Source organism: Amblyraja radiata, chromosome 17 (genome assembly GCF_010909765.2).
Source record: "Amblyraja radiata isolate CabotCenter1 chromosome 17, sAmbRad1.1.pri, whole genome shotgun sequence".
In the NCBI taxonomy this organism is placed as follows: Eukaryota; Metazoa; Chordata; class Chondrichthyes; order Rajiformes; family Rajidae; genus Amblyraja; species Amblyraja radiata.
This window is the reverse complement of record NC_045972.1, coordinates 35,835,029-36,123,386: the sequence shown is the minus strand read 5'-3', so window position 1 is coordinate 36,123,386 and position 288,358 is coordinate 35,835,029. Positions and strand designations below refer to the sequence as shown.

Genomic DNA, 288,358 nt, shown 5'->3' with positions numbered 1-288,358 from the left:
GGATGTCAGGCAGCAGCTCCTGGCTCAGGGTTGCAATATTCCTCCCACTCGGATGAACGGAGTGATGGAGATGGTGCTAAACTATATGCACACATGCCGGAGGCAGCTCCTGGGTCAGGGTTGCATAAGTCCTCCCACTCAGATGAATGAAGTGATGGCACCCGAAAGACTATTGGAGTTGGTGTCACAAAATATGCTCTAGGTTATGGAAGCATGCACAGGCAGTCTGAGGTACACGCATGTGGCAACGCCTGGTTCGGGGTGCAATATTTCTCCCATTCTAAGAGAGTGTCAGAGATCAGTATGGATCTGACTCCGAACATGAAACCGAACATGACTATGTGCCTGAATCCCATGCTTTGTACGAGAATCGCATAAGGAAGAGCTGCCCGCTCTTGCCTCTAAACTTGCTGTTCCCTCGGGGACGGACACGCCACTACAAGAAGAGTTGGCCAGCGACATCAGCTATCTAACAGATATGACAAGCATGACAGACAAGGTCTGCAAATGGAACCTCGCTGAAGCTCCAATGAGCAAATCAACCCGGGGTCAAAGCCGCTGATAAATAATGTCTCGTTATTAACCTCCGTAAACTCCAAAATGGAGTAGTCTGTCGGCCCAGGTTGGGTTTACTGGCAGCATGGGCTGCCTAGTGGTTTCAATGTCTCTGGGATAGATCAGGTTGATGTAGAGACATTGGCAGAGTGACTTGCATAGTACCCTCTGTAAGTTCCAAGTAGGAACAGTTTGGTTACCCTGGTCAGGATAGATCATCATGGAACTGGCTGGCCATAGGGGTCATAGTGACCAGGGAAGCACTGCATCATCATCTGTGATTGAGGTTATCAGAATGCTCAGTAGAATGAAATAGCTGTAGTCTTCCTCAACATATGGTTTATTTCTCCTCAGTTAGTAGAGTTGCTGGTTCATTGGAATCATCATTACCATCCTTTCTGGGATAGGTAGTTACCAGCAGGAAGCTGGTCTGGCATATAATGTATTTTTATCTAACCTGCAGATTCATGTTGGGAATCAACAATGTATTGATAGTAATCTGCAGGCTCTCGATACCAGTAGTCCTGATTGAGTGGTGGGTCGAAGAGATTGTGTTGTGCACTCTGGCGACTTAGGCATGTGGTTTCAGTCAAATGACTGCGAGGTAATTCCTGATTCAGCCATGCATTATACTAATTTCCACTATGAGGGAAAATGCTGAGTATTCGTGGTGACTCTTAGTCAAGAGTTGACAGGGAACTCGTATTCCCATATCGAAGGGAGACTGTGATTTCAGCTCTAGTCGTTAGATTCTGACTATATGTTATCAGCGAAATGTATGAATAACTAGATAATGCAACTTCCATGGGCAGAAAAGCCAAAGAATTTCCGTCCGTAGGATCAATAGAGGAACAGGGGTTCCGAGTGCAATCAGTGACAGCTCATCCGAGGACGAGTGGTCTGGACAAGGACTAGAAGGGTATATTTCTGATACTTCTACGTCTGATAATTGCACAGACTTTTACACAGAGTAGGGGAATCAAGAACCAGAGGACATAAGTGTAGGGTGAGAGGAGAAAGATTTAATACAAACCTGGAAAGCAACATTTTCGCACAGAGGGTGGTGAGTATATGGAATGAGCTACCAGAGGAGGTAGTTAAGGCAGGCACTATAACAACATTTCAAGGATGTTTGGATAGGTACATGGATAGGAAAGTTTTCGAGGTATATGGGCCTAACATGGGAAATTAGAGTATCCCATTGTGCAGAAATAATAATAATAATAATAATAATAATAATAATAATAATAATAATAATAATAATAATAATAATAATAATAATAACTTTATTTATAAAGCACTTTAAACAACTACAGTTGCCACAAAGTGCTGTACATGAGAACTCATGAACAAAAAGCTATTACAAACAATTAAAAACCATTAAAAACCGTAAAACGAAGGACTATAAAAAACACACTAAAAATTAAAAGACATTAAAAGCACTAAAAACAGGAGCAATGCCTCTGCCAGTGTCGAAAGCCAAAGAAAATGTGTTTTTAGGGAGGATTTGAAGATGGACAGTGAGGGGGCCTGTCTGATGTGCAGCAGCAAGGTATTCCAGAGTGCCGGAGCAGCAACAGAAAAGGCTCTATCCCCTCTGAGCTTCCGCTTAGACCTTGGTACCTCAAGGAGCAGCTGATCAGCTGACCTGAGGCACCGGGCAGGAGCATATAGGTGGAGCAGCTCAGAGAGGTAAGGCGGGGCGAGCCCATTCAACGATTTAAAAACAAATAAAAGAATTTTGAAATGAACTCGAAAGTGCACTGGGAGCCAGTGGAGGGAGGCCAAAATTGGCGTAATGTGCTCCCTCTTTCGAGTTCCAGTCAAAAGGCGAGCGGCAGCATTTTGAACAAGCTGGAGACGAGCCAATGAAGCTCGTGCGACTCCAGAGTAGAGTGCGTTACAGTAATCCAGCCTAGATGTAATAAAGGCATGGATTACTGTTTCAAAATGCTCCCGCTCGAGAATGGGCTTCACCTTTGCCAGCTTCCTTAGGTGAAAGAAGCTGGACTTAACCACCGCGCCTATTTGTTTATCTAGTTTAAAATCACCGTCCATCCTAAAACCCAGGTTCAAGACGGTTGGCTTTACAGACAATGCCAGTGGACCCAAGTCAACAAAGGGAGGTTCACGGCAGCCATTGGGGCCAAACAAAATCACCTCTGTCTTCTCTTCATTAAGTCCCAGAAAGTTTAAGGCCATCCAGGACTTAATGTCCTCAAGACAAGACAGAAGTGATTTTAGAGAATAGTCGTCTTCTTTCCTGAGTGGCATATATAACTGGCTATCATCTGCATAAAAGTGAAAGGAGATGCCATGCCTTCTTAAAATTGAGCCCAGAGGAAGTAGGTATAAGGAGAAGAGCAGGGGCCCTAAAATTGAGCCCTGTGGAACCCCATATACCAAGGGAGTGGAGGAGAATTCAAAGCCAGCAAGGCTTACACGCACGGTTCTGTCTGCCAGATAGGACCTGAACCATCCCAGGGCACTGCCACAAATGCCCACTTGGTGCTGTAGTCAGGAAATTAAAATTCCATGGTCCACTGTATCGAAGGCGGCAGATAGGTCCAGCAAGACAAGAACCACATAATTACCTGAGTCGTTTGCCAGGAGGATGTCGTTGAAGACCCTTAGCAGAGCTGACTCTGTGCTATGCATAGCCTTGAATCCAGACTGGAAAACCTCCCGAATATTGTGCTCATCCAGGAAGAGTTTCAGCTGCGCATAAACTACCTTCTCCATGATCTTAGAGATAAAAGGCAACTTGGAGATCGGCCTAAAATTGGCCAGATCAGTTTGATGCAGGCCTGGTTTCTTAAGTAGTGGTTGCACTACAGCATGTTTAAAATTTATGGGGACAACCCCAGAACACAAGCTACTGTTTATGATGGCGAGAAATGTATCAAAGGTCTTACTGAAGACCGTATAGACTACATCTCCATCTTGGGCCATAGGGCTTATTTCCGCACTGTATCTCTGAACTAAACTATACTAAACTAAAAAATGACAGGACCAAAGAGCTGGAGTTTGCTCATGATGTTAAAAGTTACTGACCTTTGCAATCGTGGTTAAGTAGGCAATCATTTACTGTTGAGACAAAAATAAAGTGTTGGGAGTCTGTAATTGAGAAGGCTGTGAATGATCAGTTGCTAGATGGATTCAATGAACAAATCACTAGGACTTTATATATCAAAATATGGGAATAGCAAATGAATAATGGCATTGAATTAGAACATCAATGATGACCCCAGTGATTAGAAGAACTGGCTCTAAGAGAGGAGAAGACTTTTCCTGCTTATAATTCTTTTATTCCCATGTTCTATGTTGTGTAGCAAAGGCCTCCTCTCATGATAGGCAGGTTTCTAACATTTATCCTGCATCCAATATAATAGAGGGTGAGGTTCAAATATATCACCCAATTGTAGTTTGTGGGATCGTGCCGTGTAAACCAGGCTGGCACATTCCTCTGTATTAATCTAAGATTCACCCTCTCAGGGTATTCACTCCAAATTGTATTTGGAACTCCTCTGGCAAAGGCTTTAAAATTTCAACATCTTTCAGGCTTTTAAACTCTTGGGCTGAAAAATAGCTACAGCTTTTCAACTTCTTAAAGATGTAAAACCAACAGGATTGTTGGTGACTTCAACTTCCCAAATTCTGCCTGGGACTTCCTTAATGCTACTGGCTTAGATAGAGGAAGACGTGTCAGGTGCATAGTACAGGGTTTCTTGATACAGTGTGGGGATAGTCCAACTAGAGGATGCATTACTCTGGATCTTGCATTGGGAAATGAGCCTGGCCAAGATGACTGTCGAGAGCATCATATGAATAGTGATCACAACTCCTTACATTTTAACATAGTAATGAATACAGATAATTCTGGACCTTGGTGGAGAGTACTAAATTGTGGAAAGGTAAATTGGGTGCAGCTGTTATTGGATATAACGGGCACATGGGAGTGTATTAATATGCAGCTGATCAGAGATCAGGACCAGCACATTTTAATAAGGAGAAGGGACAAGGATTGTAATGTAAGGAAACCTTGGATGATGAGGAAAGTTGTAAATTTGGTCAAAAAGTAATTGGTTATAAGTGAAAGGTTTAGGAAGATAAAATCAGACAGGGCTTTTGAAGAAAGCAGGAAAGTACTCAAACAGGACATCGGAGATGGGGGGGGCATGAAATGTGTTTGGGAAGTAGGATTAAAGTCGGATTAAAGCGAATCCCATGTTATATGTGTTACAAACACAGAAGAGTGACAAGGGAAAGGGTAGGCACACTCAATGATAAAGGATGGATTTTACATTTGAGGATGGACATAAGGTACGAAAGGAATACTTTACACCAATAATCACCTTGGAGAAGGATATGGAGGTTTATGAGATCAGTAGGGGGGGAAAATAAAATGCTCTGATATTTTGAGATCAAAAGGGAAGTGGTGTTGAGTCTCTATAAGAGCATTAAGGTGGATAAGTTCCTAAGGCCTGTTTGGATTTATCGCAGGTTATTGCGAGAGGTAACAGAGGCGATTACTGGAGCCTTGACAAAGATTTTTTTAATTCTCTCTCTCCATAAGCATGATCCCGGAAGACTGGAGGGTAGTTAATAATGTTCATTTGTTCAAGAAGGGAAATAGGGATAGTCCAGGAAATGATATGCCAGAGAGTGTCATATCTGAGGCAGGGAAGCAACTGGAGAAGGTTCTTAGGGATCGGATTTACTCATATTTGGAAGAGAAAGGGCTAATTAATATGGCTTTGTGGGGGCAGGTTATGTCTTAGAAGCTTGTTAGAGTATTTTGAAGTATAAGGTTAATGACAGCATTGGTGTACATGAGCAGGTTGAGGTCCAAGCCCATAATTTGCTGATAGCGGTCACACAGATCGATAGCTCAGTATGTTATGCTTGGACATTAAGTATAAGAATAGGGAAGATATGTTTTATCAGCTTTATAAAATTGGTTTGGCCACATTTGGAGCTTTTTTGTGCAGTTCATGTTACTCTGTTACAGAAAGAATGTGGAGGCTTTAGGAAGGGAGCAGAAGAGGTTTACCAGGATGCTGTCTGGATTATAGAGTATTAGCTATAAAGCAAGGATGGCGAAACTTGGATTATTTTGTTCCGAGGGTGGGTGACTGAGCGGATACTGTAGCGTACTGTGTACCCTTCACATCAGCCCATTACAGCAATGATGTGGTGCTTTTGGAGAGAGTGCAGAATATGTTTACCTGGATGATGCCCATATTAGGGAGTTTTTAGTAACTAGGCGAAGATGAGCAAACTTGGAATATTTTGTTTCGAAGTTCGGTGACGTAGCAGGGACCTGATAGATCTATGTAAAATTATGAGAGACATAGATACGGGAGACAGTCAGAACCACCTTTTTCCCCAAGGTGTCTTGGAGCTGAACTTGCATCAGGCTCTGATTCAATGTGCATTGCTAGGGTACGAGGCCATAAGGTTTGTACTGCTGTTATTAGGATGTTACTGCAGTGCTGTGGATCCTAGGGATTCCGTACTTCAGAAGGTTGTGGATGCTCAGTTCCTACATTAAATCAAATGCGTCAATCAATAGGATGTTAGCTCTCAGAAAGGGGAGGCACCGTGGCGCAACAGTACAGTTGCTGCCTTACAATGCCAGAGATCCGGTTTCAATTCTGACTATGGGTGCTGTCTGTACGGAATCTGTACGTTCTCCCCACTCTCCAAAGATGTACAGGGTTGTAGGTTAACTGGCTTCGATAAAGATTGTCAATTGTCCCTAGTGTGTAGGATAGTGCTAGTTTTACGGATGAACACTAGTCAGAGTGGACTCGGGGGCTGAAGGGTGCGTGCGTGCGTGCGTGCGTGTCTTTCTTTGATTTTTTTCTAATAAGAAAATAGAATGACCTACTTTTTTTACAATGTCCGCCTTCCCCATCTGTAGAGGTAAAAGCAAAGAGCAGTTAATGATGGAAAACTGAAATTATTCAATTTCACTCACAATGATGCCATGATATTCAACTAAGGATTCTCCATTTGTCAGTGACATGCTTTTCCCTGACAATCTGTGTGTTGATGTTTTGAATTGACTCAATTGTTGTGTTCTCTGGGATGTCCACATTTCATGTCCATCCTTCACAGCTCTTGAGAAGTGGGCTAGCGGGGTCACTCTTGCCCCAGTGGATGTGGGGAAGGAATTCCAACAGTGGTGCAGCATCAGGAAGCTGATCCGTACAATGCACGGAGTGCAGCTCCAATTCCGAGTCTGGTTAGCGGGCATCTTGCATCTGGCTCTCATTCAACCCTGTGCACTGCCAGGGTATGAAGCCATAATGTTTGTGGTGCTGTTGTTAGGAAGTTGTTGCAGTGCTATGATGGTGTCAGGCTGTTCCAGAAATTAAAATGCATTAGATCCATGTTGATTTGAATTTCTAATTTGGATTCTGAACAGGATAAGGTATAATCAATGCCAGGGTCCGTAACGCCATTGATGTGCTGAAGAATCTTGAGGTCCAAGTGCATTCCTTCCTGAACGTGGCCACACATGTGCATAGAGTGGTAAAGAAGATATACTATGGTTGCCTTTATCAGTCAGCACATTGATTGCAATAGTCAGCGAGTTATGCTTAAGCTTATAGTTTGCTGTATTGTGCACAGTTCTGGTTGCCTATTACAGGAAGGATGTGTAGTCTTTGGAGAAGTAGCAGGAGAAATTTGTCTAAATCTTAGATCTCAGTAGAACCAAGAAACATGGGGATAGGAAATAAATACTGGCATTGGTCAAATATCAGCAACAATTTCATTAACTGGCACACCAGCTTTTCAGAGGGTAGTGAGCATCCCCAGCTCCTAAAGCTTGTTTTATCATTTAATACATTTATAATTAATTTGTGATGGATCTATGTATTAGGATTCAAGTAGGATTAAAGAGAATGCCATGTTATATGTGTTATAAACACAAAAGGGTGACTAGGGAAAGGGTAGGCACACTCAATGTTAAAGGAGGGATTTTACATTTGAGGATGGACATAAGGTACCAAAGGTATAGTTTACACCAATAATCACCCAGGAGAAGGATATGGAGGATCATGAGATCAGTAGGGGGAAAAATAAAATGCTTGAATATTTTGAGATCAAGAGTCTCTATAAGAGCATTAAGGCGGATAAGTTCCTAAGGCCTGTTAATTGTTGTCCACATTTCATGGCCATCCTTCACAGCTCTTGAGAAGTGGGCTAGCAGGGTCACTCTTGCCCCAGTGGATGTGGGAAATAAAACTAGGAAATAAATACTGGCATTGAGGTCAATATCAGCAACTATTTCACTAACTGGCACACCAGCTTTTCAGAGGGTAGTGAGCATCCCCAGCTCCTAAAGCTTATTTTCTCATTTCATAAATTTATAATTAATTTTCGATGGATCTGTGTAGTAGGATTGTACAACTTTTAAAAGCCCGTGCAGATGGTTCTAAAGACAACTTCTGCTTGTATAACAAGCTTCATAATTTTAGGACATTTGAAGTAGCCTATAGATAAAGATTACTCGTGAAGTGTTGGATTGGGCATGTTAGGAATGCACGTTTCTCGACCTAACGGTTAAATACAAGATCCTCGGATATTTCACGTAGTTCTAACGATTGAAAAAAGTGACAGCTATTAAACAAATAACACCATTGGAATTATGTATCTTACCAGACATTGCTAGCACAATGGCGACAAACAAACCAATCCATCCTGTTTTCCATATGCATATAGATCTCTGTGGGTTTTCCATTATCTAGATCTGACCTGGTAAAAAGAGACACTGAATTACAACAAAAAAGATCACAAAAGCTTTTTCCAATTCTACGTCATTAGGTAGGCCAGGCACATCACTGGAGAACAGAGGTTGGTGACGGTGTGCTAACCCACTCATTCCTGGAAATATTCTTGTAAACCTCCTCTGGACCCTCTCTGTGCTGGTCCTGGAGAGGAGGTTTGCAAGAATGAGACCTATTTAGAGACAAGTAATATGACTGAGAGAGATCAGGGAAGGTGAGGGAAAGTCCATTGTGTAATAAAAGGGAGTCGTTGATTAGCTGATGTGTAAGTCATGATAACCTCATGTGAAACTATTGAATTCAATTGCAAAAACAGAAGAGCAGCTGGATAAACTCAACGGGTCAGGCAGCATCTGTGGATGGAAATGGATAGTCAACGTATCTCCTCTATATAGTGCACCTGCCCTCACCGCTCCTCCTTCCAGAGGGAATGAGGGTAAAATAGTTTCAGTTCTGACCTTTAACCCCGCCAGCCTCCGTGCCCAGCGCATCATTTTTCGGCATTTCCACCACCTGTCACATCTTACCCTTCCCAGCTCTTTCTGCTTCTCACAAGGACTACACCCTCTGTGCATCCTTGGTTTACTCATCCCTTCCCACCCACTTTGCTCTGCAACTGTAGGCACGCTGACATCTGCCCCCACACCTGCTCCCTCACCTCCATCCAGAGAGCTGAGCATCCCTTCGAGGTGAGACAAAGGTTCACATGCATCTCCTCCAACCTCGCCTATTGCTTTTGGTGCTCTCAATGCACCCTCCTTTCAATCAGTGAGACCAAGCGTAGACCCAGGCAACTGCTTGCTGAGCACCCACTCTCTGTCTACACTTGTCATCATGTTCTCCTGGTTGCCAGCAGTTCTACCAGCTGTGCCACTGTGCCGCCCAATTTGCGCCGGAACACATGATGGCCGGCCATATTCCCATTACCACTGACCAGTGTTGAGCAATTTATAAATGATCTGAAGGTCAGAGTAAACCCTCTGTTGATAAGCAGGTGCAGACCTGATGGCTGGTGTTCCCCTCACACCAAGTGTAGGAAACCATGATGAAATGAAGAAGTCTTACTTCAGGATTTTCTGCACAGTGTATTGCAGGTGAACAAATGCAGAAGTTACACAAACCACAAGTGAGGCAGAACAGACACAAACAAGTTCAAGTTCAAATTCAAGTGAGTTTATTGTCATGTGTCCCTGTATAGGACAATGAAATTCTTGCTTTGCTTAAGCACACAGAAAATAGTAGGCATTTACTACAAAACAGATAAATGTGTCCATATACCATGATATAAATATATACACACATGAATAAATAAACTGGTAGTGCAAATAACAGAAAGTGGTTGCTAATAATCAGAGTTTTGTCCGAGCCAGGTTTAATAGCCTGATGGCTGAGGGGAAGTAGCTATTCCTGAACCTGGTTGTTGCAGTCTTCAGGCTCCTGTACCTTCTACCTGAAGGTAGCAGGGAGATGAGTGTGTGGCCAGGATGGTGTGGGTCTTTGATGATACTGCCAGCCTTTTTGAGGCAGCGACTGCGATAAATCCCCTCGATGGAAGGAAGGTCAGAGCCGATGATGGACTGGGCAGTGTTTACTACTTTTTGTAGTCTTTTCCTCTCCAGGGCGCTCAAATTGCCGAACCAAGCCACGATGCAACCGGTCAGCATGCTCTCGACTGTGCACCTGTAGAAGTTAGGGAGAGTCTTCCTTGACAATCCGACTCTCCGTAATCTTCTCAGGAAGTAGAGGCGCTGATGAGCTTTTTTGATAATTGCGTTAGTGTTCTCCGACCAGGAAAGATCTTCAGAGATGTGCACCCCCAGGAATTTGAAGTTCTTGACCCTTTCAACCATCGACCCGTTGATATAAATGGGGCTGTGGGTCCCCCTCCTACTCCTTCCAAAGTCCACAATCAGTTCCTTGGTTTTGCTGGTGTTCAGGGCCAGGTTATTGCGCTGGCACCATATGGACAGTTGCTCGATCTCTCTTCTGTACTCTGACTCATCCCCATCAGTGATACGCCCCACAATAGTGGTGTCGTCAGCGAACTTGATGATGGAGTTCGCACTGTGGTTCGCTACGCAGTCATGGGTATAGAGTGAGTACAGCAGGGGGCTGAGCACGCAGCCTTGAGGTGCTCCCGTGCTGATTGTTATTGAGGCTGACACATTTCCACCAATACGAACAGACTGTGGTCTGTGGACGAGGAAGTCGAGGATCCAGTTGCAGAGGGATGCGCAGAGACCCAGTTCTGCGAGTTTGGTAACCAGTTTGGAGGGGATGATTGTGTTAAATGCCGAGCTGTAATCAATGACTAACAGCCTGACATATGAGTTTTTGTTGTCCAAGTGGTCCAGTGCGGAGTGGAGGGCCAGCGAGATCGCATCCACCGTTGATCTGTTGTGGCGGTACGCGAACTGCAGTGGGTCCAGGTTTTTGTCGATGTAGGAGTTGATTTGCTCCATGATCAACTTCTCAAAGCACTTCATCACCACCGGCGTTAGTGCCACTGGTCGATAGTCATTGAGGCACATCACCTTACTCTTCTTGGGCACCGGTATAATTGATGCCCTTTTAAAGCAGGTGGGGACCTCAGACCTCAGAAGTGAGAGGTTGAAAATGTCCGTAAAAACTCCCGCCAGTTGGTCCGCACAGGTTTTTAGAACACGGCCGGGTATACCATCAGGTCCAGGTGCTTTTCGGGGGTTCACCCCTCTGAAGGATTTCCTGACATCGGCCTCTGTGACTGAGACTGAAATGCCATCACAGCGAATGGGGGATCGGGAAGGCACATCAGTATTCTCCCTGTCAAAGCGTGCGTAAAACGCATTGAGCTCATCAGGGAGTGATGTTACACCGGCATTCGAGCTGCCTCCTGGTTTTGCCTTGTAGGAGGTGATTGCATTCAGACCCTGCCACAGCTGCCGAACATCTGTCTAATCTAAACATAGGATCTGACAACAAATTGAAGCCTTTAAATTAAATTTGACATTGTTTTTTTTATAGTGCAGAAACTCTGGATGCTTTCAAGAGGGAGCTAGATAGGGCTCTTAAAAATAGCAGAGTCGGGGGATATGGGGAGAAGGCAGGAACGGGGTACTGATTGGGGAAGATCAGCCATGATCACATTGAATGGCGGTGCTGGCTCGAAGGGCCGAATGACCTACTCCTGCACCTATTGTCTATTGTCTAATGAATCTGTCAATAGGTTTTTGTGGGTAGTTGATGGGGCCACTCTCTCATGCCTCTTTATTCTGCATCTATTCTTGACCTTAAATCTTTGGCTACTGTGCTTCGGATGCCCAATTTCTTCAGACACTGTTGATTTGCCCTGTGACTCCCTCCCTCCATCACTAGCGACTCTCTAACCATCTGCAGTTCTTTATTACATCTTGGCATCTCTCTAACCTGCAGCGCACTTGCTGTTTTCAAATATAGTCATAACTGAGAAAGTTGTGAACACTCGGCGGGTCAGGCATAAAATGATCACCAATGCATCCATGATTTCTAGGACCATCTTCTTGGGTTCTCTGGGATGCAGACCATCAGGCCCTGGGGATTTATCTGCCTTCAGTCCCAACAGATTACCTAACACCTTTTCCTGACTAATGTAGATTCCCTTCAGTTCCTCCTTCCCACTAGATCCTCGGTCCCCTAGTATTTCTGAGGGATTGTTTGTGTCTTCCTTAGTGGAGACAGACCCAAAGTACTTGTTGACAGGTCAGCCATTTCCTTGTTTCACGTTATAAATTCACCTATTTCGATCTGTTTTCACTAATCTTTTCCTCCACATATCTAAAGAAACTTTAACTGTCAGTTTTCAATTAACCCCGTCATCATCCTCTGTTGAATTCTAAATTTCTCCCAGTCCTCTGCTTTGCTATTTCCTCTGGCCAATTTATGTGCCGCTTCGTTGGATTTAACACTATCCCTAATTTCCCTCGTTAGCCACGGTTGAGCCACCTTCCCTGTTTTATTTTTATGCCAGACAGGAATGAACAATTGTGATCTTTAAATCTTTGCCAACTATTTGCATACTTTGTGTATCTTATGCAAAGCATTTCATTATACCTGGGTATATGTAACAAAATATAATTATTTCATTAGCTATGAATCCTTTTCTATGTAAAGTGGCTGAGTTGCATGCATAGAGAGAGAAAGCTATGATTCTATCAAGTACCCTGAAGTGCTTGAACCCTGAGCATCCATACTCATTGCTTGGAGTGCAGCTACTGTCATGTTAACTGGATATTCACAACTCAAGTGCAAACAACCCGAGTTGCAATCTCAAAGTTACAGACAGAACACCAAAGACATGGATGAAGTCAAGAAGAGATAACACTAAGGTACACAAAAATGCTGGAGAAACTCAGCGGGTGCAGCAGCATCTATGGAGCGAAGGAAATAGGCGACGTTTCGGGCCGAAACCCTTCTTCAGACATTAAACTTCTTAGCAAATGAAGAAAAATAATACTGTCCTGCTACTTACTGTGAATCAGTTATGCATGCTTATCCATGAGTCTAGTTCTCTTTTCATCAGGATCAAGATAACACTAAGTTCAGTAGTTTACTCTTAGTTTTTTAGAGTTTTGAGATACAGCACAGAAACAGGCCCTTCGGGCCCACTGAGTCTGTGCCAACTAGCAACCCCCACACACTAACACTATTCTACACACACTAGGGACAATTTACAATTTTTACCAAAGCCAATTAACCTACAAACCTGTGCGTCTTTGGAGTGTGCGAGGAAACCGGAGTTCCTGGGGAAAACCCACACAGGTCACGGGGTAAACATACAAACTCCGTACAGACAGCACCCGTGCTCACGATCAAACACGGGTCTCTAGGGAGACTGCAATTCCACCGCTGAGCCACAGTGCCACCCTATTCATAATGTCCTCTCATAAAACAAATGATTACAATTAGATTTTTACGTTTGAGGTATTGACGTAATGCCCTCATGGACTTATTCTGAGGGCAAACATTAAACTTCTTAGCAAATGAAGAAAAATAATACTGTCCTGCTACTTACTGTGGATCAGTTATGCATGCTTATCCATGGGTCTAGTTCTCTTTTCATCAGGATCAAATGATGTAGAAACAGAAATGAGTTCTGTTTTTTGTTGGACCTGCTGATCATGTTTAATGTGAACGTGACAAGCTGATTGGGTGAGAAAACCTTCAAACTAAAAGCAGAAGAAAGCCAAAGAGTGGTAGCTGTGTGGAATGAGCTTCCAGTGAAGGTGGTGGAGGCAGGTTCGTTTTTGTCATTTAAAAATAAATTGGATAGTTATGTGGATGGGAAAGGAATGGAGGGTTATGGTCTGAGCGCAGGTATATGGGACTAGGGGAGATTATGTGTTCGGCACGGACTAGAGGGGTCGAGATGGCCTGTTTCCGTGCTGTAATTGTTATATGGTTATATGGTTATAACTTTCCATAGTGCTTTCCCGTTCACAGTTGTTCTACGTTATCCTACTTTCGCATCCACTCCCTATGCACTCGCGGTAATTTGCAGAGGCCAGTTAACCAACAAAGCCATATGTAACCGGGAGCACCCAATGTGGTCACAGGGAGATTGCAAACACCACACAGGCAGCAGCCGAGGTCAAGATCGAACCCGGATCTCTGGAGCTGTGTGATGCAGCTCTATCAATTGTGCTACTCTGCCACCCTAAAGCTACCAATTTTCATATCTTTGGGATGTGGAGGAAACTGGAGCACCTGGAGGAAATCCACATGATCACAGGGAGCATGTGCAGACTCTAATTTAGGAATTAAGTTTCCAAGCAATATGCAAATTTTGCTGGATATGCGTGCAGCATTGTTACACAAACTGTATCTATGTGGCATCAATTTGACAAGTTAGTTTTCCTCTTGAACTTGTATCGTTAGTTAAATCTTTATTACAGGCACCTCAAATCCATTTTCTTGCCTCTGTGTGAAAAATCTTGAACTCTCCCAACAAACATTTATTATGGTGTTGGAAAGAACCACTTGTCCTTGCATTGACCAATGCCTGCACGATCGATCCATTGTAATGGGACAATGAAACTCCCATAATCCGACCCCCTCTGGAATTCCCTGTTTTCCAGATTAGTTAGGGTAACACAGTGGCACAGCTGCCACCTTACAGCTCCAGAGACCCAGGTTCGATCTTGACCATGGGTGCTGTCTTTACGGAGTATGCACGTTCTCCCTGTGACTGTGTGGGCTTCTTCCAGGTACTCGGTTTCCTCCTACATTCCAAAGATGTGCAAGTTTGTAGTTTAATTGGCTTCTGCAAATTGCCCCTGGTGGAGAGGGTAGAACTAGTGTGTGGGTGATCACCGGTTGGTGAGGACTCAGTGGGCCACACTGTATCTCAAAACTAAAAAAACTAAAATGATTGGATACTACTCTTATTGACACTCTGACATTTTATAAATTCACATTTGTTCATGTTATTTAGCAGTTTAATAAATCTTCGAGTGAACCAGAGGAGTTTAAAGGGAGATTGGGAAAATACCCAGTGAGTTTGAAGGGACTGTGGAAAACAATTCTCCAGTGAGATTAAAGAGAGCATGGAACAAGGTTCCACTGAGTTGGGGACACAAGGGACTGCTGATTGTGGAGTCTTATGGGCCTGTCCCACTTACGTGACTTTTTCAGCGACTGCCGGCATCCGTCATAGGTCGTTGCAGGTCACCGAAAATGTTCAACATGTTGAAAATGCAGCGGCGAGCAGAAAGACGAAAATTTCAGAAAATAATGTGCTCTGTGCAGAGGCTGTTGATGTGAAGGGTGAGGACTAGGGGAACTCTATCCTTGTTCCGTCTGAGGGGAGGGGAAGTGAGAGCAGAAGTGCACGACACAGAGTGAGGGATCCATTCGCAACAGCAGGTCGGAGACCACGTTTCCTGAAGTTCCTCATTTGTCTTAGAGAGGAAAGTCTCATCATGGGAGCAGATGCAACAATGATGAAGAAATTGAGGATAAGGGATGGCGACCTTGCCAGCGACAGGGTGAGAGGAGGTGTTCTCAAAGTAAATGTGAGTCAGTAAGTTTGTTGTAGATGTCTGTACATAACATGTCCACTGTGATGGAGACACAGAGATCGAGAAAGGACAGTGGGGTCAACAATATTGCCAGTTAATTTGAGAACAGGGTGGAAATTAGTAGTAAAGTTGCTGAAATCAGCAAGTTCTTGATTGGTGAGTTGCCAGACCTGATGCAATCGGTGATGCAGCAGAGAATGATTTGGGGAATGGCACCGGGATATGTTTGGAACAAGGAGTATTCAACGTAACCAAGAATAAGGCAGGCGTGGCTGGGTTCCATGTACGTGCCCATGACTACACCATTGAAGAAAGCGAGAGGAGTCAAAAGAGGTTGTTAAGGATGAGGACACATACTGCCAGGCAATGGAGAATGTTAATTGTGGAGAAATGATTGAGTCTCTGTCCAAGAAAGAACCAAAGGGCGCCATGGTGTTCGTGAAGCAGAATTGAGGTGTGAGCGTCCATGGTAGGGATGAGATATTTGGGGCCTAGGAAGTTAAAGTGTTGCAGATTGTGTGAGTTTTGTTGGATGTAAGTCAGAAGGGACTGGAGAAGGGGAGACAAGATGGAATCAAGATATTTGGAGAAGAACATGGTGCGGCAAAAGCAGGCAGACATGATGAGTCTGCCAGGGCTACAATCCTTCTGGGAAAGAGATGGAAACAGGCAACGCAAGGGTTGGGAATACAGGTTTGGAGGCAGTGGGGGGAACGTCGTTGGTGGCGATGAGATTGGAGATGGTTTGGGAGATGGTGACCTGGTGTATGGGACTGGAGCAGTTGCTGGGCAAATGAAAGGAAATGGGTGATAGGGAAATGGGTATTGGTGTTACTTGATTCGTATCATATCTCTCAGTGATACACTTTGTTTTTGTGCTCAGCAGGCAAATCATCCATGCATGATTACAATCAGACCTTGAACACATACAACAGATGAAAGGAGAATGGAAATATAATGTAAAATATAGTGTCAAAGCAACAGAGAAAATCTAAATAAAAGAAAAGGGGCCACAACGAGGTCGTATGGAAGGTCGGAAATACATCCCTTGGATTATAAGTGGGCTGTTCAAGTCACCGATAACAGTAATGTCATTAGGTCATAAGATTGAAAAATCAGCTGAATGATGCAGACTTTGGATTACATTATGACTATATCACGACTGGTGATCACTGGTATTCTCTGTTTAAGAAAGAGCTGTATATGCTGGAAAAATCGAAGGTAGACAAATGCTTTCTCTTGTGCATTTTGCACAGGAAATCAGCACTGGGTTTCTCTTCCACCGTGTTTCATTCACACTTTGTTACACACATGTAATCTATGACTTATTTGGCCCATTAAGTTTCGACACTCCTAGCATCGTAAACGTGGCCACCAAATCTATTCCCAATCACAGAAAAAGCAAGCTCTGAAGGTCACAAGTCGAGTCATGATTGCTCCTGTTGATTTCTGAAGCCCCTATGCAAGTATTAAGTGGGCGAATAATCCAACTCTGGATTAGTAACCCACAGCTCAGGTGCCTTCAGGATTATTTGAGAACTATACTCAATTGAAGATACTTTCATTTGAATTGATGACATCAGTATAAGCAGCCTGGAAGAATTGTATGTTTTCAGAAAAGTTAAGGTCTGTATGTTTTTTACACATTTAGTAATGGCCCTCAGGAGGGATTCTGGTGGTCTCTGTGAGAGTCCAGCCCCACCACAAAGAGAGCTAGCAACCCACTGGACGGCAGATTTCCCTCACCTCCTGGTGGGCAACTAGGGTTTATTGAAAGGTACAGCTTGGAAGCAGGCCCTTCAGCCCACTGAATCCATGCCGACCATCGCACAAGTTCTATGTTATCCCACTTACACATCCACTTACACATTACACATTAGGGACAATTTACAATGGCCAATTAACCTACAAACCCTTATGGCTTTGTGAAATGGAAGGATACCAGAGCACCCAAAAGAAACCCACAGAGTCACAGGGAGATCGTGCAAACGCCACACAGGCAGCAATCAAGGTCAGGATCAAACCTTGGTTTCTGGCACTGTGTGGCAGCATCTCTACCAGTTTTGCCACTGTGCCACTCTTTGAGAATCAATGCTGCAAAATCAATGTTGACCTTGTAAGAAAGCAGCATTTCCCACTCAGCACAGCATCACAGTTGCAAGGCTTTACTTACATTTAAACCACAATCACTAACCCTATAACCTCAGCCCTCAGGTTTTGAAGAAGCTTTGTCCAGTTCAATGCTCCTACCTGCTCAACAATATCTACCTTAATAGAATCTTTATCACTGCAAGGTGTTTCACCAGAGAGATAGTGAACAGAAACTAATGCCAAGTCATGTGTTATTGGGACAGATGAGCAAACTTTAGGACAATAAGATAGTTTTAAGGAGGGCTCCAAAAGGAAGAACGAGAGAGACAGAAAGGAGAAAGGTTCAGGGAAGGAATTCTGGACATTAGTAGTTGAATAGGAGAAACGTTGGCTACTGGGGGTGCAATGATTACATTTTGAAGTTGCTCAGCAAGTCAGTCTTTGAGAGGCTGCAACAACTGGTAGGGGCAATTAGAGAGATGGAGAGGGATGAGACCATCGAGGGGTCTGAAAACAAGGCTGAGGATGGTTAAATGTTGATAATGCTGCTCTGGGAGGTTGTGTGGGTCAGAGAGACGGGGATCATGGATGAAGAAGTTTTTGTGAAATCTCGGACCATTCTAGTGACAGAAAATGACAACAAAGGTAGTTAGAATAAAAAATAAGGATTCCGGTGACGTCACCATCCTGAATGGCAGCATAAGATAACAGCTCCTCCGAAAAATACTTATTTAGCCCTGTTTGTCAAATATCACATTTATTGAGAATAACTGACCTGATGAAAGGGGCAAGAATGGGAAGACGAGATGCAAACGAGAAAAGAGCCGTTGAACAACCTGAAAATGAAGAAAACATAGACAGCTCACCAACAAAGGTACAAGAGGGCGGAGCTAGCAACAACCTGCACCAGAAAGACGTAGAGCTCATTTTTAGCCACTGTTTTGGAGGAGATACGGGACTTTCGCAAAGACACAAAAGAACAGCTAATCGATATTAAATGTAAACTCACCAAGGTTAATCAAAAAATAGCGGAGACATGGCTGGAAAGGGTGGAAGACTGTGTGCTAAACATGGATCAGGTGCTAGCTAAGATGATAAAAGTGATAAACCCAGCATCATTAATATCATGATAATGGAAACGGAAGGCCTTCTTATTTGTGGGGGAGACCTAAATATACATTTACAACCAGAGCTAGACTCGTCCAGTAGAAAATCTCATGATACAAAGTCTTTACATAAGAAAATCAAAACTCTTTTTAAAGAGGTTGGTTTAATTGATATATGGCGGGACCTTTTCCCTAATAGAAGGGATTACACCCATTACTCGGCCCCACACTCTCTATACACAAGAATAAACTATTATATAACATTTGGAAAGGATAAAGATAAAATACACACCTGTGCAATTGGAACAATAGATTTCAGTGACCATGCACCTATTTACCCATCTGTTGATTTAGACCTACGCCCAAAAAATGCTACATGGAAACTGAACTCGAACCTACGCAATGATCTGGACTTTAAGGAACAAATTAAAAAGGAGATAAGTCTCTATTTAGAACTCAATGATAACGGAGAGGTCTCTCCCCCTATTTTGTGGGATGCTTTGAAGGTTGTTCTAAGAGGAAAAATTATAGAAATATCTTCATGTAAGAAAAAAATAAAGAATAAAACATTTGAGGATTTGCAAAATAAGCTGAAGGAACTAGAAAGGAAACACAAAATGACGCTGGTGCGGAATGCATTGGAGGAAACTAGGAATGAAATCAACAATTTGGCAGCACAAGAAATCAAGAAACAGTTAATGTTCCTTAAACAGAGGCACTATGAAAGTGGTTCTAAATCTATGAAAGTATTGGCGTGGAAAGTGAAAAAAAAGATGGCTGAAAATACAGTTCACAGAATCAGAGACTCAAGAACAAAAATATTGAAAAGTATGTTAAGTGAAATTCAGGAAGCCTTAGAAGTATTCTACAGAACTTTGTATTCTGAAGTTCCAGGAGGTAGCCAAACTCAGGTAGGCATCTTTTTTGAATTCCTTAGGTTTGCCCACCTTAAATGAAGAACAAAACAAGACAATAACTGGAAACAACAATAGACAATAGGTGCAGGGGTAGGCCATTCGGCCCTTCGAGCCAGCACCGTCATTCAATGTGATCTTGGCTGATCATCCCCAATCAGTAACCCATTCCTGCCTTCTCCCCATATCCCCTGACTCCGGTATTTTTAAGAGCCCTATCTAGTTCTCTCTTGAAAGCATCCAGAGTTTCTGCACTATAAAAAAAACAATGATCCAGAGAAACCGCCTCCACCGCCCTCTGAGGCAGAGAATGCCACAGACTCACCACTCCCTGTGAGAAAAAGTGTTTCCTCATCTCTGTTCTAAATGGCTTACTCCTTATTCTTAAACTGTGGCCCCTGGTTCTGGACTCCCCCAACATCGGGAACATGTTTCCTGCCTCTAGCGGGTCCAAACCCTTAACAATCTTATATGTTTCAATGAGATGCCCTCTCATCCTTCTAAATTCCAGAGTGTACAAGCCCAGCTGCTCCATTCTCTCGGCATATGACAGTCCTGCCATCCGGGGAATTAACCTTGTAAACCTACGCTGCACTCCCTTAATAGCAAGAAAGTCCTTCCTCAAATTAGGGGACCAAAACTGTACACAATACTCCAGGTGTGGTCTCACTAGGGTACACTGCAGAAGGACCACTTTGGTCCTATATTCAATTCCTCTTGTTAGAAAGGCCAACAGAGGGTGAATTAAAAATAAAATTGAAGCAATTTTGATAAGAGTGGACACTGTAAAGGCATTCGACTCTGTGAACTGGAACTTTCTCTATCAGGTTCTACATATATTTAGCCTGCATGACACTATTATTAAAACCATACAGGCACTATATAATAAGCCCACTGCTAGAATTAAAGTTAACGGATATTTATCAAAAGGTTTTTCTCTAGAAAGTGGTTCAAGACAGGGATGTGCGTGGTCACCATTACTCTTTGCATTATATTTGGAACCACTAACTCAATATATAAGACAAAATGAAGAAATAAAAGTTATTGCTCTTCAAGGGACTGAACATAAATTGGCCTGTTATGCGGATGACATTTTGATTCATTTGGGGCAACCAACAAACTCTCTACCTAAATTGATGCAATCACTTGAACAATACGGTCAACTATTAGGTACAAGATTAACATAGGAAAAACACAACTGCTTACATACAACTACAGCCCATCAGCAGAAGTCAAAGGTAGGTACCCTCTGTCATGGCAAGCAGAACATCTCAAATATTTGGGCATCATTATACCAAGGGATTTTACAGAATTATCAGAATGCAACTATTCACCTATACACCAAAAGATTAAGGAGGATATAGCTAGATGGAACCTAATTCCTTTCTTAAGTATCAGCTCGAGAATTGAATCTATTAAAATGAACATATTGCCAAGACTGTTATATTTATTTCAGACCCTATCAATAGAGGTTAATCAAAAACAATTTAATGAATGGGACAAATTATTGTCAAGATATATTCGGCAAAGTTAAACACCTGTAACAAAAGAAAAGGGGGGGTGGGGTCTACCCTCTTTCAAAGACTATTATCAGGCAGCACAGTTAAGATCTATGATATGCTGGTGCAACCCATCACAAGACTATATAAATGCTATTGAAAATCCTTGGGTAAAATTGACTCTTAAAATATGGAAAACAGTTATAACACAGTATAATTTAGAGGAAGACATTACAATTCTTAAATGGTGCGCATATGATACAGATTTTACTCCTAATAAATTTGATAGTAGGTTTAAAGAATGGACAGTTACAAAGAGGCATAACTGCTCTTGGTATCATAATGAAAGAAGGAACACTGTTAAGTTTTGAAATGCTTAAATAAAAATTCCTGTTAGAAAAACAAGACTTCTATCGATACTTACAGATGCAGAACTATGTTAATAAAAATGTTAAAACTTAAACGGAGTTTGATGGGATTATTTAGGAAAGCGTATAACTCAAATACTGATAGTAAAATTATTTCATGCATGTATAAAGGGTTACTGAATCTTAAATCACACTCAACCTTATATATTAAAATGAAATGGGAGAAGGAAGGAGGGATAATCATATCCAAGCAAGAATGGACAGCAATATGGAGGTATCAATGGAAGTGTACCAGCTCACTAAACTGGAGGGAGTTTAGTTGGAAAAGCCTGATACGGTATTTTATTACGCCTTCTCAGAAATCCCATTACGGTGGGAACGGCGGAAAAAAAGACAAATACTTACTGAATATATCGATGGTAGCTGGTAAAAAAACTCTCACAAAGAAATAGTTATTACAGGAGAGCCCAACTCTGAATGTATGGATGGACATTACAATGGACATTTATAAAATGGAGAAAATAACAGCATATGTTAACTTTAAACTGGATTTATTTGTGTCACGCTGGGAAAATTGGGTTAACTATGTAACGCCTCATAGGCCAGAATTTATTTTTACAAATTTTTGATAATATGGTAAAGAAAGGATCATTCCCTAAGTGTTCGTAGTTTTTACTGTGTTCTTGTTTCTATATTTGTTTTATACAAATCTCAAAAAGAGGTAATTCAAGACGAACATAAGTGGATGATTTATACATATAGCATTATATCTGAAACCCGTTTTATGGAAATGTGTTTGCTGTGGAATGCCACTAAAAGAGTATATTAAAAAAATAAATAAATAAATAAGGGGGTAGCTGAGGTTGCACTGGGATAGTGAAATCGTGATACGAATGAGGAATTTAGCCACAGCTGAACTGATACAGGTTCGAGGTGACAAAGATGGAAATAAGTGATCCTAAAGATGGCAAGGATACATGGTTCTGTATTTATTTGGGAATCTAAAATGACATGAAAGTGTGATAATTCTGTGTCGGTGTCAGAGAGTTGCCAGAGAGAGGGAGGGAGAACGAGAGGTGAGGAACAGAGCTTGTCTTGGGCACCGAGAACAAAGGCTTTGTTTTTCCCAATAGTTGGTTGGAAGAATCTCCGGTTCATTCGGTAGTGGAATTGGACAAGCCGCCTTCCAAGTTGGAGATGGCGTGAAATTCAGGGAAAGCTTGGTGAGTAACGACAACGCATAAACACATGTGTGGCAACTGACAATGAAAACTGAAAAAACAGTTGCAGGAAATCCAAAGTAAAAGCAGAAAATACTGGAAATATTCAGCAAGTTAGACAGCAGCTGAGGGAATGAGAAGAGAAACTGTCGCTGTCCAAGGCAAGATACTGTAGACTGCAACAAAACCAAGTGAATATACATTGTCACCTTCGGACTCTTCCACCTTTAAAATTCACCAACACCTCCCTGACACCTCTCCTACGACTTCTACAAGTTCCAACCTTTTTACATTGAGTTGAAGAAATAAATTAAGTCAACTCTGAATCAAATGGACTAATGTTGTAACATTTTCATTCATAAAATTAACTTATTAAAAATAAATCAGCTGTGTTTATAAAAGTTCTACCTGTCTATCAGAGTCATCCCAAAGTAACTTACAAAATAAAATTAAAATTAAAAATCGAAATTGATAGGAATACTCAGTGGGTCAGGCCACTTCTGTGGGAATTGAAATAAAGTTTAGTTTTTACGATAACAGACTTGACAGTTTTTTATTCACACAGATAAACTCCTCAGACCCTGTTTTAAATCTAAGGTGTTTGTTGGCAAATGAGTAAAATTGCAGAACAAACATTTGAAGCATTGCTCCAGAACTGAGGCCAGGTAATTTCAAGCCTCTTGCCTTAGCTTCAATCATATGAGCAGATCTTCCAAACACTTGGCAGAGAGCAACAAACCATAATGCAAAAGATAGACACTGAAAGCTGGAGTAACTCAGTGGGTCAAGCAGCATCTCTGGAGAATGGTGACGTTTCAGATCGAGACCCTTCTTCAGGCCATAATGCAAACAGGGAGCGAGTAGATGGCAGGTATCTCAGCTTTTCTGCAGGGATCTTGGGATGGGAGAACTCCTACTTAGCGCATCAAGAAAAGCACAAACATCGAAAAACTTACCTCTCTTAGTGACCACGGCCTTTTTTTAATTGGCTAGGCCAGCTGCAAACTGTAATCTAAATTCCTTCTCAAGCCACTGGTTCAAAGTTTAGTTTCAACAAAGTCTACAAAGCTCATCAGGAGATGAGTGTGCTGTAAACTAGACCGAGCAGAGTAGGAGAGATGGGCAGTTGGAATGGAATGAGGATTTATTACTCAGCTAATATTAACTTGCAAATAAGGCAATATATTATTTGCATTGAACAACAGTATGTGCGCTGTTACTGGCTGATTGTGGTGAAGGAACTTCAGTATTCTGAGGTCCAATCCACAGCCCGGATTCTCACCTGCCTCCGTTGTCATGCTGTGAGAACGGAAAGGTTGAGAAAGAGTTTCTTCCCAGAGGCCATTAGGACTGTAAACTCCTATCTCACCAGGGATTAACTTTTACTGTACCACTCTACTGCTTTTATTTAAATTGCTGTTTTTTTCCCTTTTTCCTTCCGCCCACAGTATTTAATATGTAAAAGAATATGTGATTCTGTTCCATTCTGTTTATAGTTTGTTTGGTTGTTTGGTTGTTTGTCTTTTTGCACAAAGTCCGCGAGCATTGCCGCTTTTCATTTCACTGCACATCTCGTATGTGTATGTGACGAATAAACTTGACCTGAACAACTTCCCCTTTAACACTGTTTCCTTGCTCCAAAGTAAAAGTGTAGCTGCGGGAACCTGTATCTTTCCAACCACAAAACCAAACAGCCTGAGTGCTGGAGGTAAACATAGCAACATAGAAAACAGGTGCAGGAGGAGGCCATTTGGTGCATCGAGCATGCACCGTCATTCATTGTTATCATGGCTGATCATCCACAATCAGTAACCCATGCCTACCTTCTCCCCATATCCCTTGATTCCGCTAGCCCCAAGAGCTCTATCTAACTCCATTTTTAATTCATCCAGTAAATTGGCCTCTACTACCTTCTGTGGCAGAGAATTCCACAAATTCACAACTCACTGGGTGAAAAAGTTTTTTCTCATCTCAGTTTTAAATGGCCTCCCCTTTATTCTGCGACTGTGGCCCCTGGTTCTGGACTCGCCCAGCATTGGAAACATTTTTCCTGCATCTAGCTTGTCCGGTACTTTTATTATTTTATACGCAGCAGCAAATACAAAGGAAAGCGGTATTCTGCAGGACAAGCAGCGTGGAGTCATAGAATCACACTTGTGCAACACAAAACCAGGTCCAGCATCCCAGCTCGTCCATGCTGACCAAGGCTCCTCCCTGAGCTGCTCCAATGTTCCCATATCTCTCTTCACCTTTCCTATCTGTGTACCTGTCCAAATGTCTTTTAAACATTGTAATTGTACCCACCTTCACCACTTCCTCTGGCAGCTCATTGTATTTATGTACCACTCTCTGTGTGAAAAACTTGTCTCTCAGGTTTCCTTGAACTCATTCCACTTTCAATTTAAACCTATTCCCTCTAGTCAATTACCCGTAGTGTGCGAGGAATGGAGGAGAAAGTGTGATAACATCAATCTAGTGCCAATGAGAGATCAATAGGCAGCATGTTGTACAGGGTTGTACAGGGACCCTGTGCAGTTGTACAGGGTCTTGGTGAGACCACACCGAGGGTATTGCGTACAGTTTTGGTCTCCTAATCTGAGGAAAGACATTCTTGCCATAGAGGGAGTACAGAGAAGGTTCACCAGACTGATTCCTGGGATGTCAGGACTTTCATCTGAAGAAAGACTGGATAGACTCAGCTTGTACTCGCTAGAATTTAGAAGATTGAGGGGGGATCTTATAGAAACTTACAAAATTCTTAAGAGGTTCGACAGGCTAGATGCAGGAAGATTGTTCCCGATGTTGGGGAAGTCCAGAACAAGGGGTCACAGTTTAAGGATAAAGGGAAAATCTTTTAGGACCGAGATGAGGAAAACATTTTTCACACAGAGAGTGGTGAATCTCTGGAATTCTCTGCCACAGAAGGTAGTTGAGGCCAGTTCATTGGCAATATTTAAGAGGGAGTTAGATGTGGCCCTTGTGGCTAAAGGGATCAGGGGGTATGGAGAGAAGGCAGGTACAGGATACTGAGTTGGATGATCAGCCATGATCATATTGAATGGTGGTGCAGGCTCGAAGGGCCGAATGGCCTACTCCTGCACCTATTTTCTATGTTTCTATGTTTCTATGTTTCTATGTTTCTATGTTCTCGCTGGGCCAAAGGGCCTGTTCCATGCTTGGAACCTTCAAGTTATTAGGCATAAATATCACCAATAATTTATCCTCATCCTACCACATTGATGTAGCAGCTAAGAAACCACACCTATGCCTCAGAAGACTAAGGAAATTTGACATGTCTCCAATGACTGCATTTCGTTGTCTCTGTACTGTACACTGACAATGACAATTAAAGTTGAATCTGAATCTGAATCTGAATCTGAATGATACCAATTTCTACGCCGTGGAACACATCCTGTTAAGATGCACCACATATTGTAGGCAACAGCCCTCCCCAAGACCACAACAATTTGCAGATAGTTGTTGCTGTAGCTCTGTCCACCACACAAAACCTACTTCCCACTCTCTCTACAGAATAAGGAACGAGACATGGAAGCCGTGATGATTTTTATTGATCGTTGGATGAATGAGAGGTGTTGGTGTGTTTGTTTGGTCGTGTCATTGGCATGCTTGAGGTCCAGCAGTCAGGAAGATGATAGTCCGGCATGTTTCTCCCTCCCTCCAGTAAAACTGTCAAGCATGGGGATCAAGCCTGGTTCAGTGAGGTAGGTAGGAGGGAATGCATGGAACCACTCCAGGCATCGCTAGTACTGAGGGGCTGTGACCCAGAGCTACAGGTATTGTAGACAGTGTGAGCGGCATGCAACAGGCAGAGGTGAGCAACCTCACAAGCAGCAGGTCAGATCACAGCTCCACAGTCCCACCTCATGTTTATACGCTAATGGGAGGTGGAAGCTCCAAGAAGGTCCCCTTCCCCCACGACAGTGGGACGCACCAGGTGAGTGCTGAAGACCAACTGAAGCACGCACATCCATATTCAGCCAGAAGGTCCATTCCCACCTCCACCTGAAATCCCCAGCATCGCAGAAGCCAGTCTCCAGCAAACACAGATGACTCTGACATCAAGAAACATTTGAGTGCACTGATATAGTAAACACTGTGGAGCCAGGCACTGTGGAGCTGTAGATCCTAAGCCCGCTACTCCAGAACTACCTAGCCAAGCTGTTTCAGTATACTTACAATACTGACATCTACCTGTCAATGTGAAAAGTTGCCCAGCACCATATCTAAGGAAGGATGTATGGGCTCTGGAGATGGTCCAGAGGAGGTTTACAAGAATTATCCCAGGAATGAGTGGATTAACATGTAGTGAGCATTTCACAGCACTGGGCCTGTACTCACTGGAATTTAGAAGGATGAGGGGGCCCTCATTGAAACTTACCAAATAGTGAAACGCTTGGATAGAGTGGATGTGGAGAGGGTGTTTCTACTGGGAGAGTCTAGGACTAGAGGTCACAGCCTCAGAATTAAAGAATGTTCCTTTAGGAAGGAGATGAGGAGGAATTTCTTTAGCCATGGTGGTGAATGTGTGGAATTCATTGCCATAGACAGCTGGAGAGGCCAAGTCACTGGGTATTTTTAAGGCAGAAATAGATAGATTCTTGATTTGTATGTGTCAGGGGTTATGGGGAGAAGGCAGGAGTGTGTGGTTAGGAGGGAGAGATAGATCAGCCATGATTGAATGGTGGAGTAGACTTGATGGGCTGAATGGTCTAAATCCGCTCCTATTACTTATGACCCTTATGACCTTAGGTGCATTCTGTTTGCAAATTAAAGAACAAATCCTACCTGACTAAACACTGCCTGTTAGTCTATTCTTAATCACCTGCAAAGTGGTGGAGGATGTTATCAACACCTCCTCTTACACACCCTACCCTTCCATATCTCTAGGCTCCTTCTCCCCTGACTCTCAGTCTGAAGAAGGGTCTCGGCCAGAAACGTCACCCATTCCTTCTCTCCAGAGATGCTGCCTTTCCCACTAAAAGTTATTCCAGCATTTAGTGTCTGTCATCGGTATAACCCGGCATCAGCAATTTCTTCCCACATCTCCTCTCTAAGATCTGCGTATGCCGCTCTTCAGAGCATGATTGTATATATTGAAATATATGCAGTAGTTTAGCGATTATTCAGAACCCCATTCTCACCACACATACCACTACAATTTCAATTGCCGTTTTATTGATTTAACCCTTAAGTTCACTCATTCGTACATTGCCGTGAAACATCACCGCCACAGCTGCAATAAAGATAGCATCTCGTTCTCAGAATCGGTGAACCAGGCAAAAACAGAGCAGCAACTAGAATCTCAAATTGATGTCGATAAAGCCTGGATTTTCAGTCCATTTGCAAAAGGTACTTCATCAAACATACAAAATGTTCAACTGACACATGCAAGAAAGTCCAAAATGTTGACAGCAAAGAAGGTTGCCCGTATTATGGTGTATGCAAGAGAAAATAGAAAACGGTTATAAAACTATGGGTGAGGAAGATTAATGGAGAAAGGAAATAAACCTTTCTTGTAAGACAATGAGTCATTGTGTACAGACATACAGCAGAAACTGTATAATTTAATTGCAACCATTTATTGTTGAGCAAATTGAACAAGTTTTAAACTCATTTTTAGTTTACAAGATCTAACTGCATTTTCCTTTTTTTTAATTCACTGGGTACTGAAATATATCGCAAGTTCTTTTTTTTCGACTTATAATCACAAATTTGTGAAATAGATTTCCACAAAGAGATTTCAATTTTCAAATGAAGAAATTGATGATTTATTTCAGTAAACAATAAATATAAGTGCAAATGGCTACGTGGATTTCAGAAACATGCCATGAAAAATAAAGACCATTAAGCATAGAACAGCGCAGCATATGGTGCCCAATGTATGTGTCGAACATGATGCCAAGTTGAACTATTTTCCTCTGCCTGTGTGTGATCAAAATCCCAACATGCCCTGCATATACATGTATCTGCCTATTCAAAAGCCTTGTATTGTACCATATAAAGCTGAAGGAAGTTTTAGAAAGGTGTAAGAAAACCATTTCAGTTTAATTTTGCACATGAAAACTTACAAAGCAGCAAATATTTAAAAATGGATGTAGAGATGTCAAAAATCTGAAATGTTTTGCAGAATGGAAAAAGCTTTAAAGCTGATTACAGACAAACTGATAACAAACTGATAACAGTATCCTTCCTAACATTTGACACCATTAATGGCCGGTTATTATTTGCCAGCCTTCTGAATGAAAGCTCGATTATTAATGAACTCCGGCACTTGTGTCTTCATATATGTGACAAATATTCCTCTCTGAACCCAATTTTCCTGCCTTCTTCCCGTCACCTTTGAAACCATTGATTACTACTGATGTTTTAGATGATGTGCATGGTGACCAGGATCAACCTGTGATCACCCCATGTACTAACACTACCCTTCACACGAGGGATAATTTTACAATTTACCGAAGCGAATTAACCTACAAATCCTGCAAGTTTAGTTTCGTTGAGGTTGTTGTCTCGTACCGAGGTACAGTGAAAAGCTTTTGTTGCGTGCTAACCAGTCAGCGGAATGACAATGCATGATTACAATCGAGCCATCATCCTACATGATAAAGGTACATCTCGTGCAAAGATATGGCATTGAAGTCTGATAAAGTCTGATTAAAGATAGACACATCTCTGGAGAAAAGGAATAGATTACGTTTCGGGTCGAGACCCTCTTCAGACCGACCCGAAACGACACCAAGAAGGGTCTCGACCCGAAACGACACCCATTCCTTCTCTCCAGAGTTGCTGCTTGTCCCGCTGAGTTACTCCGACATTTTGTGTGTATCTTCGGTTGAAACCAGCATCCGCAGTCCCTTCACACAAAGTCTGATTAAAGATAGTTCCAGGGTAGATGGGAGGTCAGGACCGCACTCTAGATGCTGGAACTGCAGGTGCTGGAATCTTGAGCAAAATACGAAGTGCCGGAGGAACTCGGTGGATCAGGCAGCAACAGGGGTGGGGGTGGACAGGCGATGTTTCGGGTCGGGACCCTTGTTCAGACTGTGGACTGCGCAGAAAGTAGCGGGCTGGATGGGCGCTGTGGGATGAACCCTCCTCCCGCCCCAACATTAGTTGTCCCACCTTTATCACTCGAGCGGGTTTGACAGTTGCTGACTGCGGTCGCAGCTGCAGGGTGAAGCCGGGCGCTGAGAACAAACCGCATCCACCGGAGTGAGCCGTGGGCCGCTCCCCGCCTCTGTGCCTCTCCGCGCCGGCAGCGCTCAGCCATGGCCGGGCTGCCAGTGCTGCTTCTACACCTGACCATCCTCTCGACAGGTGGGTTACCCGGCAGCGCTCCTCAACGCGCCGACACTCCAGGAGTGAGTCGCCGTGGTTCATCCCCCCTCGTACTTGCTCTGTGGGCCCCCTCTCCCCTTCACGCGTTCTCATTCCACCCGGGGCTACTGTTATATCACAGAGCGGGCGGGAAAATGGAAAGTTTCCAAGAAACTGCAGATGCTGGAATCTGGAGCGGAACACAAAGTGCTGGAGTAACTCAGCGGGTCAGGCAGCATCTCTGGAGAACATGGATAGGTGACATTTCAAGTCGAGATCCTTCTCAGGACCCGAAAAGTCACCGCATCCATGTTCTCCAGAGATGTTGCCTGACCTGCTGAATTACTCTAGCACTTTGTGCCCTTGTGTGTATTAACCAGCATCTGCAGTTCCTTATTTTTACAAGCAGGGTTTGCATTTGCTCCAGATTACAGCATCTGCAGGCTTCTGTGTCTCTGAAGGAGAAGTAAACGTTATCAGACTCCGTTCCTCTCTCCACAGATGCTGCCCGACCCCCTAAGTGTTTCTCCGGCGTTTTCTGCCCCACGTGTCCGTTTCATTTATTTTTCTTTCCAGTTTCCAGTGATTCGGTGAAACAGCTGCCGCAGATTCTCAACCTCGGCGCGGGAGAGAAGGCGAGCTTTTACTGCACCTTCCGCTTCGTGCGGGTCAACTCCGGGCTCCAAGTTCGCTGGTGGAAGGACGGCGAGCGCTCCTACCTGGAGGCCAGCAGTGGCCAGAGGCACAGATTTGAAATTCGGAATAAAGTCAGCGCGACCTTCCGCCTGCATGATGTGCGGGTCACCGACTCCGGCCGCTATTACTGCAGTGTCCAATATGAAAACAAAGTGCAGAACGGGACCGGCACGGAGCTCTTGGTAACCGGTGAGTAGCGGCACCCTTCATACCCCCTTCAACACTGAGCTCTTTTGGGGTCGACGGTCGGCGGGGGTAATTGATGGGAATGTGGGGGGAATTAAATGGAATTGGTGCGAAATCGCGAAAGTTATTGCAGATGCTGAAATCTCGAATGAAACACAAAGTGCTGGAGTAATTTCGCGCGTCGGGCAGCATCTGTGGAGGGAATGGACAGGCGATATTTCGGGTAGGGACTGAAGAAGAGTCCCTGCCCATTCGCCTATCCGTGTCCTCCTTAGACGGACTTGTGAATTCTCTATAAGTGAAAACATTTCTCCTCACCTGCATCCTAAACAGCGTGAGCCTTGTCCGAAACTGTGCTCTCCAGTCCGAAATTGGTGAGCCGGGAAAAAATTATATAGTTATGAAGACTACCTTGATATGTATCCTCTTTATCGCATGCTGTGCCTGCGACTTGGTCTTTACCCATTTGTATCCCAGCTACCTTTGAACAGCAACAGTTACACGTGGATCTTTGAAAGGCCTTTGACAAGGTCCCACACCAGAGGTCGGTTAACAAAGGTTGGGGTTCATGGAATTGGAATCTCCCTAATTTCTCATGTGGAGTAAGATTAGGGACAGGGATCTTATACTCTCATTTGATAATATATATCGGGGACGTAACAAACCTTCCCAAAAATATGATAGACATAAAAAGCTGAAATATCTCGGCGCAGAGTTACTCCAGCTTTTTGTGTTTATCTTCGGTTTAAACCAAAAACTGCAGTCACCCCTCACATGATATATGTTGTTTCAACTGCTGGTGTGAGCCGCCGCCCGCTGCAGTAACTCTAACTCCGCAAAGCAAATTGCTGGGGGAACTCAGCGGGTCAGGCAGCATCTGTGGAGGGTTTTGGTGGGGTCAAGACCCCGTATCGGGATCTTCTGCCTTCAATAGTTCGTTTAAGGATCTCCAGATTTCAGCATCGATCTCTTGTGTTTCCAACGCTAGAAGCGTTACTGATCCGGCGGGCTGCCTGACTCGCTGAGTTCCCACAACGGATTTGCTTTTTTATTTAAATGAGTGCGCTCGAGTGTTACCAGATTTTTTCCCCTAGCGCCCACCCCCCTCCCAAATCCGGACGGGACATTCCTGACTTTGTCTCTGAATGTACCCCTTTGCGTGTTCAGCTCGGGACCAAACGCACAAGAACATTGTCAAACTGAAGAAAATGAACGAAGGGTTTACAAAACCAATACTGATCAGCAAATTGAATAAATGACAATTGAATAAATCTTTGTGAGGGATATCGTCAGTCAAACACACACACACACACACTGTGTGTGTGTGTGTGTGTGTGTGTGTGTGTGTGTGTGTGTGTGTGTGTGTGTGTGTGCGTGAGTGTGTGTGTGTGTGTGTGTGTTTTGACTGGCGATGTCCCTCACAAAAAAATATTCAATTGTGTGTGTATATATATATATATATATATATTATAGCATAAACTAAATATATTAAGTATCGAATAATTTTAATACAGCCAATCGAATAATTTTATAAGTAACGAATAATTTTAATACATTCAATATATATAATATATATATATAAAATATATACAATTGGTGTATTTAAGATTATATACATCGAATACTTTTAAGACACCCAATATATTTATCACAGTATTACAAAACATTGAAAACAGTTGCACAGGGAATCCGCGAAAGAATTTAATACAAACGGGACACGGTTTGATTCAATATTATAAACGGGTTATTTTGGTCAAACCGATTTTAAATACTATTGGGTGTATTTAAAATTGTTCGATACTTAATGGATTTAGTTTATGCTATAATATTCCACGACTTGGTGGTTTAACCCGTTTATAATATTCAATCAACCCCCTGGCCCGTTTGTATTACATTTTCCCGCGGGTTAGTTTCCGGTGCAACTGTTTTCAATGTTTTGTGATACTGTGAACAAGATGGACACATTTATTGCACCTAATTCTGAACCGATTTCAAGGTCAATGTTATTGGACACGTTTTCCGCACAGTAACTGAAATATTCTGGAGTTGAAGATGCGGCGCGGCGGTAAAGTTGCTGCCTCACAGAGCCAGAGACCTGGGCTCGATCTTGATTACGGGTGCTGTTTTGTACGGAGTTTGTGCATTCTTACTGTGACCGCGTGGGTTTTCTCCGGGTGCTCCGGTTTCCTCCCACACTTCAAAGGCGTACAGATTTGCATGTTAATTCGCAGGACACGAAGAGCCTGTTTCCGCGCTGTATCTCTAAACTAAACTTAAGATCGTTTTCACCAAAAACACTGGGGTTTTCTTTATCGGAAGGATCGAACCCACATCTGCATCTTAGGTGTGACTAACCTATCTACATTAGCATCCAAGTCATTTATACATATGACAGAGGTCCCAACCCAGATCCCTGTGGAACACCACTGATTATAGATTGAGTTCAGGAGAAATTTCTTCGGCAGCGAGTGGAGAACCTTTTCGCAAATGTAGTGGATGCTGAGTCATTAAACATCATCAAGAAAGAGGTTAATATAGTTCTTAATGCCAAAGGGATCAAAGGATATTAGTTTTTGATTAATATCAGAGGTTAAGGGGAGAAGGCAGGAGAACGGGGTTAGGAGGGAGAGATAGATCAGCCATGATTGAATGGCACAATGGAATTGATGGGCAAATTTCCTAATTCTACTATTCCTTATGATATGAAGAGGTAGGAGTGGAGACTGGAGTGGATGATTCGTCATGATCTGGTGGAATGCTGGAGCAGGACTTAGGGGTGAAGGAGCTGACTCTTGGTCCTTTTTCTACCAAGGAGCAGAACAGAAGTGGATGGTGGGTCAGGCAATTGAAGACCAGCTGCATGGACAGTTTGGGAATGGTCAGGAAGCTTTCTGGTGGACTATAGCAATGGGTGTGGACCATTTGGCCCTTTACACTATTTCTACATTCAATAATGTGCAGAGTTACAGCACCAGAGACCTGCATTCGATGCTGACTACGGGTGTTGTCTGTATAATCTAAAACCATACAGGTTTGTAGCTTAATTGGCTTTGGGGGGAAAATGTAAATTGTCCCTAGTGTGCAAGATAATGCTATTGTATGGGGTCGGCACGGACTCGGAGGGCCTAATGTTTCCATGCTCTATCTTTAAAGTCTAATTTGGAAAAGGATCTTCCTTCACCTCAGTGCCACTTTTCTACACTAACTTCATAACCCTTGATTCTTTCAATATCCAAACATCTATCATTCTCTGACCCATTAACAGAGCTTTCATGGCTTTCGTAGGCAGAGAATTCCAAAGATTCACTATTTAAAGCTGAAGAAAGGTTTTCTCAAGTCAGTCGAATGTCCAATGGCTTATTCAGTCTGTCACCCTTGGTTCTAGACACACCACTCAGGGGAAAGATAATTAGTGCATCAAGCCCCCGCTGTCTCTATGATAGAGAATTCCACGGGGTCACCATCCTTTGCATTGAGATATTTCTCCTGTACTAATTTCTGTGTGCAAATTTGAGACTGTGTCTCCAGGTACTGAAGCCCTGGAAGAATATTATATGTTTCAATAAGTTCACCTCTCATTTTTACAAATCCTTGAGAGATTTGACCAAATCTGCTTAATTTATATTCATCTAATAAAACCTAAGTTCCTTCATTGTGCATCTTCATTCCCAAGTGTATCTGTCCTAGCTGAGGAGACCAAATTTGTATACAATATTCCAGATGCAGTCTCACTAGAACTGTAAGTAACTCCAATAAAATACTTCTACCCTGTCCTCACAGGGTTTTAAATTCAAATGTGTTTTATGCTTTCTCATGTGCTGTATGTGTAGATTCAACTTTCAGTAATTCAAATATATGGATACTCAGGTCCCTCTGAGAAGCAAATCTTCCAATCTCTGAACAAGTAAACAAAATCCTTTGTTTTTTCCATTATCTCCACCAAAATGGATAGCCTCAAATATTCCTCAAATGTCTCCGTTTTTGTTACCTGCCCTCCAATCTGTGGGAACTGTATGTTAATGGAAGATGACAACTGGTATAATGTCCACTATATCCATAGCCACCACCTGCAGAACCTTGGGATGAATGTATAACAGATCCTGGGGAGTTATTGGCTTAAGTTCTTCTATTATCTATAAAAGACTCGTATTAACATTTGATAACCCCAATGATATACTGGCATCGACACACTTGGTATTTATGTGCTTGTTAACATGCAGGTAGCCTGTTACTAAATATGGAGTTAGTTATCGTCCTATAGCATAAATGGGTATAGGCAAATTAGATACTACTTGGGTATAGGCAAATTAGATACTACTTGGGTATAGGCAAATTAGATACATAGGGCTTGGTTTTCTTGGTTGAGCGATTATCCTGGTGTTTTCACACAAGTACTTTGTGTTTTAATACTAATTTAAATGGGAACCTCATTGCTGTTAAAGATTTATACTCTATGCTCCTTACTAGATTATATACATAATCTACTTTCCCTTTTTCTAATTTCTTAGTTGGCCTTTGCAGATAAAAAATCCTTTGCTAACAGCACTTTTTTGCAAATTTATAAAACCTTTTCTTTGATCTAATGTAATCGTATGTTTAACTTGCTTTGTTAACCACAGTTAGACTGCCTTCCTGTGAGGTTTTATGCTTTAAGGAAATATATATGTGTTGTAAACCATGTAGTCATCTTTGCAATGATAGCCATTGTTTGTTCAAAGACAGACTTTTTAATGTAGTTACACAAATTCCTTACCCAATTCATATTTCATATCTTCATAATTTGCTTTGCATAGTTTTTAGGACTTAATTACAGAATGAACTAAATTGCATTCAGAGTAAAATTATGTTATAGTATGATCAATCGGCCCTCAAACTTGCTTATCTACAAGATTAGACTTGAAGGGCCGAATGGCCTACTCCTGCAACTATTTTCTATTATTAATTACCTAGTTTGTGCTTAAAATAGCTGTTACAGACAGTTATTTTCTCTAAACCTGTGGTTATCTATTATTTCTCTGCCTTCTTGTGAACATAGGTACAAACTTTTTTTTTTTTAAATTTTATTTTCCAATTTCTCTTGCCTCAGTCAATAAGCATTGCATATTAACCTCTTCTAATCACTTATAGTTTTTTTTTAATGTTGTTCACAAGATTACTCGGACATTCTACTTGTATTTCTCAATTTCTTGATCAACATTTGCTGAATTCTGAAATTTTCTGAATCCTCTGGATGACTGCACGTTTTGACAATACCATCAGCATTAATCTTTGGTAAATTAGGGAAAGAAATGGGACATATGTGATGTCTGGTAATTGGCGAGGATTAAGGATTGGGCAAGATAAAAGTGGCAGAGTTGGCAAGATAGTGGAGGAAAAAAGGACACAACGGACTGGGATAACCTAGCGGGTCAGGCAGCATCCCTGGAGAACATGGAGAGATAATGTTTTCGGTTGGACCCTTCAGACTAAATCCTCAACTGTCTGATGTTGGCAGCACTATCAGCCAGGTTTGAGGAAGGGTCCCGACCAGAAACATCGTCTAGGATAGGAAGGAATTGTGTAGGCAGGTTTATACCAAAGATTGACACAAATTGTTGGAGTAACTCAGGCAGGTTCTCTGGAGAAAAGTAATATGTGATGTTTACGGTCGAAACCCTTCCTCACACTCCTCAGCCAAAAGAGTCTGAAGAAGGGGTCTAACCCGAAATGCCATCTATTCCTTTTCTCTAGAGATGCTGCCTGACCCACTTACCCCAGCATTTTGTGTCTATCTTAGAAAGACCATCTATCCATGTTCTCCTAAGATGCTGTTGATATGCTGAGTTAATCCAGCACTTTATGTCCTTTTTTTGCAATTGCAGTTCCTTGTTACTACAGAATAATGGAGGAGACTGTTTTTGACTGGAGTGTTGTTTAGTTCCAGTTGCCATATTATAGGAAGGAATGTTCCCCTTAAGGAGAGACAGGAATGCTTTAGCTTCAAGGAGAGAATGAAATTATTTTCCTTGGAGGAGAAGATGCTGATGGGGTGGGGGGGGGGGGGGGGGGGGGGGGGGGGCAATTATCTTACTGAACTGCTTGAAAAGAAAAATCACGCGCCTTGGCATGTGATAATAAAGTAAGGGCTAGGAGTCTTAGTGGGATCTGAGGATGATTTGTTTTTTCTATGAGAGGGTAGATGGAATCTGGCACACACTGCCTGAGGAAGTGTTAGAGGCCGGCACACTCACTGGGAAATACAAGGCTCTGGGCCAAATTCTGGTACATGGTACTAGTGTGGATTTGTGCAGGTAGGTCACCGAATAACCTGTTTCAGTACTCCATTACTTTATGGTTTCATGACACCAATACCCTCACGCTTAAGTCTGTCACCTGGAACACTTGCATCTCCACTGCCAGATACAGCACGCTGCATAATCAAGCGATCACATCTGATAAAATCGGGACCAAACTCACAACACTGGAAACGCACTACGGCATATTTTAAAACGCACGAGTATGGGGAGGGTTAGAAAATGAGCCTTTAGCGGGAACCTCTGTAAGAAAAAAGACCAGTGCATGGAACGGCAATACAGAAAACCGAATCAACATGGAAACAAAAGGTCGATAAGGCTCAGCAAGTCTTGCCGCCAGCGCATACACCACCAGCTCTGATTCCAGCCACACCAGAAAGTTGATCTAGAAATTGTTATATAACATAAAGAGAACTGCAGCTGTTGGAAATCGGAAATTTTACAACAAAAAAAATCAGTAAATGCCGGAACCAAGTCGGGCACCTTGCGAGCAACGTTAAATGTTAGCCGTGGTAAGTTAACTGTTTTCCTACCACAGCTGAGAGTTTTTATGCCGACCTTTCGCGGTATAATTCCGGGCAAGTGCCCTGTATCCGACGGCTCCTGGGAAGGGCTGGATCCCGGAGAAGGAGCGAGGGGTGAGGGAGGGAGGGAGAAGGGGCGAGCAGTGAGTGGAGGGGGTGAGGGAGGGGGTGGGGAAGGACGAGCCAGGGGTGAGTGAGTGAGGGAGGAACAAGGGACCAAGGTGAGGGAGGGGGGGGGGGGGGTAGATATCTCCGCCAGGTTGGTGTCCGTTCTGGAAACGGGTAACCCCGGGTTGTTCATGGATGTTACTGCATCCACCGCAGGACGGCGTCTTGCTGAAGGAGAAATGGGGCAATGAGCTGGAGTAATGGACCCTCTAAATGACGCCAGCTGTTTGAGTGTAATTCTGACATAGAAACATAGAAACATAGAAATTAGGTGCAGGAGTAGGCCATTCGGCCCTTCGAGCCTGCACCGCCATTCAATATGATCATGGCTGATCATCCAACTCAGTATCCCGTACCTGCCTTCTCTCCATACCCTCTGATCCCCTTAGCCACAAGGGCCACATCTAACTCCCTCTTAAATATAGCCAATGAACTGGCCTCGACTACCCTCTGTGGCAGAGAGTTCCAGAGATTCACCACTCTCTGTGTGAAAAAAGTTCTTCTCATCTCGGTTTTAAAGGATTTCCCCCTTATCCTTAAGCTGTGACCCCTTGTCCTGGACTTCCCCAACATCGGGAGCAATCTTCCTGCATCTAGCCTGTCCAACCCCTTAAGAATTTTGTAAGTTTCTATAAGATCCCCTCTCAATCTCCTAAATTCTAGAGAGTATAAACCAAGTCTATCCAGTCTTTCTTCATAAGACAGTCCTGACATCCCAGAAATCAGTCTGGTGAACCTTCTCTGCACTCCCTCTATGGCAATAATGTCCTTCCTCAGATTTGGAGACCAAAACTGTACGCAATACTCCAGGTGTGGTCTCACCAAGACCCTGTACAACTGCAGTAGAACCTCCCTGCTCCTATACTCAAATCCTTTTGCTATGAAAGCTAACATACCATTCGCTTTCTTCACTGCCTGCTGCACCTGCATGCCCACTTTCAATGACTGGTGTACCATGACACCCAGGTCTCGCTGCATCTCCCCTTTTCCTAGTCGGCCACCATTTAGATAATAGTCTGCTTTCCTGTTTTTGCCACCCAAATGGATAACCTCACATTTATCCACATTATACTGCATCTGCCAAACATTTGCCCACTCACCCAGCCTATCCAAGTCACCTTGCAGTCTCCTAGCATCCTCCTCACAGCTAACACTGCCCCCCAGCTTAGTGTCATCCGCAAACTTGGAGATATTGCCTTCAATTCCCTCATCCAGATCATTAATATATATTGTAAATAGCTGGGGTCCCAGCACTGAGCCTTGCGGTACCCCACTAGTCACTGCCTGCCATTGTGAAAAGGACCCGTTTACTCCTACTATTTGCTTCCTGTTTGCCAGCCAGTTCTCTATCCACATCAATACTGAACCCCCAATGCCGTGTGCTTTAAGTGTGTATACTAATCTCTTATGTGGGACCTTGTCGAAAGCCTTCTGGAAGTCCAGATACACCACATCCACTGGTTCTCCCCTATCCACGCTACTAGTTACATCCTCGAAAAATTCTATAAGATTCGTCAGACATGATTTACCTTTTGTAAATCCATGCTGACTTTGTCCAATGATTTCACCACTTTCCAAATGTGCTGCTATCCCATCTTTAATAACTGACTCTAGTAGTTTCCCCACTACCGATGTTAGACTAACTGGTCTGTAATTCCCCGTTTCTCTCTCCCTCCCTTCTTAAAAAGTGGGGTTACGTTTGCTACCCGCCAATCCTCAGGAACTACTCCAGAATCTAAAGAGTTTTGAAAGATTATTACTAATGCATCCACTATTTCTGGAGCTACTTCCTTAAGTACTCTGGGATGCAGCCTATCTGGCCCTGGGGATTTATCGGCCTTTAATCCATTCAATTTACCCAACACCACTTCCCGGCTAACCTGGATTTCACTCAATTCCTCCAACTCCTTTGACCCGCGGTCCCCTGCTATTATCCGGCAGATTATTTATGTCTTCCTTAGTGAAGACGGAACCAAAGTAGTTATTCAATTGGTCCGCCATATCCTTGTTCCCCATGATCAACTCACCTGTTTCTGACTGCAAGGGACCTACATTTGTTTTAACTAATCTCTTTCTTTTCACATATCTATAAAAACTTTTGCAGTCAGTTTTTATGTTCCCTGCCAGTTTTCTTTCATAATCTATTTTTCCTTTCCTAATTAAGCCCTTTGTCCTCCTCTGCTGGTCTCTGAATTTCTCCCAGTCCTCCGGTATGCTGCTTTTTCTGGCTAATTTGTACGCATCATCCTTCGCTTTGATACTATCCCTGATTTCCCTTGTTATCCACGGATGCACTACCTTCCCTGATTTATTCTTTTGCCAAACTGGGATGAACAATTTTTGTAGTTCATCCATGCAGTCTTTAAATGTCTTCCATTGCATATCCACCGTCAACCCTTTTAGAATTAATTGCCAGTCAATCTTGGCCAATTCACGTCTCATACCCTCAAAGTTACCTTTCTTTAAGTTCAGAACCATTGTTTCTGAATTAACAATGTCACTCTCCATCCTAATGAAGAACTCAACCATATTATGGTCACTCTTGCCCAAGGGGGCACGTACAACAAGACTGCTAACTAACCCTTCCTCATTACTCAATACCCAGTCTAAAATAGCCTGCTCTCTCGTTGGTTCCTCTACATGTTGATTTAGATAACTATCCCGCATACATTCCAAGAAATCCTCTTCCTCAGCACCCCTGCCAATTTGATTCACCCAATCAATATGTAGATTGAAGTCACCCATTATAACGGTTTTGCCTTTGTCGCACGCATTTCTAATTTCCTGTTTGATACCATCTCCAACTTCACTACTACTGTTAGGTGGCCTGTACACAACACCCACCAGCGTTTTCTGCCCCTTAGTGTTTCGCAGCTCTACCCATACCGATTCCACATCCTCCAAACTAATGTCCTTCCTTTCCATTGCGTTAATCTCCTCTCTAATCAGCAACGCTACCCCACCTCCTTTTCCTTTCTCTCTATCCCTCCTGAATATTGAATATCCCTGGATGTTCAGCTCCCAGCCTTGGTCACCCTGGAGCCATGTCTCCGTGATCCCAACTATATCATAGTCATTAATAGCTATCTGCACATTCAACTCATCCACCTTATTACGAATGCTCCTTGCATTGAGACACAAAGCCTTCAGGCTTGTTTTTACAACACTTACCTCTTATACAATTATGTTGAAAAGTGGCCCTTTCTGATTTTTGTCCTGGTTTTGTCTGCCTGCCACTTTTACTTTTCACCTTGCTACCTATTGCTTCTACCCTCATTTTACACCCCTCTGTCTCTACTCTCACACATTTAAGAAACCCTTTCCCTTTAACTCCATCCTCCACTATCCCATTCGACACCCCACCCCCCTTATTCAGTTTAAAACCACCCGTGTAGCAGTGGCAAACCTGCCTGCCAGAATGCTGGTCCCACACCTGTTAAGATGCAATCCGTCCCTTTTGTACAGTTCCCCCTTACCCCAAAACAGATCCCAGTGATCTAAGAATCTAAATCCCTGCCCCGTGCACCAGTTCCTCAGCCACACGTTGAGGTCCCGTATCTCCCTGTTCCTGCTCTCGCCAGCACGAGGAACTGGAAGCAAACTGGAGATAACAACCCTGGAGGTCCTGCTTTTCAGCATTTTTCCGATGCTTTACATCGGCTGCAAAGCTCCAGTCTAGCGCGGCAGTTTGTGGACATGATCAGACGGTCCGGGAGCGGCAGTGCGTGTGCGCGGAGCCCGGCGGGTGCGGCGGTTCGGCCCGGCAGTGCGCGGACATCCCAGCGCGTCGGAGCTCGCAAACAGGGAGAGAGGATGCAGGAGCATCTCCGGGGAAACCCGGGAGAAACGGCTCTGACTTTCCCTTTCACAGTGTAACGGTGGTCGGGGGGACAAACGGGAAAACATCACAATGCTAGCGGTCGCAGAAGGTATTGGGAATAATAACTTTCACTGTTTAACAAATGAACAGGGCGGCACGATGGCGCCGCGGTAGCGCTGCTACCTGACTGCGCCAAAGCCCTCGGCTTCATCCTGACCTCGGGAGCTCTCTGTGTGGAGTTTGCACATTCTCCATGTGACCGCGTGGGTTTCCTCCGGGTGCTCCGGTTTCCTCCCACATCCCAAACAATGCATCTCAAATACACAGACGCGTTTCACATATACAAGTACTTGCGGGCTTGTAGGTTAATTGCCCTCTGTAAATTGTTCCCAATGCGTAGGGAGTGGATGCGAAAGAACTAGTGTGAACTCGTAGGCCGTAGATTCGGTGGGGCTGGTTTCCACGCTGGGTCTCTAAACTCCAAACAGAATACATTGGATATTACGATTCAAAATATGGCTGAGAAAATATTTGAACCTGCAATTGTATCAATTTGGATTATGTTTCCTTGACTCTCTTTGTCTCTCCTGTACCCAAGCTTCCGACAACCCACCGGAGATTACCCCCACCCTGGTTAGAAAAGGCTCCTCCGTTTTCCTGCGCCTTCTCTGTACAGCTGCGAAATCGCGGTCCCGGGAGCTGGACATCAAGTGGATTGTGGACGGTTCCGAGGTTGACAACAGCGCCGAGCTCCATGTCCAGCCGTGGCCAGGAGACCTCTTCCAGGTCTCCAGCTCTTTGGAGGAGGAGCACCCAGCTCGGAACGGAACGGTCTACACCTGCCGGGTCTCCTATCCCGACAAGCGGGTGCAAAACCAGGTTTACGTTTACAAATCTGACGCTGAAGGTAGGTCGTTGTTGTAGGTTCTCAAATGAAATACATGCACTCTGGTGAAATATGGTTTACAGGTGTGTTGCGACGGTTACGGCTGGAGCGGAATGCAGTAAAACATTGAAAATTCCGATCATCTGGCTTCCGGGATAGCATAAAACCCGCTCTGTCCACTCATAGAAACATAGAAAATAGGTGCAAGAAGGAGGCTATTTGGCCCTTCGAGCCAGCACCGACAATCAGTACCCAGTTCCTGCCTTCTCCTCATATCCCTTGATTCCGCTAGCCCTAAGAGCTCTATCTAACTCTCGTTTGAATGCATCAAGTGAATTGGCTTCTACTGCCTTCTGAGGCAGAGAACTCCACAAATTCACAACTCTGGGTTAAAAAGTTTTTTCTCATCTCACTTCTAAATGGCCTACCCCTTATTCTTAATCTGTGGCCTCTGTTTCTGAACTCCCCCAACACCGGGAACATGTTTTCTGCATCTATCTTGTCCAATCCCTTAATAATTTTATATGTTTCTATAAGATCCCCTCTCATTCTTCTAAATTCCAGTGAATTCAAGCCCAGTCATTCCATTCTTTCATCATATGACAGTCCCGCCATCCCGGGGATTAACCTTGTGAATTTACGCTGCACTGCCTCAATAGCAAGGATGTCCTTCCACAGATTAGGAGACCAAAACTGCACACATACTCCAGGTGTGGTCTCACCAGGGCCCTGTACAACTGCAGAAAGACCTCTTTACTCCTATACTCAAATCCTCTCGTTATGAAGGCCAACATGCCATTAGCTTTCTTCACTGCCTACTGTACCTGCATGTTTACTTTCAGTGACTGGTGTACAAGGACACGCAGGTCTTGTTGCATTTCCCGTTTTCCTAATCTGACACCATTCAGATAATAATCTGCCTCCTTGTTCTTGCCGCCAAAGTGGATAACCTCACATTTATTTACATTATACTGCATCTGCCCACTCACTCAACCTGTCCAAGTCACCCTGCATCCACATAGCATCCTCTTCACAGTTCACACTGCCACCCAGCTTTGTGTCATCTGCAAATTTGCTAATGTTACTTTACTTCCTTCTTCTAAATCATTAATATATATTGTAAATAGCTGCGGTCCCAGCACCCAGCCTTGCAGCACCCCACTAGTCAATACCTGCCATTCTGAAAGGGACACGTTAATTCCTACTCTTTGTTTCCTGTCTGCCAACCAATTTTCTATCCATGTCAATACCCTACCATGTGCTCTAATTGTGCAGAAAAACATACTGCCCGGGGGCTCTGTTCTCACTTCTCTGCCCGCATGCTTCCACTGACTGTGATCCCTTGAAACTTGCCGGCTTCACTGTAGTGTTATTGTAGAACAGTTTTGGTCTTTTAAAATGAATTAAAAGCAGCAGAGACACAGGGTAGATGCTGACCTTGGGTGCTGTCAGCGTGGAAGTTGCACGTTTGTCCTGTGACCATGTGGGTCACCTCCGGCTGCTCTGGTTTCCTCCCACATTCCAAATACGTGCAAGTTTGCAGGTTAATTGGCCTCAGCAAATTGTCCTTGGTGTGTCGGGAGTGGATGCTAATTTGGGATAACCTAGAACTAGGGTGAGGAGGCGTGGACTGGGTGGGCCAAAGGACCAGTTTCCACGCTGTATCACGAAACTAAACTATATGTGCATTGGAGTACCGATTAAACAACACTCTGGAAAATCAGAAATAGAAAAATAGAAAGGAACTGCAGACACTGGTTTATACCGAAAATAGACACAAAGTGGTAGGGTAACTCTGTGGGTCAGGCAGCATCTCTGGAGATATAGGATGAGTGACGTTTCAGGTCGGAACCCTTCTTCAGACTCTTATTCTGATAATGAAGATTGTTAAATCTGTTAGTCTGGCAAAGGCGGGGCCTGCCAGATTAATCGTTTATTTTCCAGATCCATTTGGACGTTCAATTGCATCAATAATTTACAGTTGAATTTGCATGCAGCTGACACCCCTTCAAGCAAGTTGTATTTGTGTGGATGAGAAAGCTCCTGCCTGTCTGTGTCGGAATTGCAGAGTAGTTTGCTCCATTTTCGATGTTGTTGAGATGAACAACAAAGGACTGATAGATTCTTCATCCATCAGGGGAGGGACAACCATAATGGTGTAGTGGTGAGAGGTACCAGAAGAGAATGGAGAAAGCAAACTAAACCTGTTCTCTTCTACCAATTTAATTGGAAACTGTTCTGTTCTACCAATGGCCCCACTGCCTTCCCCCCTTAAGTTAAAAAACGTACGAGTGATATATAAACCAGTGTTATTTGCAACCACTATGTTCACTTATCAGGATGTGGTATTGTCAGATTATATTCATATGTTTACTTGCAGGCTTGAATGGTGTTTTGTTCACACATTTCTTATGGCCTGATTAACTATGTAATGGAATACTATGTAATAGTATTTGCTACTTGTGTGCACTTTGTAGAGGCAGAATCAGCAGTTGTTTCCTGGTGGATCTACATCTGTTTAGGGAGTGGAGCCTTACTTCTGACCCTGCTTGTTACAGCCATATGTTGTGCATGCAAACGTGAGTATGCACGATTGTTTTTTGTTATATTTCACAAAATTAGATTTAAATGTTTTAAGTGACCTTTTAAATAAGGTGTATTTATCTTAAGTAATTGTGCTCTGATTTAATTGATAATTCAGTTAACCAGAGAGGGAAAGTCGACATTCTGCTCAGACAAATAAAACTGCATTGACTACAGATCAGAAGAGAACCTTGTCAATTACTGTAGATAGACACACAATGCTGGAATAACTCAGGCAGCATCTCTAGAGAGAAGGAATGGATACCAGGAATGTCCCGCTGAGTTGCTCCAACATTTTGTGTCTATCTTTGGTTTAAACCAGCATCTGCAGTTCCTTCCTACACTCACTACGGGCATCAGGGGAGAAGGCAGGACAATGAGGTAAAGAGGGAGAGATAGATCAGCCATGATTGAATGGTGGAGTAGACCTGATGGGCCAAATGGCCTAATTCTACTCCTATTCCTTATGACTACTCAATTGTTGGTTTGACACGTGGATTTTGTAATCTCTCAGTTATGGTAAGAAAAGCAAAAATTGGATCAGCACCAGATATACATTTATTTCACAAATTGGATCACCTGCCATATTGTGTAGGAAGGAACTGCAGATGCTGGTTTACACCGAAGATAGACACAAAATGCTGGAGTAACTCAGCAGGTCAGTTAGTATCTCTGGAGAAAAAGAATAGGTGATGTTTCTGGTCGAGGCCCTCAGTCTGAAGAAGGGGCTCAACCTAAAAGGTCACCTATTCCTTTTCTCCAGAGAGGCTGCCTAACCTATTGAGTTACCCCAGTATTTTGTATATATCTTCACTTGCCATATTGGTTTGCTCAATTCAGTATTCTTGAACAGCAGTTTAAAATAATGTTTCCGCTTTTTTTTTCCAATAATAGTTCCAACCTTAAATAACAATCTAAATAGCTGCACCAGGGTAACTGGTCCCAGTCCCACTGTATCAAAGAGCCATAAATCACAGCTTTTAACCTACTTAAGGTTTGGAAACATAGAAACATAGAAAATAGGTGCAGGAGTAGGCCATTCGGCCCTTCGAGCCTGCACCGCCATTCAATATGATCATGGCTGATCATCCAACTCAGTATCCTGTACCTGCCGTCTCTCCATACCCCCTGATCCCTTTAGCCACAAGGGCCACATCTAACTCCCTCTTAAATATAGCCCATGAACTGGCCTCAACTACCTTCTGTTGCAGAGAATTCCACAGATTCACCACTCTCTGTGTGAAAAATTGTTTTTCTCATCTCGGTCCTAAAAGACTTCCCCCTTATCCTTAAACTGTGACCCCTTGTTCTGGACTTCCCCAACATCGGGAACAATCTTCCTGCATCTAGCCTGTCCAACCCTTTAAGAATTTTGTAAGTTTCTATAAGATCCCCCCTCAATCTTCTAAATTCAAGCAAGTACAAGCCGAGTCTATCCAGTCTTTCTTCATATGAAAGTCCTGCCATCCCAGGAATTAGTCTGGTGAACCTTCTCTATACTCCCTCTATGGCAAGAATGTCTTTCCTCAGATTAGGAGACCAAAACTGTACACAATACTCCAGGTGTGGTCTCACTAAGCCCTGTACAAATGCAGTAGAACCTGCTCCTATACTCAAATCCTTTTGCTATGAATGCTAACATACCATCCCAACAAGTCACCCTTGTTTTTGCTGGTGACCTTGGAGAGGCAGCATGAAGTGTAGATTTGTCCGTAATTATGTTTCCTGTCACTTTAATCTCTGCCAGGCAAAAGAAGAAACGATGAGTACAGAAATGTTCGGGAAGAAAGGGTAAGCACACAGTAACACTTTATCAGCAACTCTGTAATTTGTTTAAGGAGATTGAGGTGGCTGAGCAAAGGCTTTGCCACTGGGTCTTCCCTTCTAGTTTGTCCTGGATCGTAAACATGATCGGCTAGCAAGCATTTGATGGGTTGAATGGCCTTCTTCCGTTGTAAGGAAATATGAAAATTAAAAATGAACAATTATTCGATTTCCTCCATAGCGTTGAAGAACTGGTTTAATAATACCAAATAAACCTCTCTCTTATACTTCTATGCAAGGTAATGCCAGTAGAAAAAAAGGAGTATAGTTCAATGATCTCTTGTTTTCCATTGAACCCTGGTTCAAGTAACTTTATCTAAACGAGGCTTAAATTTTAACCAGTGGTGATTTTGGGGATGGAGGTAGGAGGAAAGCTTTGAAACATTGAGCATATTTGGGCCATATTTATCAGAAACATATTGCGGCACAGTGGCACAGCTTGTGGAGCTGCTGCCTCACAGGACCAGAGACAGGGTTCGAGCCTGACCACGGGTGCCGTCTTTGTGGGGTTTGCACATTCTCTCTGTGACCGCACGGGTTTCCTGCGTGCTCTGGTTTCCCCTCACATCCTAACGACATGCAGGTTTCTAGGTTAATTGGTCTCTGTAAATTGTCCCTAACGTGGGGGAAGTGGATGAGGAGGCATAACAGAACTAGTGTGAACAGGTGCCCATGGACTCAGTGGGCCAAAGGTCCCGTTTCCATGCTGCATCTCGAAACGAAACATCTAAATATACCGAGACCTTCGACTTGGCTGACAGGCAGGAGCTGCAGATCAGTGGCAGAAGAGTGAAATGGGTGGACACATTGGAGAGCCACGGTTTAAAAATGACACCAACTGCGTTAGTGTGGGCCAGTGAAGCTCCAGATCCTTAATGCCTCATCAGCACAAGGCAAAAAACAAAAACAATAACCTTTGTGACAGCTGAGGAGTTTAATGCCGTCACTCAACATTTCATTAACCTCTTTTATGATACTACCTTTTAAACTTATGCAGACACCACCTAATCACAGGATGGCTCCCATGACTGTGGATTCAAAATATCTCAAGAAAGGCATAAAGCCCAACCAGATGAACAGGAAAACAAGATGTCCCCATGTCCCACCAAGAAGCCAGCGGGGGTTTGGCAAAGTTATTTATGCTACACCACAGCACCAAAAGCGATAAGACTGAGGGATGAGAACTCTGCCCAGCCAGACCCAGGAATATTAGAACACGTGCAACAAGAAGGTTCATCTCCATTCTTAGATGCGTTTGACTTAAAGTTCAGATTATGTATTAACAACACTTTTTTAATATGTTCAGTCTTGCATCATATGTTTTCTTCTTCTCATTGTATGTGTAAGCATGTGTTAAAAGTATGACATTAGATGACGGCACCTGTCGTTCAAAACTATAGTTTTTTTGGTACTTGGCAAAACTCTGCAAATTTCTTCATGCTACAAAAGAAGCTTCAGGCCAATTATGGGATGAAATTCCTAGGAAAGTAAATATGCATTGGTCATAAATGATGAGATATAAATATCCAGACCCCATCTCAATTTCATCCAAGTGGGAGATAAAGATAGAAGAGGCATAAACTGTGAAGCTGGAGGAGGGATATAGGTGGAAAAGGAGAAATGGGCATGTATTCAGGTGGGGCACAGTGAAGAGGGGGGGGGGGGGGGGGGGGGGGGGAAGATCGATATTAGTATAATTAGTGTTGATATTGATATTATATCAACACTAATTATTATATAATTGATATTAGTAGGATAGTTACCTAAAATTGATAAATTCCATGTTCATAACATTAGGTTGTAAGTTACCCAAGCTATGGGAATGCGAGGTGCTATTCCTCCAGGTTGCACGTGGCCTCACTCTGGCAATGGAGGAGGCCCAGGACTGGAAGGTCAGGATGGGAATGGGAAGGGCAGTTACAATGGATAACAACCGGGAGATTCAGCAGGCATTGTTGTATTAAGCACAAGTGCATAGATAAACTATGCCTAGTCTACACGTTGCATTAGTCCCACTCCCTTGTTTTATCAACGGAAGTTAATTGTTCATTATTACACAGGAGGCCATCCTTCCCATTGGGTCCATGCTAGCTCATAGCACAGTAATTCCATTGCAAATATCTTCATTGTTTCTTAATGGGAGCTGTACCATACCTCCTTTCATTTCAGTAAGATCTGTTAATTTAATACATAATTCCCAATAAATAAAATTAATCTTTGATCTCATTGAAAGATGTTGATGACAAACACTGTATTTTCAAATTTAGTGTCTGTAATAAGGTAAAATATCTTGGACATTTTATTGCGGAACAATGACAGATGATGAGGATATTTATAGGCAACGGCGTATGACGTATGCAGAAGCAAACATTCTCTTACGCAAGTTTAGTGCGTGTACAGATGGACTGAAGCTGTCTCTGTTCAGAGCATATTATACACCACTCTATACTGCACACCTGTGGTCAAACTACAGAAAAGCAAGAGACTTAAAGTAGCTTATAATGATGCCATGAGAATATTACTTAAAACTTTACAAACTGTCTTAAGAAATCTTATGCTTAAAGTTATTTGCCGGATTAATGACTCTGAAAATGAAATTATTTTGGCTTTATCAAACATAAGGTTTAGCACTACACGCTACCAATCCCAACTGTGGAGACATTGGTATAGTTGTCTCGTTGTAGTACACCGATTTGTTTTATTCTTGATCTTAAACCATGTGTTGTGCTTTTGTATGTAATTTATTGTGCCTTTGTATGCAATTTATTCTATGTAATGTCTTGTCTTTTATCTGAACCTTGAGTTTGTAATAAAAAGTAAGTTAGAATTCCTCTTCATACCCAAGCAATATGTGCATAATTATTAATTCCCCTTGGAACCAATTCCTATGTCATTTGGAGGCCACTGTGTCTTAAACTATACATTCCCCTAGTCTGTGGCTTTACCAATTAATATTTTGACCCATGATTTGATCCTATAGAACTAAATTCACCCCCAAGTGAGTGTTCTCTGAATGCAATTTCTTCTCCTGGATTCTGCTGAACTTCAAAATAGCAATTTGCAATTACTTTCAAGAATATAAGTCTTCCTTAAAAGGCTCAAATGGAATAAAATGTGTTATTGGTTTATAAATTGGTGCGTATGGGTATCTGTTAGATAACCTCCACTGATACACATGTATCATAATGGGGAGCACCGTCTAATTGTAAGTGATGTGTGAATACTGGCACTGCAGATATGTGGTGCTAGTGGGAGGTTAGCAATCTCACTCATGACACAACTACATTCTGTTCCACGAGGGGCACATTGCTAAAGGGAGAGGTGGCCTCTTTTATACCAGCACGAGTTACATTTTGCTCTTGGACTGTATTAGATGATTAACATGCTGAGAGAGAAACGTATCTATGCTCGAAGAGGAATTTCCTGGCAGTAACAACTGAGGTCAGAATGATGAGTGCAAAACCCCCCCCCCCCCAATATTTTAGTTTAGGGAGGGTTAAATTTAATCAGAGCTACCAGATCAAAGTAAGCGGTTTTTATTAGTTCTTTAAGACATGTGCACTGTAAATTACAATGGGTAGATTGATAAAAGATCTCTGCATTGCAGGCTCTTTATTGTTAAAAGAAAGGCTTCTATTTCCTGAGCTAGAGTCATTTCATCAATGACTTTAGTTTAGGTCTTGACTCAACAGGCACTGAAACATCAAAAAACTTTCAATTATTTACACAAATGTTTTCTCAGCTGAGGTTTTATTGCTACAATAAAATTAAAATGTTTAAGCAAAGGCTCCTTGGTATTGAGATTTCTTAAAACAATTAAGCTTTCTGTATTTCCAGAACACTTTGGTCATACGTGCGGGCTCAAATGACAGGAGCCCTTGCTCACTGCCTCCCTCCTTGCTTCTCAGCCCACCCATCCACCAATGCTCCATGGAGACTGGTTGTGTACCCAGCTCTAACCACAGACCACCCACATTCCCGACCCTCAGCTCCAAACATGGACCATCCTCACCCCCGATCCCTGCTCCAACCACAACCACCCACGATCCTGACCGCTAACTTGGGCCACACACCTGCTCATTATTCTATATATATATACATGCTGGGAGTAGGCACCTACCCATCTGTGTGTCAACATTAATACCCTGCAGCAGACCTTGATCCCCATTCATCTAGGTCCTCCTTGCCACTGGTTGAGGACTTTGCTCTGTGAAGACTGTGTTAGAACTGATGTGATTAAGAGGTGTGACAACAGTATTATCTTTGGTCCCTGAAACATCAGACCCTCACAGACAGCGGCCATAAAGGCGTCACTTCAGACACTTTGACATGGACATCGTTGCACGCAGGCACGGCAGGTGTATGAGTGCATTTGGGTCTTTCTCCTGACAAATGCTTGGTGCAGGGCCTTGTGATAACCAACACCCCTCAGAGCAACAACTCCAGTCCAGCCATCAAGGGGGTGCTGGTCTGTGACATGAAACCAGTAAAGAAGGATCTCAACTTGAAACGTCACCCACTCCTCTCTCCAGAGATGCTATCTATCCAGCTGAGTTACTCCAGCATTTTGTGTTTATCTTCGGTTTAAACCAGCACCTTCTTACACAAACCAGGAAACTTCCTGGGATGAATGTATCAAATCTTCAAAATGTATGTGAATCTCACCCTGCAGTCAACACAGATTTGGATCTTTACTTTGCCTGCACCCCTTTTCACTGTGAACCTTTTTGCAGTCAGCTTTTGCCTTTCAGCTACGGTACAAGCCCACCCTGCTCTGTGAAACAAGCCAAAATGTAGAAACAAAGAACTACAGATGCCGGGTTATACCAAAGATCAACTCAATGTGCTGGAGTAACACAGCAGGTCAGGCACATCACTGGAAAACGTGAATAGGTGATGTTTCGGGTCAGGATCCGCTCTCTCTCTGTGAAATCCATTTTTGAAAATAAGATTTGTAGTAAGGTGGAAGCACAAAACAATTCAGACCTGCCTTGACCCCATCCAATGGTGGCTTACACAACTCATACAGGCCCTTGGACCTTATCACATGACCACAGGATATTCAAAAAGTAAAACAAAAAGCATTTAGACCAACTTATTTAAGTTCTTCAATGGTTAAATACAACTTCACATCAAAGTCAGTTAGAGATTGTCTAACATTCAGATATATTTGGGTATCTGGGATTCTACAAAACACAATCTCATTGCAAACTTCTGAAACATGTCATTATTATGTTGGCCATGTGGCGGTGTCAGAGAGCCAAAGTAGGGATCACCCTGACCTCACCACTCTGGTGTATGGTCAACTCCAGTTATTAGAAGATAGACACAAAATGCTGGAGTAACTCAGCGGGACAGGGCAACATCTCTAGAGAGAAGGAATGGATGACGTTTCGGGTCGAGACCCTTCTTCGGTTAGAGGATCCTTTTTAAAATACAGCATGATTTTCACTACGCACAAGTGGACAGGGGCGTATACTATTGTGTGGCAGCAGGACTTTTAGTTTCATTTAGTTTAGAAATACTGCTTGAAAACTCTCCCTTCGGCCCATCAAGCCCAGACCAACCACTGATCACCCATCACTGCACCAATCACTCATTTAGAAGAATGAGGGGGATCTCATTGAAACATACAGAATAGTGAAAGGCTTGGATAGAGTGGATGTGGAGAGGATATTTCCAATAGTGGGAGAGTCTAGGACTAGAGGTCATAGCCTCAGAATTAAAGGACGTTCTTTTAGGAAGGAAATAAGGAGACATTTCTTTAGTCAGAGGGTGGTGAATCTGTGGAATTCTTTGCCATAGCAGGCTGTGGAGGCAGTCAGTGGATATTTTTAAGCCAGAGATTCTTGATTAGTACAGGTGTCAGAGCTTATGGGGAGAAGGCAGGAGAATGGGGTTAGGAGGGAGAGATAGATCTGCCATGATTGAATAGCAGAGTAGACTTGATTGGCCTAATGGCCTAATTCTATCACATATGACCTTATTCACACTAGTTCTGCTATGGCACTTTCACATCAACTCCCTACACACAGGATGGAGGCCAATTAACCTACAAACCTGCATGTCTTTGGGATGTGGGAGTATACGATTGCCCAGAGAAAACCCGCGTGGTCACAGGCGGCACCCGAGGTCTGCATCAAACCCGATTGCAGATGGTTCAACTGCCCCGACCGCGGGAGAATAAAGAGGAACAAGATTGGACTTTATTGCCTTCCATCAAAGTGAGGAATGTGGGGAATCCGTTGTGGTGGATGTTTATGTTAACTTTTATGTAGTTGTGTGTCTTGTTGTTCTTTTTTTATTATGGTTGTATAGTAATTAGAGTTTCACTGTACCTTAATTGGTATGTGATAATTAACTGATCTTTGAACCTTTGATAATTGGAGCATGCAGTCACAGTGAGAATATATCCCTGCGGTCACATTGAGAATGTACAAACTCCATACAGGCAGCACCCATATTCAGGATCGAACCCGGGTCTTTAGCGCTGTAGGTTTTCACAGCTGGTCAAAGGACACAATGGCTCCGGTGGTGTCCGAGTGGTACTCAAGACTACAATCAATAATTCTGCTTTGCAGCTGCAACATTCCAGTTGCCCAATAAAATAATAGCAATGCAATACCACATCAGCAACACAAACAATATGTATTCTTGAACTTACTATTGCAGTTTCTGATGACTGTCACTAATTCATGCAAATGTGATCAACTTGAAGCACCTTCTGGTAGAAGATGGTCGTAATGCAATGTTAGAGGAAGAGCCAAGATACATTAAAGGCCAATTGCACCACAAACCAATGAAGCTTTACAACTCCGTTCTTTTACTCGATTATGCTGTTGAAACAAGAGATAAGAAATGAGACCTGGATTACCTGGATTATTTGCATTAATCTTTCCCTCAATCGAGCATCCTGTTTCCATATTACAGCTTCTACTATATTTTAAATAACAAAATTATGATTGCTGTGGTTTCACTCAAGATAAAGGTTAAATATCCCCAAATTCCCAGAACTGGTCATTGGTTTCATTGAAAGTGGGCACGTGGGTGGCAGCAGCAAGGAGATACACACAAACTCATGCTGGATCAACCAGCAAGATTTGCTTTTATGGCACATGCCGCTACTAATCAGAAGATAAAATGCATCACATGATCAAATCAAGTCCACTTAGCCACAAACCAAATTATACAGAAGCCTTAGGTATACACAAAATGCTGGAGTAACTCAGCAGGTCAGGCAGCATCTCTGGAGAGAAGGAATGGGTGACGTTTTGGGTCGAGACTTATACAGAAGCCTTGTTTGGAGAATGAAAAGATAGTATGTAAACATGCTGCAAGAATAACTTACTCAACGTACTGTGCAAGAGGATAATTTGAAGTCCCAACCATTATGGTAGACGGCAGTGTGTCTTGTCCAGATTAGGAGAATCGAGAATCAGAGGTGAGGTTTAAGGTGGGGGGAGATATAATACTAACCTGAGGGGAAGCTTTTTCACACATAGCGTGGTGGGTGTATGGAACGAGCTGCAGGTACTATCACAACATTTAAGAAACATTTTGAAAGGAACATGGATAGGACCGACTTAAAGGGATATGGGACAAACGCAGGCAGGTGGAACTAGTGTAGATGGGGCATGTTGGTCGGTATGGGCAAGGTGAGCCGACAGGCCTGTTTCCACGCAGTATGACTCTATAACATTATGTTCACACAAGTTAAGGTACACTCTACTTGGAAACATTTGAAATTATACAAAAATATATGACCAAGAACATAATTAACTTGCCAGACAGTGTATACTTGCAGATAGTGTAAATTTATTCACCGACAATGGTGAAAATAGATTGTAAACTGCCATTTTAAATATTTACAGAGAGACATGGTAGTTCCATTTTATAAAAATAAGTCAATTCAAGCCAGAGCCCCTTGATAGAGTTTCCTCAATCCATTATTCCTGCCTTCTGCCACTGTACACAATACACAAAAATCAGTAATTAATTCTTAAATCTGGCAAGGTTGCAGATTCGAGTTACAAAATACATTTTACATCAATAAATGTCCTTGTAACAAAACAATTGTTTGACATGATGACAAAATAAAACCAAGAACTGAAGAGGGAGATCCCAATGTCTGTACTGGCCGATCTGTTTACAATTCTGCTCTTAGAGAAATATAAATATAGAGCAACCTAAACACAATGTCTTTGGTAGTTACGGTTGCTGTAAAAAGGTCTTCTCAACTTGATAAAATTACATCATCTCCGAGTGTTAAAAAGGTCAACAAACCAATCAAGTGGCTTTCATAGTGTTTTTGTTTTAAACGAAGCACTGTGCTCATCGGGAGCTGCTGAGAGCAGAATTCTCAGTTCTCTGGGTGGATGGTAATTAGGTGGATCTGGGTGAATCGCTCACTGTCCAATTACACAGAGGGAGTTTTTGGCGGGTGCACCTGCTGAAGCAGTAGAGGACGTTTGACCCGTGGTTTCCGTCTCTTTGGCTTGCTCTTTGACTTTATTTGAACCACAAAGAATGCCAGTACCACCATGGCACCAAGGAAAGCAAAGACCGGAATCGTCTGTCCGACATCCTGGTTATATCGGCCAGGCATTATACCTTAAAAAACAAAACAAAAATTTAAATACAAATGCACCCAACTTTGATCATTGAGATTAAATTATCCACAATAAAACCACAACTCTAAATTTAGACTGATGATTACTGAATTAATCCACAGATGTAGCTAAGTAATTTGTTAAATTTTGTTGCTTAATAAAAAAAAAACCAAATGTTGTTGCTTTTTGAAGCAATTCCTACTCGTGCAGTTTCACCAAGGTATTAAACTTTAAACATTTTTATGCAATGCCATATCTATGTAGGTCATATGTAAGAATTTGATCTAAATACGTGTCAGTTTATTATCATAATTTCATCCCGGCATCTACCCTCCGAAGCACGTATGACGCTGTATGTTTCAGTACAAACACCTCTCATTTTCCTTAATACAAGACGCACTGTACCTACTGTGCTTAACTCCTCCTCATACATCAAACCCGCCATCATTGGAATCAATGCAGTGAATTGTGGCATTCACACTCCCTCAACTATAGCCTACCTTAGTTTGGGATTCAAGATGCATTTCATCTGAAGCTATATAATTGAATCAATTTTTCTCTACATTTATACTCAAATTCTCTTGCAATAAATGCAAGCATACATCTCCCTTGTTATTAGCTTGCTGAAGCTGTACATTAACAATCTGTGATTAATGGACAAACATCTCTCGGAACACTCATCTGTTACGGATTTCTACCCAAGAGAACGACTGTATATTTTTTCTACTAAACTCAATTTGCCAAATTCTTGCACATTCACCCAGTACCTTAAATCTTTCTGCATCCTCCTCACAGTGCACAATACCATCCTGCATTATTGATACAGATTTAGAAGAGCTGGTGGCATTAGCAGGGATCACAGCTCCAATCCCTGCAGCAAGCCATTTAGCGTAGCTTCTCAACCCAAAAATGACTCCACTTATCACCTCCCAGGCTGTTGCAATCTTCATCCTTCCCTCCACCCACTCTTCCTCACCTGTATCCCCCTATCACTAGCTAGGTCTTTCCCAACATCTCTCCCCCAACTCTTTTACCAGCTACTTTCACGCTATTCTCATTCCAGATGAAGGGTCTCATTCACTCACTGATCCACTGAGTTCCTTTAGCATTTCACTTTTGTGCTCAAAATGACCGTTTCGCCCGTTTTCCACCTAGCAACTAATTCTCAAAGCCATACCATTATGTTATGCCCATTAATGTGCACTTTAATTTTGTTTCATATTTTATTGCATAGCATTATACTGAAGGCCTTCCAACAGTCTAAATGTATGTCAGCTGGTTTGTTCTAATCTATTCATCTCAATCTCAAAGAATTCCTAAAGATTTGACAAGTGACTTTCTTAAATCAATGACGACCCTGTCCAATTTTATTATTTACTTAGTGCCCGTTACCACTTCCTTATTCCAGCATTTTCTCTACTATGGTACTTTTGCCAACTTGCTCAACAGAGTCCATTTCTCTAAAGGACAACGTGGTATTCTCAATTATAAACTGTGCACCACTTTCCAAATGTTCTGCATTTACTGCAGGTTTTATACTGCTCTAGAAGTTATTATTCCAATAGCTAATTAATGATTAAGATAACTGCTTCTAAAGCAACCTAATAGTAAAATGGAACAAATTTAGACTGTACTTTTTCTTTTGAAGATTTGTATCAGCATTTCATTCACTCAGTTTCTTTCATCCTCCATTAAGCATGCCACCCACTTAGAACCGCCAGAAATCAGTCATCAGGAATAATGGTCTCCTATTCTGGACGTTGAATATTTAATTCAGTGATCATGACCAAAAGCATGCAGCTCGGATTTCATATTTCATACTACAGCATGCTCAGCAATGAGTCCTAATCTAACTTTGTTGGCAATAATAATAATTAGTACCATTTGTAATGTATAAATTCACGTAAAATGAGGAACTGAAATCCACCGTCTTTAATGGTCTGATCTGGGAGGCGTCATCAACACAAATGCTGCATGCTTGTTTTCTAATTCACACAGCGGCAAGTCATTAATACAGTTTCAGTGTCTCGAGTTCAACAGGTCTCTGGAACTAGCACTGCAGCTGCTACACTTACCTCCAGGAATGTCCCAGGCCCCACTTTCACCTGGTGATAAAGGTCGCACTTGAGGACGGTTTTGTTTAAAATTCGGCAGGACCACTTTGTCTAAGTCAATGGACAATAATTTCTGATGCTTCCAAAGGTTACTGAGAAAGAAACACAACATAAAACATGCTTACATGCAGCAAAGGCTAAATACACTTATTTCTCTCATCTATTTTAAACCATATTTATAATTTGCAAACTGCTGGTTAGAAATTTGCAAACTGCTGATTAGATTGCACAAAATGTTACACAAAAATTAAAAACATAAAACTGCTGCTTACTGAAATGATTTAAGACTGCACCCAAAGAGCTTTCTAAAAAATATATACTTATTTTTGAGGGGTGGAACAAAGTCTGCCACATACCGGGTATTAAGGAACTCATTGGCAAAAATTACATTTGAAACCTACAACTTGAATTTTTAAGTCTTGATAAAATATAGTTTGTTTTCCAATGCCGATTTCTCATTACATACTTGTGCACCAGATTCTAAATCTGTATTCACTGGTAATTTGAAAATTAAAAGCTAAGCCAGCTACCATTTCAACTGCCTCAACTTGGTTAACCAGAGTTCAGTTGGGAAATGGAACATGCATATATTGCCAGATGATGTCATCAGGAATTGTCCCCGTTATATTTGCCATCATTACCTGCTCAAAAGCAACAAATGTCCTTTTTAAAAAAATACACTAATGGCCCTGTCTCACGGTACGAGTTTATTCCAAGAGCTCTCCCGAGTTTGCCCTGATTCGAACTCGGAGATTTACGGTAATGGCCGCTCATCGGTCCTCGGGGCTCTCGTGGACATTTTTCAACATGTTGAAAAATCTTTACGAGTCTTCCCGAGCTTACCTACTGTTAGCGAGTCTTCCCGAGAACCTGCCGTTAGCGATACGAGCCGCTAAGAGACCTCCCCGAGATCTGACGTACCCGCTACATTCATTCTCCGTGTTTACGAGTTTGATTAATTTTTTTTAACTCGGGAGAGCTCTTGGAATGAACTCGTACCATGGGACAGGGCCATAAGTCACCATGATGCAAAGAACAAAGATTTAAATCCAAAATGTATTGACTCGCACTGATTGCACAAGATGAATAATTGACCAGAAGTTAATATTTTGTATCGACATTGCACTTTTGAAAGTCTGATTTGTCCCTGACATTATGAATTAAGTTTATTTGCAATCTCTTAGAACAAATGTGAACCAGGACTCAAGGCAGTAAAGAGAATTAGTGCTATCTGTTCAGAATAAGGGTTGGAAACCAATGGGAACTATTAGTGGGATAAATTATCATGTTTTTGTTTAAATTTGGAAATACTAGTTATCTTTGCAGTTTTAAAACCGGATTCCGATGGCTGACATTTCATTTACTAACCAATAGCCAGAGAGCTATTTCAAATAGCTTCCTAGTCTACTTGTTCATCTATGGGATTCCTCCGATATTTTCCCATCAACACGACATGCCTGCAGTACCCATCTTGACATGTCTCCTAGTTTTAAGGCCGCTTGTCACAAATATTTCCTTTTGGGAAATATTGGGACCCAAAACCATCGTACTTTTCCCTCATCATGAACTATTTCCAAACTATCAATTCCACCTCCAATTGGTAACTCAAATTGACTAGACCTTGCAATCTTGAGATTACATCAAGCTCAAGATGAGTACTGGAACAGCATGTGCATTGTTGCAAAGATGTCCATAATTTGATCCTCTCGCTTCCTCAATCAATCTGCGACTGAAAACCCAAGACCATGCATTTGTTTTCACCTTGAGATTTCATGACAGATCTCGCTCGTTTTGCCCCCTTTGTAAATTTGGGTCACCAAAACTTTGTAGCTTTGTGTCCTGTCTGTTGCCTGTATTTAAAATATTCCCAATTGCATATTCACCCACATTGGATCCAAGTTATGCAATGCCTTACTCTTGGAATTCTCATCCTTGTTTTAAGTGACTCATGGTTTTACCTCTCAATCTTCAATCCTCTAGCAATTCATCTCAAGATTCTGCATTCTTCCAAATTAAAAACACGGAATGACCCAGTTATCACTAATAACTTGGTCACTCCATATTCTCTTTCTCCCCCTTAAACCTACCTCCTTGCCCAATCTGGGCTCTGACAAGATTCAGCATGTCCATGAGGATTCCCTTGAATGTCTATAGATGTGCTATAGCAATTATTCTGATGGGATGCATTGTAGCCTAGTACTGCAACGGTTCTGCTCTTGACTGCCTGAACCTACAAAGAGCAGTGACCACAGCCCAGTCCAACACAGACTTGTCATAGTCTTCCATTCAATCCATCTTCACAGTGTGTTGTGTCAGGAAAGTATCCTACCTCCATGGGCATTCCCCTTCCTCTTTCTACCTTCAGGAAGAAGGCTTGAAAGATCAAACATCTAGACTCAAGAACATATTCTTCCTCACTGCTATCAGACTCCTAAACCACCTCTTTCACTCCCCTTTCCTAGAGATGCGTGCTGCCACATTCTCTTATTCTTAATTTTACTACATTCATTACTGCATTATTAATATTTATTTGCACTATTTTGGTTGAACTACAATCTTGCACCATTATGCTATTTGGCATTTGTCGATGCATTTCACTCTGCCGTATGCACATTTGTTACTTTTGGACTTCATGTGAACAAGGAATTTCATTATCTCCTGGAAGAAATGACAATACACCGATCTGAATCTACATCACTTTGGACACTTATGAATACACTCATGTTTTGTAAAATCACTTCAGAATATGTGCGCAACATGGTTTGTGTCTGTTTACATCTGTGTCACACACTTACCTAGGAGCCGTTTCATTTAGAGGCTGAGGTTTGGCCCAGGATAGATGAGGACATGCTGGCAGAGGACGTGGCTTGGGGTCTGCAAGATGTGGTTCGAGAACCTTTGAAAATCGATACAAGTGATTGCCTGAAAGTTTAAACGGGCAAAAATCAGAATCAAATACAGGCACAATCTTCAGCACAAAGATTTTAGGGAATTCCTTTAAATGTTTAAAAAAAGTAAATCGCAACTATCCCAGGGAAGTGTTTTTTCGTGTGACAAATAACAGCTCAGTTTTCCTTCTAATTTTCTGTAGGACTCAATATCAATTTATTCCTGAAGCAGCAGAGGGAGATGGAACATAAAAGCCCCTGTCGAACAACTCGGGTATAATTTTAGAAGCAAACCATCGTACAAAATCTCGACACAAGGAACTGCAGATGCAGGTTCACAAAAAAGGCACAAATGTGCTGGAGTAACACAGCAAGTCAGACAGCATCTCTGGTGAGCATGGAAAAGTTATGTTTTAGATCAGGATTCGTCTTCAGGCGCAAAACATGCACTATTCATGTTCACCAGAAATGCTGCCAGATCTGCTGAATTACTTCCGCACGTTGTGTCTTTTTCCGGTACGAAATCTGTTAACAAATTCGCTAACAAATATTTAATTTAATTAACACTAATTAAAATTCAATAAAATGTATCAAGCGTGCACCGCATACATTAATGCAAGGTAGATCAAAGTTTGGAAAATGTTTCAAGTTAATAAATATATGGTATACTGTGGTGCTGATCTAAAATTAATGATTGAATTACAATTCCATTTTAGATCATCAATAATGACCAATTTGATGCATGGACATATCTCACAGCAAAGGCTGTAGTCTTAAAAAGAAGAGTTAAGAGCCTGTCCCACTTGGGCGTCATTTGCGCGACATCATTTGCGTGTCACGACGCACGCATCGTGACGCGCGCATGGCGCGTGGTGGCATAGGCAGTGACACGCGGCGCGCGGCGCCCCACGATTTTGGGATTTTCAAAATCCTGCGTGACGGGCAAATGACGCCCAAGTGGGACAGGCCCTTCACACTGCATGAAAACAGGTACTTCAACATCCAAGGCAAGTCTGCATTAACAATTAAATACCTACTTGATTTTTCCCACATGCTCAAGAGTCAAGTCAAGAGTGTTTTATTGTCATATGTCCCAAAATGGAACAATGAAATCCTTACTTGCAGCAGCACAACAGATATGTAAATGTAGTATTCAACCCATTCCAGATTCTATAACTCACCTACACATTCAGGGATGTTGACAATGGCCAATGGAGCTACCAACCCGCACTACCCAGAAGAACCTCATGTATTCACAAGCCAAGTAACTGGAGTTGCAAAGTAGCTGTTTTACTAGCTGTGCATTGTGCTATTGTCAAATGACTCCACACAGAACAATGAAAAACATTTTAAAACAGAACATCTCCCTATTATTTGAGTTATCACTTTACAAATAGCTTTACCTTCCATGCGCTCAGGCAGTGGATGATCTACGCCAGAAGGAGGTTGTTGCCTATTTTCAGAGTGACTTAGACTTGGGGGCATTACTCCATATGAGGTGTAATGAAGGAGTGCATCAAGTAACCAGAAGCAGTCTGCAAATAAAGGACAAACTTACAGTTAGTCTTTCAAAGTGAAAGAATCCAAAATCTTCATCCAAGTCACAAAAAACTGCATTAAATTCATTAAGTATACAAAAACACCCCATCACTTCCTACTGATTGCAAAATCCCCTTTTATAAACAACATAGCCAAACAATTCAAAGGGCATACGAACACAAATATTGTTAGAAGGGAATTTTGTGTTTAACCTGCACCCTGAATCTGGCTTCACGTGGGGCCTTGCTGCCCTCTTAATTATGACTCAGATATGAACCGACACAAAGAACATTTTGTGTAGGAAGGAACTGCTGATGCTGGTTTACACCAAATACAGACACAAAATGCTAGAGTAACTCGGGGGTCAGACAGCATCTCTGGAGAAAAGGAAAAAGTGATGTTTCGTGGTGAGGCCCTTCAGACTGCAGAGCAATGGCAAGTTTCTTAATCAAGGTTTATTCAAGGCCTTAAACAGTCCATGGGTAGACTCAGAGAAGCCAATGTGTTCGAAAGATTTACAGCGCCCACACCATTTTTATATTCCCACGACACAATGTAAATATTACACCTTTAAAACAATTCACCAATGATCAACATTTAACCTCCTGTGAAATTTACATCTTTGAAACAATTTACCAATGATCAACGTTTAACCTCCTGTTTCCTGTTACATGTGGAATTTACAACCTGATAAATCTATTTAGCAGGTACACAAAAATGCTGGAGAAACTCAGCGGGTGCAGCAGCATCTATGGAGCGAAGAAAATAGGCGACGTTTCGGGCCGAAACCCTTCTTCAGACTGATAGGGGGTGGGGGGGGGGGGGGGGGGGAGAGAAGGAAGGAAAAAGGGAGAAGGAGGAGCCCGAGGGCGGGGGGATGGGAGGAGACAGCTCGAGGGTTAAGGAAGGGGAGGAGACAGCAAGGGCTAGCAAAACTGGGAGAATTCAACGTTCATGCCATCGGGACGCAAGCAACCCAGACGGAATACGAGGTGCTGTTCCTCCAATTTCCGGTGTTGCTCACTCTGGCAATGGAGGAGACCCAGGACAGATTCAATTCAATTCAATTCAACTTTAATGTCATTGCACAAATACTGAGTATGGGTACAACGAAATGCAGTTTTGCGTCAGTCCGTAGTAGTGCAATATAGAAATTTAAAAAAAGAGGATACAGAATAATAAAAAATACAGAATAATTAAACAATGGGGACGGAGGGACCGGAGGAATCTATCGGCGGGACTCCGAGTTCAGCAATGCGACGGTATGGTTGTAGACGCTGTTCCTCATCCTACTGGTACGAGACCTGAGGCTCCTGTACCGCCTCCCTGATGGGAGGAGGGCAAACAGTCCATGGTTGGGGTGGGAGGGGTCTTTAATGATCTTCCCAGCCCGTTTCAGACACCGTTTTCGGTGGAGGGCATCCATGGCAGGGAGCGGGGCACCGATGATGTGCTGCGCGGTTTTCACCACCCGTTGGTAGTGCCTTCCTGTCCGCAACAGTGCAGCTGCTGTACCATACCGTGAAGCAGGCGGTCAGGATGCTCTCGATGGTACACCGGTAGAAGTTGGTCAGGATCTGGGGGGACAGGTGGGCTTTCTTGAGCCTCCTCAGGAAGTAAAGGCGCTGCTGTGCCTTTTTGATCAGCTTGGAGGTGTTGAGGGACCAGGACAAATCCTCCGAGATGTGTACCCCGAGGAATTTGTAGCTGGAGACGCGCTCCACCTCAGTCCCGTTTATATGGATGGGGGTATGTCTGCCCCCTCTGACCTTCCTGAAGTCGACAATAAGTTCCTTCGTCTTCTTGGAGTTGAGGACGAGGTTATTATTGGCACACCAGGTTGTCAGGTGCTGGACCTCCTCTCTGTAGGCTGACTCATCGTTGTCACTGATCAGTCCTACCACCGTGGTGTCGTCAGCAAACTTAATGATGGCGTTGGATCCGTACTTAGGGATGCAGTCGTGGGTGAAGAGGGAGTAGAGGAGAGGTCGGATTGGGAATGGGAGGGGGAGTTGAAGTGCTGAGCCAACGGGAGTTCAGGTAGGTTATTGCGGACTGAGCGGAGGTGTTCGGCGAAACGATCGCCCAACCTCCGCTTAGTCTCCCTGATGTAAATCAGCTGACATCTAGAGCAGCGGATGCAGTAGATGAGGTTGGAGGAGATGCAGGTGAACCTTTGTCGCACCTGGAACGACTGCTTGGGTCCTTGAATGGAGTCGAGGGGGGAGGTGAAGGGACAGGTGTTGCATTTCATAATCCTCCGCCATTTCCGCCACCTCCAACATGACCCCACCACTCGCCACATCTTCCCATCTCCCCCTATGTCTGCCTTCCGTAAAGACCGCTCCCTCCGCAACTCCCTTGTCAATTCTTCCCTTCCCTCCCGTACCACTCCCTCCCCGGGCACTTTCCGTTGCAACCGCAAGAAATGCAACACCTGTCCCTTCACCTCCCCCCTCGACTACATTCAAGGTGCGACAAAGGTTCACCTGCATCTCCTCCAACCTCATCTACTGCATCCGCTGCTCTAGATGTCAGCTGATTTACATCGGGGAGACTAAGCGGAGGTTGGGTGATCGTTTCGCCGAACACCTCCGCTCAGTCCGCAATAACCTACCTGAACTCCCGGTGGCTCAGCACTTCAACTCCCCCTCCCATTCCCAATCCGACCTCTCTGTCCTGGGCCTCCTCCATTGCCAGAGTGAGCAACACCAGAAATTGGAGGAACAGCACCTCATATTCCGCCTGGGTTGCTTGCGTCCCGATGGCATGAACGTTGAATTCTCCCAGTTTTGCTAGCCCTTGCTGTCTCCTCCCCTTCCTTAACCCTCGAGCTGTCTCCTCCCACCCCCCCGTCCTCGGGCTCCTCCTTCTCCCCTTTTCCTTCCTTCTCCCCCCCCCCACCCCCTATCAGTCTGAAGAAGGGTTTCGGCCCGAAACGTCGCCTATTTTCTTCGCTCCATAGATGCTGCTGCACCCGCTGAGCTTCTCCAGCATTTTTGTGTACCTTCGATCTTCCAGCATCTGCAGTTCCTTCTTGAACACAAATCTATTTAGCACCTCTCCTGACGTCTTTAATTGTTGGCCTCTTTACTCATCTTGTTTTCCCAGTACCCAAGGCCTTAGCTTAAACATATCACAAACTACTCAGTTTGTAATACTGAGTATTACGCAATGCACAAGAATACCACAAACATCCATTTCTGTCTGAAGAAGGGTCTCAACCCGAAACGTCACCCATTCCTTCTCCCCAGAGATGCTGCCTGTTTCTCCAGTTTTTGTGTCTATCATCTATTTCAAATACCACAATGATCCACCACTCGCTTCCTTAGCTCCACTTTTCAGCAAATACATATATCCTTTGATTTCTATGAAAACATTCTTGAACTGAGCATCCCGTGCCCTCCGAGTACAATTTCATGCCCTTTTTCTAAGACCTATTTTCCAAGGGAAGAGAGCATTTTATGGTTTGCCTTGTCAAACTTTCTGTTTGGTTTTGGGGATACTGGCAACAAAGAATAAAAACACTTCAATTTAAGACAAGGTTCAATGATTACTATTTAAGTATATTGATCATTAATTGATGGAATTGCTACTAATTGCTAGGTAGTGGCAAATACCATGAAAATAGAGAGGTTAGGTTTGCCCAAAGAAGGGATTCGGCTGTGACGGCCAACTCAATTGACATGGTGACATTATATCGAAAATGTATTGCCTCACTGTATGGCGTGACTAATTGTTTTTAAATCTTCAATTTTTGTTTACCCACATAAATTCCACAAGTGAATTTTATTCCCAATCTTAGAATTCTTGGGTAGTGATGTGTGAATGACGTACGAGTGAATTTTGGTTACACAAATGGCTGTAATACAGGGATTAATAGAAACAAACTATTACAGTATAAAACAACTTAAATAAACTAAAGGTTTAAATTAAAAGCCAATGCAAACTGGCTACATCTCAGTGCAATTTAGCTATTTTTTAGAATATCCTTTTCTGATGTTTAAATCTTCTGCCTTTATTTTCAAATTTCTCTCTGCTTTGAAGGTATAATCAGGTTCATCACTTTTGTAGTTGATATTTTCCCTTGTTGCCGTTCTCAAAGCTATTTTCTGATTTGGGTTTCTTTAATCTATTCATTCATCCTTCTGCTATCCTCTGTTATCAGCTGCATTTAGGTGTGATCTTTAATGACCGACTTATCCACAGTGGAGAAAATAGCACAGTGGTTCTTTGGTATAGTTGACAGACATCACAAGCTCGTAAAGAATGAGCACCCTCAATGGGGCATTCTCTACAGTTTGTCCTTTGTGTCCCTGGAAAGTTTGTGTTCTGCAACCTTCTGGAAGGTAGCACTCTGCACTATAGATTGATTAGTATAATACACTCGAGTGATTGCAGCAGCAAAACTGAATAATCCCACACTCCCTGACCAATTTATTCAATTCCAGAACAAAATGTATTTCAATCATTTCCAACTAAAGGCAGCAAATTTTATGAACGGTCTAATCTTATTTGCCCATGTGTGGAATTAGTTAAGTGAAGAAAATATTACTATGTCATAGTGGAATTTAAATCAGTGAAAAGATACACATCTTTCAAAAGTGTATGATGGTTGTTAAGTTAATGAGATTTTGAAGCAAATTGACTGGGTTGGTTGATGATATGTAATATTGGTCGATTTTTTTTGACCACGAGTTCTTTCATCGTACAGGCAATTTTCAAACCATGCAGATTTTAATGCTCAAAACACTCTTATATATGCAAAATCTAATTACAAGTAAATGGAGGAGAGATTTTTACATCAAATTTGCAGCACACTCTTACAATTTGAACACCACGTATGGTACCAAATATGACCAGGGCTTATTACAAGTTAGATTGCTGTTGTTAAATTAAAAATGGTTATACCTGGAACATTTCATACCTCAAATTATTGGAAGACAGTAATTCACTGATGCAATCAAATAACCAGCTAGAGCAGGTTCTTGGCTATTATTAATCATTATCTGTTTGATATTCATTATTTGAACCACAGTTACAGGTTTTGCTTTAAAAATAATACATCTAATACAGATTCCGAGGTGATTTTGTTCATTTCTATTCAATTGCTTTTGCCAGTTATGAAGGCAACAGGTAGAATATGTTTTTACAGTTAAGCACAGAACTAATGCAATCATTGTAAGCGATCGTGAAGTTACAAGTTGCAAAACAACAATTAATATTTTTCTTAATCCATTACCAGCTTCTCAACAATAAACAGGGGCATTCCATGAGTCCTAATGACCATGATGAGACATGCACCAATACATGATGCATGTACTCGGCTTGTACTCGCTAGAATTTAGAAGATTGAGGGGGGATCTTATAGAAAATTACAAAATTCTTAAGGGGTTGGACAGGCTAGATGCAGGAAGATTGTTCCCGATGTTGGGGAAGTCCAGAACAAGCGGTCACAGTTTAAGGATAAGGGGGAAATCTTTTAGGACCGAGATGAGAAAAACATTTTTCACACAGAGAGTGGTGAATCTCTGGAATTCTCTGCCACAGAAGGTAGTTGAGGCCAGTTCATTGGCTATATTTAAGAGGGAGTTAGATGTGGCCCTTGTGGCTAAAGGAATCAGGGGGTATGGAGAGAAGGCAGGTACAGGATACTGAGTTGGATGATCAGCCATGATCATATTGCATGGCGGTGCAGGCTCGAAGGGCCGAATGGCCTACTCCTGCACCTATTTTCTATGTTTCTATGTTTCTATGATGATCGGTTACACTGAATGCAGAATGCTGCAACTCAGTCACATCTTGCAGACAGCTCACATGAATGGAAAACATGCCAAGCAAGTTGGAAAGCTGGAGAGCCAACCCCTAGCATTGTGGTCAACAGTATACTGTTACTAACTACGCTACATGGCTTCCATTCTTGAGATACCATTTCAAGAGCATATACACATTTCCATTTTAGGCACGAATAGTGAAAGTGCATCTGAATATTCCAGATTTCTTCAAAGCTTCTAGCGATACATTCACAAAAGTAAAACACAAACCAACTTCTTACCTTTCTGCCTGTGACTATCATCAAGGCAATTGGAATCTCCATACAAGACGATCCTTCCCCCACCCTCTGATGGAGTCTGATACAACCCAAGAATAGGGACATTTTTAACCACAAGTGTTTCTTGTTTTAAGACTTCAAGTCCTGCAAGACACAATGGCAAGATTAAGATTCACTGACTTGAAAAGAACCACGTGTTTTGAAATGAGCAGAAAACTTGAACACTCAACTAAACGAAAAAATCTTAATTAATAACAATAGTGCAAAGTTGTATCTTGCCAAGAAATCAAAACAAATGTTTGAGAATTGTTCAATTCAGGTCATTATGATAATATTCTCTTCACTGGCAAGTTACTCCTTTATGCATTTACACTGGCAGATACAAGTGATAAATGCTAGAAACAAAATGTATTTGTAACTGAGAACTTATCTCTTATGTCTTGCTGCATACAGCACCAATATTAATCATTACTTTAAACCAGGGGCCTCCAAACTTTTCAGCACGAGGGCCACATTATATATTTGGCACATTTATGCGGGCCGTAGGAAAAAAAAATGTCATCTTTATAAATTTAATGAACTAAAAATGAACTTAGGCAAAACAAATGGAAGAAATTCAAAACCAAACTTGTAGCTTTCAACCAAGGTCACACTTTAAGCTAAAGTGTGAGTGAATTAATTTACATACACACATACCGGTTTCCCACCGAGAGGGTTTGTTGCAGCGGGTTGGGAGCATGGCTGAACCCTGTTCCCCCAACACCCTGGCCCTCCTCGCTCTCTCTCCCCCCACCCACGGCAACTCCAACCAAACCCGATAGAGGAAGCAATGACGTGCCCTAACAAACAGCGAGCAATGGAAGCGGAAGAAGCAGCCATACCCAGGTTACTCTAAATATAAATGTTTAAAAGGCCCTGAAGACTACATGCAAACTAGAGATTTCTTATTAATGGAGCGCACAAGTCATTCTGTAGTTAGGTGACCGTCAAGTGGAAGAAGAAAGTGAGCGTGAATGCGCATCAGCAATTAACACATCCATCCGGAGTATTACATCGAATGGCTGTGTGATCAGTTCAACGTATAGGTACAGCATTGTATTGGTTGATGCAAAATTGCTCAGCATGTTGTATATTCCACTGAGATTCAATTCCCATTGGTGTTACTTTCAATACACTTTTGATTTTAGTTTCTTTGCACCCAAATTCCCACATTGATATTTAGGGTAAACTCCTGACAAACACTGCCTTGACGCATTCATCGGCAGCAACATCGCCACTTATACATCAACCTACAAAAAATGCATGGCCATATGATAGCTTTCAACAGGTTGCTCCGACATAATTTACCCTTTGGCCCAACAAATGCAACAAGGTCATTGGTCTGCAAATAATTGATCTTTTTCCCTTTTTTCCCCCCACAGTCAAAATGTAGGGGGAGAATCTGCCTTTTGTAAAAAAATTATCAGAGGGATTTTAAAAACAGCTGCAATAATTTGTTATGTTATAGTTGTACAAGATAATTGTGCGGCACGGTGGCGCAGTCTTAAGTTGCTGCCATTAAGCACCAGGTTGCCGGGTTCATTCCTGAATATAGGTGCTGTCTGTTCGGAGTTTGTACGTTCTCCCAGTGACCTGCATGGATATTCTCTGGGAGCTCCGGTTTCCGCCTACACTCCAAATACTTACAGGTTTGTAAATGAAGGAACTACATATACTGGTTATACACCGAAGATTTGTACATTAATTGGATTGGTATAATTGTCCCTAGTGTGGATAATGTTGGTGGTGGGGGCGAGCAAAGGGCCTGTTTCTGCGCTGTACCTCTGAAGCTTAGAGCAAACTGACGTGCAAGTTCCCACGCTACCACAGAACCCACTAAATATCCCGCCACATAGAATGTGTAAAGAGCTTGCTGCGGGCAGGATAAAATCTCATGGCGGGCCAGGTGTGGCCCACGGGCCATAGTTTGGAGACCCCTGCTTTAAACAGGCCTTCTGCTTAAACCATTTTCACAGCTGTCTAACTCTACTATAAGTGGATCTAGTCTATCTAGTCTTTCCTCTTACCAAGACCTGCGATCTAAGAATCTGGTAAACCTTTGTCGCATTTCCTCTACATCCTTTTTGAAGATAAGTCCACCAAAACCTCACACAATTATACCAGGCCTTGCTGGGGGATAAATCTTTGCTCTTGTATTCAAAGTTACTTGTGCTGAAGGCCAGGATATTTGCTTTCAGTGCTTAGTGTGTAAGCAATTCCCCAGTTTTTCCTATTGACTACGTTAAATTCACATTCATGCACATTATACCATGCACACATTTGCCCATTCAATCAACCTGGCCAAATCATCTCTGCATCCGCCGAATGAACTCACATTTCATGCCATTAGCAAATTTGGTTCCTTCATCCAGATAATTAATAGTGTGAATAGATGGGGGGGCGGGAGAAGCTGAACCCTACAGTATCCCATAAATCACTGCCTGCCACTTCAAAATAAATACATTTAGTTGCCATTTCTTGCCTATTAGTTAATTCTCAATCCATGCCGGTATATTACCCTCAACATAGGCAACTCTTTCTCCTCCCCAGCTAGCCTCTGCCGCGGGGTTCCACAAGGTTCCATCCTTGGCCCCATTCTCTTCTCCCTGTATATGCTCCCCTTAGGCCAAGTCATTCAAAAGCACGGCATTTCCTTCCATTGCTATGCAGACGATACACAACTCTATCTCCCCCTGAAGCCCAACTGATTAAATCTACTTAACCTTATCCATTGCCTCGAGGATATAAAGCGTTGGATGGCCCAGAACTTCCTCCAACTAAACGAAAGTCTGAGGTCATCCTTCTCGGCCCCTCGGACTCAATCAAAACAATAGCAGGCAGCCTTGGAAGCCTTACCCCATTACTCAAACCTCATGTCAAAAACCTTGGCGTGATAAAAACCTCATCGTTGAAATTTGATGAACAAATCAATGCCGTGGTAAAAGCTAGCTTCTTCCAGCTTCGGACGACAGCAAAAATAAAACAATTCCTCCAGTTTGACGACCTCGAAAAGATCATCCACTCATTTATCTCCTCCCGCCTCGATTACTGCAACTCCCTTCACACTGGCATCAGCCAATCTACCCTGTCCCGCCTGCAACTGGTCCAAAACGCTGCAGCGAGACTCCTGACGGGCACCCGAAAAAGAGACCACATCACCCAATTCTGGCCTCTCTGCACTGGCTCCCTGTCTGGTTCCGAATAAATTTCAAGATCCTTCTTTATGTTTACAAAGCTCTTAACGGGCTTGCCCCCACCTACATCAAAAGTCTGCTTACCCACCACACCACCTCCAGGTCCCTCAGATCGGCCGACTTGGGGTTACTGAACATCCCGCAGTCTAGGCATAAGCTCAGGGGCGACCAAGCCTTTGCAGTTGCAGCTCCTAGACTGTGGAACAGCATCCCTCTTCCCATCAGAACTGCCCCCTCCATCGACTCAAAAGAGACTTAAAACTCATCTTTACTCTCAAGCCTTTCTTGACATCCTCTGAGGGAGGGCTATATGTATGTATTTATGTATGTACTTAATCTATGAACCACTGTTGTATAACATTAGTACCTCCACCAATGTAAAGCACTTTGGTCAACGAGAGTTGTTTTTTAAATGTGCTATAGAAATAAAAGTGACTTGACTTAATCCTATGTGCTAAATATTGTACCTTAATTGGTACGTGACAATAAAATACCTTTGAAAAGCGTCAATAGGTTAGTCAAACACAATTTTGTTTGTACACATCTATCAGACTTTGTCTAATCCGGGTGATATTTTCCAACTGTCCTTGTATCAATCTTAGTTATAGACTCCTGTGTTTTCCGGATTACTGATGTGAGGCTAATTGGTCTGTTGGTTTCAGTTTTCTCAATTTTACTGTTTTTAAATAGTTGGGAAGGGGGGGGCGGGGGGCGGGGGGGTCATATGGATATTGAATCGTTGAACAGAGGACCAATTCATTTATAACGGAAGTCATAAAATGGCAAGTCTAACTGTTGGTTTATTTTGAAAGCGTTTCTTCCGTGCCAACTTGTTTTTTACTCCTACCAGAGTTTAAGCAGAACAATTCACTGGTGCTCTTTGGCTATTTCAAATTAATCTGACTTTTGTTCAATTAAATGTCAGAACATCCAGAGAAGGACTTCGTCAAATGCCAGCAATACACAATAACCTTGGCACGATATCTGCTCCGCAGATTGTGCTAATAAATATTTCACTTAAGTCACAGCTCAGTAACAAATTAAGAACAGCTTAATTATTTATGCCAATCAAATTCCTTTGTAATAATTCTATTGCAATGTTTTTGATTTGTTCTGCCCTGGGAAGTAAAATATTTCAATCTTGATTACAAACTTCAGTTCATTTGAACACACAAATCAGAATTCACTCAGTCTCCCAACTGCAGCTTGAGATTGACCGAGACATTCTTTCCCTTTTGCTTAACGATATGATAAAACTTTATTCATCCCCGGAGGGAAATTGGTCTGCCGACAGTCACAACACACAAGGTACACGAATACTTAAAATTAAATGTGAAAAAAAAAGACATGCGACTGTTGGCTGGCTGTCGTGTGCACAGTGCCTTAACCGGAACAAACAAACGAACAAACAAAGGCTTATCCCCTGGGCAGAGGTTTCTAAAACTAGAGAGCTCCCCTCCCCCCCTCCACTGGGTCCCCCATTGTTCTCCCACTGTCCCTCACAGCAGTCCCCCCCCCCACACCAGATCTTCATTGTCAACCCTCCTCCTCCCCCCCCCCCCCCCGCCACGCTCATCGACCGCTGATCACGGGTCGATCGTGAGGCCTCACCGCCGCCAAGGATCCTGAATTTATTACTTCAAAACAAGTTAGAAATTATGTCGTGCCCTTCTCATACTGCTGCTGCAAACGATCTGTACTATTGCCACCCAAGGGCGACTTTGCAACCACTTGTGCTCTATTCCACCATTTCTGCGCTGCCATTCTTAACACCTTTCAAATAGTCTATTATCACCCAGTCTCAGATGCGCTTTGGACTCACTCCTGATTAGTATAATCCTGTAACATTTTAAAGGACCACTAAATGTTCAGCAAGCCCACTGCGTCAAGTTGTGCAGCTGCAAATAATGCCATCTCACCCTTGTTATTTTCTGCATTGGTCTTCCTCCACTTCCAGCTTTCATTTGGGTAGAAACTGTTCGCAGTAAAATCCTCCCCAAACGGCCAACATAACTAAGTTCAATGCAACTAAGTTTATTAGAGTCACAAGATTATGACCCCCTAGCTAAGACCACGTAGAATACCTGAAACTTCGATTATTGCCACATCCAGCAATACCGTTTCAGCAAGTAACACAAATCAGGAAGTATTAACCAATCTCAACTGTGATGTTCGGGAATTCATGAATGGCATTTGAAGCCCTTGAAAGAGCTAATATCAAATTTAAAATAAAGTCGTTCTTCCACAAAAGCATGATCTAGTAGAACAAAAGAATGGCTCGGTAGCATGTCTGAATTACTGTAAATTGAATGAACACAATATGGAGGACAGGTAGCCTTTTCAATAAAGACATTAAGATGGCAGCCTGCAGAAATAACATGTGCTTCTTTTCATGGCCATAAAGAAGCTAAGATTGAAAAAAAATAGCTGACACTACAGAGATAAGTAACAACCTGTTATTGGATGAGCTTGATTTGGACCCAGCTTTCCTATATTGTGAAAGGCTACAGAATCTTTCAGTCATGCCATATTCAGACCTGGTATAAGAAAAATGTATAATTGTGCTAACTCGCCTTTGTTTTGAGAGTAGGAGCCCGAGAAGCAACTGAGCAACATTTGTGCTCATTGTCGATCGCCACTCTCATCTGACGAATCAATTTATAGATTGCCATGGTGTACCTTTAACAGTATTTGTTGCTATCTACTTTTAAAAAACAAACTTTCACACCCTTAGTCAAACTAAAAAAATAATATCAATCTAGTTGTAGAACAAAGTGTTCATTTGATAATGTATATTTATTATATTCAATAAAGTTACCACTAGGCATAAGGAATATGATTGAGAAAGAACATCTTTCTCGGTAGTAGTGCTCCTTAAACCTACTGGTAGCTTTACTTTAGATAATAAAATTACATTTTGCTTTATTATTTTGTGGCTGTAATAATTAATCTCAAATCTCCACAAGGAACAAAAGAAAGGAGCTCTGAAGGTTTCGTAATTTCTCCTCTTATTGAGCAATAATCAAGAGGATAAAAGTTGATTGAATCTTCAACTGAGTAAACCGACATAAAAACAATATTGCTGTTTCATTGAACAACAATAAAATGTTCATCTCATAAAATAACACAACACTGGAAGAGAGCTCAAAGCAAAGCAATAAAGACAATATGCATAATGTATAATGTGACAAGTTTCTTTTTCCTAGTTTAAACTATCGAAATTATATGTGAACTCATAGAATTAAGTTTTCAATTCCTCATTCTTGCCACTGCATTCTGGACAGAGAGTATCTTATAAACATGAAATGGAAAGCAAGGAACTGGGTCGTTGTAAACAAAATTCTGGAGGCTGAACTTCCTCAATGGGAGAGGCCAAACATACCTTAAGTAGGGAAAGGTTCAGCAGCATGACATTTATACTGCCTAAAGGGCAATAACACGGGTGGTGCAGGTGAGAAAGAAGTTAACTTTCTTTCACAAGATATTATCAGAGAACTACAGCACTAACGCGTACTTTGATACATTCCAGAAATAAATTATTTTTACTTTTATGATAAACAGAAGAAAAATTCTCAACGTCCCTTTGAACAGCACTGGGAAAGACTGAAGTGCAATCGAAAAAGATCTTACCTTGGTCCTTTAAAGTTTGAGCAAGAACAAGTCCATCCTCTGGAAATTTAGCAATACTGCTCCCTGAAGCATAATACACTAAGTAAGGAAAAATAAAAATAATTCAATTTATTATTGAATAAATGTGTTCACTATGATGATCTAGAAAAAGGTTTATCAGAATCAGATTTTATTCGCCAAGTATGTTTTGCAACATATGAGGAATTTCACGGGCCAGGTCAATCATACAATTAAAAGCAACAGACTCAAAAACACATTTTAACATGACTCCTACACATTCCTCACTGTGATGGAAGGCAAAATAAAGTTTAAGTCCTTCCTTTTGTTCTTCCTCCGTCAGGGGCCTTGAGTCCTCTGTTGACGGGACGGTCTTGACTCCCGTAGCCGCCGGTGTTCGGGCCCTCCACGTCGAGGCGTTCAGCTCCTGCATCAGGGGGTTGTCAGCTCCCCAACGCCGGGCTATCGAACTTCGCGTCGGGACTGGTCGAACCTTCTGCGGTGTTGGAGCTCCCGACTAGCCTCACCCGAGACTGCGAGCCCTTGATGGTAAGTCCGCAGGCCGCGGTAGGAGCGATCCCAGGCAAGGGATCCACTCCGATGTTGTCCGCGCCCTGTGGTGGGGCTCACGACAGTCTGAGGAGGCCTCCAGCTCCAGTGATGGTAGGCCACAGAGCCCGGAGAATGTGATCCGAAAAATTGATCACATCTCCGGGAAGGTAGGAACTTGAAAAAAGGTTTCCCCCGATCCCCTTCCCCCACATAAAACAAACCTAAGTACATTAAAACAAACTTTTAACAAATGCTAAAAATAACAAAAAGATGAAAAAACGAACAGACTGCTGGCAGGGCTGCCATCTCCCCGGCGCCCCTGGTGGTCTTAATTATTAAGACTAAGTCTCATCTTGCATTAGAATCAAGAGAAATATTAAGCAATAATTTGGTCACTAGCCCAAATGAAGCTGCTCAGGTAATGCCATAGCATTCTGTGCTCAAGGTTAACTCCCAAGAATTGCATAGAATCAGAGAATCAAAGCTACACAACACAGAAACAGAGCCTTTGGCCCACCTTGTCCATGCCGTTAAAGATGGCATACTGGGTTAAACACACTTGCCTGCGTTGGCCCATAGCCCTCCAAATCCTCCTATCCATATCTGTCCAAATGGGGGTTGTCCCTTGAGTTCTTACTTAAATCTCTTTCCTCTCACGTTAAGCCTATGCCCTTGAGTTTTAGAATCTTCTCTTTTGAGAAAAAGACCAAACATTCACTTTATTCATGCGTCTTTCACCTCTTACGGTTCAAAGAAAAGTCCCAATCTCTCCCTATAACTCAAGCCCACAAGTCCAGGCAATATCATGCTGAATCTCTTCTGCATCCTTTCCAAATTAATGACATCCTTCCTATACGTGGGCAATTAGAACGGCACCCCTGGTTCTACGACAATACGTCACATTCGGGTGGCGCGCCGAGCCGGTAGCCTCGCCAGCACCTATGGTTAAAGTGTACATTGTCAGATTTTAATAAAGGCAATTTATATACATTTTGGTTTCACCAGTGCTCTCTTTCTTCTTAATGATGTTCCAATCAGTTGATTTTGGTAAGCCTAAGGTTTGGCTGATGTCTCCAACAGTTTTATTCTTGTTTCCCAGTCTCATAATGGCTTTTTTGACTTTCAATGGCACAACTTTGGTCCTCATGTTGATAAACAGCATTAAGAGTTTCCAAAAGTGATGGAAAGACTGGAGGAAAGACTAGATGCTGAGAGCTCTCTTATACCTGCATTAAGGAGGCATTTAAACACACCTGAGCAATTACAACCGCATGTGAAGCCATGTGTCCCAAACATTATGGTGCCCTGAAATGGGGGGGGGGGGGGACTATGTATAAACACAGCTGTAATTTGTACATGGTGAAACCAAAATGTATAAAAAAGGGCCTTTAATAAAATCTGACAATGTGCACTTTAACCACATGTGATTTTTTTCTATTACAAATCTCAAATTGTGGAGTACAGAGGCAAATAAATAAATGATGGGTCTGTCCCAAACATTATGGAGGGCACTGTAGTCTTGTGATGTGGACTCGATAAGAAGAAGACCTGGTGCTGGATCCGAGACCTATTTTTCAGCATAAATGCTGTGGATTTCTAGCGAACATCTGCTTCATTGCGCTCCATTTGAAGTCTTGCGTTTGCTAGTACTTTGAGGGCAAATGCTGACAGTTCCATGCTGATTGAATTGAAGCACTTATGTAAAATCATGTACAAAACAATACAGCCACAATCATATCAATGCTTACTGTCATGATTCGCCATAATGAAATCCCCTTCGTACAAGCCATCACCAAAAGCCATGCCCCACACTGACAACAGATCATTGAGTGCTGGGATGTTTGCCCCTCCAGTATCTGGCATCCACCATTGCCTACAGGCCAAAATACACACAAAGCAATTATGTATCAGTTTAGATCAAGAAAAAAAATGACTTTTGTAACATGGAATTTAATAATATCCCATGAACTGCTTAATAATCCTTCAACTCATGATTTTTACATTTTCAGTAAAGATTGGTACTGCTCTGACTTGAATGTCAGCAATCCTTAGCAGCTGGTATCTCCCCTGTGTAACTTCCTGAAGCCATTCACAAATATATACAATTATAATTACAAACAGCAGTGCAGCCAAAATAAATGTTTGGTGCAACATTCATATACACACCAAATAAGATTACTGGACACTAAACAGAAGACCGTTGCAAAACCCAAGACCATGGGTATTAACCATTGGGCCTCAATTTTGCTATCTAACATTACAGAGACCGAATAGCAGTTTATAAAATTATGAGGGGAATAGATAGGATAAACAAAAGGAACCTTTTTCCTCAGGGTGGCATTGTCAAATACTAGAGGACATAGCTCAAAGATCAGCGAGAGAAAGTTTATCGATGTGTGGGGCAAGTTTTTTTTTTGTGTACAGAGAGGTAAGTGCCTGAAACGTCCTGCTATGGATGGTGGTGGAAGCAGATACCTTTGCAGCATGAGGCTTTTGGATAGACACATGAATGTGCAGGAAAAGGAGGGATATGGAACACATGCAGCTAGAAGATATCATGTTCAGCACAATCATCAAGGGCAGGAGGACCAATTCTGGTGCTATACTGCTCTATATTCTACGTTCACGCTTTCTATCCTGACTGGTTTGATATTTCATTTGCTTTTCTTTTATATCGATTGGACAAACAACACGTGTTGAAGGACATTTGATGGAAAGGTAAAAGAATGGAATTACAAAAAAAAAAAATTTATTTGACCACTAAAATTAAACAGAAGCAAATGAAACCAAATAGATTCCAGAATATAACCAATCTTCAATACTCCCACACTATTTCAGCCCTTGCTGTTGAAGATGAATGTCCCCTGTACAACTTTCCTTATCCTATTCTGTGGACTACATGGAAATGAATTTTAAATTAAAAAAAAGTGTACAGGACGATGACAAAAGTGTTGATGGCGAAAATGCCTGGGTTAAACCAAGAATTATTTATAATTGAGTTCAAGATTCAAATTTGGAGAATAGATCGCCACAAGTACAATATTTTGACCTTAATAGAAAAAAAATTCAAACCAAATACATCAATAAGCTGCTTCAAAGTTACTGCATAATTTCTAGGAGCAGAATAAGGTCATTGGGCCATTCAGGTCTACCACCATTCTAACATGGCTGATCTATCTTCCCCTCTCAATCCCATTCTCCTGCCTCATAACCGCCAACACCCTTGCCAATCAAAAATCTGTCAATCTCCACCATAAAAATATCCTTAACTTAAATTGTTTAACTGAAGACGGCAAACTTTCCATGAAGTTATGGTAATTTATCTAAATTAACAATATTTTCCTTCAGATAAATTATTTAGATTTTCATCCAAGACAACGGAAACAAAAAACTTCCAATAAATTTTGTAATCAAATTTTGTTCAATAAACAAACAAATCTTTAATCAATTTAAAAAACAGGACATATTGATGTGCAAAATAAATTGGTTGGAACAATGGGTTGTGGTTTAATATGTTCACACATTTTTCTTACATTATTTAGTCAACAAATGAATCTCATGCGTTCCCATAAGCAGCAAGTACAAATAAATGACAATATGTATATCTTCAACATTATGGAATCCGAGACATCAACTTTACCTTGTATTTTCATCATAGAATTTCACTTTTCTCATTACAGATGTGTTGTACCAATCACTGAAGACAATGACCGAAAGGCCATTATCTACGTCTCGCCTCAGTTTCGTAATTTCCTCAGGAAAATATTCCTCTTCACTGTCCACCATCAGCAGGGTACCTGCATGAGAAACAGAAGATTAATTCACCGATTATTGCATATCTGAACATAGCTGTACCAGAAAGTCCTAAAGCACAATTAATCACAGTACCATCTTTCAATTCAGCTGAAGTTCTGGAATTAATATATGGGTAGAAGTCAACTGCAAAACTCAGCTAACATCAACAAGCCTTAGAAAATAGTGCAAGGACAGTCCTTAGGAATAAGGATACTTTACCTTGTGAAACAAAGAACACATTGTAAAACAACATAACAGAAGATGTATCAATGCAAAACCAATTCAATTATTATTCTGCCCTGAGCACGATATTTCAAAGTAGCTTAATGTGATTGTTGAGAAGTTTCCTTTGTACTGACTTCATCTGTACCTACCCACGGAATTAAAACTAATTTTCTTAAGGATGCAGTAAAAGAAATAAATTAAATACAAAAAAAAATAGCATTATCAGACTTTATTAGCATTTATTATGAGAAATGGAACAGATGGAAAGAAAAAAATCTCCACCATTGTAAGATAGAAATATATCAACAAAGACAAATGCTCATTTTTAACTAAATGTTCAATAACAAACTATTTCATTCAGAATTAAAAAACAAACATGTTGACTAGCTGGCAAATCAAGTTATATCAGATATTTTTTTTTAAAAAGGCAAGGACTGTAATTTCCTTATGTAGGCATTCATGTTGCAATGATTCTACTTCCACCTCAATCCTCAATATATCTCACACAAAAACTCTTCATTTGTGGCAAATCAAAGGTTACTTGTAAGGTGAAATTGAATAGAATTGACAGCTATTGAGAAGGAAGCCGGTATGCTGGACATCTTTTGAAAGTTTCTTCACTTCAAGGTTAGGAAATGAGGAGTTATTTTGTGACAATACACTGTTCCTACACAGCTCCTGTATATAAGCCATGTTTAAGATAATGCATACATACACAACAGATTTAAGCTTACAAGGCCAGTTCATATTTTCTGGAGAAAAATATAAAAGTTGGTAGATTGCGGAATATTCAGGTGGGAATCTAAGCAAAATAGAATTTTAATCTAAATTCTAATTCCTCATTATCTGAAAATTTAATATCAATTTGCAGTGTGTTAAAAATATGTATTTGTACACAGATTTTCTATCCGTTTCCAAACCACCAGGGGGTGCCGCACAATGGCAGCCTTGCTGTGTCTTTTCGTCTTTTTTTGGTTATTTTTTAAATGTGTTTTAAAAGTTTGTGTTAATGTTCTCTGGCTGGTTTTATGTGGGAGGTGGGGGAGGGGGTCGGGGGTCAGGGGAAACTTTATTTTCAATCTCTTACCTTGCCGGAGATACGATTGTTTTACGGATCGTATCTCCGGTCGCTCCGCGGCCTAACATCATGGAGCTGGCAGCCTTGCTCGGGACTGACTTTGAGCCCCACCGCGGGGACGTGGACATGCCATCAGAGCCGATCCCTTGCCTGGGATCAACGCTCCAACCGCGGCCTGTGGATTTCACCATCGAGGAGCTTGCAGTCTCGGGTAGAGACCGATGTTGGGAAGCTCCAAAAGAAGCAGAAGGTTTCGACCAGCCCCGACGCGGGGACCGTTCGCCCGATGCGAGGGAGCTGAGATTCCCCTCCGATGCAGGAGCTTGATCGCCCCGGCGAGAGGGCCCAAACGCCGCCGGCTAAAGGTGTCAAGATTGCCCTGTCAACGGAAGGCTCGAGGCCCCCCGACCGTGGGAGAACAAAGAAGGGAAGAGATTGAACTTTTTTTTCGCTTTCCATCACAGTAAGGAGTGTGGAGGAGTCACTGTGGTGGATGTTCATGTTAAAATGTATTTTGTGTGTTCTGTTGCTTTTTATTGGTATGACTGTATGGCAAATTAAATTCCTCGTATGTTGCAAAACATACTTGGCTAATAAAGTATGATGATTTTTCCAAGTTCCACAACCTCATTTAACTTTGTCAGATAAAATCTTATAACACAAAACATACCATATTGACTGGCATCAAAACAGTTGATGGGTGTTCCGAGTACCTCCACAAAATAGCCAATACTGCGCAAATGTTGGTACATATCTCTAAAGTTAGTGTGTATGTGATCACCATTCCTAAAGGAAAGAAATGTAAAATGTAGATTAAATGTCTCATTCTCCAAAATACAAAATCAATTTTAAACATTCAGTGGTAACCTTAATTCACAAAGAGCATAACGATAGCTGTGTGGAATTAAAAAATCCTGCAAACACATTGATTTTGAACTTCCAAACTAGGTTTGTAAACCAGCATCTGCACTCAAGAAATTGTAGATGCTGGTTTACAAAAAAAGACAGTGCTAGAATAATTTAGCGGGTCAGACAGCATCTCTGGAGGTTATGGACAGGTGTTGTTTTGGGTTGGGACCCTTCAAGTCTGAGGAAGAATCCCGACCTGAAACATCACCTTATCCATGTTCTCACGAGATGCTGCCTGACCCACTGAGTTATTCCAGCACTTTGTTTCTTTTGATTGGTTCCATGACGCTTTGGGGGTATAAACATTTTTACCTATTTGTTGTACAGGATATTGCCACAGTGACTAGGCCAGTATTTAGTGCCCATCTGGATTGCCCATAAGATGATGAGCTAGGCTACCTTCATGAATTGAAGGTCGTCCTTCTGGTGCTCAGCTAAACTGGTGCTATTGGTTGGGGAGTTCTCGGATTTGGATGTACTGTATCAAAACGAAGGAACAGCATTTCAACTCCATATGGTTACGGTATATTCAATTTGGAGGGAAATTTACAAATAGTGGTCATTCATGAGAGGTGGGAGCAAGATTGGAGTACTCTAACTAAGCAATTGTAAATGTTACATTGTGCAGTCACAATATAAGTAGTGAAGAAGGGAATGAATATTTAGGTGATGAGAGGTATACCATTCAAACAGGTTGGCTGGACTAAAATGGCACCACATTTCTGGAGGTCCATTGAATCTGTACTCAAGAGAAGACAACAGTATTCCATAAATATCCTGCCTCAAGTTTCTAAATGTCCTGCCTAGAGTTTCAGCAGGTGTCATGTCAAGTCATTCATCAAAGGTTCTTGATCAAAGAATCAGGTTTGAATCTAAAATGTCCTTTATGTAATGTTAGGATATTTTCAAAGTGTAGAAACAAGGAACTGCAGATACTGGTTCACAAAAAACGCAAATGCTGGAATAACTCAGCGGGTCAGGCAGCCTCCAGAGGTGACGTCATTTATCCATGCTCTCCAGGGATGCTGCCTGACCTGCTGAGTTATTCCAGCACCTTTGTTTTTTGGGGGCTATTTTCATCTAGTTTGGCCGAACAGGAAAGACCTTTTTCTCATGGATCATTCAGTTCCCATATTACATGTTTTATAATTGGCAAGCCTTGATATATATTTGTACCAACTACCTCTGCATGATCCATTTGGTTCCTTTCGGCATTTCATTCTAGATATTAAATGAGATCAGTGCAGAAAAAAAAGCAAAGCTCAACAGGAGAGCCGTTTCAAAACTCACCAATCTAGTGGGTCATTTTTCATGCGCAGGTTATCCCTCGGAAAGTAACCAGGTGGGTAACGCAGATTATGGTACTGATCCCACAAAACACGCTTACTACGAGGTGGTGTCGGAATGATTTTCACCTTAATTGGCAGCTTTACGGTTGATGTCATTTCATTGCCATTGTTAGACTATCAAGAAAAGTGAAGATATGAGAGGACTGATTAGCACAAGGGGATTAGCACACAGATTGTCAATGCACTGGATATATTCATTTCAGGGGAATCAGGGAACCATATCAAACCACAAAATCTAATTTAGAACATATTACCCTGCAAACAGAATATTCACACACAACAAAAGTAGCAATATCACATTCAAAATGATAAACCACCATCAGTAACTCTCTCTCTAGCGGAGACACAATAGCCACTAATTATTCGTAAGTGAAGCCAGCTGGTGCAGATGCCCCAGAGAATTCAGTCATCCATCATAACACCATTTCATAGGCATTCCTCGGAAACAAAGCCTGGATCACTGCTATTGGATTAGGCAAGATCAGTAAAAGTATTCAATTGGCAAGCTCAGAAAAAGTGATTGTTGAATTTTATCATCTTCCACTGTGTGATTGTTAGTCTGATAAGGAATGGAATATTTTTTCCTAAATTTTGATACTTCATGATCCATCCTATACGACTAGAATAAAAAATTACATTTATAAAATTTGCCGTAACTTTGAGTTTGTTTCAAGTTTCCAATGAAACAGAACATGTATCAACTTGCCCTTCTGTACTCTATGTTCAAAGCTTAAGAGCCAGCAGACCAGTTTCAAGGGAACTCAGGCTGTAGAGTTTACACAGCAGGAACTCGAAGGATATGTTGATACATCTTGCTTTTGCAACCTGGTATTGTTTCGCTACCCCTGGCCAAATTGTATTTCATGACATTTTGTGCCGATTTAGAAGTGTTTGTGCACAATTTCCTGTCCCCTCAGTGGAAAATAGGATGAGACAATTTGTCACGGTTTGATGTACCCACAAGATAATAATGTGCACAGCTCATTTTCAATACTTAATCATTAAAGCTGAAACAAGAGGTTACAATTTAAACATCTGGGAATTATTTCATTTGCAATAAAGTGCATACGGAAAATGGTGAACTGCGTGTGAATTAAAATGATCCCATCTCACAAGACCAGATAATAGATCAGAAATTTTAATAAACAAATTGGAGCCAGCAATGTTCTGCAAAGATTAGACCTTTTGTGAACTGCTAACGGCACATCACATATCCTTTGATTGATAGACTGATTTAGCCGCTGATTGTGGCAACTTAGGGCCACTTGATGCCACTTTATTATCAGTTTATAACTCCTAGTTCTTGATCCTGGTACTGCAAAAAAAGGTCCTTTTCAATGCACCTATCCAGGCCATTCAATTTGTAGATCACAATTAGCCGTGTTTTAGGTATGTCTGTTCCAAAGAAAACATCTCTAGGTTATCCAAATTTTCCTTTGTAGGGAAGGGAATTTCCAGTTTCAGCAACTTCTTTGTGCATTTCCTCGATAAGCTCTCTGATGCTAATCAGTTCTTTCCCACAATGTGGTAGCCAGAAATGTACGGCTTTTTCAATCCGTGGTCTAATTACAACAATACAATACAATTATTTATTGTCATTTGAACCTCAAATGAAGTTCAAACGAAATTTGGTTTCTGCAGTCATACAACAAGAACCAAGACACACAACCAATACAATTTATACAAACATCCATCACAGTGAATCTCCTCACTGTGATGGAAGGCAAAGTCTTGTCTCTCCCCTGTGTTCCATTCTTCTCCCAATGTTAAAGCCCCCGGCGGGCGATGGCAAGTCCCGTGGCCGTTAAAGCCGCGCCGGGCGATGCAAGGCCTTGCTCCGAATCATTTTCAACCCCGCAACTCGGGTGGGAGAAGTTGCCGTTGTGGGAGCTCCGAAAAGCGGTCTCCCACCAGAGACCCGTGAGCTCCCGATGTCACCATCCACCGGACCTGTGGCTGGAGCCTCTGAGCTCCGGAGTCGGGTCGCAGCCGCGCGCCACCACAGCTCTCCACAATCCGAAGCCGGCCAGACCCACGATGGTAAGTCCGCAGGCTCCGCGACTGGAGCCCCCAGGTTGGAGGCCGCTCTAGTGCTAGGTCCCAATGACAATGGAGACCCGACGGTGAAAAGATCGGGTCACCCGTACAGGGAAGAGATTAAAAGATTCCTCTTTGTGTATCCCCTTTCGTTGCTGCATCTGCCCAAATGCCTACTTCAGTGGCACGAGTCATTATCCCTCTCCCAATGTTCCACAAACCCCTCCCTTCGGCATTATTTGAGACTGCAGTGCCTCCTCTTTTACATCTGACCCACTTCCTGTGAATCAAACTCAAATAATGTAGCAACTCCTAGGCAGAAAGCGCAGCATCAGCAAAATGTGCAGGTCAAGTCCTCCAGCTATTAAAAGGGAGCCAAGAATTATTAAAAAACGCAGGAAAACCCCAACTTTGATTTTCTTTTGCAACATATTGGATGTTAGTAACAGTAATCATCCACTGTACCAAAAAAAGAGCCCAGCCACTAAATGTATCAGCAGCACCAGAGATGGCTATTCACTAATCATAAGACACCGCCTTCATGTTGAAGAACCTACTCAGGAAGAGTTGTTTTTTTACTAGCGCTATATTCTCAATGCTGATTCAGACCGCACCAATCAGTTTTGACGTTAAGGAGATGACATTAGCACCCTGACATTCCACGACATTACAATTTCACAGCATACAAACAAATAAAAAACACTTACATCATTTTCAGCTGGTGAGGCAACAGTTACCATCACATGACCCTGAGCAATGCCTTCCCAAGATGCAGCTTTCTTTGTGACAGATATAGATATAGCTAGGAATCCAGACCAAGGCCAGAGGACTTGTGAATAGGAAAATGCAACCTCGATACGGTCTCCATTCTGGGGCAGGTATGGTTGCCATATGGGCTGGAAAAGAAAGGGAAAGTACATGAGGAAAAATTTTGATATGACAAATTAAATTTGATAAGGATTGGTTTCCACAATGGAGGCCGCGGCAGGAAGGCAAGACAGATCATTCACTTGGTGCTTCTGGCTGAATGTAGCCTGGAATATTTTAGCCTTGTTCTTAATAAAGTAATCTAATCTAATCTAATATTGAGCTCCACTTCCTCCCTTCATTGGTGTAATTACCATTGACCATTCAGAACTATGCAGAGGTTGTATTCCATCTGTTGGTTGTGGGGTCAATTAACACGTGACTAGTGGATGCTATTTGGACACAGTTTGCTGGATTGACAGCCCATTTTTATGGGTGCCTGGTGCTGCTCTGAACATGACCTTTTGTTCTTCATATTGAACCATAGCTCGATTGTAACCATAAACTACCCACTTGTAAGTGTTGGTGCCACAATGCACAAAAGCATTATACTATTCCAGCATAGACATTTCTAGTCTGTGCCTTATTTTACAAGACACTCAGTACATTGAAGTAATTTGGGTGCAATTATATACTGCTCAAATAAATCTAAGTGTGACATTGATATTATTGCATAGTATTAAATTCCAATACATAGCCGGGGCTATGACAGAAATATTTAAAATGATGAGAGGGATAGACAGAGTTGATGTGGACAAGCTTTTCCCTTTGAGAATAGGGAAGATTCAAACAAGAGAACATGACTTCAGAATTAAGGGACAGAAGTTTAGGGGTAACATGAGGGGGAACTTCTTTACTCAGAGAGTGGTAGCGGTGTGGAATGAGCTTCCAGTGGAAGTGGTGGAGGCAGGTTCGATGGTATCATTTAAAAATAAATTGGATAGGCATATGGATGAGAAGGGAATGGAGGGTTATGGTATGAGTGCAGGCAGGTGGGACTAAGGGAAAATAATTGTTCGGCACGGACTTGTAGGGCCGAGATGGCCTGTTTCCGTGCTGTAATTGTTATATTGTTGTTATATGGTTATTATGTACAATATTTAAAGGAATCAAAGGCATCATATCTAACAGTGCAAAAGAAAAAACAATAAAGAAAACTACAGTCACATGTCAAATTGCATTATTTCACAGCTATGCTTACCTTATCAATAATCCGACCAGTGACCCCCATGCCATTTAAGATTGTTACATTGATGACAGTTGGCATCCCTCCACAATAGATTGGCTGGGAGCAATAGGGCCACATGTAAGGACATTCTGTCAGATCAACATAGCTTGGACTTAGGCTGAAAGAGAACAAAGTTCATAATTACAGAATGTAATGCAAATATCCTTTCACTAGACATAACAAGGCTAGATGTAACCGAGTCCTTTCCAGAAACAAACTGAAGCTTGGTTTCTAGAGAGTAGATAAAGAAATATCTGGATTGTAAATAATTGTTGCAGGTTTCTTTTGAATCAAAGATACAAATTATATATTTTTGAAACAGCTTTTTATTTTTTCTATTAATTGTTCAATAAGTAACAATGGCTTCAATTTATAAAGCACTTTATACACAAATCCAAGCCACTTACAAATACAAGGAACCAACTGGGTAGGAGACGACTTGGGCGTTTAATTTAGATGACAAAGCAGCATGCTCTTGAACTTGGTAAAGAGGCTCCATAGGATAGACCAGCATGAAAAGAAACTTGCATCGCTAGCCTCTATTTCTTACGGCAGGAAATGGTTGCAAATGTAATAACCTGGTCACTGCTGGTCCATTCTCTCTACATTGTTTAATTTTATGGTACCTTCAAGGATGCAGCAATTTTGCTGTCTTAAAGCATGCTCTTTAGCAGGATTTAATTCCAACATGTCTTGTTTTTAGTATCACCACCTACGGCCTTTTGTACTTAAAAGTACCAATTTTGGTCCTTTTATAATGAGTGATATTCTGGGTTTTTCATCCAGATTTTGGTGGATGACAATTCTCCTGCTGCTGATAATTGAATAAACTTCAGTCTTGAGTTGCTGGGCCTGATATAAATTTGTCGTAAGATTAGCACTGTGGCCAATTAAGAGCAACAGACATTACATCAAAACACCATTGGACACAGATACCCGAGTAAAATTGAACCAAAGCAGATGACGAGGGAGAATTCTGCAATTGCCATTGTCATGTCGAATATAATTAAAGATGGGTGTAGTTGCACAAGGTTAATTATCTCAGCTCTAATGGCAGAGTCATAAAGCACAGAAATAGAAACTTCGGCTAAACATGTCCATGCCGACCTAGATGCCATTAAGAGGCCCTGGGCCCTACCATATTCAGCTGCTACTTCCATGGCTGTGTCAACATATTAAAGGTCAGACGTAATACTTACCATGAGGCAAAGCAAAGCAAGAATTTCATTGTCCTATACAGGGACACATGACAATAAACTCACTTGAACTTGAGGCATACACTTATGTGTACCTCCTCCCTTCATTGACTTTGGCCACAGGTAATTCTTTGATACACCGCCATCAAGTATTCTCTCAACTTTCTTTACTCCAAGGAGAACAATCCAGCTTCTGCAGTCTAATCTTTCATCTGCAATCACTCACCTTTGAAACCATCCCACTAATCTATTTCTTGACTCCTTCTGGGAACTTCACACCTTTCCTGAGGAAAGACAACCTCTTCCCACTGTAGAGTGCCTCAGACCCTTTTTCCAGGTGAAGCAATGATTTACATATTTTTTCCCGTTTAATGTTTAAAAACAGGTTTATTCCACAATGTGGAAACCAGATTAATTCCTGCTGCACAGAATGGTTTCATTCAGTTTGCAACCACAATCAAGTTTCCAGTGGCCTGTGATTTTAATTTGCATCTCACACCAAATGCAACCAGCTACAAAGCCCCCATATGAACTTGAGGGTAGACAGAAATGCTGGAGTACTCAGCGGGTGAGGCAGCATCTATGGAGCGAAGGAAATAGGCAACGTTTCGGGCCGAATGTACGACTCAGTACATTCCAGTCTTCCAGGATGCACGATGAAACCAATAAAGTCAGATAATCAGCAATACCTGCGCTTGGTTTAGCACTTCCAGCATTTAGATTTTCCTTTGATAATTTTAGTTTTTATTCAATTATCTACATTTCATTATTCACCACTTATAATGTATTACTTGTATAATTGTTTTTTCTTTCTTTGCACCCTTTCATTTACACTTTTTTTTACTCTCTCCACTGCTCCCAACTTGCAAACCACTTTAAATGCTTTTTAAAAATACAGCTTCAAAATTTCCCAATTCCTTTTCCTTGTCCAATGATATTGCTTGCTCTGCTAGATATTTTCAGCATTGGGTGCTTATAATCGACTGAGCCGAATACAATATTCCAGCTGTGGGCTGGCTAGCATTTTGCATTCGGCACTATCCCACACCCAGATTTCTTTGTCCCTGTGCATCCTTCAAGTAAAAGAGACTGGTAAAGGTCCTGTGCTTTTGGGAGGAACTGAAGATTAAAGCAATTCAGGACTAAATGGAAGTGTTGGGTGGTTTCATAAATTCATTAGTGATAGGAGCAGAATTAGGCCATTCGGCCCCTCAAGACTACACCATTCAATCATAGATGATCTATCTTTCCCTCTCAACACCACACTCCTACCTTCTCCCCATAACCCCGGACACCCGTACTAATCAAGAATCTATCAATCTCTGGCCGAAAAATATAAATTGACGGTCTTCTGTGGCAATGAACACAGATTCACCACCTCATCTCCTTTCTAAAGGTACGTCCTTTTATTTGGAGGCTATGCCCTCTGGTCCAAGACACTCCCACTAGTGGAAACATCCTCTCCACATCCACTCTATTCAGGTCTTTCACTATTCAGTAAGTTTTAACGAGGTCCCCCCTTATCCTTCTAAACTCCAGCCAGTACAGGCACAGTGCCATCAAACGCTCATCATATGCTAACCCAATCATTCTGGGGATCATTCTCACAAACCTCCTCTGGACCGTCTCCAGCGCCAGCACATCCTTCCTCAGATATGGGCCCAAAATTGCTCACAATACTCCAAATGCGGTTTGACCAGTGCCTTATAAAGCCTCAGCATTACATCCCTGTTTTTATATTCTAATCCTCTCAAAATAAATGCTAGCATTACATTTGCCTTCCTTACTCCCGATTTGACTTGCAAATTAAGTTTTTGAGAATTCTGCACCAGCACTCCAAAGACCCTTTTAACCTCCAATTTCTGCATTCTCTTCCCATTTAGAAAACTGTCCATGCCTTTATTCCTACTTCCAAAATGCATGATTCCACACGTTGTTATGCTGTATTCCATCTGCCACTTCTCTGCCCACTCTCCCAACCCGTCCAAGTCCTTCTGCAGAGTCTGTTTGTATTAACAGTATTCAAATCATGCTCAACAAAAATTGCATCAACTAACGATTTTTGCATAAGAAATAGTCAACATATCCACGACAGAACTGCAGGTACTCAAAACCATCCACAGCAGATAATTAATTACCTTCAAATAAGTTATTTGTTTAGATAGGTGTTGAGCGTGAGAGGAAGGTGGAGTGGTGGGGGGAGGGAAGAGGGAGGTGGAAAGTGTGGGGTAGAGAAGAGATGTTGGCGATAAAGGTGTTTATTATCCTAATTTACTTCAGAACTCACCTAGCTTGGGGTTTATAGATTTTGAGAATTTGGTATGCCTTCAGCAGATCCAGCTTGCCATGACCCTGTTCAAACATGTTGACTCCTGGCAGTCTACGTGCAGAGGCTATCAATGCTTGTTTCATACTGGCAGGATTCACCATCTCACGGTGTTGTACAGTGCTGGAAAAAAACAGAATACAAGTTTAATCAGAACAAATTAAAAAAAGAATTCAAATTAGCATGCAAGAATTCTGTCGACATGGTAACATTTAGCTAAGAATTCTCAGTTTTGCAAAATATGAATTTACAACAGAACCTTGGGAACATTTTTTTATCTAAAGGATCAAAAGCATAGCAGGTTAAAAGATCACAAAACTTCTGTTAAATTTGAATAAGGTAATTCAACCAAATGTTCAACGTCAGAGTTTTTTATAAAATCTTGCAGTATATCAGCAGCTACAGGGTTTCTTGCATAGTTCCTCCAGTAGATGCTTGATCAGACCTCACGATTTACAGTAGATTGCAATCCTGTTTTATTTATGGGTCAAGAATGATGGGAAGACAGCACCTATTTGACCGAGAACTATCCTTGCAAAAATTATTCAAGAGGCATTCACACGAACCATCAGTTTAGGTTGGGAATAATAGATCAATTACGCTGGTAACTAACTAACAGGTTACCCGAGACCTTTTGGTTGAATCTACACCTGATAACCCAGTTATTTGCTTTGTGACAAAACTCAATGAGATTTCCTTTGGAAAGCTTCCATGAAGCCTTGGAACAGCTCCAGTTTAAACCATTTACCATCTGGTTAACAAATACACCAGCAGAAACTTGAATCAAATCCAACATCTGCTTCTCATGCCTCCAACTAGCTTAACTCCTGGTTGTAAAGTGATATGCAGGAGTTCAGCAAATATTAGCACAAAATATTATTGGACTAATTCACAATGTGGCCTGTTCAAACATCTATCCATACTGCAAAATTTAAAATTGATTAAAAAATATATAATCTTTAATTGAGGAACTAGAAACATTCCAGAGTAATACTGAATGTGTGTTCTAACTTATTGCATAGCGGAATGCAAGTTTGCCTTTCCGTTCCTGATAAAATATTTAAAGGGGCAGGGGAAAAAAGCCATTGCAAGGGATCCAGAGATCACATAGCCGATTTTCACAAATAAATAAACATGGCAGGTGCAGAATGATCTACTGCAGAGGCGTAGATTCAAGAATTTGACTACCATTCCTCTGATAAAGATGATCAAAGGAAAAGAAACAAAGCAAGGCCAATTAAAGGTACACAAAATTGCTGGGGAAACTCAGCGGATGCAGCAGCATCTATGGAACGAAGGAAATAGGCGACGTTTCGGGCCGAAACCCTTCTTCAGTAGTCAATGACTGTTGCCTTAATGGCAACCCAGAATTGTTCCAGATCTTCGATGCAGCCAATGGAGTTTGCACATTCTCTCCGTGACCGTGCAAGCTTCTCGGAGGTGCTCTGCCATCATCTCACATCCCAAAGACATGCTGATAGGGTAATTGGCTCGAGTAAATTATGACTGGAGTGGCAAAAGAATCAAAGGCAACTTGATAGCCATGTGAAAATGAATAAATTGTAAAGCAACAGCTAAATTAGGATCGCCAGGAATGGAACTGACAGGATTGTTCTACACAAATCCTGCATGGACCCATTGCCAAATGGCCTCTTTCTATATCATAACAAGCAAATTAGTTAGCAGCACAGAAAAACAAAATGCATCAATAATTCGAACCATACAAATTTGCTGAAAAAAAGCCATTTGCCCGGCTGTGTCTATAACAGTCACACAAAGTTGTCTCATGCAACGTTTCCCAGTTCTTGGCTGAGAGCCTTTCAGGATAAGGTGCAGTAAATACTAATTTAATGCCTAATTGTATCAAGCCATATGTCCTCTATGTAGCATATCTTGGAGCCCACCTATCCACGCATAATGTAGGTGCAAGAATTTATTTTCAGATCTGCTCTCAAACTTTAACTAATTACCGCAAAATAATAATTCTGCTGCAGACAGCAAGTTCCTTACTTTCCACTTCCTTTCATTTACCTTTCAGGACTTCGCAAAACACTACAGATCAAGCACTTTTGATCTGTGGTGGAAGAAAAACAGAAACCATTTATGTAAGAGTAAGCTTGAAGTAGTAGATCCTTCAGTCTATTTCAACCAAAGATCTTATAGCGAACAAGATGGTCCATTCCTGCGAAATACAATGGACTGACATGTAGTACGCACCAGAGCGTAACTTCCATCATTTCAGTAATCCCGACCCGACTTCAGTTATGCCTCTCGCAGCATTGCGGGGGGAACAGTTTATGTGTTTTTAAATGTTTTAAATGTTTTTTAAAATTTTCTTTTTAAACGGAACACATCTTGTACAGGGAGGAACTGCAGATGCTAGTTTAAACCGAAGACAGACACAAAAGGCTGGAGTAAATTAGCAGATCAGGCAGCATCTCTGGAAAGGATTAGGTGATATTTCGGGTCGACTTTTTCGATAGCTGCGATAATCCATTTGATGTCATCCTTCGCCCTGCTCCTGGTCTCGGCCCGATCTGCCGGACATGCTGTGCGTGTGTGTGTTTGTTTGGCGGAGTCTGAGGGGAGAAGCGCCGGCACCAAGAGCGAGCGAACGCTTGGACAGACGGACGAAAGCAACGATCATAGAGCAGCATAGGTGGACATTTCGGGTCGAGACCCTGCTTCAGACTGACAGTCAAGTGAAAGGGAAACATGAGATATAGGCATATCTTCCATTCATTTGGCTTAGGACTGCAGAAATCGGCAGAGAAATGGCAGATGGAGTTTAACCTGAGCAAGTGTGAGGCGTTGCATTTTGGGAGGTTGGATCTACGGACAGAGTACACCGTTAATGGCAAGACCCTTAACAGCATTGATGTGCAAAGGGACCTTGGAATGCAAGTTCATAGGTCACTAAAGGTGGCAACACAGGTAGATAGTGTGGTATGTTTGCCCTCATTGTTATGGCGATTGAATACAAGAGTCAGGAAGTCATGACACAGCTCAATAAGACTGGTTAGGCCACATTTGGAGTACTACGTGCCGGTCTGTTCGCTCCATTATAGGAAAGATGGGGAGATGTTTGGAGACGTTACAGAGGAGGTTTACCAGCCTAGATTAGAGGGTTTCAGCTACATGGAGAGGACAGACAGACTTGGATTGTTTCTATGGAATGTCGGAGGCTGAAGGGAGACTTGATAGAAGTACATAAAATTATGAGAGACGTAGATAGGGGATACAGTCAGAACCTTTTTCCCCAGGGTGGAAGTGTCCAATACTAGAGGGCATAACTATATTATGAGAGGGGAAAGTTTAATGGAGGTGTGCGTGAACATTTTAGACCAGCTAGAATTCATAGATTTGAATTCCTGTTTCCATTTTTAAACAGCTGCTCAGATTATCACCATCAAATTTCTTCCAATCATACCCATTGCTACTTATGGCAACTGAATATGGCCCTTCTTTTGATGTTAATACAAGTCCACCACTGATTTTCCAGACCAAAAGAGGTCACATACGATACAACAATTCACCTCTGACCCACTAATTATTCTACTTCTGCTAGAAAAATAAATATTAAATGCAAATTAATTTTACAGCGAAACTTGCATTTCTTGCACTGGCAGCCTATGGGCCATTACAAGCTGCCCTCGGAAGAGCCAATGAGGGTCGGATTGGTGGCCAACTCCAGGGCCAAGGTGCCACTTTCCCGGCAGGAATGCCCAGCTGACCCCCGCTGACTGTAGATTTGCCAATCTGTGGTAGGGTGGGGACACCTGCCGCCTCCGAGTGGAGTCCAATGGTACCAGAACGGTTTGCCTCGGCCAACTGGGGCCAAGAAATCAGCACGCCTCAGTTGGCTTCAGAAGACGGCTATGGAAACGGATCTGATGACTCCGGCCGTGCAGGGTTTCCTGAGCCCAGCCGCAGGGGTGAAATGCAGCCCGCCAATCTGATGTCCGGCCGCAGAATTCCTAATGAGGTCAAGATCGGCCTCCTCACCCGGCTGGGGGGGGGGGATGGAAAGCCATATGTAAGCTTCCTGCTCACACTCGGCAGAAGATGCCTGCAGCCCTGCCACAGCTGGCAAATTCATTCCAAACCATTCCGCCTGTCCCCCGTACAATCATTCATATGTAGGAGGTGTTCATAGGCCAGGCATATTCATAATTTGGGAAGCACCTGTACATAAATATTTGAATGATCAGGAAATTGCAGGCTATAATGGAAGTGGACAAAAGAGATGTGGCTTGGAACAGATCAGGTACGATCATGTTAAACGGCTGTGCAGAAATCGAGGGGCCTGCTCCTGTCTTATAATGTTTTTCTTTTCTACGGCAAAGAAAAATAATTGTAGCCACCTGGCAAACTAATGTTTTGTCTGACTGAGTATCCATAATGCAAAGAAAGTTCAAGGCTAGATTAACTGAAGATTTTTAAAAATTGAATTATTTGCACTTAGCCTAACGTGATTATTCAGATGATGAAATTTTAAATATGTACTTTATTTTAAGTTTGCAAGAGATCTTGTTATTTCTTAGAAATTCGAAAAGCTACTTAAAACATCCACATTTCCCACATATTAGCTTTCTGCAGAATGCCACAGTGTAATCTTCAGAAAAAAATATAGCAGCTGTAGTTTTAAATATTTACTGACAATATCCCTTGTTTGCTCAAAGCACAGAAGCATCCTGTTGGTATATGATAAGTTACAAGGTTCCGATCACACATGGGACATTTTCCACACCACAGGTTGCCAAATGTCATCCTTCTCTAAACTTGAAAATTAACTATTCTTGATGGAGGAGAAACAATTTCCAGGAGTTTCATCATCATCATTGTGAGCTGTGGGCTACAGATACTACTGCAATACAAGCACCCGATTGCGATAATCTCTGTATACTGTACTATTAAGGCTTTCAGCGCTCAGAATCAGATGTCAGAAACCTGAAGTCACAAATGGCTCAAATTGAAAATGCAGGATTTTTATTTTGCAACATAAAGATGTGCTTACCTTGCAAGCAGAGCGACTGCACCCGCTACCACTGGCGATGCCACACTAGTTCCTGAAAGTGAACGGCAGCCTCCCTGCATACCAGAGCCTCGGACACTTGAGCCATAGGTCACAATATCGGGCTTCATTCTGCCATAACCACCTGGAAGCTCCTGTGGGAAGAAAATCCAGTATTTATCTGGCAGCAATCCAAGTGCAGCAACTACAAATGTCGATTGTGTGTAAATTTGGAAACAGTAATATGAGCAAATAATGAATACAGTGCAGACTGACTCTAAGCGACAATTGTAAATGGGTTTTCTTTCTTACCAACACAAGCAAATGATTTTCCTTTAGATTTTAAGATTAAAACACAAGCTGTATAATTAAGTGTTGTAGGAATAAACTGCAGCTGCTGGTTTAAACTGAAGATAGACACAAAATGCTGGAGTGACTCAGCAGGACAGGCAGCTTCTCTGGATAGAAGGAATAGGTGATGTTTCGGGTCGAGACCCTTCTTCAGACTGAGTCATGGGAAAGGGAGATGCAGAGATAAGGACGTGTAAGGTGTGAAAACGAGACAAAGGGGATAGTGATCAAGGAAAATGTAGAATAGATCATTGTTAGCAAGGTGAAGGTAACAACAAAGCAATCAGATAAAATGTTAACGAGGACAGTCAGGCTAGTCGGAGAACTGGGAAGGGATGGAAAGAGAGGGAATGGCAAGGATTACTTGAAGTTAGAGAAGTCAATATTCATACTGCTGGGCTGTAAACTGCCCAAGCGAAATATGAGGTGTTGTTCCTCCAATTTGCGCTGGGACTTTGGCAATGGTGTTTTATTTGGAAATGGTGTTTTATTTGTGGAATTCTCTGCCACAGAGGGTGGTTGAGGCCAGTTCATTGGCTATATTTAAGAGGGAGTTAGATGTGGCCCTTGTGGCTAAAGGGATCAGGGGGTATGGAGAGAAGGCAGGTAGAGGATACTGAGTTGGATGATCAGCCATGATCATATTGAATGGCGGTGCAGGCTCGAAGGGCCGAATGGCCTACTCCTGCACCTATTTTCTATGTTTCTATGTATAGCCTGAAGTTTTTTTCAAAAGCAAAGATACCATTTTAATGAAAAATAGTCAATTGGATCCAGAAATCCATTATAGCAGTAGGATAATTGATAGAAAGTACAAGTTCTGTAAAAATATACCAAGAAAAATCTCCATGCCCATGTTAAAAAAATCCCCACTCCGCTCTGGACCACTTGGACAACAAAAACTCATATGTCAGGCTGTTATTCATTGACTACAGCTCGGCATTTAATACTGTCATCCCCCCCAAGCTGGTTACCAAGCTCTCAGATCTGGGTCTCTGCGCATCCCTCTGCAATTGGATCCTCGACTTCCTCATTCACAGACCACAGCCTGTCCGTATTGGTGGAAATGTGTCACCCTCGATAACAATCAGCACGGGGGCACCACAAGGCTGCGTGCTCAGACCTCTGCTGTACTCACTCTATACTCATGACTGCGTAGCCGGACATAGTGAGAACGCCATCATCAAGTTCGCAGACGACACCACTGTTGTGGGACGTATCACTGAAGGGGACGAGTCAGAATATAGAAGTGAGATCGACCGATTGACCAAATGGTGCCAGCACAATAACCTGGCTCTCAACACCAGCAAAACCAAGGAACTGATTGTGGACTTCGGAATGGGTAGGATGGGGTCCCACAGTCCCGTTTATATCAACGGGTCAATGGTGGAAAGGGTCAAGAACTTCAAATTCCTGGGTGTGCATATTTCCGAAGATCTCTCCTGGTCCCAGAACACTGATGCAATCATAAAGAAAGCACATCAGCGCCTCTACTTCCTGAGAAGATCACGGAGAGTCGGTATGTCAAGGAGGACTCTCTCGAACTTCTACAGGTGCACAGTAGAGAGCATGCTGACCGGTTGCACGGCAACCTGAGCGTCCAGGAGCAGAAAAGGCTGCAAAAAGTCGTAACCACTGCCCAGTCCATCATCGGTTCTGACCTCCCTACCATCGAGGGGATCTATCGCAGTCGCTGCCAGCATCATCGAGGACCCACACCATCCTGGCCACACATTCATCTCTCCGCTGCCATCAGGTAGAAGGTACAGGAGCCTGAAATCTGCAACATCCAGATTCAGGAACAGCTTCTTCCCGACAGCCATCAGACCATTAAACACAACTTCAAACAAACTATGAACTATAACAACCTATCACACTTTATCGGTTTACTGATGTGTGCACAAACATATATTCTATGGTAAATGGACACACTGATCTGATCTGTATTTATGACTACAATATCCTGTTGTGCTGCAGCAATGCAATAATTTTATTGTCCTCTCTGGGACACATGATAATAAACTCTCTTGACTTTTGACTTGACAATCACCTGACAGAACAGATACAGCCTTGTTTTCATTTGTATATCTAGAGATAGAATTTCAATAACATAATTTCCTCCAAAAGCTGGAATTTTGACCCAGATCAATGGAGTTGGACCTGAATACAGAACTTAGTTCAAAAGACGAGTGAGCAACCAAGAGTCACACTTGAAACTGGTAATGTCCTCTGGCAATTAATTGTAATACAAGAATTGCAGTGACCAATACACATACAGCAAAGTTTTGCAATCAGTACTGAGGTAAGTGACCCGATAATTGGTTTTCATGTTTTAAAAGGTCGAGTGATAAAATGTCAAACAGGAAACAGGATCCTTTACACATGAAGGTAAACAAGCAATACTGTTAACTTAAACGGTGTATTTGAGACCTGGAGCAAGATTGAACACATACAATTCAAAAAAGATTGCTTCCATTAAGCCAAGCTGATGCAGGTAATTAAACCAGAGCAAATTTATTTGGGGTTACAATTGAATATGTTTCATCAACCCCATTTTAATCCTGTTGATTCTTATAACTACATATTTTTTTCAGTTTGTATAACTTAGCCTTTCAATATTGATCATTTTTTGCATCTTAGCTAATAAAATACAAATTGTAGAGAAATCAAACAAAGACACAAAATGAAATAATTTTGGACAAATGAAAAAACTCTTACCATGGCAATATTTTAGTACCATAGAACTATTAGCATTTAAACGTAAAAGCCTGTTAAAATCACAGAACTTTTACAATCCTACTTGTGCAGTGAACTCAAATTGAAGAAATTAGGATTTTAAGAATTTAAACTAATAAAAGTAGCCTTGAAACTACTGGATCATTGTAGAAACAAAGGTCCAACTAAAGTTCTACAGACAAGGTCAGTAGATTGCCTTCACCAACATGACCAAAACATGGATCAAGGAGCAGAGTAATGAATGTAGTTGAACAAAAAGAGAGAGACGCTGCTGTAAAACAGACCCCGCGCATACTGAGACAAGTATTGTTTTTGAACTCTCTCTTGCCAATAAATCTGATTTGTAACTAAACAGACGAGTGTGCCGTTTTTCTGTTCTACTAGTCAGATCCTTGAACCTGTTCCCTTATAACGTTTCAAGTCGTAACCCTTCTCCAGTCAGAACAAGAATCCCAACCTGAAAGGTCATCTGTCCATTTCTCTCTACAGATGCTGTGTGATACACTGGGTTCTCCAACAGTTTGTGTTTTCCTCAGAATTCAACATCAATGGTCTCTCATGTCCCCAAATTGACCTTGGGTATGACTGATGGTACCTTTTGTTTAAGACTCTCAGCCAAAACCAAATTGCAAGAAGCCACCTCAAGGGCTTCCTCTTCACTGATGACTGTGCACTCAATGCACACTCAGAAGCTGACGTGCAGGAAAGCCTAGTCAAATTTGACAGTGTCTGTGGCAACATTGGCTTCACAATCATCACAATCAAAACAGAAATTATGCACCAATTGTGCCAATCGCCCCACGCAGAACCAAACATGCTTGTTAATGGTTGGAGGCTTTCATTAGTCAACTGATTCATGTAAGTTTCCTGCACTCTCTCAATGTAAGTCATTGATCACAAAGTCAACAACATTTCAGCAAAAGCCAGCACTGGTTTTGCATGTCTGAGATGTAAAGTGTGAGAACAAAGAGGAATCAGCTTCAAGACCAAGCTAAAGGTGTACTGTACTGTTGTGATACCAGCATTACTCTACACTGGAGACATGCAGTGTACAAAATACATGCCAGACAGCTTAACCATTTCCCATGATCTGTCTGTGCAGAATATGTCACATCAATTGACAAGACGTGTGTGTAACAAAGAACTGCAGATGCTGATTTCAACCAAAGATAGACACAAAAAGCTGGAGTAACTCAGCGGGACAGGCAGCACCTCTGGAGAGAAGGAATGGGTGAAGTTTTGGGTCGAGACCCTTCTTCAGACAAGATTCCATTCACACAGATTCTGTTCCAAACAAACAATCGGCAGGATCTACATATTATTGAAAGAATCACAGATCAAGTATTGACTGCACAGTGGCGCATCTGGTAGAGATGCTCAAAAATTGGGTTTGATTCTGACATTGGGTGCTGTCTGTGTGGAGTTTGCACGTTCTCCATGACCACGAGCGTTTCTTGAGGCTTCCTCACAAATCTTAGACACGTAGCCTTGTAGGATATTTGTAAATTCCCCATAGGCAGTGGATGCAACAGTGGGATAACAGAACAAGTGTGAACGGGTGATTGATGGTCAGTGTGGACTCGATGAGCCGAATGGCTCTATCTTCGGTGATCCAAAGTGCCTGTTTCCATGCAGGTGTCTCATAAAGTGAGCAGGATATGTTGGAGGAATATTTGATGACAGAATATCAAACCATCTTTATGGAGATCTAACCTAAGGCAAATGATCAAGTGGTGGACATAAGTCTCTACTATTTATCATGTCTCTACTATTTATTTCATTCTGCTTACATGTTTTTCCTCTACTTGCTAAACTTTTGTACGGTGTCCTTGAGACTCTTGAAAGGCGTCCATAAATAAAATTTATTATTATTATTATAAGAGATTCAAAGATTCTCTCAGAATTTAAATAAAGTTTAACATTGACACACACCACTGGGAATAACAAGCATTGTCCTGTTGTGTGGTATTCGTTCATATAGGGAAACTAAAATGGGGAAATCAAAGAGGAAAATCTTGAAAATCAAGAACCACTGATGCCACAGCATCCCCACACCTCTGTCCTGTGTAGAAGGAACTCTCAAGTCCAGATTGGTCTAATTAGCCATCTTCATACACATCACAAAACCATAAACTAGACATAATTGTCTTAATTGAGAAATGAGACAAAAACTAGGGATTTCATTTAAATAAAGGAAACTAAGATGCAAGGAGGCTATGATAAATTGGAGAGTTCATTAAAATACATGGCAATGGGCAAGCAGAATGCAGGAACTGCAAGTTTCACACACCAGCATTGCAGAAAAATACAAAAAGTACAATCATGGCTAATGCAAGTCAGGGATAGTGTTAGATTCAAAGATGACTCACACATGAATAGTTAATTATTCACAATGGTACAAGAAGCTCTTTGACCCATTAAGTCCACATTAGCTTCCAGAAGAGCCATCCTATTCATTGCACCTTAGACTTTATCTCGCTTGCTAATCAATTCCTGTTGATTCTTTTCATCACACCTACATCAAATCCAATTAACTCGCCAGCACGTTTGGGAGATGAAAGCTCCTAGGTAAATCCATGCAGAATGTGGAAATTTTACACAGACAGCAAAGTCAACACTAAGGTACACAAAAATGCTGGAGAAACTCAGCGGGTGCAGCAGCATCTATGGAGCGAAGGAAATAGGCAACGTTTCGGGCCAAAACCCTTCTTCAGACTAAAGTCAACACTAAATTTGGTTTCCTGAAGCTATGAGTCAACAGCATTAACTGTTTTGTTTTTATTTATTGAACTTTTTAAATTATTTTTTTAATGACTATGTTATCTATTGAGTTTTGTGTTATGCTGAAAGTACCCGTTATGCTGCTGCACGTACGAATTTCAATGTTCTGTTTTGGTACATATGACAATTAAACATTCTTGACTATTGTGCTACTGTACAAAAGTATCAAACCCATGGTGTTTAAGAAGGAACTGCAGATGCTGGAAAAATCGAAGGTACACAAAAAAGCTGGAGAAACTCAGCGGGTGCAGCAGCATCTATGGAGCGAAGGAAATAGGCAACGTTTTGGGAAGGGTTTCGGCCCGAAACGTTGCCTATTTCCTTCGCTCCATAGATGCTGCTGCACCCGCTGAGTTTCTCCAGCTTTTTTGTGTACCATCAAACCCATGGACTGGAAGCAATTTAAATTTCTATTGTGTACAGAACAGGGAATCACAGTCTCATGTTGCAAGGGAAGAGTTTTAGGACTGCAAGAAGACCTCTCATCTGAAGTTGGTGAGCCTGTGGAATTCACTGCAGATGATCGCAGTAGCCAAGTTGTTGAATAGGTTGAGGATATAGACCAATTTCTAGACACAAGGCAACAAGCACCAAATAAAGAGCAAGAATGCAAGGGAGTAGCAGTAGAGCGACTGCCTTACAGCGCCAGAGACCTGCTCGATCCTGACTGTGGGTGCTGGCTGTACGGAGTTTTTACTTCTCCCCGTGACTTGTATGGGTTTTCTCCGAGGTCTTCTGGTTTACTCCCACCCTCCAAAGACGTACATGTTTGTAGATTAATTGGCTTGGTATAAATGTAAATTGTCCCCAGTGTGTATAGGATCGTGTTAATGATCCCTGGTCAGTGTGGACTCGGTGGGCCAAAGGGCCTTTTTCCACGCTGTATCTCTAAACTAAATTAATGTGATATTAAGGTATTGATTGACATATTGAACAGCAGAGCAAGCTTGAAGGGCCAAAAGACCTACTTCTGCTCCCATTTTATTTTATGCTTTAGTGTTTTTAAAATCATTATATTTGCTTCTTCGCAGTTGATGGCACTGCCTACCCTGACTAAAATTATGACATGATAATCATTAAATATAATATAAATAGTAAAGGCATGGGAGAATTATGCCTATCTAAGAGATCGATCTCTTGGGTAGGCATAATTCCCCATGCCTTTCAACCGCAGCACTTGTAACACGGGAAGGTCTGTGCAGCCCACCTGCTGTCAGCGCTGCTTGAAGCCGTCAATTTCAAGTGGAGTTGAAGGCAGCTGAAATTCGTCCTTTGCTGTACTGCGCATGCGTAGCAGCCTACTGCGCATGCGCAGCGCAAGTTTCTTGGCGGGTTTTTCAAATATGGATTGCCATTATCTGAAGGGTATGTTAGGAAGCAAAGAGAGAAGAATGGAGTACATGTACCGATAATGTGGTAAGTACATTTCTAGGTGCTTTATGTTTTTAAATAATGTATTTCCCGGGGTGGGGGGTGAGCTCCTTTCACAGTGTTTGGGGAGTCTGGCCCGGGGTAAATTTGCGGCGAGGGCACGAATGTTGTGAAGGAGGGGATCGGGGGCCAGTAATCCACTTGCGACGCTCCGGGCACCGAGCCAACGCATTGTGGCCGGGGAGTGGAGTAGCTTGGGTGGCTGCGAGTGGCCGCCGGGACCTGACAGCCCATTCTGCCGGTCCCGTACACCTCTGGCAGTGCTCTCCGTCTAAAACCTCTCTCCTGCCGCTCGCCGGCCTCACTCATGCCAGTGAGTGGCAGGTGAGAGGTGTTCAGACGGAGAGCACTGCCAGAGGTGAGCGGGCCGGCAGAAGGAGCTGAAGTGGCAGCCAGTTCTGCTGTCGGGTCCCGGCGGCCGCTCGCAGCTACCCGAGCTGCTTCCTTCACCGGAAGTAACGGCCAGTTCTCCTGTCCGTGCCCGGAGCGCTGCAGCAGCGGTGAGTGAGTCTGACATGATCTCCGACCCCCCTCTTTCTCAACATCCTGCCCTCCCCGCAACTTTAACCCCTGGCACAGACTCTCCACACGCTGTGAAAGGAACTCTCCCTCCAATTGGACCCTTGAATTAGTATTGTCATTCAATAAGATGACAACTGATTCAACGTCCCGGTGTGCTCCCGTTTTTCCCACCATCTCTCCACCTGCCTTCATCCTCCAACCCCCACCCATTCAGTAATTAAAAAATGAAGGAGATTTAGAAGCCTTGGGCAAATTTAATTGTAATTTGTTTTTATTTTTAAGGAGAGAACAATCTGCGCATGCGCGGTTTAAGATTTTTTTTAAAAGCCGCCTGCCTACCCCGAGTAATTACTCACGGCACGTGCCTGATGTCAGGTAACATACCATTTAATCATTTGCTAATCCTAGAGGAAACATGATCCTCAGTCAATAAAATAAATACTGGTTGTGTAGATAAAACTTTAGAAAAAAAGCACTAATGAGATTAGTCATATATTTTACAGGTGCAAAAGACTGTCTTTATAAAGCATAACTGAGATTAGTTACTTTGGAGAGTACAAAAAACCCACTGCAATATTCTCAGGATACTTGGCCATAATTTTTACAATCTCTTCCCTCGACGTAGGTGCGATTTATTTCCGTATCGTATCTCCGTCCCCGCTGCGGCCTAACATTGTGGAGTTGGCGGCCTTTCCTGGAGATCGACCCGGCGCTCCAAGCCACAGGAGTCTGCGGGACTTTGACATCGCGAAGCTTGCGATCCTTTTGCCGGGGATCGAAGCTCCAACAGTGGGGCACGTGGACTTTAACATCGTGAAGTCTGCGGTCTCTGGTAAGAAGAGACCAACTCGGGACCTCAATGCCGCGGAGAGTTTCAACCACCCCGACGCGGGCGTTTCAATCACCCCGACGGGGGCTTCAATCGTCGGCTGCGGGGGCTTTGTTCGCCCCGACTGCGGATGGTCTGACTGCCCTGACCGTGGGAGAACAAGAGGAATAAGATTGAACTTTATTGCCTTCTATCAAAGTGAGGAATGTGGAATCCACTGTGATGGATGTTTGTGTTAACTTTTAAGTGGTTGTGTCTTGTTGCTTTTCACTTAGTATGGCTGTTTGGTAACTCAAATTTCACTGTACCTTAATTGGCACAATAGAATAGAATGGCTTTTATTGTCATTCAAACAGGTTTGAACGAAATTTCATTCCTGCAGTCATGACCATACAAAAAAAACCAAGACACACACTTAACACTATTTACACAAAGATCCATCACAGTGAATCTCCAACACCTCCTCACTGTGATGGAAGGCAAAAGTCTTATCTCTTCCCTTTGTTCTTCTCCCACGGTCCAGCAGTCCAACTGCAGCGTCGAGGCGACTGGGGCTCACGATGTTAAAGCCCCCGGCGGGCGATGGTAAGTCCCGCGGCCATTTAAGCCGCGCGGGGCGATGTTAGGCCCCGCTCCGAATCATTTAAACCCCGCGATTCCGGCGGGAGAAGTTGCTGTTGCTGGATCTCCGAAAAGTGATCTCCCACCAGGGACCTGCGAGCTCCCGATGCTCCTGTCCACCGGGCCTAAGGCCAGAACCACCGAAGCTCCGAAGTCGGGTTGCAGCCGCGCGTCACCACGGCTCTCCCCCCTCGCCGAAGTCGGCCAGCTCCGCGATGGCGAGTCCGCAGGCTCCGCAACTGGAGCCCTCAGATTGGTTCCGATTGGAGGCCGCCGCCAGCTCCACGATGTTAGGCCCAACGACACCGGAGACCCGAAAGGGAAAAAGTCGAGTCCCCGTACAGGGAAGAGATTAAACGGTTTCCCCCACTAATCCCCACCCCCCCACCGCCCCCACATATACACAGCTAAAAAATAATAAAAATTAGAACCAAAAACGAACATCTAACGGAACAAAAATTAAAAAAAGACAGACGGACTGCAGTCGGACTCCAACTCCATATGTGACAATAAACTAACCTTGAAACCTTGATCATGGGTCAGGGATTCAAGGGAGTTTCCACAACTGCACCCCACCTCCAAGGAGCTATTGAGTGTATTATTGAACCTTTTCCTCCAATATCTGGTAAACTGGTCTTTGGAAGCAGACAGAACCGCGTCCACTTTCAGGAACCTGGTGTCAGGTATGCAAACTAGGTGGTACGTAAATAGAGCATGAAAGAAAGCTTGCGGAGAATATAAAAACTGACTGTAAAAGCTTCTTTAGATATGTGAAGAGGAAAGGATTAGTGACAAATGTAGGTCCCTTGCAGTTCAAAATAGGTAAATATATAATGGGAAACTGTTGGGATTGAAAGCAGATAAATCCCCAGGGCCTGATGGTCTGCATCCCAGAGCACTCAAGGAGGTGGCCCTAGGAATCGTGGGTGCATTTGTGATCATTTTCCAATGTTCTATAGACCCTGGATCAGTACCTGTGGATTGGAGGGTAACTAACGTAACCCCACTTTTTAAGAAAGGAGGGAGAGAGAAAACAGGGAATTATAGACCAGTTAGCCTGACATCGGTAGTGGGGAAGATGTTTGAGTCGATTATTCAAGATGTAATAGCGCGCATTTGGAAAGCAGTGACAGAATCTGTCAAAATAAGCATGGATTACAGATGGGGAAATCATGCTTGACTAATCTTCTGGAATTTTTTGAGGATGTAACAAGTAGAATGGATAAGGGAGAGCCAGTGGATGTGATGTATCTGGACTTTCAAAAAGCCTTTAACAAGGTCTCACACAAGAGATTAGTGTGCAAAATTAGAGAACATGGTATCGGGGGTAGGGTAATGACATGGATAGAGAACTGGGATCATCGATGGGAAAAATCCTCTTGTCCTGCACAGCGGAGGGGGACTCTGAGTAAGATGGCCAAAAATCACAACCGTAAGTGGCAGCGTATTTTCTAAAATCAATATACAGAACAACGGGAAGTGGTCAAGATCAGACTTTTAGTAATATAGATTAACGACTTTGACAAAGGAATTAAATGTAACATCTCCAAGTTTACAGATGGCACAAAGTTGGATGGCAGTGTGAGCTGCGAGGAGGATGCTATGAGGCTGCAGGGTGACTTGGATAGGTTTGGTGAGTGGGAAGATGCAGTATAATGTGGATAAATGTGAGGTTATCCACTTTGGTTACAAAAACAAGGCGGCAATTATCTGAATGGTATCAGATTAGGAGAAAGGGAGGCACAACGAGACCTGGGTGTGCTTGTACATTAGTCACTGAAAGTAAGCATGCAGGTACAGCAGGCAGTGAAAAAAACAAATGGCATGTTGGCATTCATAGCGAGAGGATTTGATTATAGGAGCAGGGAGGTTCTACTTCAGTTCTACAGGGCCCTGGTGAGACCGCACCTGGAGTATTGTGTACAGTTTTGGTCTCCTAATTTGAGGAAGGACATTTTTGCTGTTGAGGGAGTGCAACATAGATTCACCAGATTAATTCCTGGGATGGCGAGACTGACATATGATGAAGGAATGGATCGACTGGGCTTATATTCGCTGGAATTTAGAAGGATGAGAGGGTATCTTATAGAAACATATAAAATTCTTAAGGGATTGGACAGGCTAGATGCAGAAAAAATGTTCCCGATATTGGTGGGATTCCAGAACCAGGGTTCACAGTTTAAGAATAAGGAGAAAGCCATTTAGGACTGAGATGAGGAAAAACCTTTTTCACCCAGAGTGTTGTGAATCTGTGGAATTCTCTGCTACAGAAGGTAGTGGAGGCCAATTCACTGGATGTTTTCAAGAGAGAGTTAGATATAGCTCTTGGGACTAATGAAATCAAGGGACATAGGGAAAAAGCAGGAACGGTGTACTGATATTGGATGATCATATTCAATGGCGGTGCTGGCTCGAAGGGCCGAATGGCCTACTCCTACACCTATTTTCTATGTTTCTAAGTGTCATTAGGGCCGTGTCACCAGTAATGTGTGCCTTCAAGGGTAGTCAGCGATTCACTTAATTATCCAAAACATTCTGAGTGTTTGGAGAGACTACAATGGTGGTATCTTTTAAATGACTCAAGGTGCCCATTGGTGATAGTCTAGGTCTCTGCAGCGTACAAGAGGAATCACTGCTGCTGTACAGGACAGCTAAGGTAATCAGAAATAGGCTTTATACATTGCCCTTTCCACTGTCAACCTGCGAATAAGATAAACAGTGCATCACAGCATAAAACAGTGCTAACTTACCCAAGTGGTCATTCCTCTGGAGGAGAATCGAGCCATATTATCTTCAAAGTCAATTCCACCCACACCAATTACATCCATCTGGTCAGCAGGATTATTGAGGGTACTGGAAAAGGTGAGGCAACATTAGATTCAAAACAACAATGACTAGAATTAATTAATATACTAGGATCATTGTAGAATTGTGTCAAGCACCACCTCATGACCCATTAATTTGCAGTCATCTCTCTCCAAATTTGTTTAAGACCTTGGCAGCCAATGGTGTGTTTTTTAATATATAAAGTCCTGTGACTAACAAAAATGCCTCAAACATCTCCAGTCCCAATTGCCCCAACCGCTGAGGGCTGTTGTTTCACCTACGTGGATCGCAACTTAAATGCTACATGTTTTCGATTGCATTGCTGGAGGAACACATGCTAGCCAAGAATTCAGAATTATCCTGGTCTTCAAGTATTACCCATGCAAATTCTAAGAGTAAAATGCTGAGGTCAATTTTAGCACTTCAGGCAAAACAACAAACTTCTATCAACACTCACTAAAATGGTAGCAGCCAGAATATCACATTTCAAACGCTAGAGCAAAGTTGACGCCATAGCCTTCTGATTCGAGAAATCCGAGTGCTATTATCATAGTTGCTAGGAGAGGCTACATATCGGTTTGTACTAACCTGATCCATTCTCCTTAAATCAGTCAATCTGAATAATTCTTACAAAAAAGCAAGAACTTGTAGTGTATTTTAAGCTGCATCTTCCATTATTTATGAGAAAGGCTTTCAAACAATCAAAGGAACCACAAAAGGGTCTTAGGAATCCAGAATATGACCCAAATGGCTGAAACCATAGCCACAGGTGCAGCGGATTACTGGAATGAGCATGGAAATACAGCAGCACCTTTCCCATTCTGAAGTAGTTTTATCCCACAAATAAATATTATGCATGAAAGAATTTCTTGAAGAATTCCACAAATTGCATTTGGATAGTAATAATTATTCAGAAGACTCAAATCTAATGCATCCACTCTCTGCAAAACATATGGTTGCTGGTTTTTAAAAATATTTCCCTTCTTAAAGAAAAGTTGAGCAAAGAAGCATAATCCTCAAGGGCTGTCACGAAATGCAAGAGATTGGTGTATCGAGAGAATCAAGGCACTTAATAGGAATAGGGAAAAAACAAAAACTAAGGGTATAGATTTAAATTAATCAGTACAATGATTAGAGGGAAGAGACTAAATATTTTTCTCCCCAATAATTATTACTCAAGAAGTGAGTGCCTTAAAGGCTGGTACAGGCAGAAATTCTTGTGGCATGTTAAAACTTTTTGGATGTCTGCTTGGAGATCCAACCTGCAGGTTTAGGGACCACATACCGAAAGACAAGATTATCCTAAAGAGCTTTTTTTACATTGGCATGAACACAGTAGCTCAAACGACTGCGTTGTAATTCCAAGGCAGAGGCCAATCGAACTGGCCTCTGCCTTCTACTTTCTATTATTGCTCTTCTGTCTTATATTACAAATAACACTGCTCAGACTTTAATACCATGAAAAAGTGAGACAAATGTTATTAAATTCAACTTTCAATCGGGCCACAGCACACGGTGATGCCCATCACTGCAGTTCTTGTGAACAGTTTTCCCCATCCTACACCCCAAGCAGCAGAGAGACCAAAGACATTTTTGTAGACTAATTTATAAAGGTAACACCCATTAATCTGTATGAATCATCCATTGCACAAAACAACAAGTTTAGACAGTGGTGCATTAAATAGTATTCAAGTCAGTAGGAGTGGAATGCAGCTCATATTTATTCAGTTTCCCAACTCTAACCTTAATTTTGTCTCTACCTATAGCATCTACAAAAATAATATATAATCACCAACTTTTCTTTGCTGCAAATAGAAACAGTTTCCCCCAAAATGTTGCAGCTGGTCAGGACGGCACAAGTAGCTATATCAGTGCTGCAACCCAGTCTCAGTCTTTGTACTACTTTGGACTTGGGTGTATATTACATTTGATAATGGGATCCTGTGCTTAAACATGAGCATCAAGATCAAACAGACCAAACTCACCCATAAAGAGGCCCATCATTACCAATTGCAGAGACCATGATCACTTTATTAGCAGTCAGCTCCCAAACCTACAAGAAGAAAACACATTCAAATTAAAAGCAAAATTAATATTTACACATCCCCAAAAAATAAATGATACCCGATCATAGTAATCTCACCTCATAACCGTTTTAGGTTTGCTTTGACTTAAAAATGACCATTTATTTCCACATTAACCAAGATGTAATTATAAAGCATTAAACAAAGAGCTAGATTTTGTCTTTAAATTTTGCAATATAAACACTCGAAGAGATGACAAGGGAGAGGAAAGGCAGGAGAGTACTTTTGTTGGTTTTTTCAAGTTGAATAACATTAAAGCAGCTAATTTAATGATGTTCAGGCATCTTTCTTATTGTAATGCAATGGTTAATGTCAGTACCAGGATGCAAGCTAAAAGCATGACTGTGCCAAAAAGCTTTCGGGCCTTTTAAATTTGACACCGTTAAGGAATAATTGCTTTCAGCATCAGAATATAGGACAGGATAAACTAGGATGAAAGAAACACGGCACATTACCCCAACAAAACATCATTAAGGAAGAACACTGTGCCATTGTTTATCCAGTGCCTTTTACTGAACAGGCAACTGGAGCAAACATTTATGGAATAAAAATCAATTATTTTGACAAGTCAGATACAATGAACTAATTAACCATTTGCGAATTGAAATGCACAAAATATTCTGCACAAATAACTCCCACACTTGTTCCATTTGAGTCTCCTCATCCTTCCTTATCCAGCTCTGATCAATGTTATCCTCCACTGCCTCTGCCTCACGTGTGCGCGCACACACACACACACACCTCTGCATCATCCACCGTGATCGTAAGCTCAAATTTCCAACATTCCCCAAAAAATTTAGTTTAGAGATACAGTGCGGAAACAGGCCCCTTGGCTCACCGAGTCCATGCGAATCTGCGATCCCAGCACACTAACACTATCCTACAAACCTGGACATCGTTGGAGCGTAGGGGGAACCGGAACACCCGGAGAAAACCCATGCTAGTCGCAGAGAGAACGCTCAAACTCCATACAAACAGCACCCGTAGTCAGGATCGAACTGGGTCTCTGGCACTGCAAGGCAGCAACTCTACCACTGTGCCACCGCGTTTGAATATATTTGATATCTTGGTGGCTTTAGGGTTTGCCATTCCCCACAAGTGAAGTTTCTCGCTGTCTTTTCGCTTGTCTGCCAGCCTTTGTCTACTTTATCACAACCAGATTGGAATCCTCTTATTTAAGCCATCCATTACTTAATAAGTAATTTGCTCATTCATCCTTTCTTAAGTAGCGCAAATGCAATATACACAAATTCTCAAAAAATCTTTAATTAATTTCACTAGTACCCTTGCATCCTTTTCAGAACAAGATTAAATAAATAAATTTGCTGGTCTGCAAATCCCATCCTGCCTAGGAACAAACCCGAATTCTTGTTTTGCCATCTGTTTAAAAAGTATCTCATTAATTTTGGCAACTACTTTTAGCAATGTGTTTGCACTCCTATTATCCTTTATTTTTACATGATCCCTCAAAATGTGAAACCACACTTCATTATATTGAAGCTAGTTTCCCCAATCATAGCTATCATCCAATTTTGCTTTTCTTATAAATACTGACTGCAATACTAAGCTAGCAAATTTAGAAGTTTTGAATCACATGTAAATTGTTAATTGCAGCAATCCCAGTACAGATCATTGAGAGCCCAATTTCAAAGCCACTTCAGAGCACAAAGTTTAGGATTAAAGACTAGCTCTGCCATGTGCCGAGCTGGCTCTCCACCCTCATACTTTTCTGCTGACTGCATGGTCTAACCTTCAAAAATCCATAATAACATCTTATTGAAAGTCTTTCAGAAATGTGGATAAATTGGTTCTACTGCAATCTTTGTCAAAGTATAACATAGTGTACCGCCGGGGTGCCACCGACCCCACAGTAAGAGCCGCCCTTGATCTTGCCACCGACCCCACAGCAAGAGCCACCCTCGATCTTGCTTCCGCTCCACTTTTCGACTTCTGCCCCCACGGTCTGCCTCTGGTTCTGGGGGGGGGGGGTCCTGTAGCTGCACCTAGTGGTTCAGCGAATCCTCAGCAGCCATGGGCAGGAGTCACGGGATATATGGGAGTGTGCCCTAGCCCTCTCTCGCTCTCTTGCTCTTCCGCTTCCTCTCACTTTATGAGAGTGTCCTGCCACCTCAGCAGGAGCTCAACTGATCCCACGAGGCAACCGCCTCTCAGCAACACCAACGGCTATTATGTTAGAGTGCTAAACGTGCATGTATTTCCAATCTACAATGCCTGAATAAAGAATCAATTTGTGCCTCTACAATAGCAAGGTTTTTATGACTAGCTAGATCTGGATTACTTGCCTGCACTGAACTGCAACACTCTCATCTGTGAAAACATCATGGGATTAGTTTAGCTTTTTAATTGATAGCTCAACAAGATAAATAAAGGAATTTAATATTACCGCTAGGTTAAATGCCCAGCGATAACATGAGCAAGAAAATAGATCATCAGGATCCTCAAGTCTGCCCAACATTGAATATCATCATCGTTGATCTGTTGGCCTAAACTGCCTCTCTGCCAGTGCCCCATTACACTCAATACTTAACTCTTCTCGTGCCTCAATTCCTCATACCCCAAATGATGTAACTCCATTCTTGTGCCTCCTTATGAACAATAGCACCATACACTTGCAATAATTCACCCCCATATGTAAATTTAATCAGCTCCATAAAAATTATGTATTTTGAAAATATGTTCTAAAGATTATAAACATTCATAAAAAGATCTTGAAACACAAAATTAAAGTAATTTTTTAAAACTAATCCGAGCTAGGTTTCGATAATTATGGGCTATAGACTCAGCAGATATTATATGTAATAGACACAGTTGCCAAATTTATTTTCTTTAAACTGCGCATCTGATGCAAAGAAAGATTTGCACTGATTCTTTCTGTCCTAAGCTGACAAAATTATGTTTCCGCCTAACAGTAGAAAGAAACATCAGAAAAAGAAAAGGCAAAAAAAAGAAAAAAAGAACATTGAAATAACAATTAAGAATGATGGGAGGATATTTGATTTAAGAAAAGCAACCTTCCCACAGTAAATGTCCGCACCCCTCATGAGGAACCATGGCAATGCAGTAAGCAGTTGTGCACCTGGATTCAAACCTACCTTATCAACAAAAGGATGATCCATGAAGTCTGGTCCTCCGATGCTGAGGTTCAGAACATCTATTTTCTTCAAGATTGCATAATTAAAGGCATCCAGAAACCAAGAGGTATAAGAAACCTGTTTAATAAAATCAGATTTCTTAATAAAATGTTGGATTATAATTAAACCCATTAGATAATTTTGCAGATTCCTTTCCACTTAACTTAGTCTGAATTTTTTTTTAAGGCAGAGGTAAACATAAGAGAATGAAAAGTAGATGGTATTTGGCAAAACAAAGCTGAGGTTATAAACAGATCAATCATGAACTTACTAAATGGCAGAGCAAGATCGAGGGGCCAAGAAATCTACTACAATGCCTAATTCAGTTGTACAATCAGATCAGAGAAAGCTACAGTGTTTGAAATGGCTCACCAGTAGTTGGATATTTATTAAACATTTCTCGGTTGGCTTGTATCCAAATAGGATTTGCTTTCATGGCAAAGATAATGAGAAATTGAAAAAGGGACAGGCCTTGAAGGGTGGACAACTTATTTTTAAATATTCAATTGGATTCATTAAAAGGGGGAAATTTCAGAAACTGGTATAATATTTAATTATAATTTTAAAACCATACCTTGAATTTGAACTCATCGCACAATACGCAGATTGTATTCATGCATGCAAAGGGTGGAGATATTATTTTTTAATTATAAAATGATTCTACTTTTATTATTTTGTTTCTTTATTTTGGTACTTATTTTCATGTCAAAAATAGTTTTCTTTTCCAAACTATGCATTTCTCTTGTGGCTGTACAAGTGATGTGACGTGTGCTTTGTACTTGGCATTCAGTTACTTTAGAGATTGTTAAGGGCAAAGTCCTAGTTTTACCAGTTTGGTTGTGAAGCATTTCAGTGAGCTGAATTTGCCTAGTAAATGCTTAGTTAAAATTTCTGCCTTTTGGATAATTCTATGCTTTGTTTTAAATTACTGACTTTAATTCATCAGAATTTGGAACTAACTCCCTTTGAACATGTTCTCTCTAAAACATAATCTGACATGCTCAGTAGTGAATAGATTCTTTGTTCACAAACCCAGTTGATCGTTCATTAGAATAAAGTGTAAAATAAAATTAATAATTACAGACTTATAGATGCAGAAATGCAGAAAAATACTTTTGAGATCATATAACCATTAGCTGATTACTACGAGGAGACAAATTGGAGAATATCTACTTGGCGGCAGTAAATGCGAGTTAATGGACCTGCAACATTATAGTTCCTTTTAATACAGACATCTTTCATCCTCCAAAAGATGCCGGTTGTGCATTTTTTGTGCAAGATTGCTACATATTTAGCAATATGGACAGTGCTTTCATCCAAGTCATTTATATAAATTGTAAATAGTTGAAGCTCAGCACCAGTCTCTGTAGATCACACCAAGCAACTTCATAATGCTTAGCAATGCAAATGTATTTTACAATTCCTCTGCAGTCTGAGTTTCATTAAAGATCAGTGATTTTGATAATTTGGTTCAACTGCTCTTACTCCATTTGCCAAGATTGCTTCCAATACTGCCCCCATTGAATATGACAAAATTATAATGTTTCCAAATCATTTAGCACAAATATAGACTCAAGATTGTGTGATTAAGCTTGGAGTACAGGAGACCCCGGGGGTTATACCTCTTGAAACCAGGTACACCCTCTTGGAAGCTGTCAGGACAGAAGACACTGCCAGTCTGAGCGGCAGACAGGTCTGCGAGTCAAAACGTGGCGCTGAGGCAAAGCTGAAGAGACAGGCATCAGGCAGAGCCGTGTTAGTAGGGTACTCTATAATGAGAGATACAGACAGGGGTTTTTGTGGCAACAGGCAGGATTCAAGATTGGAGCGTTGTCTCCCAGGTGCCAGGGTCCAGGGCATCACGGACAGAAGCCGGAAGTGATAGTGCATGTCGGCACACATGACGTCGGGAAAAAGAGGAAAGATTTTGCAGAGTGACTTTAGAGAGCTCAGAAGAAGGCTGAAAAGCAGGACCTCCGGGGTGGTTATCTACGGTTTGCTTCCAGTTCCTCATGCTGGTGAGGGTAGGAACAGGGAGATAGGGGATCTGAATGTGTGGCTGAGGAACTAGTGCAGGGGGCAGGGATTTAGATTCTTAGACCACTGGGATCTGTTTTGGGGTACGGGTGAATTGTACAAAAGGGACAGGTTGCACCTTAACAGGCGGGGGACCAGCATTCTTGCAGGCAGGATTGCCACTGCCACATGGGCGAATTTAAACTATATAGTGGGGGGGAGGGGGAGACAAATTGGAAATACAAGGATGGAGTTATAGGGAAAGAAAGTACAGGAAAAGTTAAGAAAGACACCAGAATAACCAGACAGAAAGCTCACAAAGGTATAGGAGAGTATGTCCAAGTGAAATAGGAATCAATGTGAAAGGTAAGATGAGTAATGGATTAAAAGTATTATATATGAATGCGCGAAGTATAAGTAAAGTGGATGAGCATGAGGCTCAGTTAGAGATTGGTAGATTTGAAATTGTGGGGATCACAGAGACACGGTTGCAGGAGGATCGGGGCTGGGAACTGAATATTCAGAGTTATAGGTCCTATAGAAAGGACAGGCAGGTTGGCAGAGGAGGTGGGATAGCTCTGTTGGTAAGGGATGAAATTCAGTCCCTTGCGAGGGGTGACATAAGGACTGACGGTGTAGAGTCGCTGTGGATAGAATGAGAAATTGTAAAGGTAAGAAGACACTAATGGGAGTTACCTAGAGGCCCTAATCAGTAGCCTGGATATAGGCTTCAAGTTGCAGCAGGAGACTGCACATGCCCAGGTAAAAGGTCACAATGCATAAACAGCCCTGGAAAGCAGTGGAGCAGTGAAGCAGTGGACCTTCATTTCTTCTGTTTTTTCCAGCTTTGATACTTCCAGGTGTGAAAATATTGCTTTCAAACTATGAAATAGTTGTATTTATTGCTCCTTTGTTAAAAGCTAAGATTATTTTGTTGTTTTTATTGCTTCATTATGCTTTGGTGAGTGAGCGAGATCGTGCTTGTCCGTGGTCGGTGACGGGCCCGGGTCTGTTGAGTTGCTGTTGGGCCATCCCCGTCCTGTCCACGGTGTCTCGTCCCTGTCTAGGGGCGGCCGGAGGTGTCGGGCCAGGCTTGCAGCCGGCGCGGGGAGGTGCAGCATTTTGTGTGCATCTCCGTTGATGGCTGGTGCTCAGCTTTCGCCAGCGACGGGGGGGGGGGGGGGGGGGGGGGGGGGTTGGTTGGCCATCCCCGGCCCATCTGGGAGCGGGGTTGGGCTGGACTTAGTGTTTCTTCCCCACGCTAACTATGGACCTGGGGCCGCTGGTGTCGTCGGTCACAGCCAGCACGGAGAAGCGCCAACACCAGCTCAACTCCCGCTGGGCCAACTGACAGCCCCGGACCGACGACACCAGCAGCCCCAGGCCCACAGCGAGGTCGGAGACGAAGCGCCAACTCCAGCCCAACCCTGCTCCCCGACGTGCCGGGGACCACTAGCGGCCAACCCCCCCAGCGCCGGCGAAAGCCGAGCACCAGCCATCAACGGGGATACACACAAAGCACTGCAGCAATTCAGCTTCCTCCCCGCGCCGCCTGCAAGCCTGGCCCGACACCTCCGGCCGCCCCGGACAGGAACGAGACACCCGGGAGGGGATAGGGACAAGTACAGGGACGGTCCAACAGCAACTCAACAGACCCGGACCCGACACCGACCACGGACAAGCATGATCTCGCTCACCCACCAAAGCATAAAGCAATAAAAACGACAAAATAATGTAATCTTTTAACATAGGAACAATAAATACAACTATTTCATAGTTTGAAAGAAATATTTTCTTACCTAGAAGAATGAAAGCTGGAAAAAACTGAAGAAATGAAGGTCCACTGCTTTCCAGGGCTGTTTATGAACAGTGACCTTTGACCTGGGCATGCGCAGTCGGAATACCTAACTCGCTTATTCACTGGATGAATTTAAGAGAGTTAGATAGAGCTCTTGGGGCTTGCGGAATCAAGGGGTATGTGGAGAAGGCAGGCACGGGTTACCAACTGTGGATGATCAGCCATGATCACAATGAATGGCGGTGCTGGCTCAAAAGGCCGAATGGCTCCCTCCTGCACCTATATTCTATGTTTCTATGGGTCAGGCAATATATTTAGAGAACATGGATTAGCATAATTCATTGAAGTGAAAGTTTTGTAAATCAAAGGAAAGTCCTCTGAATCAATGATGTTGCAGTTAAAAACATCAAAATAAACATTCATTAACTGTGGAACCAATGTATATAATTTGGATCAACAGTAAGTTAAAATTAACAAAGTGATTAAGCCACCCACCAAATTTAGTTCTGAAAATTTGCACAGATCACTGGATCAGTTGATAATTTTATTTAATCAACCAGGTTCTTTGCAATAAAATCTAGTAATTAAAAACTTTGGAAGTTTTGCTTTGCAAAATATATAACACGGTAATTTCTGAATTTATGAATGCCTGCTTTATAATTGAATTCGTTCTTTGGAGGGCTTGTCTTCAATTTACAAAGCTATATTTCACTTTAATGAGCGGCATGCTACTCAAGCAGAGGAATGCACCACCAAAATATCCACAAATGCATTTTGTTCATGTGTTAAAAGTAAGACTTTGATTTAGAAACTTTCAAAACTAAACAAACCCCCAAAGCTTTTTTGGGGAATTTTCAGTTCACAGCAATAATATTTACAGTTTCTTCAGAAGAATGATCAAATTGTAAACCATTTTCGTACCCTCAATTCCTTATAAGGAACGGCCAGAGAGTAGGTATAAAATAATGATTACCTGATTGTTAGTAAAGACTCTGAAGATGTGCAACTCTGCATCTGGTGCCAGTCCCTGACATTCCCGCATGCTAGCAATCACTCCAGCAACGAATGTGCCATGTCCCAAGCCTAATGCCAACAGAAAAAACGCAGACAGCATTAAGATTTCAGGATAGTAAAATTGCATCAGTACATACAAATATTCAAATATCAGACATGTCCAGACTTCCTCCAACAAGAACACCTCCTCCTCCTTGTTCAATCCCTGTACAATTATACTGACAAGAAAGCCCCAATAAGACTTGCAATATTAGAACCCTCAACAATGAGGCAGTCAGAGATCTTCTTGATCTGAAGAGTGGTCTCAACAAGAAACGTCACCTGTTCCTTTTCTCCAGAGATGCTGCCTGTCCTGCTGAATTACTCCAGCACTTTGTCACTATCTTAAGAGTTCTGCTTTCATTAGTCCATTTATGGAAACATATTTTCTGTTCTGAGTACTTTAATAATGCTACAAATTGTTTACTGAACTGTCATAGATCCTCTCCTTGAGGAACTGAAGAACATTCAAAACCCCAGCTTTTGCAGTGAAGACTTTTACCATTGTTTACCACTGCAAACCACAAAAAACATTTTACAAACTGACATCAATTAGATTCAGTCATACAGCACAGAAACAGGCTCTTCGGCCCTAAACAGGCTCTTCGGCCCAACTTGCCCATGCTCACCAAGATATCCCATCTGCACTAGTCCCACATTTGGGCTAGCATTTGGCCCATATTCCACTAAACCTTTCATATCCTTGTACTTGCCCAAATGCCATTTAAATGTTATAATACCAGCCTCAACTACTTCCTCTGGTAGCTCAGTCCATATACCCACCACTCACCACTGTGTGAATTCAGCAACTAAAAGACAGTCGTGTGCTTCTACCCTAGGCTACCCACCATGAAATCCTACCAGAGGGTTGTGCAAATTCATTAAAGGAATGTGATAAGTTAACTGGCTCCTGTAAATCACCCCTTAAATCAAGTCAAGTTAATGGGCATGAAAGAGAAGTTGTAGTCTACAGGGGAAATGAGGAGAGAAAAGACAGCAGATTCTAGAATCTTGAGCAAAAAAATGTTGGAGGAACTCAGTAGCCCAGGTAGCATTTGTGGAAGACAGGTTTCTGGGCATGCGAATCCATCAGAGAAAATAACAAGTTGGCTCGACTCAGATCTGAGCATTTTAGAATGAGTGGTGATCTTGTAACAGACTAGAAAGAGCTGATACAGGGAGGATATTTCTGCTGAACAAGGAATCTAGCATCCATCTCAAAATAGGCAGGTCATTTAAGATTGAAATGAAGAGAACATTCTTCACTCAGAAAGTTGTGAATTTCTACCTCAGGACTGGACTACCAGACATAGACTGCATTTCTGGATAGATTTCTGGATAGTAAAAGAATCAAAGTATATGGGGATAAGCCAGGAAATTAGTGTTTGAAGTTGAAGAGCTGCATTGGGTTTGTTGAATAGCAGAGTACGCTCGAAGCTCAGAAAGGCCTAATCCTACTCCTAATTATGTCCTTATGACTTTTTTATTAGAATCTGTGAAAGAATATGCCTGTTAACAGTCATCACATCTCAAAAGTAATAAAAGTGATTGAAAGTAATTAGAGCTAATGAAACACTCAGATTGGAGCATTTATAATTTTACACATAGTTCCAGAATTACAAGTGACAGAAAACAATAATAGTTTCTAGGAACATTGAGTCATGTCTGAAAAACAAATAAAAAAGATTCTGGAAACACTCAGCAGGTTAGAGAGCGCTTGCAAAGAAAGCAGAGTGTTTCAGTTCAATTACATGTCAAGATGCAAATCATATCACTGAGCGCAATAGTCATGTCAATATTAATAGAGTAGCTAAGCAATAGACATGCAAATAAAACTAATTTACAAGAATATAGGTTTCATAAATTACCTTTCTATACCATTTGCATTGGGAAAATGCTGTAACCAAAGAATGATTGCAACAGGAATAGAAAATTATTGGAGACACAGAATGCAGACGCTGAAATTCTGAGCAAAAATGTTTTTTTTTAAATTACTGCCACATGTTGTCTATAGAGAAAGGGCTGAAAAGATGACAATAGTTCTGCAAACAGTCACAGCCAAGTGCTCCAGATAAAGTTAGCAAAAGAAACTTCCTAACTACACAGAGAATTAATGTTATTTCACTAATAATTTGCCAGAAATAGAACATTGACTGTTGCAGCTAAGACTAGCCAAAACTTATTTGCCTTGAATTGCAGCCTTGTTTGGATCCGAGGCTAGTCTTCAACTTTCAACTAGGAAGTGTACTGTGTGGCATGTGAATGAGTAGATACAATTTACTTCCAACTTATTAAAATATATCTTATGGTTGCCTACAAGATCCTGGCAGAGCATGAGTGGAGGTGGCTAGTCCACTGCAATTGCAACTTACCCACAACATTTCAGTTTGTGAAGCTCCCATTCCTGTGGGGGCAAGTTGTTTTGTCATTCCAACTGGAGTTGTATCAGCCACAAAAATGACGATTTAAGATTTGGAAATCAACCAACCACCTCCTTTACCGACACATTTAACAATGGCTACTAATTCACAAAATCTCTGTATAATTCACAAAGCAGGGTCGTAAGCCTACAAGAATTTACCCCTTTGTAAATCTATTCAAACCTTGTACAAAATGGAATCAAATATTAGCTTTAATTACTTTTAAATCATGTAATTCACAAAAAAGTTTAAAAGTTATGAGATTAAAAAAAAAGATATTTTACTTAAAAATCAAACATCTGATAGGCATGAGAGAAAAGAAATGGCCAAAGATTCAAAAAATATTTTTTCTCAGCTAGAACACATATAATATTCTCAATATGAAGCACTGAAACAAATCGCATCCAAAAGCTGATATTTATGGAACTCAGTGTACACACCATCATCTAATGTTTTCTCATTGGTCCAATTGGTCCGCTCCTTCACGTTTTTGAAGTGAGGATGTTTTTCACTAAGTCCCGTGTCAAACACTGCTACTTTTACACCAGCACCTAGAAATATTAAAAGATAATTAAAGACTAAAATCTAAACAATGCCAGCCATTTCTGCTGACTGGGAATATTCGTAACAATAAGCGTTTTGCTCAAAGACTAATTGACGTATCTGCTAAACCTGTGAAGAGTGCAGACTATCATGAACGCTGAAAGTGTCCCCAGCTTGCTGACATCGAGGAATAGAAAATACACAAGTGCTCTGAAAGATGTGTGAAAACAAGTTTTTCAACAAAAAAAATTCATTGTATGGCCTTTAGAGTTTTAGTTTGAAATGTAACATCACAAGGGATTCAAAAATTAAAAGGCCAGATACCAGAAAAACTATAGACAAGCTTTTTTCTCTTCAAGGCAGTTGCAAACATGAACAGTTTGACTGATGGCTCTTCAATGAGTGACACTTTGAAGACTCAATCAATGAAACCCATTCTGCTGGAATATAACACTAGCATCCTCACAGAAAACTCAATTCTTCCTATGTTTTTTTATATAAATTAGCATAGCCTTGTTTGGCACAAAAACCAAGTTACTGTAGCTACAACTTAAAGATGGGTTAAACATCGGAGAAAAGGTGAGCAATTTCTCCCCTCTACCCAGTGTGAGCCGACATTCCTTCTTTTATGGCAGAGTCCAGCTATTGCTCATAATGCAGTATTGGCTTGGGTTTAATGCAATTGCAGTCCAAGTTTTGTTTGGCATTGCTCATCACCTGGAAAGAAACAGATACAGGACCCACAAGCAATTAAAACATTACTTTGTGGCTAGTGAGGAGACAATAGTGGTGGAAATTTGAACCAACCTACCCAATATCAAAGATGGGATATTGCAGACCACCAGCCAACAGGGGCACACCGAATAGATTCTCAAATGTTGGGTTTGCAAATGTTCCTTATGACCTGGTGGGTTTTCACCCAAGTGCTCTAATTTCCTCCCACATCCCAAAAGCTTTGTAGGTCAATTGGCACTAGTGTACAAGGGAGTTGTAGAATCCGAGAGAAATGTGGGGAGAATGAAATAAAAGTGGATTTGTGTAAATTTGTGCTTGTTGATTTGGCTGGACAGTGGGCTGAAGGGAAGGTTCCCATGTTATGCGATTCTATGAGCTCTATTGTTGCTAGCTGCAAGGCAGCAATTTGTTTGACAACCATTGCCTGACGATAACCAAAAATGAAACTTAAAGCAAATAGATGTTAAATAGCAGGAATAATCTGTCAAACCTTAACAAGGAAGATAAACAAAGTACTCAAATACTGGGTAGGGATGAAAGTAAACAGGTAGCCACTAGTTTAGTTTAGAGATACGGATTTAGAGAGACGGAAACAGGCCCTTCGGCCCACCAAGTCCACGCAGATCAGCGATCCCCATACACGAACAGTATCATACACATTAGGGACAGTTGTACAGATGCCAATTCACCTACAAACCTGTATGTCTTTAGTGTGTGGGAGGAAACTAGAGTACCTGGGGGAAACCCACGCGGTTACAGGGAGAACATACAAATTCCACACAGACAGCACACACAGTCAGGATCGAACCCAAGTCTCTCGTACTGCAACGTAGCCGCTAAATAGTCACTAAAGTAGTCAGACATTACAGTTGCCCATGGAAGGTAGTAGTGGAGGTGACAAAATTATCTGAATGGTGGCCGATTAGGAAAAGGGGAGATGCAACGAGACCTGGGTGTCATGGTACACCAGTCATTGAAAGTAGGCATGCAGGTGCAGCAAGCAGTGAAGAAAGCGAATGGTATGTTATCATTCATAGCAAAAGGATTTGAGTATAGGAGCAGGGAGGTTCTACTGCAGTTGTACTGGGCCTTGGTGAGACCACACCTGGAGTATTGCGTACAGTTTTGGTCTCCTAATCTGAGGAAAGACATTCTTGCCATAGAGGGAGTACAGAGAAGGTTCACCAGACTGATTCCTGGGATGGCACGACTTTCATATGAAGAAAGACTGGATAGACTCGGCTTGTACTCGCTAGAATTTAGAAAATTGAGGGGGGATCTTATAGAAACATACAAAATTCTTAAGGGGTTGGACAGGCTAGATCCAAGAAGATCGTTCCCGATGTTGGGGAAGTCCAGAACAAGGGGTCACAGTTTAAGGATAAGGGGGAAGTCTTTTAGGACCGAGATGACAGGTTTTTTTTCCCCACACAGAGAGTGGTGAATCTGTGGAATTCTCTGCCACAGAAAGTAGTTGAGGCCAGTTCATTGGCTATATTTAAGAGGGAGTTAGATGTGGCCCTTGTGGCTAGATGGATCAGGGGGTATGGAGAGAAGTCAGGTACAGGATACTGAGTTGGATGATCAGCCATGACCATATTGAATGGCGGTGCAGGCTCGAAGGGCCGAATGGCCTACTTCCGCACCTATTTTCTATGTTTCTATGGTGAACAGAACAAGATCATAAAATCCCATATTCAAACTTCTGACTTTGAATATAAAGTCAATTACACCTGTTCTGGGACAAGCAAAGATGCAAAATTGGATTAAAAAAAATTAGAGACGCCGGTTAAACTGGTTTCAGCTCAATTCGGTGGGCAGCGCGACTCTCGTCAGCAGCGGCCTCTGCAGTCCGTCTGCGTTTTTATTATTTTTTTTATTATTTTATGTCTATGTTTTTATGTCGTTTTTGTTGGGGTATGTGTGTGGGGGGGTGGGGGTGGGGGTGGGGTGGGAAGGAGGGGGTAACTTTTAAATCTCTCCCTGCACGGGAGACCCGACCTTTTCTTTGTCGGGTCTCCGTTGTCGTTGGGGCTGCAACGAGGAGCGGCCTCCAACAGGAAGACCGGGGGCTCTGGTGCCGACTACTCACCTCACCGTCGCGGAGCTGGCCGAGTCCAGAGCGGGTGGAGCTGTGGTGGACGCTGCTGCGGCCCAACCTCCGGAGTTTCGGAGGCTGCAACTGCGGGTCTGGCGGACGGCGACACCGGGAGCCCCGCGGGTCCCTGGAGGGAGACCGCTTTTCAGGGCTCCCGCAACGGCGACTTCTCCCGCCCGAGTTGCGGGGTTGAAGTGCTCCTGGAGCGGGGCCTTACAGCACCGCCCCGCGCGGCTTGGAATGGCCGCGGGACTCTGCGAGCGCACGCCGGGGGCTCTAACATCAAGAACCCGGTGTGCGACCTTGCATCACCCGGCGTGGCTTTAATGGCCGCGGGACAATTCGCCATCACCCGCCGGGGGCTTTGACTTTGACTCTGACATCGGGGGGGAGAGTGCAGTGGAGAGATAAGTTTTTTTGGCCTTCCATCACAGCAATGTGATGGATGTTTATGTAAATTATGTTGTGTCTTGGGTCTATTTGTTTGTAATGTATGGCTGCAGAAACGACATTTCGTTTGGACCTCAAGGGGTCCAAATGACAATAAATTGAATTGTATTGTATAATTAAAGTTTCTCAATCCAGCAGCAATTTACAGTTGACTAATTTATATTTTTAAAGATAATTCATTTGACTGGGTTTGCAACACAAGAGAAAAAGGATTAGAAAGAATCAGCAATGATCAAGTGACCCTGTGCAGGATTAAACTTTTTAGAAAGGTACTTTCGGCCTAAAAACATTGATAAGATGACAACTAATTGCTTATTCCACACACCATATAATTACAGGTGGCTCCTTAATTTGGGATAGGGGATGGCGTCCAATGCTCCACTCCTAGAAAACAGCCTACATTGTGATTTTACTGAATGCATCAAGGGCGCAATTGTCAAGAAATGAGTGTTGAAAAAAATTTACATTTGAATTCCACAAGAGCAATTTTTTAAATTCTGTACATTTCATATTTTATAAAATGACCCCCATTTTGACACAAAATAATCTTCACTAAATCTTCCCTAAAGGGCAGCACTGTAGCACAGCTGGTAGAGCTGCTGCCTCTCAGCGCAAGAGACCTGGGTTCAATCCCAACTTCGGATGCTGTCTGTGTGAAGTTTGCACATTCGCCCTGTGGGTTTCTTCCAGGTGCTCCGGTTTCCTTCCTGATCCCAAAGACGTGTGGGTTTGTCGGTTAATTTGGTCTCTGTAAATTGCCCCCTAGTGTGTAGGGAGTGGATGAGAAAGTGGGATAACATAGAACTGTGTGAATAGGTGATTGACAGTCAGCGTGGACTCATTGGGCTGAAAGGCCCGTTTCCATGCTGTATCTCTGAACTAAAACTAAACTAAGTGGATTAACCATGTTTATAGAGATTAGCTATTTTACCAACAGAATGAAAATGAATGAATTGAAGACAGCTGGAAGGGACACATGAATAATCAGCAACCTAATATTTACTGATGGATCCATTAAATATTTTATATTAAAGGTCACAGAGTTTTACAGTGGTTCATTATTAATGAAGAAATTATAATCAGCACAACTTAAGCCACTACACAAGCTATCTGAATAGAACCTTTTCCATGAAGCATCGATGAAAAGTAAAAACTAGTAAAAGAATGTGGAAGAGATATGTGACATCCAAACCTAACTAAATTCAAAATACTTGGTTACTTTATCAGCAGCTTTCACAACTGTGGGTTCACATTATGTGAATGACTTCTGCTTGTGCTCAAATCACTCTTTAAACAAAGCATTAGTACAGCGTAAAACATCTTTTAAAAGCCAAGACCAATATGCTAGTCAAAATTAGATTCAGGTCAGATTTCCAATGTACATATGGTTAATGAGTTCCTTGCAACCAAATGTGTCTTTACATGCTTCCAAATATAGTTACTCAAGTAACGATTTTCTGAAGACAGTGATTTACCGAACATTAAAACTACATTTCCATTACAAAGACCCTTTGGAATTTGCACAGCTTAAATTGAAGAATAATTTATCATTGCCGCCAACAAAAACAAATTTTTGAATTATTCTGAAAATTTCTGGAAATTTAATTGCTGCTTAAATCCGAGCTTAAATCCGAGCATCTGTCAACAAAAAAAATAGCCGTAAACATGTATCAAACATCAAATTGCCTAAATTCAGTTCAGTTCAGCTTACGATAAAATCCGATAGAACTTTATTTATCCCAGGAGGGAAATTGATCTGCTAAGAGTCATAAAACACAAGATACATGAACTTAAAGTGACAAATGGAAAAGATTGGGAATGTGCAAAGATTGGGGTGGGGGGGGGGGGGGAGTAGTCAGTCTACCCCATGACAGAAGGGGGAGGAATTGTACAGTTTGATAGCCACAGGGAAGAAAGATCTCCTGTGGCATTCTGTACGCATCTTGGTGAAGCCAGTCTGTTGCTGAAGGTGCTCCTCAGGTTGACCAGTGTGTATTGTCCAAGATGCTCTGCAGTTTGAGGAGCATCCTCCCCTCCATGACCACCTCCCATGAATCCAACCCCGCTGCCAGGACAGAGCCAGCCTTCCTGATGAGATTGTTAATCCTTCATGAGGTACAGTAAAAGCTTTTTGTTGCGTGCTAAATTATGATACAATGTAACTTATGTCCTATACATACCTGTATGTCCCATTTGCCATAAAACATCTGCCTGAAGCGTCTGAGCTACTTGACGAGGAATGGCCCTCAACAGGCGTCGGCTTGAGTGCCTGCCTGTCGCATGCCAGAATCCAGAGCTCAGGGAGAGACTAGTTCTCCTCAGTGGTCTTGAAGATTGCCACTTCTGTGACCATCGACTATCATTGCATGGTGGAGCAGGGTCTGCTGTAACAAACGAGAATGCATTTAAAGTCAATGCTAAAGAGAACAGGAAAGCTTACCTGCAACAAATTTCTAAACAGTTCCATCTATTATGTTTTAGGATTTCTATCAGGCCATTCATCATTTTTTCACACATATTTCAATGGAAGATCAAATCAAAACTTGGTATGTTACATCTGCAATTCAAAAATGCACTATTCCTGCAAATTTGTCATCTTATGTATAGCAATGATTACTGCCTCAACAGCATGGAACCCAGACATTAGCGAAAGATTATAAATGCATCCAAACCAGAACTACCTAGATTTTTTTGTATCGCTTTCAACCATGGCCCTCCAAAGTTCATCCTTTTCCCCCCTCACCTTTTCACACCCAATTCAAAATGCTCTCCAAAATGCACCTCCCTCCAGATCTCTAATTTCTCTGAAGCTGTGACATTTGGCCATAACTTGGACAAATTAAAAAAAACCACTATCAAGTAGTAGATTGTTAAAAATATCAAGCCATATTGGACAATGATTTATGTATATACATATTATGTATAGTCCCAGACTTATAACATACATTTCTTGTTCAACCGTGATTGAACAAAGCAGTTCCTAAGGCCTCGTCACAAGGTCTTGAAGACCACAACATCAATTTTTTGTCAGCCAGTCAGAAATGAAGGCTGTGCATATGGGTCAGATAGTCTTGTGGACAAAAATGCGACATCCATTAGGAATATACATAAACAGTTCAAAATTTGCCAAATGGATTTACAAACGAACATGTACAAATCCTAATCCAATTAGCATCTCCTGCCATTTAACAAAATGGCTCCAATTCCGTTCAATTCCACAAAATGTACCTTTAACAGTCATTTCAGAACAACTTTCCCAAACATTTTTTGGAAATCCTTTGGCAATCAAGTCTTACTCCTGTCCACTAATTATATTATCTCTTCAAACATTTGTTCCAATTCATCAGACTTGATGTACCCACTTCAATTCTCTAATCAGTTGAAACGTTTCAGTCCTCAGTAATCCATTCTAAACGATCTCTAGCAATTTCTTAATAATAGCCAAACAGTCAAAACATTTCCAGCTTCCCCCATGTTTGCTTAAATAGTTGAACAACCCGGCACATCCTGCCTCAAATCTAAAGAATTTTGGATGTACAGGTTCACCTCCGATTTTCCAGCATCTTTTCCAGATTATTCATTTTGTCAGTCCTCAGGGCTCAGAGCTCAGGGCCTTCGAAAAGAGTCCAACGGTACTGGAGCCGGTTGCCTAGGCAGCCGAGATACCGGCACAAAGTTGGCTTCCGAGGTCAGCCATGAGAACGGATCTGCTGGATCTGGCCAGGCCAGAGTTCCAGAGCCTCGGCTGCAGGGAGCAAATTAACTTCCTTTAAGTGGTGGAATTGGAACTATCTAATCCTGGGCATTTGCCACGATTGTTTTCTATTATTTTTGCTAATTTGGTTCAATGTTAGTTGTTTACTTTACTTACTCTCAGTGAATTTGAGGGAGCGGATGACTTTTCTCTGAGGTGTTACTCGTTTAATGTGTGGATGGTCTTCCAAAGTTAATACCGTATGTCGTTGTTTCTCTTTAATTTGAACCACCTCAAAGTCACTCGGGTAGTCACTTGCAGGATTGTTACGAGGAACTATTCGCCATTCCACCACGGCCGTATTTTTCATTGCACTGGAAATAAATTTGCTCCGGGCTGTGGCGGTGAAGTAGCCCTTAAAGGTAACGATGTACTCTAGGAATTAAAAACATTACGATCAAGAATTTTAATGCACAGATACACAAACTAGTATTGTCACTATGATCCTATCCATCAGCATTAAACAAGTACTGTGAAGTTCACATCCACTTCTAATTCCCAATACACAGAATGAGAAGAGGGTGATGGAAAACAAGAAAACTGCAAGAGAATAAACTCTAATTACTGAGAGAACTGTCCTGATAGGGCAAGAATTACTGAGAGAGAGGCACGGTGGCGCAGCGGTATAGTTGCTGCCTTACAGCGGCAGAGACCCGGTGCTTGTTTGTACAGATTTGCACGTTCATCCCGTGACCTGCATGGGTTGTCTCCGGGATCTCCGGTTTCCTCCCACACTTCAAAGACGTACAGATTTGTAGGTTAATTAGCTTAGTATAATTGTAAATTGTCCCTTGTGCACAATTTAGTGTGCCAGGATCGCTGGTCGGCATAGACAAGGTGGGCCGAAGGGCATGTTTCCGCACTGTATCTCTGAACTAAACTAAAACTAGCAGCACGAAGTACCACAAAAACGATTGTGACCTTTAAGGTGCAGCACACTGCAACAAAAATAAATAAACCTTTCCTTTTTGAGGTAGATTACCAAATTCCAGATACATTGCTTCCCTCAATTCCATTTTTCCTCAGCCCAAAAAGGTTTCAAGCTACCTAGCATTATTTTGATCCTTCCCTCCCATCACCCCACTCTAGATTTAAATACTCACAGGTGAACTGTTACATTATTCAAATGCTTTGCATTCAACTCCAGACCCTGTAAAAATAAGGCACTTACTCCTGCGAATCCACAACCATATGCTATTTTAATACATTGTGTCTGTGCATTTAACGTAAATATTAAAATAGTTACTTACTGAGAAATTAGATTATTTGCTTACCATGTTCAACATTAGTGGAGGCGTATTCCAACTTCAGAGTCAAATGGGTACAGTTTGGACAAATCTTGTTCCGCAATTCTGTACCAAGTCGTCCCCCACTGCACAATACAACCACTACCAACAATAGCCAGGCACACTCCAATCGCATGGTCACAGAATCCTAAAATGTTGCCAAAGACCCAGAAATCCAATCCGTTTTATGGCGTTTACAAGGGTCAGTTCATTTTCCTTGCTGTAAAGGTTCTCATATTGGAGTTCAATTTGCAAGAAAGGTTTGCAAAATAGGCTACTATTGTTTTCATGATATTGAAAGAATTGTTAACAATGCAGCCCAGTTCAGAGGCTATCATTTCTTTCTTCGCTTCTTCTCCATGGCACCCCACTATTGCAATCACCAGCGCTGAAGGACATGGATTGAAGATTCCATTTGTAAATGAGGGGAGAAAGAAAAAAGATTGAGGCAGGAGCAGCGAATTCTGGAGGAAAATCCACCAAGTGTAGCTTGACAGTTGACTGATTCTGTTGGAATAGTAAGAGACATGAGAAAAAGATCAGTCTTTTGAGTACAAGAGAAAACAATACATCAACAAAAGGTACGCAATTACTTATATCTACCCTGCCAAGTTTTCTTATGAAGAGAATTATGTAAAAAAGCAACTGGGTTTACTGAAGACTTAAAGGCATTATAAAAGTGACGACAAGAGATTGCAGATTAGTTTAGTTTAGAGATATAGCATGGAAATGGGCCTTTCGGCCTCCCCGGTTCCACACCAATCACCCATTCACAGTGGTTCGACGATACCCCATTCCAAAAACATTAGGGATAAGTTTACACTTTCACATATAAACCTAGATTTACACTTACGACCCTGATGACTGGGTTGAGTCCAAAGGTTTCCTAGATATCATGCAGCTGGGCCCAGCACTAGGTAAGTTCTTTAGACACATTACCTAGGATCAGGTAGACTCCAGCATGGCAAGTCCCATTTTACCTTCAATCTCGAGCTACAACCTCTCCATCACCAGAGGAAACCATAAGCCACTCTATTCAAGTAATTTATGGTCGTCTCAAGGATTTCCAGGAACTGTTGACAAGCTTACTGGATAGCTCAAAAATTGATGATTTGGGCAATTTGTTGTGAACAATGTCAAGAATAGCAGACTTGGCGATCACAAAGTCATTTGCAAGACCAGAATTTAATGAATTATCAGACGTCAGCATTCAGAAGTCGAAGATTTATCACTCTTTAAATTGAGATGGTTGTAATTCAAGTAGTGAACATGCAAAAGGCAAATTCATACTTTTTCAGCAAGCACAAGCAGCTCACCACTGCACAAGCAAATCCGGCCAATTATATTTCAGTTTCTAGCTAAAACCAGTCATGATGGGCAGGCAAAGACCATCAAACAGCATACTTACTCTGTAGCAACAGTCACAGTTGTGTGTACAGCATGCTCATTTAAAAAAGTATACAAGAGAAAAGTAAAAGCTTAGGTACACAAAAATGCTGGAGAAACTCAGCGGGTGCAGCAACATCTATGGAGCGAAGGAAATAGGTAACGTTTCGGGCCGAAACCCTTCTTCAGACCTTTTGGGCATAAACTGATTTTTATTTCTCATCAACATACAGGAGACAATATCTCATGGGGACAGCATTAGCTGCAAATTTTGTGTCTGATACATGTTTAGATGAGACGTTCTCTTGCATAAATGCATAAAATTCAGAAAGGCTTAAGGGATGGTTGTTGAAAGGCTCTTTACCTTGGCAGGAAAAATCTAAGGAAAGGGATTGGCCTTCAGGAGCAACTTAAAAAAATCTAGAAACTAAGAACTACAGGGGCCGTGGATTTACAATCGGAGCCTGCGATCCCTTGCCTGGGATCGACACTCCAACCGCGGCCTGCGGATTTCACCATCAAGGAGCTCGCAGTCTTGGGTAGAGACTCATGTTGGGAAGCTCCAAGTCGTAAGAGGTTTGACCAACCCTGACTCGGGGTCCGATCGCCTGTCGCGGGGGGCTGGGATCTCCCCAATGCGAGAGCTTGATCGCCCCGACGCGGAGGGCCCAATCGCCGGCTACAGGAGCCAAGATCGTCCCGTCAACAGAAGGATCGGGGAGGACAAAGAAGGGAAGAGATTGAACTTGAAGAATATGGAGGAGTCACTGTGGTGGATGTTTATTTTAAAATGTATTTTGTGTCTTTTGGTGCTTTTTATTGGTATGACTGTATGGCAAATCAAATTCCTAGTATGTTGCAAAACATACTTGTCTAATAAAAGTATGATTACGATGAAATCCATGTTAATCACATCAAACACACTGCCCTCAATATATTTAGTTACCTCTTCAAACTAGGCAGACAAAATCTCCCACCCACAAATCTGTGTTGGCTGTGCCCAATAATCCCTGCCTTTCCAAGTATACATTAACCTGTAAACTAAATCAAGCTGTCAGGTATCTTAAAATGTTAAAGTCTTGTCAATTTTTACAATCTCATCTAATATATTCCGACTTAGTAGCCGAGGCAGAACAACGCGGCTGGCGTACCCAAGTGCTCCTTGTAGAGGTTGGTTGTAGTGGGTTTGTAGCCATGTCAACAACCAGACTCCTGAAGGGAATGGGAGTTCGAGGACAGGCCTTCCGGCAAGCCGTCAGAGGCTGCCCAGCGAAGCAGCAACTGGCTGTGGCTGAAGAGGAAGGACTCCAACTGGGCTGCAAAATGACCAGCAAGAGGGGTAAAAAGGAGGGGAGCGCACCTGGGATGCCAGGTGTTGCTGGTGAGCCCTCTGGAAGTGTTGTGGGCCTATCAACGAAACACCAAGGAAGGAGGGTGCCCACCTGATGACCCCAATGAAGTTTTTACCCCAACCCCCACTCAAGATAGTAAGAAGGTGCCAATTATAGTAGGGGTTGTAATATCAAGTCTTATAAGCTCAACTGAAAGTCTTTTTGGTGTTATTGTCCCAGAACGTGTTGAATGGCTCAACACTTGAATGCTTATAAAACCACCCTTAACTCTAAAGGAGCTCACACTAATCAGTTCAGTGAACCCCTTGCATGGCAGAGGACATCACTTTCGATTATAAGTGAAATGTATTAAAATATTAAGATATAACTAAGATTAATTAAATATGTTTAAACTCATTTACACCATTGATCCCTTATTGAGGCAGAAAAACATCATACACCTGCCCTTCTTCATCACAGCCTTTCCTCACCATTCAAAGGAAATAGTTGATCCTGCACAGCCATAATTTCAATTAAAAATAGTGCTCAGCTTTCTCATCTGTGCATTCATGGAGCACAGTATTCCTGTCAATTGTAATCAGTTGTGAAGTCCCAACCCTACACCTAGTTACAAGAGCATGGGCCAGATGCTTCATAAAGATGATTCAGCTTCCAACAGTACATCCAAGTTTTTATAACTGCAAATTAAAAGAAGTCTTCACTCTCCTTGCCTTACATGTCTTTGTTTGCCAATTAACTTAAATCATTACCCTTTAGTTTCTGACCCTCCTTCGATGAAAAGATGCCCTCCAATTACTTGAAATTCTCGTTTTAAATACATTTTATTACATCTTTTTAATTATCTCTGCTATAAAAAGGACAAGCAAATTCAGTCTGAAGAAGGGTCTCGACCCGAAACGTCACTCATTCCTTCTCTCCAGAGATGCTGCCTGACCCGCTGAGTGACCAGCATTTTGTGTCTACCTTCGATTTAAACCAGCATCTGCAGGACAAGCAAATTCTACTACTTTGGTGCCATCTTAAAAACCTCTCCCACTTTACAATCCCTTTGAAATACCCAGAATTGCCCCAAAAGACTAGTTTGAGAGATAGTACCAAATAGGTTTAATAGAATGGCACCAAAGTAGTTCGCCAGCTGGGACCGAACTAGTTATTTAAAAGCTTGAAGGGGCTGTCCCACTACGGCTACCTAATCTGTGAGTTTAGAAGAGTTTGCCCTCGACTCAAACTCGCAGCATGGTCGCCACATGGTCCTAGGAGGTCCTATGAGGTCACTGGAACTCTCCTTCATGCTCGAGGGAAGTTCCCGCATACTCGCGGCCTCAGTTTGGTCATGGAAATTCTTTTGGCATGTTGAAATATTTTCCGCGAGTAACAATTGGTTGGCAGGGTTCTTTTTAACTCGTAGTGCAGTGGAGTTGGGTCACTATGTGGTTACAGGCAGTCGAGGGCAGCCGTAGGCAATCTCCTTCGCTGATCGGGCATTTTAATTGGCTCATTGGAGTGTTCAGGACCAAGGAAAACCGACTGGCTCTCCAAAGGTCTCACCGTACATTGTGCAGCTGTCTTTTACCTTTCTGTTCATCGCGGGTGTGAATTTCAGACAGCGCTCCCCCGCTTTCCCCGGCCCCCGACTTTGCGATGTGTTTGTGTGTGTGCGGTCGGTCGATCCAGCTCGCGGTTTCATCGCTGACAGTCGATCCAGCTCGAGGTTTTCCAGGCGAGTGCCCTCGAGCTTGAAGGTCGAAGACACTCTTCTGAACTCACGGATTAGGTCACCGCAGTGGGACATCCCCTTTAGAAGAACAGTCTTTGATTTCATATCAATTATCATTCTGCTGCTGCCACCGCTGATCCTCACCTGCACTCCAGCTGCCCGTGGGCCATGACCATTGATTTCACCAATCCCCTGGCCACCAGCAGGCTGGGGCTGTCAACTCACTAGGATTCCAGGCCCAGTTCCAGACCGAGTCTGAAGAAGGGCCTCTACCCAAAATATTCTCCAGAGATGCTGCCTGACCTTCAAGGTTACTAAAACACTTTATGTTCTTTGTGTATTAACTGACAGCCGCAGTTGTTTGTTTCTACTACTTGCATAATGATAATACCGTACCCAGTTATAGTGGAAAATCGGCATTAATAGACACCATTCCCCCCCCCCCCACCCACGGTCCGTTATAACGAGGGTTTACTGTATCAGAGATCATTTGTTTACTTAGAAGCAAGCAGGAAAGTATAGTCTCCCAATCAGAGGACTCAAGGCGTAACGTTGAACCACAGTTGGTTAAAAGAAAAAGCAACTGGCCCATTGAACTTAGCATGGAAAGCAAAGACTTTTATTCAACCTGAAATTACATGAGCTTGTGTAGCAAAACAAAAAGTTCACTCATAGATTACAACAGTGACTCGGTTTCATTACATTTGGAAGATGTCCAAAAGGTTGCAAGAAGGTTGTTTGCAATTATACTCATCCCCACTTTGAGCTATGTGGACAAAAGTTAAAATTACAACACCTGAAAACATCCATTATTTCTAAAGCTCATTAATAACAGAATGGCTCACACCTTCAAATCCTGTTGAACAGGACAGAAATGCCTCACCCACTTGGCAATGACAGCAGCCAAGGAAATAATGATTAACAGATGGTTACTTTAAGAGCTGTTGTAATTTATCATCCCCATAAATCACTTAGCCAAGATTTTTTTTCACTCCAGATTGTACCCACATTTAAATAAAAAGATGCTGAAAATCAAACAGAAAACTTACACAGATCATGGCAAAGTATGTTTTGGCCCTAATCTCCCCAATGTTAAAACTATTATCTAATAACAAACCAGTTCCAGTTTCCCAACCCTCCTGAGATTATCTGCAGTACATCAAGAATGCTACATTGTCTTATGGTCTTATGCATTGAAAATGGTACAATGAAATGCTTACTTGCAGCAGCAAAACATGTCTGCAAGCACAATACTCTACTCATAGATAACAAACAAAAACTTAATTTATAACTCCAATACTTGGGATACAGGAGTTATGGTACTGGACCTGAAATCGAAAAAGTGAGTATAACAGTCAATAGCAAAAAATAAAACATGTAGTATGCAAACCACAACTACAGGAAAAAAAAGTTGCAAGATTGGTCATAGAAACTAAGTTAATTATTGCCATCCTTAACCTATCTGGTCTAAACTCAGTCCATTTACTTCAGCAGTGGGCTAGCAAGTTATTCAAGTTATTCAAGTTGCAAGAGCAGCAAACTTTTCTCGCAGAAGCCAGGAGACAACTGCTATGCTCTTATTAAATCTGTGCATATTTTGTTGATAATTAAACTGTTAAATGTTACTAATATTAACTGTTAATAAGATCCAAAAATATTTCACTTCTAAGTCTGGATCGAAATTAATTGCAAAACAAAAACCTTCTAACCACCTTTTCCAAAAAGAATTAAAATAGACATTCATGAATTATAAAAAGAGGGGAAACTGCACTTTTATTTTGAGCTTGAGATACTCAAAAACTCAGGCAGGATCTTGGGAGGGTATGGACAGGCAATGTTTCGGGTTGGAACCCTTCTTCAGACAGAGGAGTGGGAGAGGGGGTGAAAGCTGAAAAGAATGGTGGGTGTGGGACAAAGCTGGGCATGTGATAGGTGGAGCTAGTCTGAATATGTGTATCGACCTGAAAAGTCACCTATTCCTTTTCACCTGAGATGCTGTCTGACCAACTGAGTTACTCTAGCTTTTTGTGTCTATCTTAAGTGATAGGTGGATACACGGTGACGGTGGTGGGGGGGGGCAGAGGGGGATGGGTGATAGGCAGATGGTTGAAGTAAGCGACAAAGGCTGGAAGTGAAAAAGGGTGTCAAATAAGGAGAGGAAGAGTGAAATGTAACGCTAGAGGTAGATATGAGGGTGGAAGGAGACAGGGGAGAGAATGGAAAGATGGGACAAAAGGAAAATGAAGGATTCAATGGATGGGAGATGTGTGCAAAGATGGGGAAAAAGAGCAAGGTTCAGAGATGATGGGAGCAATGAGAGCATGATGGGGGCATGGAAGAGAGGGTGCGCCTAGTGATTACTTGAAGTTGGAGAACCCAACATCCTGCACAAGCAGAATACGAGGTGCTGTCTCTCCAGCTTGCATGTGGCCTCACAATGACAATGGAGGTGGCCAAGGGCAGAAAACACTATGGAAATGGGATGTTAAAATGGTTAGCAACTCGAAGATCCAGGACGACGTGAGTTCAAGTGTTCAGAGAAATAATTGCTAAATCTACACTTTTTTTCGCCAGTGTAAAGGAGGCTACACAGGGAGAATGGAATGCAGTCGACAAAGTTTGAAGAGGGTCAGTCTTCTACAAACTCACGACTCCCACAGTTACCTTGACTACACCCCCTCCCACCCTGCTTCGTTTCAAGAATGCTATTCCCTTGCCTTCAATTTCGCCACCTCCTCTGCACTGCTCTCAAGATGGGACTTTCCAGTCTAGAACCCCAGAGATTTCCTGTTTCTTCAGTGAACATGGTTCTCCCAAGCCAATGTGGATAGAATTCTCACACGTCTCATCTGTCCCCCTTCTCTGCTCTCACACCCTCTCCCCCCACACAGAACAAGGGTAGAGTTCTCCTCGTCCTCACATTTCATACCACCAACCTCCACATCCAACACATCAGTCTGCAACATTTACTCTACCCTCAACATTATCAATCACATCTCCACCCCTTTCCATAAAAACCACTCCATCTGCAACGCATTGGTCCTTCCCACCAAACTCGCCTCCCTCCCCGTATTCCCTGAAAATACGCATGTAACACCATGCCCTTCACATCCTTCCTCACTTCCATCAAAGGACAGTGAAGATAGTTAACAAAAATTATAGTAGCACCGTGATCGACTGAGGAATGCTAAAAGTGCGAGGTGTTGCATTTTGGCAAGTCAAACCAGGACATAGTGAATGACAGCCGTGGGGAATATTGCAGAGCACAGGGATCTACAGGATCTACAGGTACATAGTTCCCGGAAAGTGGTGTCACAGGTAGATAGGGTGAAGGCAGGTTTTGGTACATTGGCTCTCATCAGTGAAGGTATTGAGTATAGAAGTTGGGACGTTGTGTTACAATTGTTCAAGACGTTAATGAGACTGCATTTGGAATACTGCATTCAGGATGGTTGTAATATGGAATAAGCTGCCAGAGGAGGTAGTTGAGGCAGGATAAAAACAACATTTAAAAGACAATTGGACAGGAGGTGTTTCGAGGCATGTAGGTCAAACACATGCAAATGGGATTAGTTTCGATGGGGCATCTTGGTCAGTATGGATAAGTTGAGTTGAGCGGCCTATTTCTGAGCTGTATGGTTCTACGACCAATGATCCCAGCAGCCCGTCCAGGTGAGACATGTTCAGATGTACCTATTCAAACCTCATCTACTGCAGCCGATGCCCCCAATGAGGCCTGTTTTACATCAGCGAGACCAGGCGCTCGCACTCTGCCCGCCAAGACCTGCTGGACCTTCCAGTTGTTAACTATTTTAACTCCTTCCCCATACAAATCTTTCTGTCCTTGGCCCCACCATTGCCAGAATGCAGCCATATGCAAACTGGAGCAACAGCACCTCATTCTCCGCTTGGGTAGCTTAGTGCTGAATTATCCAACTTATAGTGCTGCCTGAGCTGCTGTGTTCCTCCAGCAATTTGTGTTTTGCTCAAGATTCCAGCATCTGCAGTTTCTTGTGATTCCATTCATTTCTTTAATTCCAATTGCCCTATTGCTTTCCATATAATTCTAATGTCGATAATCGTTGTCTGTCAAAGTTCTGTTGTCTTGATCTGGTGAAAAGTTGAGTGAGGGAAAAAAAAGTTATCACTGCCGACCAAGAGGAGAAGGTATTTTGAGAGAGCTACTAGTACCAAATATTCTCAACAACTACTGAAACAAAATAACCAACCACTAGAAGTGAGATTACTGACAGAAAATGTTAAAATCTTTAACTTGCATTGTAAAAACAGATCAAAGCCCATATAGATACAACACAAATATTACATTTTTATAAAACATAATAGCCCCCAAATGTCAGACACCAGGAACTTATATTACACCGATTGAATTAATTAAGAGAATAAATTGAGAACAGCAAAGGGATGTTATAGTTGAAGAAATTTTAAAACTGTACAAACCCAACACACCCCAGACGGCCTGTAACAATGGCATAGTCAATCATTTTGGTTTTGGGCCAGACATTGGAAATTTCAGCACTACAGGGTACCAGCAGCCCAAGCCTTTGACAGGCAACGAGGTGTTACTTTTCTTGTAACATTGAAAATGTAGCATTTTGGATGAAGGGGTGGTCCAGGAGGAGAAAAACAAAAATAAATGTTTTTACAAGTGGGCCAGAATTAGAGGAGAGAGGATTGAACAATGACAATGAGAATTTAGTTTAGTTTAGAGATACAGCGCGGAAACAGGATCTTCGGCCCACCAAATCCGTGCCTAACAGAGGGACGAGGGGGTGGGTGGAGAGGTACGGGAGGGGGTGGAGAGGGACGGGGGGGGGGGGGGGGGCGAGGGAGGGGATGGAGAAGGAGGGGTGAAGGTAGATAGGGAGGGGGCAGCTCCCTCCTCCACACCCCTCACCCCCCCCCCCGGCATCTCTCTCAACCACCCCATCCCCACCTCCTCATTTCCCATTCCCTGCCCCAGGACCTACCCAGGTCACAGAGCAGCTCCAGGGCCTGGAACTCGTACTCGATCCGGACCTGGCTGTTGTCTCCAGCCGTTAGCTCGGCCACCGCCTGGGCTAGAGCGCAGGCTACGACGTCATCTCCGGGCTCGTCCCTGACCACGGACCCAGGCTCGTCCTTGGTTACAGTGGCGGCTTCTTTCTCGGCCCCGGTCACAACCACATCCGAAGCCCCAAGCTCAGCCCTCACTCCAGCTCCAGCACCACCCTCCCCACCGGACGTCAGCAGCCGCCACAACGCGACGCTGGAATGCCTCTCCTTCCCAGAGTGTCCAGTCGTGCCTTGCGAGTGCATTGTGATGTCAATCGGGGTTTTTTTCCCGAAATGGGCGAGTTTTCGGGCTGTTTTTAAAACTTTAAACAATTAAAAAGTTCAGAAATATAGGTGGGAATGTGACGGGAAGATGTTTACTACCTCGACGGGAAAAATGTGAGTAGAATGTGTGAAATTGGGAAAGCTGTGGCCTAGCGTTTGGAAGAAAATAGGAATTAACCAGATTGTGCCCAGATGACACACATACACAAACAAGAGAAGAGTTTTTAGTAATATAGATAGATGAGATCATTCTTTTAAGAGGAAGTAAAAATACACAAGATACCTTTACCATTCTAAATTAGATAAGTAAATTGGTGGTCTGGAGGCAAAAACCAAAAAATGCAAAAATTTGGTTAACACCAATTAGTTCTTGTAGCAACACAGTATAGTGTTGTTCCTCAATATATTTCACAACTGATTCATTCCATGTCAGTTCTAGAAACAGCTGGGAGCCGACCCTTGAAAGTTTCAAAGCACAACCAATCACCCAGATTATGTATTTCGTGTTGCAGTTTTCATTACAACCGCCATTCATTCGTCATAAAATAAAACATAGATCTTACTAATATTAAAAACACAAAACACGTGATTATTGCCCCTTTTTGTTTTCTTTAAATAGGCACGTTTTTTTTTTTGCAGCGTTGGTTAACATAACGAACCGCAAGTATCGCAACAAATGAACAATATTGCTCTTAAAAAACTATGGTCAATAAATACAGCACCGCCTTGTGCAGTTAACTGCCCTGCCTGAGCAACAAGAGTAGGGGACACAAGGAGGGTCATTGTGAGGCCGAAACCCTCCTTGTAGCCGCCGCTGCGGCCACTGCCACCATGAACCTACAAGGCCTCTCTCGATCGTAGCATCAGCTGCAACGACAGAGGTTGCAGAAAGCAGCGAGGCAGGAGGTTCAAGCCCCCAGCCTGGCTGGCTCTCCCTCCCTCCGAGGGCCTAAAGCGCCCCGTTCCCCGAGCAGTCCCTTTAACTAGTGGGCAATAACAAGGCCCGCGTCCCCATAGACGGCAAGCGCACGGCATCAATCGGACATTACCACGAAGCCCGTGAACAAGAGGCCGGAGCGGTGCAGTCCGGTCAGACCCAGCTCGACCCTCACCTCCCAGCGGCTCCAACGACGCTCGAGCAGCGCTGACAACCGCTCGCTGACAACCCCTCGGGACGGCCCGCCCCCTCCAGCTGATTGACACCGAGCCGGGCCAACCATAGCCACGGGCACGTTGGACTAACGGCGCTGTGGGCCAATTGGTGTCGCCCGCTGAGGTGACGTGTTCACGTTGGGGGAGGGGGCCGAACCGAGCCGACGGAGGCAGTTCTCGGTGCCGCCACACGGGGCGCGGGTTTGCAACGCCTGGAGCAGCCAGTTGCTGCATCCGCCCTGGCGCTTCTCGCAGAGGGCCGGCAGACAGGAGAAAAGCAGAAAAACACTGAGAAAACTCAGCAGGTTAGGCCGCAACTGTGGGAAGAGGGCGTCCGTAGAAGGTGGTGCAGCGGTAGGGTTGCTGCCTCACAGCGCCAGACCCGGGCTCGATCCTGATTACGGGTATTGTCTGTGCGGAGTTTGTACATTATTCCCGCGTGGGTTTTCTCTGGGCGCTCCACTCCAGTTTGCATACACACCCAAAAGGCGGGTTGTAGGTTAATTGGCCTCGTTGTAAATTGTCCCTAGTGTGTAGGATAGTGTTAATGTGTGGGAATCGCTGATCGGCACAGACTCGGTCCGAAGGGGCTGTTTCCCCGCTGTATCTCTAAACGAAGAAGCCACTTCGTCAGAATCTTGATGAACTGTAGGGGGGGAAAGGAGAAGGGGGTGGTTACATCTCGAATAAGATTTAAAAAAAACATGGGGATAAGCTGCAAACATGCAAAGGAACAGGTTTCTGGAGGAACTCGGTGGGTGAGGGAATATGAGTCGTGTAGATGAGTCGTGGTCTCTTGTGTATTTAGAGATACAGCATGAAAACAGGCCCTTCGGCCCACCGAATCCATGCCATCCATCGATCAACCTATTTCTATGTTATCTCATTTTCACATCCACTATCTGCCCACAAGGATCAATTTACAGAGGCCTATTAATCAACAAACCCACATGAGTTTGGGATGTGGGAGGAACCGGAGGAAATTCCACACAGACAGCACCTGAGGTCAGGAATAACCCCGGACTCTGGCGCTCTACCAGCTGTGCCACTCCTGCCTTAAAAGTTATCTGGAGCAATGAGAGAGTGAGAACATAGACAGAAGATTGTAGGAGTTCTGGTGTAGGAGTTGTGAATTACAGAGCAGGAAGACATGCCCAGCAGAAAAAAAAAAAGTTAAACCATTATCGTAACCAAAAGTTTGTGTCTTGCTCAAGATCCTAGCATCTGCAGTTCCTTCTGTGGCCTGAGTCATTATCATAACCTGAGTAACTCAGCGGATCAGGCAGCTCTGGAGAAAAGGAATAGGTGATGTTTTGGGTTGGAACACTTCTTCAGATATCATCAAGTACAGGATCACCCCTGCAGACTGAGTACAATCTGCATTTGGCTTCGAGGAGACCACATTGTGAACACCGAATACTAGAATGGAAGAAGTGCAAGTGAATCACTGCTTCATCTGGAAAGACATTTTAGGTTTGTTTTCTTTGACCTGCCTGGCATGTCGGGCAGGTCTTCCTGTTTATGCTCCTCAGTTAAATCTTCACAGTTATAACGGAAACATCAGAAACCTGGCAAGATATTCTAGTAACTGAGGTGTGGAAAATGAGCATGCTTAAGCTATCTGCAACTAGTGAATCAGAAATTCATGTGAGTGGAGTGCCATGTTTAAGTATAGCAATGCTTTGATAGTTTCAGCCCTTCATTTGGTCACGGCAACAGGTTTCTCAGCAATTGCAGCGTTTCTTGTATATGGTGCACCTGGCCACCTGCTGGTAGCTGGTGCTGCACAACAGAATGGTTATATTATGGTGCCAATATCGTTGATTTAGAATAAAAATTAATAATGGTGATCACAAAATTCCTGTATTTTCATCATCCCAACTAGTTCACTGATGTCTTTTACGGAAGCAAGAAAAGGATGCTGATCCGAAAAAGTTATCTGTCAATTGACCAGCACTGTGGTGCACCTGGTAGAACTGGGTTTGATCCTGACCTCATGTGGAGCTTGTGTGATTGACTTTTTAGTTAGTTTATTATCGTCACGTGTACCGAGGTACAGTGAAAACATTTTTTTGTTGCGTGCTAGCCAGTCAACGAAAAGACGATACATTACAATCAAGCCATCCACAGTGTACAGAAGAAGTGCTGCTGTGGAGATAAAGATTTGAAAGAATAAAGTGATTGCAGTGTATGATAGCAGATCCCCTTCTGGGACCAGCACACAAAGAGTCCCCTGGCTTTTGCGCCATCTTTCCAGGTATTGCCTTCTCAAATTATCTAGCAAGCAGCAAGGTTAAATAACAATTAGGGAAAGGGCACAAGTGCCTGCCTTGACAGTGAAGTCCACAACATCTGATTAAATGAACATAAGTGTGAGCTATTCATAGTATTGACTTGCAATGAATGAAGGATAGATTTAGCACTGGATAGATCCAACATTCATCAGGTAGTACACAGGGCTGTGGAGTCGATACCCAAAACATCATTCTCCTTGATTTCTTGTGTATCTGACTCCGACCCCGACCCCTAGGTATAATAATTCTAAATCTGCTATGATGACATTACACAAGATAGCATTTCATAAGAACTACATGAATCATCAGGCTACCTTTTAAACCCATGTCCTTAAGGTTTTGAGTCTAATGGTTGTAGCTATGCTATTGTGGCATTTTTATAGTTTATTATTGGAAAAAAAACATGATTCATTATGCTAAAATAGGGAAAAAAAACATATAGGAATATGACAAAATTAAAATTCCATTGAATTAAATCAAAATTAGAAAAGCATTACTCCAAAATTTATTAAACTAAAGCCACAGGTATGAGCTAAATTATGACCAAAATTTTTTATCACGTGCAAGAGAAATTAAAACTTAATGCAGGTAGTTAAGTTTGCCACAAAAGTACATACCTAAAATGTATTAATACTTGTCCTTAGGAACAGAATTGCTTCTGCCAGATCTGCTTTCATTGAAACCCTTAAATCTGATTTAATTATTTTCAGTGCGGAGAATAGTCTCTCCACGTTGACCTGAGTGGGTGGTATGGCTGTTACTATCATAGCTGCAAATTTTACTATTTCTAGATAAGCAGGGATGACTTCTTGTACTGTAAGTTAAGATGAGCGATTATATTTCTCTACTTTTAAACCACCAAGAAATTCTTGCTTAAATTCCATTAGTTTAACATCAAAAGGGTGTCTTCGCAAGTTTAAACGGGAACGCTTTACTCTCGACTGTTCAATTTTATCTAAATACTAGACTGTGGGACCCATTGGGTCCCAGCATCACACGGGAGGGCTGGTCCCCCAACGCAATATTCCACCTCTCCACCAATTCCAATACCTGGTGGCCAGTGGGGGGAGGGGGAGGGGGGCTTTCTGGAGCACTAGTATGGGTGTTGTGGGCTGAAGGTACTACTTTCCAGCTGGCTGGTATGGACATTGAGGGCTGAATGGAGTCTTGGGCAGGCAGCTCACTCACTCACGGCTGGTGACAGTTGACTCACGGCTATTCCTTGAAATTCCATTTCGAGCAGGGTGCAAGGCCACCAAATTTAAGTGCAGTTTCTTACCACTTCAAGCAGGGTGCAAGGCCACCAAATTCAAGTGCAGTTTCATACCATTTCAAGCAGGGTGCACGGCCATTGCAGAGACTGAGTCACGCCCACACTTCTGGGTTTTATAGTCCCTCCCCCCTCCCACCAGAAGGGGCATGGCCTTCATGGTGTGATTGACAGGAGCGAGAAATTCAACATTTTTTAAACACGAATAACTCTTATTTTTCATCGATGGGAAAAATCCTCGGCACCTGATGAGCGGAGGGGGACTCTGAGTAAGATGGCCAAAAATCTCAGCCGGACGTGATAGTGTTTTTTCTAAAATCAATATAAAGCGCAAACAGAAAGTGGTCAAGATTAGACTTAATTATATAGAAGGCAAGGCAACTTAAATTAGGCAAGGCAACTTTAATTAGGCAAGGCAACTTTAGCATTTCCAAACGAAAGGCGACACAGCTTTAGCATTTCCAAACCAAAGGCAACACAGCTTTAGCATTTCCAAATTATATTTTCAAACCACATTAAGGGCACTGGCAGGTCAGTAAAACCACTCACAGTTTAGTAGAAATGTGTTCAGTGTTATTTACAGCTCAGACCGAGAGGTGACCCTCTCGCTCCCCCATCTTGCAGAGACTGACTAAGGCACTCAACACTTTGGGGTTTTATAGTCCCTCTGGAAGGGGCATGGCCTTCAGGAGAGAAAATCTCAACATTTTTTAAACACCAATAACTCTTTTATTTTTAATCGATGGGAAAAATCCTCTTGTCCTGCGCAGCGGAAGGGGACTCTAAGATGACCAAATATCACAGCCGTAAGTGGCAGCGTTTTTTCTAAAATCAATATACAGAACAACAGGAAGTGGTCAAGATCAGACTTTTAGTAATATAGATTTTGCAAAATCTGACACTTCATCATTTGAAGAGGATGATAAGGATTCGGTACTCCCATCTTCATTTTGTGGTTCTGTCTTTTCAGGTAGTAGCCCTTTTATCCGAACTGCAACATCACAGAGGGCCTCTTTTGCTTTAGTAGTTTGATCTTCGCTCAACAAGATTCGGTTCATTGGATCTACGTAGACAGCAGCTAACAAGATCTGATTTTCAAGTAGCAGACCCTGTCTTGATGATACAATTCCTTCATTAATTAATCCTCCAGCTTTGGATAGGTGAAATATTAAATTTTTCCACTGCCATAGGAATGTGCTAGGAATTAAATCCTCTGCTTGCAGCTTTTTGGTGACTGCATAAGGGTGAGCAAGCAGAACTTCTAATTGTGATGCCAACCTCCATTGACTTTTAGTCAGTAAGACACTGGAATTATCAATGTCTTCTAGAAAGGGTTTTAGGTCATCAAACGCTTAACCATCATATATGTGCTGCCCCAGCGAGTTGCTTGGTCCAAAATAGCTCCCTTTCCTGCACTGTGCAATTAAAAATTTGCTCGCTGCAACATCACAGACACATGGACTCAGACAACATACAAAAATATAAATTATATATCATGGCAAGGCAACAAGCCCTTCTTCAAACGTCTGCTATGCTGACAAAGATGCCCGTTCTAAACTAGTCCCGTTTACCCACATGTGGCCCATATACCTCTAAACCTTCCCTATCCATGTCCAAGGTAGACAAAAATGCTGGAGAAATTCAGCGGGTGACGCAGCATCTATGGAGCCAAGGAATAGGTGACAGGTTATAGGAATAGATTTTGGGTCGAGGAAGAGACGGAGACAGTAGGCTGTGGGAGAGCTGGGAAGGGAAAGGGAAGTAGGTAGAAAGCAAAGACTACCTGAAATTGGAGAAGTCAATGTTCATACCACTGGGGTGTTAACTACCCAAGCGAAATATGAGGTGCTGCTCCTCCAATTTGCGGCAGGACTCACTCTGGCCAACCAACCTGATCTCCCAGTGGCTCAGCACTTCAACTCCCCCTTACCATTCCGAATCCCACCTTTCTGTCCTGGGCCTCCATGGCCAGAGTAAGTTCCACCATTAATACCCTGAGATCAGTCCTTGTTCCAACCATCTCTCCCATGTCTGTATTCACCTATTACCTACCGGGCATTGTCCTGCCCCTCCTCTCTTCCACCTTCACCCCCTCCCCTAAACGTCTGAAGATAGGTCATGATCTAAAACGTCACCTGTCCATGTTCTCCACAGATGCTGCTTGATCTACTGAGTTACTCCAGCCTTTTACATAAACCAGCATCTACAGTTCCTTGTTTCTACCCTGACATCCATCTTTGATAAGAAACCAGAATGAATCAAGGAAAGAGAGAACATATAAATTTGGAGTCAAAGTAGGGGGAAAAAAGATAAAATTGCTTTAATGCTCTTTGGATTTCAACCAAGAAAAATCAAACATGTTCTTGATAAGCAAAGAAAGGATGGCATAGATGAAGTTCGAGCAGGTGCATGTGAACCTCTGTGTCACCTAACTACCCCCATCCCAGGTACTTTTCCCTGCAACTGCAGGAGATGTAACACGTGTCCCTATACCTCCTCCCTCACATCCACCCAGGAATGGCAGCAATCCTTTCAAGTGAGACAGAGGTTCACGTACACCTCCACTGACCTTATTTACAGCATCCGGTATTCCCAATGTGGCCTCCTTTACTTCGGTGAGACCAACCTCAGATGAGGCTTCCATTTTGCCGAACACAAGGATTACGGGATCCCCAGTTGCTAACCATTTTAACACCCCTGCCCACTCCCATCTTGACCTCTCTGTCCTGAGCCTCCTCCATTGCCAGAGGGAGGCAACATGGAAACTGGAGGAACAGCACTCGTATTCCACTTGAGTAGCTGAAAACCCAACGATATGAACATTCAAATTCTCCAATTTTGGTAATTAACCTAGGAACCCTCCCTTACCTGTATTCACCTATCACTATTGGTCCTGCCTCTTCTCTCTTCCAGCTTTCTCCCCATCCCCGCCCACCACAAGTAGTCTGACGAAGGGTTCTCACCCAAAATGTCACCTCTACACTTTCTCCAGAGATGCTGCCTGATCCGCTGATTTACTCCAGCACTTTGTGTCTATTTATGTGAACTAATACTTGCAGTTCCTTGTTCTGTCTTGATAAGTAATCTTTCAATGTTTTCTAACTGTCAAACAAACGGCTGCTTTAACCACAGGTTTTGTTCGTTTGTAAGCCACGGATAACAGATGGGAGTAGCTGTTAATTAATGTTTTAAGCACAAGATTTGCCTGAAATAAAATTCTGTGATTGTAATTTACAGCTTTTCTCAACATTTGGGAAAAAAATCAAACTCATAAATCAGCACCCAATGAGGCAACCCAGAAATCAATTGATGCAAGTTGGAAATTCCTTATCAAATGTACATGCTCAGTGTATAAGTATTATCCATCCAGAAAAGGAGTTTTTAGATTGAACTACAGGTATGGTGAAAGGTAAGTAAGACATCAAAAGACACAAAAAACAAAAAGTACTCTAAATAATGGTTGTGTATTATGCGTATTAAAACAAACAATACATTGCTTTCTGCACTGAATCTTTCAGTTACTGAAAAAAAGATGGACAATGACCATTCTCAAACTATGTTTTGAATGTTAAGAGAGAGTTAGATAAAGCTCTAGGGGCTAGTGGAGTCAAGCGATGTGGGGAGAAGGCAGGCACAGGTTATTGATAGGGACGATCAGCCATGATCACAATGAATGGCGGTGCTGGCTCGAAGGGCCAAATGGCCTCCTGCACCTATTTTCTATGAATGTTATTCATTCAAAAGCATTACTGGCATTATCATTATTTATTGTTCACCCATAATTGCCCCTGAATTGAGGAGGGTGCTAAAAAAGATGCACACACAGCGGTGCTGTTAGTGTTGCTGCTTCACAGTGTCAAAGACCGCAGGTTCATTCCTGAACTCGAGTGCTGACCATACAGCGTTTGCATGTCCTCCGTGTATTTCTCCAGGTCCCAAAAATGTGCGGTTATTGGCCTCTGTAAATTGGTGTGTAGGGGGGGGTGGAAGATTGCAACCTTCACGTGGTCCGCCCTGTTTCGACTAATGTAATCAACTCGACGTGCACAAACGGAAGATCAAATAGAACAAGTTGTCCAACAACTTTAGGCTGTGCACGCCACACGAAAGAAGAAGAAGGTGTGTAGGGGATAGATGTCAAAGTGGGATAACATAGACCAAGTGAGAACAGGTGACCGATGATTGGCTTGGACTCAGTGGGACGATTTCATCATCTCAACCATCTGGGTGGGTTTGAAGTCACAGGTGCCCGACCGTAACTAACCAACAACCCCTGCTGCACTTACAGAAATGAAAATTATAGAGCTTGTACAACCCGTATTACATCTCCACATTTCCAATACATTCCACTATCTGGATCATCTGATGCATAAGGTGGCATTGTCCCAACTCGTCTCTGGACCCTTCTGATCTTTCAGTTGCACCATCTACTGGTGGAAAAACGCTATTGCAGGCATAAGCATATTGGGATCTATTGAAATAAATAATAACCTTAAGGATACATTAAAGCAACAAAAAATAAAATTGGTATACATCTGGAGTATTGACATTTTATCATTTTTAATGTGATCTCCAGATTTTGAGAATATTCAAGGTAGCAGAAATATTCAAGGTAGCAGAAATAAAAGATAAGCATATCCAAGGCAGAAAGAAACTACGAAGGCAAAGACTACTCGAAGATTCAAGAAAAGGCTAAGGTACTTTATAAATGCATGAATGGATTAAAGAAAAAGCCTAGGAACTTTATAAATGCAAGAAGGGATGACAGGATTAAAGTCAAACTGATAAACCAGCATGCTTGAGGCTTGTGTAGTGTCAGAGTAGCAGATTTTTCTGGACTCGGGATATTGCCTATACCAAAACACGTTCATTTCAATTTTTTTTCCTGTTTTTTTAAATTATATGGTGAACCTGATAACTTTAAAGATAGTAGAGAATATACCAGCGTTCTGGACTCCTCCGCTGACCACATGCCCGCAGCCCTGACCCTGATGTCTGAATCACTATCAGTCACACAGAGAATGTGCAAATTCCACAGAGACAACACCTGAGGTCATGATGGAACTTGGGTCTCTGGTGCTGTGAGGCAGCAGCTATACCACTGTGCTGCCCTTGCCACTGTGCTGCGTAAAATTATTTTGGAATGATTGCTCAAGCATGTTAAAGAAAAACTGATGCCATGCTAATATAATATAAATCATGTAAACAAATGAATCCTATTATACAGTGAATTGCACAAAAGAGCACCAGCAGTTAGTGCTGCTACCTCAAGGCCCCAGTGAACCAGGTTTGATCCACACCTCAATCTGGATGGAGTTTGCATCTTCTTCCTGCCTGCTGGATGCTTTGGTTTCCTCTAACATCCAAAATACTTGCTGGTATGTTCAAAAGTGTAAAACTGCACATTATAGTAATTCACGCGTTGTGAATAAAACTATCTTTATTGGCAATACAGCTTTTAAACACGAGTGTTAAAGAGTTCAAGCAAGGTCCCTGCTGTTGCTGTAGGACACACTCGTTGACTGATGACGATCTTCACTGCAAACTTCCGCCAAACTCAGTCATGTGACCGCAAGAACAGGAGTATGGAGGATGCCATCTCAACGGCACTTCACTCCGCCCTCTCCCACCTCGACAACAGAGACACTTACGTAAGAATGCTGTTCATCGATTACAGCTCAGCATTCAACACCATTATACCATCAAAACTGATCACCAAACTCGGTAACCTGGGCATCGACCCCTCCCTCTGCAACTGGATACTGGACTTTCTAACCAACAGACCCCAGTCTGTTAGGTTAGACAAGCACACCTCTTCAACCCTCACCCTGAACACCGGCGTTCCACAGGGCTGTGTGCTGAGCCCCCTCCTCTACTCCCTCTTCACCTATGACTGCACACCTGTACATGATACTAACACCATCATCAAGTATGCAGATGATACAACGGTGATTGGCCTCATCAGCAACAACGATGAGTCGGCCTACAGGGAGGAGGTCCAGCACTTAGCAGCATGGTGCGCTGACAACAACCTGGCCCTTAACTCCAAGAAGACCAAGGAGCTCATTGTAGACTTCAGGAAGTCCAGGGGCAGCACGCACACCCCCATCCACATTAATGGGACGGAGGTGGAACGTGTTTCTAGCTTCAGGTTCCTGGGAGTCAACATCTCCGATGACCTCTCTTAGACCCACAATACCTCAGCTCTGATCAAGAAGGCTCACCAGCGTCTCTTCTTCCTGAGGAGACTGAAGAAGGTCCATCTGTCTCCTCAGATCCTGGTGAACTTCTACCGCTGCACCATCGAGAGCATCCTTACCAACTGCATCACAGTATGGTATGGCAACTGCTCTGTCTCCGACCGGAAGGCATTGCAGAGGGTGGTGAAAATTGCCCAACGCATCACCGGTTCCTCGCTCCCCTCCATTGAGTCTGTCCAAAGCAAGCGTTGTCTGCGGAGGGCGCTCAGCATCGCCAAGGACTGCTCTCACCCCAACCATGGACTGTTTACTCTCCTACCATCCGGGAGGCGCTACAGGTCTCTCCGTTGCCGAACCAGCAGGTCCAGGAACAGCTTCTTCCCGGCGGCTGTCACTCTACTCAACAACGTACCTCGGTGACTGCCAATCACCCCCCCGGACACTTATTATTATTTATTCAAATCATTTGCTATGTCGCTCTTCCAGGGAGATGCTAAATGCATTTCGTTGTCTCTGTGCTGTACACTGACAATGACAATTAAAATTGTCGAGAGGGGGCGCTGACCTGTGCGCGGCTGCCCAGCCAGCAGCTGTCTGTCTTTTCATCTCTTTTTTATTTTTAGTTAGTTAAAGTGTTTTTGTTTCTGGAGTTCTAGACTTTTTTATGTGGGGGGGGGGGGGGGGGGGGGGGGGGGGAAGGGGGAAACTACCTTTCAGGGTCCCTACCTGGTCGGAGAGGCGGCTTTTCTCCGGGCTGCAGTTTCGACCCGTCCTCGCGGCCTACCAGCGGGCCTGGAGCGGTGTTTCCTGACGGGGACCGCCCAGAACCACGGCTTCGGCAGCGGCACAGCGCTGGAGCGCTATCGTGGAGCGGGCGATGCCTTGCCTGGGTCGCCGCGCTGGAGCTCCGGTGAGCTGAAGACCGCCGGGAACAACATCGCGGAGCTGCGGGTCTGAGGAGCGGCCAGCTGCGGGCAGCGGCGCTGAACTGTACACCGGGAGCCTGGGATCTCGCGACGAGATCGCCGGTAGTGGAGCTCCAACCTGCGCGGCTTTGTCGGCTTCGGAAACCGCGGCCTCCAGTACGGAAGCGGCCGTTCCAGGTGTCCCAAGCCGCTGTGAGGATTCTCCCGACGCCGGAGCACCATCACCCGGCGAGAACGGCCAGGAACATCGGGCCTCCGTAGAGGCAACTGTGGAGGCCTCAATTGGCTCGACTATGGGTGAACTGGGGTTGGGGACTGGACTTTGTGCCTTCCCTCATGGTGGGAGCCATTGTGGGGGGATGTTCTTTATGTTTAAATCTCTTATTAATGTTATGTCTGTATTCTTTCTTTATGTGCTGCATTGGCAAGAAGCATTTCACTACACCTAGGTGTATGTGACCAATAAATAACCTTTGAACCTTTGAACCTTTGAACCTTTGAAAATTGAATCTGAATCTGAATCTGAATGTGACCATCCCATTTCTACTGACGAAGGTTCGATCAATAAGTGGTTCAACCACCAGATGGCGCCACATGACGACCCCCCCCCCCCATCCCCAGAACTGGAGGAATGAAAACGAGCAGGTAGACGAATACGGTGGCCCGACCTCATTATTACCTCTTCAATAATTGACTCCAGCATCTTTCCCACCACCGAAGTCAGGCTAACTGGTCTGTAATTCCCCGTTTTCTCTCTCGCTCCTTTCTTGTAGAGTGGGATAACATTAGCTATCCTCCAATCCACAGGAACTGATCCTGAATCTATTGAACATAGGAAAATGATCACCAATGCGTCCACTATTTCTAGAGCCACCTCCCTGAGGACCCTGGGATGCAGACCATCAGGCCCAGGGGATTTATCATCCTTCAGTTCCATTAGCCTACCCAATTCTATTTCTCGTCTAATGAAAATTTCTTTCAGTTCCTCGACCCCCGTAGATCTTCTGTCCTCCCGTACTTCTGGGAGATTGTTTGTGTCTTCCTTAGTGAAGACAGATCCCAAGTACCTGTTCAACTCTTTTGCCATTTCCTTGTTCCCCATAATAATTTAACTCGTGTCTGCCTTCAAGGGACCCACATTTGACTTTGCTATTCTTTAAATCTTAACATATCTAAAGAGGCTTTTACTGTCCTTCGTTACATTCCTGGCCAGCTTTCCCCTCGTACTTCATCTTTTCAGCCCGTATTGCCCGTTTTGTTTCCTTCTGTTGTCCTATGAAAGTTTCCCAATCCTCTGGCTTCCGGCTACTCTTTGCTGTGTTATACATCTTTTCTTTTAGTTTTATTCAATTCCTAACTTCTCTTGTCAGCCACAGTTGCCTCCTACTCCCCTTAGAATCTTTCTTCCTTTTTGGGCCGTTTCCATCACTATTACATCTTGAATAGCCCCATTGGCAGTTGAAATCATCTGAGTATACACAAGAAGGGGTGAACACTGGTATGGATGTTGTAGCCAGACACACTGGGGGAGGCTTGTACACATTGATGATGGTGACATCCTGGAACTTCACTGCAAGCCATTCCAGATCTGAGTCTTCTGCAGACTTCCCTTCTATAGCCCAATCCGTGTCATCTTTGATGAAAGTGACCAGACCATATTTACTACTTGGTGTGAAAGTGGCTAGTGTGAATTCCGGTATTGCGAGTTTCTCCACTGTTTCGCAGTGTGTCTCCTGCAGGAGTATGACAGTCGCTTGGTTGGCGTATGCTAGCTGCTCAATGATGGATATCCTAGCACTGGTGAGACCTTCGACATTCAACTGTATTATCCCAGCATCTTTGCCTTTGACGGCAGCTGCCGCCCACTCTGAAAAGAACACAAAGCTTGGCTCAGGGCTGCGTCGAGGCGATCAAGGCTCCCGGTGTTGAAGTCCCCGCCGGTCGATTTTAAGCCGCGCAGGGCGATGAAAGGCTCTCAAGTTTCCGAACCAAGCCATGACGCAACTAGTCAGCATGCTCTCCACTGTGCACCTGTAGAAGTTAGAGAGAGTCCTCCTTGACATACCGACTCTCCGTAATCTTCTCAGGAAGTAGAGGCGCTGATGTGCTTTCTTTATGATTGCATCAGTGTTCTCGGACCAGGAAAGATCTTCAGAGATATCGACGCCCAGGAATTTGAAGCTCTTGACCCTTTCCACCATCGACCCGTTGTGACCATTGCCGCTCACAAACCACCGGTGACCATTGCTGTTAAGTCCCTCCATGAAATGCCAAAGTGATTGCAAAGAATGCTTCTAAGGGTGCAGGCAAACAACTTAAAGAACAGAAACCGGAATTGCAGACGCTAGTTCACAAAAAAGAAGCAAAGTGCTGGACTAACTCAGCGGGTCAGGCAACATCCCTGGAGAACGTGGATAGGTGATGTTTCTGGTCATGTTGATGTTTAAGTCCCTTCCAACTTAAACAATTTAAAGATTTTGTTTATACGGGCAAAGATATGGATGTACTGCCATGCCAGTTGAGCCACTGTGTCATAGCACCAGACACCCAGGTTCAATCCTGTTCTTGTGTGCTGTGTGTGTGGTGTTTGCATGTTCTCCCTATGATCATGTATATTTTCTTTGAGTGTTTCAGATTCCTCACACACCAATTGTGTGCCAGTTGGTAGTTTAATTGACCACTATAAATTTTATCCTATTGTATAATTGAGTGGTGGGACTCGAGTGAAATTGATGAAAATGTAGTGAGAATAAAAAATTAAATTAGGATCAGTGTAAGTGCTGGTCAATGGTCAGTGTGGACTCAGAAGGCCAAAGGCCCTGTTTCCATACTCTATCTCTCTATAACTGACCAAGCCAATGTGAAAGACTCAAGAGATGCTGAAGATACTGGCATTGGGACAATGAAGATGGTGTGACATATTCCAGTCTATCAGTCAATATGTAGAAGATTGTGGATGCCACAAGTGCAACTCCTGAAGAAGCAGTTGTTTCAGACAGGCTTCAAAGAGAGACAGTGTGAGGTCGGACTGTTCTCGGACCAGACTTCCAGGCAACAGATAAACTGGGCAATCAGGGTGAATTATCTTCAGGGGTGAAAGGATAATTGTTCCCATAAAGAAAGAATGTGACGAAACAGGTTCACTCCTTAGATCTGCAAAATAATTCAGTTGTAGGATGAATGGACAAATTGCGGATAGAGCAAAACTTGGTTGAGATTTGGAGCGATGAAAACCGACAAATAATTAGATTTAATTTTTGATTTAATATTTCCATCACATAAATAATAGAAATGGCCACTTTGCACAATCTGTCCATGCAGGATTTATGTACCACTCGAACCTCTACTAACTTTCGTTATCTAGCTCTATTAGCATAAGCATCTGCTTCCTTTTACTTCATGTTCATCAACTCAACCTCTCACCCAGTAACCATCTCCACCCCCCCCCCCCCCCCTTTTTTTATGCATTAGATTATTCATCTGAACTGGTCCTGCAATGACGCTCCATATAGTCAGCACTCTCTGAGTTCCCAATTTGATTTCACAATGAGTATATTGATGGATTCTAGTTTTGCTCTTCCTCACAGACTATTTTATAAAAATGTTTAATTTAAAACATGAAATCCTTCAGCTTTCTTTCAGGAGAAAAGACCCAACGTTCACTCTCTTTTGCAGGTATAACCTCACATTTCTCTCCTTGTGAATCTTTTTTGAATGTTGTTTCCAGACGTCTCTATAATGTGGTAACTAGAAATAAACATAGCATAACTTCTCGAATTTTAGAAAAAAAACTCTTAGAGATAGTTTCCTTTCACAAAGACCTTTTTTAAAAAAACTTTGTTAGTTTAGGTGTTTGCAATTTACAATCGCTTTTTCTACCTATTTAAAATCTTATTTTTCAAAAATGTGGCCTTCTCATATCAAAATCTATCTTCAAATTCTGTGTGTTGTATTCATTTGCTAATTGTATGCCATTTTATAAGCTTATCAATGTATTATCTAACCAGAGCATAGTTTAGTTTAAAGCCTGCTTGGAAACAGGCTCTTCGGCCGCCATGTCCACGCCGACCAGCAATTACCTAGTTCTATCCTACATACTCGGGAGAATTTCTTTACGGAACCCAATTAGCCTGCCGACCTGCACGTCTTTGGAATGTGGGAGGAAACCGGAGGACCCAGGAAAACCCAAGCAGTTACAGCGAGATTGTGCAGACTCCGTACAGACAGCACCCATGGTCAGCATCGAACCCGGGTCTCTGGCACTGTAAGGCAGCAACGGTACTTCTGCACCACTGTGCGTCTATCCTAATCCATTATTTTCCCTTGTTATGCAATTTTCTACCTCAAAATCATTTCTCTTCGATCCATTACCTAGACCTCGCCTTACTGATGTACTATCTTAAATCACATTAGAAAACAGTCATTATTGTCTTTAAAGCACAAAGTTCTGGAGTAAATCAGTGAGCCAGGCAACATCTCTGGTGGACATGTATAAGCATTGTTTCAGGTCGGGCCCTTCAGACTCTCGAGAAGGGCACCGATCCAAAGCATTGTTGATCCATGTCCTCCAGAGGTGTTGCCTGACCCACTCAGCTACTTCAGCATTTTGTTCTACTCAAACTTATAGCATCTGCAATTCCTCGCGCCTCCATTATTGCTTAGATGATCCCTTTTAATTTGCTCACTTGCTTTAGTCCATTTCCAAAGACTATTTCCAATAGTTTTGCATAATGCTTGTTCTTGGTTGGTAAAGACTCCTATACATCTAGAACTAGACTAAGTGTTCTAGAACTTATACATCTAGAACTAGACCATGTTCACACGGGAGGGCTGGTCCCCCAACGCAATATTCCACCTCAACACCAATTCCAATATTGGTGGCCAGTGGGGGGGGGGGGGGGGGGGCTTTCTGGAGCGCTGGTATGAGTGTTGTGGACTGAAGGGACTGGTCTCCAGTGGGCTATGGACATTGTGGGCCAAATGGATTCTTGGGGTGGCAGCTCAGTCCCTCAAGCCTAATATGCTGGCACCTCACTCACGGCTGGTGGGCTGTCAGTTGACTCACGGCTATTCCGCCACCAAATTCAAATCTATTTTCCTACCATTTCAAGCACGGTGCAAAGCCACCAAATTTGAGTGCAGTTTCTTACCACTTCAAGCAGGGTGCAAGGCCACCGAATTCAAGTGCAGTTTCCTACCACTTCAAGCAGGGTGCAAGGCCACCAAATTCAAGTGCAGTTTCATACCATTTCAAGCAGGGTGCAAGGCCACCAAATTCAAATGCAGTTTCATACCATTTCATGCAGGGTGCAAGGCCACCACATTCAAATGCAGTTTCAAACCATTTCAAGTAGAGTGAAACCACCATAAAACCACACAAAACACCACACTCACAGTTCAGTAGACATTCAGTGTGTTCAGATGATTCACAGTTCAGACAGAGTCGTGACCTCTCCCTCCCCATCATGCAGAGACTGAGCCACACCCACACTTCCGGGTTTTATAATCCCTCCCCCTCCCACCGGAAAAGGTGTGGCCTTCATGGCGTGATTGACAGGAGAGAGATTCTCAACATTTTTTAAACACTAATAACACTTTTATTTTTCATTGATGGGAAAAATCCTCTACACCTGATGAGCAGAGCGGGGCTGAGTAAGATGGCCAAGAAATCACAGCCGTAAGTGGTAGCATTTTATCTTAAATCAATATACAGTGCATACAGGAAGTTGTCAAGTTTAGACTTCCAACCATTTGCAGTGCATTTACTTCAACCCAAACTCCCACCAATCATTTGCAGTGCTTTTACTTCAACCCAAACCACCACCAACCATTTGCAGTGCTTTTTGTTCAACCCAAATCTCCACCAACCATTTGCAGTGCTTTTACTTTAACCCAACCCCCCACCAACCATTTGCAGTGCCTTTACTTCAACCCAAACCCCCACCAACCATTTGCAGTGCTTTTACTTCAACCCAAACCTCCACCAACCATTTGCAGTGCTTTTACTTCAACCCAACCACATTTTCATTTTCAAACCACATTAAGGGCACTCAAGGTCAGTAAAACCACACTCACAGTTTAGTAGACACGTGTTCAGTGTTATTCACAGCTCAGACTGAGAGACGTGACTCTCACTTCCACCTTCTTGCAGAGACTTACTGAGGCACAACACTTCCGGGGTGTTATAGTCCCTCCCCCCTCCCACCAGCAGGGGCAGCAGAGGGAATCTCAACATTTTAAAAACATTAATAACTCTTTTATTTTTTTATCAATGGGAAAAATCCTCTTGTCCTACGCAGCGGAGGGGGGGGGCTCTGAGTAAGATGGCCAGAAATCACAGCCGTAAGTGGCAGCATTTTTTCTAAAATCATGAAACAGAAAAACAGGAAGTGGTCAAGATCAGACTTTTGGTAATATAAATATCTTCATCTGCCGCTTCTGTCCAGTTAATTGAGGGGTAATTTATTCGTGAGACCAAGCCTAGACTCGGCAACTGTTTTGTTGAACACGTCCGCTTGGTCCACCAAGGCCTACCAGATCTCTCGGTTGCTCTCCATTTTAATTCCCCTTCCCATTCTTATACTGATTTGTATGTCCTGGGCCCCCTCCATTACCAGAGGCCACACGCAAACTAAAGAGACAGCACCGCATATTCCACTTAGGTAGCTTACAGCAAGTACATTGAATTACCCAGTTTTAGGTAACTTCTAACAACACCCCTCTTCCCAATGCCTCTTCTGGACTCGCACCAATTTGTTCCTTCCCCCTCCACCTATTCTTTCCTCTGGCTTCACAATTTGCAACACCTCCATCTCACACCTATTTTTTCATCTTTGGCCTTTGTCCAACCATCTTCCTATCAACCCCCCCCCCCCCCCCCCGTATTCACCTATTACCTACCGCACTTTGTCCTGCCCCCTCTTCCAATTTTCTATTTCCCACTCCCCACCAATCAGTCTAAAGAAGGGTCCCAACCCAAAAACACCACCGATCCATGTTCTCCAGGGATGCTGAGTTACTTCAGCATTCTGTACCTTTCTTTGGGATCTTTGGCATCTGCAGTTCCTTGTTAGTAGATATTGCTTGGATGACCCCTTATTATTTGCTCACTTCCAAAGAGTATTTCCAATTGTTTCTTGTTGGAAAAGACTCCCAGACATCTGCAATATGTGTAGCTCTTCTGTCCAGTAAATAGGGAATAATTTAAACCAAAACACATTTGTCTGAAGAAGGGACTCGACCCGAAACGTCACCCATTTCTTTTCTCTAGAAATGCTGCCTGTCCCGCTGAGTTACTCCAGTGTTCAAGAAGGAACTGCAGATGCTGGAAAATCGAAGGTACACAAAAATGCTGGAGAAACTCAGCGGGTGCAGCAACATCTATGGAGCGAAGGAAATAGGTAACGTTTCGGGCCGAAACCCTTCTTCAGACTTCAGAGTTACTCCAGTATTTGTGTCTACAACTTATTTGTTCCTAATTTGTTTGCACTTTTCTTCCTCTATCTCCCTTCCACAATTAAATAGATGGGTGGTAGACAGTGATTTGAATTGAAATATTGGATTAAAACATTAAAAAAGAAATTAGGACAATGCCAATTATGGGGCTAAAGGTCCTATAACAGAGAGCTGGGTTGGAGTCAGTGTTTGGGAGGAGGGGGGTTGTGTGAGGCCACCATGAGCCGGCTGCAAGTGCTGGAGCCGCCGGGGGGGGCAGCAGAGAGCGGCAGTGACAGGAAATCCCGCGGCTGCTCTTGGCTTCCTGTTTACGCGGGCCACTCGGTTCCTGGCCGCAGGGACGGAGTTTCGCACCCGCCTGATGATGGGATTGTCCAACGGCGCTCCGAGTCGCTGCCGCCGGGCCTAGCTCGGTCCTTCCCCGCTCCGGGACTCCCGACCCCGTCTTCGGCCAAGACCTCTGGAGAGGCCGGAGTGGCCTCGGCCCCTAGGCTCGGGCTGCGCTGGAGAGCGGAGCGGCCCCGGCAGCCAGGTAACAGCGGCGGGAGGCGGCTCGCAGCTCGGCAAATGCCGGGCCTGCTAGCGGGGGGATGGAGCCGACCGAGGGCGTTGGTGGCGAGAGGAGGGCAGGGTAACCTGGCGCTGCGACAGGCCGCTGACTCGACAAGGTGGGCCGGCGGCCATTGTCTTCGGCCTGGGTTAGGCCCAGACAACGGCAGTGGCCGGCCAGGGGGAGGGGAAGGGAAGGGCCCGCAGGGAGGAGCCGCTTCAAGGGCCGAAGGCGCCACGCTGTTCTGGGCCCATGTGCCAGCTCCGGCATAGCAACAGCCGCTTGGTGTAATCTGAACCTCGTGTGCCGGTGCCGGTGCCGGGCCACACAGCGGCTCTAAGGCGGACTGTGTGTTTGATCCCGCAGCCATGAGCACGGTTTTCCCTTCCATCCCCGACAGCTGTGATTGCATTTCCCTCCTTGGCAACAATCGTTATACTTGCCCCTTGAGCATGGGGGCATAGTTATTACATTTGTCGTAGAAAGCACAGTTGCAGGATTTCGGCAGCATTTATTGGCCATCTCAATTATTCATTCTCGAATCCTGCCCAGTTTGTTGCAGAGATACTTTGATGTCGAACGAGTTCCACAATTCAGACCATAAAACGATTAAGGAATTCAAGTGTGTTTCAAATCAGGATTATGTTCAGATTAAAGGGGAACTTCCAGGTGGTGGCGTTCTGAGTTTCTGCGCCTCTTGTCCTCGACATTAAAGGTCATGGGATTCAGAGGTATTGATGCAGAAGTCATAGTGAGTTATCGCTGTATAATTTATGGATGATGTGAACTGCAGATGAAAAACGGAGTGTCAGTTATCCTTGTAGTGCTTGAGTGTTGTTGATGCTGTACTAAATGAAACAAATGGAAGTATTCTATCATACTCCTTGTATATGATGGGAGGTTTGTGGAGGAGTATGAACTGAGTTGCAGGGTGCCCAACATCTGACTCGCTCATACAGTGCCCTCCATAATGTTTGGGACAAAGACCCATCATTTATTTATTTGCTTTAGTACTCCACAATTTGCGATTTGTAATAGAAAAAAAATCGTGTGGTTAAAGTGGACATAATCAGCACCTAATCTTTCCTCCAGTCTTTCCATCACATTTGGAAACTTTTATTGCTGTTTATCAACACGAGGACCAAAGTTGTGCCAATGAAAGTCAAAGATGCCATTATGAGACTGAGAAACGAGAATAAAACTGTTAGAGATATCAGCCAAACCATAGGCTTACCAAAATCAACTGTTTGGAACATCATTAAGAAGAAAGAACACTGGTGAGCTTACTAATTGCAAAGGGACTGACAGGCCAAGGAAGACCTCCACAGCTGATGACAGAAGAATTCTCTCTATAATAAAGGAAAATCCCCAAACATCTGTCCGACAGATCAGAAACACTCTTCAGGAGTCAGATGTGGATTTGTCAATGACCACTGTCTGCAGAAGACTTCATGAACAGAAATACAGAGGCTACACTGCAAGATGCAAACCACTGGTTAGCTGTGAAAATAAGATGACCCGGTTACAGTTTGCCAAGAAGTACTTAAAAGAGCAACCAGAGTTCTGAAAAAAGGTCTTGTGGACAGATGAGACTGAGATTAACATATCAGAGTGATGGCAAGAGCAAAGTATGGAGGAGAAATGAACTGCCCAAGATCCAAAGCATACCTACCTCATCTGTGAAACACGGTGGTGGGGTGTTATGGCCTGAGCATGTATGGCTGCTGAAGGTACTGGCTCACTTATCTTTATTGATACAACTGCTGATGGTAATAGCATAGTTCCAGAAGTGGCGGCGCTGTTAACAGCTACGGCTCGCCTGCAGTCCGTCTGTTTTTACTTTTTTTGTTGTTTTGTTGTTTTCTTTGTCCTGTTTTAGTTAATTTTGGTTTATTAGGTTGTGTGTGGTGTGAGGGGAAACATGTTTTCTGTCTCTTCCTTCGGGGGAATGCGACTTTTTCTTGTCGTATCCCCCTTCTCTGCCTCCGTCTGCACTGAGGCCTAATGGCAGAGCTGGTGGCCTCCAACTGCGACTGACCTCGAGGCTCCGGAGGCAGAGCCGGCCAGGACTAGGCTGGCCGACTTCAGGGCTGAGGCGGCGGGACTCGGAGCTGAGGCGGCGGCGGCCCGACTCGCTGAGGTGGTGTTCCAGCTTCGGCAGCGGCCCGACTCGGAGCTGAGGCTGAGTTCCGGCGGCGGCCCGACTCGCTGAGGTGGTGTTTCAGCTTTCGGCAGCGGCCCGACTCAGAGCTGAGGCGGTGGCAGCCCGACTCGGAGCGGAGGCAGCGTTCCGGCTTTCGGCCGCGGCCCGACTTGGAGCTGAAGCTGCGTTCCGGCGGCGGCCCGACTCGCTGAGGTGGGGATACGGCTTTCGGCAGCGGACCGAATCGGAGCTGCGGCGGCGGTGACATCACTTCGGAGGTTCGGCCGCCGGTCCAGTGGACGATCGGGAGCTCGCAGGTTACAGGTTGGCAACTACAGCTACGTCCGCTGGACTGGAGGGCGGCATCTTCGACCTGGATCGCCTCAGCGCAGAGGGAGAACAAGGAGGGAAGAGACGGAGACTAAGACTTTTGCCTCCATCACAGTGAGGAGGGGCTTGGTGAACTCACTGTGGTGGATGTTAATTTGTGTTTATTGTATGTTTTGTTATTTATTATTATTGTGTATGACTGCAGGCAACGAAATTTCGTTCAGACCGAAAGGTCTGAATGACGATAAAGGAATCTAATCTAATCTAATCAAATCATAATGAATTCTGAAGTGTATAGACACATCCTATCTGCTCAAGTTCAAGCAAAATGCCTCAAAACTCATTGGCTGGTGGTTCATTCTACAGCAAGACGATTATCCCAAACATACTGCTAAAGCAACAAAGGAGTTTTTCGAAGCTAAAAAATGGTTAATTCCTGAGTGACCAAGTCAATCACCCGATATGAACCCAATTGAAGCATGCCTTTTATATGCTGAAGAAAAAACTGAAGGGGACTAGCCCCCAAAACAAGTATAAGTTAAAGATGGCTGCAATACAGGCCTGGCTGAGCATCACCAGAGAAGACATCCAGCAACTTGTGATGTCCATGAATCGCAGACTTCAAGCAGTCATTGCATGCAAAGGATATGCAACAAAATACTAAAGGGCCTGTCCCACTTTCACTACCTTTTTCTCTCGTGGACATTTTTCATCATGCTAGAAAAACGCCCGACCTACTTGATGTCACGAGTACCTACGATTAGCATCACGGCCTGCTACGACCTACCTACGAACTCGTGACAGCCATGCTGCGAGTATGAGTCCAGGGCAAACTCGGCAGAAGTTGTGAATTAGGTCGTGAAAGTGGGACAGGCCCTTATACATGAATACTTTCATTTACATGACATTGCTGTGTCCAAAACATTATGGTGCCCTGAAATGGGGGAGACTATGTATGAACTCTGCTGTAATTTCTACATGGTGAAACCAAAATGTATAAAAAATTGTCTTTATTAAAATCTGACAATGTGCACTTTAACCACATGTGATTTTTTTTTGGATTTTTTTTTTCCCTATTACCAAACTCAAATTGTGGAGTACAAAGGCAAATAATTAAATAAAGGGTTTTTGTCCCAAACATCATGGAGGGCACTGTATGTTCCCATGTCTCGTCTAGTAGAGTTTCTAAACAATAATGACTGCCGGGGCAGTACTGTGGGGGTTGATGGTGTTGATTCTGCACAACTTTGATACCCACGGTTCGATCCTGACATCGAGTGAGATGTGTGTGCATATTACACAATCTCCCTATGAATGCTTGGATTTCCATGGGGCTCAAATTTCCTCCCATATTGCAAAAATGTATAGGGTTGCCAGGTTATTTGGCTACTATAAATAATTTCAAGTGGTTGAATGTTGGGAGGTTGGCAGGGGTGTTGAGATTGAGGTAAAATACATACTATTCGAGTGAATGGGTGCTTGATAGTCAGCATGGATTCAATGGACTGAAGGTTCTGTTTTTGTACAACTGTTGCCTCTGGCTCTGTGTTGTGGAAAACTTGGTGATGAGAATGCTGGAGAAGGTCAAAGAGAAATAGTTGGTGTATTGGGGAGTGTCATTGTCTGGCAATTTACATTGTGTGAATGCTGCTTATTAATTGCCAACCTAGACACTTAGACCTGAATGTTGTTCAGATCTTATTGCATGCAAGTACTGGTTGCTGTCATGTTTAAGAGCAACATATTGGCGCAGTGATGGAGTGGTACAGCGCCCAAAACCAGGTTAGATCCTGACCCCGGGTGCTTTCAGTATGGAGTTTGTACGTTCTCCCTGTGACTGCATGGGATTTCTCCGGGTGCACCGTTTTCCTTTCACACTTCAAAGACGTACAGGTTTTTTGGTTAATTGACACCTGCGAATTATAAATTGTCCTTAATGTGTCAGATAGTGCTCGTGTATGTGCTGATCAGCTGAGACTCGGTGGGCCAAAGGGCCTGTTTCCACACTCTACCTCTAAAGTCTAAAGAGATGCAAATGAAATTAATTGAATGCTGTGCAATCATCAACAAAAATCCCTGCTCTTTCCAATGATGTAAGCGATAACCGTAAGATATCCTGTTTTCTCTGGGGCTATGAATCTAATTGTCCTCATGGTCTTTAGACACCAAAGAAGACAGTTGCTGATTTGTTGTTTTGCAGGTATATATACAGTAAACTAAATACTGCAGTTTAGTTTACTTTAGAGATACAGCACGGAAACAGGCCCTTCAGCCCATCACATCCATGTTGACCATTGATCCGTTCACACTAGTTTTATGTTATCCCACTTTCTCATCCACTTGCACATTAGGGGCTGTTTACAGAGGCCAATTAACCTGCAATCCTGCGCATCTTTGGGATGTGGGAGCGCCTGGTAGAAGAAACCCAAGCAGTCACAGAGAATGTGCAAACTTCACACAGAGCATCCGAGGTCAGGATTGAATCACTTTTCTGGCGTTGTCAGGTGGCAGCTCTACCAGCTGGCCCTGAAGCACATTCATCCTTGCTCCTTGCCTGCGTCTACTGTCCTTAGTGACACTTAAACATTTTTAATGTTTAACTGATAAGAGCACTTTCTAGGTTAATAGAGGTACACAAAAAGCTTAGGAAAATTGTCCGTATTTTTAACGTTGGTGCAGATGAAAATTTAATTATTTTGTTTCAACGAATATTGATGATGTTTTCTTTATTAAGAGCACATTCAATCTATGGGCACATTTTCTACTTTGGTGCCAACTGCCCACAATTCTCTGCCCCATTAATTTCATCAGACAGGAAAGTTGTGGGCTGACAAATGCAGAAGAGGAAACCACCTCTCCACATATGTATCTGCAGGCTCTGTCGCCTCGAGTTCATTTATCAAGAGTGGAGGGGTGGGGGTGGGGGATTCTCTGCTCCTCTTCCCTGGGATCAAGATTGCTTGTCAAGATGCAAGTGAAGTACCTGGGCTGCAGCACAGAAAGGTGCAACCTATCACTGGGCTTTGTGCCAATGACAAAGTGGAGGACAGCTTGTTATACTAATCATGATGTGGCGAGGATGTTTCCACTACGGTTGACGGTGCGACTCGCGTTGCAGCGGCCCTTGCAGCCGGTCTGTCTTTTTTTAAATTTTCGTCTAGTTAAATGTAGTTGTCGTGTTTTTTTTCATACTGTTTTTAACTGTGTATATGTGTGGGGGGGGGGGGGGCTTTTAAAATCTCATCCCTGTGCTTGAGACCCGACCTTTTCCCTGTCGGGTCTCCGTTGTCGTTGGGGCCTAGCACCGTGGAGCGGCCTCCAACCGACCTGGGGGCTCCAGTCGCGGAGTCTGCGGAACTGCGGTGGTGCCTCGGTGCGTGGGGAGCGGCTGCGGCCCGACTCCGGAGCTCGGAGGCTCCAGCTGCAGTCCTGTGGACTGTGATATCGGGAGCTCGCGGGTCCGGGTGGGAGACCGCTTTTAAGAGCTCCTGCAACGCAATTTCTCCAGCCCGTGTCGCGGGGTTGGAACGACCCGGAGAGGGGCCGTACATCGCCCGGTGCGGCTTTAACGGCCACGGGACATTCCAACACTTGCTGGGGCTCCAACTTTGTGACATTTAGACCTGGAGCGGGGCCGTACATCGCCCGGCGAGGCCTTAATGGCCGTGGGACTTACCATCGCCCGCCTGGGGCTTCAACTTCGGGGAAAATGGTGCACAGGGGAGAGAAAATACTTGCCTTCTATCACAGTGAGGAGGAGATTCACTGTGATGGATGTTTGTGTGAATTGAATTGTTTGTGTGTCTTGTAGGAATTGTTTTGTTTGTATGGCTGTAGAAACAGAGTTTCGTTTGAGCCTCACTGAGGTTCAAATGACATTGAATAAATATTGTACTGGGAGAGTCTAGCACCAGAGGCCATTGCCTCAGAATAAAAGGATGCTCCTTTAGAAATGAGATGAGGAGGAATTTCTTTAGTCGGGCAGTGGTGAACTTGTGGAATTCATTACCACAAAAAGCTGTGGAGGCCAAGTCAATTGATATTATTACAGTGAAGATTGACAGATTCTTGATTAGTACAGGTGTCGAGGGTTATGGGGAGAAGTCAGGAGAATGGGGTTGAGAGGGAAAGATAGATCATCCAAAATTGAATTGCGGAGTAGACTTGATGGGTCTAATTCTACTCCTACAACTTATGAGATCCCATTTATAATGAAACCTCTCACTGTGGCAGTAAAATGAGAAACTTTCACTTTACTTCACAGTTATAAAACTAGTGATGTATTACAGGGTTCCTCCCAGGGGAAAGTTATTACCACATTAGATCATGTTTAATCATTGGGCACATTGACTTAGAGGCCACAAATTACAAGCGGTTAAAGCTTTTGTAACCAGAATAGTTCAAATGATTTCAAACCGTACAGCAGTGTACCAAACATCACCTTGCTCTCATACATTTTGCTGATTAACACCATGGAGGATGTTATCTTGATTTTGCAAATCTGTTTTGCTGCTGGTGTAATTGAGGGCAGGGTTCAGTAGTGCATGGGGGTTATAGTCCTGAATAGACATTCCAAAGAATTATATCTAAACCCCATCCTAGTAGTTCCTAGAGTGGAATGCAAGATTTCTAATTGTTTGTGGACTATTGTCACGAGACAACTGTTCAGGAAGTCAACAGATTTATTAACAAAGCTTGGGGTGGAATCAGGCATGATATTCTTCCGATTTAAATCGGACTTCCAATTTATTTTGTTTTCCTATTTGTCAATTTTTTGTGCCCGATTATTTGGCGGCCAATCAACCGCTGTCTCTAAGGGGGTTGCATCCAATTACAGACCAGCTTCCCTTAAAATTAACAAGTAATTAAAAGTAACAAGAAATATAACTAATTTCTTTATTCAAACAGCAGCAAGCTGAACTGCTTGCAAGATTGATGTCTGCCTGCACTGCCTTGCCTAGCCTTTTCATACCTTCAGGCAGTTTGCCAGACTAGCATCAGAAAGAAAAAATGTCCTTTCATTGCTGAAATTGAAGAAACCCCATTGATTTATTAGTATCCCTCAAGGCTGTGCGCAAGGGTGTCTTTTCCTTGTTCATTCTTTATCCCATTGAAGTAATTTACAATCCTGAGATTTGGCTTTCAAGCCCCAAGCCCAGGTCACATTCTTTTCACTGAATACTTTTCAAGATATCAAACTTTCTTTGAATATAAGAGGCCTACATTTTATACCATTTTTCATATTGAGCCAGACCAGGGAGCTAAATGATGTTAAATATCTTAAACTGCTTGGTTCGGTATTTGATTAGTTTTGATAACGTCTTTATGGTTGGAAGCATTTGAACAACCATTTTGAATAATCAGTCACCACATTATTTTCATGTTTTCATTTCTTTCTTTCTTGAGATCTCGGTATGACGAGAGATCCCTCCGAGGAACTAGTAGGAGCTAGTTATGGGTACATATGTGGAGTCAGGACTGCCAATTGATTACCGGATTTACTTGGCTGTTCTTTCCCTGCTGATAATAGTGCCATGACATCATGGTGATGGGTTTGTGTTGTGTTGAGTAAACTTGATTAGTGATTTCACCGTCTACTACTTTTGATAGCCTGTGATTTCTATTGTTCAAATCGCATTTGTTACTTCTAGAATTTTACTTGATGTGGACAAAAGATCTATGCCACCAGCTGATCTCGAACAAAGGAGTTAATAGTGTGCTCATTTGTCGGTGGAACTGGAATAATGACATTTTCACGCTGCAGCTTTACGAGCACATTAAACAGAACAAAAAATAAATTTACAATAAAATATCAGTTATTCGGTGTAAACTAGACCATGATAGTGCAAAAACCAAAGTATGTCGAGCCATCATAGTAGTGCAAAGTCCATGATAGTTTGGTGGGTGTGGAAGGGTTGTGCAGGAGTGATTCAAGAACCTGATGGTTGTTGGGATAAAGCTGGTCTTGAACCTGGAGGTAACGGGTCTCAGACTTCTGTGCCATCTTCCCGATAATCGCAGCGAGAATAGAGTTCCCAGGGTGATGTGGCTCTTGGTTATTAGCTGCCTTCTTGAGGCTGTGCTTCCTGTAGAATCCCTTTGATAATGGGGAGATCAATAGCAAGCAATGTTCACCATTTTCTGCAGTCCCCTTTGTTCTTGATTGTTGGAATATGAGAAAAGACAACTTCGCAGCAAGTCAGTATATTCTCCATTGTACAAGTTACATAGAGTATTTGGCAACATGCCGTATCCCCTCAAATTTCTGTAGATGTAGAGATGTTAGTGAGCTGTCTTTGCAATTGCAGCAATGTGCTGGGCAGGTTAACGGTGATTAGTGATGTTTCAGGTCGAGACACTTCTTCAGACAGTCTGGAGATCTTTCTTCAGGCAGCTTCAGTCTCGACCCGAAACATCACCTATTCCTTTTCTCCAGAGCTGATGCCTGACCTGCTGAGTTACTCCAGCATTTTGTATCTATCTTTGGTGAAATCCAGCATCTGCATTTCCTTCCTATACATGAAGCTATTGGCTCTCTTCGCTGCCATCCCGCCATTGAAGATGGGTGCTTTGTCCCTCTGCTTTCCTTTTCTGAAGTCCACTATTGGCTCTGTGGTCTTGCAAACTTTCAGATAAAACATTATTTTCAGTGGCATTATTGCCATATTTAAAGCTTGTGCATCAGCTGTAACTGATTACACAGCCATGGGTATAGAGAGAGTAGAGACGGGGACTGAACCCGTGGCCTTGAGGTACCCCTGTTTTGAAGGTCAGCGAGGAGGAGGTGTTTGTGCCAATCATATAGATTGATTGTGCTGGTGGGCAAATTGGAATGGTTCCAGGTCATTACTGAGGTGGGAGTTGATTTGCATCATACACAATCTCTCAAAGCACTTCATCACAATGGGTGTGAGTGCTCCCAGTCATTAGTCGCTGAAGCATGTCGTTGAGCCAACAAAGGGTGTGACTGGACTGCAGCAATTGGGAGAATGCACTATGCATAATTGACCCTTGAGATGATGATCTGGGTTTCCAAAGTCACAGTTCTATCATGCATTTGCTGTCAAGTAACATTGATATTTTGCGATGGAATTCCTCTTCAATTCCATGGTGTAGAATGAATTTGGTGTTAAAATACAATGACTGTCCTCCCATTGTTATATGTTGATTATTCAAATGTGGCGTCAGATTAATAATACATCTCCCTTGGCCTTCTCAACGATGCAAATGTATTGATATATTCATGCAAAATGGTATTGCCTGGTAAAAGGGATCTGGCTATCTAAGCTATCTATGCCTCATATAATTTTATATATTTTGAATAGGTCTCTCCTCAACCCCTGACATTCCAGAGAAAACAATCTAAGTCTGTACAACTACTTGTTATAGGTAATACCCTCGAATACAGGCAGCATTCTGGTAAACCTCTACTGTACCCTCTCCAAAGCCCCCATGTCCCTCTTGTATGGGTGAGATCAGCACTGCATGTAATGCTCTAAATGCGGCCTAACCAAAATCTTATAGTTGCATCATGACTTCCTGACTATTGCTCCTACCAATGAAAATAAGCATACCAAACATCATCTGCTCAGGGAGCTTATGATCTTTGACCCCAAGATCCCCCTACATCAATGCTGTTTAGTTTCGTCTACTTTTTCTCCACTCATCCTGTAGCTGATCTATATCCCACTGTATGCTTTGACAACCCTCCTCATTGTCCATACCTCTACCAATTTTGATGATGTCTGCCTACTAACGAACCCATCAGTAAACCAGTTCTGAATCCAAATGACCAAATCACTGTGGATTCCATGCTTCTTAATCTTCGGGTTCGGCCTACTGTGCGGGACTTCATCAAATACCTTATTAACATCTACGTACACAATATCACTGCCCAACCCTAAACAATCACCTTCATCACTAGAACATTGAGCGTAGAAAAAGTACAGTGCAGGATCAGGCCCTTCAGCCCACAATGTCTGTCGAACATTATACCAAGATAATCTACGCTTATTGGTAATTTATGTATCTTAATGCTCTTCAAGAGTCCCAACACCGCCATCACTTTAACTCAAACTGCCTTAGCATATTAGTCTTCCGCAAATTGATCTCACTAACCTCTATGCCCTTCTCCTTGTTGAATACAAATTCAATGTACTTGTTTAGTACCTCGTCAGCATCCTCATTCCAAACATAAATCCCTTCATTTTATTCTGGAACGGTTCTACCTGCTTCCAGGTTACCCTTGTTTTTAATGTACACTAGATCAAAGGGGGCCCATTGGGTTCCGTCCCCACAATGTGCGGGGGGGGGCCTGCGGCGTCACACACACATTAACCACCCCCCACACGCACAAGGGTGAGAGGTGGAGGGAGAGGGGAGGGGGCAGGGAGGCGAGAGAGAGGGGAAGGGAGGGGGGCAGGGGAGAGGGGTGGGATGGAGGGAGGGGAGAGGGTGGGGGGAGGGGGAGAGCGGAGGGGGGGATAGAGGGGGGGAGGGGGCAGGGAGAGAGAGGGGGGGAGGTGGGAGAGGGGTGGGGGAGAGGGGGAAAGGGGGAAAGAAGGGGGGGTTGAGGTGGAGGGGGAGAGGGAGAGGAGGGAGAGCCAGGCGAGCGAGCGGGTTGCAAAAAGTGGAGAGCCCGGGGAGAGAGAGAGAGAGCTCCAGTACAGGGCCCGACTCTAGTACAAAGCTCTCTGCATCTCTCGGGAAACCCGAGCTGAGGCACGGGCGTACTCCGTTTTCAGCGGTTTCATTCCAGAGCCCTGAGCGAGTGGACTGTGGGTCGGGAGGCGACAAAATGACTGAGTCGGAGGTGAGGGGGGGGAGGGGGGGGGGGGTTTAAACGTAACTTGTCATCGGCTTAAATCCAGAGCCAGGGCGGGGCGGGGTGCTGCAGATGGCAGGCCGGTCGACTGAGCGAGAGGAGCCATTGTGACGTCATCCAGCTTGTTAGATTTTTTAAATATCTCAGATTGATGAACAATTTTAGTTAAAAAAACTTGGGAAATAATGGTTCACATTTTCAGGTGAGGCGATTTTCGAGATAGATGTGATAAGGTAAATCTCTACCGGAATATGTAAAAATGTCACCGTTAGCGTGTCAGATTTTCGAGTAGATGTGAATCACACACAAACACATAAATCCACATACAAATACATCCACATCCAAGATCAGAGTTTTATATTGTGGATATTTATATTTATAATAGATATAAAAAGCCTTGGGATTTTCTTTAATCTGGTTCATCACTTCTCATACTCGTGACATTATGGCTTGTTTTTCTGCCATATTTATCTTTCATTACAGGAACGTGCTAGTCCTGAATTCTGAACAACTGGCATGTATACGACTCCCACATGTCAGATGTGGACTTGCACAATAACAACATCTCCCAATTTACCCTCTCTAACTCCTACCTACTAATGTTGTGATCTGCCTTACCCCAATTTAGTACCTTCCTCAACATCCAGACTTATCCTTTTTTCATAATCATCTTAAAATTATTTAAAGTGTAGGAACGAACTGCGGATGCTGGTTTACACCAAAGATAGACACAACATGCTAGAGTAACTTGGTGTTTCAGGCAACATCTGTGGGGAAAAAGGAAACGGTGACATTTTGGGTTGGGACTCTTCTGAGATGTGATCACTGTTCCCAAAGCGTACTTCCACTGAAACACCAGTCATCTGGCCAGACTTCTTTCCCAATACAAGGACCAATGTGGGTTCTCCTCATGTCGTACTATTCATAAAATAGTCACAAAATGCTGGAGTAACTCAGCTGGACAGGCAGCATCTCTGGAGAGAAATATTGTACTGATTTAGAAAACCCTTTTGGATACACCTAACAAATTCTGCCCCATAGAAGCCTTTTGCACTGAGTAAGTCCCAGATAATATTGGGATAGTTGTACAGTCACCGACCATGGGGAAGTCTGTAGGATTTGCATCATTCTCTAATCTGTCTACATATCTTTTCCTCGATCTCCTGCTGGCTATTGAGAGGCCTATAGTATAATCCCATTAACGTGATTGCATCTTTCTTAACTTTGAGCTCTTCCCACGTTGCCTCAGTGGACGAGCCTCCAGTATATCCTCTGAGTGTGTCATGACATACTCCTTGATTAATAAAGCATCTCTTTTACCTCCCACTCTATCATGGCTGAAACATTGCATCCCTGGAACATTGAGCTGGCAGTCCTGTCCCCCTCGCAATCAAGTATTCATATGCCATCCACCAAAAACGTTCACACATTCATATTCCATTCTAGTAACAGGAGATGGAGTCCCATTATTAGTGTCCGCAACTGAATTAGGATGGAGGGGGTACAAAATATAAATTGACATTTCATATTTTCTTAGCAGTATTTGTGCCAACCGATATCGTTTTTTTGGGTGTGTAAATTGGCATCACTTTAAAATGTGCTCCCAATTCAAATTAAGGTTCTTGTTGCAAGTTAACGTGATTTTTGTGTCCGAATGAAATATGTGGGATTCATTGGCCACTGTTTAAACCACTATAATCAGCCACTAATAGTGGTAGATTTACTTTTCTCAGCTTTCCAAAAATACACCCATCCATCATTTGCATCTGTTTCATTATTACTTATTTAAAACCATTCCTACTGTTCTTTTCCCTCTTTAATCCTTCTTTCCTGACTGTTGTCATATTCCCACAATACCTCCGTCCATCAGTCAAGTTCTCTTTGTGACTTTTTTCCATTCTCAATTATCATTAATTGCTCTTTGGATGCTCTGATTTCTTTCTGCCGCCTTGAGAAGCTCTGAAAGTTTGATGTGGTAATCAAGGACACCCCGTCATAGAATGGTATCTAGAGTCATTGTATTGATAATTTTAGTTTACTTCAGAGAGACGGATGTTAACAGGCCCTTTGGCCTACCATGTCCCTGCGACCACACAAGGGACAATTTACAGAAGTCAATTAGCATACAAACCTGCATGCTCTGGTGACTTCCTTCTGACATTTTGCAAAACTTTATTAAAAACTAATTTAAATATTTTGCTCTTTTAACAGACTAAGACACCTTGCCCTGTGTGGAATCAACTCAAGTCTGGGATCAAGCCCTCTGTTTTATGTTCGGAAACAATTTTCCAATGTGAGCCCATTCAACATGACTGAATGTTGGGAGGAGCACCCAGCCGCCCCGCCTCTCGTGGAGAACTGCATTCCCCAGAGTAATGAGCGTGCCCTCGAGTTTGCCATTGTGTTCCCGGCCGACACAGGCCTTCAGCAACATCAGCCCTTGTCAGCTGAGTGCTCCCAAAAATGCAATATGTGTGGCCAGACCATCACACAACTATCTGAGCTTCAGCAGCATCCGTGCTTTCTAAACATGAATCGCTTCTTCCAGTGCGCCCAGTGCCAGAAGACCTTCAGCCAATCCACCGACCTCTTGCAACACCAGTGTGGGCAAGTGGAGGAAAAGCCCTTCATCTGCCACGTCTGCAAGATGAGCTTCTCCCAGCTGCTGGCACTGGTCCAGCACCAGAACGTCCACAATGAGAACAACCCCTTCAAGTGCACCATCTGCGGCGAGAACTTCCAGCAGTCGTCAGAGCTGTTCGTGCACCAGAGGGTCCACATTGAAGACCAACCCTTTGAATGCACGGTCTGCAAGAAGAAATTTAAGGACTCATCCGAGCTGGTTGCCCACCAACAGTTCCACGCGCCCGAGAAGCCCTTCAAGTGTACCGTTTGCCAGAAAGGCTTCAAGAAGTCCTCACAGCTAGTGCGCCACCAGTACATCCACGGTGAGAAACCCTTCAAGTGCTCGTCCTGTGAAAAGTCCTTCCGCCACGCCTCTGAACTGCAGAGGCACCAGAGGGTGCACACTGGAGAGCGGCCCTTCAAGTGCACGGAGTGCGACAAAACCTTCAGTCAGTCTTCGCACCTGGCCCACCACCAGCGCATCCACTCAGGCGAGCGTCCCTATGACTGTAGCGTCTGCCACAAAAGCTTCAAGCACCGCTCACACCTGGTGCGTCACATGTGCGTGCATGCCGGTGAGGACGTGTTCAAGTGCGTCATCTGCCACGTGGGATTCAAGCAGCCGGGGGAGCTGTTGCAGCACCAATGCACGACGGATGGTGAACGTCCCTACAAGTGCAGCCAGTGTCCCAAGACCTTCAAACGCGCGTCCTACCTCCAACACCATCAGCGCGTTCACTCGGGTGAGAGGCCTTTCAAGTGCACCACCTGTCAGATGAGCTTCAAGCAGCTGTACGCGCTGGTACGGCATCAGCGGACCCATACGGGAGACAAACCCTACAAATGCACTGTGTGTGACAAGGGCTTCAGCGAATCCTCTCACCTCCTCTACCATCAACACATTCACACTGGAGAGAGCCTCTTCCAGTGCACGGGATGCCAGAAGGGCTACAAAGACTCCTCGGAGCTCTTGCGACATCGCTGTGCCCGCGTGGAGGGCAAGCCGTTCAAGTGTACTGTGTGCCAAAAGGCCTACAAGCGCGTATCTGCTCTGCAGCTCCATGAAGCAACCCATGTGGAAGAGCGGCCCTTCAAGTGCAACGCCTGTGAGCGGCGCTTTGCGTGCTCCTCCGAACTGGTGGAGCACCCGTGCCGTCCGGCAAAGGAGAAGCCCCTGAAATGCAGCAACTGTGAGAAGCGGTTCAAGTACTCGTCAGATGTGGAGCGGCATCGGCGTGTGCACACAGGGGACAAACCTTTCAAATGCATCACTTGTGACAAGGGCTTTAAGCAGAAGGAGCACCTGATAAAGCACCAGAATGTCCACGCCAGAGAGAATCAGTGTAAGTGCACATGGTGCGGGGAGAGGTTTACAGAGCTGAGCTATCTACAGGAGCACTGCCTTCAACACACAGCGGAAAACTCCTTTGAAGGGTCTGCTTGTGGACAGTGATATTTTTGTTTGCTCCGGAAGTCTGATCTTAGCTAAGCTTGTACAGAACTGTGGTACAGATAGATTTGGATGAGTTAACAGATGGTGCTGGTCCTCATGGCAGAGTCAAGTTTCATGGGCTTTTTGTGATGTATCCATTAGAGCATCTTGGTCCTCCATCCCTCTATAAAGTCTCATAACTTTGCTGATACCAATAGATCTTTGTTATCTGACTTGGGATTTATCCACCAATAAAGTTTACCAACCTCCAGACTCTCAAAACTAAAACAGGGCAAATCAGCAAGTGGAGATGCAAGAGCAAATAGTATGTGCTGACCAGTCAGGTGCGAGACATGTGGGACATATGTGACCAGAGTTCACATACCTCTATCTTAACATCGTTCTTGATCACACCAAACTCTTTCCATTGATCTGTATACCTTACGGTTTAGCGATCTGGATTTTCTCTTCTGCCTGTCCTCTGCTGAAATGGATAGGCTGGTTGTTAAAACTAGTGCTGCGATGCACTGTTGTGTGTGTGTGTGATTACACTGGAGAGCACCTTCCATTTCTCCCCGCCCCACCCCGTCCTCGGTCCAACATTGCTTTGCAGATTATGTTGCAGCTTAGCCTTCTGTGACTTTCACATATACACAATGTCCCCTCATTAGTATTTTATGCACACAGTGACCAAATAAAACGACAGGTGATGGAATCTGAAATAAAAGAAGAAATGCTGGAAGAGCTCAGCCTGTCAAACAGCATCTGTGGAAAGAGAAGCCAGGTTGCATTTTAGATCCAAAACGTAGACCAGCTTCTCTTTCCATTGAAGCTGCTTGACTGGCTGAGTTCTTCCAGCATTTGTGTTTTTCTTAGGGAATTGGGAGATTTGTTTTCACTAATATGAATCCAAAAATGAGTGTGAACATCTTTGTTGTAATAAAGCTGTAATGTAGAAAAAAACATTTTTGTGTTTTAAGATTGCAGCGTTTTAAGATTTGGGAATATATTTTAGCACCATTGTTTTCCTACAATGGCAGTAGTGCCGTCTTATGCTGCAAAGCCTTTCTGTGCAACTGTTTGATCACAATCAAAGGTTTAAAACATTTTGATTTACCTTGCTCTATTGCCCTCTGTTTAAACCTTTCTTGTAACAAGGATCACAGGCCACAACTAAATTTGTCTTCACTCTGGCAATCCCCTTGTCCACAGTTCTCTGTTTACTGCTGAATTTAACGATCCACTTTTCCTGGTGGAAAGTTCCTTTATCACAACTCTTCTTTGAGTAATGTAAACATTGAAATCAATGTTAATAGGTTTAAAAAGTATTTTGCGACATCTTGAGCTACCTAAAGTCATTTGCAACATACTTTTCCATTCTCTGACCATGCCAAACAGGCCTGGGGGCTTGGAGGTCAAGGCAGCATCTTTCTACCAGGTGCCAGCCAATGTTGCTGCACTGGTGGCTATCAGGAGGTATGTTAACGTGGCTTTGAGCTATGCCTATTCCCTATTGTCAAGTCCATGACCTTTGTGCATTCTCACAGAAAACACGATCAAGTGATTTAACAGAATAATTTAAATGCACAATCTACATTTCTATGGCAAGGCATAGCTCCAGCGTCCTGTGCACTGCGCTCATCTGGGTTGCAATTGCTACTAGTTGCACCTTAAAGCAAATATGTAAATTGTCTCACAGCTGGCTTAATAGTTCTCAAGCAAAAACTGAACTGAAATATTTTCTTAAAGGGATTAGATTCCTCAACAGTTATCATTAGAGTGTAAACATATCTGCAGTTGAGTGTTTTATTATATTGAAACCGATGAGTTAAATGGGAGCTTTGGTTTGGATCAGGTTAATAGGTTTTCAGAATTCCTCCTAATGGCCATGTACTGATGAGACCGTTGTCTCTGGCCAATAAAGGGGTTATCCACCCATTGACTACAATAGTTGAGCATTGTGAATTATTTTCAGAATTCTATTGCAAATGTGTAATTAAAAATAGATTTTAATTTATGTATTTTAAAGTAGCTTGAAAACTAGTGTTACACTTTCACTGCTGCAATCTGTTAGAACACAAGTTCTGTTTGTTTTTATTTTTGGTTGTATCGGCTTCGGTGACAGTAAGATTGGTGTATGTACAAGTCTTTCAAGAGCACTAGTTTTAACAAGTATGTTTGATATAAATGTCCATGTCATATTGGAAAGGGAACCACAAACAGTTTTTTTATGGGTTTTTTGCCATTTCAACGTCTACAGTCTGAATATAATGCAGGATGGATGTGAAGTCATGGACACAGCAGAGCTCGAAAGCGAAGTCTCCTTTGGAAATGAAGCTGCGCAACAGAAAGTTGGGCAAGAAGTCAGCCAAACGTGACTTATCACCTTAAATGACTGCAGTCTTTACAAAGGTGGACTTTTGATGAGAAGAGTGGTATGTTTTTGCCAGTTGAATCAAGCTGTTGTCGTTTTGTATCATCTCCATTTTGTAAGCACTAACAGTTTGCTAATGCAGATGCTAAAATGAAAAGCAGACTAATAAAAAAAATGAGTAGAATTAATACACTGTCTTATCAAAATAGTTTCAAGCTGCCTATAGGATGTCTCCACGGTTACCAGTGTTTTTTAGGAATGTAAAAGAGCCGTCTTTCCTGCAGTTGCGCATGGCTAATTGCAGAACATGGGATTGTAGATAATCTACGTCCTTGCTGAGTGTAAAGAGAGTATCTGATTGTAAGGTTTGAGTAGGAAACGGAGTGCAAACTACAGAGCATGTTAACTCTCAATTCTGTTGTCTTACCATTGAATATTCTCCTACCACAAGTGTGATGTGTTTTCAAAAGAAGTGTCACAAACTTTTTTTATTTTATTACAAATCAATTTTATTTTGTCTGGGCTACCATAGATACAAGATGACAAGTAATTTGCTTTTAGGGTTCAGATGACACCATAAATCAAACAGTTGATCGATGTAATCAGAGCCCAGAGACTGAATTGCAACCTGATACTCTTGCCACTTGTAATTTTTTTTTATTAATATACATAGTCTTAATAAAATTAAATCAATGCTAATGAAATTCAATGGTGTTGACTGATATGATTACTGTAGAATAACATTTGATGTTCAAGTAACCTTGCTGTTTCAATGAGAATAGTAAGAGAATTGATTTCAGAGCCAGTTGTGGCAATCAATTCCTCTTAAGTCATAACGTTAGGTTTGAACCACAATCAGGATTTTCAATTTATTAATTGGAATCATAATTATCATCAGTTTTACAATTGTCCTAATTGAACTGGTAAATAACAAGGAGATGTTGTAAATTCTGTTTACAGTTGCTTATAGGTATCACAGTCAAGCTGATCTTTTTCTTTGTTCCTATTTGAAAATGTTATTTTTTATCGTTTCCCTTCCGATGTAGCTATTTGACTGACTCCATATTACCAGAAAGCCCTTTCTTTAGCCATACCAATTTCTTCCTAAAGATGGCCGTGTCATCCTTGATCCCAGCTCCAGATCCCAAATTAGCAATTTTCATTTGCTTTTTCACATTTGAGTTTTAAAATAATGATGAGAGTAAGTCATAAATTGTCCTTCAAAATATCTCTTATATAAAGCATCATTACATATGTTCCCTTAATGTAGTCTCTGGAATTCTTTACTGGATTGTGCATATGGGTGTTATTATTTATAATGTTTAGTCTGTTTTTGTTTCATTTAATTATCTCCCAATGTTGAATTTGAATTGTTGAGTGCAAATCCGAAAGAAATGCTTAGTCAATGAATTTAGATGTTTGGACAGTTTTCTTTAAGGTTTTTACGGGAAGAAGACACATGAAGAAATGACTCCTATTTGCATCTCCTATACAGATCTCGGGTGAGATGTTGAACATACTGACAAATCCTGTTGTGCACTTGTATTGATTGCATCCATTCCCTGCTGGACCCTGCTGCACCCTAGCACATTTGATTGGGGAAGGTCAGGATTTATTCAACCTGTTGGCATTGGCAAATACTACATTGTAAAAGCCAGTGATGGAGTTTTGTTTTATTTTCTCTGTCGTAGATCTCCTTATGCACATGAAGTCTGTGAAGTCACCTGAATGGGGAAAGAATCTTGCCAATTAAAAAGAAATTCAACTTGCTCATCATGGGACATTTGACCAAAATTTGTGTTTCGAACGCATTCTAACTTTTGTGAATTGCATGCAACTCTGTTACCAGGAATGCTTTGGTTTTATTTTGAAAGTCCGTTCATCTCTACTGCGACAGCAGAACTAAGAACAAATACAGCCTTCTTGCTTCAAAACAAGACATTAATAAATTGATTCAATGGGGAAATACAGCCCTCCAGTTGAAATCAATTCTTGTAAGACGAGCTGATTGATAATCCACACACCAATCCTAACAGGTAAATTTCCCATGTCTGAAGGGTGATTGATGAACGACACAATCTATTCTGACCACGAGAAGGCGTATCTATCATCTCAGGGTTACAGAATAAAATGCATATGAATTAGGCATACGAATAATGAGATTTAACTGACAAATTACATTTGAAACTAGATGTATATCCACAGCAGCCTCATACAAGTATACATTACAATGGGTATGGAGGAATGAACAATAATTAATATGATTCCTGTTTTATTTCACAAAAGGAACAAAACAAATCTAGTGACCTTTTGATCACTATAATTATGATGGAAAAAGTTTGGAATTCTTCATTAGAATAACATCTAGAAAATGTAGATGCAATGAATCCAAATTGAAGGTCATGTTTGGCTAATCCCATCGAAGCATTTGCAGTAACGGAAATTCAATATATGTAGAGTTGCAACAAGTCGCAGAATTAAAAACAAACTAGTTTCAAAAGAGTAAAGGAGGAAGAGAGGAGTTCAAATTTGATTAGCAAATGATCAGTGGTATTGTGTGCTGTTTATAAATGGTTTGAATATTACAATTTACAGAAATTGTGGTTTATAGTTAAAACGAGGATTGCTTCAAAACATGACGTTAATAAACTGATTCAATAGGGAATAACGTAAACATTAATGTTTACAAGACAATCATTTTGGTAATAAGAATAAAGAAGCCTTTGATTGGAAAGAAAATGGTTGAGGAGCCAGCTGAGGGTAATTGGGAATCTTGGGAATTACTTGCATCCCATCCAGTTCTGAGGAGTGGATGATGTGCATGTGAATTGCTTCAATTTGAAATGGCCAGTGCGCAACAGCAACCGGTCGGACTTGATGGATGGAATGAGAGTTTGATGCAGATTTTTTTTAAGATGGTGGCATTAGAGTTAGTAAATTAAATTATCATCGACTTTAAGAATTCTGTAGAGTCTGGAATTGTTCCTGTGGATTGGGAGGTAACAAAAGTGTCCAGGACTATTCTGTATAGTTTCGGCGCCATTAGGTTTTCAAAAAAACTTGCCCTTGAAGGAGTGGAATGAAGAAGCATTAGATTGATTGCAGGCAATATGTCTTGCCAATGTGAGGATGGATTGAATAAGAGATGATCTCATTGAATCTTAAAACATTTTTTTCCTTAAAATTTTGCAGGTATGGATGCAGGAGCATACAGTGCCCTCCATAATGTTTGGGACAAAGACCCATTTATTTATTTGCCTCTGTACTCCACAATTTATAATGGGAAAAAGTCACGTGTGGTTAAAGTGCCATTGTCAGATTTTAATAAAGGCCATTTTTATACATTTTGGTTTCACCATGTAGAAATTACAGCAGTGTTTATATCAGCCCCAGAATATCACTTCAAACATTCCTCAAGGAAAGACATCAGTCTATAAACCTTCAGTTGCTACACTGATAATTATATCTAAACATATGGGGTGGCACAGTGGTGTAGCGATAGAGTTGCCTTGCAGCAGCAGAGACCTAAATTCAATCCTGATTAAGGTTGCTGTCTGGAGTTTTCCCTGTGACTGAGTGAGTTTTCTCCAGGTGCTCCAGTTTCCTCCCACTTCCTGTAAAATTGTCCCTAGCTTGCAGGATAGAGCTAGTGCATTGGTGATTACTGGTTGCGGTTTCCATGCTGTACCTCTAAAATCTGAATCTAAAGCAATGACGTTTGTGAAGATTGCACACTGAACACCATTTACAACAGCAACAAACGGCAAGAATGTCATCTGCAATGAAATAGCAACAGCTCAAGGAAAGGGTCTATATGGAGGGGATGTTTCCACCAGTGGGAGAGTCTAGGGCCAGAGGCCATAGCCGCAGACTAAAATGATGTTCCTTTATAAAAGGATTTGAGGAATTTATTTTATCAGAAGGTGGCGAATCTATGGCATTAATTGCCACAGACAGCTGTGGAGACGAAGTTAATCTGTATTTTGTAAGGATGAGATTGACAAATTGATGATTAGTAAGGGTGTCAGAGGTTACAGGGGGAAGGCAGGAGAATTGGGTTGTGAAGGAAAGCCATGATTGAATGGTGCAGTAGCCTTTATGGGTCAAATTGCCCAATTCTACTAGAACTTATGAATACATATATCTGAAGAACACCAAATAAAACAGCTGTCAGTGTGTGACCACAAACAAATAAAAATGCCTAGAGGCAGACCAGGAGGCTGTAAAACTTGCATTTAGCAGATCAGCAGCAAATGCACGTTATGTAGAAAGCAAAGGATACATGCTTTTGACCTACCTCTGGTCCCAGTTTGGCTGAAATATCCTACTTGCTCAAGAGTTAATGCAGCAGAGATTCTGATGGATGGCATGATTTCTGAAGATGGGGTTAGTCCACATTAACAAAAGCTAACCTGAGCAACTGTGCTCCACAGTCTGCCTCAGGGATTGTTGACAATGAGACACAGTGAAGAAATGTAGTCCTAACTTCCTCCCCACCTCTTATTCTGAAGCTGTGCTTGCTGATTGTAGATTCCTCAACCAGCCTCTTAATCCTCTAAGAATTTTGCCTGTTCCTATGAAACCTCATTCTTCTAAACAGCAGAGGTTACAACCTTAGTCCAATCAATTTACAAACTTGCATTTCTTGGAACCAATACAGTTGCACTTGCTCTGTTGGCAGGTACATCCTTTTTTTAAATATAGCAGTAACAGGATCGGTCCGAATCAGCATGGATTTACAAAGGGGAAATCATGCTTGGCTAATCTTGGTAGGGTACTGACATGGGTAGAAAATTGATTGGCAGACAGGAAACAAAGAGTAGGGATTAATGGGTCCCTTTCAGAATGGCAGGCAGTGACTAGTGGGGTACCGCAAGGCTTGGTGCTGGGACTGCAGCTATTTACAATATACATTAATGATTTCGATGAAGGGATTAAAAGAAACATTAGCAAATTTGCAGATGACACAAAGCTGGGTGAAAGTGTGAACTATGAGGAGGATGCAGGGTGACTTGGACAGGTTGGGTGAGTCGGCAGATGCAGTTTAATGTGGATAAATGTGAAGTTATCCACTTTGGTGGCAACTTGGGAAAAGGGGAAGTACAACGAGATCTGGGGGTCCTTGTTAATCAGTCACTGAAAGTAAGCAGGCAGCTCTGCAAAGTGCTCATCCAATCCATGTTTGTTTTTGTTCAATGTAGAGGAAACCACATTGTGAGCAACATATGCAGTACATTGGAAGGACAAATGATTTGGTACTTTACCTCTCTGTGTTCCTGGGTGGTGGGAAGGGGAGAAATTAAAGAGTCGGCTTTGCGCCTGCTATAGTTGCACGGGAAGGTGTCATTAGATGCAGTCGTTGGTGGAAATGGAAAAAAGGACCAGGAAATCTTGGAGGAAATGGGTTTGTTCAGAATGCTAAAAGAGGAAGTGAAGGAAAGAGGTTTCTGGAGGTGGAATGCCAGTAGAGGTGGTAGGGACTACAGACATGAAGAAGTTGGGAGATGAAGAAGTGTGAAGAGATTGAAGAGACAATTGAAAGCCTGCCAACTATGGTACTGGAGAAGATAAACACAAAATGGCGGAGTGACTCAGCGGGACAGGCAGCATCTCTGGGTAGAATGAATGGGTGACATTTCGGGTCGAGATCCTTCTTCTGATGTTTTCAGCCATGATCCAGAGAGAGGAAGCAGCGTGCAAACAGGCCATTCGCCTCACTGAGTCCACGCCGACCAGTGTCCATCCTGCATGTTACCACTATCCTACACAGAAGGGGCAATTTACAGAAGCCAATCAACCTACAAAGCTGCACATTTTTTGGAGTGCGGGAGGAAACCGGAGCACCTGGAGGAAACCCACGTGATCACAGGGAGAAAGTACAAACTCCGTACAGACGGCACCCATAGTCAGGATCGAACCTGGACTTCTGGCGCTGTAAGGCAACAACTTTGAGGAGGTGTTGGAGAGCTGGTCTGAGCCTCTGTGAGGTCTGGGTCTGTTCGCCAGACATCAGCACTGCCTTTGTCGGCAGGTTTGTAGAAAATATTGGGGTTGCTCATACAGGAGCTGAGTTCAGAGGAAATAACAGCTGCCAAATAGTACGGATTTTCCATATTTTGTACGGAAATGCGATTAGAATATTGATGTACGGTTTTGTGTTGTTAAATACGGACTTTAAACACATTGCTCAGTTCAGTATGAAGAAGGGTCTCGACCAGAAACATCACCCATTCCTTCTCTCGAGACTGCCTGTCCCGCTCCAGGTTTAGAGCGCTGTCAGTTTAACGCGCGGGGATTTAAACGAAGAACTATCGGCTACAGCGCTATGGGTTCTAAAAATAGCGCTACCAGCTGGAGCATTATGGGCTTTACACATAGCGCTATGGGTCACAGACTGTTCAGGAAAATTCTCGTATAACAATGAGTCTTTAGTATTCTCTTTCTCAGTGGTAGTTGAGCCTTTGATTATTTTTCAAGCAGTGGTAGAATTCTGGATAAGCCTAGTGGTGAAAGGTTACCATTGGGATTGGCCCTGATTTTACAGAACGGTGGGTGGGCTCAAGGGGGAGAGAGGGAGAGAAGGAGGGGTGGAGAGAGAGAGGGGATGGAGAAGGAGAGAGGAAGAGAGAGGGAGGGAGAGGGAGGAAGGGAATAGGAGGGAGAAAAAAAGGAAGGGGAGAAGGAGGAAGAGAGATGGAGGGTGGGTGGGAGGGGGAGAGAGGGAGGTAGAGATAGAGAGAGGGAGGGAGGCATCCAAAATGGCTTCTACGTCATCATCTGGTGCTAAAAGCAGGAACCAGCCGTTCAAACAGCAGTACACAAAGAGATGGCAATGATTGCACTGTCAAGTAAGGTGCGTAGAAGATATGTCAATTGGTAGCAAAGTTATACATTCTTGTACTCTTACATGGGTATGACCGCACATTTAAAAAAAAAATTCAGCAAAATACTGGTTTCCTCAGCAAAATACTGATTTTCAGGTACTAGAATACTAAAATGCTCTGTCAAAACTTGGCAGCTCTGAAATAAGGGCAGTGAAAAAAAAAAGTGTGTTCACTGGGATGTTGGCAGGTGGCAGTGAATAGATTTATAGAGGGGAAGAGTCCAGAGGGAGTGGTCCAGATAGGACAGGAATTCCAAAGAGGGAGAAAGCGTCCTTAGCCTAGGGTTCTTTCCAAAATAATAAATGTGACTCAGATCCTTGAACACATTCCTCCAATAGCAGTAATTCAAGTATGACACATTACTTAAGTTGCTGGAAGGCTGCACAGCCTGAGGTGCAGCAGTTATTTTCATGGTTTAGGAAATAATCTACCAGCACAAGCCTGCCTTGATTGACTGAGACAGCGAGAATATCAATAAAATATTAATTAACTGTGCAGCCTCACTCCAATGGCAGATTCACGGCTAACTTTGCCAAAACCTTATCCTCATTTGAACTCTTGCGAGATATCAAAGACAAGTTCCAGGTTTATCATGATAAGTCCTCCCAGCAGAAACATACCCATCTTTGGAAACAGATGGTAATGAAAAGAAAACTATTCTATACTTTCAGGATGTCTTTTCCATACTTTTTGTTTAGAAACACCCAATTCCATGGATTTGTTTTTGGACTAGTTAACTCAATATCTTCAACGCGAGCCATGTTCAAACACCACTGGAGTGATAGCAGCAACTGTGCTTGTGTGACCAGACAAAGGAATGTCAAATGACTGAATTATCTTCAGAAAGCACTCCCAAGACAGACTCAGGGTTTGGTAATCAGTAACTGGCTGAGCTTAATGGTGTTCAGTACACGTTGGAATTTCAAATCTCACCTCCACATTGCTGTAATGTAGAGCCTTTACATTGGCAGCTAATTTAACTCAGCTCGTAGTCGACATTTTCCATCCCCCATGACTGTTTTCTCCCTCTCAGTGATTAGTAATAGCCAAGTCTGGGAACAATAGCTTTTTGGAAGGCAGGGACATAGGACTGGATTTGAAAGAGGAATTGGCAGAATCGGCCATGATTTTTTTGGATGTTGGAGCAGACGAGAGGGAACATGTGCCCCCCCACCCTCCCTACTTCTGATTCTGTGTTCAAAAGGTCTGAAGAAGGGTTTCGGCCCGAAACGTCGCCTATTTCCTTCGCTCCATAGATGCTGCTGCACCCGCTGAGTTCCTCCAGCAATTTTGTGTACCTACTTCTGATTCTTATGTTCCTGTGATTTGGCTCAGTTCCTTTTGTAAACACTGTTTCCTTGACATCGCCATAGCAGAACTGCCAACTATGACTTAATTCAATTTGACTGGTGGTAGAGAATAGAGCTGAATTATATACATTCAGATTGAGATATGCTTCCATAGTGCCCAGCGTATCCATTAATGCTGCACTTTGTCCAGTGTGGCGGTGTATCCACGCATCACCACACTGTGTGTTCACCTGCATCAGTGTTATCTAAAGAGGACAGCAACTCCTTGTGGTTTAGATGCTTATTGACCATAGCAAACCAAATGAAGGCCACAGGGCAACGAGGACTCTCACGTGTGGACATTGCTCTGGCCTCAGTCTATAGGCAGTTGTGCAGTCCTGGCCACATGCCTCATATAGTGGACAACTGGCATTCTCAAACAATCCCACTGTCTCGACTGGTGTATAAAACCAAAACCATGAGAGGAAAAGATCGGGTAGACAGTCTCTTGCCCAGAGTAGGGGAATCCAGAACAATAGGACATAGGTTTAAGGTGAAGGGGGAAAGATTAAATAGGAATCTGAGATGTAACAATTTCACACAAAGGGTGGTGGGTGTATGGAACGAGCTGCCAGAGGTGATAGTTAAGGCAGGGACTATTGCAACATTTAAGAAGCAATTAGACAGGTACATGGATAGGACAGGTTTGGAGGGAACCAAACGCAGGCTAGTGTAGATGGAACATGTGGGTCGGTGTGTGTAATTTGGGTCGAAGGGCCTGTATCTACATTGTATGATGCCATGCTCTCGAGGAACCCTGCAGTCTCTAAAATACATGACAGTATGCCGTCCAACCTCATCATCATGAGGACACAGCTCTAGCCATCAGCTGCACAGTGAGCAGCTACAAAGCAGAAGGAGAAGTGGTGGGAGGAACAGGAGGATCAAGAAGAAGGAAGCAGCTTTCCTGCCAGGGCATCTGAACCAATGCATTTGACTCCAATGCTAATAACTGCACTTTCCCATGACTAACTTCCACGTTTTAACCCTCCCCCGCCCCAATTCTGAATGTCACAGCCTCCAGTTGGTGAAAGTGCTGAAATAAAGGCCAATACTAAATGAACCAAGCTAAACTTTTAAAGAAAAACAGCTAAGCTTGCACTTAAGTGAAGTGTTGACTCTTCACAGTCTTGGCACCTGCCGGTGTCCTTTGCGTGGCGTCCTGTTCCTGTGCATTGTAAGTGGCTGTAGTTGGCCTCAGATGCTGACCTCGACTTGCTCGGGACCTGGAAGGTTCAGCTCTGCACTAAGTCTACTCAGCATTGCCAGTGGAGGTGGGGAGGCAGCGCAGTCATCCTGAGGCAGGACGCCAAATCTGCTCTGCACGGCCACTGGCAAACCTAGACATCTGCTGGAGGTCAGGATGCTGGCCCTCTGCAAGCCCCTCATAAGTTGAATGTTCATGGGTGCATGAGTCATAGGAGCTGAATGAGGCCATTCGATCTATCGAGCCTACTCCGCCATTCAATCATTGCTGATTTTCCCCTCCCATCCCCATTCTCCTGCCTTCTCCCCATAACCTTTGACAGCCTTATTAATCAAGAATCTGTCAATCTCTGCTTTAAAAATATCCAATGCCTTGGCCTCCACACCTGTCTGTGGCAATTAATTCCACAGATTCCCCACCCTCTGACAAAGTAAATTCCCGCTCATCTCCTTTCTAAAAGTATGTCATTTTATTCTGAGGCTGTACCCTCTGGTCCTAGGCTCTCCCGCAACCAGAAACATCCTCTCCACATCTACTCTGTCCGATTCAGTTAAATTTCAATTTGGTCCCCCCGCAACCTTCTCCTGGAGTACAGTCCCAGTGGCGTCAAACACTCATCATACATTAACCCAATCATTCCCAGGATCATTCTCGTAAACCTCTGGACCCTCTCCAATGCCAGGACATCCCTCCTCAGATATGGGGCCCAAAACTGTTCACAAACTCCAAATGCAGTCCGACCAGCACCGTATAAAACATCAGCATTACATCCTTGTTTTTATTTTCTGGTCCTCTATAAGTAAATGCTAACATTTTACTGCTAGCAGTCTATGCTTGTAGGTCAGAACATCGAGCCTGACTGTCAGCAGCCTGTAATCCACGCTGCTCCAATGGAAGCTGAAACAATGGTCATCAGGTGCTGTCTTGCAAGTGTTCAAATGAAGTTCACATTCACCTCCTTCATAGTTCTGTGCCGAGCACTGTACTCAACCCCTCTTTTGACTTCAGTCAGAGGGTGGTGAATCTGTGAAATTCTTTGCCACAGAAGGAAAGCAACAGCAACCAAGGTCTAAGTGCTCCAGGTGAGGTTCAGCTAAGTCTGCTACAAATCCTCTATAATGAACACGATGAACTATCTCCTGCACTACCATCGACTTATCCTAATTGAGTTTTTGCACTGATGACTTGATTTGAATTCATAGTATTTTTCTTTTCACTGTCTTTTATAATCTATGTATAATGTATGTTTTGTGTTTTGCCTGAGTCAATGTGCCTGTGATGCTGCTGGAAGCAAGATTTCCATCACACCTACAGTATACCTCACCACACTTGTGCATATGACAATCAATTTGACATGGCTTGGCAATGAAGGCCAACATTCAAACTGCCTCTGCAGGCACCTTTGATCTCTGGGCCACAGGCTATCAGCCCCAGGGGATTTATCTACTTTTAGGCCCCTTAATGTCAGAGTCATAGAGCATGTAGGTACATGCCCTTCGGCCCAACTTGCCGAACTTGTCTCCACTACTTTCCCATGAGCAGTGCCATTTTAGTTCTCATGTGTGTGGCAGTGGAAATTGCAGACAGACTTATAGAAAAGGCCCTTTGAAAAGAGAATAGAATGAAGGTATATAGAGCAAAGTTCAAATACGATTCGATAGAGGAAATCCTTAACTGTTTTTAAGCTGAGTGTACTTAGATCTTTGTGCAAGAGGGGAGACATTAAAAAAAAAGCTTCTGCAACTTTTTTATTGAATGTGTAAAGATTTATCACAATAGCCCGGGCAAAAATAATCCAAATGGAATATCAATACATCAAACCCAACCTTCCAAGCTTTGCACTTTTAACCATTGCAAGTATATAGAATGAAAACAAAATCTGATTAATATTGTGCTGCAATATACAAATACAGAAATTATTACCAATCTTTGTCCGTAGATGTCTAACACACAAACAAGAATTCTGAAACATAATTTGAAAAGATTAGGTAACACACAAGGCAAAAAGTGGTTGTGGACGAGATCTTTGCTCTGTGACACAGAACCACCACAGGCTCATATACAATCTAGTATAATTCCCTGTGAAGATACTTGAGGCACTGTGTAGATTCTGCCTCTCGGCCCCACCCCAAGTGTCAGCTACAATTTCCAGCAAGATTTCATCTCTTCCAATCCCAATGACGAGGAAGTGACAGGATGGGTGGAGTGAAGAGGAAGGGGTGGTGCAGATTGGAAGATGATGAGAAGAAAGTGAGTTCTTTTCACCAGTGCCATTGGGGGCAGCAACTTGGTGGGATCCACAATTCTCTGGATGTTCTGAAAGGTTTTTGTTTTCTGATGGAAGACCTCTGCTTTGTGTGAACATCACGGTGGGAGCGAAGGTGTGAGACTGCCTTGCAAAGGTGCTACAACCTGGGTGGTTTGCCTCAGAATTCTTCCTGTCCCACCTCCGTATCTGGGAAATAGGCAGCGGTCTCCTCGGTGAGCTCGAAGAGGGCGGTATCATTGTCCAGGTTGGAGAGTTCCTGATTGATCGGAAGATGTGGCTCTGGAAGGAAATGCTGTGGAAGGTGTGGCTTTCCTGGAAATAATTAGAAAGAGATCAGGGGATCGATCACCAGCCATCTTAGTAATTTCTGAAGCGCCTTTCATGAAACTGATAACAGTACCACGAAGGAGGAAGGAAATATATTGAAAATGAATAACAATAAATGTTACATCTTCCTTCACCCCCAACAAGTTTAATCCACAGGCAACATAAAGAAAGGATCTGAAGAAGGGTCTCGACCCGAAACGTCACCCATTTCTTTCCTCCAGAGATGCTGCCTGACTCGCTGAGTTACTCCAGCATTTTGTGTCTATCTTCATAACAAAAGGATTATTTAGTAAAAACCCCCATTATAAAACTAATATTTAAAAAATGGAAACAATGGGCATGTTTGGCTGGCTTAGTGAGTTGAGAGATTTATATAATTAGCAGCAAATATAATAGTATATATAGTAGTATCAGTCGAGCTACTATCTCTTAGCTCCAGCAATCCAGGTTTAATCCTGACCTCCAACACTGTATGGAGTTTGCACGTTCTCCTTATGACCGCATGGTTTTCAACTGTGATTCCCTTCCACATCTCCAAAATGTGCGGGATGGTTGGTTCATTGGCCACTAAATCTCCCCTCACGAGTAGAATCTGGGCATGATGGGAATGTAGAAAGATCAAAACGTCGGACAGGATTGGTGTAAAAAAAAAAATAGGAGCTTGGTGGTTGATGTGGACTCGGTGGCCTGAAGGGCTTGTTTCCATGCTATATCGCTCCACGACTGGTTTGGTCCCTAATGGGCCCAGCAGATCCATTTCTAAATTCCATGCAATAATCCCCAAAAGAGGCTGTTTGATTATTGAGGGTAATGACACTTTCATTATTCTGATGATGGGATATGTCGCTTACATTATTTTGAGATGCAATTTATTTTACGAGATGTTTATCTTTTCCTTTGATCTCTCAGCAATGAAGGACTTCTCCTGAAGATAAGCTGGGAAGCATCTGCCCTCTGGATTTGGTCCCTATGATACTTGAGCTCACAGTACAGACACTGGCTTCAATCAATTAAGATCTAATTTATACTCCTTATGATGACTTAAGGCTTTTAGCATGTGATGTCCACACTCCCAATCTTAACGTTTGGTAAATTTCCTCGTCCCCTCAATTAGTAGAATGCAGGGGCAGGTACACAAGGCTGACAGTGGCATTTTGAGATGATGACATGCTTAAGAAATTGGTATACTTAGCAAATATCGTGATGCTGATAATAATATGCATTTTAGGACAATGCAGTGAAGGTGTCGGAATTGAAATACTGTGCTGCTGTTCACACTGTGGCGGTCCTTGGGGGGTAGGCCACTCCTTGGATCATCCCCCTCGCCGATTGAGGGACGGGGCGTTGGTCTGCCACGGGGTTTCCAGACCACCCTGGGTTTAGTGCTCTCGAGGTGTGTGTGTGGTGTACTCTCGCTGTAGGGATTATAAGACGTCTGGCCTTTTCCTGACCTCGTCCAGGCCGCTACAACACCTTGATTACAGACCTTGTTAAGAGAAGTAGCAGCCAGGTAGAACGAGAGAAAAGTGGACCCTTGCCAAGTCCAAAGGATTTCAGCACATTTACAATATTTTGATTGCCTGCTAAGTGGGGTCAGCACTACATGCATTTTTTTGCTTTTATAAATGCTTTTACACTACACAAAGTAGCACGTATCCTCAAAGCCTAGGAAAGTGGGGGGAGCTAGAAGCTAAGTGCAAGATTGCCAGAGGTTTGGTGAAATGGCAGTGGAGATTAAGCTACTCAGGTGTACGCCTTGGCAAGTTTTATCTGAATTACATTCTGCTTACAGTCAGTCGCATAAAAATCATGCTTGGACAAATACGCCATCAGTCTGCCTGACGCACAACTGAAGTAGTTTGAAAGTTAAACTGCTGCTTCAGCTATTTGTCCTGTCAGCTGTTCTCTCATCAATTTCTTGTTCCCACCTGCAGGATGTATCCATCACCAGTATATCTTTAATCTGAAAATCTGTGGCATGGCAAGATGCTCCGTAATATAAATAGACACCTAGTCAGTTCCCCATTTCTTGCAAATATACATCTATGATCACCAAGGATTAATGTTCTTTGAGCAACAATGTGACTGCAAACAGTCGCATGGCAGATGCTGACCCAAAGAATAAGGAAAGATAGAGACAAATCCTGCTTGCACAACAGGAACAAGGACCTAGTAAGAGCAAGTAGTTACCGTATTTCCCAGCAATGAAGACACACCTGCGTTGAAGACCCACCCGCAATTTGAGTTGTTAAATTTTGAAAAAAGGCTGGCGGGACATAGAATTTCTCACGCTAAAAATAAATAAATAAATAAATAAAGTAACAATTCAATTTGCCCAAGGCTTCCAGTTCTCCATTCTGAATGACTGAATGGGTGGGGGGGTGGAGGGTGATGGCAGGTGGAGAGATGGTGGGAAAAACAGGAGCACACTGGGACAATTTGAATCAGTTGTAATCTTATTGAATGACAATACTTGTTCAAGGGCCCAATTGGGGGGAAGAGTTCCTTTCACAGCGTGTGGGGAGTCTGGCCAGGGTCAGCACGGGCAGGAGAGTTGAGAAGGAGGGGGTCGGGGATCATGCCAGCAACTCACTCACTGCTGCTGCGGTGCTCCGGGCACAGAGCCACCGCATTGTAGCCGGGGAGGGAAGTAGCTCGGGTGGCTGCGAGGGGCCGCCGTTCCTTGAATTCCGACTGTTGCTGGGAGCAGGACATGGCCTCACTTGCTGCGCTGGGTGACACTGCATGGCATTCACTGCCCGGTCTGTGTCTTTCAATGTAGACTGGACAGTGAGGGGACCAGCTCAAGAGCAAAGATCAAAGCGGAGCGGGTCAGCGGGCGATGGATAACAGGACAGCAGGAGGTGGAGCTTACTCTTGTGTAAGTGCGATCAAGGGACCAATTGAGGTTACTCGCGCTGATACAGGAGTAAGCTCCACCGCCCGCTGTCCTGTTATTCATCGCCCGCTGACCCGCTCCACTCCATGACTGCTGGCATGATCCTCAACCCCCTCCTTCTCAATGCTCCTGCCCGTGCTGACACGGGCCAGACTCCCCACACGCTGTGAAAGGAAATTTCCCCCCCTCCCCCAGCGGCGCTGTCCTTTTACAGCCGCTTCCCACTTTGCTATCGTTCTTGATGTTGCTGTACTGAGGGGTAGCCAAGTCTTTCTCTCTTGGCTAACCTTCGGCCTCCAAGACGCAGGTAAATTTTTGTGCCTTACTTTTGGGTGAAAAATAGCATCTTCATTGCTGGGAAATACTGCACTTGCAATTTGGCCAGAAAATCTTTGCCTTAGGCTTATGTTTTAGTGTGTAGCAGGAGTGAATTTTGTCAATCAAGTACAGTAAAACCTGCTAAATTGGACACAGGTATCTATTTATCTGTTTATTTATGTGTATATATATATGGTCTATGGTATATAGACACACTGATCTGTTCTGTATTTATGCCTGCAATATTCTGCAAAGTGCTGCAGCAAGCAAGAATTTCATTGTCCTATCTGGGACACATGACAATAAACTCTCTTGACTTGACTTGACAAATGAAATCTTAGAAAATTATCAATTAGATCAATAAGGAGATTATGGAATTGGCTAAGTTCAGTTTTTGGCAGAAGCTGATTGCACTGTTACCACAAGCGTGTTGTAATGGATTTACCTGAGTTTGCTCCAGATTTCAGGGCTTTGTTGGACGGTTCAATTGGCCTCAGCTCTGGATCCACGATAAGTTTCTGTATCTGGGAAACCACAAACCATATCTTATAATTAGGAAAGAACTGCGGATGTTGGTTTACACCAAAGATAGACACAAAATGCAGGAGTAAATTAGTGAGACAGGCGGCATCACTGGAGAGAAGGAATGGGTGACATTTCGGGTCGAGAACCCGTCTGATATGCCTTCACATCAGACAGGTTCAGCTCATTCAGTGGGTGATTTGGATTAACAATCTGCAGCACAAAGGAATAACTTCAGTAAATGAGATTGAATTCATTTACCAATTCATTTCTTCAGAAGAAGGATCTTGACTAGGAATGTCGCCCTTACTTCTCTCCAGAGATGCTGCCTGTCCCGCTGAGTTACTGCAACATTCTGTGGCTCTCTTTTAATTAGGATGTAGCTACTGGTTATTAATTGTTATAAAGGAATGGTGTTTTATAACCATACTATTTACTGTATGACTAAGCAAATGACCACTATTACATGAGAACAAATGCTAGAGATGCATGAATGTTGCAGACTTCAACATCAGGCTATTATTGGACTGACCTCACATTGCATGCCTCACCTCTACAACATAAAATTAGATACTTAATGAGGAAGACACAACGTTAATTTATGTATCTCATAGCCTGACTTGATTTTTTAATAATTTTAATGGGAAAGGTTTGTTGAAGGTTTGGAGACCCTGCAGTGAAGAGGAATAATCAGGCAGCTTTCTGCAAGAACTCAGTCAGCACATGTTTCTTTCTGCACCACATATTATTCTGCGACTCTATTAAACGTGGAGAGATTTTAGCATTTCATGATAATGAGACCCTTCTCATTTCTGAATAAGTAAATGTCCATTACGTGAAGCTATTTCATACACTGACTAATAGTGGAAAAGTAGACCCATGTATTTCACCAAATGGTACTAGATTCCATCTCTTTAACTAAAACAAATGGGAGTTTTGTGAGTCCTTCTCTCACTGCTATTTCTTCCATTCTTCCGGTCTTGACAACTCCTTCCGTCCATCCGTCTGTCTTCCCTCTACATTCCTAGCCCTGATGCAGGGTCTCGACCTGAAATTACCATCTCTTTGCCTCCACAGTTGCTGCTTGACCCACTCAGACTGAAGAAGAGTCTTGACCTGAAACGTCACCTATTTTTCTTCTCCAGAGATGCTGCCTGACCTGCTGAGTTATTCCAGCATTTTGTGTCTACAAACTAATTTCTTCCCTTTAATCAGATCCTCTATCCTATATCATGTGTATTCATTTGTTCTTCCTCTATCCTTACCATTGCAAGGTTTGCTTCCATATCGGACAGGTTCAGCTCATTCAGAGGAAGATTTGGATTAAAGATCTGCAGGACAAAGGAATAACTTCAGTAAATGAGGTTAAATTCATTTTACTAATAAATTCTATTTGACTATTTTATACATTCCCAGATAACGGGCAAAACCAGTAAAAATTACATCACAACACCACACCACTGGCAAAGTAACCATTGTTGAAGGGAGATCTTCAGTAATCGACAATGTCTCACGTAATTAAAAATTCAGGAAAGGAGGAGAAAGAAGTGGTTTTTGCAACACACATTGCAGATATCGATATCCAGAATCCAATTATAGGTAGGTTCCAGGGGGTTAAAACATCACATAAACAGAGATGCCCAGCAACAGAGTTGGATTTAATGTGTAGGAAGGAACTGCAGATGCTGGTTTACATCAAAGATAGACACAAAATGCCTGAGTAACTCAGCGGGACAGGCACAATCTCTGGAGAGAAGGAATGGGTGATGTTTCGGGTCAAGACTGTTCTTCAGAGCGGGTTTAAAGAGGGGGCTTGACCCAAAACATCACCCATTCCTTCTCTCCAGAGATGCTGCCTGTCCCTCTGAGTTACTCCAGCATTTTGTGTCTATTTAATATTAACCAGATTGTTCCCAGTTTATTAGGCTGTCTACCAGTCACCAACATACTGTGTCAGAAGGAGATCACTTCTCCCCAATAAATCGCCTGAACGTTGAGGTTACTCCTTTTGGTACAAATGTTGCTGGTTTTCTTCCCCCATCCAAAACAAGAATGAACACCTTTGTTGAGATTATTGATGGTGTTAAAGCAGAGTAAAGAAGAAGAGTCCCAACCCCTAACTTCACCTATCCCCCATTCTGCAGAGATGCTTCCTGACCTGCTGAGTTACTCCAGCACTTTGTGACTTTGTACAGTCTAATAACTACTTCATCAGCTATTAGGATGTTGAAGCAATTATAGCTCTGCTTCAACCATAGTTGTAAATCCTAAGGCACTGTTGCGCAGCAGTAGAGTTGCTGCCTTACAGCGCTTGTAGCGCCAGAGACTCCGATCTGGACCAGGTTCGATCCCTACAACGGGTGCTGTCTGTACGGAGTTTGTACGTTCTCCCACGTGACCACGTGGGTTTTCCCCGAGATCGTCCGTTTCCTCCCACACTCCAAAGACCTACAGGTATGTACATTAATTGGCTTGGTGTATGTGTGAATTGTCCACAGTGCGTGTAGGATGGTGTTAATTATCAGGGATCGCTGGTCGGCGTGGACTCAGTGGGCTGAAGGGCCTGTTTCTGTGCTGTATCTCTAAAACTAAAAAAACTATCAGAGAGACCGAATGGCCAAAACTTACGTGCATGATGGTGGAATGCTCCAGACTGTACTGCTGGCCACCAAGCAGCGAGTGTAAACCATCCATGTTCATCTCAATGTTCTGCATGTGGTCAGACACCTCGCTCCTGTAAATCCCAAAAATATGTGACAAAGGGATAGTTGTGGACATCAAATATCAAACAGTGACTGCCGTTTCACAAGGTGCCTGAAATGATTTAGAATTTACATCATTGAAGCATGCCCACAGGCAAACACTCCAAAGTCTTGTTTCGCAACACACACACACACACACACACACACATGATCGCTTCCAGCTACTTCATCAATCCTTTCACCATATTCATCCACTCCTTTTTTTCTCCAATCATTTATCCAGCTTCACTATTAAACATTTATATTATTTATCTTAACTTTTCCTGTTTCTTTTTTCCCCTATAACTTTGAAAATAAAACCACCATTTGAACGGCTGATGCTTCCTGGTATACAACTGGCATTGGCGTTTAGGACCCTGTTTTCCACAAGTCATTTAAATAAAGGGGACTTGGACATAATGTATAGGAAGGAACTGCAGATTTCTGGTTTACACCGAAGATAGACACTAAATGCTGGAGTAACTCAGCGGGACAGGCAGCATCTCTGGAGAGAGGACGGGTGACATTTCAGGCCGAGACCCTTCTTCTGACTGAGAGTCGGGGAGAGGTAGTCCAGGGATATGGAGATGTAAAGTGTAAAAACAAAAGATCAAAGCAGACGATGATAAAGAAATGTAGCATGGCTCATTGTTTATCTATTATTAACCCACTGACTCCCACACCAGATTGTACTCCCTCATTCTCACAGCCAGGCATCAAACTAGAAACTTAAGGCCACACAAGAAACAAAAGGGATGGATGGTCTGGTGCCAGCGCTACTCTCTCATAAGCCATAGCACATCCAGGGACCTCACTGTCGAGGGGGCCAACAGAACAACAATGGCCCAGACATTTTATGGAATGTGTTGTTTTAACACAAACTCAAAACTGTTTACTACACATTCATGTTCTTTAAATAACATCAGTTGCACAATGATTTGCCTATTCTCTCTGATAAGATTGTTTGCCTTACTTACTTTGGTCCAGAAGCAACCCCATTTTTCTTCTCACAATACTGAAAGAACTGGAGGAACTCAGTGAGCCAAGCAGCATCTGTGGAGGGAATGGACAGGCGATGTTTCAGGATTGGGGCCCTTCCTCAGTCCCGACCCGTAACTTCACCTGTCCATTCCCTCCACAGATGCCGCCTGCAACACTGAGTCAGTCGCTCCAGCACTTTGTGTTTTGCTCTTGGTTCCAGCATTCACAGTTCCTTGTGTCTCCAATTTTCTTCTCATTGTGTATGGAGTCTCGGTCACTGTGTGAGGACTCACCTCTCTACAGCCGTTGTCTGCCCCCTCCTATCCGTATGCTGCATTGTGTTGCAGCTGGATCTGCCCTCTAGGACAGACTCGACCACAGAAATCGGCAGTACAGGAGGCTCCAGACAGGCAGAGCACGAATTCACCGGAACCATCGAGTCTGTTTGGACCTGGACTCCGATCCCTGGACTCGCCGGCTCCTCCTTAATGGCCATCAGACACTTCCCCCTGTATGTATATGGAGACAATTGATAAATAAAGCTGAGGTTCTCTTGAATCTAGATTGTACCATCTCACTTATTAAAGCAATTGCAGAGATACGTATTGTCGCCATAGTTTGAAACGTGGGGACATATGCATCACACAACAGGAGCAAAGATTCACTCAGAATGCAGATGCTGGTTTACATCGAAGATAAACACAAAATGCTGGAGCAAACTCTATCAGAATGTGATTTATGTTCCTTAACATTTATTCTTGTTTATCGACTAAGTAGTCATTTTCTCCAGCTTCAGTCAATTCAGAGTCTTAAGTGAATCCAATTTCGAAATACCCAAAATTAGAATTTATCACAAAGAGGAGGATTCACAATCGAAACAAACTCTCAGGTAACTTTCTAAGCTGCACATGCAATATGAAGACTAATGACAAAAGGAGATGGGTGTAACTTCAGCCTTCTTATGTAACTGATACTTTATATAAAATAGCAAAGTATCGGTTGTGTACATGAACATGAATTCATTCCTGGCCTTTTTAGCTGAACAGCTCAGCTTTTCCCAGCTGGATTAGAAATATTTATGTATTCAATCACAAATGCAAGCAGTTCATTAACACAGAGGCAGTTCTTTCACTTAAAATGAAGCCAAACTAAAACAGATGTCAGGTATAGATTTAGGTAGAACTTTATGCTACTAACATAAAGAATTAATCAACTCTGTTATTCAAATTCCCTGCACTTGCAGTAATGTTGAAATGTAACTTTTATTTAAGGAAGACGTGCAGTTGCATCATACTTTTCCTGGCCCAAGCACCTCTTTACAGCCAAATGCCCACTCTGCAAGTGTGACTAATGTTATGCTGCAGGAAATCTAGCAACCAATTTAAAAGCAGCAAATATCCACAAATAGGAAAATGATAAAGGTAATTTTGTGCAGACATCGATTGAAGAAGCAAAGTTTATCAGGTCAGTAAAATAACATCTACGTTCTTCCAATGATGCAACTGAGAGGGGCGATGGGGCTTGCTTTAAATATCACATTTAACATTTAACATTTAACAGATGGCTCCCCTGACCTTCAACCACCCTCTGTTCTTCACTGGACCATGTGTTTTGACCTCCAACACCAGATTATTCATAACATTTGTTTATGTGAAAGTCTATCGTGTGTTGTGTTCTTTTTTATTCGTATGGCTGTATGGTAACCCAAATTTCACTGTACCAATTTGGTACATGTGACAATAAATGTCTCTTGAACTCTTGAACATTACAAGCCAAGTGGTGCCAATGAGCTGATGTATTTTCTTACAAAAACTTACATTTAGATGATGTACAATGGGCTACTTTTCAAACGTGCATGTCAATGCTGAATGAAATGAGCTGGACAGGAATAATTTCCGTGTATGCAACTTTTCTCATTTTGCTGTTTAACCCCCATTAAACTTAGCAACAGAGCGACTAGTGTAAAGGAGGGCAACATCCTTTCTTTTTGGAGCATGCAAAGTAGTTTAATCATCATCGTAAAGCCAATGACCCACCTCTGCTCCTTCCCTGCAGGCTGAATGGTGGCAGCCCTGGGCTGGGGGAGCTCTGTGATATCGGAAATGATTGGCCCTCCAGGGACTGGGCTGTCCGTGTAGGTACTGGAGCACAAGGCAGCTTCTGTGGACGGCTGTAAAATGCACCAATTTAACTACATTATCAACAAAACAGAAGTAACATTTGTAAAACCATCATTGACAATTAACCTGGATCTGAAAGTATTTCTGTTCATTCCAGAGAGGGGAACTGAGAGTTGCTGGATAATGCATGCAGCCATATTAAGTAAACATGACAAGGAGGCTTAAATAGCTCAAGAAAAAAGTCCTTCATTGCTCACTAAATAGCAAAGATCATAGAGTGGAGCTAGTATCTTTGCTAAATAGGCTTGCGCAAGGAGAATGGCTCTGAATGAAGTACCACAAAGGAGTACCCATTGACCCAAACTCCAGCAAGAAGAAGTGGCGAGGAGCAAAATATAAAGGATGTCTCATTAATATGGAAGTCACCAATTATCTGGAACAAAAAGTGAAGTTGAATTTACTGTCATATGCACATGTACGCTTTTGGCCTGAATTCTATACAAAAAAATCTCACCATACCTAGGTGCATGTGACAATAAGGTACCATTGAACCATTGATAAGGTAAAGGTACAATGAAAATCTTGCTTGCAGCAGCATCACAGGTATTTAGAATCAAAAAACACTGACACATAAATTATAGATAAATTGCACAAATTCTGTAAAAGACAGTAAAATAAACACGTCTGTGCAAAGAACATGGCAATGGTGCAAAATAGAATTAGAAAAAAGTGTGTATGTATACTGCAATATAACAGGGTAACATTCTCATGGTATTTTACTATTAACCCGACCTTAGCTGTATTGAATGGGGCAACCACACTGAGTCTAACTGCTTAATTATAACAGAACTGTTTATTGCTAGCAAACAAGTCACATACCGACTGAATGAAATATGGATCCTGAAGAGGTTCTATTGATAGATGTCGACCATATTTAGTGACAGGAGAAGAACCGTTGTCATCCAACATCAGAGGTCTACAAGGTGAAGATTAAGATTGATTTAACCCAGGATTCTGAATTTGCATTGTATTAAATCCTTCAGAACATCACAGTGAGAATGCAGTTTAGATAAAGTCTGTTGCTTTGGGAGATGCACAGGGAACACACAGAATATTTGTTCAATTTAGCATTTGTTACTGGTTACCATTGACAAATAACACAAAGGGCAACGTCATTAGAAGGTGTTACAGGTTGAGGCAATGGCTGCAATACCAAGCACTCAAAACAAAACCTGTAGTTAAAATATGTCAGGAATGTTTTGTGCTTGGCATGTGTTCGACATGGGTGAAGTTGAGCAGTCACACTCACAAAGTGTTCAATAACATGGAGTCAAAGAATAAAAACAGCTTCAAATTTCACAAGTTCTATGTTAACAAAGGAATATCCAACTGCTGTTGCAACTGAATGTGTAGATGTGGTTCACTAAACAAACCTTCTTGAAGGAATGTGTAGGAAAGAGCTGCAGATGCTGGTTTAAATTGAAGATAGACACACAATTCTGGAGTAACTCAGCAGGACAGACAGTATCTCTGGAGAGAAGGAATGGGTGACGTTTCGGGTCGAGACCCTTCTTCAGACATTTTGTGTCTTTCTTGAAGGAATTCTCCTTTAAACTTGTCTGGTCTACATTTGACTCCAGACTCACAACCAGAGGTTGATTCTTAACAGCCCTTTGAAATGGTAGTTAAATTGCATCAAGAAAATTGTGTTAATACGCAAAACGAATGAAACCAGACTGACCAAGGCTGTGCACTTGGACACAGTCAACATGGCAGAATCCTCCTCGTAAGCGTCTGTTGGCTGGTGTCAACATTGGAGAGTTAATCCACAGAGTAGTCAAGCAACAGCTTGTATTCACAGAATTATACCCCACAACCAAAGCTCTGTGCTGCTTCACCCCACTCCATGAGCATCCAGTTCCATCAGTAAGGCAGGCCTACTAGTGGAAGTCAGACTTTGATACACCGGTGGAAAGGACTGGCCATGGGAGTCCTCAACTCTTGACTGCAAGAAGCCCTAACAACATTACATCAAACTAGACTACTGTCTATTGACCTTCCTCAGCTTATAAATCATGTCTTCTCCAGTCAGAAGAAGCAGTGAAAGTAACAAAGGCACAATGTACTCTGGGTGGGACATTTCAGATTACAATAGGATCTAGAACTAGGAAGGTGGGCTGCGGGATGGCAGATGGAGTTTAATTCAGACACGTACAAGTTGTTGCCCTTCATTAAGGCAAACCAGGGCAGGGCAGTAAATGGTAGGGGCCTGGAGAGTGCTGTATAACAGAGAGACCTAGGTACACAGTTCCATGACATAGGTGTCAACTGCAAAACTTGCTGCCGTGCCAACTACATTGTCTACCAAATCGCTAATATAAATGATTAACAAGTGGACCCAGCACCGATGATCTCTGTGCACACCGCTGGTCTCCGGCCTCCAACCTGAAAAACAACTCTCCACTTCCATCAAACCAATTAGGTATCCAATTAGCAAGCTCACCCTAGATCCCATGTAGTCTAACTAGGTACTTATAGCCTGCCATGTAAGACCTAATCAAAAGCATTTTTAAAGTTCATGTCGACAATATCTACCACCCTGCCCTCGTCAATTCTCTTGATGACCTCTTCAAAAAATTCATTCAAATTCACAAGGCACATTTTCCCACATAGAAAGCCAGGCTAACTATCACTAACCAGTCCCTGCCTTTCCAAATGCAGGCGGATCCTGCTTGTCCTTAACATTAGCGACCCTCCAATCTTTCTGGTACCTCACCTGTGGTTAACGTTGATACAAATATCTCTGCCAGGGCCCCAGCAATTTCTTCCCTAGCTTCCCACAATGGCTGAGAACAGAGGTATCAATGTGGCACAGTGGCGAGCACTGCCACTTGCAATTCCAGGTTCAATCCTGACCTCAATTGCTGTCTGTATGGAGTTTGCATGTGTTGTGACCACATGGGTTTCCTCCAGGTGCTCTGGTTTCCTCCCAAATGCCAAGATTTCCTGGATGGTATGTTAATTGGTCCACTGTAAAAAGTCCCAGTGCAGGTGGATGGCCGGAAAATGGGGGAGTTGAAGGATTGTGGGTTAGTCGAAAATGATGCGAGAGGACGAATGGGCTGACATGGTCATAGTGGGCTGAAGGGCCATTTCCCTGCTGCCAGAATGTCTGACCCTACAGCAACATACAGGGAAAGAACTATGGGACTGGACATCTGGACTACAGTGCTGAACATCTGTACTCTAGAATTGGTTGCTTCTCCTGCCAAACTATTCCAGTAAGTTCTGACATTGTGGAAAATTGCCTAGCTAAATCCTCTGAATCGATTCCAGCAACTAAGCTAGAATTGTCCACCACTTAATCTAGGGAATCTTCTTATAGGTCTTGCCCTAGGTTAGACTTATCTTATTTCAATTACTTGCATTTCAGTAATGTTGTAATGACTTAAAAGTGTGATAATTGTTGTGGTATAATTCAATTTACATTTGGAATCATTCTTAATCTATCTAATTGTTCATTTGATTTAGATATTTTTTTTTAATGTTCAGGGACACAAAAAAAGCATGAGAGCTTTGAGAGGTGGCAGCAGATAAGGGTCAAAAGATTTTCTCAGCAATTCTGTGACTTTTTCTGTCCCCAATATTGATGGGCAAGACAGATTGCACTTGAGCCCTTGCTGGCTGGGTCCAGGAAGCTTTGATTCAGCAAATTCTTCACTCGAGATACACTCTGGGTGAGTGTGGAATAATTGGATGCCCTGGTTGTGATAAGGGACCATGTTTAACACAAGGTTCATACAGAGTGTGTTGGTGTGTCTGGCTGTACATGTATGTGTGTCTGCATACACACATGTAATGGAGACCTGAGAGTTAAGCTATAAGAAATAATCTGATCTAAGCAATATCAGCAAGTATGAAGCTTGAACATATGACATTATATAATGGACATTAGAGTGCATGGAAAAGATCTTGCAGCACATATTTCCATGTATATCACATACAATTAATGTTCTGATATCTATGCAGAGAGCGAGAAAAGTATATTTTGTATATTATTTTAAAGGTAATTCCAATTGTTTGCTGCTAACAGAATGTGTGATGATATTCCCAGGATTTTAAGTTTAGTTCATGATAAGGCAGCAAGTTTAGTTTGTATTGAGTGCAACTACATTGCATTTCAGGCTAACACATAGTATAGCTGTGTAGGAAGGATCTGCATATACTGGTTTACACCGAAGATACATAGAACAAAATGCTGGAGTAACTCAGCGGGTCAGGCAGCATCAGTGTGGTTTAGAGATACAACATGGAAACAGGCCCTTCGGCTGACCGAGTCCACGCTGACTATCGATCATCAGTACACTAGTTCTATGTTATCCCACTTTCCCATCCTACACACTAGGGGCAATTTACAGAGACCAATTAAACTACAAACCTGTACTTCTTTGGAATGTGGGAGGAAACCAGAGCACCCGGAGAAAACCCACGTGGTCACGGGGAGAACGTACAAATTCTGTACAGACAGCATCCGTAGTCAGCATCGAACCCGGGTCTCTGGCGCTGGAAGGCAGCAGTTCTTCCGCATTGCCACTGTGCTGCCCCAATGCATTTTAAAACCAACGTCTTCCCATTTATCAACTTTTCAACAAGATGATCAGCTTGCAACTTTAAAGTTGTGAATTTAAGTGATCAGCATCTTCTTCCTCTCTGCTCCAGGCAGAATCCGAGAGGAAGCAAACATTTCTCTTAGCCTCGGGCCCAAGTCCCCAGAACTTTAGTGCCCGAGTTGGCAAGGTTTATTGTGTAGCATGGTCTAATATCTGCTCACCGCAGCAGAGAGGGCTGAATGAATGAGTCATCAGATCTTGCTCAGCATTCTGAACGACCTATTCATTCATCGTTCACATGGTAACAGGTCACCTGACCATTCAGAGTTGAGCCTGGCCAGTGAATGGAAATCAGTCACACTCCGGTGCTCTCAGTACTTACAGCTTTCTCTTCAGCCCGATACCGCTGTGGTTCGATTGGAGCTGGCTGAGCAGGAACTGAATCAGCTGTTAACAGAGATCAAAGGCAGGTGTTAGCAGGGTGTCAGCATGTGACCGCCCACTCATTGACATTCCCTCCACCTCATGCTAATCATCGGGCCAGCGTTAAAGGCAATTCTGCACGTTCTCAAATATCGATTAGTATCAAGGGGTAATGGGGAGAAGGTAGGATAATGGGGTTAGGAGGGAGAGACAGATCTGCCATGATTGAATGGCGGAGTAAACTTGATGGGCCGAATGGCCTAATTCTGCTCCTATGACTTATGACTTTATGACCTCTATGCAGGCATTTAGTTCCAGCTCAGGCTGCCTCAACCAGTTACATCACTATTCAACTCCTCCATATGCCTCTGCCTTGACTAACCTGCGAACATTTTCTCTGCCACGACGCATTCACACCTCAAATAATCCCTTGTCTTAGAATCATACAAGTCTTACAGCGTGGAAAACAGGCCCTTCGGCCCAACATGCCCACACCGGCCAACATGTCCCATCTACACCAGTCCCACCTGCCTGCATTTGACCCTCAATCTTTCGGATCTCTCTGCCACATTTCTCAGCTTTATTGACTGGCAAACCTGCTGGCCTGATGGTACCTAAACCTGGCGACTCTTGTATATGGACTTAGTGGACTGTTTCTATGCATCCTGTACTTAATTGGGGATTGTACTTATGTGTGGCAATAATCTTGCTGATCTGCATGCAAAAAAAGAGTTTCTCTGTACCTTGGCACACATGATAATAAAAGAACTATTGAACCCTCTACCTGAAGTTGAACACCAGTGCTTTGGAAGGAAAGGACTAACTTGTCAACTTTTCTATTATTGCTAGCCTTGCATTACCTGGTAGAGACTGTGTGATGAACCTATCCAGCCCGACTTGAATTTGTTATTGACAACACTTGGGTCAGCTAATAAATTGGAGGCAAAATAAAGCACCTGCCTGCACTCCCAGCAAATGGAGTCAAGTTATTCAGCAAACTGTTTAAAGCGTGGCTGAAGTAGATGTTACAAAATCAATAAAAGCAACTTCTCCACATTAAAGCAGGATCATTGTGCGGAAACATTGTGGAGGATTGTTTGAATCAAACAACCAATGCAGCACAAAAAGCCATTTGGCTCACCAAGTCTGTGCCTGAAAGGGATAGTTCTATTCTTGCCATCAACATTAGTCATGATCCTATGCACCCCATCAATTCTTCTCTTTATGTTCTTTGCTTTAAGGAGAGCAGCACCTGCTTCTCCAATACAACTTTGCTGCTGAATCTTTTTCTGCCCTTTCTCACAGACCTTCAGAACCTTCTTAAAATGAGCAGAGCAGTATTGGACACAACACTCCAAATGTGGCCTCACTGGTGTTTTTTATAGGTTGAACATAATCTCTTGCATTTGTACTCTAATAACACAAATTACGAGCTTTAATGCAACCTCACTCACTTACAACGATGTGGTCATCAGACTGAATTGACAGTGAAGATACCAGTCATTGGCATTCGGTTTTGGAAGAGGGCTGTCACTCTCTTCGGCTTTTTAATTAATTATTGAAGGATACATCTGAAATTCATTGTCAATAAGTAGGCTGAAGCACTGGGATATTACAAGACTTCATGTTCTACATTTTTCACGTCACCTTGCCCTGTTATAGAGTCATAGAATGATACAGTGTGGAAACAGGCCCTTCGGCCCAACTTGCCCACACCAGCCAACATGTCCCAGCTACACTAGGCCCCGACCTCGGGTGATCACAGAGGAAGAGGACTGAACTTTCTAGTGCCTTTCCCCACAGTGGAACATTTTGATTCTGCTGTGGGGGGGCGTTCATGTTGAATTCGATAATGTGTTGTGTCATTTTTATTTATTTTTATTTTTCTATTGATGTACGGAAACTTAATTATTTCTTCTAAGTAAAGCACTTTGGTTTCAACGCGGGTTGATTTAAACGTGCTATATAAATAAATGTACTTACACTAGTCCTAACTGCCCTGCATTTGGTCCATATTCCTCCAAACCTGTCCTATCCATGTTATAGGACTGAACTGCAGGCAATGCAGTGCTCTGTTGGGGCTGAGGGAAATATCAGAGGGAGAGGTTGCTTTTGTGCAGCTCTGGTGCCTGGTTCTGCAGTCGACCTCCCGAGGACCAAGGAGAGCCCCCTACCCCCCCCCCCCCCCCACCCTCAATTATTCCAGCCTCCGCCAAAAGACACCGAAGAGGATTGATGCATCCTTTCAGAAGAGGTCTCACCTTGTTGATCACTTTCTGCTGCTGACTATGCTTCTGCCGAAGAGACACAACCTCTCGCCACAGAACTTCATTCTGACTGAAGAAAAACAGAGCATTAAAGAAAGTCTCACCCCAACCCAGGATAAAGAGAGTGCTACCAAACGCTCGCATCTCCATTTAGCATAACAACTGATACTCTGGGCCCTACCATTACATATCCAATAACATCTAATTACTGGATCCAGGATGCACGATATTCCAGCATCTGCAGTTCCCTTTTGCACTAAGCTTCAGTTCATTTACAATCTGACCATTTTTAGGATCATTGCAAAATAATATTTCCTATGTCAAAATATAAGAACTGTATAATTTAAATGATTCCACTTTGTACACCCACAGGTATGTACAAGGTATTCATACCAGGCCCTAACATGTAATATATGGTCCAAAGGAACCAATTCTCATACAGTCCTATTACAGTAGTTCATAATTGCTGTTAAAAAGCTATTATCAATTCACTAGTAGACAAAAAAGCTGGAGAAACTCAGCGAGTGAAGCAGCATCTATGGAGCGAAGGAAATAGGCAACGTTTCGGGTCGAGAGCCTTCTTCAGACTCATGTGTGTCTTGTATGTCTACTTTGAAGAAGTTCTCCTCCTCTGCAGTTCTTTCTTAATCAATTCATTAGTGGCATCATTTCCCCAATGAATACTTTGATTCATTTTCCATTTTAGTGATAAATATTGGTATAATCTGGATACTTTCTTTTTTTGACTCAAACATATTTGGGATTAGGATAGGCCTGATCCATTTCATGTACACGTTTACAATTGAGATGATGGATTCAAATCACCCAGTCGCTCATAAGAGGGACTTCGCCAAGATGTATCGCATTATCCCACTGAAGTTAATTCCGGAGCCTCACGCCAAGTACTGACTGTTTCATATCCTTCAGTCGACAGTCCATGCTCTCTTGATGACCCCGCATCAACTGCATGTCATACAGCAGTTTGCTGACATCCTCCTGACGCATTTTGGTCTCTTCACTCTTTACAACTGACACCTGGAGTGACGAGAAAAATATGTTGAAGTTAAATATCTCACAAGAGCTCACTGCAATCAGTTGATAAACAGTTGCGAAACACTCTCCATCCCAACTTGCAAAAATTCCTGTCAAATTTTAACCAAATTTCCAAACTTTGCTTAGAAATTCTTCGTCACTTATATTTAAAACAAAAAGCGTATTTCAGATTTTTATTTAAATTTGTCAAGTTGTAGAGGCATCAACTGAATCCGGGAATAGGATGACTTTACGGTAGCTCAACTCCATTTCCCCATTAATTAAATGCGTCTTTAAGCGAATACCTGGCTCTTTCTTTCACTTTTGTTTGTTTCCTTTGCTCTTGTGCTGCAGGTGGTCACTATTCCTAGAGTACCGTTAAAGAAGCAAGGACCGATTGCCGTATATATGACACATTTCAAGCATTTAGAAGACCCCAAAATGCTTTGCAGAGCAAAAAATGAATGTTGACATCGCTATTACTTTGCAAAAATGGAATGATTTTTGTTCTTTCACCCAGTTTGCTGTTAGGTGTGAGTTACATTGTTATCTGGGACACAAGGGGAGTTTACATTCAATGGAATCTTCAATATCCATCTGTGAGAGCAGGTCAAGCCCTTTGAGGGAATATAAATCATCCATTCCACTCAGCATCACTCTCCCCGAAGGGCCTGCTCTCATTGAGCAACCCCTCACCCTCCCCCCCCCCCCTCACCCCCAGAGTAGGCTCGCTGAATTTCATGCTGTGAAATAGAGATGTCCAGGGTGAATCCACAATAAGGAAAACAACAGAATTCTAGAGATCCAAGAAGAATTTAATGTTGCGCGGAACTGGTTTTAATCCCTAAAAGGCAATAACTCTAGGTGGCAAAATAACACCCACATGTGACTCAAAGGTAGTGAGGATAAACACCAGGGAACATTTTAACAATAAAGGCAAAAACTAACAAAGAGCTTTGCATGGGTGAGATTTAAAATAGTGACAACACTGATGATGAGGTACAAAGAGGGAGCATGAAAAATAATTTGCAAGATCAAAGATCAAAGCAAATAATTAACTGTTTTAGAAAAGGCTTTAGGAAATAATGTAGGCCCCTTGAAAGCACAGAGATCTTGCATATGAAAATAAGAGGATATGCTGGCTAATTCCTTTGTGTTCATATTTACAGTGCAGAATGAGGACGGCATGTCAGATATCCAAAGGAAACTCAACCGGAGTCAGGGAGAGCAACACACCAAAACCACAAACGCAAATAATGAAGAAAATAAAGCTTTAAACAAACACATCCCAGAACCAGCTGGTTCCTACCCCCAAGGCATAAAGACTATAAAATTCAAAAGTTCCTCTACTTCAGCAACTGGTCATTTAGATTAGATAACTGCGCCCACCACTTAACCGTACGTTAAGAGAATCAAGAGTGTTTTATTGTCATATGTGCCAGATAGAACAATGAAATTCTTAAACGACATTACAGGGAATTTATCCTAAATTTGTTGAATTCCCTGCAATTTAGATGGTGAACAGCCGATCTGATTGAACTTTTCAAAGTCTCAGTGATAGGATAGAGAGAAATAACTTATTTCTGCTGTTCGGAGAATTTAGGATTAAGACCCATATATGATGAGTTAAATACACAATAGATGAACAGAAGGATCTTGGTGTACAAGTCCAATGATTCCTGAAGGCAGCAGCACTGGTAGAAGGAGATGTGTAGGAAGGAACTGCAGAAGCTGGTTAAAACCGAAGATAGACACAAAAAACTGGAGTAACTCATCGGGTCAGATTAAGCAATAAAAACAACAAAATCATCGTAGCTTTATGCAAAGGAACAATAAATACAGCTAATTCACAGTTTGAAAGCAGTATTTTCTTACCTAGAAGAATCAAAGCTGGAAAATACGGATGAAACGAAGGGCTAATAACACCCAGCAGATGCGCTGACGAGTGATCTATGACCTGGGCATGCGCAGTCGGAATACCGAACTCATTTATTGTGGAGGCTGGCTCACAACTATTAATTACTTACATGAGCAATTGAATTGCTATTGCTTAGAAGGTTTTGGACTGAGTACTGGGAAATGGGATCATAATGATAGAGGAGTGATGACTGACATGCACAGTACGCTGATGGGCCTATCGCTGTGTTGTATGATATTATGACTCAATGAACGGAATATTGTTTGTTTGCTTCTGGAATCCAGTAAGCAGTCCAGTGTAATCAGAAAAAGCAATATCCGACATCTCCATTGAGAAAGAAAGTTGAAAAGGAGTCTGAGGAAGGGGCTGGTGATCATTTTTACGCTGATTCTTGAAATGAAGAATCTGACACAAATCAACCATATTTGAAGGTCACTTGTCTCTGGAGTAATGGTGATGATTTGCTGCAATGTATTCAAACACCTTTCAATTCTGGGCACCATAGTCTCCTTTATCTGACTGCTTTGGATACTGCAGGGCACTTGGAGACTGCTTAGTAAATGTTTAAGCTAAACTAATTTAATTCAACCTGTTTATCTCAACATTGACTCAACGAAGATTGCTAATTGCCACCTGCATTTATAAAATGGGAAATTTCTCAATCTACATTTCCAACTACATCTACCATTCTCAAACATAGTGTAAGCGTAAAGACATGTCTCGCCCCATTATATGTGTCCTGTCTCCCAACATCAAGGCCACACTCAAACGTGGTGTACACATTTTATTGGCTTTGCCCGCCAACCTTATAGTTGAGGGGTAAGGAGACCTGTGAGTGCAAGATTATCATGAATCTTCTTCTGTGGACTTCTGTTAGGTACAAAATGCACAAAATATTTCATCCCTTCAGCTTTAGCTCAAAGCCCAGTTCTTGTTACATCTGTCATTTTGAAGATCGCTCCATGTATACACCCCACATTACAGTGCAAGTCAATATTCCCTTGACAATGAAGGAGGGCATTACTGTCCACCTAGTTTAAGCCAGCTAACAGAGGAATCCCTTCTCCAGTAATTTTTTCGATAATCTGTTCTACACATGGAATTAACCTCTTGTCTTTGAATGCAGAATCAAACCCAAGCACCCCCGTGGAAATGCATGAGTACAGACAGCAATAGAGGTTGTGATTCTACTCGGTTTGCTGGAACAGTGAGGTAGTAGCTTTACTAGTTACGCCTCTATGCCACTCTCCCATGATGTTTATGTTGATTTAATTCACAGCCAAGGGTATTCACAATTTGTTAGAGAACAGCTTGAAGTCCGCACCTTTCTCTTGATGTGCTCCAACAGGTGCTCCTGGCCCCTGAGGAAATACAGGTGCTGGAATTCTGTATCATCCCGTTCTGGCTTCACCAACCCGCTCTGTTCAATATTCACCACCTTCCGGAAACCATCTGAATGAAAGACATCAGAGAGAAATGAAACTTCTGCCCATGTGCAGACATTGTTAATAAAAGCTGAAAGTGTGGGGAAACAGTCAGCAGGGCAGGCAGCATCTGTGGGGAGAGTGAGGGAGAGTTAATGGAGTGAATGTTTCAGATTTATAATTTTCATCAGAACTGTGAAAGGTTTGAGATAAAGCAAGTTTTAAGAGCAAGTGGAAAGATCTGTGATAGAGCAAGCTGAAATCAAAAAAGAAAAATCAAAAATTCTTTAGCCTCGGACAGCAAAAATCTTAAATAAAATATTCTATTACAGCCCTTCTCTTTTGCTCTTGCCTTTATTATTCCTTTCTCTTGTTTTATCTCTATCCTTTCCCAGTTCTTTTCCAAGGCCATTGCCCTGAAAAGGTAATGCCCCTGTCCCACTTAGGAAACCTGAACGGAAACCTCTGGAGACTTTGCGCCCCACCCAAGGTTTCCTTGCGGTTCCCGGAGGTTTTTGTCAGTCTCCCTACCTGCTTCCACTACCTGCAACCTCCGGCAACCATCTGCAACCTCCGGGAACCACATGGAAACCTTGGGTGGGGCGCAAAGTCTCCAGAGGTTTCCGTTCAGGTTTCCTAAGTGGGACAGGGGCATAACACTATCTCTTTCTCGCTCTCTCTCCACAGAAGCTATCCGACCTGTTGTGTCTTTCCAGCATTCACGGGCAGCTACTGTACTCCAGGTTTTGTAGGTTTGTATACAGATGTTAATTTAATGTCCTGGATTGTCCCTGGAATGTTTTTCTGACAAATAGTTAAGAAACACCTGGGTTCTACTTAAATTGAATTGAATTGAAAGATATAGCATGGAATAGATCCATCAGCCCATTGAGTCCATACTGACTATCGATCGCTGTTTGCACTTTTTCTGTGGTATCCCACTTTCGCATCCACTCCCTACACAGTGGGGACAATTTACAGAGGATAATTAACCCACAAACCTGCATGTTTTTGGGATATGGATTGAAACCAGAGCACCTGCAGAAAGGTCATAGAAAGAACATGCAAACTCAGCACAGACAGCACCCAACGTCAAGATCGAACCCAAGGCTCTGGCGCTGTGAGGCAGCAGCTATATTAGCTACACCACTTGGCCACCCAGAACCTGCATCTACATCTTAAATCAGACCAGAATCTGTTTCTTAAATCAGCCCGATTCTCAAACCACAACATTGGCCACAACCAGCAGAGAATCTCTGGAGTAACTCAGCAGTTCAGGCAGCATCTCTGGAAAAAAGAAATAGGTGACGTTTCGGGTCAAGGCCCAACTTCGGGCTGAGAGTCCGAAACAAGAGATATAGGAGGTACATAAACCAAATGAATGAAAGATATGCAAAAAGCACCAATGATCACGGAATGGCGGAGCCCACAATGGTCCAGTGTTGGCTTTGGGGTAGGTGGTAACGCGTTTTAAACTCAACAGGACAACAGTGAAACCAGGTTTGATCTACTCTGTTCAGTCTCTGTGGCTGAGAAAGGTTCTGGGAAAGGTCAAATCAAATCGTGACATAGCAATTTAAGATTAGTTAGAACTTTGATGGTAACTTGTTGCCAAACTCTGCGTAACGTTTCGCTAGGTTAACATACATCGCTTATGTATGTGCAGAACTGCTCAGTGGAGTATGGAAATAATTGTAACATCTTATGAGTTAGAACAAATGGAGCATGTAATGAAGGATGGACTGCTGAATATATTAAGGTATGAAATTGGAAGTCAAAGTAAATTGAAGGTTCCATTGTGGAGATACACTCTAAATACAATGCCTGTTTAAAGATGATGAAAATGCTTAACCTGGATAGAAAAAGCCTGGACAGAGTGAGTGTGCAGAGGGTGTTTCCACTAGTGGGAGAGTCTAAGGTCATAGCCTCAGAATAAAAGGACATACCTTTGGAAAGGAGATGAGGAGGAATTTCTTTAGCGGATGGATCTGTGGAGGCCAAGTTAATGGATATTTGTAAGGTGGAAATTGGCAGATTCTTGATTAGTCCAGGTATCAGGGGCTATGGGGAGAAGGCTGGAGAATGGGGTTGATAGCAAAATATAGATCAGCCATGATAGAATGGCGGAGTAGGCGATGGGTTGAATGCCTAATTCTGCTCCCATAACTTATGAACATGAACTTTACGACTTTTAATGGGGATCTTAGCCACTAATTTTCAGGTTTGTTTTCATCCTATACTTCAAAGGGTGGAATTTCCCAGCCTTGCAAACATTCAATGAAAGGAAAAGGCTAAACGTGGACTCACTGGTTCCCAACCTCCAGCTGAAACCCAGAATTGGACTGAAAAGGATTGAAAATGGGCTGAGAGGAAGCCCATAAAATGCTCGGTCACCTATGAAAGACAGGGTAACAATAACAGTCATGGAGATAATGCTTATTTTGTTTGTTTAGTTTAGTTTCGAGAAACAGCATGGAAGTAGGCTCTTAAGGCCACGGACTCCACACCGGCCATTGATTACCTGCTCACACTAACTGCGTTATCCCACTTTCTCATCAACTCTCGATACATTAGGGGCTGTTTTTACAGAGGCTAATTCATCTACAAACCCGCACGTCTTTGGGATGTGGGAGGAAACCGCATCCAGAAGAAACCCACGTGGTCAAAGGGAGAATGTGCAACTTCCACAAAGACAGTACCCAAGATCAGGATCGAACCTGGGTCTCTGGCTCCGCGAGACAGCGGCTCTTCCAGCTGCATTACTGTTGTAGAATGGGAGTTCAAATACTTCACATATTACCCAATAGATTCATAGTGCACATTAGGAGAGGTTTGCACAATGAAATGCCTCAGAGAGTGGATTAGGACAGAGATTTCCACTAGTTCGGGTGTCTCGGACCAGAGGGCACATTTTAAGTGTGGCACGGTGGCACAGCAGTAGAGTTGTTGCCTTACAGAGCTGGAGACCCAGGTTCCATCCCAACTACGGGTGCTGGCCGTACGGAGTTTATACGTTCTCCCCGTGACCGCATGGGGTTTCTCCGAGATCTTCGATTTCCTCCCACACTCCAAAGACGTAGAGGTTTGTACATAAATCGGCTTGGAATAAGTGTAAATTGTCCCTAAATGTCTGGGATAGTGTTCATGTGCGGGGATCGCTGGTCAGTGCGGACTCGGTGGGCCGAAGGACCTGTTTCCGCACAGTATCTCTAAAACAAAAAAACACTGCAAGGACTGGGAGTTAATCATATGGGAAGATCTGATGGGTGAACAAGACTAAGTGCCTGGTCACACAGGGACACCACAACATGGATCCTGGGAGGCAAACCATCAGTGCCTTGGATTACTCAACTCCATGGGGGACATTGGCAAAGCTGATTTCAGAAGATTACTGAGAAAACAGTAGAGCCAGCTATACTACAGAAGTGAAAGCAGGCAGATCTAAATCCAACATCTGAAAAGTGTTCCAATGATTTTCAGAAGCAATGATATTTTAATATAATCAGTGTGTATACATGTGTTGGATTAGGTCCCTGCAGTTTCCATACTGCCTTCTCCTTGACTCATGCACTGGCAATATTCCCTTCCCTGGTGACAAGCCATGTTCACAGATGGAATTTTAGTCACCTCAAGAAAACCATACCTTTTTTTGGTTTCTGATCAGCCTCCCTCCACCTCTAACATAAACAGGAATGAAGTGTTGGTCGTGTTAGTTTTGTTTAGAGATACAGCGCGGAAACAGGCCCTTCGGCCTACCGAGACCACACCGACAATCGATCCCCGCACACTAACATTATCATACACACACACTAGGGATAATTTACAATTTTATCTAAGCCAATTAACCTACAAACCTGTACGTCTTTGGAGTGTGGGAGGATACTGGAGCACCCGGAGAAAACCCACGTGGTCACGAAGTGTGCGTACAAAGTCCGCACAGACAGCAGCTGTAGTCAGGATCGAACCCAAGTCTCTGACACTGTAAAGTAGCAACTCTACTGCTGCATCACTGTACCACCGTGCTATCCGTGGAGGAGAATGGTCTGTCGATATTTCGGGTTGGGGCTGGATAAAGGATTTCCCTCCACAGATGCTGCCTGACCTGCTGGGTTCCTACAGCTACCCTTCCTTTTTTCTTGCTTCACATTCCAGCATCTGCAGTCTCTTGTTACACCCAAATATTACACACTTTATTCTTCATTTGTACACTGTGGATGGCTTGACTATAATCGTGTATAGTCTTCTTGGACTGGAGAACACACAACAAAAAGCTTTTCACTGCACCTCGGTACATGTGACATAATAAACTAAACAAAATTAATTCACACTGAGGGTGGTGGGTATATGGAACGAGCAGCCAGATGGTTGTGATGGGGAAAATGTAGGCAGGTTGGATTAGCTCAGAGGGGACATCTTGGTTTGCATGGGCAAGAAGGGCTGAAAGGTCTGTTTCCGTTGTGAATGATTCTATGACTAATCTTAATGGCTTTGTTAATTGTGCTTGTTTTCTCTCTCACTTGTACACATGCATGTTCACACACACAGTGATTGCTTACTTTATCAACCTCAGTGCACCTAATTATTAGACCCTGGAATAGAAATAATCTAGAGTCATAGAGCAACGCAAACAAGTCCTTTGTCTCACCAAATGTGCACCAACTATCAAGCAGCCAACTACGTTAATCTTACACTCATCCCATTTGATACCATTGCCAGCATATTGTCCTGTATTATATTATTCTAGGAAACACAATGAAATAAAAACACAAATATTGCTATGAAGTTATAATAGGACCTTATTTACTCTACATCAATTTGAATACATGAAAAACCTATGCCATTACAAATTGCTGAACAAGATTGTATTTAAAAACACAGCTTCAGGGTTGTAAACGTAGGCCACGTACAAACCTTTGGGAAGCAGCTTCTGCATAATCAGTGCTGTTTCAGGCATCTTCAAGATTTGCATCGCTAAATAACACATTTGAAAATCAAATCACTATTTTTAAACACGACACATCCTCTGCCTTTGGCAAAAATAATTAGATTACCGATGTACATCTTTGCCTCCACAAACTGGAGACCATACATGGAAATCGCGCCGCAAGGCACTGTGCCTGTAGCATGGCAGAAGGCTTATTTTTAGTTTTTGTTTCACGTCTGGCAAAGTTACTGTAGTAGGGCTAGACACCTGTAAAAATTCCCAACTCACACAAATATTTCAAAACATGGCTTCAGCTTTCTAACCACAATACACACGCCACCAACATTTAAGAGAGTCATAGAGACTGCGTTATACAGCATGGAAACAGGCCCTTCGGCCCATCTTGCCCACTCTGTGAAGATGCCCCACCCACACCAGCCCCACCTGCCTATGTTTGGGCCAAATCCCTCTAAACCTGTCCTGTCCATGTACCTGTCTAAATGTTTCTTAAACATTGCGATAGTCCCTGCCGCAACTACCTGTACAAGTAAATACAGGTTTGTAGGTTAATTGGCTTGGTAGAACTGTAAAATTGTCCCTAGTGTGTGTAGGATAATGTCAATGTGCAGGGATCGCTGGTCGGCACGGACTCGGTGGGTCGAAGGGCCTGTTTCCACGCAGTATCTCTAAAATCTAAAAACCTACCACCCTTTCAGTAAAAATGTTGCCCCTCAGGTTCCTATTACATCTTTTCCCCCCTCACCTTAAACCTATGTTCTCGATTCACTACTCTGCTTAAAAAAGATTCTGTGCATTTACCCTATCCAATCCTGTCATGATCTTGTACACCTTCTTCTTCTGCCGCCATTTCACACATCCACATGAGAAATCAGGACAAATGACCACAATGGTGATCAAACAGGTAGGTTTCAGGTAGTGCTTTGGAGAGGTGAGGCAATTTAGTACATTTTCCAGTGAATCTGGCAAGTTTAAGGGGAGCATGGGAAAGGAGGCCCCGGTGAGTTTAAAGGGAGAGCAGAAGACAGAACACGAGTCTTTCAAGGGAGTGCAGAAACAAGAGACCGAGTGTTAAATGGTGTGTGGAAACCAGGGCTTGTGAGTTGAAGGGAGCACAGGAATCAGCACTCGTTGAACCAGAGGCTCCATAAACCTGCTCACAGAGCTTGCACTTCTTTGATTTGTTTACTCATTCACATGGTGTGTATATCATTGGCAATGCCAGCCTTTACTGTTCACCCTAATTTCCCCTAAACTGAGGAGGCAACTCAGAGATAACCACATAGGTTGATGAGGAAAGCAGGTGTCCTTCCATGAAGGACATGAATGAGCCAGGTGGCTTTTTTAACGATGCACTAAAATATAATTTCATTTTTTAAATTAATTCCAAATTTACTTAATTAGATTAAAGTTACCTCGCTGCCAAGGTGGGATTGAACTCATTTCTCTGGATGAATGCTCCAGAACTCTGGCTGCGAGTCCAGTAACGTAACCAGCCACCTACTGCACTATTACCTGGGTAATGGTAAGGACAGTGAAAACTTAAAGTTCCATTCTGTTAGATATTCCTCTAATATATAAACAGAACAAATATTAACTGAGAATATGCATTAGCTTGGGATTGTAAAAGTGTAATGATTGATTTGATGAGTGGGAAAAACTGGCAGATGGAATGGAGTTGAACGCGGAGATGTGAAAAGCCATCCACTTTAGAGTTAAAATTTGCATGTGAGTGTTTACTGAATGGCAAGTTGCTGGAGACTGCATAGAGATGGGGGTGGGGGAGGGGCTATGGTGGTGCAGCGGTAGAGTTGCTGCTTCAGTGTCAGAGGCCCGGGTTCGATCCTGACTACCGGTGCTGTCTGTACGGAGTATGCACGTTCTCCCCATGGCTGTGGATTTCCCCCGGGTACTCGGGTTCCCTCTCACACTCCAGAGAAGAACGGGTTAGTAGGTTAATTGGCTTTGGTAAAAGAAAATTGTAAATTGTCCCTCGTGTGTAGAATAGTGCTAGTGTAGGAGAATTACTGGTCAACGCGGACTCGCTATGCTGAAGGGCCTGTTTCCGCGCAGTATCTCTAAAAAAAGATTTTAGAGTCTTAACAACAAAGAACTAACAGGTAGTTTAAAAACAAATGATAAGGCTAATTAAGTTTGAAATTAAAAGGCTATTTAGGTAAGAAAAAAGTTAGTAGCAATGTTACCCTTTATTTCAAAAGAGCTAGAATATGAAAAGTTAGAAGTTACACAAAGATACACGGAATTGCAGAAGCTGGAATCTTGAGCAAACCACAAAGTGCTCAAGTAACTCAGCGGGTCAGGGTGCGTCTGTGAAGGACATGGATAGGCGATATTTCGGGTCGGGAGCCTTCTTCAAAAGTTACACAGTATCTGGATTATGTTCTGCACAGTGTGCCTCAGGAAGGCCAACATCAGCCTGTCCAGAGCAACTCTCTACAATTCTCAGCAACTGGTGGTATCACTTACACATGTTTAGCTGCCTCACGAAGCTGGCCATGTTGTTGTGTTTGAAGTATTTAGGCAGCACTTCCTTAGCAAACCTGCCCTGATCAAAGACATGGAAACTGGTCCCATTCTAGAAATGAAATTTAAAAAGAGAAAGCACACTTGTCACTTCACGGAACGTCTAAATTATAGGGGCAAGAGAAATAATAAACAACTCTAAACATCAATCCAAAAACTATGACTGGCACCATCCCGAAAGATACACGACAATTAACGAGTCTCTGTCATTAAATGGTAGGTACATTCCAGAGCCCACTGGAGGGTTTGAAGAATCAACCACTGACTGTGATCATTAGGATTTTAACATGCTTCCTGCTCACATTTTTCTAACATCAGGATGTTCCCAAAGTGACCTGTTGGCAGAAGAGTATGCATTGGCAGCTTGGCAGTGCACAGTGATAATATTGTCCCTTGCATAATTAAAATACTTACTGGTACTTATTAAATCCGCACCCAGTACACCCAGACGCATGTGGAAAGGTGGAGGTATGGAGAGATATTGTGAGAGGACATGTCTTTTGCGGGTCACATTCTAGAGCATCTCCTGCATTGTGAATGTCCAGATCAGCAGTAAGATCAAGTCATTATTACCCATTTTTGGCAAATGGACTTCGTTACCTAATAGGAAAAATTTAATTTCCCACGGTTTCCCCTTAGCAGCAGAAGAACCCTTCCTGGGTTCCTTGATATAATATGTACGTCCACGTTAGTCTAGTCTCCAACGCATTTTTAGTATTGCCAATGCACAATGTCAGTAAATAGTACAATTTACATTGAACAGGTACATAACAGGCAATTTGTGCAAGTACCAGGGTCTAAATTAAATATTAATAATAATAATTTTATTTATAGAGCACTTTAAAAACAATCATAGTTGCAACAAAGTACTGTACATCACTAATCATTGACAAAAAAGTTAATACACACCAATAATAACAATTAAAAGATGGAGTAAGTAAAGATATTCAAAATAAAGAAATATTAAAAACACTAAAAACAGGAGCAAAGTCTCATGCATGGTCAAAAGCCAGGGAGTATAAATGTGTTTTAACACTGGCTTTGAAGATGGACAGTGAGGGGGCCTGTCTGACGTGCAACGGCAGAGCGTTCCAGAGTGCCGGAGCAGCAACAGAGAAGGCTCTATCCCCTCTGAGCTTCCGCTTAGACCTCGGTACCTCCAGGAGCAGCTGATCAGCTGACCTGAGGGACCGGGCAGGAGCGTATGGGTGGAGCAGCTCAGAGAGGTAAGGCGGGGCGAGCCCATTCAGAGATTTAAAAACAAATAACAGAAGGGTAGTTATGTAAAGGAAGCAATGCAATCCCAGAACGCTTCAATGGGTGCAGGGACTGTGTGATGGATGATTAATGCATGGTCATTTAACCTGGTGTGGGGTACGGGCACCTCGTGTTTTACGCAGGGGTTATGTGCTTGAAAACTGGTGCGTAATTCAAAAATGCGTAAATTAAACATATGTGAATGCGCTGTCAGCAATAAATTTGAACGTGTCATTCAAAAAATACCAGCGCGTAAATCAAGCTTTGGTATTAAAAGACCAAGCGCGTTATTTAAAAAAAGGCATAAATCAAATGTGTGTAAAACGAGAGGTGTTTTTTCTCAATGCAATTTTAGCAATCAGCTATACTGGTCTAGACTCCAAGTACATACCCACAGGCCCCAAGATTAAAGTTCTGTAGACACTACTTAAACCCGACTGCTATGTGGCAAGTTTGCTCATTCCATAGTTTAGCATGCTGGAAAACACAGCAGTAAATGCATTAACAGGCATTGATGTACTACTTGGTGAATGAGATGGAGTGGAAGAGAGATATCTATTGATGCAATGCTGCCAAAAGGCTCACAGCCTCATTTGCAAGGCTTGATCAGTGATTACAACATCAGATCCCATCTCCCAGTAACTGAACGCACAGTTTGCATACACTCAACGCAATACGACCCAATCATCCATTCACCAACAATCACCATCAATCAGGACTCATCCAATATTTAAATAGCCACCCAAGATATAAATTTACATCCCGGTCACCAAACACTCGCAGCTGTTTAAATGTGATGGAGACTTCGCCCAAGTACATTGCACAGCATTCACTGACACACTTTCCCTTCCCTTCCAGGGCTTGGTGGCACTCAATGAACAAACCAGGCGCAAATTATTAAGAGACAAAGGGGCTCAGGCCTCCACAATAGGGAGCACTGGATGGGTACAAGTCTATTCTTGAACAGAAATTTGCAAACTCAAAGCTCCTCATTTTCAGCTCTGTGTGCCATTTGCACATTCAATCATCATCCAATGCCTTTTCTCCAATGTCTCATTAACTCCCAATTGTGGGTACCAAAACAAGGTGATCCTGCTGCACATTGCACAGTGGTCCCAGTAGTCAAAACACTGTCAGAATGCTGGTGTTCAGGTTGCAGGCAGCAGCATGGCTCACGACTTCAATATGTTCACCTCCAGTGTACGTGCTTGAGAATTGAGACAGGAGCATCGTCCACAAAGGACTGTCATTGAGCTGACGTGCATGATTAAAGCGTTGCTGCTTGGTGAAAAGAACGTTGTCCTGCCATGTGAGATGACAAACCTCACAGCCCCAGTGACCCAGTTTGATGCTGTTGATGTGAAGTTTACACATTTTCCCTGTGGCTATCTGGCTTTTCTCCTGGTGATCTGGTCCGTTCCCCCTCGCCCACTACTCAAAGACACGTTGATTGGTACATTAATTGGCTACTGTAAAATTTCGCAGAGGGGTGGCAGCACAAACAAGGGGGGTAGGGTGGTGAATGGGGAAATTGGAATTAAGAGTCATTGTGTCGTACAGCACGGAAACAGGCCATTCGGCACAACTTACCCATGACGACCAAGGTGCCCCATCTACATTACGCCCACCTGCCTGCATTTGGCCCATATCCCTCTAAACTTTTCCTATCCAGGAACTTGTCCAAATAACTTTTAAATGTTGCTGTAGTACCTGCCTCAACCATCTCCTCTGGCAGCTCATTCCACATACCCACCACCCTCTGTGTGAAAATAGTTCAATTACTTACATTAATCAATTAGTGCAGGGTAAATTCAGGTGGGGCCTTGATGGTCTGCATGGATACAGTGGACTAAAGGGCCTGTTTCCATGCTGTAGGACTGTGAATATTCATACCTACCTTTTTTCGTCCCCAATTTCCTTCCTATCCCTACTGCTATTTCTTGCTCTGGATCTTTATACCATTTAGACTTTACTTTAGACTTTAGAGGTACAGAGTGGTAACTGGCCCTTCAGCTCACCGAGTCTACGCCAACCAGTAATCACACTGGACACTAACACTATCCTGCACACCAGAGACAATTATGCCATTTTACATCAGCCAATTAACCTACAAACCTGTCTTTGGAGTTTGGGAGGGAACCGGAGCACCCAGAGAAAACCCATGTGGTTACAGGGAGAACATACAAACTCCGTACAGATAGCACCATAGTCAGGATCAAACCCGGGTCTCTGGTGCTCTCAGGTAGCAACTCTACCGCTGCACCACCCGGTCTAATATTAAAACAGTCAGTAGACTGTTCCTTTTCCAAAAGGCATCCCCGTCAAGTGTGATTCTTTCCTGTTGTTCATTCAACAAAACCGGTCATTTATGGGCCAGCATGAAAAAACGTTGCTGGATTGTTGAAAAACAAATGGTTCATTTACTGTATGTCCAGCTCGGAAGAAAACCTACCAGTGGTCTCTGCTCAGGCCGATGTTTGACTCTGCACTCAAGTTACATGGTTGACTAAGAATCCACTCAGAACAACTATTGAACAGTAGATAGACACAAAATGTTGGAGTTACTCCAGCATTTTGTGTCTATCTTTGTTTTAAACCAGCATCTGCAGTTCCTTCATACACAACTATTGAATAGAGCTGCATGCTAATCTCTGGAACACATTTCAACAAAAACGACAAGTAACAAGAACTGTGTGAAGGTGCTTCACAAACAGGCAAAAGGAAACAGATGCCAAGCCAGGAAGAGAGAGATTACGGATCGTGAGTGAAAGATGGTCGACATTGATAGGTTTTGAGGTTTTTAAAGCAGGAAGTTCTAAGGAATGGAACCAAAACGATTTAAAATGTGTCACCTATGGGAAATGCAGTCGGCATGAAGGTCGAAGGGAGAGGAGTGGAGTGTAGAGAGCTGGGAAACGATGAATCACTAAGGTTTTAGGCCTGCCTACTGTTCATTGTGCTATAGTTAATGTCTGCATACAGAAATTCAAAAGTGAAGGCTGTTTATTTGTCCTATGCACTAGATAATATACAGAACAATTACATTCTTAGGTGCTGCAGTTTTAAAGGCACATTGGATGCAACAACAATAATAAATATATGATAGATTATCAGTAAAGCTAAAGTAATCTAGATCATGAAAGTTAAAAAACCAAAGCAGGTGGAGCAAACATAATTTGCAGTCCATGGTGGTTTTTATGTAGGGTTGTGGTTGGGTTTGGGCAAGGTGCTTCAAGATGGGAGGAATTTATTCTGGAACCTAAAGATAATGGTTGTCAGGCTCCTGTACCTTGTTAGTACCAGTGAAGAGAGAACATGGTTAGTATGGTGTGGATCTTTGATGATAATAGTTGCCGAATTGTAATTAGATAATAGTTGTCTAATCGTAGATCCCTTCAATACTGGGATATGTCACTTTTTACACAGAGAGTGGTGAATCTGTGGAATTCTCTGCCACAGAAGGTAGTTGAGGCCAGTTCATTGGCTATATTTAAGAGGGAGTTAGATGTGGCCCTTGTGGCTAAAGGGATCAGGGGGTATGGAGAGAAGGCAGGGATGGGATACTGAGTTGGATGATCAGCCATGATCATATTGAATGGCGGTGCAGGTTCGAAGGGCCAAATGGCCTACTCCTGCACCTATTTTCTATGTTTCTATGTTTCTATGTCAGTACCCGTGACACACCAGCCAATGTCCACCACTTTCTGCAGCCTCTTTCATTCTTGGGTGCCACATGTGATGAATGGTCAGCGTACGGGAGAGGAATTTCAGTATGAACATCAGACTTTGAGTATTTTGAGAGGTCACAGAGTCAATGAAGACCACTTGTGGAGGGGAAGCCTGCATGAACATTGCCCTTCTGTGAGATGACCTGTTTGTTATCTGAAACTTTAGTTTTATTTTTATTCCTCTGAAATTACTTTTTTTTTTTTAATTGAAACTGTACTGAACGTACCAGCTCTGTCCAACTTAAGGCACTGGAAATGCATTTTGGGTTGGGATTGCTAAATTAGCTATTTAGCTGAGTGTTGTACTTTGCTTCAACTGAGGTTGGTATTGTGAATGCGGAGGAATTTCTGGGCATAAGTTTTTGTTTTCACATTGGCCTTTGCGGAAAGGTTATTTGGCTGCTGGGCTCTTATATTCCTGCAACAGGCACTGCAAGACCATCGACATTATGACACGGTGTGTGGAGATGTGAAGAGGACTCTGTTCAGTGTGTAGACTAAGCTCACAGCCTGCAAGAGTGCTGCTCAACAGGCTGGTGATGCCTGCAGATTGATGGGGACAGTCCCTTTAAATTGCATTGTTTCTATGCCTGCAACGTGTCAAAGCTGGCACTTCACTGTCATTTATCAGACAAATGTGAAAGAAAATCAAATTTGTGATGGAATCAAGATGTAAGCAATTGGCACTAGTACAGCTAGAAGCATGTGCAAAGTTGATTTATTATGCCCTATTATTTTGACCTTGTGCAAATAAATTTCTGTCCCTGACTGTTTTTAAGAGAGCCACTATTCTTCACCATTTCAATGTGATGTTCCATAACCAACACTCATACTAATTAAGCCAGGCTTGGATAGGGGCGAAAAAAACACCAGCACTGTTTAAGATTGAGGTTTAAATGACAATGCTTAGAGAAGTGTAGCAAGGCTGCATTCTGCCCCACGTTCTAACTCTTTATTTTGGATTGTAACAGTGTCAATGTGCTGAGTATTTGCTAATTCTGTAAAGGACTTATCACATGTTGATGGATGGAGTGGTGGGCAACATGGCTGAAAGTTGTAACGTCCAACATCACCAAGACAACACAACACAACAATATTTACAACAAGCCCCTGAGATTTTAGCCAGTTTTTTCCAAGTTAAACCATCAGTTGGGTATGTCTCCATGTATCCAGTGGATTTGATTGTAATCCCACAATATTCATTTTTTTACACTGAGTCACTCAAGTGAATTCTTCAGAGCAACACACTTGGCTTTGGACTAAATTGCTGGAGCTCTTGCCAGCATGAGGGTGCAGTTGTTTCTGCTTCATAAACCATTACAAGCGGTAATGTGAAGGTTAACTGAGCATAGATTGAAGACAATTTGCTAGTCAGATAATCACTTCTTTACAGTGTTCCTGGCACAGATGAAGCTAAAATGGATCAATAAATATATCTTCTTATTGTTTCAAAAGTAAAATATTCTCATACTAGTTAAGCCAGGCTTGGATAGGGGCGGAAAAAAAAAAGTCATTAAAAATTCTTTGCAGTTCCTATAATGATAAAAATATGACGCCAAATCTTCAGCCATTTACAATTTTTTTTAAAAACGTAAATACATTATATTCTAAACATATTTCCACTGATTTGTTCTGAGATAGACAGAACTGGTAATGATTTGTTCTGAGGTCGTTTAATAACAGTGTTAAGATGGGGTCTATTATTTGCCAAAATTATTTGCTTTGAAACAAAATGATGGCAAAGCTGACAATAAATGTAATGTATTCCTCAACTTTATAGTTAATTTTTCTATGAGCAATCCACAACATTGTAGGCTTAGTCTGGATAGGATTGAGACACGTCACCGCCTTTTAACCAATGTTGGCATCTTAAACTCAGCTAGAAATACTTTTAGTTAATTCTCTTTGGTCTGCTCCATTTGGCAGGCTATTCACATAAGTATTATCCCAGAAGCTTAATGGCATTCACTGGATGGTCTGGATGTACTTGGCAAGTTCAGTAATCAATCCCCCATAGTTTATATTATGACATTCCCATTGTGGGAGAATCTGGAACAACGAAATGAGGGCAGAAGCTTTTTCACTTCCATTGCTTTGTATGTTGTGGACTGAATCAAAGTTCATATGTTCTAGGAGCAGTATTAGGCCATTTGGCCCACCAAATCTACCCTGTCATTCAATCATCGCTGATCTGTCATTCCCTCTCAACCCCATTCTCTTGTCTTCGCCCCATAACACCTGACACCCTTACTAATCAGGAATCTGTCAAATATCCGCCTTAAAAATATTCATTGACTTGGCCTCCAAAGGCAATGAATTCCACAGATTCACCACCCTCTGACTAAAGATATACATAGTCATTGAGTCATAGAGTGATACAGTGTGCAAACAAGCCCTTTGGCCCAACTCGCCCACTCCGGCCAACAATGTCCCAGCTACACTAGTCCCACTTGCCTGCACTTGGTCCATATCCCTCCAAACCTGTACTATCCATGTACCTGTCCCACTGTTTCTTAAACGATGGGATAGTCCCAGCCTCAACTACCTCCTCTGGCAGCTTGTTCCATACACCCACCACCTTTGAGTGAAAAAGTTACCTCTCGGATTCCTATTAAATCTTTTCCCCCTTCACCTTGAACCTATGTCCTCTGGTCCTCTATTCCCCAACTCTGGGCAAAAGACTCTGTGCATCTACCCAATCTATTCCACTCATGATTTTGTATACTACTATAAGATCTCCCCTCATCCTCCTGCGCCCCATGGAATAGAGACCCAGCCTACTCAACCTCTCCCTATAGTTCACACCCTCTAGTCTTGGCAACATCCTCGTAAATCTTTTCTGAACCCTTGATAATATCATCAAGCTTGACAATATATTTTCTATAACATGGTGCCCAGAACAGAACACAATATTCTAAATGCGGTCTCACCAACGTCTTATACAACTGCAACATGACCTCCCTACTTCTATTCTCAATACTCTGACTGATGAAGGCCAAAGGGCCAAAAACCTTTTTGACTAACTTATCTACCTGCAACTCGACCTTCAAGGAACCATGCACCTGCACCTAGATCCCCCTGCTCTACAACACTACCCAGAGGCCTACCATTTATTGTTTAGGTCCTGCCTTTGTTCGACGTCCCAAAATGCAACACCTCACACGTTTCGGTATTAAATTCCATCAACTTTATGGTAACCCGATGATTCACGCACAATTCTGACCTGGCTCCGTTCCTTCAACATGACCGTGAGTTTCTTACTCTCTCATAAAGATACCAACTGGCCAAGTCCCAACAACAGAGCTGGAGCAACCAGAGGAGAAAGAAGACAATTTCACATTAAGTTAATATGTTAGTCTGTGTCCAAGATGGCTGTCGGAAGGGAGAGTGGACGCTGGCGCGCTTTAGCTGCCGCTGCTCTCTCTTCACATTGTGTTTTATGATTTTTTGTCTTTGGAGCGATTTCTGTCTTTAATTTGTGTATTGGTGATGTCCATATTATTTATTTTACTCCGACTATATGTTTTTTCTCTTTTGTTAATTTCTGTAAGGTGTCCTTGAGACTTTGAAAGGCGCCCACAAATAAAATGTATTATTATTATTATTACGTGCACATCACATCACATAATACCTCAACGTCTGGGACTCGGTGGGCCGAAGGGCGTTTCTGTGCTGTATCTCTAAACTAAACTGATCGAAGCACAAGCCTCATATCATCCCGATTGCACAGCTAGGCTCATTTTAAATACGCAAAAATGTTTGACATCTTGAAAAGTCTGATTTTGGCTTTCAGGAATTGTGAAGGGATTGGTTACAGAGATTAGCAACATGAGAACTATTGCTGTGGGGATTTTCGTTTCTCTTTATATGTCATCATCCATGGGTATTGTGCATTGCTGAGAGATCAGCATTAGTTGCTCATCCCCGCCCACAAAGCAGCTGCCTTGCTGACCTGCCACAATGCCTGTGGGGAGGGAACTCTGACACTGCTGTTTTATGAGAGAACTGCCAATATAGTGATTGAGTAAGCACACAGTGAAGAGAGGATATATTTCAACATGAGGATGTGTGCTGCTTGAAGATATCTTGCAAATATTGAAGTTCCAAGTTATAGCTGTACTTCTCTATCAGTGTGCTGCAGGTGGAAGCCTTTCCTTGCGATGGGCAGGAAGATTTTACAGGTTGAAAATGGCATTGCATTGGTTGGTCTGCAGCACATTAGTGAGGTGGTTAATGGAATTGCAGCGGGTTACTTCGTGCAGAAACTTGTGGAGTATCTTTTTGGAGTTGTGGATGTTATTTTAGGCCACATTCATAATGACCTGTACAAAGCATTGTTCAGAAAATGAATGGCTGGAGGAACTCAGCAGATCAGTCAGCATCTGTGGAGGCAAAGGTATGGTCGACATTTCAGGTCGAGACCCTGGATCACAAGCTCAGTTTTTGCTCCAGATTCCAGCATGTGCAGTCTCTTGTGTTTCTCTAGAGCATTGTCTTTTATAATCCTGACCCGAGTCTTGCTGATGGTGGAACAGCTTTGGCAAGGAAGGATTAGAGTCCTTCACTGTGGCACAGACAGCCTTCAGCATTCTCTTGGAATGGTTGTGCTGGTATTTTTCTGGTCAATGGGTATCCCTAGGATGTTCCTGGTAGGGAGAAATTTATGGGCATGCTGTTGCATACCAGGATGATCTACTGAGACTGAAACTTGATGGGAATGGCCATGACCAGGCACAGGGATTATGTGAGATAACTTCTCAGTCTGAGTCCAAATATGGCCAAGTCTGGTCATTCAGCCTCAGACCGTCTCTTCATAACCCGATGTTGGGGGTGGGATGCTAAAATGTATCAAGCACACTGGAACAGCATGTCCACAGGGAACCTTTCTACTTCTTAGGTTGCTGCTCCTCATCAACCTGTTGCAGTGTAGTGGACAGGGGGTATTATATGGATCATTCAGCATGCAGCAGATATCTACACGGCATGTGAGTTCCCCAAAATGATGGCAAATATCCCCTCAGCACTCCAAATGGTGGAACACCATCTTAGATCCCAATGGCTTTCCACACTGAGACCTGAGTGACCAATGGTGAATTGTCTGTTCCAAGGCTGCAAGTGCACTTTCTACATAACCATGAGTCAGGGATAGAGGAACCGGTACACCATCCCTCCTCCCAGCAATGGGTACAGTCCCAGGATCAACACATCATGCAAGTTTCCTGGATGGATGAGATTCGGCCATAATTATATTTTTGTTATTGGTCACACAGGTAATTTGTACATTGTCGTCATGAGTAACACTAGATGCTTACACTATCTATCACTTCCATAAGCTTTGGGAAGTCCACAAACCTGGTAATTTCATGTGCCCTCAATGCATATTCAGATAATAGAAGAAGCCTTGTCTCCTCATCAGGGCAGCTCAGTTACATCCTCCGGACAATAGTGAGTTACAAACTGAGAAATATGACACAATCAGTCACCATGGTGTGCAGTGATCGGCAATAAACTATAATTGAATCATTGAATTGAATCATTGATCGAGGGTTCAGAATGATTGTGATTTAACCTCTGTATGCACTGCCAATATTGTGCGTATCAAAGATAACAAACCTTTATCATCAAAACTGAAGAAAACCTTAGCCTCCAGAACCACTGCTGCTCTGATGTCTGTGCCTCTCTTAAGGTTCTCAGGGGAAGGGCCTTTCCAAACAAGAGTTTCTTGTCTTCCACTTTTCTACCAATTTGTTCTTCCCTTTGGCTCTCAACCTCTTGCTACTGATTGTATCGAAAGGTCAGCGGGACCTTTACTAAGGGTCCCCCAATATTCAGCAACAAAAGATAACCTTAAGCTTTGTGCACACCTGAACCTGCTCTCAAAGTAAGTACTGCGGTCTCTAACCCCAATAAATGGCAGTAGTTTCATGTACCTTCATCATGTTAAAATGTCTCAAAGCTTTTCACACAATGAACATCACTTTAAATAACCAGGTAACAGCATTTCAGCATCATCCAACACCTATGATTTGACTGAACAGTTACTCTATTTTTAGCTGAAATGGGGATAAGACAGAGAATCAAAATTTTCCATACGTTGGAAAATTGAAAACTGAACTGAAAATTTTTTGACTTGAAACATGAACTCTGTTTCTATTTTCACAAAGGCTGCCTGATCTGCTGAATATTTTCAGCATTTGTTTTTATTTTGGGTTTAGTAAAAAGTTGGTTGGAGCCAGAGCTCCATAATTGTACTATATTTGAAGAGGTAGGTGTGGGCTTCAACAAGTGCTGTTTGGAAGAAGGCATTTCTGTTCATCTAGTTCTTCCCCCACTACAGCACAAGCCTGCCGGCCCCATTTAAGTGTTCAAAAGGGAACTGCAGATGCTGGAATATCGAAGGTACACAAAATTGCTGGGGAAACTCAGCGGGTGCAGAAGCATCTATGGAGCGAAGGAAATAGGCGACGTTTCGGGCCGAAACCCATTTAAGTTATAGTTTTCCTTTTTATTTTTGAAGATTTTATAATATACTTGAGATTCAATCAATCCGTTTGTACATTTAATAGCTAATCCCTACCAAAGGGAAAAATAAAACTGAAATAAAGACTTCAGGTAAAAAAAGGAATGATAGTAGCAGCTGGATAAAGTTTACAAAAACTGCATATAGAGAGAATATAAAGCTATTAAAAATACTTTAATAGCAGTGAGATAGGCTGCACCAGAGGAATGTAGTGAGAGAAAGGAAGACAAATAAAGTAGAAGTAAGAAAGACATTTAAAAAATATATATATATTGCCAATGGTCAACAGGATTAAATAGCTATAAAGACAAATATCTAACTCTTTGTCATTGTGAGCACAACCAACGTTTTTGTTGGAACATTAATGAAGATAAGTTCAGGTCCAATGGCACTGAAACATTTCAATGTATTATTCTTGGAGTTAGGGACATGTGCAGGGTTGCAAATGTGGCTGCATTTGGAGGAGTTCACTTTACATGTGTACAACACATGCAAATGCTTACACATGGAGCCTTTGTGTGATCAATAGTTATTATCAGTGAGGCCTGTACCTTCTCACATCCCGGTAGGCAGTAAAGTGTTTCATTACGGACACAAATCAATGAATTGAAATACAAATCAGCACATTTTGACTCCAAGGGAAGGAAAATAAGAAGCTATATTCCATCTTAGGAACCGGCTTTTGACTGACTGCAAGCTGGCTACTTTGGTCATTGCTTACACTCCTTGAAAGTTAATAGATCAGTCAGAGGTCTGACTGATTCTCGGCAGCTGGATACACTCTGTGAGTGATACAGCTGCTGATTCCCTAAAGTCTCCCCGCCATCTACAAAGCACAAATTGGGGGTGTGATGGATTATTCTCCGCTTGCCTCAATGACTCCAGCTGAAACAACACCCAAACCTCAGCAGCAACCAGGACAAAGAAGAGTCAATTGGCAGCCTATCCTCTGAATATACATCCAGTTCCTCCACCAACCATTCACAGTATATTCTAGCTAAAGAAGACAAGACCAGACAACGTCACCCATTCCTTTTCTCCAGAAATGCTGCCTGACCTGGTGAGTTCCTCCAGCATTTTGTCTTTGGGGTAGACCAGCATCTGCAGTTCCTTCCTACATATATTCAAGGCTTCTTGGGTAACACCGGCTTTAGGTTACGCAGGCATGTGAGATAGTCTTCATCTCCTCTCCCTCCAAGTACAGTCAACACAACATGGATGTATATCATATCTTGTTCCTTCAATGTCAAAATCCTGGAATTCCAACAACATCACCACGTACGCATTTTTACTGTAGATACAGCAGTTGGCTTTAAGAGGTGGCTAATTGCCCCAAAGAGATATGTCAGTCGATAGTCTGCCCCCTGTGATGGAGACAGAGAGATCAAGAAAGATGAGAGTGGTGTTGGAGATAATCTAGGTGAATCTGTGGGCAGGGTGGAAGGTGATTACATCAGTAGATAGTCAAATTACCTTGTTGGGAACCCAGGCCAATAAATAACCACCGTGCCACTGTTGTCCTCAATCCACATTGCGAGACCCTCAGACTATCTTTGGAGACCCTCAGACCATCTTTAATCGGATTTAACTGAACTTTATCTTGCACTAAACATTATTCCCTTTATCATGTATCTGTACACTCTGGATGGCTCGATTGTAATCATGTATTGTCTTTCCGCTGACAGATTCGCACAGAACAAAAGATTTTCACTGTACCACGGAACATGTGACAATCAACTAAACTAAACTAAATCATAAATAACAAAGCTCAATACCCGAGGCTGTTAAAAGAAGGGTCTTGACCCAAAACGTCACCCATTCCTTCTATCCACAGATGCTGCCTGTCCCACTGAGGTACTCCAGCATGTTGTGTCTATCTTCAGAGCATAAATAAAGTTGGTCTTCCTGCTATAGTTTTGGGTCCATTTCAACCTTTTATTTTAGTTCCAAATTTTCAGTTACTGATCTCTTTTTTCCTATCTAGCGCGCATTGCTGGAGGTCAAGGAATGCTCCTCATCATCCCTGTATCTCCAAGCATTGCTGTGACATTGGTCAAGCTGTACAGCTCCAGTCAAAACCAGAGAAGGGAACCAGATCAGGGATTATCTGCCAGAGGCTAGGAATGTTGGTCTGGGACAGAGGCAGAGAGGGGCTGGAGAAACACAACAGTTAAATCTCAAAACCAGAGCTTTGGCAGTTAGCTCCAAAAGCTCTGAACAATGGGAGGCACCTGGTGTATTGCCAGGCGAAAAGCAAAAGAGTAGGTATAGAACTGCAGATGCTGGTTAACAAAAAAGAACACAAAGTGCTGGAGTAATTCAGCGGGTCGCAGCAACACCTCTGGAGAACGTGGATAGGTGATGTTTCGTGTCAGGACCCTTTTTCACACTTATTGTTGTGGGAGGGGGGAGAATGCTGGGAGAGATGAGGGGCAGGACAAAGCATGGTAAGTAATAGGTGGGGGGGGGGGTGGGGTGGGGGGGGGGGGGGGTTCATAGGCAGATGGTTGGACAAAGGCCAGAGATTAAAGCAGAAGGTGCAAGACAAAAGGATTGAAGTGTTGCAAATTGTGAAGCCAGAGGAAAGAATGTGGATGGAGGGGTGGGAAGAAATAGGTACATCTAGGTGGGTGTGGGGGAGAAATGGGAGAGGGAGGGGTTGTTAGAGGTTACCTAAAATTGGAGAAGTCAATCATACCATTTGGTTATAAGCAACCCAAGCGGAATATGAGGCGCTGATCATCCATAATGTGTGTGGCCTCCCTCTGGCAATGGAGGCGGGTTAGGACAGAAAGGTCAGTATGTGAAGTGGAATTAAAATAGTTAGCAACCGAGAGATCAAGTAGGCCTTGAGGGACCAAGCGCAAATGTTCTGCGGAATGATCGTCGAGTTTTTGCTTGGCCTTGTCGATGTTCCAACCCCCCTCCCCCTTCTCCCTCAGTGGAGAAAGCAAATGAGGATGCGATAAAACAAGCAACTTCACTCCAAAATGAGTCCATTTATACTTGGATGTCACATTCACATTCTCCGGATACCATATATAACCATATAACCATATAACAATTTCAGCACGGAAACAGGCCATCTCGACCCCTCTAGTCCGTGCCGAACACATAATCTCCCCTAGTCCCATATACCTGCGCTCAGACCATAACCCTCCATTCCTTTCCCATCCATATAACTATCCAATTTATTTTTAAATGATAAAAACGAACCTGCCTCCACCACCTTCACTGGAAGCTCATTCCACACAGCTACCACTCTCTGAGTAAAGAAGTTCCCCCTCATGTTACCCCTAAACTTCAGTCCCTTAATTCTCAAGTCATGTCCCCTTGTTTGAATCTTCCCTACTCTCAGTGGGAAAAGCTTTTCCACGTCAACTCTGTCTATCCCTCTCATCATTTTAAAAACCTCTATCAAGTCCCCCCTTAACCTTCTGCGCTCCAAAGAATAAAGCCCTAACTTGTTCAACCTTTCTCTGTAACTTAGTTGCTGAAACCCAGGCAACATTCTAGTAAATCTCCTCTGTACTCTCTCTATTTTGTTGACATCCTTCCTATAATTAGGCGACCAAAATTGTACACCATACTCCAGAATTGGCCTCACCAATGCCTTGTACAATTTTAACATTACATCCCAACTTCTATACTCAATGCTCTGATTTATAAAGGCCAGCACACCAAAAGCTTTCTTTACCACCCTATCTACATGAGATTCCACTTTCAGGGAACTGTGCACAGTTATTCCCAGATCCCTCTGTTCACCTACATTCTTCAATTCCCTACCATTTACCACGTACGTCCTATTTTGATTTGTCCTGCCAAGATGTAGCACCTCACACTTATCAGCATTAAACTCCATCTGCCATCTTTCAGCCCACTCTTCCAACTGGCATAAATCTCTCTGTAGACTTTGAAACTCTACTTCATTACCCGCAACCCCACCTATCTTAGTATCATCTGCATACTTACTAATCCAATCTACCACACCATCGTCCAGATCATTGATGTACATGACAAACAACAGTGGACCCAACACAGATCCCTGTGGCACCCCATTCGTCACTGGCCTCCAACCTGACAAACAACCATCCACCATTACTCTCTGGCATCTCCCATTCAGCCACTGTTGAATCCATCTTGCTACTCCACCATTAATACCCAACCATTGAACCTTCTTAACCAACCTTCCATGAGGAACCTTGTCAAAGGCCTTACTGAAGTCCATATACACAACATCCACTGCTTTACCCTCATCAATTTCCCGAGTAACATCTTCAAAAAATTCAAGAAGATTAGTTAAACATGACCTTCCAGGCACAAATCCATGTTGACTGTTCCTAATCAGACCCTGTTTATCCAGATGCTTATATATATTATCTCTAAGTATTCTTTCCATTAATTTGCCCACCACTGACGTCAAACTAACAGGTCTATAATTGCTAGGTTTACTCTTAGACCCCTTTTTAAACAATGGAACAACATGCGCAGTACGCCAATCCTCCGGCACTATTCCCGTTTCTAATGACATTTGAAATATTTCTGCCATAGCCCCTGCTATTTCTACACTAACTTCCCTCAATGTCCTAGGGAATATCCTGTCCGGACCTGGAGACTTATCCACTTTTATATTTCTCAAAAGTGTCAGTACTTCCTCTTCTTTGATCCTCATAGTTTCCATAGCTACTCTACTTGTTTCCCTTACCTCACATAATTCAATATCCTTCTCCTTGGTGAATACCGAAGAAAAGAAACTGTTCAATATCTCCCCCATCTCTTTTGGCTCTGCAGATAGTTGGCCACTCTGACTCTCTAATGGACCAATTTTATCCCTCGTTATCCTTTTGCTATTAATATAGCGGTAGAAACCCTACGGATTTACTTTTACCTTACTTGCCAAAGCAACCTCATATCTTCTTTTAGCTTTTCTAATTTCTTTCTTAAGATTCTTTTTTTTTTTTTTTTTTTTTTTTACCTTTCATACTTCCTCGTCAAATGAGTATTTTTGAAGTGTAGCAATTCTCACAACATAGGGAAATTGTTGGTGGTGAAGCTATGGAGGGAATCATCCACAGCAGTTGTCATGTGAACAATGAATGTGAGAGCTTACCGTATCTGACCAGGCCTGGTGCCAAGATCCAGGGGCAAGATTTACCTGTTTTATGATGAGATAGACAAAAATTGGATCAAGTTTTAAGATGAATGAGTTACTTGTGGATGGGTTTTGCATTTCTCAAAACATGCCAGATTTTTCTGTAGGATCAGTCTCACATGGGGCAAACAACACAAGATTTTCTGGGGGCAAGGTGATCAGGATATTTTGTTACTCTGCGGATGACCGTAATTTATTGTCCCTTATCCTCCCACATGACGCCATTGTAGGAAGTCCTGGAATCTTTGAACCCAAATGTATTAGGAATCCATTGGTTTGTTGCATTTGGCCCAAATTGACAGGTTAAAAGAAGGTGGTTGTCTGGTTTCATGTAAAATGTGTCACCACACCTGATGCAGCACAAGGGTACAATGTAGAATCGTGGAAAGGGGATCGGGTCCATATCAATCGTTGTTCTATCTCACTGATCCCCCGAGTAAAATGTAAAACATGGAGCAGAACAACACAGGAACAGGTTCTACTGCCCACAATGCCTGTGCCGAACAAGATGTCAAGAGAAACTGCTCTCATCTGCCTGCACATGAATCATATCCCTCCATTCCCTGCATATATCCATGTGCCTATCCAAAAGCCACTTCAATGCCACTATCGCCTATGCCTCCACCACCACCCCTGGCAGCGCGTTCCAGGCACCCACCACTCTGTGTAAAAAAAAATCCCATACATCTTCTTTAAACTTTGTCCCTCTCAACAAACCATAACCTCAATCAGAGACCCCATATCCAACGGGAAATGGTATTTTATCCTCGTTAGTACTCGACTGGGAGAAATGAAAGATTTTGTTCAACAAGATATGTCTGAAACTTTTGAAACCCGATCTGTGGCAGTCCGTTTAAATAAGCAATATACAGCTTGGGACAGTCAGTGCGCGTTCGGTGCTGGCGATGGGAAGCATCCTTAGATTTGCCGTCAGATGTGGATGGTTGTCCCTATAATAGCGCCTGTCGCTTAGCACGTTCCCTCCCCAGTCCGCAATTGTCTGGTCCCGGAGACTCACCGCGCTCCAACAGATCAGGTCGTTGGTCTCAGGATCTTCCACCAAAGTCCACAGCTTGGTGAGGAAGGCGGGCACGTTGCTGCTGTATCCATCCATGTTGCAAAGTGCAGGCTGGGTTCATCACATCAACTGGCTCCAAAGCTCTCCCAATGCATCAGGCTCTGACACTGGCCGCAGCAGCACATCATCTGACACTGACCTCCGGGATAACAAACGCTGCTGCTAAACACAATGGCACCTGCCGCTGACCCATTGCACACCACCTGACCCCAGCGAGCCATCTGCACAGTCACTCTGCCCGAACAATGAGCCCCGCACACGCTCCAACACTGCAAAAATAAAATCACACAGAACGATAGCTCCACAAAGGATTACATGCAAATGTTGCGTTTCAACTCCATCCAACCAACTGAGGGATCTCAACAATAGGCAGCAAACTTCAGATGCAGTGGCCGTCAGCCAATCGATACAATGACCCAGTTAAACTGCCTTAAAACTTTCCTCTCTACGGGTTTATAATAATTTAACCGTTTTAGATTCATAGTATCCAAACAGCCAGCAACTTCGTTTCAATGTTACTAATCAGCTTTGCCATTTAGACCGTCCATGTACAAAGTGAAGACTATGCAGAGCAAATACAATGAAATTGTTCCCAGCCTCCATCTCATGTCCAATGTTTGCAAATCCACAAAGCCCAAAGTCAGCATCCAAAACAGCAGATTACAGCAAAGTTCACAGTTTGGTGAGGAGGGCAACAAGTGGGGAAATAGAGGGTGAGCTAAATCCTCCACATCACCAGTTATATAACTGTAGAGTCATAGCGCATTGATTCAGGCCCTTTGGCTCACTTCGTGCTCCAGACACCCAGGTTCAATCCTGACTTCCAGTGCCATCTATGTGGAGTTTGCATGTTCTCCCTGTGACCGCATGAGTTTGCTCCAGCTGCTCCCGTTTCCTTCCACGTCCCAAAGACATGTGGGTTGGTAGGTTAATTGTATGACTCTACGATATCCATCTACATCCTTGTACACCTTTCTTACATTCTGAGTTTGTGTCAGTTGAGGCAGGTACAATAAGAAACATTTAGACAGGCACATGGATAGGATCGGTTTGGAGAAATAAGGGCAAAACGCAGACAGGTGGGAATAGTTGATGGTGTGGGGAAGTTGGGCCGACAGGCCTGTTTCCATGTTGTATGACTAACACATTGGTCAGAGGGAAACTGTGAAAACTGTACATAAATATTACAGGCTCCATAGATGCTGCCTCACTCGCTGAGTTTCTCCATCAATTTTGTCTACCGTCGATTTTTCCAGCATCTGCAGTTCTTTCTTAAATATTCCAGGCGGTCAGAATCGCTCCCGGTGAGACACTCTGAAACTGTTTGGCCTTCCGGTGTAAGGAGACAGCGAAAAGCACCCATATCGATTGGCACATCCCAAAGTGCAGGAGTACATATTGAGGAATGCACTGCGGGGTCACGGTGGAGAAAGAACACAATCTAGCATTTATTCTGCTACCATTGGACACCAAGGGGCTGAACGTCATTTCTCAAATCAACCTCAGGATATCACTAAGAGAGTTTCTCAGTGCAGTTTCCTAGGCGTAACCATCTTACATTTCATCAGATGTTTTTTCCATCATAAGGTCAGAGATGGGGATGCTTGCTGACGACCACACAATGATTAATTCCATTCACAACTCCTCAGCAAATGAAATAAGCCAGGAGCCTCCAAACTTTTCAGCATGAGGGCCACATTATATATTTGGCACATTTTTGCGGGCCATAGGAAAAATTAAAGAAATGTCACACACACATATACACACAGAAACGCACGCGCACACCTGGACTCCCACAGACCGAAACACACATAGACCCGCACACCGACACCAAACCAGACTCACACACAGACAGACACACGCATACAGGCTCTCTCACATTCTCACATGCTCTCTATCTCTCTCTCCTTCTCACACACATACACACACACACTGTGATCACCCCTTAGGCATATTAACAAAGACCCACACACATCAGGCATATTAACAAAGACCCACACACAGATAATGCTCATCCATCGGGCATACACACACACTACCGATCTCCGCAGGGCTGGCGAGGGAGAGAGAGAGAGGGGGGAGAGCAAAAATGGAGATAGAGAGGGGAGGGGGGAGAGAGTGAAAGGGGAGGATTCCCCTGTCCGCGCCGGCAGAGACCCGGTCAAAGGGTCCAGGTAGGTGTGGCGCCCCGGAGCGGGAGCTGTTCACGGGTCACCCTCACGGGGGTAGACCGCTACACACCGACCCTGCCGCCAACTAGCTCCCCCCTACACCCCCTCGCTCCACTCCCCACCCCACGCTACCACACCGCACAAATTGCCTTTGCAACACAGGAGCAGTGGGACGGTGGCGCAGCGGAAGAGTCGCTGCCTAACAGCGCCAGAGACCCAGGTTACATCCTGACTACGGGTGCTGTCTGTACGGAGTTTATTGTAGCTGCGTGGGTTTTCTCCGGGTGCTCTGGTTTCCTCCCGCACTCCACGTTTGCAGGTTAATTGGATTTGTTCCGAGTGTGTGTACGATAGTGCGAGTGCGTACGGGCATCGCTTCGATGGGCCGAAGGGCCTGTTTCCGCGTTGTGACTCTAAAGCTGCGCTACCACAGAACCTGCTAAATAGCCCGCCGCACGGAACGTGTTAATAGCTTGTTGCGGGCCGGATAAAATCTGGTGGCGGGACCTGGCCATAGTTTGGAGACCCCTGAAATAAGCCATGCAAGTGCACAGCAAGACCATAACAACATTCAGACATGGGCTGATAAGTTGCAAACACATATACCACGAGCAACATCCCGAGAGTCATTGTTGAGTAGAAACTCTACCCGACTAACCCACATTGCTTTATTGTTATATTCACATGTACAGTGAGGTACAGGTACAATGAAAAACCTTTTACAGCTGCATCACAGATACATGGATTCAGAGAACAAACATGAACATAAATAATCTAAGTCATCAAAAATGAAAAGCTTGTGCAAAATAAAAGCCAAGACATTAGCACAAAAATAAGAGGAAACAGGTCCATGGTAGTGTAAGAGGAGGTTTGTAGTGTTTTGTTGCTGAGATAGGATTGAATTGTGATTGAATTTGATGAACCTGATCATTGCAGGAAAGTAGCTATTCCTGAACCTGTAGGACTTCAGGCTTCTGTACCTCCTGCCTGATGGTAGCAGCAATAAGAGGACAAGGGTCTGATGGTGAGGATCCCTGATGATGACTGCCATTTCAGGACGTCATCTGTGATGTTAATGGCAAGGTTTTTGAAGCTGCTAACTCTTTCCGCTGCCAATTTACTATTGGTATGTTTTCATTGGTATGTTTTCTCTAATGATAATGATTGTTTTTGGAACTTAGAATGGCAGCATTTTGTGAAAGCCTATCTGGCAACCCAAGCAAATGGTGCTTTCGCCAAGGTTGTGTTTCATATACTGTCCCATGCCTCTTTCTCCCTAATGCCCAAAGGAGGCTGCTTTGCAGCAGCATAGAAAACTATAAATATTGGAAACACATCAGCAGGCCAGGCAGGATCTATGGGGAGTATAAATACGTGCATTTTAAAATCTGTTGAATTGAGCTGATAAAGAGAATGGCTGTGAAAGGTTGGAGGCAGTGGATGAACAGCAAAAAAATCTCCAAATGCTGCAAGTCTGAAATAAAAAACTAAAATTGCTTCCCTCTCTAACTGTCCTTCCCCCACTAATTCTCTGAATAGTTTCACTGTCATTCTAATTAATTTTCTGATTGTATGCCTCTTTGTCACCTTCCCCTCAGCTAACAATGAACCCAGGGCCGGCCTTAGGAGGTGCGGGGCCCAATTGGGAACAATTTTAGTGAGCCCCAGGTTCCCAGCCAAGGTCTGTCAGCCCTGTTATTTAGTATATATTATGAAATTGTACACTAAGGTGCTATGGATTATACATTAATCTATCCTGCCCCCGTCTGATTGTCAGTAGCTCCGCTGGCTTCCAACCTTTACCGTAGCTGCTAATTACCATTAAACTACATTATGTGATTGGGCACAATGCCCATGAAGATAGCGGCTGATTGGACGGGAGGAGGCCGATTGAACGGGAATTTTAAGGCAAGCTGGTCGGTGATTGGACGCAACCCCCTTAGAGATAGCGGTTGATTGGCCGCCAAATAACCGGGCACAAAAAAAAATGACAAATGGGAAAACGAAAAAAAAATCGAAATTCCGATTTAAATCTGATTTAAGGTACATAGGGTGAGTATCGATTAATTCTAGACAACCTATAAAAAAAATCTAACCCCATTAATTCACTCAAGGTGTATTATGATGTATTCTACAGTATGAGGTGTACAGCAAAACTTGCACTTCCAGAGTGGTCTATCGTGTTGTTTCTTCAGCGGACCAGGGATTTATTTTAAAGGTAGACACTAAATTCTGGAGTAGAGAAAGCTGCATTCTGGAGAGTTGCAGTTGATGAGGTGAACTAACCCGACGAGATTGAGACATGCTATTAATGCATTCCGTTTTTGCAAGAGGCAGACAGGCGAAATACTTGAATATATTTGAAAAGCAAACATCACAAACAATAGTGAGCCAGTGGTGCACTCCAGGAAGTGAGGAGTGAATTTTAAGAAATTCTCAATGTGTCATCAATACTTCGATCTACATTCCTCAGTAAATGTAATTGTGTTTTGACCAAGTATAAATGACGCCGCATTCCTTTGAATAAAATTCACGGGAGTCCCGTGAATTTTAATCAAAGGAACGCGGCGTCATTAATACTTGGTCAAAACACAATTACATTTACTGAGGAATGTGGATCGATGCATTGATGACACATTGTATAACTACGTGTTAACTATTGGCTGTTAACAAGTGCTGACAGTGGCAGTTGACAAATCGTTTTGTCTGATGGCCGGTGCAGCGGTTTTTATCCATGTTCGTTTTTAACAAGGTGAATGGTTTAAAAAAAATAAATCTGTAATTAACAACGTAAATTCATATTTCCGTACAAAATATGGAAAATTAGCGCGGGGCCCCCTTAGGCGCAGGACCCAATTGGGAGCAATCGGTCCAATCGGCTTAAGGTCGGCCCTGAATGAACCATTCTACATTTCTTTACTATCATCTGCTTTCATCTGTTGTTTACCCTTCCATACCTCTCGGCTCCCTCTCTCCTGACTCTCAGTCTGAAGAAGGGTCTCGACCCGAAACGTCACCTATTCCTTCTCTTCAGAGATGCTGCCTGGCCCGCAGAGTTACTCCAGCATTTTGTGTCTACCTTCGTTGTTCCTTCATCTGCAGTTCCTTCCTACAAATAAAATTGCAATACAAATTCACAGTTCCAATATATCTAGAAGGTCTTGAGGCATTAAACTCTGACTGACCAGAATAATCAGACATTAGAGACACTATAAAATATAAAGTGTTCGGGAAAGGGCTGGGGAGACTGTGGGGACAATGAGTAGAGTTTTGGGACAGAATTGTCTAACTATTCACCTCCAGGTAACTCATAATAACTTTAATATCTGCAGTTGTGCCGGCAAAGAGTGCTCTTTTCAATATCCTTGTCTTGGGTTAAGATGTTTTCAACTTTTGTAACACATGTTTCTCTTTGGAGGAACCTCAGCCGACCCGTTTCTGTGCACACATTTGCTGAAGAGCATTTGCTGTGTTATTTTCCTATATTTAGTTTAGTCTAGACATACAGCGCGGAAACAGGCCCTTCGGCACACTGAGTCAGCGCCGACCAGCAATCCCCCTAAACTAAGTAGACTATTATCTGAATGGTGGCCGATTAGGAAAAGGGGAAATGCAACGAGACCTGGGTGTCATGGTACACCAGTCATTGAAAGTAGGAATGCAGGTGCAGCAGGCAGTGAAGAAAGCAAATGGTATGTTAGCATTCATAGCAAAAGGATTTGAGTATAAGAGCAGGGAGGTTCTACTGCAGTTGTACAGGGTCTTGGTGAGACCACACCTGGAGTATTGCGTACAGTTTTGGTCTCCTAATCTGAGGAAAGACATTCTTGCCATAGAGGGAGTACAGAGAAGGTTCACCAGATTGATTCCTGGGATGGCAGGACTTTCATATGAAGAAAGACTGGATAGACTCGGCTTGTACACGCTAGAATTTAGAAGATTGAGGGGGGATCTTATAGAAACTTACAAAATTCTTAAGGGATTGGACAGGCTAGATGCAGGAAGATTATTCCCGAAGTTGGGGAAGTCCAGAACAAGGGGTCACAGTTTAAGGATAAGAAGGAAGTCTTTTAGGACCGAGATGAGAAAATCATTTTTTTACACAGAGAGTGGTGAATCTGTGGAATTCTCTGCCACAGAAGGTAGTTGAGGCCAGTTCATTGGCTATATTTAAGAGGGAGTTAGATGTGGCCCTTCTGTCTAAAGGGATCAGGGGGTATGGAGAAAAGGCAGGGATGGGATACTGAGTTGGATGATCAGCCATGATCATATCGAATGGCGGTGCAGGCTCGAAGGGCCGAATGGCCTACTCCTGCACCTATTTTCTATGTTTCTACTAACATTATCCTAGACATACTAGGGACAATTTACAATTATACCAAGCCAATTAACCTACAAACCTGTACGTCTTTGGAGTGTGAGAGGAAACCAGAGATCCCAGAGAAAATTCACGCATGTCACGGGGTAAACATACAAACTCCGGGTAGACAGCACCCGTAGTCAGGATCAAACCCGGGTCTGTGGTACTGTAAGGCAGTAACTCTGCCGCTGCGCTATCGTGCTGCCCCTATATGTTAGAAGACAGCTAGGATCAATCCACATTTCCTCCCAAAATTATTGTAGGATTTCTGGCAGCCAGGGGTGAGGTTCTTTGGTTGTTTTCAGTGTATATCTGCGGAGTATGGGGCAGCAAAGTAGAAAAGTGCGCACAGTGTCTGCAGACACCACACAATAGCAGTGTATCTCCTCCAAAGATCGGCAGCAAGATGCCAGTCTCCTCAATGCCCGGTTCAGTTCGTCTGAGGAGGTTGTCTGGAGAACCAACCTTTTCAAGGTGCCTTGGTAATTCTGGGAGATAAAGTTGACTTGCTCCACCATAAAAGTGAAGGTATTTAACTCTACACTGGATACTGGGATAGCAGATTGCAGGATTTGGGATATTTTCTTAGCAGGGACTGTGTGATCCAATTCAATGTCAACAGAGAGGGCTGGATGTCTCCTTGCCACAGCCTCCCACGCTTCAGCTGGGATGGTTGGCTTATATTTGTCCATACGCTCACAGTGTAGCTGAAGGAGTTTCACTGGTGGACGTTCAACATGAAGCAACTCAGCAAGCACATTTTCTGTCAAAGTTGTGTAAAACAATCCCAGAGTAGATAGCTTTGGACAATTTCTCAGAGCCTCTTTAACTACTTCTGAGGTCACTTTACACACCAACGTCTTATTATTGATGAACAGACTCTCCAAACACGGACTTTTGCTGGTGACAAGGTGAATGATGCCATCGTCCAAAGTGAACGTCAGTTTTCTGAAGTCCACGTGCCGGAGATGTGGACAAGCATTTGCTGTGAATAAACTATTGACACTTTGCAACAAGTCTCGTCCAGAGTAGAAGTAGGGATTTTCACCGGTGCACACAATAGTGAGGCCCAAGAGCCCAGTTACTGACGCTGCTACATTGTGCAGGATCTCTGCCACGTTCTTGCGATTTGCCTCCACGGACTGGTCGCACAAAATCTTCAGGTACTTCATGTTCTGCTGGAACTGGCTGCATGCTTGCACACTCCACTCATCCTCCTCTCCCAGGGCACAGCTGTCACCAAAAGCACATTAGGCTGTTAGCACAAACATATTTGGAAGCCAAGCAGGTTCCAGAGAAACCTACACAGTGAACGGTGTGTGCTTCAGCTACTAAGCCAAAACTGGAAGACTACGCACAAGGCCGACTGTCTCAGTGTGTAAGAAGGAACTGCAGATGCTAGTTTACAGGGTAGATGCAGGAAACATGTTCCCGATGTTGGGGAAGTCCAGAACCAGGGGTCACAGTTTAAGAATAAGGGATAGGCTATTTAGAACTGAGATGAGGGAAAACTTTTTCACCCAGAAAGTTGTGAATCTGTGGAATTTTCTGTGGAGGCCAATTCACTGGATGTTTTCAAGCGAGAGTTAAATCGTTTGGTGTGGGAATAATGATAAATAGTGGTAAGCCAGGAAGTGAATGCAACCAACAGATTATCTTTTTATGTACTGGGTTACGAGTAAAATAAGGTTAACCAGAATGAGCATACTCATTGTGTAAAGCCATCCAATGTTCACAATACGTTTACTTTGTTACAGTCCCAATGGATATACAAGAGCCCAGCTAAACTATTGTGCACAGGCAAATATCGCTGTGTGGTGACACAAAAATATCTCTAACATGACAAGTGAATCCTCTCCCCACAAAGTACTAATAAGAAAAACAGCTCAATTTTCACTGATAACGCTGTGGATGATACCACAACTCTCCTTGCAAAAACTAAATCCACACCCTGAAAACATAACATTGAACATAGAACAGTACAGCACAGGATCGGCCCTTCAAATCACAATGTTTGTGCTAAACATGATGCCAAGTTAAACTGATCGCATCTGTCTGTACGATCCATATCCCTCTATGCCCTGCACCTCCACATGTCTATTCAAAAGCCTCTTAAAACACCACTATAGCATCCCTGGCAATGTGTTCCAGGTTCCCAGCAGTCTCTGTGTAAAAATAATTGCCCCGTACATCTCCGTTAAACTTTTCTCCTGTCACCTTATAGCTATGCCCTCTAGTGTTGGACATTTCCACCCTGGGAAAAAGGTTCTCATACTCTATCCTATCCATGCATCTCAGAATTTTATATACTTCTATCAAGTCTCCCCTCAACCTCTGATATTGCAGAGAAAACAATCCAAGTCTATCAAACCTCTCCCTGTAGCTGAAACCCTCTGATCCAGGCAGCTGTCTGGTAGATCTCCTCTGCAACCTCTACAAAGCCTCCACATCCTTTCCTGTAGTGGGGCGACCAGAACTGCATGCAATACTCAACATGTGGCCTAACAAATGTTTATAGAGCTGCAAGTATTGGCAGATTCAATAGCAGCTTCAAAACAGTTCCTCCTTTTGTAACTTTGGAGGCATCCTATACGTGGCGACTCTTGGATACCTGTACTGTATGTAAACAAAGAATCTCACTGTACAATGTGCATGTGACAATAAAGTATTAATCAATTCCACACTTTGGTTATTGCTTATAGCCAGTTATGTATTTTTGAAGGACAGTAACTTTGCAGAATAGAAATGTGGCAGGAGGTTTTGCAAGCAAAACTCTCGCACACAACAGTGAAATAATGGGCAGGTAATTTGATTTGTTTTTTTGGCTGAATGATAAATTGGAATCTTTCAACATTGGAGAACTCTCCTGCTCTCCTTGGCTGTCATTTCTGTCCACAAGAGGATGCTCGAAGCCTTGGTTTCATGCACAAATAGGGGGACCAATTTCGAGGTAGTGGAGAAGGATCAAGCAAGTGGTAGAAACAAGGACACAAAGTGTTGAAGTAACTCAGCAGGTCAGGCAGCAATTCTGGAGGTGGCGGATGGGTCCTGACCCGAAACGTCACCTATCCATGTTCTCCAGATATGCTGCCTGACCTGCTAACTTGATGAAACAAGTGGGATTGTTACATAGCTCTTTCACGGGACCAGCACAGACATGATGGGTTGAATGGCCTTCTCCTATGCCATAGAATTGAATGATTCTATCTATGTACTGTACTTTGTTCCTGGTCATAGGAGCAGTTTATACAAAGCAGAGTGCGACCTCCAACTCACTCAAAACCATCAGTCTTTAACTCTATATACACGCACCCCCCACCCACCAAGGATATTGTTTGACATAAATGGAGTAATATTTACCAATAAAAAACTTTTATTGACTTTGACTGCCAATACCTGCAGGTTATAAAACTCAAAATTCCTTAAATGGTGAACTGAGATGGTTGTTGTGTGTGATGTGCTCTAGCCAAGCAGAGAGAGAAATCGCAGTGATTACCCACCTCACTGATGTGTGGTGCCACACAAGAGGAGAAGCAACAGCATCCGCCCAGCGTCTGCAGACCCGTGAGGCCGAGCGCCTGTCACGCACTGACAAGTAAGAAAATATCGTGGCCAGGACTTCCTCAGGGATCTCCATTAGTTTTCCTGGTGCACAAGAGGGACTCATCGAGATATGGCATCTGCGCAAAGAAATTTCCTACAACAATAGCAACATTGGTTATCACAGAGAAGCAGTTCTGAACGGTGTCTTAATCTCTAACTTTATGAGTCAACGAATAACACTGTACTGGTTACGTTATCTGCTCTTCATAAACCAGGGTTGATCATGAGATTTGTAGGAAGGAACTGTAGATGATGGCTTAAACTGAAGATGGACACAAAATGCTGGAGTAACTCAGCGGGACAGGCAGCATCTCTGTAGAGAATGAATGGGTGACATTTCAGGTTGAGACCCTTCTTCAGACTGATGGTCTCTCCAGGGATGCTGAGTTATTGCAGCATTTTGTGTCTATCTTGATCATGAGATTCACGGGCACTTGGCATAACGTCACATTGTGTTACTTTGTCAGCCACTTTGCAAGATGACTGCTTCAGTCCTGAAAGTGTTTGTTAATATTGTGTCCCTCCTGTGAAAGCATCTGCACTAGAATCTGGTCTCATTATTGATGATATACACTAAGTAACTAGATGATGTAAATATTAATGAACAAAATTAAAAGGCAAACTTTTTTTATACTGTAAATGCTAGAAAAAAATCAGCAGATCGGACAGGATTTATGGAAAACACAAAGTATTTGAGTGAGTTGTTGGGTCTGGCAGCCTTACTGCTGAATTACTCCAGTACTTTGATTTTGTTTTATTGAAGGTTTCAGCATCTGCAGTTCCTGCACTTCCAAAATCTGTGGAAATTGAAACAAAGGTAACGTTTCAGATCAAAGACCATTTATCTGAACTAGGTGTCAAGTGAGATCCAGATAGGTTGGAGAGGGTTAAAGGGATGGCAAGGATTGCATGGATTTGAGCATTCTGTGTTGCAAACTTTCCTCTTTATCCAATCATTTATAGGACGCGGATGTGTTCAGAAGACCATAACGGTATTGTCCACCCGTGATTGCCCATAGAAGGTGAAGGTGAGTCATCCTCTTGTACACTGTAGTTTTCCTGATTAAGGTATTCCCAGGGCTTTAGGATAGAGTCCTAAGATTTAAACAGTGATCACGCAGGAACAGAGTAGGATCGTATATGACTGGGAGGAGAACCTCTGAAGTGTTGTTCCTCTGAGCCTACCTTTGTTCCTTATAGTGTTAGAGGGTGTGGGTGTGTTAGAAGCTGTCAGTGTACAAAATACCTCACAGATGACACAGACTGCAGCCACGCAAAGAATGTAGATGTGTCAGGAGGCGAGTCACTCACTGTCAAAGGCCCAATATCTAAACTCTTCTTTACCCACCATGTTTATACAAATGATTTAGTTGAGCAAAGGTGAACTCGGGATGTTGATGGCAGGACTCATGATCATTTACTGTCAAGGGTAGGTAGAACAGGATTGCTCTTTAGCTTGCCGAGTATAACATTTAGATATAAACAAAATAGGTAAATCTATAAATAGGAAAAGACCAGTGATGCTTCTTCAGTGCTTTGAAGTATTAGTATTATTCAGTGCTCTAAATAATCTTTAGTATTATTCAGTCCTCTAAAGTATTATTAAATATTAAGTGCCGTAAAGTATAATTTCCTCAATTTTCACACATCTTCTCCCCGCAGCCAGGTCCAGGAAACGTAAACAACAAATAAGAGAGAAAGGTAACTGCCAACACTGATCACTGAGAGTAGGTATGTTGTAAAACGTACCTGAAGGTCGCGGAAAATCTGTCCCAGCCCGTGTGCGCGATTTTGGCGCCGTTTAGAGGGAGGCGGGTTTAAAACGCGATTTTCCCTAGGCTGTGCAAACCGAGCTTGCTCAGCCTAGTTGATTATTAACGAAAAATCGCTGGAAGATTCCGTCGCTGGAGCTATTATTAGTTTTAGGGGCTTTATTTACTTGTTATAGTAGGTTAAAAATTAACCTATAAACCCGCGACCGCCGACAACGGGCCGGATCTCATACAGGGGACAACAGACGGTAGGCTGTTTATTTTTACGTTAAAAAGGGCTTCTTAAGATCCCTTTATACAAAGTTTAATGTTGCGAGTAGCTAATTTGGGGCCCATTATATCCCGCAATATTTTTCTGGACATTTGGGGGCACAAATCTACCGCAATGTGAACGTTCTAAACCAGCGCAGCCACTTGCAAGCTGATTTAAATGCCATTAATTTACAGCAATTGAACACTAAATTCCTTCCATTTGGCCTATATATTAATGTAAATGAGATTTAAAAATCATGTTTTATTGTGAATTCTTTGTGAATATTATTTGGACACTTAGACTATTTAAAAATGTTAATCATTTCTTAAGAAATTGATAGATGTTTAGATCTAGTAATTGAGTTTTGTAATTAGCTACAATTGAGTAACTAACTAATTATATGCTTTACTTTTAGGTCATCCAAGTAAGATTATTTTATATTTGTTTCAGAATGCTTCAATCTATGATAACTGAAAATTTCATTCAGTTCTCTGAATTTTTAAGAAAGTTATGTGCTTTTGACTGCCCTCGATCACAGCTTTTTTGTTATGTCCATAGAAAATCAATAGGGAACAAGATGCTAATTTCCGAGTATGAATATGGCCATAACGTTTTAAATACTTGAGATATGAAAGTGAATTAGGTGTCAAATTAAACTTCTTTTCATGCTTTATCTGATGGGATAAATTGTAGACTTGATTTTTAAAATCTCAAAATTTTGTAACATTGCTGAGAGGCCTCTCTCCACACACTGACAGTGCATTCTCCATTTCCTGGTGCCTTTGGCAACACTTTCTCTCTCCTCTGTTACTGTCCTTCCATCAGCTGCAGCCCACATACCTTCTTCTTCTTCTTCTTTGGAGTTTTACGGCAGCCGGCATCCACAATGTTGCATTGCTGCCACCTTCTGGCTTCACTCCACAGTCCTCATGTCTTTACATTATATCCTTTTTATAAGGCCAGAGGCCCTCAAGAAATTAAACAACACCTTTACTCCTTTTCCTTCCCCTCCATACTCTAGAATGTTCTTTTCTGATATATCTGTCATTCCAATTTTCTTCATTTCACTGATCAAAACTCTTCTTTCTGTTTCATATCTTCTACATGCAACTAGAGCATGCTGAACTGTTTCCGGTTGATGGCATTCCTCACACAGCCCAGTAGGGTGTTTTCCCAACATTTTTAATGTGCTGTTCAGGTGAGTGTGTCCTATCCTCAATCTTGCTAATACTACCTGTTCTCTCCTGTTCCCCCCTCTTCTTGCTGTAATGCCCACTCTATTTTGTAGCGAATAGAGGTGTCTCCCCTTTGTCTCCTGTTCCCAGTATTGTTGCCATTCCTGATTTATTTTCTTCCACACAATGTGTTTTCCTTCAGATTTGGATAATTGTAAGTTTACCTCTATGTTCTCTTTTTTAACGGCCTCTTTTGCTAATTTATCCACTTTTTCATTTCCTAGCACACCAATGTGTGCTGGGACCCACAACAAAGTCACGTCACTGCCCTTCCTTGTTACTTGGCTTAATAGTAGTAGAATTTCATACACTAGGTCAGGCCGCCTATGGGATGCACCAGACCCAATACTCTGGATTGCAGACAATGAGTCGCTACATATTAATACTTTGCATGGTTGCACCTGTTCTATCCACCGAACTGCCATCAAAATAGCGTACAGTTCCACTGTATACACTGCCAAATAGTTATTTGTTCTTTTGCAAATCTCAACATTCATCCCTTGCACTACCACAGCTGCCCCTGTTGTTTCAGCTACTGGGTCCTTTGATCCATCTGTGAAGATTAAGAGGTGTTCCCTGTATCTATTATATATATGGTTATGGTATTCTGTTTTTAGGTCCGAATTTTTTTCCCTCCTTTTTGCCTCCCATATCACATACCTTAATTCAGCCGCGGCGTGACTTGAGGGCCGGGGAGTGGGTCTGATGCTGGGGTCAGCAACAAGCGACTGGTGAGGCGGGGGCGGGGGGAGAGTGAGCCTGAGCTGCCCATGCGCAAACACCTCAGGCCCACAATGCCAAGCGGCCCGCCTATGCACTGGAATAGGGCACTTGCACCGTCGCTTTGCATTGTGGGCATTATAGTCCTCCGTTGATGCTCTTCCTCACGCAATTGGAAGGATAACTCCAGACTGCTTTGGTTCAGGTCATTTGATGGACACTGCAAATACACGTTCTGCAACCTGTAAAGGACTCGCACCTTTGAAGAACTTTTATTTCAAATAACCCACAACCGCGCTAGATTTGTCAGTGTGGAGTCTATCCACGCAAGTGCGGATGTGACTCATGCGGATGTGAGGCTGAGAAAGCGGTGGCGGGAGTGTGGTAAGTAGTTGAGGTTTATAAGTATCTGGGGGTCACTATTGTAGTTACTCGGACAAATGCAGCGCCACTGTGCTGGGAAACCTGGAGGCGGACGATGTGAGAGCAAATTGACATGGAAGACATTGTCATGTGGGTTGTCAGTACTTATCCCAGTGAGTTCATGATTCGCGCTGAACGATTTCTGTCTTGGGTTACAACGACTAATAATATTTTTAAATAGCTATTAGTCTTCATTGGGTCTGGATTATTTGAGGTTTTTATTGCGTAACTAATCGTGCTTTTTATTTGACATCTAGTTTTATTATCATAAAACTTGTCACAGTTTTGGAGGAGTTGGGTTCTGACAACTAAAATGAGAGAATGAGAACATGGACAAAAGATTGGAGGAGTTATGAAACATGGAGCAAGCAGATGTACAGGAAAGAACTGCAGATGCTGGTTTAAATTGAAGATAGACACAAAATGCTGGAGTAACTTAGTGGGACAGGCAGCATCTCTGGAGAGAAGGAATGGGTGATGTTTTGGGCTGAGTATTCAGACAGAGCAAGTAGATGTGTCAGGAAGGGCATAGCTTCTGCTTCTAAAGGTAGTAAAAGGTGGTGTGTGTGTGGGGGGGACAAGTTAAGTTAAAATGTAGAAACAAGAATCTGCACTTGCTGATCTACACAAAGGAGATAGAAACATAGACATAGAAACATAGAAATTAGGTGCAGGAGTAGGCCATTCGGCCCTTCGAGCCTGCACCGCCATTCAATATGATCATGGCTGATCATCCAACTCAGTATCCCGTACCTGCCTTCTCTCCATACCCTCTGATCCCCTTAGCCACAAGGGCCACATCTAACTCCCTCTTAAATATAGCCAATGAACTGGCCTCGACTACCCTCTGTGGCAGAGAGTTCCAGAGATTCACCACTCTCTGTGTGAAAAAAGTTCTTCTCATCTCGGTTTTAAAGGATTTCCCCCTTATCCTTAAGCTGTGACCCCCTTGTCCTGGACTTCCCCAACATCGGGAGCAATCTTCCTGCATCTAGCCTGTCCAACCCCTTAAGAATTTTATAAGTTTCTATAAGATCCCCTCTCAATCTCCTAAATTCTAGAGAGTATAAACCAAGTCTATCCAGTCTTTCTTCATAAGACAGTCCTGACATCCCAGGAATCAGTCTGGTGAACCTTCTCTGCACTCCCTCTAGGGCAATAATGTCCTTCCTCAGATTTGGAGACCAAAACTGTACGCAATACTCCAGGTGTGGTCTCACCAAGACCCTGTACAACTGCAGTAGAACCTCCCTGCTCCTATACTCAAATCCTTTTGCTATGAAAGCTAACAAACCATTCGCTTTCTTCACTGCCTGCTGCACCTGCATGCCTACATTCAATGACTGGTGTACCATGACACCCAGGTCTCGCTGCATCTCCCCTTTTCCTAGTCGGCCACCATTTAGATAATAGTCTGCATTCCTGTTTTTGCCACCAAAATGGATAACCTCACATTTATCCACATTATACTGCATCTGCCAAACATTTGCCCACTCACCCAGCCTATCCAAGTCACCTTGCAGTCTCCTAGCATCCTCCTCACAGCTAACACTGCCCCCCACAATATCCGCAAACTTGGAGATATTGCCTTCAATTCCCTCATCCAGATCATTAATATATATTGTAAATAGCTGGGGTCCCAGCACTGAGCCTTGCGGTACCCCACTAGTCACTGCCTGCCATTGTGAAAAGGACCAGTTTACTCCTACTCTTTGCTTCCTGTTTGCCAGCCAGTTCTCTATCCACATCAATACTGAACCCCCAATGCCGTGTGCTTTAAGTTTGTGTACTAATCTCTTATGTGGGACCTTGTCGAAAGCCTTCTGGAAGTCCAGATACACCACATCCACTGGTTCTCCCCTATCCATGCTACTAGTTACATCCTCGAAAAATTCTATAAGATTCGTCAGACATGATTTACCTTTTGTAAATCCATGCTGACTTTGTCCAATGATTTCACCACTTTCCAAATGTGCTGCTATCCCATCTTTAATAACTGACTCTAGTAGTTTCCCCACTACCGATGTTAGACTAACTGGTCTGTAATTCCCCGTTTTCTCTCTCCCTCCCTTCTTAAAAAGTGGGGTTATGTTTGCTACCCGCCAATCCTCAGGAACTACTCCAGAATCTAAAGAGTTTTGAAAGATTATTACTAATGCATCCACTATTTCTGGAGCTACTTCCTTAAGTACTCTGGGATGCAGCCTATCTGGCCCTGGGGATTTATCGGCCTTTAATCCATTCAATTTACCCAACACCACTTCCCGGCTAACCTGGATTTCACTCAATTCCTCCAACTCCTTTGACCCGCGGTCCCCTGCTATTTCCGGCAGATTATTTATGTCTTCCTTAGTGATGACGGAACCAAAGTAGTTATTCAATTGGTCCGCTATATCCTTGTTCCCCATGATCAACTCACCTGTTTCTGACTGCAAGGGACCTACATTTGTTTTAACTAATCTCTTTCTTTTCACATATCTATAAAAACGTTTGCAGTCAGTTTTTATGTTCCCTGCCAGTTTTCTTTCATAATCTATTTTTCCTTTCCTAATTAAGCCCTTTGTCCTCCTCTGCTGGTCTCTGAATTTCTCCCAGTCCTCCGGTATGCTGCTTTTTCTAGCTAATTTGTACGCATCATCCTTCGCTTTGATACTATCCCTGATTTCCCTTGTTATCCACGGATGTACTACCTTCCCTGATTTATTCTTTTGCCAAACTGGGATGAACAATTTTTGTAGTTCATCCATGCAGTCTTTAAATGTCTTCCATTGCATATCCACCGTCAACCCTTTTAGAATTAATTGCCAGTCAATCTTGGCCAATTCACGTCTTATACCCTCAAAGTTACCTTTCTTTAAGTTCAGAACCATTGTTTCTGAATTAACAATGTCACTCTCCATCCTAATGAAGAACTCAACCATATTATGGTCACTCTTGCCCAAGGGGGCACGTACAACAAGACTGCTAACTAACCCTTCCTCATTACTCAATACCCAGTCTAAAATAGCCTGCTCTCTCGTTGGTTCCTCTACATGTTGATTTAGATAACTATCCCGCATACATTCCAAGAAATCCTCTTCCTCAGCACCCTCAGATAAAGTGCTGGAGTAACTCAGTGGGTCAGGAAGCATCACTATAGAGCATGGATAAGATAATATCAAAGGATGCAGACAGAGAATTCAAGTTACCTGAAGTTTGCAATATTATGTTTGATATTAATACTCAAGGGCTTTAATATTGAATCCTATAACTTCTCCCATGTCCCGTAACCATTTGTTGAAGCATTCATGATTTCTGCTGGTGTTTAAGGAAGAGATCTTCCTGGACCTTCATTAAATCCTACTTCTCCCATGGGGTGACACGTTGAAGTGTTGGTCATGACCAAAATGGTTTGAGGAGGGGAAAAAACTATAATACCAAGAAATTATAGTGTTACCTCCTTAAAGCTGTGAACTACCATATTTAAGGTACACAAAATTGATGGGGAAACTCAGCGGGTGCAGCAGCATCTATGGAGCGAAGGAAATAGGCGACGTTTCGGGCCGAAACCCACAACTACCATATTTATTCTGTTTACCACATGGACTGAGGCCTGCCTGCTTCTTATGCACCTGACAATGGTTGGTTTACTGAAGATCAGATTGCAATTCCTATAGAATAAATGCCATGACATTTTAGTTATTGCTTTCCATTTATGTTTAAATTTATGTTAAGGGGGTTGAAATTTGATAGTTATCCTGTATAGTATTTTTCAGTGGGCATGACACAGAGTGGAAGAGGAGCCCCACGATTAATCCTCATCCCCTCCTTGTTTCCATTTACATTCTGCTCCACACTTATGAAACTCAACAATGGTGCCAACTGTCTTTAGCGATGTCACCCATGTTGCTTTAGCCACCCCCTCTCTTGATTTCTCCGTTGTCTCTTAAATTGTCTGACTACGAGACTGGTGCGACTGGAAGAAATTTAATTTGCAATTAACCTAAAAACCTGCACGTATTCGGAATGTGAGAAGAAACTGGAGGACCTACCTGGAGAAAATCCATGTGGTCACAGGGAGAATGTACAAACTGCACTGACAGTCAGGATCGAACCCAGATCTCTGGTGCTGTAAAGCAGCAGTTCTACTGCTGCACCACTGTGCCATGCCTTTCCGCCATTGATTGTGCCTGTGCCTCGGCTCGTCTTTAGCTGAAACCCTTGTTCATCAGAATAATGGCAGCACGGTGGTGCAGCTGTTCGAGCTGCTGCCTCGCAGCACCAGAGACTCTCGTTCGATCCTGACCGTGGGATACTGTCTGCGTAAAGTTTGCATGTTCTCCCTGTGACCACGTGGGTTTCTTCTGGGTTTTTGAGTTTTCCTTCCACATTGCAAAGACGCATGGGTTTGTAGATTAATTGGCCCAATGTGCAAGGAGTGGTTGCGAAAGTGGGATATCATAGAGCAGGTGATCGATGGTCGGCATTGACTCGAAGGGCCTATCTCTATGCTGTTTCTTTAATTCAATCATTAGCTGAGTTCCAATGCCTAACCACCATAAACTTAAGGTCAACAGTAATTTTACCACTGCATGATAAATTGTGTATTTTCCTACACTTGTGCGTCTTCAGTGGCTCTTGATCAAAGGATGCCTTGCTTACTAAACAATGATTGCTTGTTTTCAGCTGTGTTCAGGATCTCTCCCTTCACTTCAACCTCCTGCAGCACATTGACCTCCCTCTCTTAAACATCCCCCAAATTTGATTGCTCTTCCATTCATTATAATAACTTCAGCTCCTAGCTCAGCAATTGCCTTCCAGATCCTCCAACCATCTCTTCCTCCCTTCTCGTTAAGGTGCTTCTTGTGTGTTCTTTACGTGTGCTTAGTTATCCACCCAATATTAATTTCTTCGGGTGACATTGCTCCTGTGAAACATTTGTGCATTAAAAAAAATAAAATCCATAAATGAATGAAAACTGATTATTTCTTTTGTGATGGTTTGATTTGGTCATTGACAGAAGTAGACAGCTGCTCCTCATGTTTGCAAAGTTGCTGATTAGAAGGTTGTTTATAAATGAAGTTGTGGATACCTGCAATGAGATACAGACCGGAATCTTAATGTAAGAGCTCTATTAATTTATCATTAGTTTATCTGAATAGGACATTCGGAAACACAGGAACAAGCCCTTTGGCCCCCAGAGTCTGCTGATTGTGATACCAAGAAGAACTAATCTCATCTGCCTGCATAGGATCCATATCCCTCTGTTCCCAGTATATCCCATGTGCCATTAAGCATGCTGCCTCCACCACCACCAGCCTTGGCAGTGCACTCCAGGCACTCACCCCCCTCTATGTAAAAAACACCAACTTGCCCCACACATCTCCTCTAAACTATATCCCTCTCACCTTAAAGCTATGCCCTCTGGTCTTTGACATTTCCATGCTGGGGAAAAAGTCCGAACTGTCTAACCCTAATCCTATCCTATTATATATTTTTTTTAAATGTATATTTGGGTACCCAATGTCTACAATTATTTCCCAACATGAGGCAAATTAGGTAATGCCATCTGTCTAGTGGATAAATATCCTCGCAATGCCTGAAATAACAATATAATTTGTTGACAAATTTCTGTTGGATACAAGGGAAATCTCTGGTTTTTGAGTGCTGTTTGTCTTGTTGGTTCCTTGCACTGTTTACTTTTAAACCCTTTGATTTGATTTTAATTCCTTACAATAGGATTGGTTGTTTATGTTAGTTTAAAAAATGGATATTAATCCCTGCAATAGACCTAGTTGTTTATGCTAGCAACAATTTATGACATTTATAAGGTTGGATTTTTATAACTTAGAATTTATTATAGAAACATAGAAACATAGAAATTAGGTGCAGGAGTAGGCCATTCGGCCCTTCGAGCCTGCACCGCCATTCAATATGATCATGGCTGATCATCCAACTCAGTATCCCGTACCTGCCTTCTCTCCATACCCTCTGATCCCCTTAGCCACAAGGGCCACATCTAACTCCCTCTTAAATATAGCCAATGAACTGGCCTCGACTACCCTCTGTGGCAGGGAGTTCCAGAGATTCACCACTCTCTGTGTGAAAAAAGTTCTTCTCATCTCGGTTTTAAAGGATTTCCCCCTTATCCTTAAGCTGTGACCCCTTGTCCTGGACTTCCCCAACATCGGGAGCAATCTTCCTGCATCTAGCCTGTCCAGCCCCTTAAGAATTTTGTAAGTTTCTATAAGATCCCCTCTCAATCTCCTAAATTCTAGAGAGTATAAACCAAGTCTATCCAGTCTTTCTTCATAAGACAGTCCTGACATCCCAGGAATCAGTCTGGTGAACCTTCTCTGCACTCCCTCTATGGCAATAATGTCCTTCCTCAGATTTGGAGACCAAAACTGTACGCAATACTCCAGGTGTGGTCTCGCCAAGACCCTGTACAACTGCAGTAGAACCTCCCTGCTCCTATACTCAAATCCTTTTGCTATGAAAGCTAACATACCATTCGCTTTCTTCACTGCCTGCTGCACCTGCATGCCCACTTTCAATGACTGGTGTACCATGACACCCAGGTCTCGCTGCATCTCCCCATTTCCTAGTCGATGAAAATCACTTAACCATATTAAGGAATCGATGTAGCTTTTTGTTTTGCATTTGAAGGAAAGCTTTTTGTAATATTGACTGGTACATATTCCTACAAGAATGCCATCACATTTTTGTGTGCTTATTAGGATGGCGCTGGTTCAACTGGGAGGATGTTTGTGTGGTTGTAGTTCTGTCTTCCTCGGGTAGGTGGCAGTGTGGGTCTATGGCAAATCAGTCTGGAGAATTTAGCTATTAATAGCTCATTTCTTTTTAATCTTTGAATAGCTTCTTCCCATCCCTGCTCAGGAGTTGTGGCTGGTTAGTAGGGATAGGAATTTTCCATGAAACGAATTTCAGTGTGGCTGTTCAATTCAACAGCAAGCATTGTGCAGCTGAAAGAGTCGTCGTGTTATTTAGAGACTGTGGCTGTGTTATAAGAACAAGCCTCCATGCAATCCAAGATGGATAAATTACCACAATCTATGTAGCATCTTGAAGATAATGAATCTAGAGTTCAAGCTGTGTACAGTCACGATTTCATCATTCGTGGAAGGGTGTTAATGTGTTGGAGGCTGTTCAGAGGAGGTTTACTGGGCTGATACTGGGAATTGTCAGGTTTTAATTCAGAGATACAGCGTGGAAACGGGCCCTTCAAACCACCGAAACCATGCCGACCAGCAATCCCCATACACTAAAGATAGACACAAAATGCTGGAGTAAATCAGTGGGACAGGCAACATCTCTGGAGAGAAGGAATGGGTTTCCCTTTCCCCTGACGTCTGAAGAAGGGTCTCGACCCAATACGTCACCCATTCCTCTCTCCAGAGATGCTGACGGTCCCGCTGAGTTACTCCAGCATTTTGTGTCCATTTTCAGTTTAAACCAGCTTCAGTAGTTCCTTCCGACACAATCCCATACACTAGTTTTATCCTCCATACCAGGGACAATTTACAGAAGCCAATTATTAATCTATAAAACTGCACGTCTGTGTAATGTGGGAGGAAACCCAGACAGTCACAGGGAGAACTATGTGCAGACAGCACCCGCAGACAGGATCAATCCCGGTTCTCTAAGGCAGCAACTCTACCACTGCACGCCTGTGGCACTTTTATTAGGTGGACTACTTGGCCAGGCTAGGTTTGTAAATGCTGGAGGGGGTGGGGGGCGGGGGGTAATTGATTTGGATATATATAAGATCCCGAGAGATCTCGATATGGAGGATTTGAGAAAAATGTTCTTGATTCCCCAGGAGATACGAGAGGGGATGTTCATTTAAAACTGATGAGGTGAAGTTCTTTTTCTCAGAATTGTGTATTTGGAACTCTTCCTCAAGTGGGTGTGACAGTAGGGTCTTTGAACATTATAATACAGAAGTTGACAGTCACCTGATATGGGAAGGTTTCTGGGGAAAAGCAGGAATGCATTGTATTCTTGATGGGCTGAATGGCCTAAATTGTAAGCAATCCCCTGGCATACTTTCCATAGTGATATGAAATTGAAGTTGCAGAATGGACAATGGTAGGGTTGTTTTTCCTATCTCCCCCCCCCCCCCCCCCTCCCCCACTCCTTTAGTTTAAAAATTATATTCCAATATGAGCTAAGTGTTGGTGTGTCATATTGGTCCAAAAGGTGTTTCTGTTTTCAATTGCTACAACTGAAGAAACAAAGTATTTTATGCCTAGTAATGTACCTCCCTTCTCCCCAAATACTGCTATTGTTCTGTCTGAGTTGGAGGAAGAGCTCAGTGGCCCGCTGCTTGGAAGTCGAGCTGGTCAAACTCTTAAACTGAATGCATTACCCCCAAGGAGCAGAGAGTGTTTCCTTTGGTACTGTGGCACGAGTTGTGTGTTTTGATATTAGCCGGGCAGCCAACAGTAGGTGCCAAGTCAGGGAAGCTAGAAATTAATTATACACATTGGGGGAAATATAATCCAGAAATGAGGGAGTTTTTTTGTTTTTTTTAAATGCACCAAATGCGCATTTGGACGAGGGAGTGGGAATTGCAGTTTGCGTGCTTGCTGTAACAGGGATTATTGTAATGGTGGAAAGAACATTGTCTGCCTAAGGCTTGAGCAGGAAGCTTGCTCCACTCGGTCACCGGATGTACCCAGAGCAGGAAGGGCCTGTACAAACATTGCACAGTGGCGGAGCTTTGAGACTTGCAGTTGGGAGCTGCCAACATTTGCTATTGATTGTTCGTACATATATATCGTGGATGGACATAAGGTTTGGTGAAACAGTGCAGGTGGGTTTTGGTTCACTGTGTTCATAAGTGCTCATTATTGCCCTGCTGTAAGTGTTGACAGCTTATTATCACTACCCTTTTGCTTCGGGGTACCAATTCCAATTCCGTCTGGCAGATGGATGCCTGTTTTCCCTTCCCCAGGCCCTATCTGTGAGTAGCAATGGTAGGTGTAGGATCACTGAATTCTCAGTGACTTGCCGAATCCAGTAACCAGGCACAATGGTTGTACGGCATCAGAGCAAAACATTACAATATCTGCAGATCTTAACTAAAATCTGAACACACCACGACTAACAAAATTAAGAAGCTATGGAATTACGACTGAAAGACTACAGACTGAACATGATTAGCTGACGAAAGACAATGGACATTCAACTAACAACTTTTGCACGGAACACACTGCTGACAACTCAGCGGGTGAGGCAGCATCTGTGGAGAGAAGGAATTGGCAATGTTTCGTACTTCTTCAGACTAATGTCAGGGGAGGGGACAGGACAGAGAAAGAATGTAGGCGGAAACAGTAAGACTAGTGGAAGGGGGAGAGGATGGAGAGAGAGAGCGAACGTAAGGACTACCTGAAGTTAACTTGCTGGGATCATATGGTTTATGTGCACACTTTTAACACGTCCTCCAATTCCTACCAAGTACCTCCTGGTACCACACACTTTAACTACTGTTCCCACCTCCCATTTGTTTGCTTTGTAAGGGGGGGCTGAGAACACAAACCTGATCATGTGTATTGAACCTACGTTCTTTTTGACTTCCATCATAATGACGTTTCTGATCAGATTGTTTGCGTTCAATCTTAGGTGATAGGATAGGTAGAACCAAACTCAGTCTAGTTCTGAGCCTTCTTTTCATGAGAAGTTCAGTTGCCGTATACCCTGTGGTAGATTGTGGCGTGGTACAATATTTCAGTAAGAAACTAGCTATCCCCTGTGACAGGTACACAAAATTGCTGGGGAAACTCAGCGGGTGCAGCAGCATCTATGGAGCGAAGGAAATAGGCGACGTTTCGGGCCGAAACCCTTCTTCAGACTATCCCCTGTGACATACTGAATTTTGAATTATCTTCAAGAACTTGTTTCTTGAGAGCTCATTTGACTATCCGGACTGACCTTTCGACTGTGCCGTTAGATGCCAGATGGTAAGTTGGCACTAAGGTATGCTTGATACCCTTTGAAAGTTTGGAACAGTGTAGCACAAAATTGGGGTCTGTTGTCAGAGACGAGCTCTTCAGGAAATCTATGACATACAAAGATAGGCCAAAATGCATCTATTGTTCTGTATGTTGTTGTGTTTGTAGCCATATGTACCACCTCAATCCACTTTGAGTGACTATGTACCAAAACAAGAAAATTATTATTCCTGTATTCAAACAAATCCACGTAAATCCTCTAAGGTCTAGTAGGCCAAGACATATTTGCAAAGAGGCTTGGGCAGGCCTATGTCTACAACTCTTGACGGGTACTACAATTGTTTGCCATTGCTTCTATGTCATTGTCCATTCCTGGCCAATACAGTACATGCAACCTCTGGCTGTAGACTTCATTCCTACAATAGGTACACAAAAATGCTGGAGAAACTCAGCGGGTGCAGCAGCATCTATGGAGCGAAGGAAATAGGCAACGTTTCGGGCCGAAACGTTGCCTATTTCCTTCGCTCCATAGATGCTGCTGCACCCGCTGAGTTTCTCCAGCATTTTTGTGTACCTTCGATTTTCCAGCATCTGCAGTTCCTTCTTAAACTCATTCCTACAATACCTGTGGAGTTCTTTAAGTTATTGTTGTCTTAAGCAATTGGATACTACTGCTCTAACCCCATTTAATACATCCTTGCTCACATGACAGTTCATGTCGTCTATTGGGATAAGGTTTTAGTTTATTAGTACATGGTTTTATTTCTGACCATCCACACAAAGTATGTTTTTGCACTGTGTCCTTTTGAGTTTCAGCTGCTGTGACTGGAAAGTCATTGTCCACTGCTTCTGTGACGTATATAGCACCTTCAGTGCCCACATCTGATTCTTCGTGAGACAAACACGACAATGCAGCAGCGATAGCATTTTCTTTTGAGCTGCGGTACTCAATGCTGTTGGCATACCTTGACAGGGGAACGGCCCAGCGCTGCATCCTCGAGGCTAACATTTGTAGGTATTGCTGACTGAGGACCAAGAATAGCGAGAAGTGGCTAATGATCAGTAACCAGGGTGAATTTCCTACCCAACAGATACTGGTGGAATTTCTTGACCCCAAAGATGATACCAAGAGCTTCTTTCTCTATTTGTGCATAATTACGCTCACTCTTGGTAAGTGCGCGTGATGCAAATGCTATTGGCTTCTCTTGTTCATGCTCCGTTACATGTGAAATCACAGCTCCTACCCCACAACTAGATGCATCACAAGCTAACTTTAACTCCTGATTTGTATCGTAGTATACAAGTAATGCATCACTGGTCAAGCTATTCTTACATGCATCATAAGCATTTTGTTGCTCTTCGGACCATTCACATTTTTAATCCTTGTTCAACAACTTGTGAAGAGGAGCTAGCTTTGTTGTTAACTCGGGTAAGAAGCGTAATACTGTACCATACCCAGGAAGGAGTGGAGTTGAGACACATCTGTGGTGTTGGTTCCTTTGCTATAGCGTCAATCTTTTCCTTCACTGGTTGTAGTCCATGTTGATCTACTTTCAAACCAATATACACTACTTTGGTCTGTAAGAATGCACATTTGCTTCTTTTCAACTTTATATTGTGATCATCAAGCTAGTGTGGGTCTTTATTTCACAAAACTACACTGCGCATACTCGCACATATTCACGAGACTGATAAGATATTGAATATATCACATAACACAAATCATACCATTATAGTACTGTTCTTAAAGGTACAGGTACCATTATATACACTACAGGCAGCAACCCACTGTGTTGTCTTTTGAAGAAGATTGGGAGCTTAAAAATTGCACAGTCTTATGAGTAAATTGAATTCTTCCTATTTGCTGGCGATATTGTGGTCTGACCAGCATCATCAAGGTGGTCGGCATCATGTTCCGGTGCATGTATAACTACTTGTCAGACTGGTGATATGCGTGTCTGTTTACTGGGCCATAGAAATTAGTGGTTTAGTTTAACCAAGCTTGCGACTGCAGTAGCAGGCTTTGAACTCAACTTCCTGTGTGGTCCAATCTTCAGAAGTTCTGTTCTTCGTTATAATCATTTAAAGTGGAGACAGGCAGACACATTTCTGATATTCTGCTCCTCTGTGCTTGTGGCATGTTCAAATCCCAACCGGTTTGCGCTCTCGTTACAGGTTTGTTGGAGGGATGTTGTTGGGCGGGAACAAAGGATTACGTTTGCTGGCTAACATCATGTAGCAAAGTGTCGCCAAAGCACCTCGCACTGATCATGTTGGCTTTGGGGCAAGTGGATTCATCTTGAGCAGACCCCAGTCCCTCTGTGCCTGAGCATTGTAACAGTACTCGGAGTTGACATTGCTGGGAAGGGATCTGTGCTTGCGCACGTGACTGCTGTAACTGATCATCGCCACATTCAACAGGCCCTGCTCTCTGGGTGATCTGTAGGTAAGGACATCTCTCGTTCCCCTTTCCCCTGACTCAGTCTGAAGAAGGGTCGCGACCCAAAACGTCACCCATTTCTTCTCTCTAGAGATGCTGCCTATCCTGCTGAGTTACTCCAGCATTTTGTGTCTATCTTCGGTTTAAACAAGCATCTGCAGTTCCTTCCTACAGGCATGAATAACCTCGCTGCTCTGGGTAACTGCTCTACTCTCTCTGTTTCAGTGACCGACAATGGACCCTGTGGCTCCCTGCTGGGTGGGCAGCGTGTTTCTCTTCATCAGCTCGGACAAGGTAGATCTACCAGAACTCTATCAAGACCCACAGAAGCAGCTAAAGATTTATAAAGCTCTCAAGCTATCTCTTGCAGGTAATTTACAGCCTTCAGGTGTCGTGTATGAGTCTTTCTGGATTTTTATACTACACCATTAGTGTAAATAAGTTCCTTGGCAAGATGCTCACCGGAGTGTGGGCGGCTCTATTGTAATCTTGTATAGTCTTTCCGTAGACTGGTTAACATGCAACAAAAGCTTTTCACTGTACTTCGCAACACATGACAATAAAATAAATTAAACTACCTTTTGACCAGTGGTGAGGCTTGTGATAGCAAGTATAATATGTTATGATGCTCAATGGTTTATCTGACAGAAACAAAGAGAGACATACTGTAAATTACAGTAGTAACTCAAGTCCCGACATGAAACTTCACCCATCCATTTTCTCCAGAGATGCCGCCTGACGGCATCCAAGATGGCGGCGCTGCCTTAGCAGCTGCGGCTCGCCTGCAGTCCGTCTGTTTTTTTTCTTTTTTTTTTGTTGTTCTTTTGTCCTGTTTTAGTTAATCTTTGGTTTATTAGGTTGTGTATGTGTGGGTGGAGGGGAGAAACATGTTTTTGGTCTCTTCCTTTGACGGGGGATGCGACGTTTCTTGTCGCATCCCCCGTCTCCGTCTACGCCGAGGCCTAATAGCGGAGCTGGCGGCCGTGGAGCTGGGGCAGCATTCCAGCGGCAGCGGTCCGACTCTGGAGCTGCGGTGTTCCGACAGCAGCGGAGATCCGGCCTCGGAGCTGGGGCAGCGGCCACCCGGCCTCGGAGCTGCGGCAGCGGCGACCTGGCCTCGGAGATGGGGCAGTGTTCCGGCAACAGCGGCCACCCGACCCGACCGCGGGCCCAGTGTCGGGAGCTCGCGGGTCACAGGTTGCGGACCTGTTCTCCAGAGCTCCCGCAACAACAGCTGCATCCGCTGGACTGGAGGGCGGCAGCTTCGGCAGCTTTGACCACCCTGGGCCGCGGAGCTGAACCGGCCCGTTCGCGGAGCTCGGATTCAGCCGCGGGACTGACATTAGTTACCATCACTGGCGGGTTCACAACATCTGAAGCCTGGATCGCCTCGGCGCAGATGGAGAACAAGAAGGGATGAGACAAAGACTTAAGACTTTTGCCATCCATCACAGTGAGGAGGTGCCTGGTGAGCTCACTGTGGTGGATGTTAATTTGTGTTTATTGTGTGTTTTTGTCATTTTGGTACTATATGTAGGACTGCAAGGCAACAAAATTTCGTTCAGACCGCAAGGTCTGAATGACAATAAAGGCTACTTTGACTTTGACTCGCTGAGTTACACCAGCACATTGTGTCTATCTTTGGTATGAACCAGCATCTGCAGTTCTTTTGTCTCTACAATAAACTCTCAGTCATTTTTAACACCTCTCTAAAGAATACTTTCATTGTACTTTATTGAACCAGACAAAACGAGAGAGTATTACACTTAACAAGTTTTCAACATCTAAAGATTGGTGTTCCAGATCGGATTCTAGATTTTGTAACAGGGCATCATTGGGAGATGGCTTATCTTAGTTGCTTTAAAAGGTTGACAATTTGTATGCATTGCCACAGGAGCTCGCAACGAGATCACAACAATTTACACATCTGCAAAATGTGTTTAAATCATTTTTGAGGAAAAGGTTCACTTATTCATCCAACCTGTTCCGAAAAACACCCAGTGCATCACAGTACAGACTTCTACGCCACCATTGGTTTTGGGAGAAATAACATAAAAGCAGTAAATATGCGGGGAAAAGTTTGGAAAATTCCTTCGGTCTATCAGCACTGAATGGCCTGAAGGAATTCCTGTCCCGGGTAACATTTATGCATCCTTTGTACAAATTGATCTCTATACCATGTGGGGAACAGATTCTGGCCCCCGTTGGAACAATGCAGCAGATCATGTTCGGCACACTAATTAACAACCTGGATCACAGATTCACCGTTCTCCCTGGTTAGAAACAACACTAAACTCCTAACCCAAGTTTGGCTTTGCATAACCTGAAAGTGTGAATCATGGTCAGACCATCTACTTTCAGATGAAGAGCATGCTGTCTACGCATGATCTATTCCTTCGTATGACAAACATGTCAGATCGTCACTCTTAAATCTGTAGGAAGGAACTGCAGATACTGGTTTATACCAAAGATAGACACAAAATGCTGGAGTAACTCAGCAGTCAGCCAGTATCTCTGGAGAAAAGGAATGGGTGACGTTTCGGGTCAGAACCTTTCTTCAGACCTTCCAACCCGAAACATCACCTATTCCTTTTCTCCAGAGAAGCTGCCTGACCCGCTGAGTTATTCCAGCATTTTGTGTCACTCTTAAATCTGTTGCTTCTAAAGTTGTAAAATTCTTCATGCAGTAACCAAGATTTTTTAAGCTAAGTATTAATCTTCCAAAATCTCAATATCTCCCACCAAATAAAGAAGAAACCTAGTTTGGGCTGAATTGTACATGTGGCAGTGTGCTCTGTTTTAAGTGGTCCAGTGGCCTAGCATACAGCTGCTGCTTTACAGCGCCAGAGACTGGGTTAGATCCTGACCACAGGTGCTGTCTACGTTTGTACGTTCTCCCTGTGACCACATGGGTTTTCTCTGGATGCTCCGGTTTCCACCCACACTCTAAAAACATACAGGTTTGTAGATTAATTGGCTTCACTAAAATTGTAAATTGTCCCTGGTGTGTAGAATAGTGCTATTGTTCAGTGCGGACTCAGTGGGCCAAAGGGCCTGTTTACACGCTGTATAAGTAAAGTAATTTTATGGGATTGAGGGGATGGATGCAAGGATATTTCCACTGGCTGAATCGGCCACAACTAGGTGTCAACCATTCCGGAGTGAAATGTGAAAAGAAGACTTTTATTTACCCAGGAATTAAGGGCGGCAGTGGTAGACTTGCTGCCTTGCAGCGCTTTCAGCTCCATAGACCTGGGTTTGATCCCAACTCCGGGCGCTGTCTGTACGGAGTTTGTATGTTCTCCCTGTGACCGCGTGGGTTTTCTCATATTTTCGGTTTCCTCCCACACTCCAAAGGCAAACAGGTTTGTAGGTTTATTGGCCTGGGATAAATGTAAAATTGTCCCTAGTGTGTGTAGGATAGTGTTATTGTGCGGGGATCGCTGATCAGTGCGGACTCGGTAGGCCAAAGGGCTTGTTTCTGCACTGTATTTCTAAACTAAAACTAAACTGATGAATCATTGGAGTTCTCGAAGCAAGAATGCTGTGGAGACTCGGTCATTGAATGTATTCAAGACTGATGAAAACATGTCATCAGTGATGGGAGCAGAGATAGGCCATTCGGTCCATCAAGTCTACTCCGCCATGTTTAGATATTCAAAGGATATGGGGTTGATGCATCTGTGGGGCGAGGTAATCTTATTGAATGGAAGAACAAGCATAAGAGGTCAAGTGGCTTGCTCTTGTTTTTATCCTCTAGTATTAAAATGGTAACAACAATGATGGTACACTTTAGAGTGCCCTTTGCAAATATACCTCATGGGAGATTGTTAAAGATTAAGGGGCAGGATTTAACAGTCTAATAAATAATATTTTTATTAGTGCTAACCTCAGTGTCCTTTTTTAAGAATTAAGTGAATAGTGGCATGTTGCAAAGCTCGATATACTCTGTGAATCATTGATTTAGATGTGGTCCAGAGGGAGTTCAAATCTGCAATTGATTCTAGCATAATAGAAATCGATTGTTTATCAGTCAGTGTGTGTTCATACCTTTGCTTTAACAAAGGACGTAGAAACATAGAAAATAGGTGCAGTAGGCTATTTGGCCCTTCGAGCCAGCACCGCCATTCAATATGATCATGGCTGATCATCCAAAATCAGTGCCCGATTCCTGCTTTTTCCCCATATCCCTTGATTCCGTTAGCCCTAAGAGCTAAATCTAACTCTCTCTTGAATACATCCTAACATAATACATCCTATAACATAATAATATAACATGAAACATTGAATTTAATGTCAGTTAGAGGAAGGGGTCAAGAGTACAGGTTTACAGGGTGTTATGGGCATGGGTTGATATGTTGAAAGAATTGGATTGTATATTTACTACTAGAAATAAACAGAACTTGTCATGAGCCTGTCATGACTGAGGTTATATGCAATATTTCACTAAAATGACAAAGAATATTCTTAAAACTACCTGGTAAGGAGAAATTATTGCTCTGGAGAAAAACTTGAATGCTGCCACTTTCCTTCTGAGATTTATATGGATAGGAGGTGAGGCAACATGGAACTATTTGCTATGGGGGACATAGATAGAAAGTTAATTGTCTATTTAAAAAAATGATATGTGCAAAATAAATCCCTTCATGAAGACATGGAACCCACTTTGCAAGTGCAGTGGTTGACACTCAAGAATATATGTTCAAGTAGAATTGATGAAGATAGATGGTAACAGTCAAGTTGCTTGTATCTGGAGTAATTACTAAAGTAGACCTGGCATGGGCTGCCTTCATTGTAGCATCTAGTTAAGTTCTATGTGTTTATAATAACAAATTCCAAGGTCTTTGCTTGCAACTTTAGGAGACAAACTATGCCTCCAACCAGCTTATGTAAGAGTGATCTCTTGCAATTCTCTTTGCAGATGCCACCGGCAGTGGTGGAGGTTGTGAAATCCTGAAAGTTTACGGAAGTGCTTTTGGACTTCAGCTGAAGTTTACAGAGGAAGTGAAATGCAGGAAGTTTCTCCAAAGTTACGAAACGGGCAGACTGCAGAAGGCTTTAGTGCATCATTTTCAAAATCAGAGTGTCCCCAGCACAGTTTTCACAATGGAGCTGAAGGCTGGCGTGGTGACCTTAGATGATATCCTGAATGAGCAAGACAGCTGCATAAAACACATCAAGGCGAATGAGGTGGGTATAGATTTGCGGAAATATTATGGCCCAGTAGGGGGTTCATTTTATTCTGTGGGCCCTCTTTGAAAGAGTTGTCCAAGTTACCCCACCCCCCCTTGCCCTAGCTTTATCCTATTAGTCTGCAAACTCGGCCTCTCCAAATACAGGAATAGGTGATGTTTTTCGGGTCGAGGGGGACTCTCTCCTGATAATAAGTAATACAAGCAGTGAAACTCAGCAGGACAAGTTTCAGTCTGAAGAAGGGTCTCGACACGAAACGTCACCTATTCCTTTTCTCCAGAGATGTTGCCTGACCTGCTGTGTTACAGCAGCATTTTGTGCCAACTTCAGTGCAAACCAGCAACTGCAGTTCTTTCCTGAACACTCTCCAAATACAGTCTCTTCCCCCCCCCCCCCCCCAGTTCACGAACGATCGATATGTATAGCCCATACGTCCAAACAAATGTCTGGGAGACCAGTAGGATATTTACCCGTTACTGTGGGATGGTTGGATCGGAATTTAATTTATGACAATGTCATTGTATCTTGCAGAGACATGTGAAATCTGAACTGTTGAGTTAAACACCATCGTTTAACTACATGTTGGCTGGCCGAGGTTGCTTTTTAAATATATTCCTGGGTGGCTGGATTTCCGAGCTGCAAATTGTTTGGGTTATGAACAGTTCTCAGGAAGGGAACCCTGATGTAACACAGGGAGGGAGGCTTGCTGCCACATGCAGCGGCAGGCAGTAGATGGGACAGTCCGCTGAACTCTTGTAACGTTGTTGGCACCAAAACGTGGCGACACTTGTGCACTGCCTAGGTGAGGTCTACTACATGATTTTACAAAACATTTGTATGCAGAACAAAGCATTTCACTGTACCTAGGTACATGTGTCAATAACGTATCTTTACAAACCAGCGGTACGAATGTTGATTTATCTAACTTCAAGTACCTCTTGCATCCCCTCTCTCTCCGTTCCTCCCCCACCCTAACCATCGTACCAGTCTCACTGTCATCCTTCTGAGTTTCACTGTTTGTATTACTCGTTACCACCTTTCCTACTGCCAACAATGGACCATTGTGGGCTCCACCTTTCCTTGATCATTGTTGCTGGTTTTGATCTGTCTTTTAGCATATCTTTCATTAGTTTGTTCTATGCCCCTTCTCGTATCTCTCAGTTCCCTCTCCCCTAACTCTCAGTCTGAAGAAGGGTCTCAACCCAAAATGTCACCCATTCCTCTTTCTCCAGAAATGCTGCCTGACCCGCTGAGTTACTCCAGGCTTTTGTGTCTATCGTTGCATCATTATTACGTGTCTTACTGTCTTTTAAAATCTCCATGACTTCTAGCCTTATTTAAGGCATGGTCTTCCTGATCTTAATATCCATCTCTGAAACAATTTATCTTTCATTCTCGTTCTAGTTCTTTTGCGAATTATTTTATGTTTTGTTATAAAAGCTGACACGAGTGAGGAAGACAGTCTTTTGAATTGGATATTAAAGCAATCGGCAGGAAGAAACAGATCCCAGGGCACTGGTTCAGAGAGCCATCCATCACCTCATTGTTTCAACAATATTTGCTGAGGGGAAACTGATCAGCTGGCCATTAATGTGCTGCTGTTCTTGGATTCTTTTGCAAATTGGCTACATTTCCTGTGTTACACCAGTGTTTACTCTTCCATGGTGTGTTCATTCATTGGTACCATGGAAACAAAATTGTCTTGAGGGTCAGGAAGCAGAAGGTTGTGGTGCGGGTTTCAGACTGGAGGTAAATTGTATTGTTCGAACCTTCAGGATCTGAAATTCGGATCACTTTATTTTTTGTTATATATATTTAAAAAGTTCAATCTGAGCATACAGTGTTTGACTTCAAAGAGTGCAAACGAGCCAAAAATCAAAAATTCATTAAACAATGAGTATAATAAACTGAAGGCTGTGGAAAAGGAGGTGGGCATTTCTGCCTTTACACACGGGGGAATGAATGACAAAGGCTTAATGCTAAATCTTTTCAAATATTGGTTAATTATTGACTGGGCAATATATATTTTTGAGTAGCAGGGTTCTAGGAAGGATAGCAAGAGCTTAGAAATGGTGCAAAAGGGGTTTATGAGATTAATACTGAGGTGGCCAGAATAATGAGGTGATGGTGATTCCTCTTGGACCAAATAGGGTCAAGTGGTGATTGAATAATTGCTTTAGATCATTAACGATTTTGATAAATAGGGAGAAACTGTTCTTAGTGGCGAGATCATTGGTAACCGAAGAAAATATATTTAAGGCAATTGAGAAAATAATAATTTTAGCACTTTTTATGTAAGAAGGAACTGCAGATGCTGGTTTAAACCAAAGATAGATTAAACCAAAGATAGACAAATAAAAGCTGGAGTTACTCAGCGGGACAGGCCGTACCTGCGGAGAGAAGGGATGAGTGACATTTCGGGTCATGACCCTTTTTCAGACCTTGTATCCGCTTGGGTAGCTCTCAACCCAACAGTATGAACATTGAAGGTAGACAAAAGTGCTGGAGAAATTCAGCGGGTGCAGCAGCATCTATGGAGCGAAGGAAATGGGCAACGTTTCGGGCCGAAACCCTTCTTCAGACCATTCACCATGAACATTGAGTCTAGGAAGGAACTGCAGATGCTAGTTTCCCACCAAAAATGGGCACAAAATCCTGGAGTAACTCAGGGGTCAGGCAGCATCTCTGGAGAAAAGGAATAGGTGGCTTTTTGGGTCAAGACCGTTCTTCAGACTGAATCTGAACCTATTTGTTTTGTCCAGAGATGCTGCCTGATCCGCTGAGTTACTCCAGCATTTTGTGTCTTTTCGGTATGAACATTGAATTCTCCAACTTTGGGTAGCCTTGACAAAACACCCACTCCCCCCCCCCCCCCCTTGTCGTTGCACCTATCTCTCCCATTACCCCACTTCTACATTCTGAGATAATTCACACCTCTTCAATCCTCTACCTTGATATTTGCAACTCTCTAATCCCTTTATCTCACACCTTGTGTGTGTTAATCTCTGGCCTTTGTTCAACCATCTGCCTTTCAAAACACCCACCCACTCTCACCGACCTGCCAGTGCTTTGGTCTGCCCATTCTTCTAGCTTTCTTTCCCCTCCACCCATGCAATCACTCAGAAGAAGCATCCCAACCCAAAACATTAGATGTACGTGTTTTCCAGGGATAATGCCTGACCTGCTGAGTTACAAATCATTTTCTTCGATTTGAGCGAAGTGTTGATACAGTCCAAGAGAAATTGGAAAAGTCAAACACTATGTGATCCCAGTGTAGATCCAGATTTGACAGAAGTGAGGGTTATGTGACTGGGAGACTCTTTGAATAGAGACTCTATTCTATGTTATTCCACTCTTGCATCCACTCTATACACAATAGGGACAATTTCTTCTTCAGATTTACAAAGGGATCTGACCGGAAACATCATCTATCCTCTTTTCTCCAGAGATGCTGTCTGAGTTACTCCAGTACTTTGTGCTGATCTTATGAAGTAACGGATTTGGAGAATGTGATCTAGATAAGACAATGATGTAATGTTTAACAGGGCAGAGGAATGCTGACGGGCAACAAGAAAGCCGGGTTAAGCAGATGCTTTCCCCAATCGGCCAAAAGACAATGTGAGAGGATATGGTGGAACTGCTACATTAAAAATACGAGTTAGCCTCCAATCATTGTGCTATGGGCAATTCGGATCACCCCCACTGCAGGTAAAATGGGATAGAACCGCAGAAGATGCAGGGATGATTTGCAGATCTTGACAAGGCTGGAGTGTTTTAGTTGGCAGGAGAGATGGGGTGAGCCTGGGTTGTTTTCTTCATAACAAAAGAGGCTAAAGGGAGACTTAATTCGCGTGTTGGAAACGTGAAAGATTGTAGACTAAGGTGAACTACTCGCGCAATCGCACTGTAGAAATTCCTTCACCAGTGGTTTAAGAAGGTTCACCGCTACCTTTTGAATGGGAACGATGGAAGGGCAGTGAATGCTGCCCTTGCCAACTGTGCCCAGATCCTGGAAATTAATTAAACAAAAGGCCTGGCTAGAGGGGGCTTGGAGAGGATGTTTCCACTAGTGGGAGAGTCCAGGACCAGAGGCCATAGCTTCAGAATAAAAGGACGTTCCTTTCGAAGGGAGATGAGGAGGAATTTCTTTAGTCCGAGGGTGGTGAATGTGTGGAGTTCATTGTCACGCAAGTCTGTGAAGGCCAAGTCGATGGATATTTTTAAGGCAGAGATTGATAGATTAGGGATTAGTACGGATGTCAGGGGTTATGGGGAGATGGCAGGAGAATGGCGGTGAGAGAGAAAGATAGATTGGTCGTGATTGAATGGTGGAGTAGACTTGATGGGCCGAATGGCTTAATTCTGCTCTTATAACCTATGAACAGGACTTGGAGGTATTCAAAGGAGTGATAAGAGGCAATGTGAATAAATGCAAGTCTTTTCCATTGCACTTAATCAGAGATTGTGCTGTGGATATCTGGAGTAGAATGCACTTGGTTGGAAGTAAAGGAAACTTCCTTTTTTGTGTCTGTCACTTGTAAACAATATTCTGTTGCTCTAACATTGATATACGGTATTCTTACCCCAGGGTTGTTACAAAGCCTTTTGTAACCTGATTTTTCAATCTCTTGTTTATAGTTGACCTGGCTTTTGAAATAATTCTGATTTCTTTCACAATTTCAGCCCAATCATCTCCGAGATGATGACGTTAGCAGATTGGAACAGGACATCAGGCAGATGGTGCTAGAATACAGTTCCCACTGCCAAGGCACCAGCGTCCAGTGTGATGGTCCTTCTGAAAGATATTCGGTATCTGAATCTCCAATCTCATCCTCCGCACCTTTAATTGCATCGCCAACTTCAGCCCAAACGAATGGGAGTCCATTGCCGTTGGCGGACTGTTTTGAATTTCAGGGTGTTTTCTTTGGTGAGTGTTGCCTCGTGTTATTGTCGGGTAACGGAGTTGCTTTGCTCCAATTTGGTTGACCATCTCAGCTGCAATAGTGGCCAATGTTATATATGGTTATATGTGGTGTTGCCTTTGGCTATTTGCTATTCCCACACCACTATAGCTCAATTCATGCCCCGTTGCAGTGCGGTAGCTCCCTGCAACTGTCTGGCAACTCTTCCAAGTGGCCATTCATCATGTGTTAACTGATCAGATGAACATTTGGAGGACAATTTTGCCTCGGTGGGATGCCAGCCCTTGGCACCTTTTTATAGTCTGCAGGATCTATGGTCCACAGGGAAAGTAAACGTGGGCAGGACTGCTATTTAGCTTTAAATTTTGTGTACATGGTACTTCACTCAATGTCCGAGGATACACCAGGTACTTCATTGCACTTCATTTTTTTTTTTTTTTAAAGAGCCTTTTAAGCACTATGTTTTAATATAGTATCTCTAGTTGCTGCTACCCCAATTTATTTAGCAGTTACCGGTACATTATTTTCAAAGAATGCTATCATCAAATCTTGAGGTTATCTCGTGCATTTGTTTCTCAGACTCAGCAGTTCTATCTGTGCCCTGCTTTGTGTTATGTCAACAGGATGTGGGTCTCGATTGTGAAAGGTGCGGAAACGGGACCACAAAATCATTGACTTATTCAGCACACGGGTCCTTTGTCCCGACTTGCCCATGCCAACCAAGTTAGTTACTTGAGCTTGTCCCATTTGCCTTCGTTTAGACCATATCCCTTTTAAACCGTTCCTATCCATGTATTTGTCAAGGTGTCTTTCAAACATTGTCATCGTACCTACCTCTACCATTTTGGCAATTCCAAGTTGCCTCCTTTAAATCATGTCCCTCTCACTTTAAACATATGCCTCTGGTTTTAAACCCTGGGAAAACGACTGATCATTTTCTTTATTTTTGCCCCTCATGATTTTATAAATCTCTGTAAAGTCAGGCCTCGGCTTCTAACGTTCCAGGGGAAAAAGGACCCAACCTGTTCATTCTCGAGCCCTCTAACCCTGGTAGCATCCTTGTGAATCTTTTCTGCACCCTCTCCAGTTTGATGACACCTTTCCTCTAGCTAGGCGACTCTGTGTGATCTAATCAACGAGTTGTACATCTGTAACATGGCATCCCAACTTTTGTATTTAAGGCCTTGACCAATGGCCATTTTAGGCCTTCTGTGTGAATTTAAGGCCTTGACCATTCCATATGCTGCCTTCACCATTCGGTCTACCCGTGTCACCACTTTCAGGAACTATGTACTTGTACCCCAAGATCTCTCTAATGTCTGCAACACCTTCCAGGGCCCTATCATGTACTGTGCAAGTCCTGTGCTGGTTTAACTTCCCAAAATGCAATACTGTGTACTTGTTCTGGTGTGCCCCGGCCCTCTTTCCCAGTTGATCTTGATGCTATAATCTTACATAGTCTTAGAATGAAGGTGAGAAGGAAATTATTTAGCCAAAGGGTGGCGAATCTGTGGAAATTAATTGCTACAGGCTGTGGTGGAGGCCATTGGGTATGTTTAAAGTGGAGATTGATTGATTAGTAACGGTATCAAAGGTTACGGGATGGCGGCTGCAGAATAGGATGCAGAGGGAAAGATAGATCAGCCATAATCGAAGATGGAACAGCTTATTTTTACTCCATTGTCTTATGATGGAGAAGCAATGGATAGAGAGCTGGGTGAGCAGGATTAGCCCAGATAGTGCTCTTCGGGCAAGTAATGTCCTCGCAGCCCCATAATCCATAGGTTTTCTGTTCTATAAATTTGCTTTGAGAGTTCAGCAATGCAGCTTTTAACAAAGTTTCACTTTTTACTCTTTCTACGCCAGGTGACCGTGTTTTGAGTACACAGGATCACGATAACTTTGCCAAATCCGTGGGCACGAACTGGAAGCAGGTTGGCCGAGTCTTACAGAAAACGTGCCGAGGCCTTCGTTATCCAGCCATTGACAACATCGCCTTTGAGTACGAGCGGGAGGGGCTGTACGAACAGGCGTACCAAATGCTGCTCAAGTTTATTCAGAGCGAAGGGAAGAAGGCCACAATAAGTCGACTGATCAAAGTTTTGGAGAAAAGTGAACTGATTTGGGTAGCTGACCAGTTGTTGAACAATAATTAGGCGGAAGAAAAGCCCACGCAAGAATGGGCATTGCAATACTCTATGGTGGGGCAAAAAACGGTGGAATTGTGGGTTCGTAAAGGTTTTATTTCTTGCATCAAAAGTTAATCATTCTGTGTAAAGTTTGGCTTAATCTCATTTATAACTGAGGTGAGTTATATTGGGAGGCCGTGTGCTTCCTTTAGTGTTCAATGCCATTTATTTTTTGAACAATCAGTTAATCCAGTTCTCATTTTTTACATGTATGAGGTTTTAATTACTATACAGTATTTTCTGCACTGATTTTACACGACAAGATATACACTTGTTAGATTGAGGGAGGGTGTTATACTTAAGTAGGTAGAGCTCTAAGACTTTTTCCTAAACTGCATTTACAGAGAGACTGCAATTTTGCAGTATATATTTTTATGCTTTGTGTTTCTTTGTGCAAAGCGACAACTTTAAACCGAGGCAGTTTGAATTGTGGTCACATCGTTCCAAGTTGCTCTTTTTTGTGAGATGATCCTCTCTTGTGCTGGCCGGCTGTGAGCCGTGGGCAGGAGCAGCCTTGATCCAATTCCTGGTGGATCCTGGCCTGCAGCATGCAGTTGTCCTACATATGGCACTAATTAACCTAAATAGACTGATGCCGCTTGGACAGCATGAAGTACACCAGGAAATGGATCAGATTATGTAGTCAGGGATAAAGTCGGGTGGGATTGGGGAACTGATACATCAAGGGGAAATAGCACTGGCAGGTTTACACTGTATCCATCTGCATGGTTTAGGTTTATTATTGTCACATGTACTGAGGTACAGTGGAAAGCCTAGTTTAGCATGCTATCCACATTGGATATACCATATATAGATACAATCAATTCAAGCTCAAGCACAATAAATAGAGCAAAATACAGAGTGCAAAATATAGTTCTCAGCATCATAGCATATCAATTCCTTAGACAAAGTACAATGGCCCCAATGGGGTGGAGGTGAATCAAACGCTACCCGAGTTTATGGAAGGACCATTCAGAAGCCTTCCTGGAAATGATGGACGCCAAAGTAGTTGGCCTAAATGAGATGAGTTCCGCTCCCCAGTTCTTGAGATCCTTCGCTTTGAGGCATAAATTATTTTTTTGCTAAATATCCTAATTTGAGGAAGGACGTCCTTGTGATTGAGGCAGTGCAGCGTCGGTTCACGAGATCGATCCCTGGGATGGCAGGACTGTCATAAGTGGAAAGATTGAAACGACTCTGCTTGTATTCACTGGAGTTTAGAACGATGAGGGGGGAATCTTATAGAAACATATAAAATTATAAAAGGACTGGACAAGCTAGATGCAGGAAATTTTCCCCCCAATGTTGGCTGAGTCCAGAACCAGGGGCCACAGTCTTAGAATAAAGGGGAGGTCATTTAAGACTAAGGTGAGAGAACTTTTTCACCCAGAGAGTTGTGAATTTGTGGAATTCCCTGCCACAGAGGGCAGTGGAGGCCAAATCACTGGATGGATTTACGAGGGGATAGAGCTCTAAGGGCTAATGGAATCGAGGGATATGGGGAGAAGGCAGGCACGGGTTATTGATTGGGGACGATCAGCCATGATCACAATGAATGGCGGTGCTGGCTCGAAGGGCCGAATGGCCTCCTCCTGCACCTATTTTCTATGTTTCTATTCTCTATTTTGATTCCATGCTTCCCTTTCTTTAGAATAGATAGAATAGGTTTGGATGGATATGGGCTAAATGCAGGCAGGTTGGACTAGTGTAGATTGGGCGGCATGGGCACGTTGGGCTGAAGGGCCTGTTTCCACACTGTATGAATGACTCAATGACTTATCGCAGAGATTCTTTTGACAGTGTGATCTGTCCCCCCTTCCCCCCCCCCCAACACATTCTCCCTGCAAGTCGGTGTCCATGTTGAAAGATCTAATTCTGGATGATCACAATTATCCAGCACGTTCACCCTGAACAGCCCAGAGATTGCCCAAGGCCACCGATGAGATTGGAGAGTTTGCAATTATTAATGACTCGAATAAAAATCCAAACTCTCCTGAGATTTATTGTTTGTTTGTTTATTTTTCATATGAACCGGAACATTGAAATACTTACATGCTGCAGCTTTACAGGCACATTAGACACAACAATAAATATACAATAAACTTGACTTGACAATAAATTGTAAGTTCTAATTGAACCAGAACTTGCGCTTCTTATGCCACTAAGATGCAGCTGTAGCCTTGCAGCTGAGTGCATGCTTGTTTAAAATCGGTAATTTATGGGCCTGACACTTTTTTTTCCTACCATGGGTCATAAGTGGAATAAAATCTCTAAAATACCAGTGGCAAGAGTAGAAATTCAGGCACTGCAAATCGTCAAAATGTAGGAATGCTTGTGTGAGCTTGCAGCCTAAAGGAAAATTGCTATAAAAAAAAAAAATAAGGGACCTAATGAATCTGAAGAACTTTGAGCCTGTTCTGTCGGCTTTCAGTGAAGCAGGATAACGGGCACCCTGTCATTGGTGGTAGCCATTCCAACGCAGTTGTTGCTGGCATGGTGTGTGAGACCCACAACATGCCAGCAGCAACTCTGGGATTGGGATTGCATCTCTTTTAATGAGTGGTGCAGTTAGCCAGAAGAGTGACTGCAGCTGTGCAGAGGAACATTGATCCAAGAGTGTTATTGTGATGTGTATCTATGCAGTAATCGCGAGGCCAGAGGGCACCAAGGCAATCTGCCCTTGTGTTGCAAGGTAACAAAACATTCCGGAGATGCTCCGGAGGCTGTTTCCACTGTGGGAGAGTCTAGGAATAGAGGTCATGGCCTCAGAATTAAAGGATGTTCTTTTAGGAAGGAAATGAGGAGGAATTTCTTTAGTCGGAGGGTGGTGAATCTGTGGAATTCTTTGCCTGGCCAAGTCAGTGGATATATTTAAGGCAGTGATAGATAGATTCTTAATTAGTACAGGTGTCAGAGGTTATGGTGAGTAGGCAGGAGAATGGAGTTAGGAGGGAGAGATGGATTAAATGGCTGAGTAGATTTGATGGACTGAATGGCCTAATTCTGCTCCCATCACATGATCTTAGACTTAGTTCCTCCCACACTGAGTGCATTGGGCAGCAAGCTTTCGCCATTCTGTTCAGTCATGTGCGACGTCTTCTACCCTCGATAGGTTAGCGTCCCGGGCTTCCAAACCCTTCTGGAATGTTTGCCTCCATGTGAGTTTTGCTCGGCCTCTTTTCCTGCTTCCGTCAGGTTGCCATGTCATTGCTATCGTAGGTGCGCGTTCTGTTGACATTCTGAGTACATGTCCTGCAAATTTCATCCTGCATACCTCTATGTCCTGGCTGAGAGGCTTTGTTGCAGTTTCCCAGTATATCTCCTCGTTTGTGATGTGGTCTCTGTTGCTAGTCGTCAGGATCTTCCTCAAGCAGCGTTGTTGGAATGCATCCAATTTATTTTTCATCTTCACATTGATTTTCCATCTCTCACTGGTAAAGAGGGCTGTAGGAGGACTACGGACTGGAAGAGCTTGCCTTTTATTGGATATCCTGCCACTAGACCATATTGGCTGCATTCTTCTGAAGACTGATGCAGCTTTACCAATTCGGGAGTTGATGTCGACCTCTACATCTACATCTACATCTGCTGTGAACATGCTGCTAAGATGGGTAAATCTTGTGGCGTTTTGATTTACACACTGTTTATTTTACTTTGACCCTTTTGGTCTGAAGGGGTGCCGTTTAATTTACTGATACAGCATGGAAACAGGCCCTTTTGCCCAGTGAGTCCATGCCGAACACAGATTACCCATTCATTCTAGTTCTATATTATCCCACTTTCTCATTCACTCCCTACACATTACGGGCAATTTTACAGAGACCTCTTCTTGATTAGTTGGGGTGTCGGGGTTATGGGGAGGAGGCAGGAGAATGGGTTGAAAGTGAAAGGTAGATCCGCCATGATTGAATGGTGGAGTAGACTCGATGAGTCCAATGGCCTAATTCCGCTCCTATATCTTGGGAATTTATGAAGGCCAATTAATCCACAAACCCGCACATCTTTGGGATGTGGGAGAAAACCGGACATCCCGGACCAAAGCCACGTGGTGACCTGGAGAATATGCACACTCCACGCAGACAGCACCTGAGGTCGGGATTGAACACTGGTGGTCTCTGACGCTGTGAGGCGGCAGCTCTATCAGCTCCACCACTGTGCACTGCTTTGAATACTGAAACCTTGTTCACTGTTGGTGCAAGTGTAAATCGGTAGTCTGTCGGGCATGAGAGTATGAGTGCACAAAGACCAGGGCATGTTTTGGTGCACTTTTACAAGCATGTTCACCTTTTGGAAGCGCTGGCTTCGAGGCGACCTGTAGATCCCGTTTGGCCACAGCTGATAGGAGGCAACTGAACCATCCTATCAACAGCTAGAAAGCGGTCCTGAGCTACTATCTACCTCACTGGAGACTCTCAGACTATTTTTAATTGTCCATCTGTGAATATTTGGAATATTCTCTTTCAAGCTCTAGGTCAGTAACAGTGATCCAGTCAGCCCAATTCTCTGATGGCAAAATAAATATTGTAAAGTAGGGGTTTGCACAAAATAATTTTGCCTGGAGAACCTGATGGATAACATTAAGGAAATGTCCCAAACATACCCATTTGTATCTTCTACTCAAAAGTGGGAAAACGTGTTTTGGATACCTTTTTCTTTACCTGTAATACAAGATTTTATAAAAGAAAATAAATGTTGGTCTATTAAATTGCAGCTTGGTCCAATTTGTCTTGTTGACAGTATTCTGTGGAACATGGGCAATCTTCTCTCTGCTGGTTCAGGCTTGGACTGTTCAATCGTCAGTTTGTAACCCCATTCTTTCTATCTAGTCATAGAAAGTATAGTAATGTTGTATCACAGTATTAGGCTGCCATCCAGCAACATACATCATTGAACTGAAGTTCAAATCCCTCGAGGGCACTGGGGAACTTAAATTCTGAAATTTGAAATTTAAAAAACTAGCACTAATAACTGAAATTACTGGATCATTGCAATTTACATGGCTCGCCGATGCCCTTTGTAGAAGGAAATCTGTCACTCTTCCCCAGTCTTGTTTCTACGTGACTCCAGACACTAGGCGGCACGGTGGCGCAGCGGTAGAGTTGCTGCCTTACAGTGCCAGAGACCAAGGTTCAATCCTGACTACGGGTGCTCTGTACGGAATTTGCACATTCTCCCTGTGCCCGCATTGGTGCTCTGGTTTCCTCCAACACTCCGAAGAAGTACAGGTTTGTAGGTTCGTTGGCTTCAGTAAAAATTGTAAATTGTCCCTAGTGTGTAGTGTATAGAGTGATCGCTGGTCGGCGTGGGCCGAAAGGCCTGTTTCCGCACTGTATCTCTGAAGTGTAAAGTCGAAAGATCTACAACGCCACCTTAGTTCAGAGACCATCAGTGGTGTACTGTAAATGTTGACCTTGGCACCATTGTTCATATGAAAACATAGCACTCCTTTATTCTTCACTTAGCGATAATATTTAACTGTGCTTGGGTTCCATATAATGCACACAAGTGCAACCAAATGTTAATCCCTTTTGCTCTGTACAAGGCTTTATGAAGTTGGTTGGCCAAACTGACCCATTTTTTTTGTGCCTCTGTTCAGGTTTCAGGTATAGCTTAAAAGAAAGAACCCAGACTGTCTCTTCCAAACCACCCATACAAACATTTGGCCTGGTTTTGGATAAGTGATTTTTGTTTTTAAAAGAGAATATTTTGGAAATGGTAACAACAAGTGAAAAATCAGAACAGAGCTGCTTATAAGAATAACAGTACATTTTAGTGATATTAAAAGAACCAATTTAGAGTACAAGGAAGACAAAATTATCAAATGAAACAATAATACCAAATATTTAGAGGGGAATGGATCCAGTACCAAAGTATTCTGCCCATGAATAAATAGAAATCTTATTTGAAATGTCAAATAGTTAATAAGAAAATAAGAATGAAGGTTTATTACATTTAAGAAAATGTGGAATGACAGAGTGAGAATTTGGCTGAAACCGAACAGTAGCACAAACACTTGAACAGTGGCATTATTAAAAGCAAGATATATAATAGACAGTGCGGAATGGTAGTGTAGGAGTGGTACTACATTTATTTACATATTAATAGGACAGTAGACACGAAATGCTGGAGTAACTCAGCGGGTCAGGCAGCATCTCTGGAGAGAAGGAATGGGTGACATTTCGGGTCAAGACCCTTCAGACTGATGTTAGGCGAGTGGGTGGGACAGATAGCATGTAGTCGGAGACAGTAAGACTGGTGGGAGAGCTGGGAAGGAGAGGGATGGAGAGAGGGAAATCAAGGGCTATTTGAAGTTGGATAAGTCAATGTTCATACCGCTGGGGTATGAGCTGCCCAAGTGAAATATGAGATGCTGTTCCTCCAATTTGCACTGGGCCTCGCTATGATAATGGAGGACGCCCAGGACAGAAAGGTCGGAATGGGAGGGGGAGTTAAAGTGCTGGATAGGATGGGCTGTGCATTTGTGCAGCAAGGAACTGCAGATGCTGGTTTAAACTGAACATAGATACAAAGCTGGAGTAACTCAGCGGGACAGGCAGCGTCTCTGGAGAGAAGGAATGGGTGACGTTTCACGACGAGAACCTGCAATGTTAATTTCTTTTTTCCTGATGCTACTGAACCTGCTGAGTACCCAATATCTATCCATTTATTTATTTATTTATTTTCAGGAAATTAGTCCCTCTAAGCATGAATGGAATACATTTTAATAGAATTATGTTGCCTTAAACCCAGGATTTGATGTCATGCATCACAGAAACTGTCCCATCGACCCACTGAGCCAGTGTTAAACGTCAACCATGTTAATCCTACTTTTATTCTCCCCATATTTTATTGTTAATTCCCCATAGATTCTGCCGCTTGCCTGCATGCTGAGGACAATTGGCAGCAGCCAATTGACCTAACAAATCTGCATTTCTTTAGATTAGAAGGTGGGAGGAAGCCAAAGCCAGCAGAATAAATCCACGAATGGCTTGTGGAAAGCATGCAAACTCTACACGGACAACGTCGGAGGTCAGAATTGCAGCCAGGTGCTGCGAGGCTGCGGTTGTACCACCTGCACCGGTGTGCTGGCTTTCTCCCTCCCATTTATTGAAAGAATTTCCAGTTAAGAATCAAGTCAAGATAATTTTATTGTCATATGTCCAAAACAACAATGAAACTCTTACTTGCAACAGAACAGAATGTGTAAACATAGTACTCTGTAAACAATATAATAAACCAAAAAAGTTGAAGACACAAACACACACACGTGCGCACATACACCCCTCTATCTACCCCACCCACCTACCTACCTACCTGTCCGGTTATCCGAAACATGGTTGCCTGCTGCTGGAGTTACTACCTCTGTTATCTCTCCAACTATTTTCTTCTTTGTGGAGTGCATTCCTTGCTGTTACCATCCCTTCCATTGTCCTGCTGCTCCTTTGCATAATCAATGCAATAAAGAAGGGTCTCGACCCAAAACGTCACCCATTCCTTCTATCCAGAAATGCAGCCTGTCCCAGCAGTTACTCCAGCATTTTGTGTCTATCTTCAATAAATTCTTTCTTCAGTTCAGGTTAGTTTATTGTCACGAGTGCCAAGGTACAGAGAAAAGCTTTTACTGTGTGCTAACCAGTCAGCAGAAGGACAATATATGATTACAATCGAGCCATGCACAGTGTACAGATGCATGGTAAGGGTATTACGTTTAGTGCAAGATTCCTATATGAATGTGGGTCCCAATCACAATGTCTGCACATCCCTAATTATCGAAAGTCAACAAACGTAGATGCCAAAAATCTGAAATAAATGCAGAAACTGCTGGAAATGCTCAGCAGGTCTGGAAAAAAATCTCCTTTCCAACTCTGACACTGGTATCCATCCTGAAACAGAGTTAATGTTTCAGCATTCAACCTTTCCAGTTAGTGCCATTGATGGCTAGTTCAGATAAAATGATCATCAACCTGTAATGGTAAATGGGTTTTTTTTCCTGATGCTATCTGACCTGCTGAGTATCCAACATTCTGTATTTATTTTTCAGAATATTAGTCCCACTGAGCATGATTGGGGCACATTTTAATAGAATGATGTTGACTTAAACCTGGAATTTAAATCACCGCCCATGGACTGAATGGATATGTTCCACCAAGTAGATATTTTACCCTCTGTAGGTGATGATATGTTTTACCTAAAAAGATATATTGCCTTTCCACCCTCCTCCCCTACATTCTCTGATGCAAAGCTGATGGTAAGTATTAAAAGCAGAAAGATGAAATTGTAGCATAGAAGTGTGAGAATCAGTCGGAGGAGGAAATGACCAAGCAAAATTCAAGGCCAACAAACGAATATGGTGATCTTGTAATGCAAGGAAGTGAGGGCAGTCAGGGTCATGTGAATTCACCAGTGTTGAGGAGGAAGTAGTAACATAGAAGGAACCACAAAGGAAGCCAAGGAAAAAAAAATGTGTGCAGATGAAGGCCTGGGCACATGACTAACAAAGTACCGAGAAACCAAAAAAATGAACTGCAAAACAAAGGGAATCTGTTCAAATGACCACATAGTTATCAATCTGAATTTGTCACTTGCTCCTTCGTGTTACATCTGTGGGCCGGCAGGAGGGTGAGCCGGGTTAATGCTTCCAGCGCCTTCAAGGTAGGCTGCAAGAGGCGCCCACAAGACACAAAGATGGCCAGGGACATCGGTTCGTGGGAACTGCTCCTGTGCATTGAGCGAGCATGCCGACCCGGACTTTGGACTTTGAATATCAGCGTCAAAAATGTCAGCGTCAGCATGTGTAATGTATGCTAAAAGAATTTAACTGTGCAGTTACATATGTGACATCTTCTTGCGTATGGCCTGCACAGCCTAAAGTTGTAGGTCAACTTGTTCTATTTGATCTTGTTTGCGCAGGTCGGGTTGATTGCATTAGTCGATACAGTGTGGACCACATGGAGGTTGCAATCTCCCACCCCATGTGACAAATAAAGCACTATTGATCTACAGAGTAAATGGAGATTGTTTGAAATGGGAATAGTGTTATGTTTTTGAGTCATGCTGGAAAAGATGGCTTGTGTATCTATGAGTGTGTGGGTGATTAGTTTTGGTAAGTAGGCTGTGAACAGTCGGGGTGTTTTAGAAGTTCAACCAAAAAAAGGTGTTGATCAGGCTAAATAGCAACAAGGCCTGTACGTGCTGCAGGAAATCCAGTGTTCGGCCCGTGAAGTTGCTGGGCTTTTTTTTACACACTGAGCCCGTGGGAGTGAAGCTTTAAATCTAAATTGGAATTGAAAAGTATGAATGTTGTCATGAGTGCTGTGTTTGACCCTTGAATGCGGAATTACAATTGCCTTATTTTAGATTAATTCAATAGAGACACTGGAGACTGCAGATATTGGAATCTTGAGCAAAACACAAGGTGGTGAAGGGTGCCGACCCAAAACATAGGCTGTCCGTTCCCTGCCAAGTTGATGCCAGACTCGCTGAGTTGCTCCAGCACTTTTGATTAATACAAATTTGGGTGAATGAAGGAATATTAAGTACAAGGAATCCTGTTGAGGACTGCCCTTTCTAACATCCTCTCTGAAGGGATAATTCAACATAATCATGTTGAGCGGCTCCATGGCACAAACGGTTGAGTTGCTGCCTTACCGCGCCAGAGACCCGGGTTCGATCCTGACCATGGGTGCTTGCCTGTATGGAGTCCGTATGTTCTACCCGTGATCTGCGTGGGATTTCTCCGGCTGCTCCGGTTTCCTCCTACACTCCAAAGACGTACAGGTTTGCAGGTTAATTGGCTTGGTACAATTGTAAATTGTCCCTAGTGCGTGTACGTTAGTGTACGGGGATTGGTAGTTGGTGCGGCCTCGGTGGGCAGAAGGGCCTGTTTCCATGCTGTATCTCTAAACTAAATTAAGCATCGCCGAAAGACTGCCCATTTCCTCTCTTACATTTCCAATTAGGAAACTTGGATACGGCTTGACAGAAAGTGTGAGCCGATGATACGACAAGATATCTCAGCCAGCTTCTCTCCTTGTCCAGAATATCCCTGCCCATTCATGTACTTTTCTCCATGGTTGCTAGATTTTTTTTATTGTTGCCCCTCTCTAGAATTCAAGGAGCATTATTTGTAGCACTAGTACCTCCAGCCCAGTTTGATCAACTGAGAATGTAGTGTGACACTGACACCTCCTTAATCTCACAGTAACTTCCAACAAACAACACTGAGCCGTTAGGGTTGACAAATACTTGTCTAAAAGGTATTTTGCATTACAGGATATCTCTTATTCGGTGTCCTTTAGATTTTAGAGATACAGCGCGGAAACAGTCCCTTCAGCCCACTGAGTCTGCACCGACCAGCAATCACCCCATACACTAGCACTATCCCACACACACTGGGGACAATTTACAATTTTTTACAGAAACCAATTAACCAACAAATCTGTACATCTTTGGAGAGTACATCTTTGGATATCTTAGAAAACTGGAGCACCCGGAGAAAACCCACATGGTCACATGGAGAACGTACAAACTCCGTACAGACAGCAACTGTAGACAGGATTGAACCTTGGTCTCTGGCGCTGTAAGGCAGCCACCCTATCACTGCACCACAGTGCCCCCTCTAATGCAAAAATATATGATTTCAGTGCATCAGAACGTCCAGAATCAATGAAGATCAGTGAGCATAGCTGTGATCATGTTAAAGAGCACATTTACCCTTAAAGTGTGATCCAGCCCCTCTCACCTGATGCCATCTAAAACCTCTGAAGTAGGTATTTACTGGGAGATGTTGCCACCTGCAACCTTCCTATTACCTGGTCCCACAGAGGAAGATTTGACGGCCGTTCGTAACTTCCTCACAATCTGACGTACTGTGCCTTCCTTTTGCCTACTGAAGACATGCTTATTGCAAACACTCAAAGCACATTCATGCAAGAGAAAATAAAATCTTGAAATAAGCGAGTTCGGTATTACAACTGCACATGCCCAGGTCAAGGGTCATTCATTACGTCCGTGTAAGGACCGGTGTATTCATTTCAATGAGATTTATAAATAAATGTATCTGTCAAATATGTCAGCAGTAGGCCACAGCGAACTGCAGGCTGCACAAATCCACAATTGTATATATTTAAATTATTGACTCATGCAGCACCAGCCTTGAAAATGCAAGAATGCCTGGAACGGACCTGTCAATTATCAAATCCCTGGCATCAGCCTGAGTCACAGACATTCAAATTCGATATTGATTTACACGAACTACAAGTTGTGTGGTCAATCAATTTGAGACAGTCCTTGCATTCCTATCTAAAAAACCTTCCTGGATTGAAGGAAACTAGGAGAATGTGCTGTGTGGATTGTGTAGAATGTAGGTTGGAAAGTTCAGATTGGATGTGAACAGGCTGGTTAAACTTTTGAGGTGGGTTGGCTTAAATAAAGATGCTGTGGCTTTAACCTCTGCTGTTGGTTCCAGTCTGTCGGCACACAGTTGGGAGCCGGGTCCGGGTGACCGGGCGGTGATAATTATGAGAATTTGCAGCCATTTGAACCGAAGTAAAACTAGAGGCTTCACTCAGGAGTGGGTCGCACCTCCCCAGGTGACGGGACCTGTTCTCGCTCTCTTTGAAGGAGGCACCGCCCGCCCCAGCGAGTTGGCAAACACGGAGACAATACGTAATATGAGTGACAGCATTTTCTCAGTCAGACTTTGTCGACAGTTGGGGTGGGGGATCTGGGCGAGAGAAGAGCTGGCGATGCCACACAGACGGAACAGTTTAATAACTGTTTAATAACCATTAAAATCCACCCTGTGGCCTCTTGGCAACCTGGACTGATCTGATCTGGCTAGTTCGCTGTGTGCCGGATCCAAACGCAGAACCTCCCCCAAACCTTTGGGCTTCGGGTAACACCTGCACAAAGTGCCTCTGCTAACAAGGGGCTGGCGAACGGTGCTGGTCAAAATGTACTGGGTGAGATGGCTGGGGAAATACACCGCAACCACCGCAAACTTGAACAGCATAGACCCTCCACTCAATCTATCCAATACTAAAGGGCAGGCATTTTGCAGTTAAGTGTCTTATATCGAATTGGTGGCTCCTTCACAGAGCCAACCCTGTACTCCGTTTTCCTCAGAGATGGATCTTTGACTTAATGGTACAGTCACACTGCCTGTAGGTAAACCATCAACCCACATCACACTGATACAGTAATATTTTCTTATTCCAGTAGCAAACACATTGATTAAATGAAAATAATAAATTAACTTTTTGAATATCAAATAATTGCAAATTAATGAACTGAACTAGAACTGGGACTGTGTAAGTAGTGTGTGAACAGTAGAACAAGAAAGCAAGTTATTATGTTGACAGAATTCTAGATTAATTCCTTGGTAGAATAGTTAACAATTTATACACAGTTTATACAGCGTTGCGTTCGCTTTAAAAAAAATCCTGAATGACCTTTGACAAATCCCGTGATTCCTTGCGTTTATCGAGATACCGAACTCGCTTATTTAAAAAACCCCAGGAAATGCTGGAAACACTCAACAGGTCGGGAGGCATTTGTGGAAAAAGAAACAAAGCATATGTTTCAGTTCATCAGAGACCTATTGAAGGGTCTCTGATCTGTAACTGTTTTTCTTTCCACAGATGCTGCCTGACCCGATAAGTTTCTGCAGTTTTTTATTTTTCTCAGATTTCCAGCATTTTTTGATTTTCAAAAGCGGATGCAGGCTCTGGCAGGGAGGTCTAACTATCAACTCAGGCGCACCTGTACAATGAGAGAGAACTTGGTCTCACACGTTGAATGTAAACTTTGTACTTTTCTTTTGGCACTATTCTAATTTGAAGGATGTTGTCAAGCATTACATCTGTATTTCGCTCCCTAGATCATCGTAACAAGTCCCCAATGGGTCTCCCCTAGCGCTGGCTCCGCGATACCAGATGACAGCAAGAATTTGATTACTTTCAAAGGAACAATACAAAATCCCTGTTTAGCTGGATGCAGCTGGTACACTGTAAAGAGGTGCCACAGGGACTGATCACTGCTGCCATATCTCGACCCCATGTGGCCCTGGCCTTTCCTCATTGCTCCATCATCTTCATCAACCTTCCGCTGCTTCTTCCTCTGTCATCGACCCCTTGCCAATCCCTTTTGGCTTTCAACGCCAGATCATGTTAACCTGTCCCTCCGACAACAGCCTCCTGGAGGTTAATCATGATTCAAACTCTCGCATCCAGATCAGTGACACCCAGGGCTGTTGAAACAGATGTTGATTTTAGAGGGATGGTGGGGAAAGTTGTGCTCGTCACGACACGGAGTAGCAACACTGAGGAGCGGAACCCTCATTCCTCTTTGGGATCGGAGCACTGTTGACGATGCCCACATTGGCTGCCCCGCACCAATTGCTCTTAAGAAAGTGTCCGTGAGCTGCTTTCGTACGGAACACAGGCGTCCTTACATTGAAAGTGCTGTTAGGTTAGGGGTTCAGGAATTTGACCCAGAGATAAAGGACCGACAATGTATTTCCAAGTCAGATGGTAAGGGACTTGGTGGGGAACCTGCAGGTGGTGAAGTTGCAATGCAACATTCGTGGAGAGTCATCGAGAAATAAAGCACAGCAAGTCTATGCTGACAAACAACTGACTATCTCTTGGTGCCGATGGTCACAGGTGTGGGAGGTGCTGTTGAAGTAACCGAGGAGAGTGACTGGTGCAATATGTAAAGGGTGTGCATTATAGTCACTGTGAACCAGAGATGGAGGGAACTGTATAGGGTGTTAACTAGGTACTGATTAAGATGGCTGCTTATCCACCGTTTGTGTTATTATAATACACAATTTGGCACAGTGCAACTTTTGTACCAAATGGAAATTAATTTTGGTGCGGACCCACACATTTGAAGAACTGGGTTAAGCCAAGGTGAATGTATTTCATGTATAATCCTCAGAGCAAACACGAAATGGAAACTTTCTATTAACCAAAGGTAGAATTAGTGGATTTGAACCAAAAGTGAAAAGAAAATGGGAAATGCAAGCATGGACAATTTTATTTTATTTTAGTTTAGTTTAGAGACACTGCATAGAAGCAGGTCCTTTGGTCGATCAGTCGTTCACACTAGTTCCATGTTATCCCATTTTCTCATCCACTCCCTACACATTAGGGTCCAGAGACCAATTAACCTGCAAACACGCGGGTCTTTGGGATGTGGGAGGAAACTGGAGGACCCACGGGGTCACAGGGAGAACGTGCAAATTTCACACTGACATCACTCGAGGTCAGG

At 43.0% G+C, this 288,358-nt stretch overlaps 5 protein-coding genes and 1 long non-coding RNA gene across 14 annotated transcripts; 3 read left to right on the top strand and 3 right to left on the bottom strand.

Annotated features, from left to right (window-relative positions):
* Positions 1–54,699: 54,699 nt before the first annotated feature.
* Positions 54,700–139,945, bottom strand: mbtps1 (membrane bound transcription factor peptidase, site 1). Of its 3 annotated transcripts, none has more exons than XM_033036157.1 (23): positions 139,873–139,945; positions 128,957–129,475; positions 127,800–128,057; positions 126,109–126,312; positions 120,543–120,653; positions 117,603–117,712; positions 112,777–112,893; positions 109,565–109,632; positions 107,504–107,606; positions 95,486–95,637; positions 90,430–90,591; positions 86,920–87,064; positions 85,619–85,807; positions 82,816–82,988; positions 81,287–81,402; positions 79,159–79,315; positions 77,267–77,391; positions 74,970–75,047; positions 68,110–68,250; positions 61,919–62,050; positions 60,423–60,549; positions 57,589–57,719; positions 54,700–55,514 (listed from the first exon to the last, which is right to left on the bottom strand). In XM_033036157.1, exons 2-23 carry the CDS (start codon positions 129,102–129,104, stop codon positions 55,321–55,323), a joined length of 3,141 nt encoding a protein of 1,046 aa, XP_032892048.1. In that variant the 5' UTR covers positions 129,105–129,475; positions 139,873–139,945; the 3' UTR covers positions 54,700–55,320. The 3 variants fall into 3 exon arrangements, with proteins under 3 accessions (XP_032892048.1, XP_032892047.1, XP_032892049.1); XM_033036156.1 differs by having other exon boundaries at positions 139,810–139,935; XM_033036158.1 differs by having other exon boundaries at positions 126,109–126,309; positions 139,810–139,935.
* A 174-nt stretch (positions 139,946–140,119) lies between these two features.
* On the top strand, positions 140,120–142,755 carry LOC116982744. Its single transcript, XR_004414526.1, has 2 exons — positions 140,120–140,217; positions 141,798–142,755. It is a non-coding gene; the product is annotated as an uncharacterized LOC116982744 (long non-coding RNA).
* Positions 142,756–158,331: 15,576 nt separating this feature from the next.
* LOC116982742 (zinc finger protein 319-like) lies at positions 158,332–178,105 on the top strand. Of its 2 annotated transcripts, XM_033036155.1 has the most exons (3): positions 158,332–158,589; positions 172,116–173,872; positions 176,222–178,105. In XM_033036155.1, exons 2-3 carry the CDS (start codon positions 172,213–172,215, stop codon positions 176,224–176,226), a joined length of 1,665 nt encoding a protein of 554 aa, XP_032892046.1. In that variant the 5' UTR covers positions 158,332–158,589; positions 172,116–172,212; the 3' UTR covers positions 176,227–178,105. The 2 variants fall into 2 exon arrangements, with proteins under 2 accessions (XP_032892046.1, XP_032892045.1); XM_033036154.1 differs by having other exon boundaries at positions 172,116–178,104.
* A 9,388-nt stretch (positions 178,106–187,493) lies between these two features.
* hsf4 (heat shock transcription factor 4) lies at positions 187,494–235,070 on the bottom strand. Its single transcript, XM_033036151.1, has 13 exons — positions 234,788–235,070; positions 217,056–217,164; positions 209,527–209,654; positions 206,163–206,287; positions 205,247–205,322; positions 202,945–203,009; positions 198,832–198,928; positions 197,869–198,002; positions 196,126–196,341; positions 194,739–194,844; positions 193,376–193,441; positions 192,034–192,112; positions 187,494–188,356 (listed from the first exon to the last, which is right to left on the bottom strand). Exons 1-13 carry the CDS (start codon positions 234,881–234,883, stop codon positions 188,202–188,204), a joined length of 1,452 nt encoding a protein of 483 aa, XP_032892042.1. The 5' UTR covers positions 234,884–235,070; the 3' UTR covers positions 187,494–188,201.
* Positions 235,071–241,481: 6,411 nt separating this feature from the next.
* Positions 241,482–248,994, bottom strand: fbxl8 (F-box and leucine rich repeat protein 8). Of its 2 annotated transcripts, none has more exons than XM_033036153.1 (3): positions 248,909–248,994; positions 244,879–245,077; positions 241,482–242,611 (listed from the first exon to the last, which is right to left on the bottom strand). In XM_033036153.1, the coding sequence occupies exons 2-3, from the start codon at positions 245,043–245,045 to the stop codon at positions 241,633–241,635; spliced, it is 1,146 nt and encodes a 381-aa protein (XP_032892044.1). In that variant the 5' UTR covers positions 245,046–245,077; positions 248,909–248,994; the 3' UTR covers positions 241,482–241,632. The 2 variants fall into 2 exon arrangements, with proteins under 2 accessions (XP_032892044.1, XP_032892043.1); XM_033036152.1 differs by having other exon boundaries at positions 244,879–245,075; positions 248,902–248,976.
* A 314-nt stretch (positions 248,995–249,308) lies between these two features.
* On the top strand, positions 249,309–275,273 carry tradd (TNFRSF1A associated via death domain). Of its 5 annotated transcripts, none has more exons than XM_033036146.1 (5): positions 249,309–249,345; positions 262,006–262,150; positions 266,702–266,970; positions 271,657–271,900; positions 273,762–275,273. In XM_033036146.1, the coding sequence occupies exons 2-5, from the start codon at positions 262,015–262,017 to the stop codon at positions 274,049–274,051; spliced, it is 939 nt and encodes a 312-aa protein (XP_032892037.1). In that variant the 5' UTR covers positions 249,309–249,345; positions 262,006–262,014; the 3' UTR covers positions 274,052–275,273. The 5 variants fall into 5 exon arrangements, with proteins under 5 accessions (XP_032892037.1, XP_032892039.1, XP_032892040.1 ...); XM_033036148.1 differs by lacking the exon at positions 249,309–249,345 and adding an exon at positions 249,353–249,497; XM_033036149.1 differs by lacking the exon at positions 249,309–249,345 and adding an exon at positions 249,362–249,474.
* Positions 275,274–288,358: the final 13,085 nt, after the last annotated feature.

What these genes read in the sequence shown, in the direction of transcription:
- mbtps1 (XM_033036157.1), bottom strand. Translation starts at nt 129,104, where the DNA reads ATGCGATTGGAGTGTGCCTGGCTATTGTTGGTAGTGGTTGTATTGTGC. An exon ending in CCTCACCAGCTGAAAATGAT is followed by an intron (nt 82,989 to 85,618) that starts GTAAGTGTTTTT and finishes TTTTCTTGATAG; the next exon opens with TCTAACAATGGCAATGAAAT. An exon ending in AAAAATGACCCACTAGATTG is followed by an intron (nt 81,403 to 82,815) that starts GTGAGTTTTGAA and finishes TCTTTCCTTTAG; the next exon opens with GAATGGTGATCACATACACA.
- LOC116982742 (XM_033036154.1), top strand. Translation starts at nt 172,213, where the DNA reads ATGACTGAATGTTGGGAGGAGCACCCAGCCGCCCCGCCTCTCGTGGAG.
- hsf4 (XM_033036151.1), bottom strand. Translation starts at nt 234,883, where the DNA reads ATGGATGGATACAGCAGCAACGTGCCCGCCTTCCTCACCAAGCTGTGG. An exon ending in ATCGGGCTGAAGAGAAAGCT is followed by an intron (nt 198,929 to 202,944) that starts GTAAGTACTGAG and finishes TTCACCTTGTAG; the next exon opens with ACCTCTGATGTTGGATGACA. An exon ending in CCTGCAGGGAAGGAGCAGAG is followed by an intron (nt 196,342 to 197,868) that starts GTGGGTCATTGG and finishes ATATACATACAG; the next exon opens with GGGGAAGTGTCTGATGGCCA.
- fbxl8 (XM_033036153.1), bottom strand. Translation starts at nt 245,045, where the DNA reads ATGAGTCCCTCTTGTGCACCAGGAAAACTAATGGAGATCCCTGAGGAA. An exon ending in TGGCACCACACATCAGTGAG is followed by an intron (nt 242,612 to 244,878) that starts GTGGGTAATCAC and finishes TTTTGGTGACAG; the next exon opens with CTGTGCCCTGGGAGAGGAGG.
- tradd (XM_033036146.1), top strand. Translation starts at nt 262,015, where the DNA reads ATGGACCCTGTGGCTCCCTGCTGGGTGGGCAGCGTGTTTCTCTTCATC. An exon ending in TCTCAAGCTATCTCTTGCAG is followed by an intron (nt 262,151 to 266,701) that starts GTAATTTACAGC and finishes TTCTCTTTGCAG; the next exon opens with ATGCCACCGGCAGTGGTGGA. An exon ending in AACACATCAAGGCGAATGAG is followed by an intron (nt 266,971 to 271,656) that starts GTGGGTATAGAT and finishes TCACAATTTCAG; the next exon opens with CCCAATCATCTCCGAGATGA.